The sequence below is a fragment of the Arvicanthis niloticus genome, chromosome 6 (genome assembly GCF_011762505.2).
Source record: "Arvicanthis niloticus isolate mArvNil1 chromosome 6, mArvNil1.pat.X, whole genome shotgun sequence".
NCBI classification, from domain to species: domain Eukaryota; kingdom Metazoa; phylum Chordata; class Mammalia; order Rodentia; family Muridae; genus Arvicanthis; species Arvicanthis niloticus.
The window spans coordinates 106,453,397-106,733,170 of record NC_047663.1 but is presented as its reverse complement, the minus strand read 5'-3'; the positions used below and the strand labels follow the sequence as shown (position 1 = coordinate 106,733,170).

Below are 279,774 nucleotides of genomic sequence, written 5' to 3'. Positions count from 1 at the left end.
GGTGGGGTGGGGTGGGGTGGGGTGGGGTGGGGTGGGGTGGGGTGGGGTGGGGTGGGTGAGTTGGCTTTAACATGAGTCTCTGAAGAGGGTCCTGGAAGCAGCCTCTGGGGTCTTATCTTGAACCTTGACTGTGAAATTGGTCACTCAGCTCATGTCAAGTGACATTACTAAAGATAACTGCCTTCCCAACACCCATGGCTCATACTTTTACAGCCTGTGAGGGTCTCCCTAGGGCCACTTTTGGTCACCTGATAGGATCCCAATCCCTGGCCCCCTTTTTATATGTTTCACACTACCTGCTCTGTGGAGTTTGGGGTAGATTCCTTAACTCACCCGGGTTTGTTTGTTTGTTTGGTTGGTTGGTTGGTTTTGTCTCATCAGGAGCTAGTGGGTCTGTGCCATGTGTATGTCCCCAGAAGGTGTCCTGGAGCTCTGTCCAACACAACATAATCACTCTCTTCCTCATCATCCTCTTCCTCCTCCTCCCTCTCTTCTTCTTTTTTCCTCCTCTTCCTGTTTTTTTGTTTGTTTTGTTTTTTTGAGACATGGTTTCTCTGTGTGGCCTCAGCTGTCCTGGAACTCACTCTGTAGACCAGACTGGGCTTGAGCTCAGAAGTCCAGCTGGCTCTGCCTCCCAAGTGCTGGGATTAAAGTTGTACACCACCACCCAGCTCAATCACTCTCTTACAGAACTGTTTGAAGTAGGATACTGGTTTAGGGTCATCCAGAGCTATCTCCTATGGGAGCCTCAATGCTACACACTGTCCCCATCCAAATGCCCAAAGAACAAGGTCACAGGTGTGAGAGGTGAGCACTGAACCCTGCTTTCACATCCTACCCCAACTCCAGCTTGAAGCAGAATCAATGGATCCATGCCAACATTTGGTGGGGCATGGGCCTTTTCAGGACACATTACCCTCTGGCTCCAAAATCCTCACCTCTGCCGCCACTGAGCCTTCATTCACTCGGGCTGGTAGATTCTTAGCCATGCTCCTTGGCTGTTAAAGAACCGGAAGGGGCTCATGGATACATACCCAGAAGGCCCCGAGGCCCATGGGGGTCAGGGAGTATTGATATGAGACAGGTTTTGTCTTAGCAGGAACTTTGAAATTGGTCACTCAGCTCATGTCAAATGTCAGAGTCATTCTGGATTTCCAAGAAAGAGAAGCCTGTGAAGTGCCACCAGGATTCATCCTCAGCCCTGCCCCTGCCATGACCCTGTGACCTGGAAGGTCAAAATCTGGTTATGCTCAGAAAATGTGTATCAGCTTCTTGTTTTTGTGCACAGCCCCTTCTGTCTCTTGTCCTTACCCTTTTAAGGAGGAAGCTGGTACATCAGCAGGCTACTGGCTTTGCCCATTTTTGATCCATCAGGAAGTTGCTGCTGGCCCAGGGAGGCCTGCAGAGGGTGGGCTTAGGGAACATGATAGACTTACTTAAGTCCTTAAGTCCCATACTCCTGCATTGCTCACAGGAGGGCCAGCTCCTCCCTGCCAATCTAAGAGGGACCTTAATGTGGCTTTGGACAGAGTCAGCCCTAAGGTGAAAGTTCTCTGTTTCTGCCAACACAACTCTGCCCTTGAAAGGTCATGGGCCGATTACCAAGGGACCTTCACAAGAGAGGAAAGTGAGGGGTAGGCGGGTATGAGTAGCTTTAATTCCAGCACTTGGGAGGCAGAGGCAGGTGGATCTCTGTGAGTCTGAGGCCAGCCTGATCTACAGAGTGAGTTCCGGGATGGCTAAGGCTACACAGAGAAACCAACAACAACAAAAAGAAAAAAAAGAAAGAAAAAGAAAAACAAAGGAAGGAAAGAAGAAGAGAAAAGAAAGGAGCAGGGAGCACTGAGACCAGCAGCAGAGGGACGAGGACCCTTCCCTTTCATCAGGGCACAGGAGCTTCAGAACTAGGGCAGAGCCTTGCAGCCGTAGAAGGGGCAGGCCTGCTTTGTGCACCCTGCCCTAAGGCTTTAGCTCCTCACCTCAGGTCACCTGGATCCCCACAGGGTTCCATAGAAGGGTCACGGATTCAAGGATCCAGTGTTGGGAGCAGGGAGGTCTCTGCCCCTACAGAGGTATAAAGCTGCCACATTTGACCTTGGACCATTATCGTCTCTGCTGGGGTCCTAGAATTAGGAGGGAACCAAAGAGGCCAGGCTCAGAAGGATGTGAAGCAGGCCCTTGATGAATGGGAGGGGCTCAGTGACTGGGTGACTTGGGGGCTGAGAGAATTCAGAGCCAGCGGAGACCCCCTTCCCATCCTTGGACTCAAGCATCCCTGGCCATGAAGTTGTGCCAGTCTTCCCAGTTCCTTAGTTGACTTATGGACAGGAGGAAGACCGGATTCAAGCAAAGCAGGCTGCCTCCTCAGAGACCGCGGCAGCTGTCTGGGCAGGGTAGGGACAGAGCAGGGTAAGGAGTCAGGATTTCTGTGGGGAGTGGCCCCAGTGTATATGTGGTTCTATCCCGGGGCTGTCTCAGGAGGGCTGCTGAGTAGGTGAAAGTGCTCGCTGACATGCCTGATGGCCTACATTCAATCCCCAGATCTACACAGCGGAAGTGGAGAACTGATGCCAGCAAGTTGTCCTCCGACTCACAAGCATACTCTGTGCCATTTGTTTTCTCTCTCTCAAGAAATGTAATTTAAAAACTGCTGGAGAGATGGCTCAGCGGTTAAGAGCCCTACTCATCTAGGAGTCTTGAGTTCAATTCCCAGCAACTACATGGTGGATCGCAACCGTCTGTAATGGGATCCAATGCCCTCTTCTGTCTGGTGTTCTCTTCTGTCATGCAGGTATATGTGCAAATAGAGTTCTCATATACATAAATAAATAACTCAAAAATGTGTGTCACCGCAAGAGAATTATGTATAATAATGTGTTTCATTATGATAATGCCATATTTACCCTTTTCTCTGTCCTTCTCCCACTGTTACCCTCCCTCTTTCCAACTGGTCCCCTTTACTCCTAAGCCTTTTTTATGTGTGTGACCGGATGAGCTTCATTTGTGTTGCTTACAGAGGCGTGGTGAAGAGGCTGGAGAGACAGCTCAGCAGTTAAGAGCACTGGCTGCTCCTCCACAGCACCTAATTCTCACCCCACACTCTTCCAGTTCCCAAAGGATCCAGCGCCTTTTTCTGCCTTCTGCAGGCACTGCAACACAGTGTTCATGCAGAAAACACTCACACTTGCAAAATTAAAACAACGGAAACCTGGGTGAAGGGCCGTTTGCAGGAGCATAGGTAACTTACAAGTGGTAAGACCACTGAAGATAATGTCTCTCTTTTCCCCAACATCCAATAACTGCATGTAGATTCTAAGGGAAAGGTGGGGCCTTGTGAACTCTCTCTTTTTTGTGTGACAGAATGTTAACAGGCCTTACACTCATGTGAGTGTGCATGTATGTATGCACACATACACACACGCACAGGTGGGGTGTACCTTTCGGGGATTTAGGGCCTTCCCTCACCCCCACTCTTTTGCAGGTAATCGCGGTGCTATGAGTTAGTAGAGAGTACAACACCAGCGTCACACCAACAGACGGCATCCCACAATGCCCCATCCCACGCTGAGCTCTGAGTTCTTTCTGCCTTTGTGATGTTCCCTGAGCCTTGATGTGGGTATCCTATCATTTTTTCTCAGCACTTTGACCATCCGGTCTCCTCTTGATGGGGCAGGACCTGTCTCTCTTAACAGAAGCCTTGGATAGCCCCCGACACACACACAGGCCAGTCCTGCTAGCTAGGCTCTCTGTGGAGGAGGAGGCAGCTATGGCCTCACCCTTGCCTTGTTAGCCTTATCCTGGGATGCAAATAGAGAATAGGTCTCTCCCAAAGAAGCAGCTGTGATCCCCAACCTACAAGGTCAGCCACAGGGACTCCACTGACAGCTTAACTTTAGCCACCCGGTGACTAACAATATGCAGCTCTCTGAGGGTAGGGTTCCTGGTCCCTGATTCTAAGTCAGCTCTCACCAAGCCAGGGCTTCCTTTGTTAATTCCAGGAAACTCCAGGACCTGATTCATGGTCTGATGTGGGGCCTAGGAGGTGTTGGGGGTCCAGACATTCCATATAGGCCTTTCTATGTAATTGGATCAGGGACTGGGACTCCCAGTCTGGGATTGGAGACTTCCTTTGGCACCTGCCTCTATGGGGTCACCTATTCATCCCCTTACAATCAGCCCAGCATGGACAGACCACACACACACACACACTTCTCTAATCTTCCACCAAGGAAGAAAAGAATAAGGCATGTGTCCTGCTCCTTGAGGATGGTGGGACAGGGATGAGATCCAGTACATTATCAGTTGAGCCTTGGGCACCTATCAGAGGAATACAGTGCTCAGAGACCATTTCTTGGGATTAGAAGATCGGAGTCAGGCAGCTTGGCCTAACATAACTGTGGGAAACCGACAGAAGGCGGCTATCATCCATGTAGCCATCTTGAGCCATATACCCTGACAAGAGACTTGATTACAACAGCCTACAACAGCTGAGTACACTCTGATAACATCTTGTTTTAGAAACCCAGGATTTTCCCTTGGGTATGAGACTTAAAGGTGTGATTTAGAAATAAGACCTAAGGGCGTGACTTAAGGGTGTGACTTAGAGGCGTGGCTGAGACATATAAAAGTCGAAAGAGGCAGACAGAAGAAATTATTATTAAGTATTAGGCACAGGGAGTAGGCACTTGAGACTCGAGACAGGCAACTAGGAATTAGACACTTGGATTAGACACTTGTACTTGGAAAAGTATTAGACACTTGTACTCGAGATAGACACTTGGAAGAGAACTTGGAACTGGGAAAGAGACTAGCAACTGGGACTAGGATTAGGTGCTAGAAACTAGGGACTTGGAGAGAAGAAGAGAGACTGAAGAATAAATGGGATTGAATCACACTCTGTCTGGTCTCCATTCTTCTCGTCCGTCCTCACTCTCTCTCTCTTGCTAAACCCTGACCCGAAGACCGGAGCTGCTTGGGGCAGTGCAGGCTCTAACAGTTTAGCCCCCAAGGCTTTTGGCAGTGCGGGTTTCAAACATTGACAGAGCGGTCCGTGACATTCTGTGTTGCTACCCACACCCGACCCTCGGAATAAGTCAACGGCAACCGTGTTCTTCTTCAAGAGGTTTATTCAGCTATCCCTGTACAGCGAGCTTCTTTTCTTTCTTTCTCTCTCTCTCTCCCTCTCTCTCTCTGTCTTCTCCCCGTGCATATCCCCTTAAAACCTTTTCCTTGTTCCAATCAGCGATTGACACGATGTCACTACTAATTGGCCACTCCCAATGACGAGAGGAAGGCGATCGGGTAACCACACCTCTCAGCGCATACAACTCCATATATGGAGTTGTCTTTTCTCTCAAGCAATGCCTATGCCAAGCACCACCTTGTAATGGCGAGAGCGGAGTCGCTTCCCACAATTCTGGCCTCCAAACCTGGGCTAGTGCGGTTCTCAACAATAACCTTCCCAGTGTCCCCATAGAGGAGGAAGCTAGGTGCTAGGCAGAAGGAACTCCCAGGGAGCAACAAGGATGTGGCCCTGAAGAACTGTTGCTGCACAAACTCTCATGCCATTGTTCCAACAGTGTCTACCCATGGTGAGGGCTAACCTGCGGGTCAGTCCATACCGTAGAACACTTAGGAAGTCTGCCATCTACCCCCACAGGGAGAGAACCCCCAATACTGGAAAGTCCTATGGGACTCTACTGAAATAAGGTCCCCAGAGTCCTCCAATTCATAGAGACAGATGGCAGAAGTTGGTATTCAGGGTCTGAGTTGACTGAGAAGCCAGTGTTAGTGGGGACTTCTATTCTGCTTGAGAAGGTGAGAGTCTCTGAATGGACGGTAGCAGTGGTTACACACCAAACTTAACAATGGTTAGAACAGGGGCTGTGGAGATGGCTCAGTTAGTAAAGCACTTACGGTTTAAGTCTGAGGACCAGAATTTGGGTCTCCAGAACCCATGTCAAGCTGGACATGGTAACATCCATCTATATTCCCAGTGCTTATGGCATGTTGGAAAGTTACAGAATTCCTGGAGGCTTATAGACCAGATAGCTTGGTGTGATGGGTAACAAACAAGAAATCCTGTCTCAAACAAAGTGGAAGGCAAGGGCTAACACTGAGTTTATCCTCTGACTTACACACACACACACACACACACACACACACACACACACATGCACATACATTCCATAACACATGGGTCTCCACACTCACACATATACAATCATTATATATATATATATGTATGTATATATATATATATGTGTGTGTGTGTGTGTGTGTGTAAAATATGTTTAAAATGTTAAATTTTACCCCTAATTTTTTTTTTACTAAAATATGTATATGTTGTGCATTGCTTAATGACAGAATAGAGTCTGAGAAATGTCTCATTAGAAACAAAATGTGTCATAATAGGAACACAAACCAAGCGTCTTTTGCATTAGGACCTCACTACTCAGAGTCACACATGTGGCCTATCATTGATAAGATGTTCTCCACCCATGGCTGCACACTTGTATTTCAAGAGTGGAAGAGATAGAGAGGAACCCCTCATTACTGCTATAGGGGCACTAGGCGGGTCAGAGCATACTGAACACATAGTTGTTGGTTATCTCAGCATCCCAGGTGGTGGGGTCACCCCAGTTTCTAGCTCTTAAGCTTGCTCTCAGAGTAAACAATGCTCCTAGGCTGCACAGGGAGGCACTTTCCTGCCCGCTGAGGTCACTTAGAACAGGAGAAACAAGAGACAGTTGCCTATCCCAGTGTCCTGAGAACAACGTCAAAGACACTACTGAACAACAGAAGAGCTGGTTCCACATGCGAATGGGTGGTGTCTCCAGATGCAAGACAGACTGCTTCAAATGCCAGACAGGGCAAATCCACAAGGCTGGGCTAGGCACAGAGTAGCTGTGAATACCTCAGGTCCTTTCCTTTCCAGAACCCTGTATGTCTTAGAAGCAACTGGGGGGAGAGAGAGAGAGAGAGAGAGAGAGAGAGAGAGAGAGAGAGAACTCCTCTTCTTCTCCAAGACAATGAGCCCCATATGCTGGAGTCCCTGGTCATTTTCCTCCACCTGCTCTGCTTGGCCAATGTCCTTAGAACCCTTCCCCTGCCTCCATTGGGCCTTTCTCCTGCCCCTCTTTCAGCTAATCCTTGCTTACCAAGTAACCTCCCTTTGCGGGAGATCACTCAGTGCAGTAGAGGCATGCTAACTGAACACTAGACGCCTGTGTGGTGCCAGCTCTTTGTGAGCTTGTGTGTCTCTGTGTGCCTCAATCTCCTTAGGTTTACCAGTTGTGTGGACAAGGCAGCTTTCTCTACCTATGCTGTTAAAATGCAGTTTTGGCTCTGCAAGTCAGTGTGGGCCAGGCAGAGGCTCAGCGCTCAGGGGATGGCCTACAGCTAGAAAAGGCCCGGTCAGGACCAAGCTGCATAACAATGTATGGATCATTCTTCTGGCACAGAGAGGATGGCCCTTGCTTTCTGGTAGATTTGGTTTTGTCCTGCATATGGAGAGTAGGTGTGCTGAGGGTAGAGATGACCATGTACGGGTTAGGTATGCCGAGAGTACAGATGACTGTGTATGGGGTAGGTGTGCCGAGAGTACAGATGACTGTGTATGGGGTAGGTGTGCCGAGAGTACAGGTGACCGTGTATGGGGTAGGTATGCCAAGGGTACAGGTGACCGTGTATGGGGTAGGTGTGCTGAGAGTACAGGTGACCGTGTATGGGGTCACAGCCACCTTTTCATTCACCTTTGTGAATCTACGTTGCCATGTATAGTCTACCACTGTGTACTGAGACCAGGAATGGACCAGATGTGAAGCAACAGCCCACATCTGTTTATCTCTTTTGCTAGACTTGCAAGAGCCCTTGGAGGAAGCATCTCACTGCCCATGGAGTCCTCTTTTGCCTCCTGTCCTGCTTTCTCACCAATGTTAGGGGATGTGGTACTCTCAATTGATCTACATTGACAGGGGAAAAAAAATCTAAGCCACTGGCCAGTGAGATGTCTCAGTGGGTAAAGCCACTTGCCATTAAGGCTGGCTCACTGCCTGAGTGGGATACAGACTCACATGGTAGAAGGAGAGAACTAACTCCCACAAGTTGTCCTGTGACTTCTCTATGTGAGCCATGGCACCCTGCCCCTCGCCCATCCCCTCCAACATCACAGCTAAGCATATAGGTTCCTCGTTCAGAAACATCACAAAACATCCCCTGCATTGCAGAACACTTACAAGTTAGGTCATTTTTCTTTTTCGTTTTCTATGATATTTGAGGGGGAGCCCAGGGCTTCATACATGCCAGACACGGTCTATCCTTAATTTGTTTTTTGAAAGCTCTCCATTCACAGGCCACCCAGCAGGTCCACGGGCCACCTGCCACTGTACATTTGTTAAGCATCCTGAGTGTCCTCTCATTTTTAATTGGGTATTCATTTCTGTCCTCACACATCCACAGAGCCCTTTGTGGATAGTCTGTGGGCTTGTCCTGTGGGTCTCTGTGTCTTCGTGACTTTTGCTTGTCAATGGGGTGGGCACTGGCCAGTGTTGTCTTCTCTATCTATGGAACATGGACTGCACTTTCCTCCAGGTTTCTGATGTGATGATACCTTGCCCGGGATTGGGTCTGGAGGGGATGCTGGGCCCTGGGATCTCCCCTGAGCAGCTCAGGCCACGGAGTAGTTTGCTGCTGAGTCTGAGAAGGACCCAGGAAACATTATTGCACTTCCCTGCTCAGCTGTGTGCTTTAAAAGCACTTCTTTCTTTTCTTTTCTTTTAATTAATTAATTAATTAATTAATTTATCAAGACAGGGTCTCACTATGGAACCCTGGCTGGCCTAGAACCCACTATGTAGACTTCAAACACAGGCTGGCATCAAAATCACAGTGATCCATCCTCGAACGTGCTGGGGTTAAAGGTGTGTGCCACCATATATATTGACTCCTGAAACCATTTCTAATAGACCCAGAGCTGCCTGTAAAAAAGTGCAGGGAAAAGGGGCAGACCAGCTTGTCCTGGGGGCTGTCCCAAACCTGCCTTAAAGCAACAGAGGTTAAGTTCCCAGTAAAAGAGGATAAATCATCTGCTCTAAGGACAGGTGGGTTACAGCCACAATGCTAGCCCACCTCTAGACTGGATTCTTGTGACTAGTATCTTGAAGCTGTGACTACAGCCAGGCTCAACAAGAATGACCTGGGAGAAGCTGGCTTCTAGCTGGGGTCTCATCTGACATGTGAGCTGCATTCCAGAGATAGCCTGCCACAAAGTGCACTGGCACATGAAGGCAGGAGGCCCAGTGTCCTGGCCATTTTTAGATCAACTTGACACAAGCTAGAGTCATCTGAAAGGAAGGAACCTCAACTTAAAACAAAAACAAACAAACCTCCTCCATAAGATCTGGCTGTAGGGCATTTTCTTAGTGATTGATGGGGGAGATTCCATCGTGGGTGGTGCCATCTCTAGGCTGGTCGTCCTAGGTCCTGTAAGAAAGCAGGCTCAGTATGCCATGGGGTGCAGCAAGCCAGTAAGCAGCACCCTGCCATAGTCCGTGCACCAGCTCCTGTCTCCAGGTTTCTGCTCCAACTGAGTTCCTATCCTAAATTTCTCGTTTTTTCTTTTGGTTTTTCGAGACAGGGTTTCTCTGTGTAGCCCTGGCTGTCCTGTAACTCACTCTGTAGACCAGGCTGGCCTCGAACTCAGAAATCCTCCTGCCTCTGCCTCCCTAGTGCTGTGATTAAAGGAGTGCGCCACCACCGCCCGGCTCCCTGAATTTCTTTGATGATGAACAGTAATTTGGAAGTGCAAGCCAAATAAACCCTTCCCTCCCCAAGGCACTTTGGTCATGGTGTTTCACCACAGCAGTGACAACCCTAACTAGGATACTCAGGTACAACACCTCCTCTTCATCAGACCAGTGGCTGCTCTGCCCTGGTAAAGCCATGATTCTGGAGCTAGCGAGAAGATGGGTATGGGCCCAGGGGCCTTTGACAACCCCTTTATTTCCTCCGAATGTCACGTGCAGTAGTTTGAATATGCTTGGCCCCCGGAGTGGCCCTATTGGAGAGGTGGCTTTGTTGGAGTAGGTGTGGCCTTGTTGAAGAAAGTGTGTCATTGTGAGTGTGGGCTTTAAGATTCTCATCTTAGCAGCCTTCGGATGAAGGTGTAGAACTCTCAGCTCTGCCTGACTAGATGCTGCCATGTTCCTGCCTTGATGATAACGGACTGAACCTCTGAAACTGTAAGCCAGCCCCATTAAATGTTGCCCTTATAAGAGTTGCCTTGGTCATGGTGTCTGTTCACAGCAGTAAAACCCTAACTAAGACACCAAGCTTTGTGCACCCAGGAGAGCAGGATCGGTGTTCCCTGGAGCCTCAGGCTGTGGGAACCTTAAAGGTCAAACTTCATGAATCCTGAGACCCCCCACCCCCCGAAGGTTCAGGAAGAAGGGGCTGAAGTCAATCTCTCAGTTCATGAGGGCAGCTCCCAAGAAGACCTTGGATGGTCCTAGGTGGTCCCGTAACCCCTCCTCTCACAACTCACAATGAAATCTCTTCTGTTGTCACAATTCCTATCATATAAATGCTGCGACGGAAGCCTAGAAAAGGTGGCAGCTCTGATGCAGCTAGAAAGCAACAGGAGCAAGAAGGAGGCCCTTGCTCTGCTCTCAGCAAAGCCTGAGGAGCCCTGCTTGGTATTGGCGGGTGTCCAGCCTCTCTGCCTATGAGTGTCACAGGACAGGGATCCAGCCAAGGGGTGCAGGAAGGGTTGGCAGGGTGGCCTTGAGGCCTTGGGATGGCTACCCTCTCATTTCTACCTAGAGAAAATAATGAATTGTGGTGAACATTGGCTCTGATAGCCTGGGTGCAAGGAATTGGATGCAGGGCACATGGATAATACTACAGGAAGTACACTGGAAAAATTGGGGTGTCTAAAGGGCCTTGAACTTGACCCTGACTAAAGAGGCCCTGTGTCCAGTGGAGGGAACATATGTGGTCTGCTCAGGGCCCAGGACTGGGGGGTCATTAGCCTCTGAATCAGTGGCTTAAGCCTCCAACATTCTATTGGAGACTTAATGTATCCAGAAAATACAATGTATCCAGAAGACAAAATGTATCCAGGCAGGGACAGCCTCGGATCTGTCTAGCCTGGATTCTATGAGAGTTCCAGATCTACAGAGAAGACAGACTCAGATCTGCATTGAGCCACTACAAAGAGAGGCTTGCACTGTGGGTGTGGAAGGCTCATCCTTGAGGCCCTTCAGGGTGGGATGGGAAGAAGCCTGCTTGGCAGCCTGGCTGGAATGTAAGTGAATCCCGAGCTGCCTATAGATGACATAGAAGCCTCTCTTCACGTGGCAGATAGGCTGGCAAGCCACCCTTCCCGACTGGGAAACATAAATTATTCGGCCTAAAAGCTCAGGCCATTTAGGTTTTATTCCATTGGCAGAGCCCCACCATGCCCTCTGCTTCTTGTTGTTGGATTATACATCTGTACTGAGCGCCAACTGCTCAAAATACCATTCCTGGAACGGAGGCGGACAGCAGGACTCTCTGGAATGAAAATCAATTTGATTAGAGAGCAGTCAATTACCGTGGAGACCGCGGCTGTGATCCGGGCAGAGAACCAGCTCAGGAAAAAAAAAAAAAATGTGTAAAACTTTCAGAGGAGTGGCCTGCCTGGGGGAGGGGTGCTAGATCCAAGGCTCACAGTCTGTCCTCAGCTCTGGCCCCAGCCAAGAGGAATGAAGGGACCCCAGCCACTCTTTCCACCTGGACTTGGCTTTGCTTTATTTCTTAATTCTGGCTTTTCCAGTCAGCTGAGGTAACACTGATGCCCACTGTCAGGGTGCAGGAGACTTACGTGGTAGGGTTTGCAAAGCGCCCACCAGTGCCTGGTGAATAGTCAGTACCTGGTAGATGTGTCCACAGGAAGACTGGAACACCTGGGACCCACAGGACCCCGCAGCTCACCTGAACCTAAAGAATTGGAGAAGTGGCTCAGCATTTAAGAGCCCTGCTGATCTTGCAGAGGCCCTAGGCTTAGTTCTCAGCACCCACATGGTGGCTCCCAACTCTCTGTAACTTCAGTTCCAGAGGTATCTGATACCCTCTTCTGACCTCCATGGGGATCAGGTAGTACAAAGCTCTCATACATGTACAACAAATGAACAAATAAAAATGAAATATTATAAAGAGAATTTCAGGATGATTTTGTACCGAGAATTGAGGGAAAGCTGGGTCTAGCCTCCAGTGCCTGTATGTGACAGAAAGAAAAAGATCCTTAGTTTATGACTCTGGACACCGAGACCCTCGATTTCTCTCTCTATAAACAGTAATAACACGTCTTGCAGAGTGGTCAAGGAAGGAGGGGTGCCTTATGGCATCCCCATAGCACCCTCTTCTGCTTCCCTTTTATTGAGAGCTAAAATATACTTAGTCTGGACCCTCTGTCCCACAAGGTAACAAATACCAAGCTACCCTGCCTTCCCTCTCAGAAGCCTTGGTCAGAGCTTCAGGTCTCTCTGGCCTCCAGTCTTCCCCCTTATACTTTATCCTCAATACTCTGAGGTGGGCCTGGTACACCGTGGTGTCCCTATCTCATTCATCACTCTGTAGGGACCACAACAAGGTGATAGCTACTTCAGGACAAAGCAGAGAAATAACAGGACTGCCCCTGTTGCTGCTTCAGCCAGGTGTCTTCATGCTCTGCAGACTCTCACGCAGGACCCAGAGCTGCCAGTGATGGGGCCCTAGCTCCATCGCCTGGGTGGGAGATCTTGGGAGTTGTATGAATTCTCCGAGATTTTGAAAAGTCACAGTGGCCACCTGACTGGGGTATGATGGATACTGGAAGTCCCATGGGCACTTAGTATGTATTGGGTACTGCAATGCACAGTACATTAGTAGTGGGTAATATCAAGTGTACAGGAGGCTAGGTTCCCTGGGTGTGGTGGCATACACCTTGAATCCCAGCACTGGGGAGGCAGGGGCAGGCAGATCTCTGAGAGTTTATGGCAGCCCGCCAAGAGCTCCAATCCAAGCTAGCCAGGCAGGCGTGAGTGGGTTGAGGTCCATGTTGAGACACTGTACTTCAGAAGCTCTGGTGGCCCAAAAGTGTCTTAACCACACCCTGGTACTGTGGGCATAGCCTTATATCTTCAGGGTCCCTAAGATACTCAGGCATCATATCCAGCATTGGTCCCACCAACCAGCTTGGTTGTGATGGTTTGTCTATGCTTGGCCCAGAGAGTGGCACTATTAGAAGGTGTGGCCCTGTTGGAGTAGGTGTGTCACTGTGGGTGTGGGCTTTAAGACCCTCATCCTAGCTGACTGGAAGCCAGTCTTCCACTAGCTGCCTTCAGATGAAGAAGTAGAACTCTCAGCTCTGCCTGCATCATGCCTGCCTAGAGGCTGCCTTGCTCCCACCTTGATGATAATGGACTGAACCTCTGAACCTGTAAGCCAGCCCCAATTAAATGTTGTCCTTTATAAGACTTGCATTAGTCATGGTGCCTGCTCACAGCAGTAAAACCCTAACTAAGACACTAGTGACTTCCATGGTCAAGCCCTTCGCTGTTTGTCCACAGAATCAGTCTTCCTGGAGCTGTACCAGGTGCTGACCCAAGTGCAGAAGTGACAGAGCCACCTTGAGTGATGCGCCTACTGCATTTGTATTTACAGCAAAGCCACCAAGCAGATAGCTGTGCAAGGATACTTTAAACTCAGGACTCCACATAAGCATTAAATTTAGATTTAGTGTGGCAGCCATTATATGGAAGTTAAAGACTCATTGGTTACTTGTGAATATTGGTGTGTCTGACAGTTCCAAACTGATGCTGGCTGTGTCAAGCACCCAGCAGCACTCTGCTGAGGTGCTCCACATACCTAGTGGGTAGAGAGCCTCCTCCCAACCCCCAAGGCCAGCTTGCTCTCCCTTCACTCTCTCAAGCTCTCTTCTCCTTTCCCCTCTTCCCTCTTCTTCCTTCTCTCTCTGTCCTGCACTCAGGGGCAGAGGCCAGTCACAGAAGCTTCTGCTGTCCTGGTACACATCATGGGGTCCTCCTGAAGCTGCTCTTTCCTCCCTCAGGTAGGGCTCATAGTGGGACCTAAATATCTCACACTAGGGAGAAAGACCTACTGACAGGAAGTACCTTGCCTAGGAGAAGCCTGGGGACTCCCTGGCCACTAGGCCTTGGAGACAGTCAGAAATCTTCCCTGAGCTGGGTGCAGAGGTGCTTCTGGGTGTCTACTTCTCCTGTGCTCTCCTGCAGTCTTCCTCTCCACAGACCTGCCCACCCCGTGGGGGAAGGGGTGATTCCTGGAGCTGCTCCCACTGCCCCACTGGCCAGCCCACCTCAGCCTCTCCTCCATTTCCCCTCACACCAGACCAGGAGGCCGCTAAGTGCTTGGACGATCTTATGCCCGCAATAAATCTAATCATTCTGTCCCTCCAGGAAAAGGAGGAGCCTCTGTCTCTAGCTGGACAATCATCAGCTCTACCCACAGGGCAGCTGTGTTCCCACCACACTTTCTGTTACGGGCATTTGTGCTATTAATAATCAATCTGGTGGACATTTATCACCTCATTCTGGGGAACCCAGTGGCCTCCAAAGGTTGGTAGGTGGCTGGGCACTGTAGATCTGTGGTACTGGGTGGCTCTGAGAGTTAGTGGTCTCCCTGTGCATGGCCAACAAAGTAACCACATACATCTCTGGCCTGGATGGGAGTCCCACCAGCCAAGGTGAAGCCTCTCTTGAATGCAGCATCCTGGATCACTGGGATCAGATGGGCAGGATGGGATGGGATGGATCGCCACTTAGAGAGGTTGTGCAGACCAAGGCTCACATGTGCAAGGCATGACCCTCACATCCTTCATCATGTTTTTCCTTCACTTAAATAAAGGGTTGTACTCAATGGTAGAACACTTGCCTAGCATGCACGAGGGCTTGGGTTTGATTCCCGCAGAAGAAAAATCATAACAGCGACGTTAGTGACTATCATTTCAGTAACGTACCCTGATTGTGCTTCCAAAACCCTAGAGTCCAAAGATTCTGCCTATTGTCTGAAAGTAGTTTAGTTTATGGGCATTCTGAGGGCATCCAGGTTAGAGGACCCAATCTTTGACACTGAGATCCTGAAGGCAGCCCCTACGGGAGTAGGGACAGGGTCACAAGTAGGAGTTGTCCAGGAAGGTGGTTCGCCAAACAGTCCAAGGCTTGCACTGAAGCCCACAACACCTCCATCTGCTCCTCTCTCTACTGTCACCTGCCTTGGGTCCTCTGTTCCTCTCCCTACTTCATTTCCTGCAGAGCTCCTAAAATGGGCTCCCTGAGCCTTAGGGTTCATGGGGTGTCAGAACCACTTGATTCAATGGGTAATACCCAGAAGAGTACATGCATGTCAGCTCAGACACACTGGAACCAAAGCACTCAGGTCCCTCCCTTGAGAGGGACAGAGTGATGGGTTCCCTCTGGTCAGTGTTCCTCAAAGAGAGCACAAACATAGTGTGATGGTCAGGAAAGCAATTCCCTAAATATCGAAGGGAGGGAAGGGCCGCCTTAGCGCCGTCAGCCTTCCTGGTCCATAGCCTTGAGATGGGAAGCTGGGTTTCTGGGTGCTAGTCTTAGACCCAAGGACCCAGAGACTAAGCCAGGTCCAGATAGGACCAGTAGGTACTAAAGGGGTCTCTAAAAGGCTCCAGTCACCCTAGAACAGCCCTCTACATCTCCTGTTCCCTGCTCCCCTAGTTTCTGTGGGCACGATGCACTCCTGTGTTTACCCAGGGCAATTTCAGCTGCGAAGCTGTCGGCGGCAGTCTGCAAACAGCCCCCAATGCTGCCTGCCAAGCACCGCCAGCCGCCAGCTTGCTTCACAGGCGGTTTCCACAAGCTGCCCAGCCTGGCACCAGGCTGTTAGCTGGCCTCCCCCAGGAGCTGGCAGCATTCCAAAGTGTCATCCCTTAGTGTCCTCATTGGCTTCTCTCCAAGCACCTTTGCTGCAGCCCCTGGGTACCCCTAGACCCAGAGGAAATGGGGGGTTCCAGGGTTCAGTGACACCTCAGGAGTGATTAAGGAACTCTGGAGAGATGGTAACCCTGAAATCCCCCAGGAGTCTAGTAAGAGATATACAGTACCACTGAGTCTTTGGTATGGGTCACCTGTGTAGTACCTCCTATCCAGGCAGGAACTGGCATCCTCTAAATTGACTCTGCTGAAGACCCAGGTCTCCTTATGAGATGGATGGCCAATCAGTTACAAGTTCATTCAGTAGCATTGAGACATCTCCTTTTTAACCCTGAAGACCCTGGACAGTACTCAGTCTGGCTAGAAGAGTAGCCATAGACCTGAACTCTCCTCAGTCTGAACTTCCTGGCCTAGGCATGCATGAGGGTGGTAGACCCTCTTCACTGGGAGATGCTGGTGAGCCCCTGTTTGCTCCAGTCATCAGTGTGGATGTGAGGAGGCGCTAGGCTCACACCCCAGTCCACTCTGTTGCATACCTGCCTCTTGAGATCTCAGAACTCAGGCCCCACTGGCTTCCTTTCAGTCTAGACCTACATAGCCAGGCCTCTTCCTGTGGGATAAAGATGTTAGAGCCTCCAACAACTTTCCAGTCCTGGCACTCTCAGAGACCCCCAATTTCTGTACACTGTGCCCCCCACTTTATCCCTGAGCCCAGACAGGCCTATTTTGCCTGGTTCACTGAGGCCAATGTCAGGGCTCCCTGAAGCTAGGAAATGCCAAGCCTGGCCTTTGAACAGGGCTGCATCTTTTCAGATTAATAATCGTGCTGTGTCATGGCCTCATAATTAAGTGCCTGTCCATCCCCATTATCATCAGAATGATTTGTTGTTCTCTGGGTAATAAAAGTCCACCTGCTGAGGCAGGGGCCTGCATGCAGCTCTGCTAGAATTCCTGAGGGAGACTGGCACCTTCGCCTTCAGGGGGCTGCCAGAGGGAAGGGATGGAGTGGCCACCTCTGGGACCAAAGACTCCTCTGTCTTAGCTTTCCAAATGTGATGTGGCTTAGAGTTAGCCCTGGGACTCCCTTACTGCACTCAGGAGCTACCTGAAGCTAGGGGCTGGCCTGGCTTTAGCCATATGGTCTAGTAGACCTCACTGGGCAACCTCAGGGATCAGAGATGCTGCAAAACAAGTGTGGATGACCCCAGAGTACTGTGTCCTCACTTGCACACACATACACATGAACACACACAAACATGCACACACACACACACACACACACGGGCACACACCTGTCTCTCTCTAGGACTGGGTCTTTGGCTTCCTCTCTCTTCAATGTCTCCATCACCATGAAGTGGGACAGAACCCTGTCCCCCACTTCTGAGAAGTGGGGCTGTACTGAGATGTGGTGGAGTTGCAATCTACAGCCAGTCTCTGGGATTTGCACCCCCAAACCCCACTCTCACTCCTCCCCAACTGCATCCAGTGGGCCCTAAAGTACTCTGGGCCTGCAAATCCTCCCAACTATCTGGACCATGCTCTGTCATTTCAAGCAGGTGTCATTGCCTTCTTGGATGCTGGTTTGTGTGAAAGGTCCCTGGGAGCAGCCCCAGTGGCTCAGGTCTTGCAGGACCAGGAACCTCATCTGGCTTGAGGCCCTGTGCTCTGGAAAATGGCAAGAGAAGAGCGTCTGCCTCTGGCTAACATGCCGAGTTGAGGCTGCTGGCCTCAGAAGTCACTTGGTGGCCACCTTTTCCCATTCCCACTGACTCTACTCTAGCTGACAGGTGCCAGCAGTGGAAAGAGAGGTTCACTGTCTGTATCCCATGCACTCCTATGGTTAAGGAAAATACCTGCCCACATGCGACTTAGAGGTACCTGTGTTTGTGGGCCAGTGTTAGTACTTAGCTGGACACTAGAAACACCCATGTCTCTGGGCAAGCCAGGCACCCTGTTACCATGTGTAGTACCTGAAATTTTACTTGGGGCTTTTTTTTTTTTTTTTTCAAGTTAGACCTAAATAAAACATACATAGTAAGACCTCACCACGCCTCAACCCTGAGGGAAGAGAAAAGGTGAAATCATGAATTAACAAAGGATATTTGGTCAAACATAACCTCCCTATAAGAATCGATGTTAAAATTACAGTTATTAGCCATATTTCCTTTCAGGAGCAGTTAGAGTCACTTCAGAAGGTGAGGCAATTAATTTTTAAGTTTATGTTACACATTATAACACAGCAGGCCATTAACAAGATGGCAACATTAACCTTAATGTACTTGGCAAAGACAGCTGTAGCCATAAGCTGGACAGGCTCCTGAGCTGCGTGGACACAGGGCATCCTGCAGGCCAGGGCTGAGGGTCTTCACCCCATATCCCCAACCAGGTGAAAGGCCATTATCCAAGGTCACGAGGCTGGTGGCTGCTGTTCACCCAGGGTGGGAAAGCAAAAGTGTCCTGCATGGCCTTGCTGTCGCCACTGGCTGCTCCATACCCACAGTGTCCACAGCAGCCTCCACACTAGTACAGAGCCTCCTCGGGAGTCTAGACAACTGGGAGAAGGGCTCCAGGAGATGTGTTCTGCTCATCTTTGAAAGAAGCATCCAGGTGGGGACAGTGGCTCAGGGTCAGAGCACTTGCCTAGTGTGTGCACAGGGGAAGCCCTGGGGTCATCTCCTCAACAAGAAGGGGAGGCAAGAGGTGAAGAAGGCAGGGGTGAGGAGACTCTTTGGTCAGGATGCAAGACGTAGAAATACAACCGTCCTGAACAGGGAATTGACTTAAGAAGCTGAGGCCACACAGGCCATTCAGATTACTTGGGATCCACACCATCCCCCAAGGAACCCAGGGGTGAGGCTTCTGGGGACTTGGTTAGGAAAGGGGACAAGCCTGCTCCTACTCCATCTTGATTTCATAGGCTTTTAGCAAGTCCTCTCTATGAAGATTGCAGCTGGGAGTGGCTGGCAAGGAGGTGCAGACTGTGGTTGTCCTTGGAGTAACTGGCCAAGGCTGGGCAGGAGCAGGCAGGGGAAAGGTTTGCCCTGGGGTACAAGCCAGAGAGCCAGACCAAGGCCTCTTTTACTTGGTATGAGGCCTGTTTCTCCAGGTCCCAGTGCAGACACCAGCCAGTCCTTAAGGCTCTGGAAGAACGTGGAGTGTGGAGATGGACCATAACAGTGTTCCACAGCTGAGAAAAGGTGACAACTCTGTCATCTTTAGACCGGAGATGTAAAGAGTAGAGGGTCTAGGAAGGCTGCGTCAGACTAGTGACAGGGCCCTTTCTGTTGTGAGCTAGGAAGTGGGCTGATTGCCACCTCCAGGAAGCTTTTCTAGCCAAGCTACCCCAGCAAAGCATCCCCTCTCAATCTGTGTGGCTCTGGGGACGAAAGCATTATGGCTGGAAGTATTCGGGCAGAGCACAGCAAGGATGGGCTCACCCTGAGGTTTCTCTAGGCACAAGAGGTGCTCCCTCCTTCTAAACAAAACAGCAGAGGTCACAGCAAGGTCACCTGCAAGGCATTCCCCAGCAGTCCCCATGTGCCAGAGCTGGCTTCCAGCTCAGCATAGTCCCTTGTCCTACTGCCTGACTGACCCAGGCAGACACCTATATCATTATACCTCATGGCTAGGCAGGAATAGGTGGCTTCACAGAAAAGATGAAGGCACAGGGCTGGAAAAAGGAGATTCACTCATTCATTCACTCACTCAGTTACATGGTCACTGTTTCCTCAATGACAGTATTTCTCAAGGCCTGAGCCAGGTCCGGCTAGCAGCATGGGGCATCTAGCATCCAGAGTCTTGTGTTACCTGGGTCAAAGCTCAGTGCTGAGAACTCCTCCCTCAAATTCAGGTGTCCTATTCTCTTTGAGGCACTAAAGGAAGCCCTTCCTCCTCATCAAGCTCCCTGTGGTGTCACGGACCCCTGCATTCTCAGCCTCCTGTCTGTGCCTCTGTTGCCCAGCCATGGCTTCTCAGCCTCTGTGTGGCTGTATCCTGAAAACATATAGTCACGGGCCTCTATGCTCCATGTGGTCATACCTCAGCTAATTACATCCCCAGCAACCCAACTGAAATAAAGCACTTTCTGAGGACCTGGGTGGGGATCAGGACTTGAACCTATTTTGGAGTCTGCCTCTCTCTGGCTCTTACCTAGCACTGTCAGCTGGAGACAGGCAGCCCAAGGCATAGGCAGGCTCAGCACATTTCCTCAGCCTTGACTTCTGGTATGCTAAAGCCAGTCCAACTATTCTCATTAGAAACTCTGGAAAACAAAACAAACAAAAAACCAACTCAGCAAAATGGAAGCTTGCCCACTGTGTGAGAGCCTGAAGGGATCTAGCCACTGAGGAGCTGCCGAGGACCCCCAAACTCTGGAGTGCTGTGTTGGTTAGTTACCCCTAGACACCAGGTAGATATTTGAGTCTTAAGACCCCTTTGCTTCTTATGCCGCTGCCCTAGCTCGTTCCCCAAGAGAAGAACCTTCCTCCCACCCTGTAGGTCCAGTTGTGACCTCAGTTAGCACTGGGGATCTTGCCCCAGATCTCTATCAACAAGACTCAGATGTATCGAAGACGAGCCTGCTGGGTCTCACACCTATAACTTTAAATTTAAAAAGCCGTGTGCTGTTCTGGGCTCCAGCTGCAGCCTGGCGTGGCAGCCCCATAAAGATCATGTTATAGTATAAGCCATTACGCGCCAGTTTACTGTACACACATTTCTAAATGGTTCGGCAAATAGCAGCCTACTCACAGGCAGGGAAGGAGAACAGCTTCATTTGGGGTAACAAATGATCCTTGATTTGATTTTAAATGCAATGACAGCCAAATTTATTTCTTATTTAATCACTTCCCTGTGCCGTAGAGAGCAAGGCGATATTAAGTCCACAGTGAGCAGGCTGTGCAAGCCACAGAAAGAGGCGAGCCATACATTATGTTTACAGGGCAGAGCGAGGCTGCTGCGCAAAGCACACCACTAGAATGGGTATTTTTGTCATTTACACAGTAGCTTATAACATTATTTCTTCCTGCTTCCAATTTTTCAGTAATAAAAATATAGGCAACGCAATTCTCTTTGCATTACAGATAAACCATCTTGATTCTTTATTAAATATTTTTATTAATCTGAAGTGCTACAAAGTGTCGGGGCAAATAAATCAGGCTGGCGGCAGTCATTTCCCTCTGCCGGTAGGAGTTCCATAAAGTGGCTCTGGTGAAGCACAGTGCCCGGAAAGGCCCAGCTCCATCACTAGCCCCTGTCTGCCCTGCTCTGCAGACATGTACACTTGGCAGAAGTGACAGTAATGGGATGTTTGTTCTTCAAGATTCAACTGGGTTGGAAACCAATCTACAATCTTTGGTTCCTGGTCTATTTAATTAGGAATTACTCTTGGTCTCACTCTTTGTGACAGCTCGGGACATGCCCCCCCTCCAGGAGGGCTAGGTAAGGAGGGCTTTCCTTAGAACCCCTAGAGAGAGACAGCCACCGGACAGGGTGTGTCTGGGGCTTATGCTCAGGGTCACACTGTAGCAGTGGCTGGGCTTGACAGGGAAGGGTCTCTACAGCTGAATGTGGGCAGGGATGGCGCAGTCCTGGCTGACTGGCTCCCCACCCCACTCCTTCCTGTTTGTTTTCTCTTCCCATGGTAGAGCTATGCTGTGAGAGGAATGGGGTGGGACTCTTAGAGCACACAGTTTCTTCCTGGAACATTCTCGTTCCAGCCCCTGCTATAGACCCATTTCAGAGCAGGTCATAACTATAAGAATGGGCTCTCTTTCACCAGTATCTCTCCCCTTCTTTCCCCTAGCTGTCTTGCTCCCTAGGGGAAGCTGGTTGGTACCACTCAGCTCTGACACAGCTGCACCCCAGAGAGGTATCTGGGGTTATGTCCTCTCAAATGTTGGGGGTCATTGCTGCCTAGGGGGTTCTGACACCTTTGCTCTTGGGTCAAGTATCTGACAAATGGGAGGGAGGTTGTCCTCAATACCCAGACACGTGGCTGGAGTTCAGAAGAACTCCGAGGGTCTCCTGGATTCAGTGGGGCATGATGTGGAGCCAACTGACTGTCAAAGGCTAGAATGAGGCGTGTATTGGCGCTAAAGCTTGTGACCTCTGAAATCCCATTCGTCATGAGGTCCCATGGCCTTGACATCTGTCCTGTTCTAGATAGCCTCTTGAATGACGAATTCCATACACTTTGGGCTGTATTCCTCTCCATCCTTGAACAGAAGGCAAGGGCGCTGACTCCATAGTGGACAGCTGTCAAGAGTTGTGTTAGCTGTGACTCTGCCATCCTAGACCTGATAATCCAGACAAGCCCTGCCCCATGGCTAAAACACAGATTCCAGTTCAAGAGTAAAAGTGTCCACACTTATAGTCTAGCCTCATTTCTTCAGTCTGGGCATATTTCCCCCAGGTCATGGTGGAGGCTTGGCCTCTGTGGAAGGCCCCATTGAGTACAGTGTACATAAGGGGACCACAAGAGACAGACCAGGGAAGGCTGGGGTGGGGTAGGGTAGAAGAATGGGAAAGGATGGTGCAGCAGGAGAGTCAGATGGAAGACACTGGAAGAGGAGCCGGGGGGACCATCAGGGTGACTTTAAGGCCTGAGCACTTAAAGTAAAGGGAATCCAGGGGATACTCCCAGAGGACCCATGCATCTGTGCTCAATGCTCAGAGTTCAGTGCTGAGTGTCTCTATGACAACCTGTGGGGGTGGGAGATGCTCATGTCCCAATTTTCTACTACCTAGGCCAGGAGTCATTGGTGGCCTGGCTCTATCACATGGGACTCCTGATCTCCTTCAAGCCTCTAGGTCCCTATATAACCTCCTTTCAAGCCGAGGGTGTTTCTGGGGATTGGACTGTAAGCTATGTGTATCTGGGGGATGAGTAGTGCCAGAGACTCAACACCCAAGTTGAGGAGGGGCGGGGATGCTGTCTGGCTGAGCACCAGGAGAACAGGGAGTCCCTGCCACCTCCTCACAGGAAACATGGATACAGTACTTGTGTCCCAGCCTGCCCAAGGAGCTGCTGATAGTGGCTTGGCCACTAGGCTTAGGCCATCCTATCAGACACACGGAGGGCCAACCAGGCAGGGCCAGCCTACCAAAACTTCTGGGTTTTGCTGGAAGGATAAAGCGGCTGGGGTTGGGGAAGGAACAAATATCTGGAACAACTCAGGCAGACAGTTCCTCCCTTCATCTGCCTCAGTTTCCAATGAGAGTGTGGCTATACCAGACATTTCTGCTGCCCAGGCTAGAGATCGCCTCACTCTGGCATCCCGTGGATGCCCGCTGTGGTCACTGTGGGAACCAAGACTCTGGGTGCAGGGCTGCATGGGCAGTGCCAACTCACAGTTGCCCGTGAGTTCTTGAGGACACCCAGGGTGCAGGAGTCACTTAAAGATGGAAACCCTCCCTCCCAATGCCTTCTGTCATGTGTGCCTCAGCATAAAGACTGTAGGGATGTTAAGAATGGCAACATCTTGTCTCCAGCAGGGCTTTCGGCCCAGGACAGGTAGTCTGGATACCAGGTAAGTGCTGAATCCCTGAGCTCTCCTGTGGGAAGGCCCACCCTCTGACCTAGCAGAAACATTTCTAGATGAAAAGCTGTCTAAGTGTCCCAGGGGAAGAGACCGTGTGCCCGTGTGGCCTCTTGGCTAGAGCAGTTCAGGGCAGGTCCCTGCCATCCTCCATGGCTCAGGTCCTCTGCGACTGTTAATGAGAAGTCCGAGGTTGCATCTCACTCGGAAGCTCAACTCAAACCCAGAGTCTTGGACAGTGGCTATCATGTGCTCTCATTCCAGAATCTGAGTGCTGGCTCTCCTGTGCCACTTGTGACTTCCTCAAGCTTCTTGGTGGATGAAAGGAAGGGACCTTATCTAGGGGCAAAGATGGGGGCTTTGGCAGATTCTCACCTAGGCATCTAGCCACCCCGACCCTTCCTGTCACCTATAGATAGGGTCATCAACAAGACCCCTACCTATGCCCGTTGTGCCCAGACTCCCTATTTGCAGGACTTTGCCCACCTGATGCCCTGACACGTATGTGTGAATATGCTCATGCCATGTCATGGTGCACATGTGGACTTCAGTGAACAACTTGTGGGAGTTGTTTATCTTCTTCCACTATAAGGGTCGTGGGTATTGAACTCGGGTCATCAGATTTGGTGGTAGGGCCTCTTTACCTGCTGTCTCCTCCTGGACTCTTGTGTGATTTGCTGCACAACACATCACTTAATCAGGTTGGGTAATTTGCTAAGATGATTTGTGGAATTGAGGACAATACTTCACTAGTCACCAGTTCACTGTTTTCTATGATCCAGCTCTGTGAGATCCTGGGTGATGCACAGGACTGAGTAACCCGGGGGAGGGCCCAATTCCAGCATCATCTCACTTAACCTGAGTAACCTGGGGGAGGGCCCAATTCCAGCATCATCCCACTTAACCTGAGTAACCTGGGGGAGGGCCCAATTCCAGCATCATCCCACTTAAGCTTCAAGAATATCAACCCAGTTGGGAAGTGTCACAGAAGTAACACTCAGAGGCACAGTTTCTGAGTTTAGCCTCCAGCCCTGACGTCAGTGGTGACAGTACTAACTATCCTGTGTTCTTCCTAGAACACTCATTCTGAAGATATGGGAGCTCCCCTGAACCTTAGCCACCTCCTTAAGCCTCCCAAGGTCAGTTTAACCTCTGTGGCATTTCTAGTATTTGAGGAACTTGTGTCTGGAACCAGGGACGAAGGCATATAGGACAGGTATCTTATTATAGTTTTGGGAAATTCCTGGGGATTGTCAACCTTAGAGTTGAAGGAAGGAGTTCTGATGCCTACTACAACACTGATGAACCCTAAGGATGTGTGTGTGTGTGTGTACAAGTGTGTGTGTACAAGTGTGTGTGTGCACGCGCGTGCACATGTGTACATGCACTATAGTTGAATTAAAACTTACAAAACCATGTATTTGGAAATTCTTGAGGGGGAAAACAGCTATGTCTATGTCAAAGGGCACAGGAGCCCACCAGAAAGGCCAACAGTGGAAGCAGGCAGAGCCAGGGTAACAGAAGCCCTGGGTTATAACTGTTTCACACCTCGGGTCTATGTTAAATGGAATGAGTGAGGAGGCAGGCAGATGATTAGAGACAAATCTCTCACACAGAAGAAAATTCCAAGTCACCTAGGCACTTGATTGCCCACTCTTCCCAGAGAGGAGCTTTGTGACTTGTCTGCCTAGGGGCAGAAATGGGATGGTGGCTTATAGCCTAGAACTCCTAGATCACCTAGCATGGGCTCTGACAGGTAATCGAGCCTGACAGTCTGCACTGGCAGGTGGGTGAGGGTGGCCTCTACAGGCCAACGCCATGGTCGTGGAAGGTAGAACACAACCAAAGGGAAACAAAACCCCTGCCCAGATGGACTCTGAGCCATCAAGGCCTCCAAAAGGGAGAATGTTTGAGATGCTGTCATAGCCAGGTGGAACTTAGCAGATACTGGATGGGACGTGTGGTGTTCTGAGACAGGATGGGACATCAAGTAAAGGCAGTGAGCCTAGATGGCAGCTCCAGTTACTGAAAACGGGTAGATTCGTGGGAGAGTGGTACCAGGCACTTCTGGGGTATAATTTGAATTTGGATAAGCCACACAGTTCATAGGCTGGGGCATGTGACCCAGGTCCTAGCTGGGTTTCTCCAGCTTCAGACCCCAGGCTACTTTGTAAAATGACTCAAGGCATTTTAGGCCCTGGCCCTGGCCATCTCTGGGGCGCAGAGCTGCTCCAGAAGTCCCCATCTTATGCCGCAGCTGTGCTATGCAAACTCACCATGGAGGGGGAGTCTAATAGAGGGCTGAGGGGCACTGTACCTCTCTCTGGGACGGAGGGAGGGGGGAGGGAGGGAGGGAGGCCAGAATAACCACGTTTAACCCATCATAATGTGGAGTTTTGTTATGAAAAACACCAGAAAGCCATTAATGTAAATCATGAAATATTCATCAAGGAAGTCACTTAAATGTCTTGTGTTCCCAGAAGTGGCGCTGGGTTCTTCCTGCATCCGGGTGCGGAATACCAGCTACTGACATCTTCCTGCACATTAGTGCTGAACTAGAAGCCATAGCTCATACCACAGGCAGTGGCCCCTGTGCCCTGGCTCACCTAGCGGGGGTGGGAAGATGTTGTGGATGCCATTTTCCTTATGTGTCACTAAGAGTGACAACTGCCTCACCAGAAATCCCCTGGATTAGTCCACCAACACTCAGCCCTGCCTGAGAGCGACAGAACGGCAGCTGCTGGGCAGGAGAGGTGAATCATCAGTTAACAGCCATTGCTGCTCTTTCAGAAGACCCCAGGTTCAATTACCAGCACCCACATAGCTGCTTGCAAACACCCTTAACTACAGTTCCAGGATACGCTCATCTGGCCTCCATGGGGACCAAGCATACATATAGTGGACACACACACACATGCATGCGTGCACACACGCACACATGTACACACACACACACACACACACACACACACACACTTGTGCACAGGCAAAATACTCATAGATAAAAAAACAAAAAGTAAGCAAGTCTTTAAAATGAGGGGGTGCGACTGGGCGGTGGTGGTGCACACCTTTAATTCCAAAATTCAGGAGGCAGAGGCAGAAGCAGAAGCAGGTGAATCTCTGTAAGTTCGAGGCCAGCCTGGTCTACAGAGCCAGTTCTAAGATATATAGAGTACCTTGTCTCAAAAACCAAAACCAAAACCAAACTAAACCAACCAACCAACCAACCAAACAAACAAACAAACAAACAAAGGGCATGAAGGTGTGAGGGAGTGGGGCTGGGTCTGGAAGGAGTGGGGGAACTTGCCTGGGAAATGGAGGTCTAGTGTTCTCTGGGTTCTGCCTGTTGTCAGAGGCAAAAGCAGGGCAAATGTTTGGAATCCCAGGATTCCTCCAGACTTTGTCACACAAATTGGTATTCACAAGGTTACCTTGATGAAGGAGACAGAGGATGAACTTCCTGGGGCTATGCAGAGCAAAGCCTAGTAGAGGGAAGGAATATACTGGTGGCTCACAGATAGTCCCCAGCGGGGCTCCAGAAGCCTGGGTCTTGTCTTCTGCTGTACCAGTGTCCTGAAGAAGGTTGTTCCTCATCTTTGGGTTTCTTTGCTTTCTCCGTATTCTTAGGAGTTTCCTGGGAGTTGGATGTTCAGAACCTGGTCAGGGCAGGAAGGTCCAGGTTAGGCTGATGCTGGAAGTAGGGAAACTCTAGCTTCTGTTCTTCACTTGTGTACAACACCTGGCCCAGGACTTTCCATCTGGGGTGGTGGGACCCCCTAGGAGAGCTTGTCACTCTGTCAAAGAGAAACCAAGGGTGTGCTACTGTAGGTTAGTGCCCACTACTAATCTTTAGTACCCAGGAGTCAGGATGCTAAAGACGACTGCCTGCATGTGCGATAACCTAGCCCCAGTAAGGATCCTCTCCCCACAGCGCTGCTGTGTCAAACCCCCACACATCACACATAGCCCATTCCAGCGAAGAGCAAGTCTCTGCAGGCCCCAGGCTCTCAGATCCTAGGAACACGGTTCCAGGATAGTTAAAGACACTGGTTACAGCAAAACTTTGATCCCAATCCAATAATTTCCATCGGAATAGCCCTCTTCTGTGCACAGTCAGAACTGCCTACTGTTTGTCCTTGAGATCGACCAGATACTTGACACCTCAAGCCTGTCGGGCCATACTCTGATTGCCAGCAGAGGGGCACTGTGGTTCCACAGGGTACCCAATGCCCCCTTCTCTTTTCCTTTCTTCCATGTCTTTGTTTTTGAAACAGGGTCATGCTATGTTGCCTCGGTTGGCCTCGAATTTACTATATGGACCAGGCTGGCAAAATGCAGTAATCCTTGTGTCTCTAACTTCCTGGAAATCACAGCAATCTTTCTGTTTCTGACTCCCAAGGGTTGGGATTACAGGTCTGTCAGCATGCCCAGGAAGGAACCTTGATTTTTACATAACCTCTGTGCTATTGTCCCGACACATTCCACAGGGAGCTGTTCGTGTGCAGGGTTGGTCTATGCTGTGGCCCTCCCTCCTATATTCTTTCTTTTTTCAGTGTTGAGGACAAAACTCAGCATCTTGAGCTTGCTAGGCAAGGGTTTTTTGTTTGTTTGTTTGTTTGTTTGTTTTATGCATTGGTATTTTGCCTGCATGTATGTTTGTGTGAAGGTGTCAGATCTTGGAGTTACAGACAGCTGTGAGCCTCCATGTGGCTGCTGGGTCCCCTGGAAGAGTAGTCAGTGCTCTTAACAGCTGAGCCTTTTCTCCGGACCACTAGGCAAGCTTTTCACCTCTGTGCGGAAACCCCAGCTCCTCATCTACCCTTTCTAAACAGCCAAGGGCAAATATCGTGACCACCCACTGACACACAGGCCTCCTGGGGAGGGGCTGGGCCCAGGAAGACCTGAAGGGGACGGGTTACACAGGGTCCCAGAGGTCTATGAAGGTGGAATCTGGGGAGGGGAAGGGGCCTAACTCTGAGCTTGTGGGCTCTATTATAGGTACTGCCCCAAGTGAGTCACGAGGCAAGGTGAGGGACAGCGGTCTGTTGCAGAAGGTGAGCATCTGGTAGCAGATAGAACCTTTGAAGGTTGGGAAAAGAGGGTTTCTCCAGACAGCCTGGGATGAAGCAGCTGCCCATGAAGAGTGCCAGGAGGGATGGCGTCTTTTCGAAAGGCATTTTGGAATGTGTCCCTTCCCACAAGAACAAGCAGGGAAGGGCATCATGAAATCTGATTTTTTTTCACTTACTGTGAATTTAGTGAATTGCTATGGTTTATTGGGCACTTGGGCCAGCCTATAATTGCCTTAAACAGTAGAAATAGCCCCAGGAAGCTGCTCCAGAGAGGCTGCCTCTGCTCTACCACCATTTCTACTAGCACAAAATGGAAAGCTGACAACAGGCCAGATCCCTGGTCTTCGACTTTTCATTTCAGAGACACAGAGGAGATGCAGAAAATCCAGCTAGGTGTCCAGCCCTGGTTCATACTTCCAGACATAAAAGCCTGTGGAGGTTAAGGTTACATAGGTCTAGCCTACACCACAGCTAGGACCTGAATACTGTGCTGGTCTGGGTCAAGCTTCCCATCCTGCCATTCCAGTCACAGAGGCAAACACAGAGTGGCTGCCAAGGTCCAGGAGCCTAAGGGCAGACAGTATCCCCTGTGCTAGGGCGGAGGGGGGCAGGGCTGGGGAGGAGGGAGCGGGGCAAGTAGCCTGCTTTTGGTTCTATAACTGATACTCCCCTAAGTTAATAGAATAGCAAGATGACTTGGTGTACCCTTGGTCCCTGGAGGAAGAAACAGAGCCTGCTGCACAGTTGAGGACCCAGCTCCCAGATGACTGGAATGGTGACTGCTATCTCATTATTTTGGGAGCTGGGAAATTACTATTCATGACAGTAAACTTAAAAATGAAATAATAAGTCTGTCCTTATAAAAAGCAAATTGCGATGTCGGAATATTCATGAGCTGTGACTTCATGGGAAATGGCAGCCGCAGGGGGATTAACATTTGGTTAAGTCAGCAGCAACAGAACTTAGGGAAATGTGCCTGTCAGTCTGAGGATATGGTGATTAATACTTCCTGTTTGCGGCCCCTTAACGGGTGCATTTTAATGTAATAATTAATTAACCTTGGGGATCATTCACATTTCACAACTCCTGATGCTCTGGCTTGGGGGAGGGAGGCTCTTTCTGCCTGGTTCCTGTCCACCTTGGGCACTGAATCCTTGGGACTGACCTCCCAAGGAGCTGAGAGGTCAAAATTGAGCCCAAATGTCATTGGGGGGTTGTGTGTGCAGGATGGGATGGCACAGGCAGGATGGGACAGCAGCACAACCCTGTGCTAGTAAACGCCCATGACCTCTCCACTCATGCTATAAGTTGAAGGTCCCTGACCTCATGCCCACTTGGACCCCGAGAATGTGGCTTTGTGGGAGAGGGTCTTTGTAGGTTTGTTGGTTTAGGGTCTCAGATAAGCTTGATCTAGAGTTTGAGTGGCACTAAATTCAACAACGGGTTTCCTCATAAGAAGAGAGAACATGAAGACTCAGTGGGAACAGGCCAGCTATTTGAGCCAAGGTTAAGGATGTCCAGATGAGAGCCCCTGGAAGCTGGGAGGGGCCTGGGATGGCCAATGCTACTGGGGACTTGATGTAGACTACTGACCCCAGCACAGATGAGAAAGCATTCCTGTTGTTTCGAGCCACAGACTCCCTTTGAGGAGCTGTAGTTATCCCAGGATACTCTAACCATGGTCGGCCATGGTGGTTGGTGTTGACGCAACTCAGGGAGCCCTTGGAGGGAAGAATAGGGACACTTCAGAAGCTGGGTCAGAGGACCTGGTACGGGCTTTGTCTCTTCTTTCTCCTATTGTAAAGTGTTGGAACAGGGATATAATTCTCAAACTGGATCACTTCAGCGCACCACAGGGGAGCATGGAACCATGCCCTTATATTTCCTTCACTTGTTGCCTAGAAAACAGTTTTCATGGCCCATTCCCAGCATCCTCCTCCAGTGGTGCTGCTCCTCAGTGCTCTGCATAGCCCATCCCGAAGGCTGGCACTGTTTCCAGACAGCTCCAACTCTTAGCCCTGCAGAGTAACAGCTGATTAGAAATAGCCATGCCAAACCTTGGGGTCCCAGGTTGCATGCACACCTGCACACCTGCTCACCTGCTCACCTGCTCACCTGCTCACCTGCACACCTGCTCACCTGCTCACCTGCTCACCTGCACACCTGCACACCTGCTCACCTGCACACCTGCTCACCTGCACACCTGCTCACCTGCACACCTGCTCACCTGCTCACCTGCTCACCTGCTCACCTGCTCACCTGCTCACCTGCTCACCTGCTCACCTGCTCACCTGCTCACCTGCTCACCTGCTCACCTGCACACCTGCTCACCTGCACACCTGCTCATGCATTTATTTGTGCCACATACATACCAGTGATGACTGGTATGCCTACAGACACAAATACACACCGGCATACTCCTATATAAATGCATTCATATACATATATACACAAACATATGTACATCCATATCATGCTCGCACAGTATGCACACTCATTCTGTACAACCAGCCAACTCACAGATACCTGCTCTGAGCTGGACAGTGGCTTATTCGCGCCTCCTAGTGGCCGACCCCAGGTACTGCAGTATTTCCCTTTTTGTAAAATTTGCAGCATGGGGACTCTCTCCTGTTCATGGCTAGTAGGAACATTTGAATCAGAGTCGACGCCCTTTTGCAGGGAGACTCTTCTCGGCTTGTCTAGCATAGCTAATGCCAACATAACATGTTCACTGATACCACACGGGGCGTGTTCCCCCAGGTTGCTTGCCAGGTCAAAGGGTGGGGAGGCCATGGGAAGGAGGGCCATGTTCCTGTTAGCCTCCTCCCGTGGAAACCCGTACCTGGTTGTGGCAGCCATCTTGTTGGCACAGATCTTCTGCCAGGGCTAGCTCTTTTCTGACCACAGGCGTCTCTGGTTCCTAGATGGGCCCTGGACCTGCCACACTCAGACCAGCTGGCATGAGGAGCTGACTGATACTGGAACACCCGTCTGGAATGTTCTGTCCTTGAAAACCATACAGGTAGGAAGATGTCCCTGAGGGTGTAAGTAGTGTTGCAAGCTACAGGTTGCTTGGATCTTACTCATCAAGCTTTGTGGGCTAGGATCTGGAGTACAGGGTCCAGTGTGAAGGTAGTATTGGGTTTGCCTGGGGTGGGGGGACGCCCTGTGAAGTATGACCTTGGGACTTTAGCCTGGTCCTCTTGGCCAATGGAAGTTCTGAGAGAGCCCTCAGGAACATCTCTGTACATTTCTTTTCTCTCTGGCGTGGTTAAAGCTGATTTCAGAGTCTTTAATTAAGAGTCTTCAGAGCCTTGTCTTGCCCATCATAGGAACACAGGCTCTGCCAGCCAGGCGCTTCACTCAACCCTCCCCTGTTGCATCCACAGCATAAATAGCATGTACTCTATAAACATGTGCCTTCTTATGGGCAGCATGTTCTCTGAAGCAGAGACTGAGACTGGGCAAGGTACAGAATGGCACCGGATGGGAGAAGCTGAGTATCCATGCAAGCTCTATGCCTTAGCCAAGCTGAGCAGAGGGAGAATTCATCGGTTCTCCCTTGAATACTACACTAGCACCCACAGAGCTATGACTGCCAGGCTTCTGTAGGAAGGCTGACCTGGGAGGCTGGACAGCCCATCCTTCCTCAGAGTGTGTGGTATCTCTGTGTCCACGTAGAAGTCTGGAGATTTTGGAGGAGGGGACCTGTTGTCTCCAGTTCAAAAGGGACCTCATGCATACATTGCCAAGATCACTGTCTCCACAATTCCTTCTGCTCACTTCCCTATTCTTGGGGATTCTGGAAAGCCAGATCCAACATATGGAAAGGACTTGTCCCATGTCCTTCTGGCCACTTCTTTTGGCATATACAGTGGTAGGATGCTGAATTTGGTCTATGTGGAAATACTTGCAAACATTCTTATTATGCAAACCAGTAGCCCTGGGGTGGCAGCCATTATAGGCTTCCAGGAGAAAGAGGACGTAAGGCCTCTGAAGAATGGGCTGAGTTGCCTAGGCTTTGGACAAAGATCAAGGGATTTGTGGGGGAGAGGCCTGCCGGACTTGAAGACCAGCTGGAGGAGCCTCAGATGCACTCCTCACAACCCTTATTGCTTTGTTCTGTACCGTCTGCCAAGACTCAGATCTGTGGCAAGATCTCATAGATCTTGTCAAAGATAACTATGAACTTCAACTGCTGCTCCTCCTACTTCCACACCACCATTCTTGGATCACTGATAATTGGGTTTTTGTTTTTTAATTTAAAAAGGTTTATTTTGTGAGTATTTTGCTTACATATATGTATTAACATTACTGGCATGCCTTTGAAAATCAGAAGAGGGTGTCTGATCTTCAAGATAATTCTGAGCCACCATGTGGGTTCTGAGAACCAAACCAGGATCCTCAGCAAGAGTAGAAAGTGATGGTAACCACAGAGCCATCTCTCTAGCCCGTGTGTGTGTGTGTGTGTGTGTGTGTGTGTGCGCGCGCGCGTGCGCGCGCACGCGTGAACATTTATATGTGTTTTATTCAGGCTTGTATTCCAGTGTGGTCCTGAACTCATTACGTAGTCAAGGATGACCTGTCTGAACCTCTGGTTCTGCCTAAGTGCTAGGATTATAAACCCGTGCCAGGCTTATGCTGCGCCGAGAATCAAACCCAGGGCTTTGTGCATAACAGACAAGCACTTACAACTGTGACCCATTTCTAGTACCCTGATCCAGACGTTTTATATTTTCCCTTGACAACTCTAAGATGTTGTGTACTTGACTCTGGCGCCCTTTTCAAATTCCAACAGACCAGCAAATCAGGTAACAAAGCTGGGCGGTGCTGAAGTAATGAGGTATATGGAGAACTACAACTCCCAGTATGCACCTCACACATTATTTTCTTTCTTTCTTTCTTTCTTTTTTTTTTTTTTTTTTTTTTCCTTTTTTTCTTTTTGGTAAGGGGGCCGTGAGCCTTCCTGGGAACTACAACTCCCGACGTGCCTCGGCGCACTTTACCTATTTCCGGCGCGGCGGGGGCAACAGCGGAACGCCTACCAAAAAACCACACTTCCCGGCATACCCACGAGCGTCCATAACGCACTTCCGGCGCGGCTGCGACAGCGCGCTCCCGGCGGCTACGGCGACGCGGGCAGTGCCAGCGAAGGTACAACTCCTGCCCCTTCAGTGACGGGCGGCCGAGCTGACAGGAGCCGGGGCGGGGCGGCGGCGGCCAGCGAAGGAGCGCGCGGCGGCCCGGCCCCGCCCCTGGTCCTCCCGCCAGCCCCAGTGACCTTCACGGGTTCGGGCGGCGGGTGCAGGCCTGGGCGGCGGCGCGATGTTTGTGCAGGAGGAGAAGATCTTCGCGGGCAAGGTGCTTCGGCTGCACATCTGCGCCGCCGACGGCGCCGAGTGGCTGGAGGAGGCGACCGAGGACACATCGGTGGAGAAGCTCAAGGAGAGTTGCCTCAAACATGTAAGGCCGAGCTCCTTACGACCCAGTTCCACCTCTGCCTCCGTTCTGGAAACCAGAAACCTAGACTTCTGTCCCAGACTCCGCCCTAGCCCCCAGACTCCCATCTGCACCGACACTCCTATCCCTATCTAGACGCCAGATTTTCGCTTCTGCCTGGACCCTACCCCAGGTCCCGCCGTCTTCGCTTCTCCTGGCAGGGACAGCGCCTCCCGCTTCTTTTCTCTACACCTCTAATCACAAACCTAGCTGCTCAGAGAAGAGCATCTGGCCCAGCTGATGGGCGAGCTTTATTTAATTTCTGCAATGTGCTAGGGAGGTGAAGGCGAGAATGAACGGAGACTGGGAGAGGCAGAGGCAAGGGCTCATGGTTTTCTAGTCTTGGGGCTTGCCTGCTGTTGGATGAGGTTTCAGTTTTCTCCAGAAGCTGGAAGTAACTAGATCCCATTATAAGAGAGCCGGCTCCTTGCCTGAAGAGCCAGCTGCTTGGAGCCCCTAGCCGGGACTTGGCACTTAGTTGTAGTCACTTAAAATAGTGCCGCTGTGGGACAAGTCCCTAGGCTTCTACTTTCTACTGGGGCAACAGTTGATTGAGTGGGAAGGTCCAGGACAACTGTCTCCTTGCCAGCAAGTGGCATTTGTTAAGTTTACTTACATTCAGTGAGCTTTGTACATAGTTAGCCCTTTAGTTTTAGGTAGTTTAAGTCTTGGGATTCGTTCTTGATGCCATCGTGGCTCTAACTGCTCTCAGTTAAAGGTGAAACAGATGCCTGTTAAAACACTGGTGGCCTATGGAAGCACCATACTAGACATGATTAGTGCCAGACTGCTTTTTAGAGGGGACTCTTCGGAACGTTAGGGATCTACAGAAGTAGGTTGGGTTAGAGTTCAGCATTATCTCCTCTAAAAGCAGTCTTCAAGTTACGATAGCAGCTGCTTGCAAAGGGTGGTTTATCATCTGTGTGCCTTTGTGTAGTCGGTGGTAATGTCAGGCAGGCTCCAAGAGATGTGTTTCAAGCCCCTCTTCTGCAGTGCATTAGATGTTGACTAACCATGGGTCTTGATGTCTGTGGTTCACCTCAGTGAGGCTCACGTGCTCAAGGGCAAAATGTATTTAGACAGCCCAAGGAGTCCCCAGCCTTTGAGCCTGTGCTGACCCTGTGGGTTTTCTCAATAGCAAGACCCAGAGGCTTAGCACAGGCTTAAAGGTTGGCGCTTCCTTGGGCATCCAGCCTGTTCCCTAGCATCCAAGCTGGTCTAGTGCTATGCTGTGTCATCCCCTAGGTCAGGTTCCTCAGGGCTGAGCTTGGAATGACCTCAAAGCCAGTGTAAGGATTGAAGGAATGAAAGGTGGTGTCAGCCTCAAGCCACGGCAACGTGGGATGCCACCTTCACTGCTGTGATGTCTTCCTAACTCACTCATGGTATGGATATACATAATAAGCATGGCAATATTTTATGAAGGGAATGGGGAGGTGATTCACGGATGCTTAATAATAAATTTTAGGAGCCGTGAGGTTAGGCAGCAGGTTTTGATATGATGCTAATTATTTGTGTTATTTAATATTCCAGTCGATATTGGAGTTGTGTCATTTTGGCCGTTTTTGTCATTATTCTTGTTTAAATTGAGATTTATTCTACTCTACATCCTCCAGGTATGAAGGCTGAAGTAGCAGGAGAGCTTACAGCATACAAACTATTGTAAATGACAGGACTAGAGAGCAGAGGCATCAGACCCACCTTCAGGTCCCATCAGCTCTAGGAGTCACCATGCATTTATTAGAAAAGAGGATTTTCTTGTTGTACCTGACTGTCTCCTTGGAAATGTGTCGTGCACAAGATATTGCTGTCTATTGACTTCTATTCTCTTTACTCTCCTGTATACACTGGTTACTGGAGTTGTTATTACTATTACTTTTTCTTCTTTTCTCTCTTCCTGAGGGGTATGATACAGTTTTTAAAACATTTTCTCCCACAACACTCCTGGGAGTTTACAGCTATATCAAGGAGAAGCTTGTTATTAAAATTCTTAAGGAATTGTTTTTTGCCTTCCCCTTTTTGTTTTATTCAAAGTGATTTCACCATGGTATTCCCCAGCTTCCACTGTCTAGGAAAGGGACGTAGTAAGCCCTCTTTTCTCAAGGGGGTGAGTGGTGATGTGTATGGTGTGGTGAGGTGTGGTGTGGTGTGGTGTGGTGTGGTAGAGCTGTGGTGTGGTGAGCTGTAGTGTGGTGTGGTGTAGCTGTGGTGTATGGTGAGGTGTGGTGTGGTGGAGGTGTGGTGTGGTGTCTTGGAGGTGTGGTGTGGTGTCTTGGAGGTGTGGTGTGGTGTGGTAGACCTGTAGTGTAGTGTGGTGAGGTGTGGTGAGGTGTAGTGTGGTGTGGTGAAGTGTGGTGTGGTGAAGTGTGGTTTGGTGTGGTGAGGTGTGGTGTGGTGAGCTGTAGTGTGGTGTGGTGAGCTGTAGTGTGGTGTGGTGAGGTGTGGTGTGGTGTGGTGAGCTGTAGTGTGGTGTGGTGAGGCGTGGTGAAGCTGTAGTGTGGGGAAGCTCTTCTATGGTGTAAAGCATCTGGATGAAGCACAAGACTTCTCCGAAGCCTAAACTGTCCCAGGTCCTGTGAAGATTCAGGTCCTGTCATCTTTCCATGACTTACAGTACCTACCAGACATGAGCAGAAGCTAATGACAGACACTTCTGGGATATGTGCACAAGAACATAGGGTTGTGGTGGTATGTAGTGTGATGACCTGTGTCATGTCTTGTTCCTGATGTGCTGCTGACATGCTTCAGAATACAGTTACTATTTTTTAATTGTGTTTCATACTGTATTCTGAACTTGACAAATCTGCTAGGATTAGCCAGGGATTTTAGAATTTCAAGTATCCCACTTAGTATTTTTGGAAGCAGAATGGGTGTTCTACTGTTTTGGTTGTTGTGACTGTGTACCACATCAAAGCAAATGAAGGGATATTTATTTTGGTTCATTGTTTGAGGGGATACAGTTCTCTATGGTGGTGGTGGTGATGGGGTATTGTGGCAGGTGGCTCTGTTAATGGGGACCTGAGGCTGCTTGCTCACATATCTTTGGATCAGGAAGCAGAAAGGGCAGTGCTGGCACTCAGTTGGCTGACTTCTTTGTATTTAGTCTGGAATTCCGGCCCATGGGATAGAGCTCCCATGTTCAGACTTGCTTTTCTTCTATCTCATTTAATTCTTTGTGGAAAAGCCCTTATAGACACCCAGCAGTGCACCTTAGCGATGCCGTGGGTATTTCTTAATTCAGACAAATTGACATTATTAAAGAGCCATTTTTCAGGTTCAAGGAAAGTTGAGGTTTGGGGCTGAAGAAATGGATCAGAAGTTAAGAGCACTGGCTGCTCTTCCAGAGGTCCTGAGTTCAATTCCCAGCAACCACATGGTGGCTCACAGCCATCTGTAATGGGATCAGATGCCCTCCTTTGGTGTGTCTGAAGACAGCAAGAGTGTAATCACATACATAAAATAAATAAATAAATCTTTAAAAAAAAGAGTTGAGGTTCTCTGCTTCGTCACAATGGTGAGTAAGTTGGTTGCTGTAAGTTAGATTTATCTTATAGCCCTTGCTCTTAACCTCTGTCTCTGTGTGATGGGCCACTTTTCAAAAGTGGTTTCATTCTGAGGCTGATGGGAGACTCTGGTTCTCTAAAACTTCAGGGTCTGGAGGGAAATACATGCTTCTGTTTTGTCTTCTCTTCTGGTTAGCAGCCATATACACAGAGGCCCTTTGTTGAGTGTGTGCATCATGGTACCCAAGATGCCTTCCAGAACTTCCAGGAAGGCCTGAGGAACCTGTGCCTGAATGTGTGAGGGGCCCATTCTCCCTTCCAGGCCTGTGCCGGTTCCTTTCGGGTTTTAGAAAGCACAGGTGAGCCCTCTCATTGGTTTTCTGGACTTCTTCCATTCTTAGTCTCACACCAGGAACCCATAGCAGCAAGAAATAGTTATAGTCCTTGACTTTGTTCTGAGTTTGGAGAATGTGTGGTACCTGGGCCTGGGGAAGTTGTGTGATGCTGGGCAATGGTGGACTTGTGGAAACTTGTACAAACTCCGGTGAGTATACCTGGTGAAGAACACACAAGCACAGTGAGCCCCAATTGTGCCATGTGGTATCGGCAGGGTGTTCTTGGTCTTTTTCTCCTTGACAATCAGATATATGATCGGTGTGACCCAAAGACAGACAGGACTCTGTCATTGGAGACGGTGTGTTTGCATTCTGTATGAGTGAGTGCTGGAGCCTGGCTGAGATTAGAAGCTACTGTGGTAGAAGACTGAAGGGATTGCACAAGCCTCCACTGAGTATGTGAAGTCACTTGTCATGAGGTAGGTGCCTGCGGGATCACCTGCTGGGTCCTTTCAGAGGTGCTGTCTTCCTTGGTAGCACTGATAGTTTCCTTTCTACCTCCTCTGCCTGATGCTGTCACTAGGTTCTTGGGCCCTGGAGACATAAACACGAGTGTGTGCCCCCGATCTCCTGTAGGCTACATCTGGAGTATGGGTATTGGGCCCAAGGCTAGGCTGAGGCCAGTTGTTCACTGTGATCTGCTGAGGACTTTGTGGTATTCAGCGGGCAGGTGTTGCCTCCTAGCTCCTGGAAAGCAGTCTTCTCTCTATGCAGTTCTTCTGCCTTTTGTGTGACTGCTGAAGAAGGAAAAGCAAATGCAGAACGCAACTAGATCTTCAGATCCTAAGAAGACCACAGGCGTATATTCATCTAAAAGTAGTTTTCCAGATCTTTCCAAACAAAAGTGATTTGGGTTGCAAGTGCTCATCAGTAGGATTCTGCGTTCCCAAGCTCTTAGCCGTCCCAGGAGTCTGCTGTGAGCTGGTTATAAGCCTGGAAGCGTAGACGGTTCAATGCTTGCTGGCATTTTACTCAGTTTTTTTTTTTTTTTAATCATGTATGGGTATTCTTTACTGTCATTTATGCTTTAATGTCTTGACTAGTATGAAAATGCAGTAATCCCGTGGGTTGGAGCTGGCTCAGTTGGTAAAGTGTCTCCTGTACAGTCATGAGGACTTGGGTTTGGACCCCAGTGCCTGTGTGAATGCCGGGCAGCAGCACGTCTGTCATCCCAGCATTAGTGGGGTGAGGATGAGGGCAAAGACGAGAGCATCTTGAGCTTGTTGGCCAGGCAGCAGAGTTGAGTTGATAAGCCAAGTTCTCAAATGAGAAATAATGTCTCAAAAAATAAAGTGAGTAGTTGAGGAAGACCCCCCCCCAACATTAGCCTCTGGCTGCCATGCTTGTGGAAACACATATACATACCCACATGAAAACATATATACACTACACATACACACATGACAAAGAGGAAGCCTTAGTAATTCCATGTGTGGCTTGAGATGCCAGGCTGTATGTTAGCCCTGTCCTAATTTACTTCCGATTTAGAGATTTGTGGCTTAATTCTTCCCCCAGGGTGCTCATGGGAGCTTAGAAGACCCCAAGAATGTGACCCACCATAAGTTAATACATGCTGCTTCAGAGAGGGTGCTGAGTGACAGCAAAACGATCTTGGAAGAAAACATCCAGGACCGAGGTAAGGAGGCTGTAGGCAGAGTCCGCAGAGCGTGGGGCCTGCATCCCCAGGCCACCCACAAGGCTCTTTCCTGAATTTAGACATGAGCAGGAGAAGCAGATTAACTCTGGTACATGATGTTTTGGTGTACTTGTGAAGAAGAGCAGAAGCGAGACAACTGACAAACATCTGAGAAGCCAGACTTGAGTGTTGTGTTTAGTCCTGTTTTAAAGCAAACCCAGTTTCTGGAGCTTCTGTGGCTTTACTCTTGTGCTGGAAGCACTCATCACAGTGGCAGGCTGGCTGAGGGTCCAAGTGACATACTTCTGTTCTGCACATCCACTTTTCATTTATGCTTGGCTGTGGGACAAAACTTGTTTTCTGTATGTCATTCAAATAAGGACTTATGATGACCTATGACCAAACTCAAAATGGAGGGGGAGGCGACCCCACCCCCTTCCCCCGCCATGGTGAACTGTGGACTGGCTACAGGTTGCTCATGCTTTAGATCACTATCTATTGCCTCACAGATTTTTAGAACTGAGCCCTTTAAAGTAAAGACATTATGCAAGATGTCCACTAGTGCCCTGTGTGGCTATCAGGGATGTGCCGTGCCCACCTCTGAAGCCCCAGCTCATCTATGGTGACCCAGGGGCCACTTCAAAGCTGAGGAGGCGACACTGGCTTGGCTTAGGAGGGACCCAGGGATCCTGCTTTCTAACCTTAAAGCATTAAGTAACATTTTTGTGTCTCGTGTGTATATGTGGTTTGTGTGTGTGCACGTGTACACACACACAAAGATATGTATACATGCATAAATACACATGTGGAAGTCTAGGCTTCACATCTATTCATTGAGGCAGAGTCTCTTGTTGAACCCAGAGCTTGTCTATACAGCCATTCTGGCTAGCCAGCTTAATTTGGGGATTTTTAGTCTCTGCCTCTAAGTGGTACAACCATGGGCAGACTGCCGTGCCCACCTGTCATTCTTATGGTTCTGAGGATCCGAACCTCAGTCCTCCCTTGTGTGTAGCAAGCCCTTAAGCCACTGAGCCGTCTCCCTGACCCCCATCTGGTACCTTTTATATCATTTATAGCTATGGAACAGTAACTGACTTCATAAATATAACTTATTTTTTTCTAGATGTCTTGTTATTGATAAAAAAGCGTGCTCCTTCTCCACTCCCTAAGATGGCTGATGTCTCAGCAGAAGAAAAGGTAAGTTTCAACGTTAAGAGCTAGGGCTCTTCATTGCTAGGTATCTTTCATGTGTCAGACTTCAAAAAAGTCCTTGAGTTATGTTCTGGGATTGTACAGTCTCTCCGTAACATGTGTGGTATAAGGGGCCCTTCATCACGACCATGCCTGTTCTGCTCTGAGTGTGTTTGTGATTGCCGAACGGTGGCAGAAGAGAGTGAGAACATTGTCCTCAGCAAGTGCTTCCTCGGTGCTGCTGCCAGTGTGGATCCTGTACATAAAGGGTTGGCCTGCGGAGAGGCTACAAGCAGTGGTGCACCTGGTTTGGCCTGTGTGTGTCCTTGCAATTTTGCAGTTATGCTGAGTTCTGTCTTGAAGTCTGTTAGAGTGTCATCTGGGGCTTATACCTTCTCTTTATCTAGGGGCCTTAGGAAAACTACCCCCTTGTCTCTTGTACAGTGGCTGCCCCAGCCCATCCATCAGCAAGGTTCTCTAATGCAGTGCAAGACGCATCCTGTCAGCCTGTCTACGCTAACACCAGACCACATGCCTGTGCCTGGTGGAGGGAAATGGTTTATAAAGGGTGTTTATTTTGTTATTGTGTATTTCTATGAGTCTATGTGTCTGTGCCCAGAGAGGTCAGAAGAGGCTTTCTGATCCCCTGCAGTTGGAGCTATAGATGGAGAAGAGCCTCCTGAAGTGGGTACTAGGAGCTGAATATAAGGCCTTTGGAAGAGTAGCCAGCAGTCTTCAGTGCTGAGCCATCTCTCCAGTCCCAGGATGTGCTCTTTTAAAGGGCAGTCACCTTTGTTTAACAACTTTTCCTGTCTCAGGGCTCTGGAGTTTCTTATACATGCTTCAAAATGTCAAGGAGAGAGTGTTGGTCTTAGAGAAGGGTCAGGCCAGCTCTTGGGTTGACCTGTGGCCTGATAGAAGATGAGTTACTTTGGGGTCTCCGTTGAGGCCAAGGATATAGAAGAGTGCCAGGCCTTCACACCCTCCTTATCTTTGGCCACCTGGCCATGGCGATGGGTGGGTGTGGGTGTGGGTGTGGGTACAGTCAGCAGCACATGGGCAGGCTGCTCCATCCATCTTCACCAGGCAGATCCTGGGCCTCACCCTGCTTTTCTAGCTGATAGCAGAGCTCAGATTACAGTTCTAACTGGATGTTTAGACTTGAAGTCCTTGTAAGTATTGAGAACATAGTTCTGGGAGCTGATGAGATGGCTCAGTGGTTAAGAGCACTGGCTGCTCTTTCAAAGGTCCTGAGTTCAATTCCCAGCAACCACATGGTGGCTCATGATCATCTATAAGGGGATTTGATGCCCTCTTCTGGCAGGCGAGTATACATTAAGAACACTCATTAATAAGTAAATAAATAAATAATAAATAAAAAAAGAACATAGTTCTGACCACAAACTATGTAGCCTGCTTCTTGCTTAGGTACTTAAGGTACCTAGCTAGTAGCTTGTTAGAGTTGCCTTGACACAGTACCTAAATGCAAAGTTAAAAATCATGGCATTATTTACAATTCTAAGTAAAAATGAAGTAAAAATGCAGTCATAAAGAGTCAAAGAGTACTACAAATCTAATAAAATTTGATTCACGTTTCCTAAAGGAAGTCCCTCAACTATCAGTATTTATTCGTGCCACTGACACCCACCCTAGCTCACCTCTTAATTCCTTCAGCTGCTGTCCTCAGTAACTCTCCTTCTGCTCTCTAGGTTCTGCATTCATTGCTCTTTTTGGAATTACCACGTTAGATGTGACAAAGATGCAGCTCCCCTCCTAGCCTCTTGCTTTGAGTGACAGTGAGTGCTGGGTGAAGCTCGTCCTGTTTACTTACTGTTGTCATTGAAGTGCTCCCTTCTGCGAGGAGGATAGCATATTAGGATTGCTTTCTGTCTTGGGCCTGGGGATGTAGCTTAGTGGTTGAGCATTTGTCTTGTGTGTCTAAGGCCTCAGGTGCTTCTGGTCCATGTGTGTTGTTTGAGCTGCTACTGTGCAGCCAGCTCTCTGATTCTCTCTGTGTTGGATGTTGGGTTCCTGTTGCCTCCTTTGGTTGCCACAGACCTGCTTTCTGAACATAATACTAAGGCTTGTGAGGGCAGAAGGCTCAGCTGAGGTTGCGGGAAGAATGTGCTTCTGGGTACATTCAGACAGTTGACAGGATTCTGTCATCTCCACCAGAGAAGCAGAGGTTTTCATTGGTTGAACCCCCTTGTTGGAAAGAGTGATACCCTTTGTAAGGACTCAAAGTAGCTAGACCCGAAAACCATTTGCTTTTTCTGCATTTAGCTGTGCCATGTGATAAAACTCAAGCAAAGGACTGATCACCCTCCTTACATCTTAGGGTCTTGCAGACTTGGGGATTGTCAGCAGGAAGCATAGGACTGTGTGAATTCTGCTTCTGCAGAATTGAGTGAGAATTGTCTTCCTTCAGTGTGTCAGACTTGGCATCGCTGTGAGCTGCAGGAGCATCCATCCTAGAGGAAGAAGGGCCTATTGTTATGTAGACTTTTCAGAAGTTTCAGTCTGGGATCAGCTGGCATCATGGCTTAGGCTATAACCATGCAGAAACATGGTGGAAGAGCCAGCAAACAAAAGCTGTTCCCTGCATGCTAGTCAGAAACAAACAAGAGTGACCGGAAGGGACAGCACATACTCTTAAAACACATCTTCAGCTGGGTACTGATACACGCCTTTAATCCCAGCACTCAAGAGGCAGAAGCAGGTAGATTTCTGAGTTTGAGGCCAGCCTAGACTATGGAGCAAGTCTCAGACAGCCAGGGCTCCACAGAGAAACCTGTCTGGAAAAAACAAAATGGATCCACACTTTGTCTCACCAGGCCTTGCTCTCCATAATTCTGCCAACTAATAGCTCCTCAGATGTTTTGGGTTTTCCATGCTGTGTAGCTCTTGCTAGCTGTGCTTCTGTGTAGACTAGGCTGGCTTTGAACTCTTGGAAGTCTTTTTCCCCTCGCTTCCCAAGTGCTGGTATTACTGATGTGTGCCACCACAACTGCTTTCTCTGATTGTTCATGTTAATTTCTTTCTTGGTTTCTTTCTCGGCAGCTGTTGTTGGCTGACCTAGTAGGCCATCCTGTGGATTTTCCTTAACTGTATCTTTAATCATCCTACAGCCCTTTTACCTGGCTGCTTTTGCTCTTGCTGGTGGCACCCTAGTTTGCTTGTACTGGGTGGGTGTGGCTTGGGGTTGTTGGTGCTGAGTTGCCCGCTTCTCTTACCTGCTCCTCTCTTCCTCCTTCTCACTACTTTTCTTTTTCCTCTTCTTGGTCTTGGAAGTGTTCCTGTGCCCCTGGCCTCTGAGAGCCTGGAGGCTTGTGCCAGCTGCTGAGCTTACTGTGGCAGAGACCTTCTTGTACCTTTCCTGTCTCATCTGTTCTGGTTGGCTTGCTGAGTCTGAGCAGCTGGGTTGAACAAGAAGGAAAGCTGTAGCTGGGTGTGAGAAGGTCCCTTTCCCTTTCTTCCTCCTTCCCTGAGTGCAGCCTCCCACTCTAGGGTCTCAGGCCAGCCAGACTGCTGTTGGTCAAGGCTGTGAAGCAGAGGTACTGTTCTGCCGCTTGGATCTCAGGACTGCTTTCTCTAGCCCCAGTAGCCTGCTGCCCTTTGGTTGGTTGATATAGCCTTGCTCTTGATAGGTTCTGCCCTGTGGGCTCTTGGCATTAGCCATGGCCCCAGCCGTCCTTTGTGTCTCTCTTCTAACCATTCATTAGCTCGTTCACCTGTACACTGTTTTCTTCCTGTACCTTCTGGACTCGCTGAGTGTTGTGGCCACTGCTGGTTTTGTTTTCTTTCCTGTCCTCCTTATCTGTAAGCTTCTGCCACCTTCGTCTTTAACTTCCATTCATGGACGTTTGGGAGGTCTCCGAGGTTCACTGCAGCTGTGTGCTTCCTCCAGAGGCTTTTCCCCAGCCGCAGTGAAGCACCACAGGACCACCACTCTGCAGCACCATCCTCTCTGTCTTCATGTGCATGTGGTTTGTGAGGTCATGTCTGGAGTATCTTGTTAGGCTTCTGCTTCCAGTTCTGTGCGCAGAACTTTCCAGAATCCTCTAGCTCAAGAAGATCACACCTAAGGCTTAGAAGGTTACAGTTCTTTTCTCTGGGCTGTTCCATGTTCATTGTCATACTCTTCATGGTCCTTGGTGCTTTTCTGATTTGAGTCATTTTCTCTGCAGAAGAAACAAGAGCAAAAGGCTCCAGACAAAGATGCTATTCTTCGAGCAACGGCCAACCTGCCTGCCTGCAGCACAGACCGGACTGCTGTCCAAACCACCATGAGAGACGTGAGCCTTGTGTGGGGCTTGGGAAAGAAGCTCTTTAAAAGTGCTTGGGGATGGTGTGGTGACTGGCATATGCTTGTGGTTCTACCATTCAGGGGCCTGAGACAGGAGGATGGCTTGAGCTTAGGTTTGAGGCTAGCTTGGATATTACAGTTAGGACCACCCCTTACCCACTTAAAAAAAAGAATCTGAAACAGAATATTCAGGAACCCTTTACTACTTTTGAGCTGTTCCAAAATTTACAATTTTTTCAAACTACAAAGTTGACAAAGCACATACAGACAACTGTGTGGAATACAATGCCTTTGCTCTCAGTACAGCAGAGCTTTCAGGGACAGTCTGAGGAGGAAACTAAGTTGAAGTCAAAGCTGCAGCCTGAGCACATGGTCAGCAGTGATAAGACGTGCTTGTGTGCGCAGGAGTTGGGGAAGGTGGCCACCATTTTGTGGTCCTGATCCGTCTGGGAGCCAGAGTTCTCTGAAGAGGTCCTTTTGATAAGAGCTTTGTTATTCTTCAGTGACTGACTGGCGATGTGTCCTTGCCTGGCTTCTGTGGGTCCAGCCTTGGATCCAGCCTCTCAGGAGGCTTGAGGCTGTGGTGTTCCATCTCCAGGCAAGGGGCTGCTGTACCAGTTTAGTGTTTTGATGTTCTTTGTTAGTTTTCGAGACAATAGTCTCACTGTGTAGACTAGGTTGGTCTTGAATTCACAGAGACCTGCCTCCTTCTGCCTTCCAGCTCTTGAGATTACAGGTAAAGGCCAAGATGCCCTTGTAGATTTGGAAGACTATGTCTGGGATAGGGTTGCAGATTTAAGCAAGTTTGTTGGACATTCTGAGAAATAATCTTTTTTTTTTTTTTTTTTTTTGAGACAGGGTTTTACTGTGTAGTTTAAGTTGGCTTCAGACCCCCAGCAATCTTCTTTTCTCAGTCTCGCAGGATCAGGGATTGCAGGTGTATCACTGTACCGGACATGATCTCTTTCTTCATTCCACTGCAGTTTCAGACAGAACTCCGGAAGATCCTTGTGTCTCTCATTGAGGTGGCACAGAAGCTGTTAGCACTGAATCCTGATGCGGTTGAATTGTTTAAGAAGGCAAATGGTACGGGTGGCTCCGAGCCTGTGACGTTTGGTCACGGGGGGCGGGGGGGAAGGGGGTTTGGCGTCAGTAATTGCTAGGTGACTTGAGCCTCTGCAGATGAGGCTGTGGGGCTTCAAAGGGCTCAGGAATCTCCTCATGGCAGGCTTGTCTTTCTCCTCAGCTATGCTGGATGAAGATGAGGATGAGCGAGTGGATGAGACTGCCTTGCGGCAGCTCACAGAAATGGGCTTTCCTGAGAGCAGAGCCTCAAAGGCCCTTCGGCTGAACCAGTATGCTTTTTTTCTTCTTGGCCTGGCCTTCCCTGATTCCCCTTCCAATCTCCGGAGTCATACTTTTTTTTTTTTTAAAGATTTATTTAAAATTTGTGTTTATCTGTGTATATGTACATGTGTCTGTGGGTGCCCATAGAAGAGCCAGAAGAGGAAGTTGGATCATCTGGAGCTAGCATTACAGACCATTGTGAACTGCCTGACATGGATGCTAGGAATCAGACTCAGGAGCTCTTCTTCATCTCTGAGCCAGCTCTCTGATCCAACTGAGTCATTTCTAATTTGTGTGTGTGTGAGTGTGTGTGTGTGTGTGTGTGTGTGTGTGTGTTTGTGTGTTGAGGGTCGCTATTACCTATGCTGGTCTTGAACTCCTGGACTTATGCAGTCCTTCTGCCTTAGGCTCCTAAGTAGCTGGGACTGAAGGTGCAGACCATAATACCTGCCTGTTAGGAGGGTTAAAAATCAGTCTGTAAATGTGCCCTGCACTCTCAAGTTAGGAGAGCTCTGAGCCAGATCTGCTTCTGGCCGGACAGGGATTCTTAACAGTCTTTTTTTCACTTCTGGTTTTAATACTTATTCAGATCCCATATGAAGTCTGTAGACCAGAACTGGTCAACAGCAGTGTTCTTTGTGCTGTGCACATAGGACCTGGACTCCTTTGTCTCTTGTGTTTTGGGTGTGTGTCTATGTTTGTTTTATTGGGTCTTGGGGGTTTGAGGTGAGAACTTTGTGGAGGTTTTCATCCCAAGAGACCATCTGCCACCATTGCTGCTTCTGGTCTTGCTATCTCTGTTGACACATGTTGGAGTACATAGGATAGGAAAGTCCCAGTAACCATCCTGGAGGAGTTAAGAAGAGTCTCTTGTCCCCTTCTAGCATGTCAGTGCCTCAGGCCATGGAGTGGTTAATTGAACACTCAGAAGATCCAGCTATTGACACACCTCTTCCAGGCCACGCCTCTCAAGCAGGGGCAAGTGCTGCAGCTAGAACCTCCACCTCCTCTGAAGCTGCTGTGGGGACTAGTGTTGAAGATGAGGAGACCCGGGATGAGCTCACAGAAATCTTCAAGAAGATACGCAGGAAAAAGGAATTCCGAGCCGATGCTCGGGTATGTGATGGGGGGCCTCAGTATGGAGGTTGGGTTTGTGGTTGTGTTGTGCAGGGAAACCAGGAGGCCTGGAGTCTATGAGAGTTCTCATTCAGGCCTGAGACTTGGTTCCTCATATATAAAATTCATGCTTGGGTCTGGGTGGCTTCTTCCTGCTCAGTGACATCTCCATACAAGCTCTGTCCTCTACAAGTGCTGCTGCACCTGTTGCTGTGGCCTTTGGGTGGACAGTGTTCAGAGAGCTAGAGGGACATGTTGTGGGCTTGCGAGGGAGGGGCGTGCATCATGCTGGCTACTGGATAAGGACCCAGGATATAGGATACCTGTGTGCCTTCCGTCAGCTACTGCAGGTACACAGTTATGGTCACACCTTACCATCACCACACTGATACTGTCTCTCCTGTGTTCTTTATGCACCTCCCTGTTCTTTGCTGGAGTTTTAATTCTTCCTTTGGTCTTTCACTTTCGGGTTACAGATCAGCCCACTCAGGCTGCATGCTACCTGCTCCCTAGATTTTGGCATGTTGAACAAATGTTTTTCTTAGGGTATCATCTGTGGCTTGGATTTTTTATAAGAATCCCATTGGCCAGGTTGGGAGGTTTCTGCAAATAAATGGAGCTTAAGTTCTGCAGAGCTGAGGAAAACTGCCACCTAGGGCCTGTCTGTGTTCCATCAGTGGTCCTGGTGGAGTCGTGCAGTAGCAAATGCCCTTCCAAGGCTCCGACTTCTCTCCTTGGCTGCAGAGATGAAACATTTCCTTGCTTTGCCTTGGTTTTAAGGGAGGGTGCTCTTTCCTGCCTCTTGTGTGCCAGATGTTATCTTCTGCCTGTAACTGTCACTGAAGGGAACTTGCACTGTGAGTGGTACTGCCCCTGGTGGCAGTGTCCTCTGCTAGGGTGCTGACCAGCTTGTTCTTCCCTTTTAGGCTGTCATTTCGCTGATGGAGATGGGCTTTGACGAGAAGGAAGTGATTGATGCCCTCAGAGTGAACAACAACCAGCAGAACGCTGCTGTGAGTTCCGCTTTGAGCCTCTCACGTCCCCTGTACCTCATGTGGCATGCATTGGAAATGTCCCTTGTGTCAGGACTTCCACACATAATTGGTGATGGCACTTTGTATGTGAAATGTTAGGGCAGATGGTTCAAATAGAAACTGAGAATACCCTGGACCCACAGTGTTTTTGTGTGCATATTCTATTAGCGGCAGGCTATAAGCTGTTAAAAATTGAATCCCATAGGATGGGTATGGGTATATACCTCTAATTCCAGCACTTGAGAGGAGAGGCAGGCAGATCCCTGAGTTTGAAGTTAGCCTGCTGTATAGAGCGAGTTCCAGGACAGCCAAGGCTACACAGAGAAACCTTGTCTCACAAAAACTTAAATAAACAGATGAAAAAGGACTGAATATCACTCCATTAGCACAGCTGATAGGCACTCTGTCCTGCGAGGCCTCTGTGCTGGGTCCACACACACTTGTGTGTGGAGTCAGGGCTCAGACAGCTGAGACACAATTCTGGATTTAGACTCTCCAGGCTCATTGCTGTGGAGAGATAACTGTCATACTGGGATTCCCTTGAAGAAAGCAGGATGTTTGGGATTGTATTGTGACCAGGGCCCTGGCTGTGGTCAAATTGAACTGCAGTGCCAGGTCTTCTAAGAAATCTAGACTGATACTTCCTTCTGTCTCTATCCTAGCTGAATGTGGACCAGGTTTGTATATGTTAGGGCCCCTTCCAGGTATTGCAGCCATGGGGGCTTGTGGAGAGCCACAGAAAGGGACAGGTGAGCTTCACATACTTTGAGAAGGAACTAACAGCTCGTCTGGTGTTCTTGGGTTTTTAGTGTGAATGGCTGCTGGGAGACCGGAAGCCATCCCCTGAGGAATTGGACCAGGGCATCGATCCCAATAGCCCTCTCTTTCAGGCCATCCTGGACAACCCAGTGGTGCAGCTGGGTTTGACAAACCCTAAGACATTGCTAGGTATGTGTGTTTACTTAGGCTAGCTTGGGTGAGGAACACATGGCGGGTGGATTCCCTGCCACAAGACAGGTGCTAGTGAAATGCTTTGGGCACTACTACTGTGCCATGCAGGTTGGCTTATGCAAGGTATTGTAGCTATGCTTCTGAAAGCCTGGAAGTCAGGCTCTGCCTTGATGGGATGAGCTTCTGCAGAGGGGGACTTAGAAGAGCAGAGCAGTGGCCTGTATGGGAATAGGAGATGACGAGACAGCAGGGTTTGGATTTTGTTTATTATTTAGAAGGAATTTCTTTGATAATTACTTTTTACTTGTGATAGATATTAAAAATCCACATAATGGGGCTAGCAAGATTAGTGGGTGTTTTCTGGCAAGTCTGAGTTTGGCTCCTAGAAACCACATGGTGAAAGGCGAAAGCTGACTTCTGCTTGCACACTGTGGCATATCCATGCCTCCCAATAAGTCCTAAAAATAATGCTAAGTCTGCCACTTTAAAAACACGGCGACAGCGTAGTGGCGCACGCCTTTAATCCCAGCACTTGGGAGGCAGAGGCAGGCAGATTTCTGAGTTCGAGGCCAGCCTGGTCTACAGAGTGAGTTCCAGGACAGCCAGGGCTACACAGAGAAACCCTGTCTCTAAAACAACTAAAAACTAAACCAAAACAAAAAAGTAATGGAAGTAAATAGTTAGGAACATGCCATTTATTTGAAAACTGTCGTAGTGGCCACTCCTATATCTCAGCACTTGGAAGGCAGAGGCAGGAGACTTGAGAGGTCTGGGTCAGCCTGGAGGCCTTCTCCCTGCACAGCAGTTACCATCCGTGTCCACAGTATGCAGACACTCGGGTCTCTCACAGCGGAACCTGGAGACTGGTGCGGCTTACACCTGCAGTCTCAGTGAGTGACAGGAGTTCCAGGTCAGCTTGACTAAGAGTGAGACCTTGTCTCAGAGAGACAGCAGAAAAAGTGTGGTATTGCTTATGCTCTATAGATTCCTTTTGGCTTCTAATGTGACATCAATGCCAGGAGCATGGCTGTGATTGTGAACTGTTAAGGGGTGACAACAGGATGAAAAGTCCATGTGTGTTTGAAGTTCTTTTGTTTGTTTTTAGACCAGCTGTGTAGCCTTCTGAATCAAGATGGGCCTCTCCTCAGTGTTTTTCCTGTGAGTGCAGAGGTCTGATGATCCAGTCACTACTCCCCCTGAATCGCACACGCCCTTCCCGTACCTCATCATCCCCTGCGTACTGGGCTGCCATGACCCCGAGGGCTTGTCCTTCCTTGGCTTTCCTGTAGGGTTTGGCCACTCTTATACATATGTTCTCTCTGTCACTTGTCCCTGCCTTATAATGTGGCATCACTTTTTAGGCCATTTCTGTAACTTACTGCCGTATTTCCTATGAGGTGTTGTAAACTATCCCATGGGGCAGGAGTGACTGTGCCCTGCTGTCCAGTGGTATATGGGTCATTTCCTTGCATGCAGAGATTCTTTCCTGTCCCTCAATGCAAATGGGCTTCTGTGCACTGGGCTTTTAGGGCTCAGGTGAGCACAAAGAGAAGGAATTGTTGCGTGGGCCTAACGTGTCCTTGTGCTCTCTGGTCTAGACAGAGCTCAGCCTTGGGTACAGCTCAGGGGCTCCACCTGTTTCCATGTCTCTCATCCTTCTGCATTTTTCTTCATTTACTGAGGAAGTTCTTCACACAGTCTGAACACTGGCTCTTTCTAGTTTACTCTGTGTGTTGTCCCATTTCTGGTTTCCTATCAAGTAGCTTTTGGGAACAGAAGTCCTCTGTTTCCTTGAACTTGTTTTTTGGGTTTTTGTTTTGTTTTGTTTTTGGAGGGGTTTTTTGTTTTTGTTTTTGTTTTTTTATGATCAGAAAGACATTTCTCTTAGGTTGTTGGAAAGTTTTGAAGGTTTTTTAAGTCTATCATTTAGCTGAAAGTATGCATGTATGTATGCAGATGTGTGGTTGTAGCATGTACGGTATAAGGAACACAGTTGTCCCTTATGTATTTAAGGCTGTGTTTGGTATTTTCATTGTCTCTGGTCTTTCACACTGAGAACATCCTCCCCTAACCCTTGTCAGGCTGTTTGTAGATCTTTGTTGTTGTTTTGTTTTTGTTTTTTCGAGACAGGGTTTCTCTCTATAGCCTGGCTGTCCTGGACCTCACTCTGTAGACCAGTGTGTCTTGGAACTCGGAGAGATCCGTCTGCCTCTACTTCTAAGTGCTAGAATTAAAGCTCTACTCCACCACCACCTGGCTAATAGTTTTTAAGAAATGTCTAATACTTCCATTGCTGTTCATCACCAGAAGAAGTCAGGACTGGACGTCAAGCAGGTCAGGAAGCAGGAGCTGATGCAGAGGCCATGGAGGGATGTTACTTACTGGCTTGCTTCCCTTGGCTTGCTCAGCTTGCTTTCTTATAGAACCCAGGACTACCAGCCCAGGGAGGGCACCACCCACAATGCCCCCCCCCCACTAATTGAGAAAATGCCTTACAGCTGGATCTCATGGAGGCATTTCCTCAAGGGAGGCTCCTTTCTGTGATAAGTTCAGCTTGTGTCAAGTTGACACAAAACCAGCCAGTATAAGAAGTAAATAGGTGTTGCCATGCTAGGGTTTCAGCTCCCGGCGTGCTAAGTACACTCTGACTGAGCTTTCTTTTCATGTGTCAGTATGAACTTTGCTGTCTGTTGGTTAGTGTGTTTTAAGGTGCATTTGGTCAGATAAGAGAAGCTCTTCCTTCATTGTAGGTACTGGGTGTTTTACCTTCTTTATCAGGTGTATATTTAGCTGCTGTCAGTCCTTTCTCTTTTCTGAAATAAACCACCAGTGAGCACACTTAGTCAGCACCTGGTGGGGTCTAGGCCAGGAGGCACGATGGAGGTGTGTAGGCTGCTCCTCAGAGCAGCGGCCTGCTCACAGGACAGGGCGTCCGCACTCAGCATGACCGGGTTCGCAGTAGGCATCTGTTTCCCTGCCGCATCTGCCCTGCAGGGCTGATGCCATCCCTACAGAACTCGTGTGAAGGTTCACACCAGCCATACCTCCTGCGGGGATATATACCTCTCTCAAGCTCTACTTAGATATTTTTGATGTTTACTAATAAAATAAAAACCACGGACCTGGGCCGGGAGATGGCTCAGTGAGTAAAGATACTTTGCCACCAAATCTGAGCTGTTAGGCTAATTGTGGACTCTTCTTTCCACCACCCTTCTTCCCCCTTTTCCCACTCTTTCAACCCCTGACACGAGTTGCGGGAGAAAAAAAGAATAGAAGGGAGAAGGGGCGACAGCATCATTAGATACTTCCTGCTGACGGGGTGGGGGGTTGTGTTCCTTGGGGCAAGTTTGATCTTCATCCTCAGGATATCTGATTTCTTCTTCTTATTTCGTCTTTGTGCATGACTACATAAACCACGACCAACAGCAACCAACCAAGCAACAACAACCCACCTCTTGGGGCCCAGCATTTCTATACCCTCTGAAAAAGTCTCCAGAATTCCAAATATCTCACAATTACAGAAACTATCTGCTGCTGGCAAAATCACAGTCTGCTGCTGTGGGCAATCTGAAGCAGCCCCATATCCCACACCTGGGATTAAAACAAAAACATATTTTCATAATATTTTTGTGTTTTTTTTTTTTTTTTTTTTTTTTTTTTTTTTTTTTTTTTTTTAAAGAAACCAAACCTAATGGTTGCTGTATTCCCTGGTACAGACGCTCCTGATGTGCCTTAACTTTCTAGGGTCAGTGCGTGTAGTATATACGTATATGTGAACATGTGTCTGTGCCTCAGATGCCTCACTGTGTAGTATACATGTATATGTATTCATGTGTGTGCAGATGAACATGTATGTGTCTGTGCCGTGGACATGGACACCTCAGGTGTCATTCCTCAGCTGCCTACATTTCTTACATTATTTATTTATGTGGGGAGGGCATACATCGGGATGCAGATGTCAAAGGACAGTTTGCAAGAGGTTTTTTTTTACTTCTACCTTGTGCTTCCCCGGGATTGAACTCAGGTCATCAGACTTGGTGGCAACCTCCTTTACTTGTTAAACCGTTTTGCCAACTCCCATTTTACTTATTTTTTGAGACAAGGTCCTTTGTTAACTTGGAAATTGCTGAGTAGGCTAGGCTGGCTAGCCAGTAAGCCTCTAGCCCAGGGTCCTTCTGTCTCCACCTCCCAGTACTGGGATTATAAGCATGTGCTATCATGCCCTGCTTTTTATATGAATACTGGAGATTAAGTCAGGTCCTCAATCTTGTATGGCAAGTGCTTTTCTCTATTGAGCCATCTTCCCAGCCCTAATTTTTTTTTTTTTTTTTTTTTTTTTTTTTTTTTTTTTTTTTTTTTTTTTTTTTTTTTTGGTTTTTCGAGACAGGGTTTCTCTGTGTAGCCCTGGCTGTCCTGGAACTCACTCTGTAGACCAGGCTAGCCTCGAACTCAGAAATCCACCTCCCTCTGCCTCCCAAGTGCTGGGATTAAAGGTGTGCGCCACCACCGCCCGGATTCCCAGCCCTAATTGTGTGAAACTCTAGAAAATCAAAGTTTACCAGGTGGTGGCGGCAGTGGCATGCACCTTTAGTCCAGCACTGTAGGAGGCAGAGGCAGGTGGATCTCTGAGTTTGTGGCCAGCCTGGTCTACAGATCAAGTTCTAGAACAGTCAGGGCTACTCAAAGAAACCTTGTCTTGAAAAACCAGGAAGAAAGAAAAGGTTTTCATTTTAAAAAATACTTTGTTAATGTGGGAGCATGTGTGCACATGTGTGTGTGTGTGTGTGTGTGTGTATGCACTTGTTTTAGTGCTGCACCTTGGGGTCTGTGCATGTTGAGCAAATGATTACTGTTGGGTTGTCCTCCAGCCTCCCATGACATGTTCACTGTGTTAGGGTAGAACATGTAGGTGTTTCTGGGATGATGGAATTAAATCTGCTGGTGGCACATGCAGTTAATTCCAGTTCTTGGGAGGCAGAGGCAGGGGAATCTCTTGAGTTTCCCTCAAGAAGGATAGGCTGGTCTACAGAATGAGTTCCAGAACAGCCAGAGCTACACAGAGATTCTGTCTCTAAAAAAAAAAAAAAAAAAAATCTGCTGGAGTATATTTGTACCAAGGATTTTTCCCATGGACATTTGCTGTGGTGTGTGGAAAGGGGTGTTTGCAAACCTAACTTGAGTCTACTGGCAGCTCTCCAGAGTTGGAGTGCCATGAGTCCACGCTGTGTCTTCCCCACTAGTGGACTATGAGCTGGAGCACACAGACAGTCCATTGTCTTGTCAAAGGTGTGAACATGCATAGCTGACCACCCTGCCCTGTTAATGGCTCTGAGTTGGGGTGCTGTGATCACACAGGCAGTCTACTTCCCTGCCGATGGCCCCTGACGTCTGTTTGAGCAGTAGCTCAGGCACTATGGTTGGCTCCTAAGGGTGAGTGTCAGGGTCAGCAGTGAGCTCTTGTGTCCCTGCTCCCTTTCACTATAGGCCATTGAAAAGGCTCAGTGTGCTTGTCGGTGTGTGGGTGCCGCACTCAGCTCTGTTGTCTTCCCACAGCATTTGAAGACATGCTGGAGAACCCACTTAACAGCACCCAGTGGATGAACGACCCAGAGACGGGCCCGGTCATGCTGCAGATCTCTAGAATCTTCCAGACACTGAACCGCACGTAGGTGGTGCCTGCTGTGCTCCTTGGCTGTGCAGTCTCAGCAGTCTGTGAGGCAGCGGGCACAGGGCCCAGCCGGGATCTTGCCTGGACCACAGCTTTGGTGACTCTCCTTTCCTGACCTAACTGCTTATCAACTTCTGCCATGGTTTGAAAGTTGCAGTCCTAGCTTCTGACAGGTGTTTACAGAAAGTGGCTATTGCACTGGGAAGGTGAATGATTGCTGCCCCATCTCCTCCAGATACTCTGCTGGGCTCCTGAAGTGCTACTTGAATTGACCCTTAGGTGTTTGCTTGTGGAGCCCAATGTATTTTAAAGAAGGCATGTTTTGATCCAAAGTGTTATGTCAAGTGTGCTAATTTAACCAGACTGACTCACAGATGGCTTCTTTAATAAACCCTTTTCCTATTTTTACTTGTGTTACTTCATGGCAGCAAGGACATCACATGTACCCCCTAGGCTGTGCACATGCTGCTTCTGGCCAGAGCAGGTGCCATTGCCACTTCTTTCTAGACAGTATTTCTCCTTGTAGCCCTGGATGTCCTAGAACTCACTCTGTAGACCAGGGTATCCTTGAACTTGGGAATCTGCCTCTCGAATGCTAGGAGTACCACCACCACCCGGCTTTCATGGCTACTTCTTTACTTGGAAATCTGAATCTTCTGGACCCAGTTCAAATTGTGTTTGGGGCTGTGACATTTTGAGTAGCAGGCCTTCCCCCAGGCACAGCGGGTGGAACAGGAAAGTGTCCTTATGCCATCATGAGTGTGTGTGTGTGTGTGTGTGTGTGTGTGTGTGTGTCTCACAGGTGCATGTCCTCACACCTACCCAATCAGGAATTGGTTCTTTCCTTCCACCATGGTCCCAGATCGAGCTCAGCTCATCAGGCTTGTACAACAAGGACTTAAAAAACAAACACCCTCCTGACTCATCTTGCTGGCTCATGATCTAGTCCCCTTCCTGAGACCCCTGCTCAGGGTTACTGTAAAAAGCATTTAGCTCTCAAGTGGGTTTAAGCATGTCTGTGAAGCAGCTGCATAGGTGAAACGTAAACATAGCCACAGCTTTGGCTCTCACCCTGTTGGAGCTGAGCCAGAAGACTCTAAGAACATGGTTCTTGGTGTGGGCAAGTAGCTCAGCAGTGGAGTGTTTGCCGTACAGGCATGAGGACCTGAGTTCAGGTCCCAGCTCTCTATAAAAAGCCAGGCATGGTGGTGCACAGATGTAATTCCAGTATTTGGAGACAGTAAGTAGAGTTTCCATCCCAGGGGTCAACAGGATAAGCTGGAAAGTGACAGAAGACACCAGACACTGACTCTGGCATGTGTGCAGGCACACACACAACAAAGACTGTGCTGCTGCCAGGCCCATGACGGAATCCGTCTCTCTGCCTAGTGTGTTGAAGAGTCATGGTTCAGAAGCTCGAAGGGAAGGTAGAGAGATGACTCGTCACTTAGGAGCACGTACTGTTCAACTTTAATTCCCAGGTTCCACATTGGATGGCTCACAACCACTTGTCTGACTCCAACCCCAGCTCTAGGAAGATTGATTCCCTCTTCTAGCCTCTGCACCCACATCTGAATAAAAATAAAGATCTTTATAGAACTTCAAGGAACCATCTTTATATGCTATGGAGGCCATGGGGAGTGTCCTGTACTCAGGGATAGGTCCTGATGCTGGTCCTTTGTCCAGGATCTGTGTGTGTGTGTGTGTATGTGTGTGTATGTGTGTTCTGCAACACAAGTATCCTCTGAGACAAGCTGTTCTCATGTGACTGAGGAGCTAACACTGGCTCTGGAAAGGGCTCTTTGTTTGGAGAGAATAGATTTCCTGCCCTTGGCTGTTCTTACAGATGGGTTTCCTCTGCCAGCGTGTGCCTTCTGTGGCCTACCTTTATCCTGAGGCTGAAGATGTACTTTCTTTCATTGTAACCACTGGGAAGCATAGGACAATGTTTCAGCTGGGTTGTAGCTCTTAGACATTAAAAAGTGTAGTTCTTAGACACAGTTGTACATGGTGTGTTTGAGAGAGTGTGAGCCACCATGATATATGAAGATTGGAGAACCCTTTGTAGAGTCCAGTTTCTCCTTCCACCTTCATTATGGACCCCAGGCATCTAACTCACATGCCATTTAACTTGCTGAACCAACCTCCCAGCTCTGGCTCACCGTGTTAATGCACTGTGGAGTTCAGGGAAGAACCATAGTGGTGGTAACCATGCCCTGGGGGCTCAGAGAGAAACTACCTTAGTGCCAAATTTCCACATTTCATTGTGAGCACAGTATCACTGTGCCGCTTGCTATTTGTGTGGTACACACACAGCCTCTGTGCAGCCTCTTGGGTGAACACTGTCTGGTCGTCACTGTTTAGGCCTGACGATGCATGGCTGGCAAAGCATGGAGTTTGTCATTTTACATGGGACTCAGAGACAAGAAAAGCATCTGTGCCTTGTATGTCCCCAATGGCCAAGTGACTTCTCAGCCAGTTGGGATAGGTTGTGTGCCTCTGAGTTGTATCTGTTGGTGATGAGGTATGGACATAGGTCCAGTGACACTGAGGCCTGACACAACAGTTGTCCTGGCCATTCATTCTATAGAACACAGGGCAGTTGTGTCATTTCGACTTCTGTATATCCATGTCCCTTAGGGGACGTGAAGAGGTCTCTGCAGATCCACAGGTGATACTTGCTGGGGCCAGAAGGGCTCTGGTGGGGGAGCTGGATATAGGGAGGTCTTGGAGTCTATGGCCCAAAACCTTCTTGAGGGCAAGTCCTGTGCTGAGATCCCACATTCAGGCCTGGCACGCCTTGTGGGTGGTGAGAAAACCAATGGCATGTTTCTAACTGGCCTTAAGACTCCCAGGTATATTTGGGTTTGAACTCTGCACATTTAGACTTAGAAACTATAGTCTGAGATGCATGTCAAGGGGCAGTTAAAGAAGTGGACATGGCACTCAAGAGCTGGCCATATAAAGAGGTTTCTCAGGGTAGCTGTGGATTGTAGGCCGGGAATAAGGAGGGTGGGAGGGTGTACGTAATACAGAGTACTCTGAGGCAGGAGCATAAACCACATCCTCATTTGTCAGCTGGCCTGTTGGGTCTCCATCCTTGCTAGACCCTTGCCACCTTTACGTGGGATGTCTTGTTCTCCATACATACCCTCTGACTCCAACATGGTGATATTGATACTGCTTCTTTGGGGTCTTGTCCCCTGCTTGGTTGTATAAAGTCTATAGTAACTACATGTTCCTGTCAGCAGGATGCCATGGAAACCCAGCTGCGAGGTGCCCACCAGCTGCAGAGCTGCACAGGTAAATGAGGACAGGAAGGGGGAGGTGGAGACCACAGCAAATAGAGGTGAAAATCTTGAGTGGAGAGTTGGCAGAAGGGACTGGGGAGGGAGATGGACAGGAAGGTCGTGGAAATAGGGTTCTGTGCCAATGAAATGGCCCTAAAGAACAATAGCAGATGTAGGTCACTGACGAGAGGAGCCTCAAAGATAGGCGAGGGTACTCTTTTTCACTACCAAAAGGTGTGGGCTGTCAAGCACAGGACTGCCCTGGCACATGTTGCACCTCCACCTCTGGCTGCTGCATGTTTTCCAATCACAGGCCCATCAGCAGCTGTTGATTAAAACATCAAATATAGACTGGTACATGATCCATCAATCCCAAGATACCCAAAGAAGTGAAAGCAAGCTCTCCAGCAGGTCCTGCACCTATGCTTGCAGCAGAAGCAGCCACATAGCCCAGAGGTGGGACAACCCAGTGTCTGTGTACACCCTGGATCAGTAGCATGTGGTCACGGAGCCAGTGCTCAGCCTTAATATCCTACAACGAGGATTGACCTGGAGTAATCTTGCTGAGTGACAGAAATCAGACAGAAAGCTAAGTAGTGTGTTTCATGGGGACCGTTTCAGTTTGGGAAACACAAGTTATGAAGAAAATTGATGACAGCTGTGGTGTGAATGTGTTTAATGCACTAAGCTGCACATTTACGATGGAGTGGACTCCCAGCCCTCCTTGGACTTGGTGGAAGAATGTAAGGATACATGTCTTAATGACGCTTAGCAAGGAGAAGCAGAGGCCTAGCTTCGGGTGCTTCAGGAGTCTTTCTTGCACAGGTGGGTACCCTGGAAGAATTTCCTAGTTGCTTGTCCCTCTTTCTAGCTTCCTTGTGTCCAAGTTGTGGGACCCAGACTCTGCTGCAGTCTTTCAGTGTTTCCTGGGTATAAGGCTGGTGTCCGTTCAGATCAGCCTGTCAGCTTCCAAGTCCAGGATGGTTGGCAGAGAGGCCAAGATGGGTGATGTGTTATCCATTGAGAGATACTTGGATGTGATATACTGTGATGGTTTGAATAGGAGTGGCCCCTCAGACTTGTGGGTGAATGCTATGCCCATAGGGAGTGTCACTATTAAGAGGTGTGGCCTTATTAGAAGACGTGTGTCACTGTGGAGGTGGGCTTTCAGGTCTTTTATAACCTTATGCTCAAGTTTGCCCAGTGCTAGTCTCCTGCTGCCTGTAGATCAAGATCTAGAACTCTCAGCTCCTCCAGCACCATGGCTGCCGGCATGCTGCTGTGCTTCTTGCCACTCTGATAATGGTCTGAATCTCTGAAACGGAAAGCCTCTCCCAAATAAATGTTTTCCTTTATAAGAGTTGCCATGGTCATGGTGTTTCTTCACACCAGTAAAACCCAACAGAAGACAAATACCCACCCCCTTGAGAGATGCCCACAGAAAGATGTGTGTCTAGCAGCCATGCTGAGGTCTAAGTAAAAGTAGCTCAGGAAGAGATGTGACTCCGGCTCAGAAGCCTAGGCGAGACAGGCACAGAGCCACCCTCTCACCTGTCCTTTCCATCCTCCGCTCCGTAGGTGAGACAGGCACAGAGCCACCCTGTCACCTGTCCTTTCCATCCTCTGCTCCGTAGGTGAGACAGGCACAGAGCCACCCTGTCACCTGTCCTTTCCATCCTCTGCTCCGTAGGTGAGACAGGCACAGAGCCACCCTCTCACCTACCCTCCCATCCTCCGCTCCGTAGGTGAGACAGGCACAGAGCCACCCTCTCACCTACCCTCCCATCCTCCGCTCCGTAGGTGAGACAGGCACAGAGCCACCCTCTCACCTACCCTCCCATCCTCCGCTCCGTAGGTGAGACAGGCACAGAGCCACCTCTCACCTGTCCTTTCCATCCTCTGCTCCGTAGGTGAGACAGGCACAGAGCCACCCTCTCACCTACCCTCCCATCCTCCGCTCCGTAGGTGAGACAGGCACAGAGCCACCCTCTCACCTACCCTCCCATCCTCCGCTCCATAGGTGAGACAGGCACAGAGCCACCTCTCACCTTTCCTTTCCATCCTCCGCTCCGTAGGTGAGACAGGCACAGAGCCACCTCTCACCTGTCCTTTCCATCCTCTGCTCCGTAGGTGAGACAGGCATAGAGCCACCCTCTCACCTGTCCTTTCCATCCTCCGATCCGTAGGTGAGACAGGCACAGAGCCACCCTCTCACCTACCCTCCCATCCTCTGCTCCGTAGGTGAGACAGGCACAGAGCCACCCTCTCACCTACCCTCCCATCCTCTGCTCCGTAGGTGAGACAGGCACAGAGCCACCCTCTCACCTACCCTCCCATCCTCTGCTCCGTAGGTGAGACAGGCACAGAGCCACCCTCTCACCTACCCTCCCATCCTCTGCTCCGTAGGTGAGACAGGCACAGAGCCACCCTCTCACCTACCCTCCCATCCTCCGCTCCGCAGGAGCTGTCTCTCACAGATGCCTGCCAAGGCGAAGACTCCCACATACACTATTGCTCTTGGGCTACAGACTGGCCCTGCTTGCTTCTAGGCTTCTGGTGCCATCCTGAAGGGAGGGTTGGTTTGGATTCCAAAGGTCCCTACCAGCTGATAGGCCCTGATTCCTGCTGCTGACTTGGGTTACTGACTTGCTGGGGCCCTTCACATCTTTACCCCTAGTAGCTAGTCTCTGGTTAGATTCTGTGGCACAGGCCAGGAAGCCATGGTGCTTGTGGTGATGGTGTATGGCTTGTATAGACCATCCAGCTCCTTGAATGACAGCAGCCAAGTTCTGCCAGGTATCCTTATACATTTTTGTTTTGGGGGCACAGCTTTGTTCTGGTATGTCCTTGTGCCCTAGCCCTGCAAGTTCAAAGTATATGCCACTGTGTCCTTTGGGGTAGGTTTTCCAGTTAAGAAGTGTGATGCCATGTGGTAGGTTTCCTCACCCCCCACCATTGACCACATGGAGACACATAACACCTACTTTTTTCTGGGGGAGCAGCTGTACTCCATGGACTTCCCTGGAGACTCCTGATCACAGCAGCTGTCTCCCTGGATGTTCAGAACCTCTTTCCAGGCATAGTCTTGACATTTGGTTTTATTTAGCTTGTGGACAATCTTTTTGTAACTAAGGGGCTGTCTGTGAGGGTTTTTAAAATCCCTGCCTTGAGGCTATGCCTCAGTTTCTTCTTTTAGGTGGGCAAGACTTTGGAAGCTGTTGTTGGGTACCTAGTCTCTGCTGGGCTTACTCCCATCACCCTTCACAGCTGTTTTAATGTGAATCCCAAAGAAATACGGACATATCTCCAATGTGTAGAGACAGAATTGCCTCTGGGCCACACAAAGTCAGGCCTTGGGCATCTCCGAAATTCAGAAGGTCCCAGGATGATGAAAGTGTGAACAGTGTTTATGTCCCAGAAACAGTTGGACTTGAGATATATAAAGACCACTCAGAGGGCTGTGGCCAGAGGCACTGTGGTCTTGGGAGACCCCCGACCTCGACTTGGGTAGCATAGAGTTTTTTTTACTTGCGGCCATCCAGACGATTGTTCTATTCACTGCAAAGCTGGAATCCTGAGCTGGTATGGGTGAAAACACAGCCTGCATCCTGTGTGGTCCACAGATCCTGACTAATAAATAAGGAGACAGAATCCAGGCCACTCGGTCCATTGTGCAGTTGCTGATAGCATGCTGCCTACTGGGTGGAGTGGAGAGTTGGAGACGGATATGTGTTCCAGGAGGGCAGGAATGCCAAGTGCTCTGCAGGAGGTCCAGAGCTGGGATAGGGCTGTCCTGTCTCAGGAGTGCAGGAGCTATAACCCAGATGCACCACAGCCTGGGAAGGCTTGCTCGTCTCCAGAGGCCTAATGGCTACACAAGGAGCTTTAGTCAGCAAGTGTGCAGCACACGTCTAAGCAGAGTTCAAGTGGGCATCCACTGGGAGCTTGTGGGCTGCATCCCAAAGGACTTAGGAACAGATGGTTACATTAAGGAAGATCAGGCTGGGCACAAGCTGAGATTCAAGCTTAGAACTCCCGGGCAGCTCAGAAATCCTAGCTGCCGTCACAGTTCATGACCACTCAGTGCTCGGTTCTTCCTGACTAACACTCCTACTGTTTAGTCTTTGAGAGGCATAACTTGAATTTAATTAGTTCACTTCAGTTTAAATAGCATTTTCTCCTTGGGGGAGCAGCTAGGTAGTCACGTGCTTATGCTCACTGGGCTCTACTGGTGGTGCCCAGTGCTGGGTGAGAGGCCAGAATAGAGACACTCTAGTTCCTGTCATACACTTTCCATTGTAAAGTCCCTTTAGCGCCTCAATTAAAGCCTTCTGCAATCACCCAGGAGAGACTACACATCAGGTGAAACTCTGGTGGGGGAGGGGTGCTGATTTTGGGGGTCTTTCCTTTTGATTCATCGCTCTTCCTTTATTTGGATAGCAGTCTCATCATTATGTGGTCAAGAACATCCAGATATGAACCCAAGTAAATCTACATGTTAAATATTACCTTCAACCTTAATACCAATGATGCCATGTTTGCCTGTTATCTCTTGGATATAAACACAGCTACACTTGAGTGGCCACCAAACCATCCAGCATAGCTTCCTTGGCTGTAAACTGCTGAGGCTGTCAGCTTTAGCACTTTGGATTATTTTTCTTTTCAAGCTTTGCATAGCTATGAGGAGCTCATCAGGGGCAGGGGAAAACAAGGTCACCCTTGACGTATTGCCAAAGTGTGGCCATGGCTTTGAGTTTACCAGTGCTGGGACCTCCTTTAAGAGGTTACTGATAAACTGAGCCATGGTCTAAGGTGGAGGGTCTGTCACCCTGAACCACCAGTTGAATGTCACCTCTGGAGCTTGTTTCAGTTGTATGTAAATTTGTAATCTCAGCTTTCGAGCTTATAGGAGATCGTGTGTTCCAAGCTAACATGGAATACATGGTGAGACCCAGTTTCAAAAAGCAAAAAAACACCAAAAACCAAAAACCAAAACTTAAAAATGTTTGTGTTGGCCGGGCAGTGGTGGCACATGCCTTTAATCCTAGCACTTGGGAGGCAGAGGCAGGTGGATTTCTGAGTTCGAGGCCAGCCTAGTCTACAGAGTGAGTTCCAGGACAGCCAGGGCTACACAGAGAAACGCTGTCTGGAAAAACCAAAAAAAAAAAAAAATATATATATATATATGTTTGTGTTGAAGAAATAATTTCCCTAACTTCTAAGGATATTTAAAATCTAGTTTGGCTTTTCCTGTTTATGGAAGTACATACAAATGTGACCTGTGTTTAAAGTGAACAGCTGATGGGTTTTCTGTGTGTGTGCACTGGGCCCTTTCCTTCTGAGAAATGGCATCCCACTGTTTTTACCTTAGTTGTCCCCTCATGCTGGGTTGAGAATACCAGGGCTATACACAGGACAGATCCCATCTCTTCCCCGACAGTGAATGAAGTGAAAATTGTATCACCCTAAGAACTAATTCTGAGGGGTCATCCTCATTTGGGGGTTCAGGGTAGAGGATACTAAATTGTAAATCTTTGATTCCAAACATGCTACAATCAAAATAGCTTAAATTCATCTCTAAAGCTGTACAAGTTACTATGGGCAGGACTTACTTAGCACAGAAGTAAATGGCCTGGCCTAAGCACCTGTCCAGCCAGACATGGCCCCAGCACCATCTCTCCCCTAAGCTGCTGTATGTTTTCTTTTTCTTTTTCTGGAAAACTCTATATTTCTATTAACATAATGACATCTTCTCCACCTCTGGAAATACAAGGAGACTCTGGTCAAGAAGATGCTGACAGGAGGGGCTTGGACGCTATCAGTTGCTTTCTCCGGTGATGGAAATCAGCTCTGCTTGCCTCAGTGTTGATCTAAAGGGGAATGGAGGCATCAAGGTGATATAGTTGCTGGGGCCTCTCCTGTCTCCAGTGGCAGCCCTTAGCTCTGTCCAGCTTGGGGAAGTCAACTTCAGCCAAGAAGAGCTCAGGGGCATCCAACCAAAGGTTTCGGGTGAGGCTCTCTGGGCCTTGCATAGTTCACAGTGAGTCATTCTCACCCAGGGTCTTCAGTTCCTGGGCTGAGGTTGTTAGGAGCCGCAGTGAGCGTGACAACATTCGCCATTACAAGATGGTGTGGGCATCCTGTGCTCCCACAAGTAAACAACTAACTGCACAGGTGCAAAAGGCAAAAGTGCGCCAAAGTCACTGCCCATCCCCAGGGCATAATATGGGGTGATGAGTGAACAGCTAATCAGAAGTGAACATGCCACTCTAGGGTACTTATAGCAGTGCCTTTCCCGGGCCTGGGGTCTTCCGCTTCAGCTGATACAAGAATAAAGCCTCCCTGTAGTAACTACCCGAACACTGCCTCACATGTCTCTTTCGAGGGCAAAGGGGACTCAGAGAGGGGCGCAGAACATGAGGTGACTGCCAGGAATGGATGTTCTGCCGAAAGATGGAGCCCAGGAAAGACCAGTACCTAAAAATACACGATTCTGGATTTAGCTGCAAACTTGACTTGTCCTGGAGGTCCTCCCTGATGGTAATTACTCACAGGCTATCGTTCACAAGTCATTGCTGGTCTTCATCCTCAGGTAGAAATTGTTGTTGGCAGAGCTGGCTTTTTGCATCCAACTATGTGTCTATCCCAGGCTCGTAGGGATTTGGGAACCAGTGTGGTCCTCCTCCAGCATCTGAAGCAGATTGTCCTCAGTCATGTCCACCAGAGGAGGGATGGGGGTGGGTGGGGACAGTGGCAGATGTTGATGAAAACCTTTCCTTCTGATTAGTTGTCTTTATGCAGAAACCAGGCTGGGCTGGATCTGTGTAGATTCTGGCCTGGCTGTCTGGGCTTGCTGGAGCTCTTTGGAAGCCCAGAGCAGCAGCTCTTAAACCTCACCATCTCATCACACATCAACTATGTCTCCTAGCTCCAGTGCCAGACGCTTTGAATCTGCCACAGCACTGGGAAAATGTTCTAGGCATCCAAAAACGTGGAGAACTTTTCCTGGGTTAAACAAAGGCACCTTGCTGCAGGGTCTCAGTCAGTTCTTAACACAAAGCACTCTACCCAGAACCCTAAGATCTGTCCTGAAAATGCTTTTATTGTGGTGAAGGCTCTGGCCTCAAATCTTGGGTTTCTTGGCTGATTCTGTTTGGCTGATGTCTAAAATTGTACTTGTTTTCTTTGTTTTGTTTTGTTTGAGATAGGGTTTCTCTGTGTAGTCCTGGCTGTCCTGGAACTCACACTGTAGACCAGGCTGGCCTTGAACTCAGAGATCTGCCTGCCTCTGCCTCCCAAGTGCTGGGATTAAAGGCCTGTGCCACCACTGCCCGGCTGTATTTGTTTCCTAAAAAGAACTGTGAACAAGGGCCAGAGAGATGGCTCAGTGGGTACAGTTGCTTGCCCACCAAGCCCAATGACCTGAGTTCAATCCCCAAAACCCATGGGTGGAAGGGTGAAAATGACTCCTGTAAATTGTCCTCTGATCTCTGCATGTACACTGTGTTACACACAAACTTAAAAAAAAATGTTTGAGATATACTGTGTGTGATTCAATGTTTTATTGTTGTTGTTTTCTTTTCTTTCTTTTTTTTTTTTTTAAAGCAATTTGCATGTCTGTCTGGCTTAGGGCATTTCCATTCCATGCCCATTAGGCTGCAGTCCTTTGTCTGCTCCAGATCTGCTTTGGAGTCAAAAGTACATTTTCCTCTCTGGCTTCTGTTACCGCCAGTGATGGGGCAGGACTAGCTTTCCTGCCCTGCTCAGGCTAGGCCACCCAGTGCTGTGACTGGCAGGAGGCATGGTCAGCTCTTCCAGTCTCACACATTCAAGAGACAGCTCACCCACACCCACGCCTCCAGAGCCAGCTCTGCTGTGCTGCCCAGTCAAGCTGTGGGGCCCACTCTCCCAAGTGCTGCAGCCTATGAGGCTATGAGGGCTGGACTAGCTCTTCCGCTCTCAGCCTTCAGGCTGGCTCACCTATGCCTTCAACATTAAGACCAGCTCCACGCTGTGTTGCCTAGGCCAGGTGCAGGGCCTGCTCTCCCAGGTGGTAGAGCCAGTGAGGGGGCAGGGCCAGCTTTCCTGCTCTCATGCCCTTGGGGACAGCTCTCTCAACTGCCACAGGTGGGGAGAGGTAGGGGATGAAGGTGGAGGGCATCGCCCACACCCACACCAACTCATAGCAAACTTGTGCTATTCACCCTTTGGATAATCTGGTAAAAGCCGACCCCTTCTAAGGGAATGCCATGCTACAGCACACAGGCTGACCTTAAACACTCAGTCCTCCAACCTCAGTCTATCCAGTAGCGCTGGGATTATAGGTGGATGTTACCACCCTTAGCAAATTAAAAGTCAGTTCACTGTTTTAAATTTCTTTTCTTCTTTTGTCATTATAGAGATAGAATTTAGGGCCTTACTCACTCTAGGCAAGTGTGCTACAGTGAGCCCCCTGCTTTGTTTTGCTAAAGATTTATTTTTTGTGTAAGCATACGCTGTGGAGGAAACTGAGGCAGTTGGATCTCCTGGAACTGGAGTTAGAGGCAGTTTTGAGCTGTTATGTGGGTTCTGGAACTGACTCTGGGTGCTGTTAACCACTGACCCATATCTCTAGCCTATGCCAGCCCTGTTCCGCACATCTCCCGTGTCCCCTCCGCCCGTGGAAGAGAAACACGAGAGGCAGAATTCGGGTATCACCACAGCGAGGCTTTACTTGTATCAGCAAACGTGAAAGACCGCGGAAGGGCCCCAAGCCTGGGAAAGGCACTGCTATATATACCTTAGAGTGGCGTGTTCACTTCTGATTGGCTGTTCACTCATCACCCCATATTACGTCCCGGGATGGGCAGTGACTTTTGGCGCACGTTTGCCTTTTTGCACCTGCGCAGTTAATTGTTTACTAGTGGGAGGACAGGATGTCCGAGCCATCTTGAAATGGCGAATCACTGCGGCTCCCAACACAGCCCCATTTTAAAAAAAAAAAAAAAAAAAAAAAAAAACCAAAACTGTCAAAATAAGGCCTGGTGTAGTGGTATACACCTTTAATCTCAGTACGTGGGAGGCAGGAGCAGGCGGATCTGTTAGTTTGAGGCCAGCCTGGTGTTCATGTCCTATTCCAGGATAGCCATGGGTACATAAAAAGAGAGATCCTGCCTCAAAACAAAACAAAAAAGTCAAAATAGCACATAAAAATGCTACCGCCTCATCTTTGGTCAATGTATGTATACATGCACAAGGCCAGAGGCCAGTGGTGGCTGTCTGTCTTAATCATTCTTCACCTTAGTTTTAAAAAATATTTAATATGTGTATCTGTGTCTTACTTATATGTATGTGTATTTCATGTGTTGCTGGTGCCTGTGGAAGCCAGAAGTCAGCAATAAATCCCCTGGAACTGGAGTCAAAGACAGTTGTGTGCTGCCATGTGGGTGTTGGGCACTGAATCCAGGTCACTTGAGCCATTGCTCTTGTCTTAGTTAGGTTACTGCTGCTGTGATCAAACACCATGACCAAAGCAACCTGGGGAAGAATGGATTTATTTGGCTCACACTTTCAAACCACTGTTCATCGCTGAAGGAAGTCAGGACAGGAGCTCAGACAGAGGCAGGAGCCGATGTAGAGGCCATGGATCACCAGTCCAGAGATGGCCTCCCCGACAATGGATTGCCCCTCCCCCCATCCATCACTAATTGAGAAAATGCCTTACAGAAGAAAATGGGGGCATTTTCTCAATTGAGGCTCCCTTCAGATGAATCTAGCTTGTATCAAGTTGACATAAGACTAAAGCAGTATAGCTCCAAACCACTGAGTTACATCTCTAGCCCTCCCACCTTATCTTTTGAGAGAAGGTCTCTCATTGAACCCATCTTGACAATTTAACTCAGCCTCACTGTATCCTCCTCACAGGAAGTAAATGGCTGTATAATTTCCAACAGTGATGCTCACGTTCGACCCAGTAAACACTTGTGCACAGGGGATAGTCCTCAGGACAGGTGATGGGGGCATTTCTGAGTTCTGTGTCCATGCTGCCATTCTGGTGTCTGCCTCACCTCTCCCCACCTCCCCCCAACCCCACCCCCAGCACCGGGTTTTGCTAGGTAGCAGAGGCTAGCCTTAAACTTGCCACCCTCCTGCCTCAGCCTCCTAAGTGCTGAGCTCACAGGTTTACAAACACCACATCCAGCTTCTACCTGGTTTTGCACATAGAAGTGTCATGAAGGGACAGAGCTTTGGTTGGAGACCTCAGGGAGTCTGCTCTGGGTCTGGAGCAGCCTCCTTCCCAATTTACCTCTGAGCTCTGCTCACACTTCACAGGAGTGAGCCCAGGAAGGGCCGCCCAGCCTCTTAGTGACTGGTTGCTGCTCGAGCTGTGAGTATATAGTATATGTGAGAACTCTCTAGGCTCCAGCTCTTGGGATGGGGACAGACAGCTGTCTCAGGTCACAGGTAAACTGTCACAAAGGCCTCCCTGCTCAGGGCCTCAGGAGCCCCTCCAGGGGGCCTCTTTCCGGCTTCCTGTGGTGCTGTCTTGACAGTCTTTTCCAGAACTTCCTGTTGACCAGGGTGGGATGGTCAGGGGTCTTTCCACTACTCACACTGGGCCAGGATGCTTTTGGTTTCCCTGCTGTCTGTGTGGACACCTGAGTATGAATTTTGATGCAAGGGCCAGGAAGAGAGGAGAAAACAGTGAGTTTAGCAGGCCATGCACATCAAGCTTACCTACTGTGACTGTTCCCTTTGGGGACATGGACCCTACTCATCATCTCCACAGGTCGGGAGGAGTCCTCAGAACCATGCATCTCCTAGCTGCATCATCATCTCCTGGGTGTCTGTGATGAACCCATGCTCAACAGTGCTGATTTATGGCATACCTGTTCATACCTGTTGTATGTCTGCATGGGGGTGTAGGACCGGTTTGAACCAGAATTTGTGAGAAGACAGGTTAGGGGAGCTGGCCCTGGCTTGCCAGGCTTACTGTTGCCTTCTTCTGGGAGACACTGGAGGGTGCAGGGCAGGGTGGCTTCCTCCTGCTTTGGTTGCAAGCCCATCAGAGTTAAGCTGTTACCCACTGTTTGATTTGTACTTTTATTGGCTCCTGACTGAGGATTCAAGGATGGACAGAAGAAGCTGTTCCTCATGCCTCCTTAGAACGTTGATACTTTCTCCAATAAGCTGCCTGTTTTCTCCCCTGTAGAGTTTGTTCTAGGTGCTAGGACAGAGCTTCAGGAGGGGCTCTCCTTCCCATGTTAAGACAGAAGCACTGTGCAGAAGCCTGATCAAATGGCTTTGAGGGAAGATCCTGAAATGAAAACAATCCCAGGTACCTAAGCCAAGGGCTAACCTCACCAGCCTCTCAGAAGTCAGCTCTAACCAGCCCAGGGTGGCTACTGTTCCTCTAGGCTCAAGTCTATTCTTCTTCTGTGCAGTCTGCTGTTGGAGCTCAAGGGACCTCAGGCTGTTCCTTAAGCCTAGGGCACCTTGTGTTACTGGATCCTCCACCTGTTTGCTAGCCATGTGACCCAGTGTCACCAACGACTCCAGCACATCCTTTGATGGCTCTATCCTGGGCCACCTCAATAGCTCTGCCCAAGCCTTTGCTTATGTTTTAGTTCCTGTCTACTTGTAGGATATCTCCCAAGGGAGCAGGGGATACAGTCCATACAATTGTCCCAGGCCTTTTCTGCATGTAACCCATAGTGCCCTTGCTCTGCTACCAGTACAGAACTAGCTAGCACCCACCCTCGTCAACCTTCCTGCCCCTACACCTCCTGCTTTCTTTCCTGATGCTGAAGAGGGAGGAAGGCCCTCTCTGCTAGGCTTCTGCCCAATTGTATGATGCCAGCACTCTGCTGTCCTATCCAGCACCAGATCTTCTTATTGTTCCAGTATATCAGTGGGCATCCCAATGATGGAATCTTCCCAGTCTTAAAACAGACTTGGCACAGCTGGACATGGTGGCAGATGCCTTTAATCCCAGCACTGGGGAGGCAGAGGCAGGTGGATTTTTGAGTTTGACATCCAGATCTTGGCTATCTGTACTGAAACTGCACCTATTGTGAGAATTCTTTTCCTGGGGAGACAACACCGATCCCCTCTTCATCAGGGTAAGGCCCCAGAGACAAACAAAGTTCACTGTCAGAACCAATGAATTTATTTGGCTTTACTTACAGAACATGGGTGAAGTGCTCCTTATAAAAAGTGTGGGACTCCAAAGCAGCTGCATCAGAATCTTTTTTAAGGTACATCTAGCTGTCATGGAATCTGCTATGTAGTAGGTTAGTCCCTAACTCAGAATGCTTGGATTAAAGGCATGAGACACTATACCTGACTTTTCACCAGAGAGTCTTTACCCATCATGGTTGGCTTCCTCATGGGTACAGAGATGGAAGTCTCCACCTTCAGTAATCTTTTCAGTCACCTTCTGAGACCACTAGGCCACCTGCAATCAGAGCATTATTACAAATGGCTGGGAATGCTGCAGAGAGCAGCTGGAATCTCAGGCAAGGGTCCAATGACCGTTCTCACTCCCTTCTTCCAGAGTTGATCTGATAAACCTGGCAGCAAATTCCGCTCAAAGAACAGCAGTACAGTACTGTTCCATGATTGGGTTTCTGCTCTCCCTTATGGTATTGTATCCATGCCTCCCTTGGCCTTGTCTCTCTGTTATAGCAACTGTATCCCATGCCCTCAAGGGCCTCTGTTTGCCTTTATAGTAACAATATCCCATGTCTTCCCTATTCTTCTGTTCACTTTACCTCAAATTTTCTAAAAGGGGTTAAGTTGATTGTCAACTTTGGGGGATTTAGAATCATATATGAGAAAAACTCCTGGACATGTCTATGAGGGCATTTCCAGAGAGGTTTAACTGAGGTGAGACAATCCACCCTGAATGTGGGTGGCACCATCCTATAGGGTGGTGATCCAGACTGAATAAAAATGAAGTCACCAGTTGAGCATTCCTTTCGGCCACGTCACGTTCCTGCTGCCATCCCTCCCCTGTCATGATGAATTCTGACTGTGAGCCAAAATAAGCCCTTCCTCCCCTAAGCTGCCATTTGTATTTGGTCATAGCAAACAAAACAACAAAAGGAAGAAAGATAACAAATAGAGGATGCAAGTACTCATTGTGAGATGCCTGTCCCTTCAGTCCTTTGTTCCACAAAAGTGTCTGTCAGGGATAGTAAGTCATCATCAAAACCAAAAGTCACTCTCCCGATTCCTGAACCAACTTCTTTCTCCTCCCTTGCCTTTGAATCTTGGTTAGGCCCAAACCCCTGCACTTGGATAAAATGGACAACTTTCTAGAAAGACACAAAACATGGAACTTGACTGAAGAAACAGGTGATCTGAGCCGCTGTACAGCAAGGAACAAAGTCTGTCTGAAAGGCTACCCACTGACTCAACGTGTCTGGTCCCTTATAGCTGGACTCTGGCGACTTTGTGGGTCCTTTTTTCTTCCACCCTTTCAACCCCCTAACACTACGTAGGAGGGAAAGAAGGTTAGAGGGGACAGAAATCCCAAATGAAGTCAGGTAGGAAAGGGGGCAGTGCTATAGCTAGATGACTTCCTGCTGACTAGGGTGTAGAGTTTCTCAGCACAATGTTGATCTTCACTGTCAGGATATCTAATTTCTTCTTTCTTCTTTTGCACATGACTACTTAACAAGCTATAACCAGTGGCATCCAACCAACAGCCCACAACACAAACTCTCGGGGCCCAAGCATTTATACAGCCTCTGAAAAGTCCCTGGAATTCCAAAAACACAATCACAGAAACTATCTGCCGCTGGCAAAATCACACCCCTGCTAAAGCATGAGGCAAATCACAGTCAGCTGCTATGGACAATCTGAAGCAACCCTATATCCCATACTTGGGATTAAAACAAAAACACATTCCCATATCATCTCTCTGTCTGTCTGTCTCTCTCTGTGTCTGTTAAAGAGACCAACATACTTACTACAGTCCCTGGAATCCACTGAGGAAGAGGAAAGCAGACTCCAAAAAGCTATTTTATGACTGCCTCAAGTGCACATGGCACATACACTCATATCACTCTCTGCACCACGAGCCAGCTACTGAGGCGAGATCAAGGTAGGGGTTTTAGATACTTAGAAAGTTTGGACCAACTCTTCCCAAACCTGTGAGAAGGGCCAAGCATGCTGGTACACATGTACACTCTTAACACTGTGGGAGGCTGAGCAGGAAGAATACAGGAATTGGAGGTTAGCGGGATCCACAGAATGAGTTCCAGACCAGCATGGCAGTAAGGCCTTGGCTCAAATAATCAAGCCAAACTAAAGCCAGAACACAGAAGGAACACTCCCAACTTATTTTACTTGGCCACTAGCAATGTGCTACTAAAGCCAGTCGCGGACAACGCAGGCAAACTTCGGACTACAATCTGCCATGAACACTCAAGACACAGCAAACAAAGCTAGGTAGGTATGTATAAAAGAATTATGCTCCGTGCCAAGTGGAGTTTCTTCCAGACTACAGGGGACTGAGTTATACAATGTTATATACCACAGACAGAATAAAAGCCTCTACATGACCATCAGGTACAAAACAAAGCCCTTGACAAAACCTCCCAGTTTCACAAGGAAAAGAGACGACACAGATGTAGAATAGATGGGTTTCCTGAGCTTGACAAGGGACACCTATTAAAACGGACAGCATCACAGTCAGTGCAAACTGGATGCTTCCTCCAGGTCACAAGGCAAGGAGTCTGCTTTCCCCTGCTATTCCACAGGGCACTAGAGCTCTAGACAAGGCTGGAAGGAGGTAAGAATGTTCTCTACCCACATGTCTGAGACCACTGAACTAGCAATGGGTTCCTCAGAGCTGCAGAATACAAGGCCAGCACATCAGACCACCATCCCTGGCCCCTTTTCCTCTCTCTCCTATTTTTCTCAGGTTTGTCCTGCTACCTGCCTGGTATCACCTACCCCACACCCCAGTCGGGCCAAGTTCTGCTGTCCCACCACCTTTGGCCCCAAGTTCTGAGCCTTGCTGTTTTTAAACACTGGGGTTTGGATCAGCCTATGATAGCAGCCCATTCTACTGCTTCTAGGACAGACACCAGGCTTGCTTCTTACCCTTTTCTGTCCAAATGTCCTCTTCTGTCTCTCCGTGGATACCCAGTCCTAGCCAGTTTTTATTTCATTTTATTTAAAACAGGGTCTCACTATGTGGTTTTGGCTGACCTGGAACTCGATTAGAAATAGGCTCTGAAGTCACTGAGATGCACTTGCTTCTGCCTCCCAAGTGCTGGGATTCAAGATACTTGCCACATGAAGCCTCTATCCATTTTTTTGTTTGTTTTGTTTTTTGAGACAGAGTCTCATCTCCAGTAGCTGAAGCCGGCCTTGAATTTCATCAAGATCCTCCTGCCGCCATCTCCCCAGTGGAGGGATTACAAACATCGGATACTATACCCAGGCTCATCCGTGGCTTGATCTGATTACATGCACTCTTTCCTCGGCACCTGAGGGATGGGTACCGGTACAGCATTCATTCTACCTACTGCCTTCTTTATGGGTAGGACAGCTCTGACAATGACAGAAGTTAAGCACCTTGAAGCTTGCAGATGATGGTCAGTAAGGCCACCCACGCCCGGGGCGGAGGTTTCCCGCGGCTTCTCGGGCTGGTGCGCGATCCGCTCTCCAGCGATCTTTCTCCTTCCGCAACCAGGTTTCACAAATATACTATTGCTCCTTTCAAGCATTAAAATGCAGGTCACACGAGACAATGGTCCTAGGCAGGCATCCATTTCCCTTAGGCGCCAAACCTGGGTGAGAGATCTGCTAGTGCCCACCGGAAAGGAGGAGGGGCTCGCGGTTGCTCCAGACTCCCGAGAGCTGCGGGGATTGTTTCTTTGGGCAAATCTCAGGTGCGGTTGCCGAGCCGCGCACACTCTGCCAGTCTCGGCGGAGACGTCTCTCGGCATCTCTGTTCACAGACGCAGCGCCCGTGCAGACTAAGGGCGCTCAGTTCTCAGGGAGTTGGCTTTGGCAGAGGTAGAGACCAATCAGTCCTTGGACGCAGGAATGAGGCTCAATCAATCAATAGGCAGTGCCGGAGACTAGTCTCTCAAGTTGCTGGGAAACAGGCTAGCCATCCGAAGAGAATACTGCGCCTGCGCGGGATCCAGACAAGGGCGTGTCAGGGGCGTGTCCATTGTAGCGGGGGGGAGGGGAAGGAGCTTGATGGACAAGCGAGTCTACAGCCTTGAGGACGAAGTAGAGGCGGTGCAGAGGGTGTGTCCACAGCTACTAAGAATCCGGACAGGGCTGTTAGAGGGGCGTGTCCACTGCGACAGCAGAGGACCAAGACTGGGGGCGGGGCTGGGGGTGTGTCTAGAGCGTCCGAAGAAGGGGACAGGTACGGAGCTTGTAGGAGGAGGGCGGGGCGAGCAGGGGGCGTTACGGGGCGGTGTCTACTGCGCTTGCGGAGAAAGGTGGGGCTGCGGGAGGCGGTAAGTGCGCCTGCGTGACGCGGCGGCGGCGCGTTAGCTCCCACCCGTTGGCCGCCGCCTCAGCTGCCGCTTCTCCGGGGCCGCGCACGCGCCGCCGCCGCCCCCAGCCCGTGCTCGCACCGCGCCTGCCCCGCGCCTGCCCCGCGCCTGCCCCGCGCCTGCCTTGGCCGGCGCTTGCCCGCCGCCGCTTGCCCGCTGCCGCCTGCCCGGCCCGCTCGGCGCCTTCTCGGCCTCGGCTCGGCGCCCGCAGCATGCAGCAGCAGCCTGGGTGGCGGCGGCGGCCGTGAAGTAAGGGCCGTGCGCCCGGGCGGGCGGCGCGGGAGGGCGGCGGCGTCTTTGTTGCGGCCGGGCCGCCGCGGCCTTTGTCTGCAGATGGTGGACGCGGGCGGTCGCTCTGCTGCCGAAGGCTGGAGGAGGATGGAAGCGCCCCCGGAGGGCGCCGACCTGGTGCCGCTGGACCGCTACGACGCGGCGCGGGCCAAGATCGCCGCCAACCTGCAGTGGATCTGTGCGAAGGCCTACGGCCTAGGTGGGCGGGCGCGGCGGGGTCCAGGGTCGGGGGATGGCATTACGGGGCGACGGACGGGGAACGAATCCGGTTCCAGGATGGTACTAGAGGGGAGCCGACGGGGGACGCAGTGGTTTCGGATGCGACCGGGAGGTGTCGGACGGGTGCGGGAGCCGGGGGATGGGACCAGAACCGGGGTCGGACTGGGACGGGGGATGGGACCAGAAGGGGAACGCGACGGCCGCAGAATGGGACCAGAGGGAGACAGCCGGGGAGAGGACTAGACCAGCTATGAGACCAGAGTGGTCAGAAAAGGGGACTGACATGCCAGGCGATAAGACCAGAGAGGTTAGGACGCTGAACGGACTGGGCAGGTTGGGACCAGAGGGGATCTGACGCGTCTGGGGGTGTGGGATGGGACGCTCGGGAGGGGGTTATAAGGTCTAGGGCCAAGGAATTGAGACAGAGCCAAGGTTTAGAATGAGGCCGGTGACAGGGCCAAGGCGCGCCTTCGCGTGGTGTCAGTTCAAGTCTTGCTGTTCTGGCGGAGACCCAGGTGAGCGAGCGCTGAGGTAGCCCAGAGTCGGTCCAGGCACGGGACTGCGCTCGCGTGTCATCCGTGCTCTGAGTCTCGGGTGGGTGGAGGGTGCCTATCATGTGCAGTGTTATTCTCTGGCGACTGGACTGGTCCTCTGACTCCAAGAAGGACTCTTACTTACCTCAATACTGCCTAGCTATTCCTTACTGATTCAGGGTGACTAGAAGGCTGGGCAGTTTGAAACTTGGACTCTCAAACTAGAGTCCCAGCCAATCTGGTTTATATATTATGAAATTTAGTGCTTAACAGAACACGAGCTATTGAATACTGCAAAGATAAATTATGTGTAACACAGATTGTGAGGAAACCATTATCTCCTTTGGTTAATTCCTATTGTGGAGAACAAGGTAACCTTGTAATGAAACCCCATTTATGAAGCCTAATATGCTTAGTAGGATTAAGACGTTCTGGTTTGGTGCTCTGGGAACTTTGCTGCTGGTAGTGAGTTGACCAGGAAGCTCCAGTATGCTTTAGACATAAGACTATGATAAATGAAGCATAAATTGCCCTTGTGCAGGCAAAAACGTTACCTGAAGACTGGGTTACTGGGATATAACCCTTTTAGGAAAGGGTTAGGTGATCACTTTGGAAAGCTTGCTAAGCAGGTGTTCTCTGTGGCCTCCAACTAGTCATAAGGACAAACTGTTTTGTTAGTCTTGGGATTAAATAAACTGCTTTATTTTTAATTTGATGCTGTGATGTAAAACTAGCTGTGAGGGAGAAATTCTTTTACAGTTTTCAGTTTTATAATTCTTGGTCACTGTTTTTGTTGAGTTTCAGATTTTGCATGGTGGTGAGGAAACACTCCTGTGTACCTGGCTTTATCTGACTTAAAAAAGTGTGATTGAAGAAACCGGGTGGTGGTAGCCTGTGCTTTTAATCCCAACAATCTGGAGGCAACACAGAGAAACCCTGTCTTGAACACCCCCACCCCGAGACCCAAATGCAATTGAGAAAAGGGGTCTGCTACTTAACTAGAGCAGTTAGTGAGTGCCTGGCCTTCCATCTTACCCGCTCGTTTGCTAGCTCCACACAGCCCACTCTGCCCCACCCCTTATGTTTGCCATTGCTTTGCTTGGCATTATTCTAAGCTATAGCATTCGGGTTTTGTGTGTGTGTGTGTGGTTTTGTTTTGTTTGTTTGTTTGTTTGTTTGTTTTTTGTTTTTTAGGAGACAGTATCTGCCATGCAATTTCCCATGTAGACCAATCTGGCTTTGAACTCAGATCCATATGCCTCTTGTCTCCTGAGTGCTGGAATTAAAGTCATGTGTTCATTTTTTGTATTTCACTTTTTTTAAAAAAATTTTTATGTACATTGGTGTTTTGACTGCATGTATTTCTGTGTGACAGATGTCAGGTTTCCTGGATAAGGAGCTACACAGCTGTGAGCTGCCACTTGGGTGCTGGGAATTGAACTTGAGTCCTCTGGAAGAGCAGCCAGTGCTCTTAACCACTGGGCCAGCTCTCCAACCCTCTAGTTGTTCTTAGGTTCAACCTAACTCCCAGCGTTCTTTTCTCCACTGTGTAGTGTTTCACCAAGGCTAGCCCACCACATGTCATGGTGCATTCTTAGGCATAGCTCCTCATCCTGTCTGTAAGTTTTCACTCCTGTGTATGTGTATTGTTTTAACCTGTGTGGTTTTTTAAGGTTGGCATGTGGAAGTGGTTTACTTAGATTCTGTTTCCTTACAGGGTGAGTGTGTTTAGCTTTGTTTGGCCTTGGCATTCAGCTTGGTCATGGTTTCTAGAGATGCGTTTCCTTTCTCATGGTTGGCTCCTGCTGTATTTAGTTTTGTTCCAGTACCACCTTGCTTATGAGGTCTTGTTGCCTCATCAAATAATGGGGCAGATGGGCTTTCGGGTTTTAGAATCACTAAGATTGGTCACTTGAAGACTGGAGGAGCAGGAGTGAGGCCCAACATGGGCTTGAGCCTAGATGACCCCATGACTTGAGACAGGGCCTCTGCTAGCAGCATGCACATCGTGTTGGTGTTAGGAGGTCTAGTGTCCTTCCATTCATTGTTGTAAATGAGGTTTCCCTTCTATACTCAGCTTCAGAATTTGTGGGTCCCAATTCATGTGAGCAAGCTATGGAAGCTGGAGAGGTGCTTATGTTTATGTTCTTCATAGCCTGGTATGAGTTTACTTCTACTAGCCTGGAATTGTGTCTTCCAGGACTGTGGGTGGGGAGGGAGTTTTACCCCCTCCACCCCAGTAAGATTTTGATCCTGTTCCTGGTCATGCTGCTTTCTGGATGCTTCACTGAGAGCTTGGTTTGGATGGGTGGTCATAGGAAAAAGAGTCTTGCATGTTTTATGTGTTGTGCACTTTTTGGTTAAGTCATGAAGTGAAGCCAGCTTTTCTTCTGTGTAGGAGTTGAGAGTGTGGTAGAACTGTGGGGCCAGCTACTGGAGACTCCACTGTCATGTGCCCCTGGGATTCTGTGTCCCTGTGCCAGGTTGCTGTCTGTAGTGAATGGCAAGCTGTGGAGCTCACCCTAGCAGGCTTTGGGGCTTATGGTTATAAAGAAACATTATTCTGCCCTCAGGCTACAACTAAGATATGGGGGCTGTCCTGTGCTTCTATTTTTAGGTTCCGTCTCTTTTTCTAGCAACTCTTGCATGACATTGACAGTCTTTTAATTATTTTTTAGGAGTAACTTATTAGGCATGCTGAAAATTGTTCACTTAAATGTGTCTGCAAAGAGGAGCGAAGTCTGCTTAACTGCAAGAGTGTGTGGTAGCATTTGTGTGAGACCTGCATTAAATTGATAAAGAACTTCAAAGGGCTGCTTTGAAGGAGCATTTATTTTCCAGGGTAGTGTGCTAGCCCAGGGCTGCCGCAGTCCTTGGCTTTGGTTTTGGGTCGATTTGCATTCTGTTTGTGCTTTGAGCAAGCTCAGAGGTATCTAGGCTTTGGTTTCAGGGGACAGTGGGGAAATACCAGTTTTTATCTTTCAAGGACAGTGTATACTCTGGACGGATGAGAAGGCTGTAAACTGTTTGCAAGGAGATTGCTTTGTGGCTCAGCAGAAACTGAGTTGTCCTTTTGCCCCAGAGCTGAGCTGCAGCTGAGCTGTCCTGAATCCTAGGCCCAGTCAAGAAGCTCATTCTTCTCCCCTTACCAGCAGCAGACGGGGCTGGTGGTGGCCTGCTCTTCATCCTCTCTTCTACCTCTCCTGTTCTCCCATGCTCACCAGAGTGAGCACATTATAGAGTAAGAAGTCAGGATGTGTGACCTATGCAGCCCAGTTCCTAGGAAATTGTACTAGAACAGAGTGCTCACAACAGAGTGCTCTTGAGCTAGTTTGCCTAGCCAGTGTTAGGAGCAGAGCCCTCTCCTAATTCGAGGAGTCACCATATTTATTGGCAGAGTCACGGTATTACTTAGTTTACTGGCATTTGGTCGAAAGTTGTTCACTACTTTTATTCACCCCTTTCCATAGCTCTGGAGCTGACTAGAACTGCTCTTTGCTCCTTTTCCTGGACTGGGCCAGGTTTCCCTAGGAACAGTGTACTGCCTGGGCCCAGTTCAGAAGTGTGTTATCAAGTTGTTCTAGGCTATAATTTGTTCAGACCACTGGTTCATGAGTTTAGGTTGTGGTTCTATCCATCCATCCGTCCATCCGTCCATCTATCTAGTTTTGGGTGGTTTTTTTTTTTTTTTTTTTTTTTTTTTTTTGACAGGGTTTCCTGTCCTGGAACTCACTGTAGACCAGGCTGGCCTTGAACTTGTGAAGATCCACCTGCCTCTTCGTCCTGGGTGCTGGGATTAGAGGCACTCACTACCATGCCCAGCTGGTTTTATTTATTTTAAGTGTCTGGGTACGTTGCATGTATTTGTGCACTATATGTGTACCCGGTGCCCATGGAGGCTCAAAGAGGCAGTCAGGTGCCCTGGAACTGTGGAGTTATGCATGTATGGTTGTTAGCTTTTAGTAGGCGGTAGGAATTGAACCTCAGTCCTCTGGAAGAACAGCCAGCGCTCTTAAGTGCTGAGCAATATTTGGAGCCCTGGACTGTTGTTTTTAAATAGCCTTTTGCTATTCTTGGCAAGTGAGTTGGTTGTTTTGGGTGGGAAGGTCCAGCAGCCTCAAGTGTTTCTGAACTTTAGAAGCCTGATGCTGTAGGGGCTGCTGACTGTGCAGAGGAGTGCCATGACTCCTCTACGGGTTGTTTGAAGAACCTCCTGTCTTTGGGGTCTCCATAAGGTTGGGGTTCCTCTTACATGTCCACCTGCAGAATGCTCAGGTGCTTGTCGGTAGGTTGTGTAGGACAAGTGATGGTTTTAGAGTTGTGCTTTTATATGGTCTCCTTCCTGGCCTGACGCCAGGAGTTACACTAATCAGAGAATGGAAATCTGTCTTTAATCTGTTAGCTGATTCTTTGTTTGGCCCTTGGGAGGCCAGTGCTGTTGTGGTTTAGATTGTTAACTTTGGATATACATTTAAAAGGCTTTTCATGTGCTGTCTCTCTTACTTATTTTTAAGGGGAATGATTGAGACAGAGTTCCTGTAGCCAAGGTTGACCTGGAACAAACTTACTGTTGTCATGTTTCTTGTGTTGGTTTTTGTTAAGGATACAGTCCTGTCAACTTTAGGTGTGCTAGTGCCCCTTCACCTCAGGATTGCACTGTTCAACAACGTGGATTGCTGTCCGTTTTCATATTGTCTGAGGATGACCAGGATGGAGGCAAGATTACTTTTATCCACTTGCTTTTGTGTGCATAATTATTATTTTTTGCAGTATAGGAAATATAAAGAGAGAAGGCACATAGTGCCGTCTACTTTGTTGATCAAAATCCTCATGAAATATGGATATCCATGGAGGCAATAGGAATAATGAAAGGTTGAAGATGGCTACATAGGACTGGGGAGATAGGTTAGACGGTGTTAGTCACAGGGCTAGGGAGACAGCACGTATTGGTAAAGTATTTGGTACACAAGCTTGAGGACTAGAGTTGGAGTCTCAGAACCCATATTTAAAAAGTCAGCTATGGAGCTTGGCAAGATGGCTCAGCAGATGAAAAATGCTTGCTGCCAACTTTGACAACCTGCCTTTGTAGATGCCTAGGACCTACATAATGGAAAGAGAGAACTACCAATTGTCTTCTGACCTCTACACATGTACTGCATGCATGCATGGGTATGTGCGCACACACACACACACACATGAATAAATATTGTTGTTATTATCGAGACAGGGTTTCTCTGTAATTTTGGTTGTCCTGGAACTCCTGCTATAGATGAGGCTGGCCTCAAACTCAGAGATCTGTCTACCTGTGCCCCCACTCCCTCCCAGCAGTGCTGATTAAAGGCATGTGCCACACTGCCTGGCATAAAGCCATTTTTAAATATGAAAGTCAGGCATGTATGCTTGTAATTCTGTGCTGGAGAGGTAGAAAAGGCTCTCTGCCCAGCCAGCCTGGTCTATTCTTAGGCTCCAGGTCAGTGAGAGATGTGTGTCTGAGAACAAAAGTGAATGGCTCTGAAGGGTGGTCAAGGCCTGGATAGCCCCTGAGAGCAGCAGGTGGGAACCTGGCTGCACCATTGTGTAGCAGCCAAGTGTTCTTGTGCACTGAGTAGATTAACTGTGCTGAGGCAGAGGTGTAAGAACTGATGTAGCAGGTGATTAGTTTAGAAAGTCTTGGAGCCAGGTTGTTTACAGTGCTCATGGTGCCTTTGGGGATTCCTTTGATGTTTGTGCATGGGATTGCTTTTGAATAGGAGAGTTTGCTGAGAGCCTGGGAATGTGCTCTGAGCTGCTGTTCCCTAGTTGCTACAGATTCAACTAGTAAAAACTAGAGGTGTATTAGTCCAGGTGAACATTTGTCTTACGGCCTGTGGAAATGGAATGGAGCTTTGCAGGCCACACAAAGGAAAACCCTGGATGGTGCCTGCAGTGTACACCCAGGTGGTGTCTAGGTGGAGTTGACAGAGGAGCAGATGCCACTAGAGGACCGGTCAGGTGGGAAGCAGAGAATGTCCCATAAAGCAGTAGGCAGTCAGGTTAAGGACAGGAAGGAGGATGGAGGCAGGTGTGGGTTCAGCCTGCTCAAGCACAAGCCCAGGCACATGGAAGTTAGAAGCTGAGATTAGTTTGGACAAAAGGCTGAGTTTCAGATTTTGGGATGTCTTAAATGACAAATTGGTAAACCCTAGCAGAGTTTTTACCTGTACTGTACGAACAGTTTCTAAGGAGGAAAGATCTGGGCTTTTTAACAGGGCACAGTCGGTAGTGCTCACTGTTTGAACCTTTGTTGGTATACAATTTAGATACACAGTAAAAGACATGTAAGAATATACTTAGATAAAGTTGTGGTGGCACGCCTCCTCCAGATTCCTGTAAGTCTCATCCTGACCTTCCTATACCTGCTTCCTCTCTTGAGTTTGCTATCTTTTAAGCACATCAAGGTCCTGCACCTAGCTTTCTTCATTCTATGTATTATCTTTCAGATTCATCCATCATACAGGTCTTTGCTTAGTAATAGTATCTTATTGTATGGGTACCCATTTGTCTGTTGAGGAATGCTGTTGGGATGGTTTCTAGTTTTGGAGTATTAGGAAAAAATTGCTATGTGCATTCATTTATGTGGGCAGATTTTTTTTTAATTATCTTAAATAGGTGCAGGATTAGGGAGTCCTGAGGTAATGCATGTTTAATTCAGAAGGGAGTATGAAGTTTTCCACAGTTGCTGAGTCATTATTTCCCATGAGCACTGTATGAGAATTCTAGTTGCTCTGTCTTCATGTCAGCACTTGATGGTGTTGGGCTTTGTACTCTTAGCCAGTCAAGTGAGTGGACTGCATTGCACTGTGGCTTAGTATGCATTTTTTTGATAACTAAATCTAATTTAGCCTTTTAAAATATACTTTATGTCCATTTTAATTTCTTCCCATGTAATAATAGCTTTTAGGATCTTGGACAATATAAGAAAAAATAAATTGTTTATTTCAAGGTTTATTAACATGTAGTTTTAAGATACTCTTTTGCAAAGGTCCTAGATGTCTTTACTCAGTTTCCCATTTAACTTCTTGTAAATCTATTAGAAAATTACAACCAGGTGTAGGACCTTCCCACCCCTCAGAACTTCCTGTTCTTTTTTGATGGCTGTGCCTGCTGCCTTGTGTATGCATTGGCCACTGTTGCCCTTCATTTTCTAGATTTTTACTAGGTTAGGCTGCTTCTACAACACTTAGTGTGGCAGCTCATGTGTGTTGATTTTTATATATATATATTTTTTGTTGTTTTGTTTTTATTTTTTGTTTTGAGGCAAAGGCTTATGTCTCAAAACAGATTCAGCTCAAGCTTACTTTGCAGCTAGGGCCATCTTGAGCTCCCAGATCTACCTGCTTCTGAGTGCTGAGATTATAGGTGTGTGGATCGTACTGGACTTACATCTTTGTCTTCATCTATTTCTATGTTTGAAAAGTTTCCTTTTATGCTTGCTTTTATTCCACTTTGAGTGCAATAAAAATACTAACCTAGGTAAATCATAATGATGGAGGTTTATTGGGACGTGAAAGTCCAAGGTGAATGCAAACGTAGATCCTACATGTGGTAAGGTTCGGGTCCAGGTTCATACCTGGCTCTCATAAAACTAGCTATGGTGGTGCATGCCTATAATTCTAGTACTTGGGAAGTGGAGGTAAGAGGATCAATATTCTTGTTATATAGCAAGTTGAAGGATAACCAGAACCACATAAGATCCTGTCTCTATCCCCTCCCACACTTAAGCATTCTAACAATACAATCTGAATGGTCCTCACATGCTGAGGGGTGGTGATGGGAAGTTGTTTTCTGTGTTAAGCTATTATTATGTTTCTGTAGGAGCAGAAAACATTGTGTACAGTAAAAACACACTTCTGTGGGTGACACTGAATCTGAGGTCACTGTTTGAGGCTGTATGTGCTAGCTTGTGTAGTGTGATGGTGTGTACAGTATGTCTTCTGTGTGTTCAGAACCAAGGCTGCAGTGCAGTTTCTTGATGCAGCATGGGTAAACACTGCCACAGACATTTTGGATCCAATTGGTTCTGGTTGTTGTGTGTTTGGAAACGTTTTACAGTTGTAGTTACTTTTCTGGCTCCCAAATTCAGTTAAGCTGGGGCCTAGAATATAGTTTATTTTGGTGAATGTGTGGGCATGTTCGAGAGGTCATGTAAGACAGCTTCTTGCTCCGTTGCCTTCTACTTCTCTGTTCCTTTTGATTGAGTAGAAAACCTTTTCTTAAGGCTTAGCTGACCAGATGCAGGAGAGGAGGTGCAGATCCTTGTGCAGTTCCCATCTGGACCCCCACAGATCACATTATGGCAATATCTTCCATTTCAAAGTCCCCAGCCTGTGTCACCAGGATGCAGCCAGAACTAGGTTGTGTTACCCACAGACAGAGGAGCAAATAGTGCCAGTGGAAATGCTGTTCATAACTAGAGCATGAACCAGGTAGAGAAACAGCAGAGTAGTTATTTTTTGGGAAAAGAACCAAGGCATGAGGTAATAAATTGAGACTTTAGTTTTCTTTCTGTTTTTTGTTTGTTTGTTTGTTTTGTCTTTTTTGTTTGTTTTGTTTTGTTTTGTTTTTTGAGACAGGGTTTCTCTGTGTAGCCCTGGCTGTCCTGGAACTCACTCTGTAGACCAGGCTGGCCCCAAACTCAGAAATCCACCTGCCTCTGCTTCCCAAGTGCTGGGATTAAAGGCATGCGCCACCACCACCACTGCCCGGCCTAGTTTTCTTTCTGGTTCTTTCTCTAATCTCTTAACAGTGATCCTTTTCAGAGGTACTTCCTCTTCTTCTTTTGTTCATACTAACTGATTTATCTGAGAATTAAACACCCGGGATTCTCTCCCTGCTGTTACTCTGTGTCCTCATGTTTCCATATTCCTACAGCAGCTTCTTTCTACCTGCTTCCGTCCTGGGGCTCAGACTTCAGCAATGGCTCCTGTGGTAGTGGGTTAGGCGTTGTGTGCTGAGTCTCTGGCTAGGTCTAATAACCTTGTGGATGGCTGATGAACTAGTGCCAGAGTTTCAGTGATAGTAGATTTGTGTGTGTTCTTAGCTCTGCCAGATGTTTCATGCAGTCTGAGTCCAGTTGATACTAACCCCCAGGCTCTCTTTGTCTTTAGTCCTACTTTCAGCCTTCATGTGCTTACTGTATTTTCACTACCATGCTCTACTGCATTCTCAGAGTTTTGGTTGTTGTTTTTTGTTTTTTAAGACAGGGTTTCTTTGGCTGTCTTGGAACACTCTCAGTAGATCAGGCTATCTGCTTGCCTCTGCCTCTGAGTTCTGGGATTAAGGGTGGGTGCTACCACCCATTGAAAATATTTAATGGAAAATTCTGGAAATAATTCTTAAATTGCATGGCATTTTGAGTAGCACAGTGGTTCCCAACCTTCCTAATGCTATGACCCTTCATGTTGTGGTAACCCCTAACCATAAAATGATTTTTTGTTGCTGCTTCATAACTGTAATTTTGCTGTTATGAGTCATAATGTTAATATTTGATATGCAGGATATCAACTTCTTTTTCTTTTTTTTTTTTTTAAGACAGGGTTTCTCTGTGTAGCCTTGGCTGTCCTGGAACTCACTCTGTAGACCAGGGTGGCCTCGAACTCAGAAATCCGCCTGCCTCTGCCTCCCAAATGCTGGGATTAAAGGCGTGCACCACCACTGCCCAGCTGGATATCAACTTGTGACATTTGGCCCCAAAGGGGTCATGACCCACAAGTTGAGAACTACTGGAGTGGTGTGATTAGTCATGAACACTGTCCTTCCTGGGATCTTAACAGTTGCTGTATTATAAGTTGAACTTTATTAGTTATGTTTATATAGGGAACAGGAGTAGGGTTTGGTACTATTCTACCTTTAGATATCCATGGTTGTCTGGAAATCAGTCCTGGCAGATAAGGATAGAGAGTACTGTAATCCTTTCTGGTAATGTAACAGCCACTTAAAGAACTGAGAGTTTTTCAGAAAATCCCATGCCAGGCGAGGACCTGCTAGAGAAAGGTATTCTGGACAGGGTTAATCTCAAAGCTCAAATAAATTACCCAGTAGCTGATCCTGCAGTACCCAGCTCCTGGCATTTCCTTCCTCTTCTCTGTAAACTGTAATGTGGCTATAGAGAAGGTTGAGAGAAACATTTTTCTTTCCTTGATTGGCCTAAAACTTAAATTTCCATTGACCAGTTCCTATCTCTCAGTCTTTTGGTGGAGAAGCCAGCAGTGAACTCAGATTCTGGCAACATCATCTTTACTTCGTACTGAATACTGCCTGCATATTATATTGTTTGTCTTTTTTGGTTTTCCTGCTTTACCTGCTTTTTCTAAGTTATATCCCTAGTCAGGGTCAGTCTCCCTCCCTCCCTCCCTCTGTTCTTCTCTCCCCTTTTCCTCCCCACCCTCCTCTTCCTTCTCTATCTCTCTCTGTCTTTGTCTCTGTCTCTTTCTCTTTTTTGAGACATAATTTCTCTGTGTAGCCCTGGCTGTCTTGGAACTAGCACTGTAGAGCAGGATGGCCTCAAACTCATAGAGATCTACCTGCCTCTTTTTTCTGAGTGCTGGGATTCAAGGTGTGTGCTACCAGGCCTGGTTCTGGTGTGGTAGTTTTGTTTGTACCATGTATCAGCTGAAAACTCCAAAGGACAGTCTTCTATATTTATCATGTGACTCATTTCTTCCTACTGCTTTTTCTTGATGCTTCATTTTTTTCCTACTGTTTTCTTTCTCTATGGGAATGTATTTTAGTCATTTGCATAGTTATTTCTTGTTCTACTTTTAAAATTATTATTATTATTATCATCATCATTTATATGTATGGGTGTTTCTTGCTTGCATGTATGTCTGTGCACCAGTCCCCTGCTTTGTATACAGGGAGGTCAGAAGAAGGTGTCAGATCCCTTGGAACTGGAGTTAGAGACAGTTGTGAGCCACCACATGGCTGCTGGGACTCAGGTACCCTGCAAGAGCATTCTTAACTGCTGAGCTGTCTCTCCAGCCAGTAGTTTTGTTTTTTAATTATATTTATTTATTTGTTTATGAGGGGTGTGTGTGTGTGTGTATGGTATTTGTGTGTTAGTGTTTGCCATTGCATATGTGTGGAGGTCAGAGACAACTTACAGGAGTCAGTTGTCTTTTATTATGTGGGAATGGAACTTAGGTCACCAGGCTTGACAAAGTACTTTTCTGTATTGACACCACAGCTTCAGGTCAGAGTCCCACTATCATTGGGATTCCTTCCAGCAAGTGTGCCTTTCTTCTGCTTCAGAATTTTTGTTTGTTTTTGTCTTTAAAAGTTTGAGTATATGTCTTGGCTCAGATTCTTTTGGGTTTTCTTTTCTTTCTTTCTTTTTTTTTTTTAGATTTATTTTTTATTTATTTGAGCACACCGTAGCTGTCTTCAGACACACACCAGAAGAGGGCATCAGATCTCATTACAGATGGTTGTGAGCCACCATGTGGTTGCTGGGAATTGAACTCAGGACCTCTGGAAGAGCAGTCAGTGCTCTTAACCCCTGAGCCAGCTCTCCAGCCCCTTTTGGGTTTTCTTGATTTATGGTTTGCTCAGTGTTTTAAAGTCAGTAGGTTGATGTCTTTGACTGTATTTTGTAAGGTTTTAGCCATTATTTTGCTCAGTCCTTCCCTGAGACTCTGGTGCACAGCCCCTCTCCCACAGCTCCCTGTCTCTGTTCCTCCCAAGCTTCAGTCTCCATCTTCTGCCTGTGGTTCAGATTAGATGGATTTGTTGATTTCACTTTAAAGTCAGTGATTCCATTCAGTCCCCTGTCATTGCCACTCTGCTGCTCAGCCTGCCCAGTGAGTTTCTAAGAATCTGTTGCTCTAGTTTTCATTTCTATATTTAGTGCTTTAAAAAACTTTCTTTGCTGAACTTTTTTAGTTTGCTTCAGAGTATCTGACTCTTGCAGCTATTTTGTGCTGGCTACGTTCAAATGTCAGAGATGCTTCAACACTTGATGCATCTTGGTATGTGTCATTCATTCATCGAACTTGAGTGGCAATTTCAGGAGATTCCTAGGAGGCAGGACTCTTGGACTCTTAATTTAGCAGCCAGTAAGTATCCTGTTGGGTTGCTTGCAGACTTGAGTTTCAGTGTTAACAATGGTTCTAGCAGGTCGTGTACCCAGCCTTGACCATGTGCTTCAGTCTACTTTGGGGGGGGGGGCGGGGAGGGGAGGGGTGTTCCCTGCTGCTGTTGATTAAGGGCAAGAGGAACTTCTCAGGCTGAGTAGGTGGGATTCTGCTTATAAGACTGCTGGTTATGGTTGGCTATCTCTGCCTCCCAGGAAGAGATTACACACAGTTTTAACAACTTACAGGACCAAGCTGTGATTGGCCAGTGATGGGCAGGCTCACTCTTTGACCAGAACTGCTTAATTAATCATGCCCTTTCTTTAAACTTAAATCTCATGTAAGCACCCTGAGGATGGACTTAGGGGTTACTGGATCCATTTATTTTTCTTCCCAAGATGACCACATGAATAAATTGCTTTTTTCTGATTCTCCCTGTCACTTGTCTCATTACTTGATGTATTGAGGATGGCAGCCAAACCTAGCTTGCTGGGGATGCCAGGGCTCAGAATTATACCCACAAACCTCTGGTAACAACGGGATTCCCTTTGCTAGAATCCTAATCTGTGTAGGGAGAGAGTTTCATAACCAGCAGGGAGGGAGAGTATCTTCTCTGCTAGGTGTTCTCAGTGAGACCTTTATTTGTTGTGTTCCTTGATTCATGATGGTTTTGGCTTTAAGGAAAGTATGTTAGGCCAGAAGAGGAAGAATACCTTTGCCCCACAGTATTCCCATATCCCCTGCTGCCTTATTGTTAGTGGGGCCTCCTGTTGATTGCACCTGGCCTGCCCTTGGTGGGGATGTGACTCTCTCTACTACTGTCCTGCAGTGAGGTCCAGGCCAGCACCAGCACCAGCACCCTTCCTCTTCACTTTTTAAGTGCCCGTGCTTATCCTTGATGTGTTTCAGGGGTGTAGCTGCCTTCTGCATAGAAAGGCAAGCAGGGATAGTCTGCTGCCTTGGCTTGACCATATTAAAACGTGTTTTGCCTTTGGATCCTGTTGGTGTCATTAGTGGTTTTTGGATGTGGATTTTCCTTTTTTAGTCTTGCTGGCATTTTTAGTGGTTTCATAAATTTTATAAGTATTGGAAAATTCTCTGCAGTGTCTGGTTAAACATCTTTCTACCATGTTCCCTCTCCTTTCTGGGCCTGCAGTTCCTTTCTGTGGTCTGACAGCCTTTGCCACCTGCTCTCCCTGCCTTCTCCACACTGTCTCACTGTTGGTTATAGATATTTATTTTCTACACATCTTTATCTCTTAAGTGTTTGTTTGTTTTTGTCTTGTTTTGCTTCTTCTGGACAGGGTTTCTCTGTGTAGTCTTGGCTGTCCTGGAAATTGCTCTGTAGACCTGCCTGGCTTTGAACTCGGGGATTTACCTGCCTTGGCCTCCCGAGTGATGGGACTAAAGCTGTGTGCCACCATGCCTATCAACTATGTTTGTTTTGTTTTTGTTTTTGTTTTTGAGACAGGGTTTCTCTGTGTAGCCCTGGCTGTCCTGGAACTCACTCTGTAGACCAGGCTGGCCTCAAACTCAGAAATCCGCCTGCCTCTGCCTCCCAAGTGCTGGGATTAAAGGCGTGCGCCACCACTGCCCGGTGCCTGTCAACTATGTTAATCTGCTTTCAACAGTTCATTTTAAAGACAGATTTAGTGATTGTATTTGTATATATGTAAATATATTTATTTACATATAAATATTTCTTATCAGAAATATATTTAAATATATGTAAATATATGTCTGATAAGAGTCATTGTCATGTTTTTTCTTGTTTGCCTAATATGCTAGGTTTCCTGGTTCATGTAGGTACTCAGTAATTGTTGAATGAGTGATTTGCAGACTACTGTCTTTGTCTTTTGTAGAGAAATATGTCACCTGAAACAGATTCAGAGTGCACTTACAATGCCTTTGTATTGTTTTGTAATATTTTATCATCATCATCATTATCATTTTAAAATTATGTATGTCATTTCTGTAGCCTTTGTTGCTTTTTTTTTTTTTTTAAAAGAACAACTACTGACTGCTAGTTACTAGACAAATAGATGTGTGCAAATATAGCTTCTGACATGGACTGAGTTGAGTATTATCTTGGAACAGCCCCTGTTATGGTAGACTGGGAGGAGTGGGGCTCCCTTACTGAGCTGAGGACAGTTTCTCCCCTGAAGGGCCACAAGAAGAGGTTCTGTTGCTGAGTGGGCTGAAGCACCCTAAGACTGGATTGGAGTGGCTTGTTGTCTACCTACATAATTGTTCTAGTTTTCTGTCAGGAATCTGAAGTGTTCAGAATGAGTATTTGTACAGGATCCAATCCAATGTGCCAGTGACATGAACCATTTTAGGTTGATTTTTTTTTTTGCAAGTGGACCAGGGAAACATTTCCTCTTGGATATTTGGCCTGGCTGCTTTTTCCTGTCTTGTTAGCTTCCAAGTTCAGGCTGCTTATGTCTTTATACTGTGTCTCTGAACTCCTGCATCCTTCCTGGCCTTCCCTGTATCTGTCAAACGCCAGCTCTTGGATGTGCTTCTGTGGTGTACCATCCTCTCCTTCCCTGTAACAGAGTGAGACTCTGTGGGGTACTTCCTGAGCTGTGCTATTTTCCTCTTAGAGAGGAACCTTACTGGTATCCAGGTGAGAGGGAAGAGGGGCTGGGACAGCCAGTGTGGCTTGAGGTCTTCCAGGCATCACATAGAACTGTCATTTATGTGATTTGGAGGAGGTGGCTGGGGCTATTATACATAATGGGTAGGCACACATCCGTGTTTTTTCAAGTCTCAAGGTAGGTAAAGTCTCCTAGGAGTGAAGTAAGATGTGTTCTTGGAATTTTGAACATGAAAGAAGTTATGGGGTGCAAGTTAGGTAGATAGATGGTAGCTCTACTAGACACTTAAGGAAGGCGCAGGCCTGAGGTGACTCCTGTCTCCTTTTCCTGGCAGCAAAACAAATTTGGAACTTGGCCTCCCTCGCTCAGATCCTTGCTTGATTTTACCAGTTCAGAACCAGATCCTGCAGTTTCGGCTAGTGTGTTCTGTGCCTCTCAGCTCTATTCCATGGGACTTCTCACGCTTACGTGTGGTGTGGCTCCTCTCCTCTTTTTGTCTTATATGTCATTATGGCTCAGAAACAAACAGAAGGGAGCAGGAGAGAGGATGCTGGGGCAGGAGGAAGCAGCCCCTGAAAAGCTGACCTTTTCTCAGTGTGGTTCTATACCTGGCACAGGCTAGAGGAGTGTGGATGGTGTCCTAGTTAGGGGTACTATTGTTCTGATGGAGCACTACGACCAGAAATAAGGTGGGGAGGAAGGAAAGGGTTTACTTGGCCTCAATTTCCATATCACTGATCATTATTGAAGGATGTCAGTATAGAAACTCAAACAGGGCAGGAACCTGGAAGCAGGAAGTGATACAAAGTGGCTATGAAGGGGTGCTGCTTACTGGCTTGCTCAGCCTGGTGATGTATCTGCTGTAGGCAATGAGTGTACCCAAGACCAGATTGTAGTTGGGTCCTGTCTTTTGTGACATTGGACATGCTACATCCTTTTTCTGTGCTTCAGTTTTCTTGTCTGTAATATGGACACATTAGTCATTACTCCTGATTCACTAGAGTTGTGATTAAACAGTATGCTTCCTGAACCATAGATACCGAAAGCTGCTTGCCATTGTTCTGTTGTGATTATAGTGGCAACAGATTTGGCTTACTTCCTAAACAAAAGCTGTTGGGTATCTGCTTGTTACCTGACCTTGACTTTGGTTGGAAAGAAGACCCGAAGAGCTCCCTCCCCATAATGAATGCCATTGTATCATAACTCCTTCTTTGGGGTTACCAGACACTGCATCATCCCAGTCCTGTGACATCTTGGTTCCTTTGAGCCCTCCAGCATCCCAAGAGTTTTGTGCTTGCATCCCACCATCGTTCAGATAATGCTGACATTTGTAAAAATGCCCAGTATTGCCTCTGACGTGCTAATGAGGCTGTTAGTTGGCCCTAGATCTTTGTGTGTTGAAGGTGGGCTGTACCTTGGCTGGGATTTTGCTGGAAGTGCTTTTGTGTGTTCTCATTTGGCTGGTGATGCTTAAGACTGGGCTGCACATGCCCACTCACCCAGTGCTCTCTCCTGCCGTAGACAACATTCCTGAGGATCTCCGAGACCCGTTTTACATCGACCAGTATGAGCAGGAACACATTAAGCCACCCGTTATCAAGCTTCTCCTGTCCAGTGAGCTGTATTGCCGGGTCTGCAGCCTCATCCTAAAAGGGGACCAGGTGGCTACCTTGCAAGGACACCAGTCTGTCATCCAGGCCCTGTCCCGGAAGGGCATCTATGTGATGGAGAGTGATGATACCCCTGTGACAGATGCTGACCTCAGCCAGGCACCTATTAAGATGGTGAGTGTCTGACAGGCATTCCTTCTGTTCCCTTAGCTGAGCAGGCAAGACTCAGTGCCCTGCTGTTAGGTGACAGATGGTGAGATTTACCTATGTGTATTGGTGGACCATAATGACAGGCCTGCATTTTAAAGAATGTCATCATTCTGGAAAGAGCAGCTTGCTTTTGGGTTTTCTTCTCACTGTGAAGATATGTGCGGCAGAGCCCAGCACTGCAGAGGCTTCATGTTGGGTAGCTGCACTCAGCCAGATTCTGTCGCGCGGTCCTCAGAGGCTGCGCCTCTGCAGATTAGCCCAGCACCTACCCCATGATGTCCTTGCATGGCTCTTGTTAGCTTCTTCCCAGGCATTTTGCATGCTATGGCTATTTTCACTCAGTTTAAGGGTGATGTGTGGGTGAAGAGAAAGCTCTGAAGAGACTCAAGAAAGAGTGTGATAAAAGGAGAGCCCTGGTGCTATCCCAGAGCCTTTGGAGGCAGAAGAGGTGGGCAGCCTCTTCCCACAGCTTTTTTTCCAGGGCTACAGAGGAAACTTATAGTCTGCTGGCAAGAGATGAGGACGATGGACCATTACTGCATGCTGGAACAGGCCAAGGGTGGGCAGGCCCCAGCCAGTGATGTCCTTTGTGGGGAGGCAAGGCTGAAAGTTTTCTTGCATTGGGACCTGCAAGATGTTTAGGATGCTGATTGCTGCCTCTGTCCCCAGAGTGGCCACATGGCGATGGTGGATGCCCTGATGATGGCCTACACTGTGGAGATGATCAGCATTGAGAAGGTAGTGGCCAGTGTCAAGCGCTTTTCTACATTCAGCGCCTCCAAAGAACTTCCTTATGACCTCGAGGATGCCATGGTATTCTGGATTAATAAGGTGAGTGCCTGTCTAGCTCTCTGCTTGATGGAGAGCTGCCTTCTTCTTGTTCTCCATATTGGGACTTTGCCACTAGAGTCTGTCATTTGGGACTGCATGATACTTTATCTAGCTAGCTGTCCCAATAGATTAGCAGACAGTCCTTACTCCTGATCTCTGAGCGTTGAGCAAGATGGGTTTGTGTATGAGAAGGTGCATGTGTGTGTGGTCACAGCTCATGGGTTTCATTTTTAACTTAGGTACTTATGTATAGTGTTTGTTTATGATCTTTGCTGATAGTTATTGGGGAGAAATCGCTTCTTGTGTATTTCTATGTCTGTTTATCAGTGTGTCCCTGTGTGTACACATGTATTCATGTGAGAGTACAGCTATGAACATGCCTTGGCAAGCCTGTGGAAGAAAATCTCAGGTGTTCGTCCTTTGTTTGAGAGAAGGTCCCCCCAACCCATTTTGCTGGAGGAGCACTGGAATTGCTACTGCATTTGGGTTTACATGCTGTGCTGGCTAGTTTTAGGGCAGCTTAGCATAAGCTAGAATCATTTTGTAAGAGGCTCACTTGAAAAATACCCTCACTAGATTGGCTGATAGACAAGTCCCTAGTGCATTTTATCTATTGATGACTATTCAGAGAGGGCCCAGCTCATTGTGGATGGTGCCACCCTGGGCTGGTGGTCCTAGGGTTACAAGAAGGCAGGCAGAGCAAGCCAGGGAGAGCTGACTAGTAGTTAGCATTCCTCCATGGCCACTGTTTTAGTTCTTGCATCCAGGTTCTTTCCCTGCTGGAGTTCCTGCTCTGAAGTTTCTAGTGATGTATACCTGGAAGTATAAGTGGATAAATCCTTCCTCCCCAAGTTGCTTTTGTTCATGGTGTTTTATCACAGCAGAAATTGTAACTAGAACACGTGGTTTTAAACTTTGGTTCTTTATGCTTGCTTAGCAACTACTTCATCTACCCACTGAGATCCCTCTCCCCCTTTTTTTGAGAAAGGTAGTCCAGGTTGGCCTTGAACTGTCTATGTAGTTGAGCATGACCTTGAACTCTTGATTCTCCTGCCTCCTAAGTCCTGGGGCTGATATACAGACATATACCATCATGTCAGGCTACATCCATGTAGTATATCAAGGGAATACACTGTATTTTTGTCTTCTGACTTGTTGCTCTTAGACGTTGTATGCAGATTTGGGATTGTGAAAAATGATGTGCACATAGCCCTCCATCCCTGTCACATAGTCTTGGGTCACAGACATGTTAGCACTTGACTGTTAGATTTTTAAATTACTGTGCCTTGGTATCCTTACAGTCCTTTTCTTTATTTGTTTTCCCTGGTGTGGCTTCTCTGGTGGTTGCTACATTGTAGGCTTTTCTCTGGTCATAGTCATCAGATGCAGTTTGTGCTTCTGGCTAAATGTTCTCCTTACTCTGCATCCAGGGTGAATTGCCCAGCATCCAGCAAGACGGAGCTCTTTTGCAGCCTTCACTAGATTTCATGTGTTTTTAGAGGTTCTCTACATAACTTCACAGGGCCCTCAACAAGCTTCAGCATTGAAGTCTGGGTAGGGTATTGAGTTTGTCTTTCTTTGTGGCATCCCTCTGGGATCTTTTTCTCTAGCTTAGATAGTGGAAGCCTTTTCTGCTGTCCTGGACTCCTTTTCTCCTCCTGACTTGGGGTGTAGTTGATAAAGCCTTTCTGCAGAGGACCATCCCTGCTATGATTGAGTGTCCTGGGTGGAAAGTCAGCCTAGTACCCGCTGGACTACAGCTGAGCAGGTAGTATCATCTGTGCGGGGGCTGAGGGGAGTCATCTTTGATGGACACTTAGGTCCTCCTTACCTCCTAGGTGCTCTGAGTTGTACCATGGCCTGTTTTTCTGGGCCTCTTTTAACTTTTTTAGTGAGTGTGTTATAAACATATATGTGTTGGTATGCATATATATGTGTTTATGTGTACCAGCATGAGTAAAAGAGGTCAAAAGTCTTGCTGCCCAAGTTTTTTTAAAATAGGGGTTCACACTGAACATAGGGCTCCCTAATAGACTAGAATGCCTGGCCAGCATGTCTTAGGTCATCCTGTGTCCGTGTCAAGTACTCAGAGTTTAGTTTAGTTTTGTTTTGTGTGGGTGCTGAGGATCTGAACTCGGGTTTTCATGCTTATACAGCACGTTCTTTACCTACTGAGTCATCCTCACAGCTATACTGATAACCTGTGGTTTAAAACTCTCTACCGAGCTGAGCGATGGTGGCATACACCTCCTAGCACTCAGGAGGCAGAAGCAGGTGGATCTCTTGAGTTTGAGGCCAGCCTGGCTTACAGAGGATGTTCCAGGACAGCCAGGGCTACACAAGGAAACCCTGTCTCGGGGGGTGGGAAAAAAAAAAAAAAAAAAAGCAAACAAAACAAAACAAAAAAAATCTTCACTCTACTGAAACATAACTTAGACGCCACATGTGGTGATTCCTTGGCTTTAACCAGCGATGATACCCTTTTGACAGCCACAACGGTCACGACAGCTCTTCTCTCATGCTCAGTGCTGTTTGGGTTCCTTTGCAGTTAGTACCTTCCCCAGGCCCAGGCTCACACTTACCTGCTTTCTTAGTGGGATTAGTTTGGCTTCATCTAGGTTTTGCTTAAAATGTTCTTGCACTTGGCTTCTTTTCACTGAACTAAATGTATCTATAAGTAGTTTAGTTTTATTTATGCCTTATAGAATTTCTTTATATGATTGTGTCATGATTTGTCTGTCATTCACCTGTTGATTGACACCTAGGTGTTTCCCAGCATTTGTCTATTTTGAATAAAGCTGCTGGGGCATTCGGATGTGTCTGGATGCTGCTGCTCTTTCTTTAAGTGAGTACTTGGCAGAATTACTGTGTCAGATGAGAGTATATTCTAACATACTTGCTTACGTCTTTTTTTTCTTTCCTCCTCCTCTTCCTCATCTTCTTCCTCTTCCTTCTTCCTCCTCCTCCTCTTCGACTTCTTCCTGTTCTTCCTGTTCTTCCTCCTCTTCTTTTGACAGGGTCTCACTCTGCAGACCAGACTATCCTTAAACTCACCAACTACCTCTGATACCAAGTGCTGTGACTAAAGTCTTTTTCCACATCCAGCATTTACTTACGTTTCTAGAAAAAAACTGCCAGAATATTTTCAAAGGGAACACCTTTAAATTCAGGGACAGAGTAGGAATCTTTTGGTTCTATCTGTTATCTACAGTCTTTAATTTGGGGCCTTTTGTGTAGTAGATTCTCATGTGTTTTCCCTGATGTTTTTTGTTTTGCAAGTCCTTGTTTGAATCTTTCGCACAACTTTTATTTATTTATTTTGTGTGTGTTTGAGATAGAGTCTTCCTTTGTAGCTGAAACTGGCCTGGGACTCTGTGAAGCCTAGCCTGGCCGTAAACTTTTGGTCTTTCTTCTTTAAACAGTCTCTGGAATGTTGTGATTACAAGTGAGTAATATCATTCTTAGTTTAAACCTGTTTTAAGTTGTGTTTTATCTTAATATAGTTGCAAGAATATGTACGTATCTTGTTAGGAATGTATGTTGTGACTTTCCTCTCTTAGTTTTGACGTTTTTACCATTTCTTAATAATTGCACAGGTTTGGGGGATTTTAAAGCCTAGTTTACATTTTTTTTTTTTTTTTGCTAAGAGATTTCTGCCCGTCCCCAAGACTTCAAGGGTTTGCCCCCTTTCTTTCTCCTAGTGGTTTGGTGGCCTTTGCTCGTCCCCTGAGCTCGCTGATGCACCTGGAGTTTATACACTGTGTATGAGGCAGGGAAGATATATGAAGTGTCCTGGTTTTTTCACAGAGACCAGTTGGAGACTCCCCAAAGCAGAGATTTTTTTTCCCCTCTGCACGTTACTGTGGCAGTGGCTCTATTGGGACCTAGTCGAGTTGCACATGTGAGTGTGTCTCTAGACTCTCCCTCTCCACTGACCTGTGTGACTAGTATTTTGGTAACTTGAGGTGACTGTAAGCTCATACAAACAGTGCTCTGTGATACTGACTTGATTGAGGTGACTGTAAGCGTCTGCATGTTCACATGAATTTTAGAATCAACTTGTGTTGGCTGTGTTGTTACTCTGTGAGGAGTGCAGTTCATTGCCACACTTTTTTGTTCATTAATTATCCCCAGGGAAGTTTAATTTCAGTGTTTTGAGTTGTGCTGTAAGTCGTGTTTCTTAGTTTTTATTTCCAGTTGCTTTTTGCTAATCAATAGAAATACAGTTAAATTAAGAAGTGTGTTTCCTTTCTCTTGTGGAATGTGGAGTAGAAGTGGCAGAAGGTAGCTTGTTTGCCCCTGACCCTCAGGACCCACACAACTGTCTGCAGTTGTTTTCTTCTAATGCATTTCTTTCTCTTGTTTTGATATTAGGGTGATTCAGACTCAAAAGAAATATAAGGTGTTTTTCTTTTTCTGTTCTGTGCAGTAATTTGAATATGATTGGTTTCATTTAATTGTGAAACCTTTGGTCTTGCTGGTGAAGCTGTCTGGGCCTGGAGATGTAGTGTGTGTGTGTGTGTGTGTGTGTGTGTGTGTGTGTGTGTGTGTAGTCGTGAAAACTTCTATACATACTTTAAGTTATTTAGATTTTTTAATCTAATTTTGTGTGAGTTTTGATAATTTGTAGGTTTTACAGAGTTCATTTTATTATTAGCATAAAGTTTATTGATGCTTATCCTTCAGGTAAATAAATGTAAATAAATATCTGCAGTCTCTAGTGACCCTGTCTTTGTTTCTTGATACTGATCATGACTTTCTTCCTTGTTTTTCTCTAGTTTACCAACTTTACTATCTTCAGAACATTACATATCTGTGCTGTTTAATGTTTATTTTTTCCGTTTACCTTCATTGTTTTTTACTATTTATTCTTCTTTTTTGGGGGGGGGGTTCATTTCATCTCCTTTCTTCCTTCCTTCCTTCCTTCCTTCCTTCCTTCCTTCCTTCCTTCCTTCCTTCCTTCCTTCCTGTCTATCTGTCTGTCTGCCTGCCTGCCTGCCTGCCTGCCTGCCTGCCTGCCTGACTGCCTGTGTATCTATTGACAGGTTTTAACTCTTTAGACCAAGCTGGCCTTGAGTTCCTGACATCTTTCCTGTCTTAGCCTCAGTGTTTACCTCTTAAATGTTAGTGGCACCTAGCAGCTGAGTGTGTTTGTGTAGTGTGGTGCGATCTTCCAGCATCATGTACTGGTCAGATCCAGCACCTCAAGCAGTCATTCTCTCCATGGTGAGAGCAGACAGCCTTGTTTCTAGGAGTGACACACAGTGACAGAGATGCTTGTCTAGTTCTGTTCTCAGCCCTGAACTAAAAACAAAAACAAAGTAAAGTGTTCTAGCTAGTGGAAGCATCATACACATGCTCTTCGCTTGTTACTGTAGAGAGCTAGTTCATTCAAACTTGCTTTGCTTCTCATGTATGAGGTACGAGGTGGTGCTCTCCTTCTGAGCAGAGCTTTGCTCTGTCTCGTGTTCTTGAGTATGCTGCATTTCTTTTAAAATAGAATCAATCTTGGTGATTTCTTGTTTTATCAGTGAGTTATCTGAAAAGACTTTGCTTTTAATTTTTAGTATTTGGAGAGAATTCATTCCAGATACATTTTTGTGTTTTGGGTTTTATTTTCTTTTTTCAAGTCAGGATTTCTCTGTCTAGCCTTGGCTGTCCTGGAATTCACTGTGTAGACCAGGCTAGCCTGGAATTCGGAGATCTGTCTGCCTCTGCCTCCTGAGTGTTGGGATTAAAGGTATGCACCACCATACACAGCCTTTTTACTGGGCTGTCTTCCTGTTTAAGTGAAGTTTTGAGCACACTGTAAGTGTGCTATTCTCGTGCACTCATTGGATAGCTTCTGCCTTGTCTTTAGAGTGTTAGGCCAGTTAGGTTGCTCTAATTGTCCTTGAATTCTGTCAGCTGGCTTGATGGCTGCTTATCTCATCCTTTTTTGTTTGTTTGTTTTTGTTTTTCGAGACAGGGTTTCTCTGTGTCCTGGCTGTCATAGAACTCACTCTATAAACCAGGCTGGCCTCGAACTCAGAAATCCGCCTGCCTCTGCCTCCCAAGTGCTGGGATTAAAGTCGTGCGCCACCACTGCCCGACTCATCCATTCTTTTTTAAACCCCTCCCTCTTTCCCTCCCTCTCTCCCTTTGAGTACTTGTAGTAGTTCTTCATTATTTTATAGGGTTGCTGTAGATTCTGCCCTGGGTTGTTGTGTTGCCAGGGCCTACTGAGACCAGAGTGATGTATTCATGGTAGGAGACCTGCTTTTATCCTAGGACATTGACCATGTCTCATTCTTTGTGGCAACCCCGCCCAGTTATGTTCTTTCTACTTTCAACAGTCGTTTGTTTGTTTGTTTGTTTGTTTGTTTGTACTAGCTGTGGTGGCTGTGGAGGCTGGTGCTGACCAATGCTTTCTGGTCCTTGTGTGCTCCCTGCTTGTGAAGGACCAGCAGTTCACAGTGGCCGTGCAGTGCCTACACTGCAAAAAGATAAGAAAATAAGAGATCCTTGATATTTTAAGGACATACAATCTTTTTTTAAAGGACATTCGTGTGTGTGTGTGTGTGTGTGTGTGTGTGTGTGTGTGTGTACACACGTGCGAGCATACCATGTGTATTATAAGTGTAAGTACATCCCCAGACCAGGAGAAGATGTCTATCTGTTATCTTCCTCTCTTTTTTCCTTATTCCCAAAGCTCACTGAACGTGGAATTCACTTTTTTTTTTTTCTAGACTGGCTGGCCAGCTAATGTTTTTTAATTTACTTTTACTCCTGGGTGCTAGTATTAAAGGTGTGCACCACCACCGCCCAGCTAGTTTTAAAATGGTTTTGTTTTCCTTTTTTAAAAAAGGGTCTCATATATCTAAGACTGATTTTGAACTGAGTGTGTAGCTGAGAGGACCTTGATATTCTGAGAGGACCTTCAGATATTCTGTCTATACCTCCCAAGTGCTGAAATTACAAGATGAGCCACTTCACCCAGTTTTCATAGTGGCTTTACTTTCCTTAAAAAATCTGGCTGTTAGGTTGGTGGGCGACATGGCTTATCAGAGAAGGGCACTTGCTACCAAGCCTGAGGACGTGAGTTTGATCCCTACCTGCCTGGTGGAAGAGGAGAACTAATTCCTGCAAGTTGTCCTCTTGACTTTCATGTATGTACTGTGGCATCGTGAGCACAAGCGCACGTACTCATGTTTGGGGTGGGGTTGTCTGTCTGTCTGTGAGCTGCCAAATTAGTGTTTGAAATCAAACTCAGGTTCTCTGCAAAAACATGCTTTTAACTACTGAGCTGTCCCTCTAGCTCCTTTATTGTAATTTTAAAGAGATTTTCTATCTTCTTGATGTTGTGTAGGTAAAGAGTTCACATATTGTATTTTTCTTTGATGATAACCACTCAGATCTGCAGATTTTCACCTGACTATTATTGCTCTAACCACTCCTACGTATTAATGTGTATTTTTTACAAAGCCTGCTGTTATTTTATAAATGCAAATTAAGAAATTATATTGTGTATGTGAGAGTGATGTATGTGTGTGTGCATGATGTGTGTGTGTGGGTACATGTGTGGCACAATAGGTGTGTTGCAATTAGTGGACACTTTGTGGAGCTTGTTGTCTCCCTCCATCTGTATGTGGGTTCTAGGGATTGAACTCCAGTGACTAGGCTTGAGTGACAAGTACCTTCTTTGTCTGCTAAACTGTCTCATTGGCCAATAGAAATACAAATTTGATACTATCTTCATTTCAAGAGAGATTACTTAAATCTATGCTTTTTAAGGGATTTATACTTGGGTTTTATAACTGAGTTTTATATTGTGTTGACTTTGTGTAGTCAGATGAGGTGTGACCCAAAATTAGGTAGATTGTTATGGGGTGGCAGCAAACAACTGTGTGAAGTATACGTCGGGTCTAGCCCTGACTCCACAGTGGTGAGGAAAGTCCTGCACTCGCATTTGAAGGCACAGTGGTTTCCTTGCAGGGGCAGGCTGACCCTGAGACTCAGGGCAAATCTTGAGTCACATAGAATCCAGGTGTTCTGCATCTTTGTAATTGGCCTGATGGCACCTCTGTCTTAAGAGTGATCAATAGGTGCTGTGGGATCTCCTGATGAAGAAATGGAGATACAGGGATGACATGGGACAACAGAGGCCTTCTTAATGCATTTTCTTCTGCCTTAGGTAAATCTTAAAATGAGAGAGATAACAGAGAAAGAAGTTAAATTAAAACAGCAGCCACTGGAAAGTCCTGCTCATCAAAAGGTAAAGGGTAATTTTAATTTCTTTGCAAGATACTAAGTTAATGTTAGTAGTTTTAAAGAATTATCTTTGTTTCTACTTGCTCATTCTATATTTTTATCACCTAAGCAAGCCAGCCTCTTAGATTCTCCTGGTGGCTGATTCTCCATGCTTCAGTTAGGTGTTGCCATGGGCAACCTGTCTTCTATGCCCAATCCCAAAAGGTCTGATGGTGTGTTGAACCAGAGGTATTCTGGGAGGACTTTGGGGGTTCAGTAAGGAAACAATGTAGCCTGTGCTGGGAGTGAACTTCAGAAGGTCAGAAATTGAGCAGAAAATGCCCACTAGCAGCTGTGCCCATGCAGATTCTTGAGATGGCTTGTGAGGTGCCATGAGGCTGGGGGTCTAAAGCCTAGCCCCTGGAGACAGTGGGACGTGTGTACCTTGGCATGGATGCAGATAGGTACATTTATTCCACATTCTGGCTTTGGCTTCCTCCCTGGCCATTTGTCTTTTGCCAGGGCCATGTGTCACAGTCAGTGGAATGTACCCAGGAGTGCCTGACTGTTGACACAGTTTTGCTGCTGAGAGCAATATATATTCTCCCCTTGTGGTTTTCTCTCTACACTGGTCAGCTCGAGTCAGCCTTGTCAGTAGAGAATCAGGCTGGAGCTGAGTGCCTCCCTAATCTTTGGATGAGGACAGGCCCACATGGGCATAGACAAAGGGAACAGACCTTTAGCTTGGTCCCCTGACTTTCTCAAGTTTGGAACTATTCTTTGCAATTGTGACGCATAGAGTTGTAAAGGAGACAGGTTATCTTCCAGTTAAATTCCCTGGTATTGTGATTAGCTGAGGTCATGCACACTGGAAAGCCTTTGCTACCAGAGGCTGTCTCTGCCTATTCTGTGTGAGCATGTGTGTCACAGCCACACTTGGACCTGCAGTGCTGACATTCCTTTCCACCTTCCTTCCTGCTTCCTGAGCAGTCTCCCTCCAAGTGGTATTGGAAGTTAGTACCCGTAAGTGACCCAGGCCGCCATCTGCCATCTGCAAAACCATCTTGTTGCCATCATGCGCTTCCATTAAATTGCTCGCACCCAAGATTGGGTTTTGTTTGTTTGTTTAAGTGTCCACTGGGGGCTGTTGTAGCTTGTCTAGCATGAGCCCTGCTGGCCACGCTGATGGGTTTTCTTATGTGGTACTCTGGGATGCCATGTCCATTCCCTTAGGCTCTTAGTGACCTCTGAGTGACCAGTACAGTGCAGCTGACAGACAGGACACTGTCTTTCTTAGCAGATGCCAAGAGGACTGGGGGTGACCTAGTGACTGGAATCAATCCATGGCCTTTTCTTTCTGCTGTTACTTTGCCTGAGGGGTGTTGTCTCTCACCACCTTCCCTAGAAACTGTATTCTAGGCTGTCAGGTTGGAAAGGTGTTCTCCTTCTGAGGGTACAGGTGGACTGCTAAGAGGGCGGCTGCTAGTGTATTTTGATGTGGTCTCCTTGTTTCTACCCCGCAGGTCTATATGGAGGTCAGCTCAGATTCTACAGTCTGAGTTAGGTCAGTTCAAATGCAGGGCTTCTGAAATTTCATATGAATTTTCACACAAAGTTAAAAAAACAGAATTTGATTTAGTAATTTCAGCAGTACCTAACTGGTGGCCCATTTGGGAAATGGACCAGTTTGTTGCTGCCCTTATAGGAAATGCCTTGTGCCAAGTGGTGCCTTTTTGTGCGAACTTTTGGATCTCTTTGCAGATGGTTTTGTATGTGCCCTTTGCTTGTTTGGGTCCTGTAGCTTCATTATTTGGCCCAGATTTTCCTTTGGGTCCCCACCTGGGACCCCATGGCTGTGAACTGCAAAAGGCTCATGTAAACCTTGAGTGCACTTCTTGCTAAGTGTTTGTAAGAAAGAGGAGGAAGGCATGCTTAATGAATGTTTGAGTACTGAATTTGACCAAGGCAGGGGCACACACTCAGGTATCCTGTAGAGAGCTTTGGTTTCAGATAAGATTGATGAAAAAAGAGAACTATACTCCAAAACAAATCCCCTTTAACTTTCTTCTGTTAGAGAGGTTATGGGTATCCTGCAGTGGTGTTCATTCAGTAAATAGACCAACAAGAAAATGTGTGGTCAAGATCTATAGATTATGGGCTTTACCTAAACATTTCACACCTAGAAGTTTGAAGGTGTGGGTGAGCACAGCAGCCATGTGAGCCTTCTGGAAGGGCTCTTGTAGTTCCATGTCAGCCTAATTTTTACCCATGCCATCCATCTTTACTCAAGAAACCATTTGCTTTACTGCATGCCTGCTCACTCCCTGTCTACTGTCTCTGAAAGCCTGGCCTGGAGCATGCTGTGATGCACTGCATGCTGGAACCTGTGGACTTTGCACGTGTGGTACAGTATGAGGCGGGTTCCCTACGATAGTATGTGTTGTGGGCTCTGAGAAACAAGTTAACGTGTGTTGGACTATTCAGCATCATTACTGATTATGCCAAATATTTATGGAAGTATTAGCTGAAAGTCTAGATTCCAAGATGATTCATTGAGTTGGACTCCCTTGCAGCACTCTCAGAAACCAACAGTTCTTGTTCTAGGCAGGTGCTGGCTCCCTTGTTTTTAGTTTCTAGTGCATGTGCTCCTTCTGGAGAAAATGTGGGCTGGTGGGTTCCCTGCCCTGGGCACTGATTCAGGTGAGAGCGGTACACTGCAGCTCTTAAGGAGTTGTGTCTACACTGAACAGCCCCTTCTCTGCTAAGCTTTCACTGACCATGGATAGAAAGACATGGATGGACTGTAGTGTATAGAATATTGACAGGTAGCTTCCTCGGGTGTGCACATAAGGGAGCCTTGGCCTGGCATTTGCTTGATGATCTTGTGAGTTTAGTCCTGATGTTTCATTTGTAGTTCTTGGTGGCTGGTGTGATGGTGTGAGAAATTTTGTTTAATCTGGTTTCTGAAATTTCTCAAACTATCAATTAATGCTATTTTGTACTTCTTAATGACCAATGTTAATGTTGATAATACTTAGAACACTGTCTGTAGCTTGGGTCTTTCAAGCATCTGAATGCCCACTGTTTAACTTGTTTCTCATTAGTTTGTAATGCATTGGCTTATGATAGTATAGATATGTGTTTTGTCTCCTTCCCACGTATGCCAACTGCCAGAGTCGGTTTAGAGTTAGACTGGCCCTGGTGGTATTAGCAGTGAATCTCTGCCATGCAGTGTAACCATGGAACCCAGTCCCTGGATCTGCCTTGTTTGTTTTGGACAGAGGACATCCACACAGTCTGAACTTTTCCAGGCAATAACAGTCGGTCTTCATGTGGCTCTAGGCTTCATGTAAACCTTGCTCTAGCAGTGTGCCTGTAACACAGGGTGAAGCGATCTCACACGCAGAGACTATTTTCCTTTTATCAACTGCAGGTCCGCTATCGGCGAGAGCACCTCTCTGCTAGGCAGTCACCCTACTTCCCGTTGTTGGAGGACTTGATGAGAGACGGCAGTGATGGCGCTGCTCTCTTAGCAGTGGTTCACTATTACTGCCCAGAGCAGATGAAACTGGATGGTGAGTGCAGAACACTTTCCCTGAACAGACCTGAAAGGGAACAGTGTGCAGTTAACATGCAAGAGAAGTAGCATGGAGTCCCTGTGTCAGTGGGGATACTACCACATACCTAGAAATTCCAAAAGACCAAATACGTATTTGTAATCTGTACCTTATGTGATAAAGGAATTTCCCATTGAATATTTGGGTAATATGTCATCGTGTTTTGTGACTTTACCTGTGAGTGGGGTTTAAAATCCTTCCTTATTGAAACATCTAGAACCTAAGCCAGACAGGGTGGCACGCACATATAATCCTGGTATTTGGTAGGCTGAGTTAGGACCAAGACAAGCCTGGGCTGCCTAAATGAGACCCCTTGTTAGAAGCCCAAAACAAAACAATTCTGTAGAACTTTCTGAAGACATGAGAATGAATGCTCGATTCAGTCTGTGTCCTGCCATGGCCTGATGGAGCACTGTTCTGATGCCACAGTACGTCGTCTTTCTAGGTGCTTGTGACCTGCAGCAAAGGAGGAGGAAAGTGGATGGCTATGAAGGGCATGGCACAGACCTGCCAGGGTATTATGAAGTTTTGAGTTGTCCATGGCTCTATTTCCTAAGTGCTTTTTGTCTGGAGTGGGCAGGTAGAGGGTCAGGGACCTGACCCGGTCCTATACTGGAATTTTATCTCAGACTTTAGCACTGGACATCTTAGGCTGGTATTAATGCCTACTCCAGGCATGGAAGTGTAGATAATACATTTTCTTTTTTACAGACACAAGTGGCTTGAAAGACAGGGAGATGCCCCCAGGTTCCAGGAGGATAAAACCTGCAGGTGGACAAATGGCTCCCTCACATTCAGCTGGCCTTGGTCCTATGACTAGGACATGGGGAGGAGTATCAGAAAAGCCTTATCTTATACCAGGAGGCTTCTCAAGTACCCGTGCCTCCGAGGACTAAGAGGAAGTGAGTGAGAGGGAGGCTAGCTCCACAAAACAAAACAAAAGACAGCTCGGGAAATAATTCAGTGTAGATAGTTGCTTAGCGTTACTGAGTCTTCGCTTCTGTCTCCAGCATCACACAAAAAAAGAAATATTATATGTCTGGGGATACAGCTCAGTAATAGAAGGCTTGCCTAGCATACAAGCAGCACTAGGTTTCTGCCCCAAACTGAAAAGTAAAACTGGTCTAGTGCTAGTGACACTCTGGCCCTGAAGGAGCTCCAGAGCTCTGGAGATATTCATCTCCAGAAACCACAGTTTCCAAGGAAACATGCCTCCATGGAACCCTCAGATTTCGCACCTGGTGGAAGAGAATGCAGAACGCTTACAATCCTGAAGGCTGTAAAATGCAAATAGAAGAAATAGACCTGCGAGGAGGAGAGTAGCCAGGCACGGCATCCCAGAGTTGTGGGCCTTTCCTTCCACTGTAGCTCAGGCTGACCTGGAGCTATAGGTGTTCGACACTGACTGCTCTTGACTACTCTGCTGCTGTGGCCTCGGGAGTACTGAGCTCAGAGATGGGCACCGCTGTCCGTTGTGCTTTGCCAGCTCTGCACTCTGCTGCCAGTGTACTTCCTCAGTCCTCCTCAGCTCCAGATACAGCCTGCTTTGTTTGCATGTTTGTTTTTGAGACAGGTTCTCTCTCCATAGCCCTTGCTGTCCCTGGAACTCAATATGTAGACCAGGCTGGCCTGAAACTCACAGAGATCCTCTTGCTTCTTCCTCTCAAATGCTGGGATTAAAGGCATATGCCACTATGTCTGGTCTGTAGCTTGCTTTTAAATCTGTCCTTTGAGGATCTGAAGGCAGACAGTAATATTGGGGCTAACATCCTTATTGAAAAAAATGTGAAGAAGTTGACAAGCCACGTTGCCAGAAACAGGAATTTAGTTAGCCATAGAAAACTTGAATACAAACTTGGCAGGCTGCATTTAGTGCACCAGATATTGTAGTACACTGAATAAAAATAAATGGTCAGGGCTAACAAGATGGGCCAGGGTGTGAAGGTGCTTGCTGCCAAGCTTGATGACCTGAGTTCAGTTTCAGAACCTATAGGTAGAAGGACAGAACTGATTCCTGCAAGTTGTTTCTTGGTCTCCATGTACACAGACATTTGCAAAAAATGACATTAGTGCTGTGGCACACACTTTTAGTGTCATGCACCCTCCTCCCCCACCACACACACACTCAGGAGATGGAGATAGGTGGAACTCTGAGTTCAAGGACATATGGTTTACAAAGCAAGGTCCAGGCCAGTCAGGGCTACATAGTAAAGAACAAACAACAGCAACAAAAAACTTGGTCAAAGCCATGAAAGAGACTACACCAGATCCCAAAGTATATGTTCCCGCCAGTTTAGGACATTAAAAGTCAGTCACAAAGTCACAGGTTTTTCCACACTTCCCAATAAGAGAAGTCAGCTGGTGGGTAAGGTCTGTAAGAGTTGGTCCTTTTTACTCGTTTTCACTGATATGTTACAACCATTTAAAGTAATATGTAGGACAAACCAGTGTGGACTAGGTGTTGAGCCAGTGAACAATGGCAGAACTGTATAGGACACACCCTGAAGCGTGCTGTAAGGGGGGTGAACACCTTACATATATATGTGTGTTGGAAAGCAGGGAGCTTGGGAATTCATGAATTAGACCTATTGCAGTGGCTTAAAAAAAGGACACAATCCCAGAGAAAAGTAAAGGGAGGAAAAATGAAGTTTTGTGACTGTGTCTATAGAGCAAGTGACTGAATTGTAAGACCCAGGCTCTGACAAGCTGTCTAGCCAAGAAGTAAAATAGAAGTACAGAGGCCAAATGGTTCACCAACTAGAATCCTAGAGCTGTCACAGAAAGACAGAAGGATGTTGGTCAGCAGTCATGCCTAGGTGTGTCTTTGTAAGTCAGTCTCAAGAACTGTGAGAGTTCTGTGGGAATCCCTTTGCTTCCAGTAACAGCCTCCATGTCCAGGGACTAGGCATATGAACAACCTTGGGAGAGACTGAGCCTCTATAAGTCATGGCCTCAGACTCCAGCATAGGGCAGGTAGGAGTGAGGTGACCAGAATCAAGGCTTTTGTGTGAGCTTTTTTGTCCTATACTACTAGGCCTCAATTCTTTGCTTGGTTCCATAAGGTTGATATGCTTCATATGCAAAGCAGAGACAGAGTCTTCTCTGTAGAAACTGGTCTTAGGACAAGTTCCACAGTGGCTGATGTTTGGCATCAGCTGGCTTCTTGCCTTGGTCACCTACAGCAAAACCCACTTCCTAATACCTACCTCTAACAGTGAAGGGGTGCCCAGATCCCCCTGGCATTTGAGGAAATCCCCTGGCTGTAACAAATACTCAGGCCACAGAATACACAACAGCAAGAGGCTGGGGATCTAGTTGCCAAGAATGGTGACTGGAAAGAGGCATCTAAAAAAATTGTCATACAGTATGTCCACGTTAGGTTCCACAGAGCTCTGAGGTAGTGGGCATTGGTAACTGAAGTGTAAGAGTGTACTAAAGAGTTAGATGGCTGAGTAGAAATAAAAAAGAATCTTCCAGAAAATATAAAAAAAAAGAGCAAAGGAAGTAAAGGAAAAAACTAAAAAAATGAAATCAATATAGGAGGAATGGACAGAGAAAATAGATGATGTACCCAAAGAAAGTGTAGATGCCCCTTCAGTGAGCATAGCCAAATCTCAGAATCCACTCACTGGATGTGTCCAATTGAAGGACTGTGGTGGAAGAGAAACCCTGTCTTGGGGGAAAATAAAGCAGAAAACAAAATGGTATAAATTCAGGTCTAGTAGACACCAAATATGTTCATATGTTATATAACACGGATAGTTCTGCGTTGGAGAAAAAGGAATGGGGGAGCTAGAGACTCGTAAGTACAAGGCAGATGACTCGGCATCAGGAAGTACATCCTCATGGACTGACTTCTTGTAGGAACTTGGTGCTGGGGCATTTTACCAAACTTTGAAGGAATTGACAGTTTGTATGTTTTATAAACTGTGCCAAAAGCTAGTAGGGAAGATGGAATGCATCTAGTCTTTGAATAAGAGGATTATTCCTGACACATTGGAAGGAGACCCCCAGATGATAGTTAAGGCTGGCTTGCCTTGTTAGCACAGATTGAAATCTTGTGTAAAATGTTGGAAGAATCTAACCTTTGCATCTGCTTTTACACAGCTGCCTCAGTAGGTGTCATTCTTGACCTGCCAGTTATGTAGTTTTACCTGGTGGTAGGTGTAGTCCCCAGGCTGTCACAGATGTAGACCAAAATAAGACCAGGAGTAGTATTTTGTGTCCTGTAGGGTGACTAACTAGACAGGGGGCCTCATGGACTGACTTCTTGTGGGAACTTTGTGCCGGGGCATTTTACCAAACTTTCAAGGAGGAGGAGTCTTGGTGGTGCTAGCCCAGTGTGCAGTACATGAGTCTCATGTGGACTGCAGCTTGGGGAGAGCCAGTTAATCTAGTCAGCAAAACAGGATGTGAAAAGAAAATGTGAATATATAAAGTTTAAAACTGCAAAAAAAAAAAAAAAAAAGTCATAAACATTATTGTAGTTCTTGGAAGAGGCTTCACATTCTTAGATGTGGAGAGTCAGTATCACTAAAATAATAATTTTATAAATATATTGCCAGGCCAGTAAATACTTTTGTTTTTACCAAGATTGATAAGGCAACATAAGGGCAAAATTGTAACATTGTACTTTGGCAGATATGTAGCAGATAGCCAAAGAATTTGCTTCTCAGTCTAGCCTTCTCAGGGTGATCTTTTCTCACTTTGTCTTCAGAGTAGCTTAGGGACCAGAGGCTTGGCAGCGCTGCTGTATGCAGGGCTCAAGGGAAGGTCCGGGAAGGTCTTTTCACGCCACACTCACGGTTTCCTTAAAGCCACAGTGTCCACCCAGTCTCTGCCATGCTTGAGTTATATATATAGGCTGTGGAGTTGCTCCGTTGTCCCTTGGTTGGTGGTTGGTTGGTTTGGTGTTTCCTTATGATTTGTCTGCCTGAGACGACACTGTGTATCCCAGCATCTGTGTCCACTGTGCTCTTGGTCAAGGTGGTGTGTGGTGGCCTCTTAAGACCACTTGAGAGACGTGATTCATACTTTATGATAACTCCTGGGGAGAGAGAGCTTTAGACTCGGGATCTTCAGTTGTCATCTGTTTCCTCATCTGATTTTCGATACTGGGTGTTCTGCCTCATTCCTGTTTGTTGTTTCCTAGCTGACATTGTGCAGGGGTAGCTTTGTCCTCTAACTGCCAATGTGTGTTTGTTGATGGACAGATTGAACTCACAATCTTATCACCTGGTAGCCTATGTCTGATTCTGTTCCTCTTATCAGAATTGTACTTGGTGCTTAGTTTTCACAGATTTTATCTGTATTTGTTTGTTTGTTTATTATATGAATGTGGGGCCTTTGTTTTATAAGTGTTACATTTTTATAAGTGTTACATTTTGTTTAACTGTATACTGGCTGAAACTGTGGCATTGGCCCAGGGCAGTCATTTGGTGCAGGGGTACAGGAGCCATGGAAAAATAAACGTTCAGTCAGAGCTGTGTGTTGAGGGGCCACGTATCCTAGAGGGCAGGGAAGGACTGGGCAGTCAGGAGTGGTGGCAAACAGTGTCCCATGATCAGATGCCGCTACCTCACTCGACATGGACACACCCTGCTCCTGGACTAATGACCTAGACTGGAAATAGCATTTGAGATCTTTGAAAAAGAATCCCCCCACCCTGTTTTGGTACTTGAGCATGCTGAACAAATACCCCTCTGCCTCTCTCCTTTTTTTCTTTTTGTTTTCTTTTTGATTTTTTGAGACAAGGATTCTCTGTGTAACAAGCTCTAGCTGTCCTGGAACTCACTCTGGAGAACAGGCTGGCCTTGAACTCAAAGATCTACCAGCCTCTGCCTCCTGAGTGCTGGGATTAAAGGTGTGCACCACCCTTCTGGTTCCTCTTTTTTAAAGGTGGAACATTCAGAGGCAAAGCCTTGGTGCATTTGTCTCATGTTCTTACATCTGCTGTTTACTGGCTCCTACTAAGGAGCATCTGGACAAACACCAAGGCCCCTTTTCAGGGGTCTGTTTACTGCCCGTACCACATTTCCCAGTGGAAGGTCTGCCCTCCTGAATTTTTTTTACCTGGGTGGTTGGGAAGATCCTCACTCACTCTTCATAGAGGAGGCTTGTACTAGATGCAGTTCCTTGACTTGAAGGATTAGAGACCTTGCTTGACAGTTGTGATTTCATGCATATTCTAGCTCCTGCCCTTTGCATATATGAAATTAACTTTAGGCAGAGGTCTCTGCTTGCGGAAGAAAATACAAACATTTCCTTACGTTTATTTTAATATTACTATGTATGCATGCATATTGTATATGTATATGTGAGAATTGGCACACATGTGGATATGGGTATCATTTTGGAGATGGTTTTCTCTTTTTTTTTTTTTTTTTTTTTTTTGAGACAGGGTTTCTCTGTATACCCTTGACTATCCTGGAACTTGCTCAGTAGACTAGGCTGGCCTGAACTCAGATCTGCCTGCCTTTTCTCCTTGGGATTAAAAGTGTGCACCACCATCACCTAGCTGGTTTTCCTACTTTATGTGAGTCCTGGGGCTTGAACTTAGGTTGTTGGGCTTGCAGGGCAAAAGCCTTTACCCACTGAGCCATCTTGTGACCCAGAACACAGATATTTCTAAAAGGTGATTCCACTTCATTTGGCTCATCTTTGCCTGCTCCTGTGCCTTGCACACGTAAGGCAAGCGGGCTGTTCCCTTTAGGACTCGAGCCTTGAAGTCTCATATAGTCTATGTTGTAAATGCAGAGTCTGGACACTTTCCGTATTTTCTTTCTTCCTTTAGTATCACCTGTGAAACTTACTGTCTTTTAAAATTTTGTAACCTTGCTTCCTTTATTACCAACTCTTGCACATAGAGTTTCAGTTCAGAATGGTGTATCTACACGCACCCTTGTGAGCACAATATGCACATCATAACAGTTTGCCTGTCTGTATCTACTAGATATTTGCCTGAAGGAGGTACCATCGATGGCTGACAGCCTGTATAACATCCGGCTTCTGAGGGAGTTTTCCAATGAGCATCTGAACAAGTGTTTCTATCTCACCCTGGAGGATATGCTGTACGCTCCCCTAGTGCTGAAGGTAAGCCTGCCATCAGACATGCACTTAAAGCTAGCTGCCGTTGAGCAGGTACTTACTGTGCCTGGGTTGTTGTGTGTTTTGTTTTAGCCGAATGTTATGGTTTTTATCGCCGAGCTCTTCTGGTGGTTTGAGAATGTCAAACCAGATTTTGTTCAGCCCCGAGATATTCAAGAGCTGAAGGATGGTGAGTAACACGAATGGTCATAGCCATTTTCTTGAGAGCTCAAAGGATTTAGGCAGCCCCTATGTCTGTGAAGATCAGGGTGGCCTGTGTGTCAGTGCTGTGCGGACATGAAGTTCAGGCTTGCCTGTTCTGTCTGTCAGTGTTGTTTTTAAATTTCATATTTGTAAGTTAGCCTAGACCTGTTAACCTGTTAACCAATGTTGAGAAGTTTGGTTTCAAGTAAAAGTTGAATTGTTTTCATGGTTCTAAAAGCTATAGGTTCAGTGTTTCTTGCTGACATTATAACTATAATTAATAGATATTTGTATAAAATTGCTATTTCTGTAGCTAAAACAGTGTCACAGCAGAAGAGCAGCCGACCTCCTGTCCCGATCTCCAATGCAACCAAACGCAGCTTCCTGGGTAGCCCTGCTGCTATGAGCCCTGCTGACCTGCCACCACCCACCCAGCCTCTCACCGAAGGCAGTCATCGGTACCACCTCCACTCGGAAGAACCTGAGTGTCTGTAAGTCTGTTGTGGTCAGTTTACCATCCTCCTTCCTTTTACATGAGAGCCCGAGAAACCTCTTAAGTAAGTAATGCAGAGAGCACCGAGTACTTTCCTAGTCCAAGACAGTGCCAGTTCTGGGGCACTTAGTCTTCTCTTCAGCATTCTTAAATAAGAGTATTTATGTAATACAATTAATTAATACAGTTTAAACACATCAAATGGTAGAACAGAAAAGGAATGTCTCTGTTGTCTCTTCACAGCGAGTTACAGTTTCACAGATGATCTAATAAGAAAGAAGCTGAAGGAGCAGTCAGAATTGACTCTGAAGTGTAGTCTGATAGCCAGTAGGAGTGAAGGCTGGTATCTGTAAGCTGGCTGCTTCATCGGCTTCAGTGAACAGTGGATGATGACACAGTAAATGGGAGCTCTTGGAGAGGGGGTTTTGAGAACCGAGTTTTATCATCGTCAGCTGGCTGGATCTGGTTGATTGGGTACAACCATGCCAGTGGCCTGAGGGTGAGATGAAAGAGCTCTCCTGGGAGGGAGTGTGAACCTCCAGTGTGGGAGGAGCCCTTATGTGTGTGCCACCTGAGAGAATATTTTAAAACAGAAACAAAGTTTTAGAATGTGGAGATTGAGTTGAGATTTAAGGTTAAAACAATACTCAGAAGTGATTTTTGAATAGTGCATACAGCTGAATGTCTAGTTAGATACACGTTGGAAAGGACCTCAGCTTTCTCATGTTGACTTGAAAGATGCTAGAGGATTGGGCCAGGAAGAGAATGTTCAGGGCCCAAAAAGCAAGTCAGATGGCACTGGGAGTGTTTAAGGGCTGAGAGTCGCTGACAGGATTCGATCTTTGGAGCAGAATGGAAAGCTGTATGTGGCTCAGAGCCCATGGGTACAGAGGGTGGCTGAGAAGTGACAGCATCACAAGGAAAGAGCTATACAGCCACGTGTGCCTTATGTGCTACCTAGGTAGGCGTTCTTGCTGGCAGTCCTTACATCCAGTCCTTGTGCTGGGTCTTTGTGGTTAGATCAGGTATATGGCGTGCCATGCGTTTGTGTTTGTGCACTCGTGTTCTCTGTCCGTCTGTCTGTCTCACTCATGGAACTTGGTTGAAGCAGCATTGGCATCACATATGCACTGACTGGCTCAGTGACCCTTTCTACTTATAGTAGCTGTGAAGCTTTTCTTATTCATCAAACTCTTGCCCTGGATAGCTCACACTGTTGCATACTCTGACTCTGTTTGAGTTCTCTGGTCCTTGGTGCTGTGGGTGGCTGTGGGTTCTAGATTTCCTCTTCCCTGTCTTCTGCTGGGCTTCTCAGGATTCCCTTTTAACCCCTTCTGTTCAGCTTCCCCCCTTTGTCTCCCTTTCTTCCTTGTGTCTCCTCTGCCTCTGAAGGACTAACCCCTATCTTGGGATTAACCTTAGTAGCTATTGCCCAGGGTGTTGAATGCCCCTGTGATCCCTGCCCAGACTTTTATTACTGTCCGATGGTCAAATTCTTCCCTAATGTAAAATAGCAAAAGAGCTGCCCTGCATGTGAGTGTGCTCTTCCTGATGAGAAGCTAGTGCCGGCCCCATAGTTGGTGTCAGGCTAATGCAGCTGCACTGAGCAGTGCTCACCTGATTGGTGCCTGCGCTGCGCTGCGCTGCGCCCACTGGTCTCATGTAAAGTGATGATCCTTATGGCCACAGCCTGGACGCCTCTTACTCAAGCTGTAATCAAAGAAGTAGAAAAGGTGTGAATAGTTGTAGATTTTGTAGCTGTGTCCATACTGTCCTCTACAATATGTGAGTGCTCTCTCCCAGCTCTGTGGAGTGCCCTGCTTGTCCATGCTCAGGTGTTCTCTCCAGCTCTGTGGGGTGCCTGCTTGTCCACGCTCAGGTTACTCTCAACATTTTCAGTCAGTTTGATAGAGTGGTACCATCTTTGTGGTCTTTTCAATTTTTTTATTTTTGTGTTTTTGAGACAGGGTCTTACTATTTAGCCTCAGATGGCCTAGAACTTGCAATGTAGACCAGGCTGGCCTTGAACTCAGAGATCATCTGCTGGGACTAAAGGCGTGCACTACTGCCACCTAGCTTGTGAGTGTGACATATATAGATCATGACATTCATACATATATATCGTGCATTGTTCCTACCCAGCTCAACCACCTTGCTGGTCCCCTTTGTGGTAGTCACTTGGGATTTGTGTCATACACTACAGCCAGAAGGTGTATAATTTGTGTTTGCAGCTTTGGGATTTGTGAGTGTAAGTGTGTTTATACACATGTATGCACCTGTGTGTGGGGGCCAGAGGTTGATGTTGAATGTCTTCCTTGATTACACTCCAGTTACTTTTGAGATAAGGTCTCTCATTGAACCCAGAGCTCACTGATTTGGCTAGACTAGCTGGTCAACAATATGTATTGCTCTACTTGGCTTTTTAATCTGGGTGCTAGCAACTCAGGTCCACCTTATATTTGCATAGCAAACACTTTACCAACTGAGCTATCTCCTCAGTTCCAGTTTGGGGATTTTTATCTCCAATTCAAAACTTCATTGGTTTTCTTTTGGTTTAGTTTTATGGAAAGACTTTACCCAGAGAAACCTGCTAACTGCTCCCAGCTTAGTACAAGTTTTTAATAGTCTCTTTCAGTTACATACCTTTGCTTTATTACTTCTACACTGATGGACTGATTGGTTTTGTGTGTGTGTGTGTGTGTGTGTGTGTGTGTGTGTGTGTGTGTTTGTATTTATGGTTACGTATGTACCACAGTGCCTAAGTGGAAGTCAGAAGACAACTTTCAAGAGTAAGCTCTCTCCTTCTGCTGTGTGGGACCTAGACATAGAACTCAGGCTATCAGGTTTGGCAGCCAGTGTTCTTCTCTGCTGAGCTGTCTCGATATCCTTTGCTTTTGAACTTGAAGTTTGTTAAACTCATTATTTTCTTTGAATTATTTTTATTTAGTGGGAAAGGAGCTTCCACATTTAGTCCAGCCCATCCTTTGTTGCCACTGAGACAGAAACAGCAAAAAGTGTCGCAGGCTGAGGAAATCCCTGGTGAGAACATGATTCTTTTCTTTCTTTCTTTCTTTCTTTCTTTCTTTCTTTCTTTCTTTCTTTCTTTCTTTTTTTTTTCAACTTTTTTTTCCATGGTTAGTAAAATAATATTCCTCAAAATTAAATGACCTTGTTCTAATGTACCCATTTTAGTTAAGAATAGCAGAATAAATTTAATTTGTATTGATATAGCTCAGAATTTATAATCTTGTGGTATAAATGTCATTTCAACTCTGGTAAGTTGTGTGCTGCATGCACAGAGTGGCAGATGCCCCAAACATCTGTATGATTCCTGTGCTGTAGCACTGCACTTCACTTATCGGAGCTACTGGACGCTATACTGTTGTGGGCATCCACTTCCCTGAGTTAAGATTATTATTACCACCCAGAGAAATGGCTGTTACACTGAAAGAACTGCAAATGGTACAGGGTTTGTTACTAAACACTGAATGTGCTTATTTCTTCCAAACTACAGATCAGCGACACAGATCGAATTCCTTAACTAGGGTTGATGGTCAGCCACGTGGCGCAGCAGTAGCATGGCCAGATAAAAAAAACAGGTGAGTAACGGAACTGTTTGTATTCAGGTGCTCGTTAGACTAAGCAGCAGTTCTTCAGATGTGTTTCAGGGAGAGAGCTGGCAGCTAGTGACACCACAGAAATGCCAGCATGTACTTGCACAGTGAATGTATGCTCTATGGTGTCGCAGCAATAGAGGGACACGTGAGGATCTAGCAGGTGTCCGAGAGGTCTGTAAAAGCAACAGTGCCACCTGTGCTATGGGTACGTTTGCTTTTCATGTTTCTTGTGGTGATTTTACTCAAGGGTTTAGAAAGATATCTGAGCTTTCATTTGTAGTGTGCTAAGTATAGACAGATAGCCAAGGCCATCGGGGCCTCGGTTGCTTTAAAGGATGCATGAAGGAGGGAGGGCTGGGCAAAGCGGTTTTGAGTCATTCACCAGAAGTTGCCTCTGCTGCTCTTTTGTCCTAGAACATTTATATAAAGCATCTTCATGTAAGACTGGTGCTCTTCATACCCTGAGCTCCTCCCCTTCAGGCTGCTGAACAGTGAGTTGGTTTTTCCTCTTATTTCAGGCCTGTGTCACAGCCAACACCGTTTGCTCTCCATCATGCTGCAAGTTGTGATGTGGACCCCAGTTCTGGTGACAGTGTCAGCTTAGCCCGCTCTATCAGCAAAGATAGCTTGGCATCTAACATTATCCACCTGACCCCACAGAACCAGCCCCATTCTTCAGCTGGAAAGACCAACGGGAAAAGCCTCCTGAGCAATGTCAACATTGAGGATGAGGAGGAGGAGCTTGTAGCCATCATCAGGACAGATGTGTCTCCTCGTTCCCCAGAGATTCCCAGAATCTCACCTCAGGCCCCAGGCCTGGTGGCAAGTATCAGGTCTCCCCAGAGACAGGCAGACACGATGGAGAGTAAGCCTGACAGTTTTTACTTAGAGCCTCTGATGCCAGCAGTACTCCGGCCAGCCAAAGAGAAGCAGATTACCACTAAGGAAGATGAGCGTGGAGAAGGGAGATCAAGGACCATCATGGCCAAGAGGCCTAGTGAGGGCTCCCAGCCTATGGTACGGAAGAAAGTGACTGGTAGCCATGGCAGTCGTGACCTGAACAGAACTTTTACCCCAATTCCTTGTTCAGAATTTGCTGCAAGCATTGATCCTGCAGAGGTAGGACCACAGTCGGCAGAAGCTACAGGGGAAGGACAGCCTCTGGCCCTGGGTAGATTTGATCCATTACCTCAGGGGCAGGCTGCTGATGGTTTCTTTCTCCATGTAGGCAGGGCTGAGGAAGATGAGGGGAGGTGGTATGTTGGTTCACAGAGTCCCAGCTCCCATGACTCAGAACCCTGGACCATCCTGAGGCAGGACTCAGACTCTGATGTGGCCGATGTAGAGGATACCGAGCAGGATTTTACTTGTGAGGACCATCCTGTGGTTATCCCCAGATATGCTGGTGAGGAAGAGTCAGCCAAACTACAAGAGGATATGAAAGTGAAGGAACACGAAGACAAAGATGATGCCAGTGGCCGCTCAAGCCCTTGTCTGAGCACGACTTCTCAGCTCAGCAGCATGTCCATGGCAAGTGGAAGTGTGAAGATGACCAGTTTTGCTGAAAGGAAGCTCCAGCGGCTCAACAGCTGTGAGACCAAGTCCAGCAGCAGCAGCTCCCAGAAGACCACCCCAGATGCATCTGAAAGCTGCCCAGCCCCTCTGACAACATGGCGCCAGAAGAGAGAGCAGAGCCCAAGCAGGCACAGTAAGGACCCTGCCAGCCTGCTGGCTTCTGAGCTGGTGCAGCTGCACATGCAGCTGGAGGAAAAGCGTAGAGCTATTGAAGCCCAGAAGAAAAAGATGGAGGCGCTGTCTGCACGGCAGCGTCTGAAGCTGGGCAAGGCAGCCTTTCTGCATGTGGTAAAGAAAGGGAAGACCGATGGTGCCCCACAGCCACTGAGACCCGAACACTTCACGAAGGAATTCCCACAGCACAATGGGGAGGACTTGGATGATGGCACTTGTAAAACTGAAGGGTTCCTTGTCAAAGAAGAGCAGAGAGATCTCAGTGACTCTCAGGATGTGGCATTTGTCCAGCTACATAAACCCAGGGACCCAGCTACTCTGCATGATGGAGAGAAGCACAGAGTAATTTCCACTGCTCTCCTGGAGGACAGTGTCGGTGAGGTAGATGTGAATGAGTGTGACTTGTCCATTGAGAAGCTTAATGAGACCATCAGTACACTGCAGCAGGCTATACTGAAGATCTCCCAGCAGCAGGAGCAGCTTCTCATGAAGTCCCCCACAGTACCAACACCAGGCACTAAAAATAACTGCCAGGACCAAAAAGTAAAGGCCCCAGTCCACTTTGTTGAGCCACTCTCTCCAACTGGTGTGCCTGGCCACCGCAAACCCCCACGGCTTGGCCAGGGCCGGAATTCCCGGTCAGGAAGGCCAGCTGAACTGAAGGTTCCAAAAGACAGGCAGCAGGGCTGTTCTCGGAGCAAGACTCCAACACCCAGTGTGGAGACACTCCCACATTCGAGGTCCTTACCCCCAAGTACCCATCCACGGTCACCCTCCGACCCAGGGGAACTCCCTGAGAAGTGTCTCTTTGACAGTTACAGACTCCATGATGAGAGTAACCACCGGACACTTGTTCTGTCCTCCTGCAAAGATGCAAACATTGTCTCAGAACAGATGAACTTTAAAGAGTGTCTGGATACAAGTGTAAAAGAGACAGGGCTGAGTGCCTCTGCCATCACAGGCAAAGAACACACCCTGATGGAGGAGCCGCTGAGGAGCAAGGCCAGCCTCATTGAGGTGGACCTCTCTGAACTGAAGGCCCCTGATGAGGATGGAGAGGTGATTGGCCATGAGAGCTCGGTAGAGCTTGGTGGAGATAGTGACCAGAAGCCTGGGGTTGGCTTCTTCTTCAAGGTAAGTTGGAAGTTTGTTGAAGTGTAGTCACATTGCCTTATTTGTGAGGATATCTCATGAACTTCTGTTCTAAGTAGGTTCCATAAAAAGCCAGAGAAGAAACATGTTTGATTTTGTGGGGCTATACATTCTGAGGATGTACCCAACCAGATGTAGTCACAGGCAGAACATCCTAGAACCTGATAATTTTCATGAGTCTTGAAATACTTTGTTTTTGGATGACTTTTTGGTCATTGAAAAATGTAAAAAGTGCTTAGAACTCAAACGCTGTACAAAGATATCCAAACCAGATGTGGCCTGTATGCTTCAATTTACCAACCCCTGATATGGAAACCCAGCAGCAGAGAAGCTTTGAAATGTCTCTGTTTCTCTGCCCTGCACTTCTTTCTCAGACATGATAAGAAGTATGGCCTCCAGGGTTTCTCCTCTTCTTGATCATGTCTGTTTTCTCCTGACCACATGGTACAGTCTCAGCCTTATAAGATGCATGTTTTATTGACATGTGTGTGTGTGCACGTGCGTGCACGTGTGCGTGCGCGCGTGTGTGTAAGCCTGAGGCTGACATTGGGTGCTTTACCTTCCTTATTGCTCTCCACCTTCTGTATTAGACAAGAGCGGATGGGTTCAGGGTGATGTGGCCATAGAGCACCTTCAATACGAGACAAGGTGTCCTTTAGAACCCGGAGTTTAACATTTCAGTCAGCCCAGCAAGCAAGTTTGGTCCACAGACTCCCTGTCTCTACTTTTCATGTACTGGGATCACACAAGTCTGTCTTTCCTACCTGGCTTTTTGTGAGTTCTGGGGATCTGAACTCTGATCCTTATGCTTACCCAGCAGATATTTTCTCTGCTGAGCTACCTCCTCATTCCCAGTCATACTTTGTATGGAATGATTGCAGTCACACTGATGTTAGCTGAGATAGGGAGAAATGTGTGGCTTTGTAGGGAAACTGAATTTGGTGCAGGGCACGTGAAGGTCATCTAACAGGCTATTTTGATGGCATGGACTTTTTTTTTTTCCATTTGTGTCACAGTGTATATATATGCAATAAGCTTATTAATTAAAAAGACTCAGAGCTGGGCATGGTGGTGCATGCCTTTGGAAAGCAGAGGCAGACATATCTGAATCTGAGGCCAGCTTGGTCTGCATAGAGAGTTCTAGGATATCCAGGGCTACATAGACTCTGTCTTACTCCCTCTCCTAATGAAGTCAGATTTTCTAAGTGTATGTTAAAAGTCCTTACTGGATCAGAGTAAGCCTAGGTTGGATAGTTTAAGGAGTTCCTTGTACTGCCACTGACTATAAAGTAATGGGCTTTGTAGGATGAACAGAAAGCAGAAGATGAGCTTGCTAAGAAGCGAGCAGCTTTCCTTCTGAAACAGCAGCGCAAGGCTGAAGAGGCTCGTGCACGCAAGCAGCAGCTGGAGGCGGAAGTGGAGCTCAAGCGAGATGAAGCCCGGTAACATCTTCCTCAGCAGCCTCCATTTGTCTGTGTCCAGTTGGGCAGCCTAGATTTAGATGGTAGACAGGGCCAGGCTGGTTCATCACAGGGGCCAGCATCTCACAGCTCTTCACTCCCTCCTTGTTCCTGCTGTTGGACATTGGCATTCATGGCGATAGCCATGACAGTACAGATCTGTGCGGCTCTCATGCCAGGTGCTTCTGTTACTTTCACACCAGCCCTACTCCCTCACTCCCTGTGTGTTCACTCCCATTTTAATGATGAGGCTGCCAGCATGCAGCATAGGAAATACATTGTTTGTGGTCCGGAGAGTTTTCTAGGTGATTCAGTCCCAGCCTTAAACTCCCACGGTTCCAACAATCTACAGAGAGAACCACAGATCTTAGGATTGCAGGAGGTGGATCTGGTACATTTGTCCTTAGGAAGAGAACCTCTGACCCAGTCTTGTGACTCCATTTTGCTCTTAGGCGTAAGGCTGAAGAGGATCGACTTCGTAAGGAGGAGGAGAAGGCGAGGCGAGAGCTCATTAAACAGGAATACTTGCGGAGGAAGCAGCAACAGGCCTTGGAGGAGCAAGGACTTGGCAAACCTAAATCAAAGCCTAAAAAGCCTCGGCCAAAGTCAGTTCACCGGGAAGAGTCTTGTAGTGACTCTGGCACCAAGTGCTCTTCCACCCGTAAGCACCCTCACCCTGTGCTGTGCTGGCTGCTTAGTGCTGAGCTTCTTCATCCTGAGTGCTTCATGGGATGGGAAGCTTCCCTTTAAACAGGCTTAAGGATTGAGACCTGAGATGGCCAGGGACTTGCAGGGTTTGGGCAGAGAATTGGGATTTACAGAGGGAGGCTCTGTAGTAGGACAGCAGGGATAGGCCTGGTAAACTTGTTCACAGTTTGTCAACTTCTTGTTCCTACAGCAGATAACTTGAGCCAAACTCACTCCGGCTCCAGCCTATCGTTGGCATCTGCAGCAACAACGGAACCTGAGAGTGTTCATTCGGGGGGCACACCTTCTCACCGGTAAGGAGGCCAAGAAACTATGAGGTATCTTAGTGCGCTTGTACAGAGAAGGAGAAGCTTCCAGATCAAAGCTGAAGGAGAGACATTTTATAGCCAGTTCCACAATGTTTAGGAGGAAACCCAGCTTACCCCTACCAGGGCTCACTGGCTTTTCCCTCCTTCATTCTTTCCCCTTGGCCTCCCTGTTAAATGTGTGCACTTCTTGTTGCATAGGAGTGAGTGGGTGACACTTAGCCCCATTACCCGCATAGTTCAGTGTGTATCATTCCATAGTGCTGTCAAATCGTCGTCTGGCACAGCCTTGGACTATGGGTCAGACAGGAACCAATGCATCATTTAAAGTGGTATTTTTCATTTTCTACCAGCTGTTAAAAGCCCCTCTTTGTGTTACAAAGTAATTTTACAGGTGCTGTGGGTACCTGTCTGGGCATCAATGAATTTTTACTGTAGCTTTAGCTGGGAGCTACATGGTATTGACTTCTTATAGTTGGGGCTTCATTTGAATAGTGTCATGTACAAGCATCATGAGTGCTGTCTGTGGAGAGGAGCCTTCATTCCTCCTTGATGTCTAGTGAGCTTTTGTCTCCTGGACTTTGGAGGACTCCTAGGGAGCCCTGGATGGTGCTTTTTTTAGTTTTGTTTGGGAGTTAGTTGTCTAGCTAGATTCTACTCCATCCCTGTCAGCCTGCCTAGAGAGCATCCGACTACCTTCTACGAAGTTTTCTAGGCTTCAGCTTTGGTATTTATGTTCATGATTCGGCATCCCTGCATGTGCAGCCCAGTCCTGCCAGGGATCAGAGAGCGTCTGAGGCACAGCTGTTTACCTTAGCCCCACTTCAGCCCCTCCTGCCCTAGGACTGATCCTCTGCTAGGTGACTGTTAGTCTTCTGTGGTCATCGATACCTGAGCCAGCATCAGTCAGTCCGTGCACTCATGGTGACACTCTTTGGCAGTGGCCAATAAAGGCTTATCAAGTCCTCCACCTTCACAGGAAGGCCCTGCTGTAGTGGGCATGCTTCTTGCCCTGCTGGTATGGGTGGTCATGGAGAAGTAAGGAGAAGGGCACCTTGAGCACCTTGTCTGTTTCTGCCTGCAGAGTTGAATCACTGGAAGCCTTACCTATCCTGAGCCGCAACCCCAGTCGGAGCACAGACCGAGACTGGGAGACTGCATCGGCAGCCTCCTCTTTGGCCTCTGTGGCCGAGTACACAGGTAATAGCCACACAATGGCTTTAGGGTATATTGCCCACAGAGGCACTTGCCTCTTTAAAATAAACTTTATTTTAATAACACTCTTTAAAATAAATCTTTATTTTGGCCTAAAAGTGTTTTTTTTTTTTTTTTTTTTTTTTTTTTTTAAATTAAATATTTACTCAGTGTCAGAGCTGTATCTAACTGCTGGCTGTCCACAGCACGGACACAGTAGTGACCCTGATCAGACCTCACATTTGTCCCGTAGGCAATATAATGCCAACTCCCTGCTGTTTTGAGAGCAGAGATAAAGCGGGATCATACATCCTGGGCACTTTCCAGTTTCTGGGTTTGTAATTTGTATAGTAAAGAGACTTAAGTCAGAAAGTAGCAACAATTACTTTAATCTGTCTTTTTTTTTTTTTTTTTGAGTAGGTTTGAAGAGGTCTTTATGTTTTCACAAATGCATACTTGTCCACGATCTAAGCTTTTTGTATTTTGCTTCTGAGAGAAGTGTTGCTATTTTGTGTGTGCTTGTGGCCTATGCTAATAATTTTGCAATTTTTGATCTGGTTTTCTTAGGTCCTAAACTCTTTAAGGAGCCCAGTAGCAAGTCAAACAAACCAATTATTCACAATGCCATCTCCCACTGCTGTCTGGCTGGGAAAGTGAACGAACCTCACAAGAATTCAATATTGGAGGCAAGTGTTAAATGTTATAGTGGTTATACATAGAATAAAAACAAATTCTGTTAGCCTTTGCTGTTTGTGCAGAGGTATGTTCTCTTCCTGTTATTTTAAGCTGTCCTGTTACTGAATAGATGTGGAGTCTTTTTCTCCTAATTACTAAGTAGAAGGGTGTGTGTCCTGAGGCAGGAACACAGAGTTCTTGTAAGGTTGTGGGGGACCGCTGTAGAAAAACAGGATTTTGACAGAAAGGTGGATTATTAAATCAATGAATGGTTTCATTTGGGACAACAGTAGACATGGGTCTCTTTAGCCGAGGAAGAGGATACTTCTGTTCATGGTAGGTATGGTGTGTTGGCCACGGGAGGGGGCCAGGACCTGGTCCAGTGGGCCACGTTCCTGTGGGGAGACTGGATACGGATGTCATTTGATTCTGTTTTTGGTTTGGGTGCTGGCAGTTAAACCCAGAGCCTCAGACATTCATAGTCGATGAGTACCCTGCCACCTAGCACGCACTCTGTCCCCAGTGTAGATTAGATATTTTTAAATGACAGTGTCCTTGATACAGAAAGGAAGCAGGTGACCCTGCTGTCCTGCTAGTGAGTGTCCATGGCTGGAACAGGACTTAGAAGGGTGGGTCTTGGAGACACTTTGGGCACCTGAGTCACCAAGAACTTAAAAGTTGGGTCAGGTAAAAAACTACTCATCTTTCCTGTGTCGGTTTTCACTTCCTTGAAGCTGTCTGTCTGCTGGGTGTGGTAGCTCATGCCTTTACTCTCAGTATTTAAGAGACCGAGGCAGGAGGATTCCTGTGAGTTTGAGGCTAGCTTGGACTGTAGTATGAGACTGTCTCAGAGAGAGAGAGACAGAGACAAACAGAGAGATAGAGAATGAGCGAGAGCAAGAGTGAGACAGAGAGTGAGCAAAAGAGAGACAGAGAAAGAGAACAAGGAAAGATGTTAGTAGCCTTTCTAAGTTCAAGAACCAGAAGGTAGTTAGAAAGTGAGGGTCAAAGTTAGGGTTTGACATGTTCTTCACAGTTGGGAACTTTTCAGTATGAGTGCCAGGAGGGAGGACCACATCTGCACAGTGAATGCTTAGAGTGTGGGTATTGGTGAGCAGTGTGCAGTGGTCCAGGGAGGACGACAACCAGAATACTGTGCTGTGTCTTCAGCAGTAGAGTCTTACCGTCTAGGGAGTAGACAGCCAAGGACAGTGGTAGTACTCTATGTTTGGGGGCCTTTGGCCTCCTTGACTTGTAAGGAAGTATTCCATGCCTGACACTGAGGTTTTTTTGTTTAATGACACATGGTTTTTGGGAGGAACATTGTCCACTCATGCAGGGCATCTCCACTCCTTTAAAACTCCTTTTAAAATTTTTTATATTTTAGTAAAGTTAGAAATTAGTGGGTTTCCATAAGACATCTATTATTATTATTAATTATTGTTCTTGCTATTATTGTTGTTGTTGTTGTTATCATTACTGTAAAAGACTAGAGAGATGGGTCAGTAGTTTAGAGCTCTTTCTGCTCTTGCAGAGATCCCAAGTTCATATGGTGACTTGTAGCCACCTGTATCTCTGATTCCAGGGAATCCAATACTCTCTTTGGCTTCCTTGGATACCAGACACACATGTGATGTACACACACACACACACACACACACACACACACACACAAACACACACACACACACATGCAAACAGAGCATTTACTAGTTACACAAATGTAAAAAATGTTTTAAAAATGAATACAATACGCTTATATCTGGCTCTTCTCTTCTACTCTGCTGGTCTACATGTTATCTTGGTGCCATACCATGGCCAGTAATGGCTTTGGAGTGTGTTTTGAAGTCAGATATAGGGTACTTTTTCTTCTTTTTTTTGCTCAGGATTGCTTTTGCTGTGTAGCATCTTTGGTACATCTTTTTTGGTTTTTCGAGACAGGGTTTCTCTGTGTAGCCCTGGCTGTCCTGGAACTCACTCTATAGACCAGGCTGGCCTCAAACTCAGAAATCCGCCTGCCTCTGTCTTCCAAGTGCTGGGATTAAAGGCGTGTGCCACCACTGCCCAGCCCATATAAGTTTTAAGATTATTTTTTCTTATTTTTGTGAAATTTGACACTGGAGTTTTGATGGGGATTATATTGAATCTTGAGTCTGTGGCTTGCTCTTGGTAGGATGACCACTTTCACAATATGAATCCCACCAGTCCATGAACATGAGAGGCCTTCCATCTTCTAGTATTTTCCTCAGATTTTTTTCTTCAGTGTCTTAAAGTTTTAATTATAGAGGTCTTTCAACATCCATGGTTAATGGTGTGTGTGTGTGGGGGGGGGGTGTTTCCTTGGGGAGGGGATTCAAAACAGGTTTTCTCTATGTAGCCTTGGCTGTCCTGGAACTCATTCTGTAGATGAGGCTGACCTCACACTCAAAGAGATCTGCCTGCCTTTGCCTCCAAAGTGCTGGCTATTTTTTTTTTTTTTTTGTTTTTTATAAAGACTATTTTGAATGTAATTATTTCCCTTCAAGTTTGTTTGCCACTTGTAAATAGGAAGGGCACTTATTTTGTATGTTAATTTTGTTTTCTGTCACTGTGATGGAAGGGTTTAATCTGATCTAAGAGTTTTCTAGTGAAGTCTTTAGGGTTTGTGTATAGGACCCTATCATCTACATATAAGAGATCTTATTCCTTTCCTATTTATATCTCTTTTATTTTCTTGTCTTACTGCTTGAGCTAAGACTTCATTATTGTAATAATCAGGGCAGAGACAATGGGTACTCTGTCTTGTTCCCCATTTTAGAGGAACTGCTTTTCTGGGTTTCGACCGTATAAGATAACGTTGAGTGTAGATGATACACAGCCTGTATCATGTTGAGTTATGTTCTTTCTATTCTGGGTTTCTTTGGGATTCTTTATTATAATTTTTTAGATTTATTTATTGTAAGTGTATGTATGTATACTACATATATGTGTACCACATACATATATGTAAATTAAAACATTTATTGATAATTTTCTAAACAGAGACCAGGTACCAAAGTTAAATCAGGATCAGATAAACCATCTAAACAGTCCCATAACCCCTAAAGAAATAGAACAGTCATTAAAAGTCTCCCAACCAAAAAAAGTCCAGGACCAACCTGATGGGCTTAGTGCAGAATTCTGTCAAACTTTCAAAGAAGACTTAATATCAATTCTCTTCAAACTGTTCCACAAAATAGCAGCAGAAGGAGCACTGCCTAATTCATTCTATGGAGCCACAGTTACGCTGCATATTCTCCCTTGGAGATGGAACAGTTTCTGTCTAATCAGGAACCTGCCACAATTTCCTTTCATAGAGGACTTCATTCAAGATTTTTTTCCATTTCTATCATGTTTAATGTTCCAAATAGATTTTTTTTGTTTTTATTTATTTATTTATTTTTATTTTTTTATTAGATATTTTATTTACACTTCAGATGCCATCCCCTTTCCCCATTCCCCCCCCCTTAGAAAACCCCTATCCCATGCCCCCTTTTCCTTTTTGCATTTATACATTTTTTTTTAAATAATGTTAATCATAAGCGTTGTAAGTTTGGAATTGTTCAATCAGAGGTGTAACCCACTGACCAACCTAGATATAACAACTGTCTTTGACTGGTGGAGATACATGAATATCTGCCTCCCTGTCTCCCCCCTCTTTCTTTCTTTCATCACCTACCTTCTCCTATCCTTCTTCTCCTCCTCTTCTTACTCCTTTTCTTCCTCTCAGTACTCCTCCTACCTTAGCTCCTCCTACACATCACCCTTCCTGTTAAAATGAAACTTTTCTCTCAAAATACAATTAGAGCATAATTATGCCAATTTGTACCAGTGAGGTACAAGATAGTCCTAATACCCAGTCCATCATTTTGTTGACTAACCAGCACCTCTGTCATCTATCCTAACTAAAACATTTAGTTCTGAACCTGGCTTTAGGATGAATGTCAGCTGACGACCATCCACTCAAATCTTTTCTCTCAAGGTAAATAGCTATAAGTTTTCAACCCCGTCAGAAATCCAGAATGACTGAGTTAACTATAATTGTGGGAAGCACAAAGCATAGCTTCTAAAACTTAGCCAATTTATAGAGACCTCTGAACACCTGAAAAGCCCCTATACTACTGAACGTTGGAGCATCAAATCTTCAGCCTTCTGGCCCAGAATCATCTGACAGACCTTGGTGATGCAGGATTATTAAGGACTGATTACTCTATCTAGGCAGATATAATCAGTCGACTGTTCTGCATGTGTGTCCTTTTCTGGACAGTAATTTGTCTGTAGATGGAGAGAGGCAATTCTTGCCTAGTGGCTGTTACCACACAACTGGAGTAACTCCAAGGATGCTCAATTTCTTCTTAGAATCCACGACAGGAAGCTGTCAGGAGCAGACAGGTCTCTAATTACTATGAACATTAATATATAAATATTTGTAGCATCAGTTCTATGGACTTCTGATGTTTTGAAAACCAACTATCCATGTAAGGTAACCTGGACTGTTTTCCGTTAACTCCTCTCAGCTATTTCTAAGTAAAATATGGAAAACACCCTAACAATAAACTCAAAAATATGAATTTGCTATAGTCCCTTAACTCATAGGTTAACCATCCCAAATCAGTTAAAAAAGTTAAAAAAGGGCTGGGTCTAGGCATTGTATTCCTAAATGTGTTATACAGGCACAATGCCCATGAGTGTATCAATATTCATCTCATTTTTATATTAATAAGAGGCTCGTACCAATGAAAACCTTAAATTTGAGATCAAAGTAAATTTTGTACCATTTAAGAAATTATAACTTCATCTTGATTATAATTATACAGATTTCTACCAGTAGGTTATGGTTATGCAGTAAGTCCTAGCTAATCCCCCCTGTTCCAACAAAACCACTACTTGTCCCTAGAAAGACAGACCATTATTAATCACATTAGTCCCCAAGCTCAGGGAATAGGGTCGCTGACTCTTCTTTAACTTCTTCAAGCTGATTAAGGGCGTTGAGATTTTAGAAGAGGGGTGGGGGAAAGAGTAAGTTGATAAGCCTCTGATGCTGTGTCTTCACTGAATCCAGATGGAATTCCAGGACATCAGAGGTTTGGGCAGGCCTGCTCAGTATGCTTGATGAGTAGATACACCAAGGCTGTGTATTCTGCAATATACAATTCTCAGAACAAGTTTTAGCATCAAGAAAAAAAAATTTCCCACCCCCAGGGGGCTGACATTTTTTTTTAAAGATGATGGTTCTGAAGACTTTCCCCCCCCCCCGCTTGTTAAAATTGGTTGTAGTATTTACGTTTCAGATTTTATCCCCTTAGCCTACTTCCTCCCACCACCCAGAAACCTATCCCATCCTCCTCCTCATGCTTCTGTGAGGCAGTGACCACACCTACCCCCCTCACTATCCCCTCCCCACCCTCACGTCCACCCCCCCCCACTGTGTGTTCATTCATTCATTTTTCATTCATTTTTTTTTTTATGGGACAGGGCCATCCTCCCCTACATATACCTCTGGAGTCTTGGGTCCCTCCCTATGTGTTCCCAGGCTGGTGGTTTAGACCCTGGGGGGCTCTGGTTGTTTGGTATTGTTGCTTTCCACCTGGGGTCAATAACAGATTAGGTGGCTGTACATGGGGTGAATACCCAGGTGGAAAGGTCTCCTGATGGCCTCTCCTTCAGTTTCTGTTCCATGTTTTGTTTCCCTATTTGCTCCCTTGAGCATTTTTATTTCTCGTTCTAAGTAGAACTGAGGCATCCCCTCTTGGTCGTCCTTCTTCATGAGCTTCATGTGGTCTGTGGGTTGAGTCTTCGCTAATCTAAGCTTTTGGGCTAACATCCGTGGAGATATGTTTGTGTAACTATCTTCTTTTGGGGTTTTTGGAAGATTACTTTCTTGCTTTTTCTAGGTTGTAGTTTCCCTCCTTGTGTTGGAGTTTTCCACCAATTATTCTTTGAAGTGCTGGATTTGTGTTGAGATACTGTGTAAATTTGGATTTGTCATGGAATATTTTGGTTTCTCCATCAATAATGATTGACAGTTTTGCTGGGTATAGTAGTCTGGGCTGGCATTTGTATTCTCTTAGGGTCTGTATGATATCGGCCCAGGATCTTCTGGCTTTTATGGTCTCTGGTGAGAAGTCTGGTGTAATTCTTACAGGTCTGCCTTTATATGTTACTTTGCCTTTTTCCCTTACTGCTTTTAGTATTTTTTTCTTTGTTTTGTACATTTGATGTTTTGACTATTATATGGCGGGAAGTATTTCTTTTCTGGTCTAAACTATTTGGAGTTCTGTAAGCTTCTTGTATATTTATGGACATCTCTTTCTTTAGGTTAAGGAAGTTTTCCTCTATAATTTTGTTGAGGATATTTACTGGTCCTTTTAGTTGGGAGTCTTCCCCCTCATCTATATCTATTATCCTTAGGTTTGGCCTTCTCATTGTGTTTTGGATTTCTTGTATACTTTGGGTTAGTAGCTTTTTGTATTTTGCATTTTCTTTGACAGTTGTGTCAATGTTTTCCATGGTATCTTCTGCACATGAGATTCTCTCTTCCATCTCTTGTATTCTGTTGGTGATACTTGTGTCTATGACTCTTGATCTTTTTTTTAGGTTTTCTATCTCCAGGGTATTGTCCCTTTGTGATTTCTTTATTGTTTCTACTTCCATTTTTAGATCCTGCATGGTTCTGTTTAATTCCTTTTCCCGTTTGGTTGCATTTTCTTGCAATTCCTTAAGGGATTTTTGTGTTTCCTCTTTAAGGGTTTCTATCTGTCTACCAGTGCTCTCCTTAAGTTCTTTGAGAGTGTTATTTATGTCTTTCTTAAAGCCCTCTATCATCATCATGAGAAGTGATTTTAATTCTGATTCCTGCTTTTCTGGTGTGATGGGGTGTTCAGGGCTTGCTCTGATGGGGGAGCTGGGTTCTGATGATGCCATGTAACTTTGGTTTCTGTTGCTTACATTCTTGCTCTTGCCTTTTGCCATCTGGTTAACTTTAGTGCTGCCTGTACTTGCTGTCTCTGACTGAAGCCTGTCTTTCTAGTTATCTAGCTTGTGTCTGATCTCCTAGGGGTCCAGATGTCTCTGTGATCTTTTCCAGCTGCACTGATTACAGTGGTACCTCTAGGATGCCTCAGGATATGGTGCCTCCAAGGTAGTAGTCCAGCTAGGTGTCTGCTGTTCTGGGTGCAGTGTCTCCTCTAGAATATCTCAGGATATGTTGTCTGAAGCTCTGAGTTCATTTGTTCCTCTGTGGATCTGGATTGAGTGGACCTTCCAGTATGTCCTAGGTGGAATCCGGGGTCCACACAACAGCAGACCTGCCAGAGGTCTGATCTAGGCCTCAGATCTGAGAACTAGTTTCTAAGACACTGTCCAAGTTAGAGCGCCTGGGATCCCTGCCTCCTCTGGGTTCTTGGAGGTTGGGGGCAGAGCTGCCACCCAAGATCTGCTCAGTGCTCTGGCCCAGACCGGAAGGGCCAAATAGATTTTAAAACCTGGTTGAGTGCATATTACTTTTAGCTTTAGAAGATATCATGTATATTCAAGAGGCATTTAACTATTATAAGTTATTTTCATGACCTAAAAAAAGAATATGAATCAGAAATTGTAGCCTCATTTCATTTTTTAAGTATCATTTGATTTATAATTGTTCATTTTCCAAGGATTCTCAGACTTTTTTCTTTTCTTTGTTGTGGGAGATATTTGAATCTCCAACTCAAATAGGACCAGTCAATGAAAACACAACTCAGTAATTATGAATATAATCTGTAAGCCTAGATTGGGCAGATAACCCTACACTACTTACTCTGTTCCCCAGCTATGAGACCCTTATAACTTGAGGGTTTTCCAGACTCTGCAATTGTCCTTCTACCTCCTGCTTCCCAGTCATCCTCCTCCATTGTCTTCCTCCTCCATTGTCTCCGTCCAGTCATCCTCCCTCTCTCTCTTCTCTCCCCAGTCTTTATTACTCCATCTCCCCTTCCTCTGTCCAATCACTGGCTCCAGCCTTTATTTTACAAATTAAGATGGGCAGAAGGTTCACTAGAAATCACCTGTGTAATGACTCACACCTCCTCTGCAGCCTTCACAGGAAAGGGGAATTAGTATCAAAACAGAAGGCTGGGGCTACCCACAACACTTTTTTTTTTTTTTTCTTTTTTTGAGACAAGCATTCACTCTGGACTGTCCTGGAACTCACTGTGCATCCTAGGCTAGCCTTGAATTCACACGGTGATCTTCCTGCCTCAGACTCCCAAGTGCTGGATTACAGACGTGAGCTGCCATGCTTGGCTACCTCTCACATTGTTGCAATGAATAAACTTTATATACAAATATATAAAAAACATTTATTGATTTTGTATATTGAGCCATTCATTCATTTCTAGAATAAAGCCAGCTTAATCGTAGTGAATGATCTTTCTGATGCGTTTTTGAATTTAGTTTGCAAGTAATTTGTTGAGAACTTTTTGTATCTGATATCAGGGAACATGTCTGATTTTTTTTTTTTTTTTTTTTTTTTTTTTTTAGTGTGGTCTATTATTAGTCTGTCTTCTGATTTGGGAATTGAGACAGTTAATACATTATTGAATTATTAAAGTATTATTATTGAAAATTGTATGTTGATTTCTACTATTTTGTTGACCTAGTAGTATTTGGACCACCTCTTTTCCTCTTGAATCAGTTGTTCATTTATTGACATTTCAGTTGAGTGATGTGCTGTCCTTTGTACAGTGTGATACCCAGCAGTTGGTAGTTGATCTAATAATTGACATCATACCCGGAGAATAATGTAGAGTTTACACCAGGTTCTCTGGGCTGCTAAGCTTCACAGTTAACACTGCTGTGTCCCCTGAGGGCTGGGTTAGGGGGGTTCTTTCTCGGTGCTTCCAGTAATAGTAGCCTTTGTCCTGTATATTCATATTTAATTATAACATAATGAAGGAGGTTCTTTTCTGATCTGTCTTTGTTGTCCTTAATGCTTCCTGTGTGTATATTTAAGTCTCTTTTTCTTAGTTCTGGGAAACTTTCTGTTGTAATCTTTAGAAATGTCTTGTATGTCTTTGGAATGAGACTCTTTTCTGCCTATAACCCAGAGGTTTTGTTACTTTGAGTTCTTCAGGAGTTGCATTTCACTCTCAATTGATGCCTTTACTCTAGGGTTGGTTAGTTTTTGTGGAATTATGTTGTCTTGGTTTTTTGTTTTGTTTTATTTATTTTTAAAATGTTTATTTGTATTTTATGTGTTACGGATATTTTGCCTGCTTGTATGTCTGTGCACCATGTCCATACAGTGCCCGAGTTGGCCAGAAGAGGGTGTGTTGGATCCTCTAGAACTTAAGTTACAGATGGTTGTGAGCCACCATGTAGCTGCCAAGAGTTGAGCTCCCACCCTCTGGGAGAGCAGGAAGTGCTTTTAACTGCTGAACCTGCTCTCCAGCCCCAGGTGTGTGTGCGTGTGCGTGTGCGTGTGCGTGTGCGTGTGCGTGTGTTTATGTATCCAGGCTAATGAATCTGGTGCTTTTATTGCTTGCTTTTTTTTTTTTTTTAAGTCAAGTGTATTCTTTCATATGTAGTGTTCAGTTGGGATGTGGTACTGTTGAACGTGCAGTTCAGAAAATAGTTTCTACATTTAGTAGCTCAGGGCACCTGGTGTAAACTATTATTCCCTGAATATGATGTTAATTGTGCTAAGTTATTATCACTGCATATGTATTAGATAATTAACAAAAGTGGCCCCTTTCACTTCAATACGTGCTCGAGGATAAACAACCAAGGATAGTATGGGGTGTACTCAGATCTTAGTTAAGAAGGTCGGTGGTGAGAGACAGATAGGGTGGATAAGATAAAAGTATTAGATAGACTTTGAAAAGAAAAAAATCAGTGTGGGAATATTATTAGGCTTCACAGATTTGGAGATCGTTAGAGCTGTGGAAGGTGACAGTTAAAGAAAGTGGGCCGGGGTAAAGGTGCTTGCTACTACACCTGACAACCTGAGTTCGATCCCCAGGACCCACAGAGTGGAGAGAATTGGCTCCTGCAAGTTGTCCTCTGACTGCAGCATGTATGTCCCCCAGCATAAGTAACTAAAAATGTAATTATTACAATGAGCAGGAGGGAGAGAGAGAGAGAGAAGAAACAAAAAAAAAACCAAAAGAACAAAAGCCATAGGAGTAGCGTCTGTGCAGCGTGGCTGTAGAGATTGCTTCACAGTGACCCAGGCAAGGAAACACAAGCAACAGTGCTAAACCCTGAGTGAGCAGTGTACACACAGGCAAGGCCACCATGAGCTTAGACAGGACAGTGGGACTCAGACTGGAAGATAAGAAGTAACGAGGAATGCTCACATGTGAACCACTGGCCCAGCTGCATTGAGCAGGTGAGGGAAATTCTCAGGTCTCTCTGACAGGCCCCGTGGGAGCTGTGGGCCTCTGTCCTCTTGGTGTGTGGGGGGTTCTGCCATGTGAGAAACAGGGCGTTTAAGTTCTTTCCTTGAAGTTCCCTCAGTCCCTTTCACTTAACTGTAGCCTCTTCTGGTCCCGAGGGCCCAATGTATGTCCACTTTTGTTTTTCTAGTGCCTATCTACTTACTATATACTAAATGTATATGTCTCCTCCCACTGGTCAGGTCTCAGCTTGTAGACACAGAGTGGCCTATTTAATTAGACTTTTCTCACCATGAAGATGTTCATACAGAGAGGCATCATGACCCTGAGAATACCTTTTTTTCACACATGCAAAGAAACTCTTGGTTTCAGTTCTATTACAGCCTATGCCAAGGAGGAAGATGCAGGCAGGGCGGTGTACCTCCATGTGCAGGTGGTGCCATGGCATGCCTCCCCTAAGGTCGTGGGGCACACAACTGGTGCCATGGTTTCTGCATAACCTTTTCGAGAATTTTTGTCCAGTGTTAGTCATGTGGTACCTAGTGAATAAAACTAGTTCCGAACTCTAGAGGGAAGGCAGAGTGAATGTGATGATCAGCAAGCTAAATACCAGAAGCTTCCTGTCAGCACTCATCTGCACACCCGGGAAAGTAAAGTACCAGCTAGCTTCCTTACAGAGCTGCGCACCAGGGGATACTTGATCTTGAATGTTCAGGGACCCTGATGTGCAACATCTGCCTTTCCTGCAGGTGACACTCTTCCTCCTGACCAGGGCTCATTCAGTTCATGTCTAGACACTGTTCCTGTAGTTTAGGTCAGTATTGTATATACAGACTTCGATTTTTCCTTTTCTACTTAGTCTTTTAAAAATGTGTAAGTTGATGGTGCCCTGAAGAGACAGTTAAGAGCACTGGCTGCTCTTTCAGAGGCTGAGGTTTGTTGCGGGAAATATTTAAAAACGGCAGCACCCGTTCAGGCTTGTAGTTACCGAGCCGCCATGTTCCCAACTAGGCTAGGCCTTAGGTCACGAGCAGTGGTGCATATTTTTGCCACTGCTTGGCTCAGGCTGCTGGCTCAGGCCACTTGCTCAGGCCACCTGCTCAGGCAGCCAAACACACCGGCCCTGCCACCCACGAGATGCCAACGTGGGAGATGGCTCTGCCAATCTTCCACACTGTCTCCACAGTGAGAGAGCCCAGACCATCCTGCTATCCACGCAGTACCCGGTAGAAATGAGACTCTACTGTTAAAGATTATCCAATAGCTTTATATATTTGATAATGGTCAAATATCAAGATGCCCACACAATTGGAAGTATAGTTAACCAATTAACTAACCTAGATATAAGTTGTTACCCAGGACTGCTCTCGGTACATGCGTGGTCATCCATGGCTCCTACATCTTTGCCTCCTCAGCTCCTCTTCTTCCTTCTTCTCTTCCTCTTCTCCTTACTTCTCCCACCTTAGCTCCTCCCAACTTGTGGGGAAAATATGCTGCTACAGAGACTTGACTCCTAGACCCACATGGCAGCTCACAACCATCCGTAACTCTAATATTAGGGGCTCCAATGCCCTCTTCTGGCTTTTGTGGACACCAGCACACATGTGGTACTTAGACATATATGTAGGCAAAACATTCTGGGCCAGTGAGATGGCTCAGTGGGTAAATGAGTATTTGCCATTCAGGCTGACAACATGAGTTTGATCCCCAGAACACATGAATAGGTGAGAGGAGAGAACCAGTTTCAAATAGTTATCCTCTGACCTACACACATGGACCCTTTCCATCATACACATGTACATACTACTACTGCAGAGAATAAAACAAACAGTAATAAGCCCATTACACCGGCAAAATCATAAATATTTATGAAAATTGTCTCTTCTAAAGCAAAGGTGAGTAAGTCATTTTTTATAAATTTTTTAAATTTTGGGCTTTATGGGCGAGAATTGGAACCTTCTTTCGCTCTGGCACACCCTGCTTGTTGCATGGCCTCAGAGTCTCCCTTGCACTCATTGGAGATGGCAGGCTGAGATTATAACACGGGAGTCAGATGGCTGGAAAGGTCAGGAGTCTTCACCATACTTTGGAACTGCTGATACAGAAAGTTTATCTGGAGGAGTGCACACACGTTTACCGAGTGGAACTTTGTTCTCACACACTGTACAGGAAGGCCCGGGAGCAGTGTCAGCAGTTGTTGGCTGCAGGTTCTTGGTAACAGCTTTATTAGAAGCGGCTGTGGTGCCGCAGGCCTTTAATCCCAGCACTCAGGAGGCAGAGGGAGGCAGGTCTCTGAGTTTAAGGCCAGCCTGGTCTACAGAGTGAGTTCTAAGACTGAGAACTTGGGGGGGTGTGTGGGGAGGGTGTGGGGAGGAGAAGAAATCTAGGCTCTGAGACCACAAAATCCACTCTTTGAAAGCCATCTCTCAGTGGGTTTCGGTGTATTTAGTAGAATAGTGTGATCACTGGTCTACATACTGTCTGTCTTTGTGGATCTCCTTATTCTGGACTTGGCATACAGAAAGAAAACCCAGACATGTAAGTGACCACGGCAGCCATGACTCTGAGAGACTGTGGTCACAGGATCTCTGTTTATTATTTTCATCCGTTTGGTACAAAGTGTGATGAGCCACAGACAGTTTTGTACAGAGTTTCCCAGAGAACAGAAAAGGGGACAGGCTATGCTAGACCTGTTTTATCTGTCCTTAAAAGAGCATGCTGTTTGGACTTTTACTACCTTGGAATAATACTCACCCATTGGGCAACAATGGGAATCCGGGTGTAAGAGTGGAATTCAGTGTTTGCCATCTCTTCCTACTCCCCAGGAGCTGGAGAAGTGTGACGCCAACCACTACATCATTCTGTTCCGAGATGCGGGCTGCCAGTTCAGGGCACTTTACTGCTACCAACCTGACACTGAAGAAATCTACAAACTCACTGGCACGGGGCCAAAGAGCATCACCAAGAAGATGATTGACAAACTGTATAAATACAGCTCAGACCGAAAGCAGTTTAACCTGATCCCAGCCAAGACCATGTCGGTCAGTGTGGATGCACTCACGATCCATAACCACTTGTGGCAGCCCAAGCGGCCCACAGTGCCAAAGAAGACCCAGACCCGTAAGTGACCACAGCAGTCAGGACTCTTGAGAGGATGTGCTGGCAGGATCCCGATTTATTATTTTCATCCATTTGGTACGGAGTATGATGAGCCACGGACAGTTTTCTACAGAGGTTGCTAGAGGACAGAGAAGATCCTCTCACCACTGATGCACACATGGATGCTGGGCATGGCTGCTGTGGTCTGCTGACCAGAGATCCTCAGAATAAGGGACACCATGGGGTGATCCTGGGCTATGGGCCTCACTTGAAGTTCTTCAGGATAAATTGAATGACCCGCTCTCTGGCTCCTTCACCCTGTGCACAGTGCCTGACGCCCCACGTTGGCCAGCTGTGGTCATGTGTGCTCATAGGACTCAGGCGTGTTTGGGTCGGGGTGTTTGAGTGTCTTCATAAAAGGAGTTCGTATGGGAAATCTTTTTCATTTTAGAAATTGTATGATATTTATTGACTGTGTCTACTGCCAACCTTTATATCCAGTTCTAAGATTTCTGAAAAAACAAAAAAGCAAAAAAACAAAAAAAAAAAACAAAAAACAAAAAACAAAAAAACCTGTTCCTTGCTGCTCAGAAAAAGTTTACTGAAAATGTCAATTCACTAAAAGCACTGAAATCGGCAAAGTTTGTGTTCTGCTAAAATGACGTTTACATATTTGGAGTATTTCTGCCACACAATCAGGAGGGTTGTGGGGTACTGCCAGCTGATGCTGGCCTCATGGAAGCCGGCAGCTAAGCTGGCTTTAGCCACCACTGATTAGGTCTAGGCAACGTGCTGGTATGTTCACTTTAATAAAGGCAGATTTTGGTATAGTAGCGTACGTTACACCCTTGGCTGCCGGTTCCTTCGTGGTGTTGTGATGGCCTGGCTTGCCCACCATATAGTTCTTGCTTCTGGAGGAACAGCATGCTCGGTGCGGTGTGCAGTCTCAGGTGAGGTTGGTAATTCTGCTTTTTGCCTCTTTTAAAACGTGGTGGTTACTTGCAATTATTTCAGAATGGGGTAGCTGCTTCAGGTCTCTTCCCCGCTGGTCCCTGTGGCAGCTGACTGCTTCAGAACAGGTGTTCCTGGGAGCAGAGGTGCCCCAGCAACGAGCCAGCTGTGCGAAGACCCTGGAGCCACTTGTAGTTTTGCACATTTCCTTTTGAGAGTGTTACTTGAATCTGTCTCAACTGCAGGAGAGAATTGAAGAACACAGAGGGAACTCAGACGTCTCAGTGTTAGCACTGGCCATGTCAGGCAGACGGGACGGGAGCATGGGACAGAAGGCTGGAGGGGTGAGGTGAGGTCTGGTCTTCTCTTCCTTTGTGACTGTATCCAGTCAGGGGTGGCAGGCGCTGTGCCGTACGAGCAGTAAAGTCTGTGACCGCCTGTCACCGGCTGCCCTGTGTGTTTTCATTTCTCACTGTGCACTTGATGTTACCATATTTATTTTAAGAGAGCACTACAATGTAATAAAGTAACGAGCTGGCTTTCTGTTAACCGTGTGTGGTTGTCACGACTCCTTCTGCTGACAGTGTCGCGCAGCTCATGGCTTCAGGGCACTGCACATGACTTTCATGTTACCTAGGAATTTATTTTTCATGAAGAATTGGAAGACCCAGTGTAGAGCAGAAAGTTACACTTTTGCTCCACTTCTGATGTAGTGAATTAGCATGTGGCCTGTCCTGAAGGGTGTCTCGAGCGCAGGCTGTGGAGGCCACGTGACTTGATGGCTTAGAATCACCTATGCCTTCTGTGTGCCTTGGCACAGCGGTAGTTTTTATTAGGGAGTTTACGGTACAGGACTTAGCAGTGGTGATCTGGATTCTCCAGGGATACTTTGTCTTGACCAGCTGTACTGGGAAGACTACTCATCTTAGCCTTTCAGGCAGACAAGTAATTCAGTACATGACAGTTCATGTGGGTCATTCCTTAGTAATGACAGACCCCAAGGAGCCCAGGTTGGTTGGCATTAAAAATATTTTTCAGAAATAAATGTGCAGACGTGGAGATATAGTAGGGGGCTGTGCAGGTGTATGTGTGTGTAGACATGGGATGTGCATATAAGTATATGCACATGAATGTGTGTAGGTGGCCTGTGTACATGTGTGTGTATGCATGCCAAAGATACCATTTCTAGTGTGACCTTTTGACCTGGTATTCTAGGTGTGTTCCTGCAATACAATCTCCAGTCAAACTTTCCAGGCCCAGGCTACTTCAGGCAATATTGAAAAGTGACATAGTACAAAATATACTTCTGGATTGTTTGAAACTATGGTTGTTATTTTGAAGAAGAAAGTGTTAAAGTAAATTTTTCTTGTTGAAAGTTAATCACCTTGGGTAAACCTTTATAGGTTGGTACTGGTTTACCTAGTGAAATGGCTTTGATCTTGGTGACCTGAACCTATTGGTGATTTCATTTTATGGTTACCTGTGTCCAGTGTCACATATGTAAAGCCAGTACTATCTCCTTCATTGTGGTTTTGACCAAGTCACAAGCCCCACTGAGAGGCAGCCATGCCCAGCATCCTCCTGTTTCTCACTGATTCCTTGGCAATAAACTTGTACCTTGCAGGCTCAGGGTCTCCCTGGTGTCTGAGGTACACTCTGGTGCTTCTGCTATCTGGTGTCACTGGTGTTCTGAGCTCTGTGCTGCCGTGATAAATGAAAACCATAATAAAAACCATGACCAAATGCAACTTGGGGAAGAAAGGGTTTATTTGGCTTACAATCCACCATTGAGGAAAGCCAAGACAGGTACTGAAGCAGAGACTGGGGGAATGCAGCTCAATGGCTTGCTTTCCCCTGGCTTGCTCTGCTGCCATTTTCACACAGGCTGGACCCTCCTAAACTCCTAGGAGGCAGGTCCTCAGTGGGGATTTCTCCTCCTAGGTTTTTCTAGGTTTGTGTTGAGAAAAGTTGTACCAGCCCTCAAATTTGTGAGTGGTGTCTGCAGGATCTCCTGGTGCCACCAGGACATCATGGAAGGCCTGTGCTAAAGGTATGGCTATGGTGTCAGAGCTGCGATGCAAACTTCCCTGACAAAACACTTAGTGCATGGATAGATAACAGGTTCCTCTCCTAGCCCCTCCCCTTCATTCCTCCTACTGTTTGCCGGGGTTGTGACCTGGGAAAGCATAATCAGTGTCCTTACCCATCCAGGGTCTCTCTGAGTGTTGTCTACTTTCCTTAATTCCCCAGGTAGTAAGGAGAAGCTATAACAACACCGGCATGATAAGGAAGAATATGTAGCCCAGGCTGCACCCCATGAATGGTTCAAGTCAGGGTGTGGTAATTCTTTATAGTTAGGATGGGTGCTACAAACCTAGCAGCAGTATGGTAGCACCTTTCCTGTGAGAAGGGAGACCCACGTCACACTTGGTCTGAAAGCTGGTGCCTGAGCAAAGATCCTGGTTGGTGTTCCTCTGTGCACCACAAGCTTCAGAGAGTAGGGTGCCTGTCTCCATTCCAAAATAAGATCCATGGTATCTCAGCTTTGTCTCCTGGCTGGAAATGACCCTGTCATACAGAGAAAGAAAGTGTCTCATGCCTTAGGCAGGAGAATAGTCCCTTGTGCTTGGGAGGGAGGGGTGTTCTTTGATGTTTGATTTTGTGGACTGGTGGAAACCTTTGGAAGCCACTGTTATTAGTTCTAGACACAAAGCCGGGTGGCCTGAGAGAGTGGCCCCATGCTTGCTGTTTTATGGGGATTTAGGACCAGCCAAGCTCCAGGGGCTAGAGCTGAAAACACGGGCTTCTGCGTGTTTATTTTAGTTGAATGGATACAGCTGTTGTTTCAAAACAACAACTTGGTTTTTGGTCTCTGTACTAGGTCTGTGGTTCAAGGTAGACCTTTCTAAATGGGAGTGGGACAGCCAGTCAACGCAGGTAAATTCTCACAAGTTGTGTGCTGGGCTCACCTTTATTACCAGGTTTCCCCTTGTGTGTCTTATTCCTAGGTTCTGTTCAGTAGTAGAGGCTTTATCTGCTCAACACCAGTCCACTTACCTGCCATAGCTGCCCTTTTGAGCTTGTGACCGCTGTGGTGTTGGGAATGTGTTCGGTGCTGCTATTGCATAGTGACAGTTAAACTGTTTTTGTTTGTTTCACAAGCCACCTGTTTCCTGTTTCTTAGAACTTGGGTTATAGATGCTTGTGAGCTGCTGGGTGGGTGCTGGGAACCAAACATGGGTCCTCTGGGAGAGCAGCAGTTCTTAACTACAAGGCCATCCTTAGGCAACCCTCTCCCACTCCACACACTCCCCCCTTCCCCCACTTTTTTCCTACAGGGCCTAATGTAGCCCCAGCTGGTGTTGGTATGTATACCAGGCTGGCCTCTGCTCCTTGAATTCTGGAATCAGGCAGGTGCCACCACACCCCGCTTGGTTTGTGTCCTCACTGTGCCTTAGTAGATAAGAGTGCATCTTCTCACATGGCTTAGGAAAAGTAAAGTTTTTTGGTGAAATTTTAACAGATACGTCAGTGCCTCCAAAGTAGGGACCCCTGAGGATGGGCTAGACCAGCCTCTGCAGGTCAGCAGTGCAGCCTGCAGCACTGGCTAATGCCAATGCTATCTTGTTGGTTCCAGAGCCCTGGTGAGAGTGGGCAGAGCAGGAGCCAGAAGTGCTGCTTTGGGGAGAGGGGCAGGGAGGTTTGTCCCAGCCTGGTTGCCCTTTATGGCTTCCTTGAGGTCTCAAGATGGAGAGTTGGTGTAGGTACCACCCAAAGGTAGTGCTATCCCAGCAGTCTAACCTGGTGGGATGATGGAGGCTCTAAGAAGTTTACTTTCAAAGTCCAGGTTTGGGCCTTGCTGCTCTGAGCTCTTAACCAGTGGGCCTGTGCTTCAGTTTCTTTGGGGAAGGGAGTACCCACCCTCCTGCCCTATCCAGTCCTTGAGTATACCAGAGTCTGTGAGGGAGGAGCTCCTCCAGCCGTGCAAAAGACAAGGCCATGCCCAGTTAGTGAACACGGACTTAAGCTGAGGCTGGGAGTGAACAGTATAAGAGTCCCACTGCCTGCTGTCTCCTGGACCACAGCCGGCTGTTTAGACATCTCTGTTGATGTGCATAAGATGTTCAGAGCTGGATGCTCCCACTTGGAGGAAGAGCAGGCCCTGGGCCAGGAAAGTACTAGGATGTGCCTGGCTGCAAAGGGTCTGAACAAAGGATAAGGGCAGAGCTTTCTGTGTACACAGACTTGCCCACCTCTGACAGGCTCCCATTAGGGTTACCCAGAGTGGCCCATGCAGAGCTCCTTAGGCATGGACATTGACTTCCCCCTAGGGCTCTGGACTCTGGGCCAGGGTTGAGGCTGTTTATCTAGATAGGCAGATGTCACCCCTAGCTCAAGGCTAAAGTATTGTTGGGCTCCCTTTGTGAGTTGCAGTTGCATTGGGACACTATACAGCAGGGCCTGGGCCAGACATGTGCCTCCTTATGCTCATATGAGCTCACAGGAACTGCAGTAAGGAGACACAAACCCTGTATGGTTCTAAGCTAGGCCCTCTGCACATACCTTATGGTTGTATAGCTTCATGTTCTTCTGGGACTAAGAACAATGGGAGTAGAGGGTATCTGAACTCCTTTGCCTATGCTCGGGACCCTTTTCCTCCTGCTGGGTTGCCACATCCACCCATGATGCAAGAGCTTATATCAAGTTATTGTATCTTGTTAGGCTATGTTCAATAGATATCCCTGGGAGGCCTGATTTTGTTTATTTAATTTTATTTTCTGAAGGGAAACAGGAGGAGTTGATCTGGGGGAGAGGAGAAGTGGTGGTGGGGGACTAGGGGAGTGGGGGATAGAAAACTGCTGTAGGGATATAATGTATGAGAATAAAAACCAATTAATATACCCAAAACTTTTATTGATACCAAAGGCATGTATCTGCATTGTGTGCAGCAAGCATTGGACACACAGAACCCGATTCTCAAGGAACCTGCCTCTTAGAAGGGAAGACAAAATAATTGCAATTAGTAAGGTAGCATCTAAAACTGTTAGCTTCTCCACAGCAACACTGTTCTCGTCACTCAGATGCAGTTCCTCTTTGTGTGCTATACTGTCTTCCTAATGAGACTTACCCAATGGGGAAACTCACTCAACTTAAAAAGGTCCTTTTGAGGGCATTGTGGTGTGACACTGTGGGGCCTAAAATGAGGGGTCAGAAGGGCGGGGTGAGAGCATGGTGGGGCTGAGCACAGCCTGGGGGTTCTGGCAAATGCAGGCCAGTCACATCCTCTCAGGAATCTGTCCTGAAACCCCCTAAGAGATGCCCTGCAGCTTGGGGTACATGCGGTGGTAGAGTGAGAGGGACTTGGGGGATGGGTCATGTCTCAGTCTTCTTTCTGTCCATTGCAGGTCTGTCTTGTCACTGCCCGGTGAAGCTACCCTCAGTTGGTGTGGCAGATGTGTAGCTGGGTTGGTGTTAGTTCTGTGTTTGTTAGTAAATGCTAGCCCTCACTGTGGTCTCTGTCTCTGCCCTTCTGTTTTTCTGCACTGAGCACTTAAGCTTGCTGTTCCTCTCTGTCTGTCACTGCCCATCTGTAGATGTGTGTTACCGAGACAGCCTGGAACCTGCCGCAAACACATACCATTACCCAGGCTCCCAGCCCCCACAACAGAATGGCTCCCCGGCCCAGCTGCCCCTCAGGCTGCAGCACCCAAGACAGCATTTTGAGCTATGATTCCAAATAGTTAGGATCAGAAAAACCAAAGGCTTCCTGCTGATTTTGTATGCCTTGAACATCTTGTTGCTGTTTAAACTCTGGCTCTTCCTGGGCTGGGACAGACCCTGACCATTGGGGACCAGTGTCTCATGAGAGCCCTGAAGGCCAGCGGGAGACAGGAATACTGCAAAAGAAGGTCTTCCAGGCCTGGAGATGACGGCAATGGAAGCTATGGAGAATTCCAGGTGTGCATGTGGCCTTTATTGATCTGGTGACTGTTATCTCAGCGCACAAATCCTTGTGGCCCAAGTGCCAGTCCCAGAGTCGGGCATCTCTAAAAGCTAGCAAAGACTGGGCTGGAATTATCTGCCTATACCTGTGGGAGGAGCAACCCCCCCCCCACACACACACACTGAGACTGAAAATGTGTTTACATGCTGCAGATAGACAAGAGAGTAAACATCCTGATCCACATGTGGGGCAAGTGACTTTCCCCAAAGTGCCTCAGAAGTGGCAGCTCTTCCAGCATGGACTTGAAGGCTGTTTAGTCCCATCTAGATGAACACCAGCTTTCTTGTTTATCTTGGCTCAGCAGCCAGCCAGGCAGGTGGCTGAGTAGGGAGATAGATGTGAGTATAGACTCAGCCCCCTCCTGCTGCAGAGTGATGGCCACTGACAGACCCTAGCCTAGGTAAGTCCTGGCCACCCAAGCTCCATGTAAACCACCTGCTTTCTACCCAAGCCCCAAAACGTCTTCCCTGCGTCCTTACAGCCAACTCTGTCCCAGTACACCTCACCAGGACTCATGCACGCTCTGTGAGCAAGGTTCCAACAGGTATGGTGTGGTGGTAGGAAGGCTGGATTTGCAGGCAGGTTATGGGAAGGGGGGACTTAGGTGCTATTCTCAGGCAAGCTACAGCAAGCAGCTGCCTTGACCCTTATCTCCTGCTCACCTGACTTTCCGTCTGCTCTGGCTGAGGAAGAGTGGGCCCTTTGGTCCAACCCTTCACCCCAACAGGACACTCAAGAAGCACCCAAAAGTGGGAAGTTCACACAGTCACATCAGGGGCATCTTCCTCCCAAGTGTGGGGTAAAGTTCCAGGGATTTGGGGCCTTAGGTGAGTTGTGCCTACCTCTGGGACATGCTGGGCCATATGGGGAAGCTGATGGACAGCTTGCCAAGGGATCCTCTGGGGATTACATCCACACATACCCTGGGGCAGCTGCCTAGGCTACCGCAGCCACAGAGGATTTTCTTACTGTTTTAGGAAGGCCATGCTGGCCATGCATTGGGAGCTAGTCTGTGAAGTCTGGGGTGAGGAATACATGAGGCAATTCTAACCCTAAAACAGGTGAGCCTCAGCTGTTTCCACACCCACTGTCCCAGAGCCATCACGGGCTGCCTTGTTCCATGCAAGCCTGCAGGATGTATCCATTTTAATAGAAGGTTCCAGTTCTGATCATACAAACCATAAACAAGAATGAAGTCAGCTGCCTGGAGCAATCCCTGGAGACCTGAGGCATGGTCAGGGCCCAGCGCTAATTGTGCTTCTCAGATCAGGAATTTAGAGACAAGACTTTGAGTGTGAAATGGTCCATGGAGACACATCATCTGCAAGGTCTGTGTCCCCCAAAGGCCATGGCTGGGGAAGCTCAAGTGTGACAGCTACAACCATCTGACTTGCATAGCCACAGCCTCAGGACTTCTTGAGAATCCACTGTAGTACCCCCTCCCCCAGCAGGGGGCTGTAGAGCTCAGGCTCAGGGTAGGGTCTCCTGACTAGGTTTCTACTAAGCCCCTCTGTTTTTCTTCTCTTAAAGAACACGGCACCTTTATTGGTTGGCCCCTGGTTCTGGGGAGAGGCAACCATAGGTCCTGGTGTAGTCCCAGAGCCATGTAGAAACTGATCAGAACAGCATGTTGAATGGCTAGAGAACACAGCTGGCTTCTATGCAGGTCTCCCCAGTCCCCTCCGGAACTCTCCAGTTCCAGGTTGTTCCTTTTCCCATGCACCTCAGCATCCCTTCAGAAATTGCTGAGTGAAGCCATGCAAGATGGTGGGATCCAGGGTAGTGTCCAGTTCTGGTTCTGTCTGCTTGCCTCACACTCTAGCCAGACCCCCAGTCACGAGTTGTGGTGCAGCTATGTAAAGAGATGCAAATCATTCAGATTTGTAAAAATAAGTTAAAAGAATGCCTCATGCCGGTTTCCAGGGTGGTCCAGTGGTCTCACTACTGGCCCCACTGAGAGGATTTCCTTTCTGGGGGCAAGTCTTAGAGCCACTGTATAAAGTCATAATGCAGCCTGCTTGGGCCAGGCCAGCCTGTGACAATGTCCCCTCTATTCTCCTGTCTGCCCTAGCATGGGGCTCAGAGCTGGGTCTCATCCCGGGTCTCAGGATTACAGGATGAGAGTTTGTTGCTGCAGCTGCTTTTCCGACTCTGGGAGCTGCTGGCCACATGGGCCAGGGGGTCGGAACGGATGAGGTACCTGCAGAAGACACCAAGGAAGGCCCTGGAATGGCAAGCCAGATAGGCAGCCACTCCAGCCCTGTGCCAGGTGTGAGCCCTGCCCTCCTCCCCCATGCCTGATGCTGGGATGGCCAGTGCATTGTACTCACACAATATCGTTGGGTTCCAGTCTTGTGTCTGGCGGGGGGTTGATGAGTACATAGGAAAGGGTATTCTGGTGATGATCATTCATCTCGTCTGTAAAGGACATAGCCTAGGCGTCACCACAGCCCCACCCAGTACAGCTCTGCGTGGCCACAGGGGAGCTGGTCACAGACTGATTCTGACACCTGTCCACAGCTCCTGCCACAGGGCTCAGGCATACGAAGAGTAAAGCACTACTCCCACTCACCTGTGCAGCTTGATCTTGAGCCAACCTCAGAAGATATCTCACCAGTGTGTGGGCCAGAGCAGAGTTACCAAGCACACCTGCTTCTTCCAGATCTGTATGGGCAGGTGCATGTGCCCACATGCACTCTTCCCTGTACAACACCTGAGTCCACTTGTGCATAACCATGCATGCCTTCACCTGCATATATAACTGTGTATACTTAAACACACCTGTGTACACCTATATATCTACTCTTGCAAGAACCTGTGCATACCCTATATACATGCACCTACACATATACATGTGTGTACCCATAAACACTACTGAATGGTCACCTGCACATATGGGACACACCCACATGCCTATAATACCCACATGCACAGCCATCTCTCTCTCACAAACACACACACATACACACACACTCTATCTACCTCACACCTACATAACTATATAAGCTGCTCAGGCCTTCTTATCACGTTCCCTGAAGTGCCCTGCAGGAGCCCCCATCCCTGGGGACTGGAAAGGCCACCTCTTTTCCCTATATTTTGGACTCATTGATCAGAAAACAGGGTCATTCCCTCCTGCTTGTGGCTCTGCTGCTGCTCCTAGCCCCCAGGGTAACCACGGACTATGACCCATGGGAATGTGGACAGTCCGGAGAAGCAGCCTGGTATCTCATTCGTGCCTGTGCTTGGCAGGCACGGCAGTATGGCTACATATAGTCCTGGTAATGGCCGTCAACTTGATGACCTTAGCTTACCTACCTCATATTTAAAAGTAGCTCTAGACTCAGTAGGCATTCAATAGGCATACAAAATGAAGGTGACCTGAGACAGAGCATATTCGACCTGGTCCCTCCCATTTCTCTCTGTCCTTTGGTCATGCTGGACATAGCCCTAAGAAAGAGACTGACCCCTCTGTGAAACAAGAATCTGCCAGCAGCCAACTGAGCCACAGAAGGGCATGCCTCAGCTCTCGGAACCATAGCTCCAGCAGCCTCAGCTCTCGGAACCATAGCTCCAGGATGAAGGAATATGGCACAAAATACTTCTGAGAAATGGTGAAGGGGCACAGGCTGGGCCTCAGGACTAGTGGATGGCTATACCTCAGCCAGGCTGTACCTGGGGTAGTTGAAATGGAGCCAACATCTCTGTGTACTTCTGCAGGGTAGAAAGGCCTGGGGGCCTGCCCTCCATATATGAGGGCTGTTCTGTCCCATGAACATCAGTTTTTGCTTTTCCCCCCAATCCTACAGTCGAGATCCCCATGGTATGATGCATGCTGGGTTTCAAGTGGGAGGTGTGTGAATCTGGGACCAAATCCCTCATACAGTGGCGTGGGTAATGCAGGGACAGCAGGGTTTGTGCAGAGGCAAGGGTATTCAGGTATGTATACAACATTCCAGCCACAGCCACTGATTTGTCTGTCAGGGCCACCATACAGTCATCTTGGAGGTGGGGCTAAAAGCCCTGACTGAGAGAAGCTACTGGATCCTCCCTCCTCAGGGCTGGGCCCAGGGCTATGATTTTCCACCAACCAGCGTCAGATCTTGGAATGTCTGAGACTAGCAAAGCCCAGGGTGGGACTAGGCCTGGCTCAGTGTTGAGTTGAGGGGGCCAGGCCAAATTCCAGCTGTAGTGCAGGGAAGGGGCTGTGGTCAGTCTTGTGGTACTGACTCCAACTGCTTGGCCAGGAAGGCCAGCTAACTGCCCTGAAGTGGCCTCAGCAGCTCCTATGTTTGGTAAAGGTGGACAGCAGGTGCAGGGGTAGGGGTGGGGACAAGACCTGGCTCGAATGCACTTCTAGAATGGAAACTCCCAACAGGTCAGGCCTCTTCAACGGCTGTGTCCCCTCACCTCCTCCCACTTCCTCCAGCCCAGTACTCACTAGATCCAGGCCCTGGGCCTCTATATCCATTTCCCCATGTAGCTAGAGCGTACTAACCTGAGACTCAGCTTACTTATCCCAGAACCAGAGTAACTCCAGGGCCTGTGCCCCTGGGCCCAACCCCTCCTTGGGTGTTGCCCTTTTCTGAACACGGTGTGACATTCTGGCCTGACATCTTGATGCCACTTCATGACGCCCATAGGGTACTGTGAGCTCCTGTTGCCGAGTTCCAGCACATTTTCCCCCCATGAGCACACAGGTGATGCTCAGTGTACACCCAAGAGCATTTCGTGACCCTGCAGGAGCTGCCCAGGTCCTCGCCTGCCCACCTTTGCCTAGGAGCCACACAGGAAGCAGATAGAGCTGGGTGCAGGGTATGCTTGGTTCATGGAAGTCACCAGCCCTAGATCAGAACCCCATGTGCCCGGCAGAGGGCCCAGCTTCCATGAATGCTGTTATGGGTGGCAGAATGAGAAAAACCACAAGCACAGGAGATGCCAACACTTTGCTTCTGTGGCTGCCCACAGCCATCCTTGCAAATACGGACCCAGCTTAACTGTTACCTACTTGAGCTCAGATACCCCTAAAGCTCCTTGACAACCTATATTGAAGGGAGGCACCGAAGGCAGTGGCTTAATCTCTGCTCTGAGCCTCAGGGAGGGATACTCCTTGGAGGAGGTACTCAGTACCATTAAGCACCCAGATGAGAAGTAGATCTCTGTCTCAAGCAGAGACTTCTCTTGAAGCCCCAAGTCTACCTGGCTTGAGTAATACAACTCTGTCTATGCCTTGGCACAGAATGCCAACCCTAAGTTCCATCCTCATGCCTGCCCACTGAGACACACAGGGACTTTGGACATCTCGTAGGACTAGGCAAAGAGACAAGCTGTTGTTGGATGGCCTACTGCCTAGTCAGGACAAAGCTACATGGCAAGGCACATCCTAACAAAACTGGGTGAAGTATTTTGAGTTAAGGCCTGGGACCAGGGTAGGCTCCATCATCTGGGGTCCTACAGCCCTCAGCTAGAACAAACCAAGGAGGAAGGCAGAAGGCTTGAGAACCCTCTGTGGACACACAAAGCCCTCTCATCTCTTCTGGTCACTGCCTGGCCCAGTCAAGGTGGCAAAGGGTTGGCACATCCCCTGTGTGGTGGCCAGTATCCACTGGAGCAGAATTACCTTGCAAATATCCCAGGTTTACCCGATTCATCACATCACTGGCTGTTAAATTTGCTACGTCCTCTATGGAACACATAGGAGAGGCACAGACAGAAACAGAGAGAGAGACAGGTCAGCAAGCAGTGGCGGGGTGGGCACGCTGGCACAGCAGAATGGGTTCAGGGCAGTGGCCAGCTGCACGCAGACACCATCCACGCTGGTAGAGTGGTGGCCAGCACTAGTCACCTCAGAAGCAAGTCAGTTGCCAAAGGGAATCTGGGCTTTATCTGGCAAGCTCTGGCAGGGCCAGGGTGGCAGAGGCTAAGTGTACACAGGGCAGGTGGTCATACGGGCTCGACTTTGCATCTGCTAGTACTTGCAAAGGCTCATGAATGCTGGAATCCCCTTAGCCTTGGTGCTTAGTTTCCTGGAAATCACCAGGTTATCCAGGCAGAAGTACTGGGGTGGTCACTAGATCTAGGGCATTGTAGGGACACTCTCCACACTGTACACATGACTGGGGAGGGCTCTGGTGGCCTCAAAACCCTGGTCTCAGTCTTCCCAGGCCTTTCTCCAAGTCTGCCCCTGCCTTGTGAACATGCCCAGAATGCCCAATATGCACTGCTCTCCCTATGCATGTCTCAGCCCCAGTGATCCCCGTGCAGCTCCTTCTACTTAGAGGTGTCTCTAGGGTGACGATGGACGTCAGCAAGCAGGGTGGGCCTTGGCAACAGCTGAGTACTGAGATGCTGAAGGAGTGGGGAGAGGCACAGGCCAGAATAGAGATCCCGGGCCCCTCTGACCTCATCAAGAGGTGACATCTCTAGAGAAGACCTACTCAGAGTCACACAGGTGTTACCCCAAAATGGCACAGGGAGAAGGGAGTTACAAAAATCTGTCCACACAGATGTTCCCCTAGGACTGACTGGAGCAACAGAGCTGTGGCGACTGCCACGGGAAGGACATGGGATGGATGAAGGAATGTGCAGGCTATTCTTGTCCCTGGTGACTACGGCAGGGGTGACCAGGGCAGGGCTGGGCTGTGGCCCTGCCAACCCCCTGCCTTTCACGTCTCTCATGGAATGGGAAGACTGGACTTGGATCCCGGTTGAAGTTGAAGTTGAAGTTGAGCTTTGGGGGAGCTGTCTACTCTTTCTCTAAGTCCCTTACTTTATAGTGGGGAAACTGAGACTCCAGAGTGGTAGAGTCAGTTTGTGGGTCACCCTGAACCTCCATACGTCATGGGTGTGGACACCCCTCTGCCCTTTGCTGAGCAGGCCCAGGGAGGCCATGGTGCAGCTGGAGCCAAACCAGCTGTAGGGGTCAGGCAGATATGAGATGCCCATCAGCTGATCTGCTATGGTCCTACCGGCCCTGCCTTGTTGCCAGCCCTTACCATAGCCGGTGGTGGGCAGCCCCAGGTGCTTCATTCGGTTCTTGACCAGCTCCGAGAGCTCCTGGCGCTCTGAGCGCCGGTACAGGCTGAGCCGCTGCTGGGTGATCCAGTCTGTGGCCACGGGTGCCTTCCCCGCCTGCTTGTTGCTCTTGCGACTCAGCTTGCGGGCCCACTGCAGACTCTTGCGGCACAGTAGTGGGTGCTCTACTGGGTCAGCACTGCCCCCGTGACGGCCGTGGATGCTGCCACTGCCAGATGCAGCCTGTGTGCCCCAGGGCCCCTTGGCCTCCCGAGTGTCCTCGCAGTCCTCCATGTTCACCGAGATCTGAGACTGGGCAGGCAGGAGGGCTATGGCTGGGCCCCCCCTGTGGCATGAGGTGCCAGGAGAGGAGATGGACCCTGGACCCATAGTGTGAACTCCAGCCTTCTCCAGGCCAGAAGAACTGTGGGGTTCCTATGTTCCCATCTGTACACCAGTCTCCTGGCCTCCTGGTCCTGCTCAAAGTCTGGTCCAGGACGGAGCCAGCCTGTCCCCATTTCCCTGGGGACATTGCCTCTCTGGGCTGTCATGTCTAGGGTTGGCCCAGCATGTCCTGACCTTATGCTAGGAACCTTGTCTGTACCATATTTTACTCATGGCCATCCTTGGGAGTCAGCAAACGGAGAGGGGGTGTGGTAGGCTGTGCCTGATTAAGTGGGCATGTGAGATGCTGGAGAAAATGTAGGGGCCCCATTAGACAGTACCTTGTGGAGACTGGGAAGGATAATGAGGGTGTGGGGGTCAGGTCAGATCATATAGGCACCTGCCACTTTGGAGGCTATAGTGTGACCTGCTAATGTACACAGCTGGGCTGGGGTGAGGGGTACAGATGATGGGCTGAAATCCTGGGTGATCTGCCCCCACCTTAGTTCCACACTGTATGAGAGGATGGTAACCGCTAAACGCCACCAACCCTGAACTGCCCAGTGGCCAACAAGCTTCCCAGGGGCCTGATCAAGGTACAGAAGAATTCCACGAAGCAAAGGTAAAGCAGAAATGCCACATGGGGTCCAGGGGTGCTCACCTGGGCTCTGAGGTCATGGGGCTGTAAAGGAAATCAAGGGCTGTGTGGGAGCCTACCCCAGTACACCTTAGCCCCTCCGAGTCCACACAGACCATTCAGGGGGCAGGGTGTGCTTCCCACATCAGGTAGGCTAGCTGTACCAGACTTCGCCCAACGCCCTGCCCAGTCCCCCTGGAGCTCTGGAGTGCTTCCCAAGGTCACCATTCTTCCCAGAGTGGCAGCTGCCCTCAATGGAGGCACATGTTTTAGGCACTGAAACTGCCTGGAAGGAGCCCATGGCAAACATTAGCCACACCCAGCTCCTCAGCGCTGGACCATAAGGATGGAAACTACATGGCACTGGGAAGGTACCTCAGAGGAGAAGACGTGGCACTCGGTCCTGTAGATGCCAATAGGGATCTCAGCACTGGAGGAGCAGAGTTTCTGGAAGAGGCGGCCGTAAGTACGGATCCACAGGTCATCCTCAGTTACCTTCATCTGCAATGAGTGGGAAGCCCTGAGCTAAGAGGGGTTACAACAGTACCCACAGCCCCAGTGCTGCAGGGAGCCACGGAGGGTGCCAGGCCTGTTGTATGGTACCACACACCTGGCCCCCGCACTTACAGCACAGAGGTAGCCGGAGCCTGGTGTAGTGTCAAGGCCCAACAGCAGCCTGGTGATGGTGATCATGTAGTCCTTCACGAAGGACTGTGGGGCGGCAGGGCCACGTGAGGGAGATGCTCCAGCCTCCACACACCCAGAAGCCACCTGCCTGCCATCCCATTACATGAGGTCCCAAAAGGACCAGGACCCAAACCCCCCAGAGTGGTACCAGTGTATCCCTAGGGCACTGAGACCTGCTGCTTCAGCAGGATCAAGTCTCAGGGGCCCCGGGGAAGCCTGTTCAGAGCAGTGGGACCAGATTTCAGTGATAGATCCATTGTGGAATCTAGTCCAGGGATTATGGGACCCTGCCCACCTTTCTCCACATTCCAGCTGACCTGGTAGAGCAGCGTGTCCAACATGCTGATGCTAAACACTCGGCCAGCAGCAAACGGCAGGCGGAACATGAAGGCCAGGTTGGAGCCATTCTCCCGTTCTTGCTGCAAGAAAGGGGTCCTCAGATGACACATAAGATTGTGGGTGGCCATCAGAGTAAAGATGTGTATATAGGATGGTGTATGTGTGGTATATGTATGCATATGTGTGTACATGTATGTGTGGTATGTCCATGATGCATTTTGTGTGCATCAGTGGTTTATGAGCATGTGCGCATGGTATATATACATATGCATGTGTTGTATGTGCATGGTATGTAGTCTACATGGATGTGCATCTGTGCATACACCAGCAGACTTCTGGCCAGCAAGCTTGAATATCCAGCTGTATTCCCCACACACTCTCAGGGCCACAGCCTAGGGAGAGTTTGGGGTTCTGAGAAGAGAGTGTGACCCAGGACCTGCAAAATACATCCTGTATTTGGAACCCAGGGCCTCACACACACTGCCCCAGACAACTCCTGGGTCTTCCTTAGTCAGCCATGCTGGTCCCCTGTAGCACACTGGCCCAGGCTGAACTCGGGAGTCACACAGAACAACAAGCATTGGCAGCTATGACTTTCTCATCCACACCTGGCCTATGCTGTCCTCATCCTAATATATGCTCCCACTGTCCTTACCCCAGTACCTAGCCAGCCCTTGTGTGGATAGCAGGGAGGACCAAGCCACCTTACACAAAGCAACACAGACAGTGACCTGTCTCCGTACCCCTGAAGTTCCTCATATTCCTACTGGGTTTCTGGGTCCTTAGTATGTCTATAACACCTTGCTGAGTCCCTGTGTCCCTGAGTTCCACATCTGGCCCAGTGAATGCCCTCCGTGGGACCTGACACCTCCTACAGAACTCCAGTGTCAGAAGTGCAAGAGTTAGGTACAGCTCTGGCACTGCTGTTCCGCCTGCTGTGTGATCAACACAGGTCTCTCTACTCTCTGATCCCTACTGTAAGAGAACAGAGGCGTTGTCTGGTACCCGGTGGCCTGTAGGTATCTGCTAACGGTTCCTGGCTGATCCCAGAGAGGATTACCACTGACTTGCAGGTGCTCGGGAGTTAGCACCACAGGGAGCACCGTCAGCTGAACCTGCCTCCTCAGCTCCTGCAGGACAGTAGCCAGTAGCCGATGTTCCCACAGCCCTGCCCCCTCCTCTTTGTCCTGTCTCTGGGCTCCTCAATGAAGGATGGCCGTCCAGGAGGAGCCCGCTTACCTTTTCAAGTTTGGAAAGAGCCAGAGAGTAGCTGTCCTTGGCACGGAACTGCATGAAGCGCATGTTGGAAGGGTGTGTGAGCTCCGTGGTAATGCTGAGACTGGGGAAAAGCCTGAGGGAAGAATGATTGTTGGGGTTGTCATCCACTCAGGGCTGAGAGCCTGAGTGGGTCCCAGGGCTGTGGTCAGGAATGTGTGGTATCCCAGATGGATCCCAGGGCTGTGTGGGGTCCGTGGTGGATCTTATGGCTGTGGTCAGGGCTGTGGGGTCTGTGGTGGATCCAGTGGTCATGACTGGGTGGCCTCTTGTGGGTCCCATCATTACAGCTATGGGGTTGGTCTCTGATAGATTTTGGGGTCAAGCCTGTGGGGTCTGTGGTGGGTCCTATAGTCATAGTCTCTTGTGGGCCCTGTGGTGAGGTCTGTAAACTCTGATGGGCCCTACAGTCATAGCTGTGGGGTCTCTTGTAGGGGCCACAATTTGGTGTGTTCTGTGGTCCTCACCATGAGGCCTTGCTCCCATGGGTCGGGTGCTCACCGGAACATGGTCTGCACATTGACAATGGTCTTGGCATCCGCCATGTAGTCCTCTTCGGCACTCATGGTACTCTCCTTGTCCACCACTACCAGGTTGTCAGCATAGATGATGCCGCACTGCAGCAGGCTGTCCAGGCTGCACAGGGCAAGCAACATGGCCGTAGGATCGGCCTCAATGCCCTCAGCACCCCTTCCTCTGGATGGGCACCAGTTGCTCGTTTGAGGCAGTTGGGGAGGGGCAGAGCCCTGGCCATGCTGTCCTCAGCTTACTTGTCCACGGACCCCTCCATGTAGTAGACCATGGGGAAGCAGCAGATGGCCTCCAGGAAGTGGTGGTCAGGCCTGTGGGGACAGCAGGGCCTGGAGGTGCCATCTGTCCTGTGGCTTATCCTCCCCACACTGTGTTGGGGCCCCCAAAATATGGGACTGAATGGAGGTTACGGTCAAAGGATCTGCCACTATTCAGCTCAGGAAACCTAGGCCTTGGGCTTGATGAGGCTAGATAGCCAAGGCTGGACCATAGGCTCTGGCTGCCAGGCTTCTGGGGTCCTTGGATGAAAGGGGCTGTAGTTTTGGGGATCCCTGTGGTCCTGCCATCTGGGACTCTCAGTTGTGGAGACATAAGGTAAAGAGGTTACAGGAGAAACTAGAGGGGGATGCTGCCGAAGGAAGGCATGGTCACAGAAGACAACAGGGGACAGCCACACACACACAGGGACACACACAGGGACACACACACACAGGGACACACACGCACAGGCACACACACACACAGGCACACACACACAGTCACACACACACACACACACACACACACACACACACACACACACACACGTGAGGCAGCATGAGGCCTGCACCCGGCCTCACTTGTTGTCAAGCAGCAACACAATGGGGTTGAGCTCCCGGCGGGACCGGTAGTAGGCACGCAGAGGCACAATGAAGTTGTAGAGCCCGTTGCCTGCCGTCTCAGCAGAGACAATAATCAGCTTGTTCTTGAACCCGTAGGCCTTGGCATCCTCATAGCTGTTGTGTTTGCAGCCCTAGGATGTGGAGGAACCCAGGCTGGACACCCTGGCTGTTGGAGAAGCCAGTGGGCCAACAACAACAGGGCCATGCAGTGTGTAGCACGTGGGAGCCCTGGGGAGATACGGGGCCACCAGCCACCAGGGCTCAACCTGCTGGCAGCCACTAAAGTCAATGCCCCACAAAGCTTGGTGGAAGCCAGCCAATGCACCACTTAGCTACAGAAATAGAGGGCCAAGTCATTGTGCACAGGTGTGTGTGCAAGTGTGTGTTCACACACATTCATTTCCTAGCTCTGCCCACCAGAGCCCCGATGCAAGGCTACAGGCAGCAGATGAGTCCTAAAGCCCCAACCCCAAATGGAGTCAGACCTCAGTTGGAGGTGCCTGATCCCAGTCTACAGCTTGGCGTGTGCAGGGAAGAAGTGCAAGAGGCTGGCAGGCATCAGAGGCTTCAGATACCAAACAACAAGAAACAGAGTGTGTGCCTCCACCGTGTGAATGCAACACATTTTCCTCTTGGTAACATGCTGAGCACTACTGGAGGGGCCTAGAACTAAGACGGTGACTCAGAGTCGGGCAGGTCAGAAGCTATCCCGCCCTATGTCTGCAGTCACTGAACCATAGAGGAAGGTGGACGGTGGAGAAGGACAGACATGTGCCGCCTTAAGGAATGACATGCACCCCGAGCAGAATCTGGCTCTGCCTCCTCTACAGTGGGCTTCTATGAGGAGGAGAGATGGTCTGCACCGTCTGGAAACACACAGGTGTTTGGGTGAGGGACACAACAGTCCTAATTGGCTTTCATCCTGTTCAGAAAAGGCTGCTATGAGTCAGAGCAGGCAGGCAGAGAGCAGGCAGGCAAGGGTAAGACAGCGAGGGGGCTGCTCCTGTACCATTTTGCAGTACAACGAAAGTACAGTGTCGCCAAAGTGAGATGTCAGACGGCCACAGCTGAGTGGTCTTACCTTGTCTAGCCGCAGGCAGCAAAAGGGGGCTTTCACCGGCAGGAGGTGGCATAAAGTCGGGGAGCTGCCAATGTAGGGTGAGTTGGGGGGGTAGCCCTTCACATACCTGGATGAAGACAGAGAACACCACAGCATGGCGTGACACCGTGGGGGCCCGGCCGCTTCAAAGCTGCACGTCACACAGACTATCACAGACTTACCCCATACTAGCAAAGACGGCGTACTGTCCCCCAACTCCTGACATCTGCCTGGGACAGCCAGGGACCTGTCCCTGCTTCCCAGGCCAGGGCTGGGACTGGTACATTGGCCCTTACCAAGGCCCTAGAGTGGCTCAGGCGGTGGGGGGGTGTGGGGTGTGTGCAGAGGAGACATTTGTTGCTGCTTCCTCTATAGGATCCAAGCTGGGCTGGGAGTGTCGCTGCCCACCAGGAAGTCTCCTAACAGTCAGCCCTCCAACTACTTAGATGGGACAGGAGGGGAGCCTTGCATTCCTTGAGAAAAATTCTACACAAAATATACTCAGTGCAGATATTTACACACATACATAACAGACACATGTGTGCACACATGCATGCATGAACACACACAACATGGTTGCACACATGTATGTGCACACAAACAGGCATACGCAAACAATACCCACCTCTACACATTTACACATCTATATACATATATTCTCTCACTTCTTCCCTCCCTCATTCCCTCCCTTCCTCTCCTCTCCTCTCCTCTCCTCTCCTCTCCTCTCCTCTCCTCTCCTCTCCTCTCCTCTCCTCTCCTCTCCTCTCCTCTCCTCTCCTCTCCTCTCCTCTCTCTCTCTGATGCCTATGGCACCCCAGGTGACAGACAGATACTCAGGCCTGTGCTTCCAGTGGGCTAGCCTCTCAGCAGCTTTTCTCGTCCTCCCTACCCTACAGTACCCAGTACACACCATGCCATGCTTGAACACTGAGCCCGGGCCACAGCTCTCCAGCTGTTTCCTCATGCCCTAAGGGACACAGCCACAGGGACCCACATATGTTCTTGCAGGATATGGGACCCCTACAAATGAACCCTTGACCTCAGGGCAGCTCCCAATAGGAGGATGCCCTGTCTGAGGTCAAGGTAGCTAAACTGTTGAGGACTTACTGAAGTCCCTCTCCATCTCAAACAGGAACATTTGGCCTCGGACCCCCCAAGCCAGGATGGCTAACTTGGGGGTAGTCTTGTAGTCTCTGGTTCTGGATAAAGTCTTGCCAAATCATCTGCTGGTGACCTCTACAGACCCTGCCCCAAGAACATCCACCTGAAGTGAGGTGGGTCACACCCGCAGTGCCAAGAGGAGCCCAAGCAGCTGACGAGTGAGCCCAGAGATGTCTGCAGTCGGTGCCTGGCTCTGCACCAGCCGAGGGCAGACAGCTCAGCCGCTGAGCAGGCACCCACTCTGCTTATGCACCCCACTGTGTGGTCTGTGAGCCCCATTATCTATAACTCCAGCCTAGCAACCCCTGTCAGAATGCTCTCAAGTGCTCCCCAGGATGGGGTGACGTAGAGGGCCTTTGCTCTGCTTCCCTGTGCGTTTGGCCCCTACTCCAAAAACCCCATTTGTGAAGCAGGGATTGCCATAGATGGCGTATACCCACACCGGGACCTCTCCCTCCCATGGAGAAAGTTCCACTCAGCACTCACTCAACCACAGAGAGCCCCTCGTCGTCTGAGGGCGTCACCTCATCCTCTGACTGGTCACTTAGCAGGTCGCAGGGCAACAGGGCTGAGCTGTCTGCCAACTCCAGAACTGGTGCGATGCTGGGGCGCCGACTACCGGAGCCGTTCTCGGTGGGCAGAGTCAGCGTGCCGCCGCCCCCACCACTGCCACCCTGGGAGGGCCGGCAATCTGTGTTCTGCAGGTCCATGGCCACTGTCCCTGGACAGAGGGGTTGAACCTGACCAGTAGCTCTTCCCACCCCACTCTCTAGGCCAGCTGTTCGGTCCTAGGAATGTCAGCACATTCTGAGTCTCAGTTTCCTCTTCAGGACAAGGAGCCTCCCTGAGTGGTGGTTATGTTGAGTAGACCCCACAGGGCCCCATCCAAACTGATTGTTGTGACTGATGCTGACCTGATGGCGGGGGTCCTTGGGACTCATGGGAAACTGGTTGATCTGCTTTAAGGGTGAAGCTAGGGACGGTGGCCACACGGTAACCCAGGAGCAGCAAGGCCACTTTGACCTGCTGGCCTCTGTTGTTCCCACTTCAGCCCAGGGCTGCCAGGTTGGGGTTGGTGGTTGGCTCTGTGGGCCAGGCCTGAGGGGTGGGGTGGATGGGCTTCCTGAGTTACTTTTGTCTCCTTAGAAGGCATGGGGTGAGCAGATAGCAGGGGATGGCCAGAGGCTGGCATGGGGAGCAGCGTCAGCCCCAAGCTCTTCCTCAGACCTGGCCGCCAGAGAAAGCAGCTACTGCAGGAGCAGCAACTTCAGTCTGACAGCTGCTGCCACATACCATTGAGAATGTGTACCAGAGTCAAAGCATATGGTCCCTAGAGACCACTTAGGCTGGACACACAATAGGTGCTTATTGATATCAACTTGCCTTGTAGGTCATAGCTTGAACCTAGCACCACAGATCGCCTGTGGGACCTGAGACTCTTTCCTGTTTCCCACTGCCCCCTGGAGGACTGGCAGAAGATGACACATGCCACGGGTTCCTTCTGAGTGTTGGCCCAATCCTGTTCAGGAAGTCACTTGAACCAGTTTTGGGAAGATAGCAGTTCCAGGGACGAACCATGACTAACTCAATGGATCCCGGGGCCTTCATCTAGTTAGGGGATGCCTGGCTGAGACCCCAGGGGCCTCTGCTTAGTACTTCATTTACCACAGTACCCTGACAGGCTCTCAGTTATCCAGGTAACTGATGCTCACCAAAACTCTAATAGGTGGGGTACCACAATTGGACAGATGTAAAACCCAAGGCCCGGAGAGGCTCACACTGCCCAAGAAGAGCTGGGTCTCAGGGGTCCTGCTCAGTGGCAGGTGGGGTGTGGTGCGCCCTTGGAAGCCACCCATCTTCCACCTGCATGCTGCACCAGCTCACCCATAGAGGCTATGATGCTATGCACCGGGAGCCGGGAGGGCCCTTCGTAAAGTGCCTGCCCTGCAAGACCCCGCCTCTTCTGCTTCTCCTCCTGCTTGAAGATGAAAGCTGAGTTCTCCTCCTTGGTAATATTGATATAGAAGCAGGTGTCCGAGGCGGCCAGGATGTGCCGTGGCCCTGGGTTCAGCAGGATGCTCTTGTTCTCCTCACGCTTCAGCCCAATGAGGCACACCCCATACCTGAGCAGACATGGAACTTCAGCACCACTCCTGGCACCCCGGGGCTCAGGCTGTCCTCCTGAGCTACTCAGCCTCCTCCCAGGGACCACACCTGGACTTCTTGGACAAGCCCTCCCCTCAGGTGTTGGGGGATCCCAGGTCAGCCTTAAAAGCTTCAGAGAAGAGTGACTTTGCGGCAGGTTCTTACATGAACCCTCGTCCTGGGATGTCCTGGCCATCCTCACCAGGTATGCAGAGCCAGGTTAGCCTGCCCTTAGCTGAGACGCTGTGACCTCCTGCCCAGGGCCCCCACTCATGTTGACCTGGCCCTGGGTGAGGAGGATGAGTAGCCCAATGGTGGCAGGAACAGCGGGGTCCAACCCTACAGGCGACCCTGAGCCCCACGTACTTCTTGTGTGCGTGGAAGGCTGCGTAGGTGAAGCTCTTGCCCTCGTACTCCCGGAAGAATTTACTTTCACCCATGCGAATGTGGTACACCTCGTTGCCCGAGCAGCGTCCATACATGCGCTGCCACTGCTCTGGAGACTCCTGTCCTTCCCTACCAGAGGAGCAGGGTGAGGGGCCTGTCGCCCGCAGCCAGGCCTGCCCTCTCACCCAATTGGTAAATACACCCTGCATCTCCTTAGACCCCTTCCTGTGCCAGACCTCTGCCCATTACATGCCCTCCACCTCCAGGGAGCCCGCCCTGCCTTGTGGGGTTGATCGGGATGACCAGGGCGTGGTAGTCGGTCTGGCACAGGGCACTCACTGGCCACGGGACGTGTGCACCAGCAGGGTGATGAGGGTGGAGGTGGCCGGGCAGATGCAGTTCAGGGCCAGCATGGCATACTTGCACTCTTCCTCGCACACCACGTGGTCTGTGGGAACTGCAGGGTCAAGGCCCGCACCCCTGCTGTCTGTGGTCCCTCCCCACAGCACCCATGTCTTTCTGAACATGTGAAGCCAGTCCTGCTAGTATCCCCTGGAAACCCAGTCTGAATAGCCAACCCTGCTCAGCATCAGCTTGATCCCTCAGTGAGCACCTGCATTTCTGGGATCACTCCAGCTCTACCCAGACGGGCTGTCCCCCAGATGCCCATCATGACCCCTGTCTCTAAAGGCTCTGGTCAATGTTCCCTCACCACCTCTGGCTCCTGATCTCAGTCCTTGGCCCCAGGTGGAGACCAGATCATCTGTCAAGGCTGCTCCCCAGTAGTTCCCCATTTTCTGATGCAGAGAGCTAGAGGGAATGTTGTCCCAAGGACAAGCCCTCGGTGAGCATATGAGAGGGGTACTCTGCTCCCACCCCTGCAGCCTGCATACCCATGATGCCACAGGGCCCCAAACACACCAGCAAATTTGACGTGAAACTTGTTCTCAGGCTTGAGGATCTGGACATAGAGGGGGCAGTTGGGGGCAAAGTCCTTCACAGCCCAGGCTCGAAGGATAGTCTGGTGATCCTGGGGGAGGTGTGGTTGGTGTTAGAGGCCTACTGCTAAGGGCAGGCAGGCAGCAGAGGTTGGGGGAGTCTGCCTGAACTCACCGCAGCTGTGCGGTCCACCTCATTCCTGCTGCTGAGGATAAAGCAGGCCTCTCCGTTGTCCATCCTGCAGAGCAGCAGCTGCTGAGTGTGGCTAAGGACCCAGAGGCCTCCCCAGGAGGGCAGGAGAGGCCGGGCATGTAAGGGGTGAGGAAGGATGGCCAGGCAGGGGCCTTGTCAAGACAGCCAGGCCTGGCCCAGCACATCGTAGCATCAAATCCTGCAGTGCAGCCCAGGCCTTCCAACCTCCCCAGATTCTTCCGACATATTCTGAGCAGGTCAGGATGCTAGGACATCCACTTCAGAGTCCAAGCTAAGATGCTGAACAATGCTCATGGACCAAGCCTGTCCTGGAGACACCAACTGGCCAGTGGAAACCACTCAGGGTTTCCAAGCTGTGGCATACTGGTACCTGAGAGGGGTCTTTGAGCCACACACTGTCACACCCATCCACACTCTGGTCTCTGCCTGTAGCTCTCAGAGGCTTAGAGTCACAAAGAATGGGTCTACTTGTGTCATTGGTGGGAATTACCTAGGCCCTAGGGCAGCTAGCCTTACATAGGGCACTGCCCAGCATATGGAGCCATGTCCTGGGCTTTCATTAACTCTGCTCTGTAACATAGAATCTGTCCTTTCCTCTGCCTGCCTGACGACTCAGCAGCTTGGACTTGGGTGGTCATTTCTGGCTCCTTCCAGGTTCCCAGGAGACCAGTTGCAGAAACAGCTAGGCCTGCCAAGGACCAGTCGGAGAAACCCTTAGCTCACAAGCAGGACAGTGAAGCCTCACACCACCTCCCACTCCACAAAAGCTGTGTGTGCCTCCCTGCCTGCCTGGTACTTCCTCTCTCCAGCCAGTCAACCCAGAGCTGACACAGCAGATACAGTCTCATATGAATTGTGCAGGATCCCAAAAGAGGCTGCATCCATGGGAACCCCAGCTTAGGGTGCTGGGGATGAAGGACCTGGGTCATTGTCCTGCTTGCCCTTGGCCCCGCATCACCTGTACCACACAACAAAGGGTACAGGAACCTTCTGGAATGAAAACGTGGCACAGAGGCTTTGGGGGAAGAGTCCCAGATGGTGCGGTAGCACATTCTAGTTACATGTTAACAGCACACTCCTGTCACCTCAAGTCACTCTGTCAACTTGTCTTTAAATCAAGAGCCACCCTCAGCCTCGTGTCTTTGTCTCTGACTCCTGGCAGCGTTTTTTTTCCCCATCCCTGGTCTATTTTAAGCTCCCTAAAATCTGACAGAAAATCCCCAGACTCAGAGCGGGAGAGGGAAAATTGCCCATAGGCAAGATTCACAGCGGCAGAGACCACAGCTTGGCCATGAGTGTTTGTCAGTCTGTCCAGCAGTGACTAGCATGTAAGGATAGTCGCTAGGGTCCCACTCACCCGCTCTGGTCCTGCTTTCATATAGGACACCTGCCTGCCTCAGGCAGTTAAGACTGTTATGACCCTACCTCCCTCTACCTGGGGACTCCTGGTGGCCTTAGGCCTAGGTCTGGCTGTGCTGTCCTGACCAGCACTCACTTGGCTCTCATGAGGTCCTGGTCCTTGAGGGCAGAGCCCTGGAGGTAGATGACCCGCTGGGACCACAGGGGAATCTGCAGTACCCTGCGTACCTGGACATCCATTTCAGAGGGACACAGGATGACCACGTAGTAGTCCTGCTGGCAAGGCTGAATGTCAGTGCCTCTGAGCAGGCTCCTGCACCCCCCAACCCCCACCGGTTCTGTTTCCTGGGTGGTGTCACTCCAGGGCCTCATTGGACCACCACAGACCCCCCATCCAACACACATGGGACATAACCAGGATCTAGAGCACTCAGGAGCTTAGCCCAAACGTGGTATTCCTGCGCTGGAGCGGGAGTTGGGGGTTGAGGTGAGGTGAGGCTCCCTAGGGGTGCCCACAGCCTTACCTGGAGCCGGGGGTGGGCATAGAACTCATTCAGAAAATCCATGAGGAGATCGATCTTGAGGGAACTCACACACAGGACCACATGCTTCTCTGTCCGTGCTCGGTGGCGGCTATAGTTGCCCCCTGACTTCTGCCGCTCCATCCAGAGGTAGACAAGCTCTTCAAACTGTGGAGAGGGAGTAAAGATCACAGGCACCTGATGGGGAGCGGAGGGCAGGGCAGGCTGTAGTGCAGCAGCGTCACGGAGCTGCCAGGTGCTGCAAGAGCAGGCCTGCTTGGCTGGCAGGATGCAGCAGGGTGAGCAGAGACCAGAGCAGGGCCAGGATCAGAAACTGCTGTGTGGCACAGGTCATGAGAAGTCCAGCTTGTGGCCTCAGAAGCTACATGACCAGTAGCAGATGCCAGAGCCTATGCTCTGGACTCTGGACAGACATGAGAGTCCTGGCTCCTCCTATTGGCTTTCCCGACAGTATTAGGAAATCCTTAGCATGGAAGTTACACATTGGGTGTCTCTCTATCAACTGTGACCAGATCAGTTATCAGGTTTCTGATGTGGAAGCTGTGTTCAGGCCTTGCCAGTGGGGTTCCCTTGTGTTGAGTGGGGAGAGTTGTGGTGAGCACTGCCAGGTTCGCACAGTACTGGTTCTGCCCAAGGCCTCACACTGCATGTGGCTCTGAGGTCAGATGTCCACTGTCTGTTCTACCCTTGAGTATCTCTAGTCCACTTCTAGGACCGTGGCAGTGACCCTGATGGCTGTGTCCGCTCTGTAACTATTGTAACCTTCATCTCACTCCCATGGGTCCTCATGAGGAGACTTGTATCCAAGGGGTGTTGGGGAACACAGGAGCCCCCCGCAGGTGGACCAGGGTAGATCCTTGGTCTTGCTTCCAGCCTCTCTCAGGCCTCAGTCTCCTCGCATGAAAAGTGCAGGGGTATTTGCAGCTGTGGTGGTAAGAGAGCTAAAGGACTGACATGGATTCCTAAAGCAGGCTCACTGCTCAGAATCTCCAGATGGGAGCTGATCTGGAAGTACGTGTGTGTGTGTGTGTGTGTGTGTGTGTGTGTGTGTGTGTGTTTGTAATTTGTGGACCTGAGGTCATCTTGGATTATGGTGATTCCCAAATCCAATATCCATGGGCTACCTGTAGGTGGAACAAGGGCCACAAGGTCATATGGAGCTGGGCACAAGGTGGAACATGTGGTCTGGAGGCGGCCGTGATACTAACTACCAAACACAACTACTACCAGATAATGGGCACCTCCAGTTCCCCCGAAGTCCTAGGCCAGCCACAGCCTCACTCTGACCTGGCCTCCAGAGTATCCGTTGCCTACGTAATTGGGCACCGAGTCTTAAACACTCAACCCCTGTGGAGGAGAGCGAGCCTCAGTGTCAGGCCCACTTCAGAGCCTCCGAGAAGGCAAATAAGAGTTTTATTCCCACTTCACATCAAAGTAACTCTGGAGCTACTGGGACAGGGCTCATCCTCATCTGGGGAAGAGACCGGGGACCCCAAAGAGAGTCCTGATAGAAAATGAAGGCTGAGACTCGTGGGTGGATTGTCCCTGGCGATACCTGCCTCAGCTCCTGCTGTCAGAGAATCCCAATGAGCTGATGCGGCTATGAGGTGAGGGGCCAGAATGAGTCTCCGATGGCTTTGCAGTGGGGGCAGGGCAGCACAGTGAGGACAGGACCTATAGTGTGTAGAGGGACTGGGGAGGGGATCAAAAAAGATGACTTCCTGCAACGAAGGAATGTGACTTCATCTGGAAAAATCGTATGGGGCCTTTGCAGGGATCAGGATCTGGCCTTTATGTCAGGAAATAATCAGATGCTTGACCAGGGTGACCACCAGGAGGTGATCAATAAATCTTGGCTGTCACTGAACAATGGTATATACCACCAAAGCCCACACAGGATAAGCTGACGCAGATACCAAGTGCAGCTAGAAGAAGGGCAGAAGGAAGAGACGGTGAGCAACAGAGGAAAGGCCATGTGCAGGGTCTTCACTGAAGTAAAGGAATTTTGGAATTTCTTCTGTAAGCCAAGAGACGCTGAGGCCCGGAAACGGGCCAACCTGATGCTTTCAGAGCTCTCTGTGAACCATGCCACAGACACCAGATTTTGGACCTGTGGCCTCCATAACTGTGGAGTCTGTTTCTAAGTCCAGGTGTATGGCCATCTTCTAGCAGTCTTGGGAGATACCTGCACACCCTAGCTGTAGTGACTCTGACCAAAAGAGACTCATCTTGGATGTGACGACAGATAAAGGAAAGTACAGGCCCCGCTCGGACACATGCTTAACTATGAGAACCCAACAAACCTCAGCCGACTCCAGCATAACACTGTAAAAAGCCATATGTTGTGTTTCTCTCAGGAATTCAAAGATGGGTAATATTAGACAATTGCATTAATTTTTAAATGTGTAAAAAAAAACCTGTGTTATAAATCCTGTATTATCACTCCATTGGACTGATAAAAGTATTTAATTAAAAAAGAATTCTGGTTCTGGCAAACTGGAGTGAGAATGTCTTTAATCAGAGGCCAGACATCTGCCCAAATTCAACGGGTTGTCACAGGAAGGTCAGAGTGACAGCTCAGGGACAGCACATGGTATCTGACACAGCTTGCTAGATGCACACATTGGCACTGACAGAGCTCAGAAGAAATGCAGTGTCAACACAGGACAAAAAGACAATGTGGCCTGAGGAAACATAGCGAGAGCTTTGCGTCCTGATCAAACAACAAAACCTTTAATCCAAGCACACAGAGGCAGGAGGATCTCTGAGTTTGAGGCTAGCCTGGTTTATAAGCAAGCTCCAGAACTTTGCAAAGCCCCAGGAATGTCAGGGACTTGCTAGGAAATGCTAAAGTCTAACAAGCCACAACCTGTTCCTTGGCACACGTGTCAATAAAATCCTCATACGGGGAGTTGATCTTGAACCCCTGAAGGCTGAGGTTACAGGTGGACACTACCAGAGGCCTGGTCTGTCAATTATGCAGAATAGCAAGGAGCCAAGAAGCTTCTGAACAGGAGAGAGGGTTGGAGATACCTTCCAGAGTATTGTATATAGCGCCTCAGGAGTGGAAATACTGTTGGAGGGATGAAGGGGTGTGCACGGGGCTTAGGCAGAGCCATTCCATTTTACCATACATGTGCTATTCTGGGCGGGCTTGGCCCTCTGTGTGAGAAGCTAACCCTAAACTTTTGCAAGAAAACAGACTTGTGATTGAGGGAGGTTATGGTCCTTTTAGGTAAGACGAAACTGTCAAGGGGAAGTTCGGTGCATTAGACCTCATTAAAACCTCAACTGGAGAAGGGCAGGGCCCTTCAGTAAGGTGAGGGACAAGGTCCCAGACCAGCAGCTGTGAGCAGAACGCTCCAACACCAGCTTCTGGACACAGAGAAGGCAGCAGGTGGGATAAATGGAGGGACAGTGGTGGGAAAGGGGTGGGATTAGCACGCCTTGGGCTTTCAGTGCAGCATACGCTGGACGGGGCAGTGGAGAGGCAGGCAGTTCTTTCAGGAAGAAGTAGGGAGCTGCCTTCTGGGCTTGGGCTCAGTGCCCCATCCAAATGGGAGAGTAGCCCAAGGGCAGAGCTCAGGGGCAGCCCTGAAGCTGTGGTTGGGAAAGAGGGTGAATTTCACCCTCACAGTGTGTCTCTGCATAGGTAAGGGGTCACGTGTACCTAAGGTCACGTGTACCTAAGACCCTCAGGAAGGAAAAGCCTGTGCTCCAGGGTTGCTCCTGTGCAGAACACCACCTCACTGTTTACCAGAGTCAAGGAAGAACCTGTGCAGTGACCCACAGACCAGGCATCTCTGGCTTCAGTGCTCCCCAGGAATGGCCTTCCAACATGTGTTCACAACCCCCATGGACCCTCCTGCCCTTTGTCACTCCCCAGGCAGTGCCTCCTGATGTCCCTGTGCTGAGCATGCGCGCACCTGCAGTGGGAGCACCACGAGGGTGACACAGATCAGGATGACCACCAGGAGCTGGGATGGCCAGATCTTGGGCGTCACATCACCGAAGCCCACGGTTGAGAAAGTCACAATGCAGAAGTAGAAGGAGGTCAGCAGGTTCAAGTTGCCGCCTGCCCGCTCCAGGTGCTGGATCCCACAGGTCCTAGAAACAGGAAGAGCAGGGCTGCAGCAGTGGGGGAGGGGCTGCAGCAGTGGGGACAGGGGCTGGGGCCATGGATGGGAGGAAGTGAATGGAAAGAGACAGGGCTGCACTGTGGAGTGGGGCTGCCTGAGTTGGCTGCTGTGGACAGGGAAACAGGACCTTTCTACCTTCCCTCATCTCAGAGAGGTAAGGTTCTACTACTGCAGGGGACCCTGTCATCTAGGACCCGAGTGATGCATCCGTGATCATCAGGATACAGGTGACTGGCATGGATGCCCAGCACCCACAGGCAGACCTTGGGCCTCTGGCACCGAGTTTAAGTCTGAGCCTGGGAAAGCTGCCCATCCTGATCAGCAGTAAGGCGATGGGGCTGCAATGGTGAGGGGGTAGCCTTAGGTAGCAAAGGCGTGTGGCTGCATCAGTGATGGGTGGGACTGCTACAAGCAGCAGCAGTTCCTACCCCCAAGGCTTGCCAAGCTGTCCTCTCGGCCAGGCAGCCATCCGTAGCCAGTCATTCTTGCCTGAAGGATAGCAGGAGGTGACCAGGCCTCTTGAAGATGTGGAGCAGGACCACTCCACAGGCAGAAGCAGGAAGCTGGCAGGTTTGCCCATGTGGCCAGAAGCTTCCCACTTTAGGTGACCCTCCAAAAGACCCTGGCTGCTTCTAGACTCCAGTCTCCTTTTTTCCTTTTTCTTTCTTTCTTTCTTTTTCTTTTTTTCTTTTCTTTTTTTTTTTTTTTTTTTTTTTTGAGACAGGGTTTCTCTGTGTAGCCCTGGCTATCCTGGAACTCACTCTGTAGACCAGGCTGTCCTCGAACTCAGAAATCCGCCTGCCTCTGCCTCCCAAGTGCTGGGATTAAAGGCGTGCGCCACCACTGCCCGGCCCTAGACTCCATTCTCAACTGCACATAAAACCAAAGGCTCCCAATCCCCACACAGCCCAGAGGCCAGATCCCTTCAGAGTTGCGAACACAGACAGCTGAGCAGGACACTTTCAAGTTCAGATGTTGGGCCATTGTGTCCCTGAGCTCTGGACACAAATGTGTGGACCTAAGTTCTACAGTCAGCTTTGTGTCCCATCTGTTACCACTCCTTGGCCTGTCTTCTAGGCTTGAAGTCTGCTTGAGGAGTGTGCTAGCCATGGCCACTGATGGGACTGTGAGATGTCTAGGCACTCACCCTGTGAAGACCAGGCACAGCAGGGTGCAGAACAGGATGAGCACCTGGTTGAACATGGCTGACTGTGTACGCAGGATGGCACGGTGGAAGTCATTCTGCAGAGAATGCAGCCATCAGAACCCACAGATACCCTGATGCTTAATAAGCAGAGGTCTGCGCACACTTCCATCCTAGGAGAGGGTTACAGGCAACCTTGCCCTGTGCTGGTCACCCTGACCTCAGCTTGGTCTCAGAATAAGCCATGCAAGATATGCCAGAGGGCAGATAAGCCTTTTCTTCAAAACTGATGTCACTGTGCAACGGGGACAGGGCTGAGTCAGGGTGACTGGCCAGGAGGGGGCAGGCCACCAGGGAGATAGCTGTCATCTGGCTTTCATTTACAGGATGGGTAACCTTGGACAACCAACAGAGCCTAGCTACAGGGGTAGTTGGAACCTGCATTCTCCTGGTGCTGGTTCTGTGGCCCAGCTCTGGTCCTGCTTGCTCACACCCGTACACCCTGTCCCAGCTTCTTAGCCCTGGAAAAGCTGTCTCCACAGAAAGAGGAAGCTCAAGGCTGGACTGGAATGCACTCTCTGGGCCACTGCCTGGTGCAGCTAGCAGGTGGGAAAAGTGTTCTCCTGGAGATGGCAAGGGCCGGACCGCACTTACGATCATGTTCTCCAGCGCATGCTTGGCCAGCCAGCAGTTGAGAAACACAGGGATGAACAGGTTCCGAAGAGGTGGCCAGAAGACCTGTGGTGTGTGGGGGAGAGGTCAGGCGGGGTTTGGGGAGCAGAACTTGGGGCTGGGGCTCACCCACCGTGATGATGAAGGGCAGTGTGTTGATCATCTCCAAGACAAAAGACACATGGAAGATCTGCTCCCAGATGTTGCCCTGGGGAACAGAGGGACTTCAGAGTCGGGGGTGGGTGGGTGGGGGGAGGTGCAGGACCATAGGGCAGTCAGGGTCAGGAAAGGGGGCTGGGAGTTTGGGAGTGGACAGTCTTTGAATTAGGGATTCATGGGGATTGGGACTCAGGGCAGGGTGGGCACAGGGAGGGACTCACTTTGTAGCTGAGGTAAATGAGGAGCATGGTCTCTAAGAAGCTTATTGTGGCCACAATGACCTGAGTGAAGAAAAGCAAAGAGACTTGGAGCAGATCTGGGAACAGGGCCGGACCTATGAGGGACTCAGAAAACAAAGTCCTAAGAAAGCTGGGTATACATGTGTGCTCACATGCATGTGTCTGTATGTGTACATGCATGCATGTGTGTGAGTGTGTGTCTCTGTGTGTGTACTCACATGTATTTGTGCATGTGTGCATGTGTCCGTGTGTGCGCACGCGCGTACAGGGCTGCCTGTATCCTTGATGCTGAAGTAAGATGGTCTTGATTAGAAAGACTTGAAGGCTTAACTGCAGTAACTGCTCTAGGCCCTGGCTAGGGTAGAGGGCAGTCCAGACTCTGTCCCTGCCATTTTGAGGCACCCTGTGGACCATCAGGACAGATGAGGCAGGAGGGGTGGGGAACCTCAGGAGGTGGAGCCAGTGGTGAGGGGGTGGAGCTTAGTTGGCAGTACTCCTTGGGCCCTGTGTAGGGATGGAGCCTCACTACAGGCTTCTGTGAGTCCTACAGGATCCTACAGGCTGGGGACCCATAGGACTGAGACAGAGCTGGGGAAGACCTCTCAGAAGCTCACCTGAGTTACTGACCCCCACTTCTAGTTTAAAGGAAGATAGTTAGGATGGGATTAGGTAAAGACAGACAGCAGGAAGGACAGGTTCTAACCTAGAAAGCGATGAAGGGGAGTAGTATGCTCTCAGAAGTCTCTGGGAAAATCAGAGTAAGAGTTGTTAGGCCTTACTGAGCCTAAGTCTGTTTACTTAGTGGGCCTGAGTCCCCTGCTCACTGAACATGGGACCTTGGCTCTCTTAACCTGAGCCCTCTCCTTACTGAGCCCATAGGAGCAGTCTTACTGCGCAAGGAGAGCTGGGTTGGGACTCACCTGGATCACCCACAGTGCCATTTTCCTCTCCACCCACAGGATGGGAGCCCTAGGAAAAGATGTGAGGTGAGCCCCGGACAGGGTTACAACTGCCAGGGCATTTCCTCTTCAGGCTTCAGAAGAATGTCACCAAGGTAGTGAGAGCCCAGTGGCCAGATGTGGAGGGTGAGTGGAGGACCTGACTGTTCACTTCTAAGTCTGCCCCTCAGACAGAGAGCAGGAGAGCAGCCGCAGCGGCTGGCTTCAGCCAGTGTGCTAGGGTGCTGCTGAGCATGTCCCAGAGAACTGGATGGACCTCAGACTGAGACTGGGCATTGGCTCCACTAGAGCTGGACGGTTGAGCTCTCACCCTGGCCCAGTGTGGCCTGACAAATGGGAGCCGGGAGCAAACTCACCAGTGGAACTCAGAGGACGAGCCATTGAAAGTGTAGTTATACTTCGTGCAGCCCCAGCTGTGAAGAGACAAAAGCACTGGCCCAGCCACAGACTTCCAGGGCTAATACCATGTGCTCAGGGTGAAAGGAAAGGACCCCATTTTCTCACGCAGGGCCCACCATATGCCTCAATTGGAACTGGTGCTCTAACATGTAAGGAGCCTCCCTGGCATGCAGTGACCATGTAGGGAGGCCCTCTAACCAAGAAGGATAGAGAACACATCCCCGACTGGAGATCTGGGCCCTGCAGTGTGGTACTGCTCTGGGGGGGGGGGGGGGTTGAGGACAACAAGCTCCAGGGAGGGCCACCCCGCACAACCACAGAAGTCCTAGTGTGAACTCTTACGCCCTCTGGAGGTCAGAGCTCCCTGGACAAGCCTGGATAGTTCCTGAGAGCCCCAAAGAATGTTCCTAGCTTAAGGAGAAGCATCAGTAATGGCCATCCCCAAACCACTTGAAGATAAGCATATCCAAGCATCTTGGAACCAACTGATGAGAAGAAGCAGGGCATTGCCAATATGCTAGTTCTGTTCCAGTCCAGAACCAGCACCAGGCTCAGTTACCACTGGGACCTTGCTGCTCACAGAACCCAGAAGGGGGCAGCTCCTAGCCTCTCCTCTTGCATGGACCTACTTTTTACCCAAGCCTTATTGGGGCTGTTAGACTCCTCAGCACCCAAAGAAGTCTTTGAGCTATGCACCGACCCTCTCTCTCACCGTCTTCTCCATCTATCTACTTACCTTTCATCATCAATCACTCACCTATCCATCCTTCACCTCATCTATGGTCCATGCATCCATCTACCCATCATCATCTGATCTGTAATTCATGTATCCATCTATTGATGCATCCTCTTGTCCGACACCTACTCTGCATCCCGCCTCCTAGCTATCCAACTACCCACGCATCTATCCACCCAACCATCTACTCATCCAGCTGTATACTGTCCATCATTCATTTATCCATCCACCACCTAAATATTCATCAACTACCCACCCCTACTATCCCTGCTAGTGACAGACATGATGGACTTGGGTTCTCTAGGGAGGTGGACACAGAAGTCCTGAGCTTTTGGACTTGGAAAAGGTGAAACAGACCCAGAAAAGTGTTTTGAGTCAGCTATAACCTCTGTTTGTCCTCAAACAACTATAGAGACTCTTCCATCCTCTGACCTGGACAGTAATAAAAGGTTTGTTCTCAATAGCCTGTGACGGTTTCTGTTCTGAAAGTGGACAACAAATGAAGAAAGGAATTCAGTAAAACTTTGCACACAGGCTCCAGCATCCAGCCTCCTGCCTGGAGATTTATGGGACCCCAGCAGCTCAGGCACTCAAACCCCAAGCTCTGACTAAGGAGTCCTTTGGCATCTGAGCTCACTTGTCAGATCTGCTGGTATGCAAATCAGAGGCCAAAGGAGCTCAAAAAAACAGGACTCAGTGGAAGTAACCAGCAAAGGGAAGGGTCAAGCACAGCATCCCCAGAGGGATGAGGGAAACCAAGAGGTGAGGGATGCAGAACTCAGATTTGGGGAGGGGTGTCACCTCAGCACAGAATAGAGAAAATAGAAGGAACAGGGTAGGAAGCAGGAGAGACAAGCATACAGGTGGTCCAGGACCCAGCTTCCAAGCCCCACAGGACACAATTCAGGACAATCCTGGCAGCGAGGGCAGTCTGGATCAGCCCAGGGATGAGCCAGAAGCATGCTAAGGCATCCCCAGGCATCCCCAGGCACAGGGAGGCCGGCGGCTTTCAGGGAAGACAATGGCACCGGACAGGATATGGGCTGGGAAACAGCATAGCATCTCACAGCAGGCAGGGCAGTGGGAGGACCAGAGAGAAAACTTCAGAGGAAGAACTGTCAGCCTCATCAGCTGGGCTCCTATACGGACACTTGCTAGCAGACACCTCTTCCTCCAGGTGGTTGAAACACACGGTGGCTGCAAGCACAGCTCTACCCTGGTACCCTATCTTCACACCAACCCAGTTACCATCCTGGGCTAGACTGAGTGGCCCTAGGCATGACTTGGGGACAAGGTCATACTGGGAGAAGGGAAGACCCACAAGGCTCTTGTGACAGGGCTTCTTGGGAGTCTGGTGAGGTGCTGCTCACAAGTCTCCCATACAGATTCCTGTAATGCCAGTGGAACTCAATGGGAAGGCTCAGCCTCAGGACCCCAGCCCCAGCCCTACAGGTCACCCACCATCCGATGCCCTGGTCTGGGTTGTCGAGCAGGACACGGACGATATACAGCAGGCAGGTGAGGAGCTTGAGGGAGAAGTTGAACAGCCGGATCCTCAGGCCTGTTAGGAGAGGCACATCAGGGCAGGAGCATCAAGGAGCATGCCCGCCCCCTCTGCTGGGGGCTCTCAACAGCTCCCTCCTGAAGTGGTTCCCCCATAGACACCTCCACTTGTATTCTAGATGCAGAGGACAGATGTATCTATACTAACCTCCCCCTGCCAGACCCATCTGACCACTGTAGAAAAGGCACTGAGGCTTTCAGTGCAGAGGCTTGGGGATGCAGGGCATTAGGGTACAGGGGATTTTCTAAGACCACTTCACTCATGGGATTCGATTTAGGGGACGTGGAGCCATAGCCTTACCTCCAAGCCCCTTCTTGCATCCCAGGTAGGTCCAGAGTGGTCAAGCTTAAAGTTGGGAAGGAGGAGGGGAAGCATGGAGTTGGGGATCCCTAGGGGGTCTGGAGTGACAGAGGGGAGGTGACTCAGCTGGCTTCTGTGGACAACCTAGCCCAGTTCAGCTCAGGGTCCAGCATGGGGGCCATGTCTCAACATGCTGGGCTTCCCTGGGATGCCCAGGTGACCTTTTCCCTCTGCCCACATAGTTGGGACCTCTTCCTGAACTGCCAGTCCCTGCCCATCCCCTCCACCCAGAGCATGCCAGGCCCCTGACTCACTGGATCTTTGGTTTTTGATGAAGAACAGTTTGAGCCGTTCTTTGAAGGTGTTCTCATTGACATAGAACTCCACCTGAACCCTGAGGGAGGAGAGGAAGCCTGGGCTTAGGGTCAGGGCGTTCAGGCCCAAGGCAGGAGCTGGACCCTCAAGCCAGGAGCCGAGCCCCAAGCCCAACTGAGTTCTTTCAAACCACATGAGCAGAGAGGAACTTGGGAGGGACAATGTCCCTACTTTGGACCATCAAGGTCTGTTTCTGATGCAGCCAAATGGTCCTCCCAAAGCCTCCCCTGAGTACACCTGCAGCCACTGGTGTACTATCTGCTCAACATCCAGAGCCCTCCAGGCCCTAAGGAGATCCCGGCTACAGCAGCCACAGTGCTCTGGGCATTGGGTGCTCAAATCTTAATAAATGTAAAAGCTCCTAAACAGGAACTCACAGTCATTACGTCTGGTGACCTCTGGGGTTTGTGTTCTGAGGCCTGTAATCATATCTGGAGGATGGTCAGGAGGGTCAGGAGGAAGAAATCATCTGTAAACTGTCCCTCTTCCCATCCTGTGGGCCTGGTCATCAGCCTTCTATACTCCATCCTCCACTGCCCATGGCACCACACGCAGGCCAGCCTCTGAGGTGTGGCCACACCCACGCTCTCTGAGGTCCTAAGATCACCCAGTGTAAATAGAGAGTGAGTTCTTCACTGTTCACTGATGCCCCAGTGCCACACCCAGGAAGAGTCGTGTGTTCACTGAGAATAACTGTGGCTAAGGGAAGATAAGCCTCTGTTCTCAATCCCCCAGCCTCAGATGTGGCCCTGCCCTACCCAACCCATTCTGAAGCTGGAGACGAAACATCAGTGCTGATATAGGAAGAATGGGAGGAGTTCGAGTTTGGAGCCTGGACTCCTGTAGCAGGTGTGGCCAGCTTGCAGCATTTTTCCCTGTGAACTGGGGCAATCATGTATCCTTGAGTGGACCAAGGCTCACTGTGACGGACACAGGGCTCCTATCAGAACATCCTCCCCAACAGGCTGCAATGTCCCCAGGATGTAATGAGATGGAACACAGCACCAGGGACCATAGGGCAGTGTAGGGTCACAACTCAGAGGGTAGAGGGACAGGGTGCCCTGCAGGCTTGTTTTGCTGCCTGGAAGGACCCTCCAAGAAGAGGTTGCTGCCTCTCTGTAGGCACAGGAGACAAACATCAGCTGACTTGTTTCTGCTATTTCCCACTCACTGTTACCGTCTCCTGGGGAAGGGGGCACCAAACCCAGGGGGAGCATGTAGATCCTAACACTGCTTTCCTCTCATCAGGTACTGGCTCTGTCAAGACAGTTGGAGGGTTTAATGTCAGTGCCTGGCTAGCACTGACTATTCCAACAGCCCCCAAAGTGTTTTAACTAGTCGCTATCAGAGACCTGAGTTTGACCCCAGGTCCCAACATGGTGGAGAGAGCTGCACCAATCTTCACATGCATGGTATGGTACATGCCTGTCCCAACAAGCACATGCCAAAAAAAAAGTATATATATAAAAAAAGTATATATATAAAGTATAATAAAATATTGTTAAAACACCAGTCAGCATACCCTAAAGCCTGGTGTGCTCAGCAGCCTTGCTCTGATGTCCTGTCCCTGGCTGGGGAGGGGCCCAGGTCACAGCGGCTCTGCTGGTCACAGAATTCCCTAAGTGTTCAAGGGCCTGGTCATCTTGCTTGGGACAAGGTACCATTGGTGCAGGACCATGACTTGATCTACCCTGGACCTCACAGCAAGCCAAGCTTCCCGTAGGCAAGTAGGGGCCAGCCCAGTGCTAATGGCTTGTGTACCTCAGCGTATCCCACTATACTTCTGAACCTCACTTTACCAAGCACCTCACTGTCCCTCAATACACCCTTCTATCCCAGCATATATCCCTGCATGCCCCACAAACTACACTGTACACCAGCAAGCTTCATGCCCCACATTGTCCAGCACACCCACCATGCCACAACACATCTCTGCACCCCACTTTATCCAGAATACACCACCGTGTCCCCACAGTGCCCTGGTGTACCAGGCTATATCTAGTGCAAAACTATACCCTATATGGCAGCACAATTTATTTTTTTAATTCGGTGCTAGGAGCTGGAGGCCAGATAGGACACTGTACTTGAGTGACTCTGGAGAGTCAGCTGTGCAACTTTCTCTTTGAAGGTGCCTGAGGCAAGGTAGACAGGCTGGATGGGGATGGGGGCAGAGAAGTCACTGTCACGGGGCCTGAGGGGTCACCTGTGTCCTAAAAGCATGTAAGGAGCTCATGAACCCCTCTCCTGTCCACCCACCTCCTCTATAATAAAGGCCTCAATAAAGCTCTTCTCACCTGCTCAGCCCCACAGGGCCCTCAGCAGGTGGCCAAGATTTTTGCTAGGCAAAGGTGGCAGCCTGTCTCCATCTCCCTTAGGGCCTAGACCACAGCCTTTCTGCCCACTGTGGTTCCTCTCCCCCATCTTTGGCTTACTCCCATGCCGTCCCTAAACAGGGATGGTCACAGGAGTCTTCTACAATCTGCCAGATCAAGGCACCAAATTCTACCTGCCATGGGTGTGCCCCCAGTGGCTGGGGTGGCTATTCACTGTGGACTCACACACTTCCCTTGGGCAGACTTATCCATGGCTGACCCACCAATGTTTCCTCTCCAACCACAGGGAACCCCATCTGGGGAAGGACAGAACCCTGGCCCTCCCTCTGTTCCTGTACTCTGCTGCCCCATCTCACTAGACATTCTCATGGGACATTCTTGTTGGTTGTCCCCTGCTGCTTTCCACATGTCTGACCACGGCCCCTAGGTCTCTTGAGTGCCCAGCTCTCCACCATGCCCATGGTCACTTCCACCTTCACTTTCCGGGGTCCTGGGCCCTTGAGGCCTCCCGTCTTTCTTGTCATCTTCCCAGCAGCATCTTGAGATCAGAAAACTCAGCAGCCTGTAAAGACCAAGAAGCCGCCAGGCCCTGTGCTGCTCACTGAACGGCTTGTGACACTCAACACTGCCCCTGTTGGCATCCTCGCCCAGCTCCAGAAAGCTGACCTGGCTAATGGCATCCTCCCCGGACCAGGCTGACCCTGACTAATGCCACCCATGAGCAGAACACCACCACCTCCCAGCAGGGCTGCCTATTAGGCTGACAACACCCATTTGTATGGATGGCCCCAGGTGTTTTGTGGGTAGTGCCCACCCACGGCTGAAGGTGTCTTCCAGGAGGAGCCACAGGCCTGCCTGCCTCCCTTGAAGTCAGAGCTGTATAATGCCCGAGAAATCAATGAATTCTTTTTTACTTTTAAATTTTAATGACCTGTGGCCACCCACTTCCTCTAGCACCACACAAAGCAGGGATTAAAACCATCCATTTTACTCCAACCTATGTTTAAGACACCAGGTTTGATCTGCCATAGATGAAGACACAGGGCACAGCCCTGTGAGAGCAGAGGGAGTTTATGGATGGCCTGTACTTCTTACAGCCTCTGCTCACAGACACCTTTGGACCTATATGATCTAGGCCTTTTGATGGCTTTCTGGTTACATTGACTTTGACCCCATGGTGTGCTGCTGGTCCCAGGCCCCATGCCCATCCTTTCTCTGAGCTCATTCCCAAGGGACACAGTGGGACACATGAAGCTCCTGGGAGTCACAGAGTGTAAGGATGGAGAGCCCGTGGCCACTGGGAAACTGGAGAGATGCAGGCTCTGCCTCTTGCCTGACTTTAGCTTCCTCACTGGGAACAATGATGCTCCCTATCCCCAGTATCACAGAGTACCTGACAGAGGCAAGTATTTTATTAATGGTGAAGGTAAGATGTATCCCACTGTGTCCCTTGGGATTGAGCTCAGAGAGAGGATGGGTATGGGGTCCAGGACCAGCAGCACCCCATGGGGTCAAAGTCAACGCAACCAGAAAGCCATCTCAGGCCTAGATCATTCAGTACATCACACTGAAAACTCACAGACTGGCTGCACACACACCAGCCATGCCCACAGACCTTGGGTAGGCATAGGCCCAACCACCAGTCTGAGCCAGAGTAAAATACATGACCCACCTTGGTGCGGGGCTAGAGAGCACAGTTATGGTACTGGCTGCTTTGGTAAGTGGGTAAGAAGGGCCCAATAACAGGCTCCCAGGGGCAACTCAAACCTGCTCCTCCCTGCATCTTCAGAGGGCTGGCCGAGTGGAAAGAGACCTGATGCTCCTACAACCCCAAGCCTTCATAATCCTCAGGGGAGTCCAGTGGAAATCTATCTGTAGCACATTCCTGTGGCTCTGGATCATCCTTGGGGACTATGGCTCCCTAGAAAGGCCCCTTAGAATGCTTCAGGCTTCAGCCCTATACAGCCTGGGGGCAGGCAGCAGAGTTGGGCTAGCCAGGTATGGGTCTTCAAGGTCCACCTGGGAAACTGAGAGAAGAGATCCAGTGTGGCCTGGGAAAAGGGTACTGGCTTCTCAAACTAACACTAACTTTCCTGGCAAGGCAGCTTTCTTTGGACCCAGGGACTCTCTGAGGAGCCTATGATACAGGCAGCCACAGACAGGTTCTTGCTTCCTACTGTTACCAGGTCTGAGGCCCAGCTCCTCAGGTGCACTGAGGCCCTCAGGTGCACTGAGGCCCAGTGCTCCTCAGAGCACTGCACGCGGTGGTTACCTCTGTCCACGCCTGTTTTTTACTGCACCACAGGGCCCTGAACAAGGAGATGGAGGTGTAGACTGTGGCCCCAGCTACCTAGCCCACAGCTACAGGGTCATAATAGGCTGAACCACAGTGGCAGGGAAGCACCCCAAACTGCCAGTAGCTGGAAACACTGAGCAAATGCTGGTTACCAATCCCCTTCATCAATGGAAATGCCGGACGAGACCCTACTTGGAGACCACTCTGACAGTGGTGGATCTGGGTCCCAGGAGCAAGCCACAACAGGCTTCCTTGAGGGGCTCTGGCTGCCCCAGTCTCAAAGTCTTTGTCACATGGCCTAACTCTTAGCTGAAGATGGAGAGGTACCCAGTAGAGCAGCACTGGGCCCTTGGAGACATCAACGCACATAGGAAGCAGAAAAGAGCTAGGCTGTGTGCTCTGGGATACATGAACACTGTGGCCATGCAGGCATGGTGGCATACCTGCATCCTGTCATCAGGCTGAAGGTCTGGACGCCACTGGCTTCAGGCACTATGGTGGTTTGAATGTGGGGGAGAATTCGAGGGTGGGGAGGTGGGAGTGGGGGGGTAGGTGGGTGCATATCCTCATAGAAGCATGAGGAGGGGGGTTGAGATAGGAGGTTCCTGGGTGGTGGGGGAAGGGGGATAAGGGGGTAAAATCTGAAATGTAAATATAATATCCAATAAAAATAAATTAAAAAAAAAAAAGAATGGCTGTACCTGGCCAGTTCCAGGTAACCCGACCTTGAGTTTCCCTAGACTACTCTGCCATGAAGAAGGGACTTAAATCAACACCAGGAACCTGCGTAGACTCACATACTTGAATGCCTTGTCCCAGTCACCAACAGTTTGGGAAGGTGGGAGGTATGGCCTTGTTGAAATTGTTGAAGGAGGTGTGTTACAGGGGGCAGGCTTTGGGGTTTCAAAAGCCCATGTCATTCCCAGTTAGCTCTCTCTGCTTCATGCTTGAACATAAGATACAAGCTCTCATCTACTGCCTCAGCACCATGCCTGCCTGCCTGTTCCCCACCACGATAGCCATGGACTCGCCCAGTCAACTCTTTCTCCTTTAAGTTGCCCTGGTGGTGGTGTTTTATTACAGCAATAGAAAAGTAACTAAAACCAGACACCCACCCCTGGAGAGCCCATTTCCCGTCCACAGATTCTTTCCAAGAGGACCATTAATCTCTTTGCCTTCAGCCCCAGACCCCAGAAAAAGAAACACATGCTGGTCCTTGAAAGTTCTGACCAACACTGTCATGTTCCTGGCTGGCTGGTGGCCCAAGGTAATGAACAAGAGTAGCTTTCCTCATGGGCCTGGTTCTCAGGGCATGAGGACCCATCTGTCCCTGAGACAGTCCCTCCCCTGTGAAGAAGCACTTACTGAGAAAGGGAAGAGTCCAGGCTGAAATCTTCCACATGAAGCCTGGAGACAGAGTGGACACATCAACATAGAAGGTGGATGAGGTCCCAAGACCATATTGGGGCTCCAGGCAGAATCTCAGAGTAATGGGGTATACCTGAAGTCCCCATACCTGTGATCTGTGGAGCCCCAGGCATGATAGGTATTGTCAGGGCAGGCAGCCTAGCATGCAAGGCAGGTGGAAGCCAGGCCTACCCCTCTGTGTTGGAGAAAGCAGCAGAGACTGCAGGTGCTGGCACATGCAGGCCCTGGATTCTGGCCAGAGGGAGTGGCAGCCACAGGGAGGACAGGATCCTGCTTTTAGTCAAGAGATAAGGATCTGCCTCTCTCTCATCCAGTGTTAAGCCTACCTCAGGCATCTTTGTGACTCTGTGTCCAGCAGTGACCCTTACAGTAACACTGTAACTGAGGAAGCTGAAGCCAGCTGAGCAGTTCCTATCCAGGGTCACATTTGGGCACAGTAAACCTTGGATGGCCTCTCCCTTGGTTTCCTACTTGGAGCTGATGCTTCTTGGGTGACAGAGGAATGGACCTGGCCAGCTCCAGACAACCTGATCTTGAGTTTTCCTAGACTACCCGGCCATGAAGAAGGGGCATCAGGAATTCTGCAGTACCAGCCTGTGTTGAGTGTTGACTGTGTGCAGTCTGGGTCAGCCCTCCAACCAAGGACTTCAGTGGAGCCCCTCTCCATTTTCAAAGCAACTATCTTCCAAGAGAGGAAACAAGAATTCATCAAAGGTCACTACAGACCTCAGGTGGCACCCTGTACAACCTCCATTGGGACCTCTGTGAGCCAGGATCCTGCTTCATATTCTAGTAGGCAGCCCCTCCTGGTCCCTGGGTGTGTCCACCTGTCAGAGTAGGGAGTGAGGCACCAGGGAGTCTGGGAAGGGTGAGGGGTGCTGGCTGTATGGAGGCTGTTCAGAGGAGCCACTTGGTGGTCAGGGGAGGACCCAAGGTCCTGGAATATTGTGGGGACCATGAGGTTCTAGACATGGAGGACAAGAAAGTCCCAGCAAGGAAGATCCAGGGGAATCATCTCCTAAGCCCAAGAATACTTGGGTGAGTGCAGCTGGGGAGGGGGAGAGACTCTGCTCCCTGCAACTGGACTGATAGCTGGAGCCTTCCCGGGAGAACATCAAGACAGTGTACGAGCCTGAGAAGCTGCCCTGGCCTTTGTGAGGGGCATGGGGGACTCACTGGCATATGATGGTCAGGGGCAGATCCTGGGAACGGGAGTGTGGACAGGGAGTCTGGCTGGCTGTTGGTAGACTTGGCCGGAGTGTGAAGCCATGACCCACTAAGATGGAGAATGGTAAGGACGTAGATGTCAGGAGGTGTTAAGATGGGGTCTTGGCGTGCAGGTCCAGGCAGATACATGTTGGCCGTGAGAAGGCTGAAGACACAGACAGTCCTGGGTGTTGGTCACAAAGCCAGGAGGTAGGGACCTTAATCCTCAGGACTAGCCAGGTCAGAAGCAGGCTGGGGTGCCACTGGGGAGGGGGATTCCTGGCACCCCCGCCCCAGCCTCTACTCCTGAGCTCTGTCCCCAGTACATTGAGAGTGTCACTATGCCAGGCTCAAAGGGGTGGCTCCAGTGGAGACCCTGTGAGGACACAGCAATGCTAACGGCTATTCTCTGGAGCCTTGTTAGAGATGGAAAGAGGGCCTAGACCGAGTGAAGCCTTTGCATCCATCAGGCCCTGCCCCAAGTCCGCATCGGCGCCCTCGGCTCTCCCCACCTCTACACCTCTACGTTAAGACCCCAGGGATGTCAAAGGACAGATGATTCCCGATCCTGAGATTCCCATGACAATGTCTGTGGGAACCTCAAGCCCCTCCCTCTTCCTGGGATATGGAGACTCCGCTAGCCCAGGCTGCCAAAATTCTGTTCCCAGGGTCTTTTTGTAGCATTCTACCCATAACATAGTCACCATAGCATCCCAGGACACCTACTCTCTTGATCCTGTTACTGACTATGAAATACACTAGCATCATTCGGAGCCGCTAGAGATTCCCAATATATGCCAGTAGGGACAACCTCTCCAATCCCAGCCCCATGGGCACAGCTCAGGTGTGGCCTCTGACCTGCTCTGCAGAGGCTTGGCCTCACGCCCTGACCTTCCAGCTCCTTCTTCTTGGGCATACAACTTCCTTACATCCCTGATTGGCTCAGCCAGTCCCTGAGGAAGCAGATGGGGTTGAGGGGGAGTCCACAGAGAGTACAGGTGGGAAGGACTCCTCGGGGGCCCAAGTCAAGTGGATCCAGGAGCTAGAAGGAGCCCTTGCACCTGACACATTGAGAGGTTTGCTAATGGCCCAGCCCTTTCTAGGTTCCCAAACTTTGAAATAGATTCCCTTCTCCCCAGCTTACATTTCTCAACCATTCTAAGCCTCAGTGGGGGATGGAGAACGAGAGTTCAGGTTGGGTGGGGTGAGAGGGCCCAAGCCTGTTGTACTTGTAAGAAAGCACAGTGTTTCAGGAACTATGTGGACAGAGTCACACCACCACTGTGGACATGCGTGGGGCTGTGAAGATACTTTTCCACCTTGCTGCCTTCCTAGTGGTGGAGAGGCTGCAGGCTCTGACTTTTCTGGGCAGCAGTCCAGACATAGAATAGGGCAAAGACAAGTCACAGGCCATGATTTTGCCTGGAAACTTGAACAGTCTGCCTCATCCTCCTCAGCCGGGATCTGCCTTGGCTCCCAACTGCTCACCACAGCAGGTGTTAAGATGCCAGCTGCAGGCCCAGGTGCTGCCTGGGCCCAGCTGGGTAGGCAGCTCCCTTCTCTCTGCTCTACAGAAGGAGGTTGGCAAGGACCCTGCATATAGGGGAGAGAGGCTATCCTTGTTAAAGGGCCAGCAGCACAGCTCGTGGGCTACAGGATCAAGGGCAGCCACATGCAGAGATGCAAGTGGGAGAGGGCTTCCTGGAAGAGGTGGCTACAGCTGTGTGTGTACTCTGGGCTCAGATGAAGCCTGGGCAAAATTGCCATGCCTGCAGCCCATCTCTCATGGGGCCAGATTGGCTGGGGAGGGAGCTTCTGGGATTACTGGCCCACCGTGTCCATTAAGAAGAGGGAGAGGAAGCCGGGCAGTGGTGGCACACGCCTTTAATCCCAGCACTTGGGAGGCAGAGGCAGGCAGATTTCTGAGTTCGAGGCCAGCCTGGTCTTCAGAGTGAGTTCCAGGACAGCCAGGGCTACACAGAGAAAACCCTGTCTCGAAAAACCAAAAACCAAAAGAACAAAAAACAAAAGAGGGAGAGGGAGAGGGAGAGGGAGAGGGAGAGGGAGAGGGAGAGGGAGAGGGAGAGGGAGAGGGAGAGGGAGAGGGAGAGGGAGAGGGAGAGGGAGAGGGAGAGGGAGAGGGAGAGGGAGAGGGAGGAGGGAGAGGGAGGAGGGAGGAGGGAGGAGGGAGGAGAAAGAGAAGGAGAAGGAGAAGAAGAAGAAGCAGCCAAGAAGGATCCATCCCCAGACCTCTGAGCAGTACTAACTATCCTCCTGCCTGAGCTGCCCATCAGCTGTGGGAGGCTCCTCAAGAGCCATTTCTGGCAAATGGGAACAGGGTAGCAGCAGCCTTGCTGTGTGAGAACCAAGAAAATGGTGCAAATGGGGTAGGCAAGGGAAGAAGGGGGCGCTGTGATCGACTTAGGCCAGCCATCTGTTGTGCCAAGCTACTGCCAAACCATCAGGCTTGACCCAGCACCGGACTCCCACTCAGGGGTTTCACCATCCCTCTGTCCAGAAAGCCCTGCCAATTCTTGTTCATCCTTAAAAGCCAGTGCTCAGGAAGTTGACTGGCCTGCTCCATTCAGTCCTGTTGCAGCCGCTAGCAGAACAGGCTTCGCGCTCACGATGTGCCCACACCAGGCCAGGTCTGATTCATTTCCCCCGCTGCAGCCAGCAGGATTCTTGGCACAAGCAGGTTATGGCTAGGGATTCACTGCTGCAGAGACCTCAGTGCCCTCATCCATGAAATGGGGTACCACATCCTGCCTGGAGCTTGCAGGAGGATGAAAAGGGTGGGCTTCCTTTTGCAAAGGTCTCCTGCATCCTAGTTGCCCACTATGCAGGTACTTAGCAATTCCTGTACCTTTACTGTATCCCAGCCAGTTTGCTATCGAGCCTGCCTGGGCCTCAGCTGCTCACTTCATAAGTCCTTATCTCTCCTTAGTGACTCTCCTGAACCCACTCGAGTGGGGCTTCCTGGAGCACTGTGGTCCAGGGCCACCTGGCTCAGAGCCCAGGTCATATTTGCAAGGCCCTAGGTTCAACCTCTAAGCAAGGGGCCCCGGATCTAAGTCTTCCCAAGCCAGGCTTCAGGGAAGGGGTGGTGGGACACCAGGACGCCCTCTCCCGGTTACAGGCAACGCCAGGCGGGGGAGCAGAGCCCGTGCTAAACAAAATGCGAATGATGCGAAGCCCCTCCCGCGCAGCCGCGGGGTCCTGGTCCCCGCAAGTGTCCCTACCTCTGGCCCACGTCGCTGCCCACGGAGCCCCCGCCGCGGGCCGGCAGTAGCGGGCTGAGCCCGTGCGGCTCTTCAGGGGCTGCAGCGCCGGCTGGTGTGTCCCCCGGACCCGCCTTGCCCTCGGACGGCGAGCGCGGCAGCTTGGCCCGCGCCATCCTGCGGGAGCGCTTGGCGCGGGTGGCGGTGGCGGGGGCGGCGCCGGGCGCAACCACCGTACACTTCACCCCCAACGCGCAGCACAGTGGAATGGTCCAGAGTGGGGAGGGTGTCAGCTTGGCTCCCCGTGCATCAAGGTCGGCCCCAGCCTCTTGTCCCAACCTGGATGCCTCAGAGATGATGCAGTTCCAGTGTACAGCTGTCTTACCGGACTCCTACCAGAAGTAATAGTAATTGTGATAATGATCATTGCGCTGAAGAGAGGGGATACAGGAAGGGTAGCATAGGTGACAGCTCACGTGGCCCCTGGTAGCTCACCTCCAGAGAAAGTTTGATGGAGAGAGGAGATAGCTATCTCCGCTGGGCATGTACCCACATCACAGGGTACTCTTGTGTGTCCTGGGAACCATGATGTATTGCTTAGGATGGCAGGAAGCCCAGAGCTCCACCCATCCCCTAAGCCCCACCTCAGGGCCTCACCGAGTGAGGTGGGCCCACTCTTCTAGTCAGATGGGAGATGGTAAGTGTGTGCCCATCCTCCCTGCTGCCGATGCTTAAAGTCCTCACCCTCCAATGCTATCCCAAGGCTGTCAGGGTTCAGCCCTCAAAGGGCCATCACTGATGGCTGAATTGCACTGGGCACCCATCTTAGGTGTGGTAACTCCAAATACAGGGTATTTATTAGTTTGTGCCAGGTACCTGGGGACTTGCACAGTGTCAGCTCACAACCTGAGCAGGAGCTGAGGAGACAGCACAGGATTGTTAAAGTCCTTGAGATGCAAGGATGGAACCTGGGTTCAAGTCCCAACATATACATTAAAAAAAAAAAAAAAAAGTCAGACATGGTGATAGCACACACTTAAAATCTGAGTGCTGGGGGAGCAGATACAGGGGAATTCCTGGAGGTTGCTGACCAGCTGGCTTCACCAAATTGGTGTGCTCCAGGTCCCAGGAAGAGACCTTGTCTTGAAATACAAAAGCAAGTAGGCAAAACCAAGGAAGACAGCTGAGGCTGTTTCCAGCCTCTACAGACATGCGCATGCATACATACACCCATGCAGGACACAGAGGGACATGAACAGACTCAGACACCAGTTTACCCCTCTCCAACACACACACACACACACACACTAAACCAAACAAAAGCCATAACAACCTGAGCAGTGTACAGTGGGGAAACCGAGGAGCTGAGGGATGAAGTGGTTTTCCCCACTACACTGAAGCAATAAGGAGCAGAGCATCTGAAGGGCTGATTCGGAGATATCTCTGCAGACCTATGATATGGTTTTCCTAGCCCAGATCAATCATTTCACAGCTAAGACTGCAGGTGACGCACCCAGGTAACAGGTGGGTAAGAGCAGCCAGGTGTCGCTGCTGGAATTCTGGCTGATCAGACATGCAGCTGGGTACAGGAAGCTCTCAAACACACTAGTCCTGAACAGCTGCTGCAGCCCCAGGGTCTCCTGACCACCCAGACCAGGACTGCAGGCTCACCCCACCTGCCCAATCTTTCCCGCCTGTGACCTACCAGTTGTCAGGGCCCTTCTGGGAGATCTGTGAGGGGAAGGTGGGCTTCTACACTCCCAAGTGATCCTAACTCTAGCTTAGGGAGTGTGCCGGCCCCCACAACTTAACATTATAGGCCTCAGAAAGTAGGGGTTCACTATTCTCCTTTTCTTGAATCCGTTCAACACTGGCTGGACCATCCATCCTTGGCCTTGCGGGGCCTCCATGTACCCTGGCAAAACAGGACAGCAACTCAGAGCTGTCCTCATGGGATTCAGTCCTTTGGGAGGGGACGGCTGCAGCATCTGCCTCTGGTAGAGAGCCGCCATCAGGGCCAATGATGCTCCATCAGGGTGTCCATACCCTGAGCTACCACTGTGCTGGAGAAATGACGGTGAAGGGACACCCCCTACAAAGGTGGGCTCACCTTAAGCCATGCTAAAGAGTGGTAGAATAATTAGTTCCTTAACGAGATCCTGTACTTTTTCTTCCCAGAATCCTGCCCCCAACTAGAACAGAAACTTGGGACAGCAGCCTTGTAGGGCCACAAATTGGCCTGCTATTCTGGATTATCCAGAGAAGTGTAATTTGTCTCCATTTCTTTCTCTTTTCCAAGCATGCTTTCCTTATTGCTTTAGGCTTCCTTACTTTCACTACAGTCGCTGTCCTCAACACACGGTTGCTTGTCAGCCATGTGGCAACAAGCGTCCCCTCCATGGCAGCTTAAATGGCATGATGTTTTTCCTTCTCTCATTCATTTTCTTCCTCAGGACAACAGCTGGGTGTTTTACAGCTGGCCTGCTCCACGGTTTTTTCTTTTAAACTTGAAAAAAATTGTCTTTGTGTTAATAAAAACAACAACAACAAACCTGCCTTGATGGCTTTTCCAATTATCTGCCTCCGCTCCAAGTCCTCATAAAACCAGCCCTCAGTCTCTGAGCTAATATCTACATGAGCATCCCCTGACTACACTTCAACACAGCTCATGTGACCACAGAGGAACAATGCATTTGCACCCATCAAGTGCCCCTGCAGATAGAAGCCCCTTTGCCCTTCTCGGGACCATGAAACTTCCTAAGGGCATGTTGTGGGATGATTCACAACAGTGTGTGGGAGTTAGACTAACAGACAACAGGGCATAACACAGGATGGTGTGTATACAGACTGCAGCTCACAGAAAGTGCTAGAAGGACGTCCAGGAACGTATGGTCACCCAGGAGCAAGCATGGAAGGCTGAATTAGTGTCAGGGATGGAGGGATATTCAGAGAGAACACATTTGCATCCATGAGCAACGCGGCTGCTCAGATGCACATCTGCAGAGCACAGGGGGACGGAGACCTGGCTGCTTGCTTTGTCGTGTGTGTCACTTGTGTACTGGATGTTCTGTGCTTATTTTCACAGAGTACAGTGAGTCTCCGTATGTCCATCTGAATTCCCTGAGTAGAATCTGATAATAGATGAGTCTGAGTCGAACATTTCACCTGGCATGACTTTAAGCTGATGCATGTGAAGAACCTCTTAGTGGTAGTGAGGAATGTGGGGCAGGTGGGACTCTGCTTCACTTGTTGCTAAATCACATAGATCAGAGCAGGTATAATTTAAGCACAATCATCACCTCTGCTTCCAAAGTCCAGTGCTGTAGTCCTTGGCACCCGGGCACAGAGGAGAGTTTCCAGATGTCAGAGACCCTGTTATGGAGTGAGGCAAAGAAGGGACGATAGGTGCCGGGTACCAGGCTTGGATAGTCTGTAGCCCCAAGGCTCCATGGGATGAACGCCATAGAAACCAAGGTGTAAATGACCCTCCTTTCAGGAGCACCAGGCTGCAGATGACACTGCAAGTGGCCTTACATAGAGGAATGTGAGGCTCTGAGCCAACTGGATGGAGCCCTTATGGGTGAAACCTGCAGGAGCAGGAGACAAAACAACCACAACTCGAGGGCAGCCTCCCAGACCCTGAAGAGATAAACCAATGTAGAAGAGAACAGAATCCAGTTCTTGAGACCCCAGCCAGGACAGGACACACCAGCATCACACACATCTACACAACAGTGTCAGAAGCAGGATACTAAGAACAAGGAGATGACAGTCCCAGGGCTAAAAAAAAAAAAAAAAATAAAAAATAAAAAAAAGGAACAGACCATATTAGCTACTATACCCAGCTAATATGTCACCCAAGTCTACAGGTGAAATCCCAAGAGCACAGCAGTGTACAAGAACCTGGCGTGCATGCAGGTGCCCTGCCTGAGAGAAAAATAACTTGAAGGTTTGGCCTCTTCACCCTGGCCACCATTTTAGGCTAAACTGGGAAAATCATAAACATTGAGAATTCTTTCCACAGTTTGCTGATGGTAAGTGGGTGGCAGCAAGAAGCTGCCCTGACTTGCATTGCTAGGGAGATATCAGAGCTGAACCTCTCAATAAGACCGTTCCCCTCAGTCTGTCCCTGTAGAAAGGGCATGTAACCCTACAGCATGCCCAACTGGATGGCCTGCACACCAGGAGTGTGCAGGGTGCTGTGATTCAAAATAAAGGTGCTCTGAGCTGGGACTACGGACCTAACATCATCCTCACTGGAGAGACGGTCCCTGGAGAAGGACATCTTCAGGTAGGGGTGTTCTTAGGGTATTGCCAGAGAGCGAGGAAGTCATAGACAAGAATATTTCATAAGATCTAAAATGAAGGGAGGTCCAGAGCTGGGCCACACATGGCCCTTCACACCTCTGGGGTTCTGGAGAGTCAGTGTGGTAATACAAGGAATGGTGTGGCCACATAACAGCCAGGAGGTGAGAGAGCCCAGTGTCTGTGCACCACAAGGACAGGCTGAGTCAGTCCAGGAGAGAACACCACTTAGCCTCCACAGAGAGGAAGTCTGTCACATGCTGCCACAGAGGTGGATGTTGTGCTGAAAAGAAGCCATTCAGAAAAGGACAGGGCCTGTGGGACTCAGTTTCTATGAAGTCCTAGATCCATAGAGTCCTTGGATCCATAAAAACATGCAGTACAAGGCGGAAGCAGGGGCTGGGGCTGAGGACTTAGCGTTAAGGGGATAGACAATCTTGGGGGGTGCACAGCAGTGTGACTATACTTACTGCACCAGGCGAGAGGGAAAGAACTCTAAAGACAAAGAGCCTAGCTATCAGCAAAACCTAACCCCAGGCCAGAAGGAAACTGGCCTCCAGGGCTGGAAGCGCCTCTCAGCATAATGAGGGCAGGGCGCAATAAAAGCAGCTCTGAGCGTCCAGAGCTTATCTCCACGGACGGAAGCAGAGAGATTTTTACAACTCAGCCTCCCTGGGAGCCCAGGCACTATCCAATATCATAGAGTGAATCAATTCGAATCCAAAGAGATGGCTGGAAATGGAATTACTGACCAGGCAATGGCTCTGATCACTTGGCAGAGGTAGATACTGACCAGGCATCAGAGAGTGGAAAACGCTGTTCCAACAGATCTTTGGATCCCATGGGTAGAATCCCCAACTGGTCTCAAGTGTTTAAAATACATATAGAATTTAGAAACACACTATACAGAAAGGGAAGAACTGTGCGCTAAATTCCAGGAAAATAAGCTAGAGAACATATTACATCGGGCCACTCATCCTCCTCAGTCTACTGAGCTTGAAGGACAAAGGACATTTGTGGACACAAGATGGGGACAGGTACCTATCAAGGGCTGAAGGAGGTGGCTTTGGGATTTCTTCAGGGAAAGAAGTATGAGGGAATGATAGTCACAGGCAAAGCTAGTGCAAGAAAAAGAGAGACAGAGAACTATTACACCCTGTTAAAAATATCACCCAAATCCCAGATACAAAGATGTCTCAGGTGTAGAGTAGCACGCAGACACATGACACAGGCACAAACACCTCTTTTTTTGGAGGGTGGATAACCTCAAAGGTTATTTGCAGACAATTCTAAGAAATTCCAAATTGAAGTGCTCCAGAATGGAAGGGGGCAAACAGATGCCTATGGTCAGCAGGAGCTCACACAAATGGAATTACAGCAAGTGTTAGATAATTATTCAAAATCTGGCTTCAGAACAGATTGCGATGATCTTAAAGCTTGTCGAGTAAACAGAATAATATAATTAGCAAACACTGGGGGTGTGCAGGGTGCTGTGATTCAAAATAAAGATTCTCTGAGCTGGGACTACGGACCTAACATCATCCTCACTGGAGAGACGGTCCCCGGAGAAGGACACCTTTAGGCATGGATGTTCTTAGGGCATTGTCAGAGAGTGAGGAAGTCACAGAAGAGTGGGGAAACCTGAGCAACAGTGGAAACAATCACTGATATAGGCTACACAGAAGTCATCTGGCTTCTAGAACTAGAAGCTTATTGGCTGACAACAACATGTATGAATCACACGGCTCTGGGTTCGGGGGTCCCACGGCCTCCACATTTGTTGGCATGGCTGGTTCCTGCTGGAGTTGTAGGAGAGACCTCTTCCAAGCTTCTAGTGATCCTTCTGATTCCCTTCATTTCCATTCATCTCTGAGTCTGCTCTGGTCCTCTTGTCTCTCCATTAGAAGACCCTAGATGGTCCCAGGCCACCTAGAGACTCCTAAGTACTATGTCATCACAAGGCTCTTAATCCCATTTGGTCACAGGTCTCTAGGATCAGCATAGTGATACTAACACAGGGACATCACCATGACAAGTGAACACAGCTCCAGAATAAGCTCAGAGAGAGGAATACAGGAGATGTCTCTTCCATTGCGTGGGATTACCATTAAACTTCATCTCTTTGAGAGACAGTGATCAAAGAGTGGAGGGTGTCTTTGGAAGGAATTATATTTTGGGGAGCACAACTAGCCCTCTCTGCTGATGATCAAATGCCACTTTCAGATTGAAGCTGAAATGGGTAAATGCAGAAATATGAACTCATATAGCCCAGATCCTTGGTGAATGTCAGGATGGAAGTGACAGATGTTTGCAAGGGGCTCACAGTCCTTAGGTGCATGGAGGAAGAGGAGCTAAGCTAGTTCTTAAAGTGATCCTGTGGTGATAAAGGGGGAAATGTATCTGCCAGTAGGCCCAGCTGGACAGTTCTAATGAGGATACCCAAGTCCAGAGGCAACATGCAAATCTTGGTGGTGCCAACATCAGGCAAGTTTGGTACAGTAGGTCTCAGACCCAGAGTCCAGCTTACGAACATGAGCTGGAGAAGCCGAGTCCCCACGAAGAAGCCACCAGATACTCGAAGCCAGAAGGGCCAGAGGCTGCCAGTTAACTGCTGTGCACACAGCTAGGATTGGCACACGTTATTATCTTGGTCCTGTAGGTCAGATCAGGCATGGTCAATTCTAGGTCTCATGAGCAGCAGACTGGGTGCTCATAGGGGAATTTGGGGGAAAATGTGCTTCTGTGATAGTCAGGGATCCCAGAGGGGAGAACGATAGAACATACAGTACATATGCACACGAGAGGGTTTGCTGGGGAACTGGCTCACAGGATGAACCGTGGAGACGATGTCCTGCAACAGGCCAAGTGCAGGGGAGACCTGGAGTGATACAGAGAGACCCAGTGCATGTCATCTCTACGTTAAACTTCTCTGGCTTATGTTTTGACATTTTCTTTCTCCCTTCCACCCCCGAAGTAAAATACCCAAAGTCTGCATATCAGGCCAGTGCTGTCTCAATGACTGCAGCCCAGACCTTTGCCTCTCTCTTATAGGGACACTTGTGATGCCTTTCAGGATAACTTTTCTTTCTCTAGCCCCTTAAGCCCAAGAAGCTGATGCCCACATGAGTGCTTACATCTCTCTCTGCCTCTGCCTCTGCCTCTGCCTCTCTTTCTCTCTCTCTCTCTCTCTCTCTCTCTCTCTCTCTCTCTCTCTCTCTCTGTGTGTGTGTGTGTGTGTGTTATATGTTGTAGATAAATGTGAATGCACACGGAGGCCAGAGGACACCATTTGGTGTCATACTCAGGAAACTCCATTGTCCTGCCTTTATGACAGGGTCTCTCACTGGCTGGCTTGGAGTTAGTTCACCAATTAGGCAGACTGGTTGGCCGGCAAACCTCCATTTCTGCCTCCCCAGTATGAATGACAAGGACCAGCCACCACACCTGGCTTGTGAGCAGTCAACGTGCTCTAGATGCCACCAGGAACCTGGGGGATACTTCTGACCTTCAAGACTGTGGAAGTAGCTGTGCTGGGAGCTGCTTCTGGGGATTATTCAATGCCTGCCTATGACTGCCCACAGCTGACAAAGACAAAGGGCAAACACAAGATGCCCTCCTGTTTGCATCCAAATGGAGAAGCTCAGACTGGCATGTGAAGAGGCTACAGTGTGTGGGAAATCAGGGAAATCCCCAGGAACTACAGTGTCCCTCTCTCAACTAATCCTGACCTCTATGTGACTCCACAGAGGACCCCTCTCCACGCCCACCGCAGCTCTCTGGGTTCTGTTTTATAGCAATCCAGGAGGAATCTGATTTTAAGTCGTGCAAGTGAGTCACTAGGATGTGGGCATAGAACATGGGCTTGAGGGCCAAGTGTCTAGCTGTATTGGCTCAGAGGATGAGATGAGGAGTTTAGCCCCCGGTGATGCCAGATTCATCTTCTCAGGGTGTCTCTGGACATGACAGGTGAACATGAAGGGACTAGACTAGCCAGCTGATTGTGTACAACTAAGGTGGTATCTTGTGTGAATGGGGACATGAGCCCCAGGGTGCTCCCCAGGTGATGACCATGCTGTCTTAGCTCACAAATGTACCCTGGACTGACACCTTTCATTGCCCCTGTGTTCTACTCCCTTTATCCTAGCCCACCTCCCATCTGTTGGTCCTGCTTGTTTATACCCTCCAAGCTCTGGGGTGGTGGCCCAAGTCCCAGAGTCCATGCCAGGCATCGATATCAGAAGGAGGAAGTATAGCCAACTAGCCAACCCTGGGACTACTCTATATCAAGGTGTCACCTGGCTTCTCTGCCCCAGTGCTCACCTCCCAGCCTCTGCTCCTCGTTGTGGAGCCCAGGGTATAGTAGGGAATAGATCAGCTGACTTCCTGTATAGCTAAGCGTAGAGGCATGAGCAACTGCTTATCCCCATGTACAACTCAGTGTAGAGACACTTGGAAACCAGCCCTGGTCCTGCACAATGATCAGAAAAGTCTCAACTTACATCTTGTTCCGGACACCTGAGCACCTGAACATTTCAGAACCTTTCAGACCTCATCCCCATTCTTCCTGCTGAAACCAGGCCTTGAGTCAATCATATAGAAAGCACAAGAAGGTATCCACGGGGCACGGAAGGATGGTGAGCACACTGATATCCAGGTGAGCTCCCGGAGTCCAGCGAGCTGGCCCTTCTGACCTCGATGACCCTCAGCTGAGCACCCCAGCCCAGGGAAGGGTACAGATTAAGTCAGGCAGCAGCTCAAGGCCTGCCCCATTCATGAGTCAAACCTATGCAGAGCCAGGAAAGCACTCAGATGGTGTTTTAAATGAAGTTCCCATGGGAGACGGTGCCACCTGATGTTTCCCCGGGCTCAGAAGCCTTGGGCAGGAACAAAGGACAGAAACTCAGTGCCAGGCAGTGGGCAGGAGCGCTCAGCCTGCTCTAGGGCCTAGCAGGTCTATCACCATCTCCTACTCTGTCGTCTGCCATCTCCTGTCCCATCAGTTCACTTGAAGTCTGTTCTTAGCAGGCACGAGGCTCCAGTCAGCTAGGCGGCTCGAGCCTAGAGTGTGCTGGGGATGCTCCAGTTCTTTCTGGTGTTCCTAGCCATCATTTCCCATCCTTTCCTTGGTTGCCTCAGTCCTCATAGCCGGTAGCTCCATGCTTGGCCAGGCATGACCTCCATATCCCACCCACTATCACCTTGGCTCAAGCCAGGCCACACCCTCCATCCTAAAAGCTCCCTACTCATTTCAGATACTGGATGCTTGCTCCTCTCATGTGGGTTAACTTGATCTCCTAGTCAAGGTCCAAGGAACCCCTAAAGGAGAATTAGTGGTGCCCTTAGTACTTCCTACCCTAGAGTTGCCCTTGAGGGCTTTATGCACAAACTCTGGTGCCAGTGCCCTCTGAGCATGTGCTGCTGGTTCAAGGTGCAAATAGGACACTACTTGTCCTGGTAGAGATGTACAGAGAGTGGGGTGGGGTGGGATGCAAGCAGGGCTGCCCGGTAGAGGCAGAGCCCTAGGGTTCTGGTTCAGAATGGTAACACGCAGCAGAAGAGGCAGCCTAGGACGAGGGCAGGGGTAAGGACGGTGTGGGAAGCTCTGGGAGTGGTAAGGATGTGGAGCCAGGCTCTGGTCCCAAGGGCAAGCTCGTTCAAGAGTGAGGAGGAGGGCACTAAGTGGGCACTTGTCAGGCAGTGCTGATGGTCCTAGTGGAGTTCTCCACTCCCGGCTCAGCCCCACCCCATCAGCAGCACTGCCCATCCCAGCTCTATGGTCATTAACAATCTCAGTGAGTAGTTCTGAGTGCAGGGCTGTCCCTCGAGGCACCTTTCCTCAACCTCTGCTTTGGAGACCTGGGTGGAGGGCCTGCATCTTATGAGAAGGGTCTAGTTCAATTCCCAAAGAGCAACTTGATGCACTTCAGTTCCTGACAGGAAGGAGGTACCATAGGCCCTATACTCCCATGACCCAGTCCTCAATGGGGGGCACCCCTCCCTCTGTTTCCCCATTTTTTATGATTCTGTCAGAAAATACTCAATGCTTTTGCCTCAGAGAAGTGAGCTGAGAACCATTATCTGAGAGCTAGGGACAGCACAGATGGGGCCTGTTCTGGTCTGCCATCTGCAGCAGCACCTTGGACCCCTGAAGACTTCCCCGCAGGCTTGAACTGAGCAGACCAATCCAGGGACAAACCTGCTTTCACCTGCCTGGAACCCAGCCAGTGGTGACCTACAAGGTTCCACCTCCCCATGGCTGGCTATTCTGAACAGCCTGGTATTGCTCTGTTCATCCTGCGGACAAAGGGCCAGTGGTAGTACTGAATTTTTAGTTTCTCTTACAGACCAGGACAAGACTCTGAGATTCAGACTCTCCATCAACACCACAGCCTGAGGCCTCTCATGATATCCTCTCAGGGGTCTTCATACATTTAGAGGGAGAATCTGAGTCTATATCCTCCAGACCAGGAAACTTGGAGGGGTAGTTCTGGGTGGAGATACCCAACCTCCTTAAGATGCCCAGGGCTCCTGTAGCTGGGACAGTAAGGTGTCATAAGGGGAAAGGGGTCTAGAACCTTGGATACAACAGGATCCACTGAGCTCCCTCTGACTGTTCCCCCATCCCCTGAAGGTCTCAGAACTCAGCTCAGCACAGATGGTGAGAGTTTATCCAGGGTAACATGGGCCCCCCAATGTGGGTGAGATCTCAACTCTGGCCCTCATAGGCTGTGTGCAGTGCTCGGTGTCCTCAAGAGTGCCCAGACTGGCAATGCAGCTTCATTTGCACATGTGGGTGGCTGAGCGCCTCCCTGTCAAGGCCTCTGAGGCTGTGGTGACTCACCAGCAGTGGCTTTATTCCTCTGAAGAACAGGAAACCCACACGGCCCTTCCTGCCTGCTTACAGCCTTTCAAGAGTTGGGGTGTATATCCCCCCACTTTTTCCCTGCAGAGCTAGTTGTGGGGCAAGGCCAGGGAGCAAGGAGGGGCATGCTAGACCTCTAACCTGTCCTGTGCTGGGACATACTTACCCCAGCTACTCCCTGCTGAGTCCACTACCTTGGACTGTGGGGGCTCTGTGCAACACCCTCCTGGAGCCCATCATCTGCAGCCTGGAACCCCAGCTTGCTACTCCAGAGAACTTCTGGGAATAGGCAGGGCAGATAGAGCCTCCCTTCCTTCTGTCCGTGACTAAGCCCTCCTAGACACATGGCACAGCTGCCTGGGTCAACATCATAGTTGTGGAGAAGGGCCCAAGTGCCATCCTTCACTTTGAGGACCAATAATGGTGCAGAAGGAAAGGGAGACAGTTATGGAGGAAGGGGAGGGAAGGGACAAAGCTTCCAGTGAGAGTGACAGCAGGGCCACTGGGCAGGTTCCGGGCAGCAGAAGTGACCTCCCCTCTCCTCTCCACCCTCAGCCTGAAGTCTGTGCTGGGTCCATGTACATACAGGTCTCAGACGCTCTGGGGTAGATCTCAGCCCACAGTTTTCTGTATCACCTGCCTGTGATGAGAACCTAGGGGCTTGGAGGGGCCAGAGTCTGGAGGCCATGGGAGACCAGACTCGTTCATTTTCTGCAGCTCCCAGGAGACAATTTTAGAGACAATGGGGTGACTTGCAAGGGGAGAGAGACCTTTCAGGATGGTTTTGTTCTGGTTTCAGAGAGTCAAGGGTTGTATCAGCTCTGATTATGTTTACTTTTACTGTTTTAAAATTTATGTTTCATATGTATCACAATTAAAAGCATTGCATAAAGTGCCACTGCTCTGAAAGCAGTCTCTTACCCTCAGGGCAGAAGACAGTTGTTACCAGGCAGACTGTGGCTGCCACCCTATGGCTGACAACAGGAACCTTCACTATCCATGCCTGGAAGGGAGGGAGGCAGTCTTTCAGTTACACCAGCCACAGTCACTGGCATCTGTCCAGTCAGGCTCCAGGCACTTTGGGGAGACAGATGCTGTTTCTTACCAAGCACTGGAAGAACCTTCCGAAGCTGCTAATTCCCGGAATTCACCACATCCCAATGGAGCGGGCACCCAGGAAGGAGGGGGCACTGACTTAAGATAAGATGTCAGGCACAGGAAATTGGATTCACAGAAGCCCAAGCTCTGCCATGTGACGGTCCCAGGAGTGCAAGAGTCCCCAACTACAGATGGCAGAGCTAAGACAACCATCTTTCCCTCTGTCTGAGCAGACATTGCTAACTAGACCACAACCAGGGCATCTTCCTCAGACATGCTTGTGTGTTACTGTAACACTTGGTTCAAAAGACAAGAAAGCATGAAATCTAAAAGCACCTCTAAACCAGGGGCAGTGACACACAACTGCAATCCAAGCACTCAAGGAGCTGAGGCAGGAGGATGATGAATCAAAGTAAGCCTGGGGTACATAGCAAAAGACAAGTGAACAGACATGTCTGCACAGGATCCAAACTTCCTGGTTCTAATCAGTGAAGACTTGGAATACACGCATGAGCGTGTGTGTGTGTGTGTGTGTGTGTGTGTGCATGTGCGTGCACGTGCATACATGCACTGGCGTACATGCACACATGTCTTTGCCCTGCTCTGTGTGATGGATGGTTCTGAACACCCAGGGACGTCTGGTAGGATATTGGTCCCAGTGGCAAAGCAATGATCAAGATCACTCTGCTTGCAGTCCAGCTCTGTACACATAGCCCGCACACACTGACCCACTCACAAAAATGATTCTTTCCCAGTAGTCATTTCAGCAGTTGGTTGTTTCAAGAGCACAGTGTGTGTCCTGACCATTTGCAGGCTCGTGTACTTTCTGTTCTAACTCAAAGAACTACACTGGGGGGAAACTGCATCCCAGTCCAGGGTTGGGGGTGACATAGCCCTGAGAAGGTGATGCACAGAAGTAGAAGTTTCTGATCATAAGCCAGCTTTTCCTAGTTTGCCAGTGTCCTTCACCATCTTCCCTTACTGATACGAAAGCACCTCCCCTGAGGCTGGCAGCGAGAACACTAGTGTTTACCAAGACAGTTATTTGGGGGAAAGGCAGAAAAAGGCATTTCTTCTCAGCTTCCTGCCAAGCCCCTTCACTTAGGAGCTGTTTCCATAGGAATCATTCTGCTGACCCCTGCTTAAAGCACAGAGGAGAATTTGAGGTGAAGGAATGTCATACCGATTTCACTCTGAAAATGTGACCACACTGAAATGAGCCTGAAGGACACTGATCCCTGGTGACTACCTGTCTGGCTGCCGGGCTCCGCGGCCATAGTGAGTGTGGTTCTGACTGGTCCTCAAATCAGTGGAGCGCTGGGGTTGGGGATGAGAGCGTGCGTGCACGGGGAGACAGAACTAGCCCCCTAATTCACCCCCTAACCCCTGCGCAGCAGAGCCTCAGTGCCTGCTAGCATCCGGGTCCACGTCCTGCTCCAGGTCTCCGCAGAAAGAGGCGCCCAATCCCAGCCCACCCAAAACTTTGTCGCCAGGGAAGCCGAGAAAGTTGAAGAACGCTGTTACAGCGGCTGGGACGGTGCGGGGGTAGGGGGTGGGGGGTGAGGGATGTGTGGGGGGGTGATGAAGGATGCGCGCCCGGGGCTCAGCACCGCGGACAGCTCCGTCACTTACCTATCGTCGTTTGGGAATGGCTGGTCTCCTAAAAGCAGGTCACGGAATCGGTACCGTGGCGGCAAAGGCAGCACCTCCGTGTCCAGGTCGTTCATTGTGAGTCGGGCAGCGTCCAGGAGCAAGTCCCCGCGGCCGACTTTCCCTGCGCAGGGTCGTCTGCAGGCACACGGCAGCGCCCCCTCACCGCCCGCGCCCTCGCCGGACGCGCGCAGACCCCGGGGAGCCTTCTCCGGGCCTCGGGGACCCCCCGCGGGGGCGGGACTAGCACCTGCAGGGGGAGGGGCTGAGGGCGGAGCCCGGAGGGGGCGGGGCGCCTTCCGCGTCCTCAGGGCCCCGTTTAAGGTTCTTTTCCCAGGATGCGTGTGGCTTGCGGGGGTAGGGGTGGGGGGGTTGATGGAAGTGGTCATAGCTAACTCCAGAACATCGTTTACTGGAAGGTCCCTGGTCTTCCTTGAGTTGGCATGGGCGCCCTTCTCTTTCCTGGACCTGAGCCAGGCAAGCCTCCCCGCCCCCACAGTCGGCACCAAGGCCAGTTGCTCAGCTTTTCTTCTGGTTCTGAAGCCAGCTTCTCCACCCCCAAAGCCTCCTCTCAGGCTGTCACTGCTGAGTGGCAAGAGGCAGTTTAAGAAGAGGCCCTCTAGGGCCAACAAATCAGAACAGATGAGATTCACGACTCTGGACTCCAAGGACTCCTACCCCAATCACAAGAGACACTGATGGGACATGTAGAGCGCGGGTCAGAGCAGCCTTTGCGCACCAGGAGGGTCTCGTCCCCAGTGGCCAGCAGTCCGTTCACCCTTTGCCTTTTCCTGTCTCCCTCTCCCTCTATATCCATGTTCATATACCCTCTATATCATGCCCTCAACAGACAAAGCATCTGGAGACTGGCTGGCAGAGAGCCCCAGGCTCCAGTTCCCAGCCTCCTGAGGCAGCAAGCTAGGGACATTTATCTTGCCAGCCTCCAAACCCCAGCTATCTGTAGAAACTTCTGCCTACAGCATAGCAGCAGTAAGCAGCTTACATACATCAAGTGAGAACAGGCCCAGACTCAACTGCACCCATGAACTGATAGGACTGTGGGCATTGGCACAGTAGGGGACTGTGGTCCACTGGGCTCCTGACCTAACCAGGGTCCTGTGCTCCTTGTACCCTGGCACGGCAGAGCTCTCGACTTTCAGCCACAACCTGCTGTCAATCTTCCCTTCCGGCAACCCACAGTAGAACGCAGTAGGTAGGAAGCCCAATTCCCAACTACCTGACTTAGCAGTGCCCCAACTTGGCTTGGCCAGGAGCAAAGTGCCCAAAAAGGCATCCAGTCACACTTCTGTATGCAGCACCAGTCCACGGGGCCTGCTTAAGCTTCTCCAAATAAGGCCTGAGGGGAAGGGATTTGCCCTATGTTTGTTCAAAGTAAGCCATGAGGGCAGGAGATGAAGGGAACATCTACCTCAGGCAGGATTTGGACTCTCTCATTCTCAAGTTGGGAAGAGTGGGTGTACTCCCTGGGCCTCCCACCCCCAGACCACCAGCAGGCCGACAAGTGTGGGCACTTCCTCCCTCTGGAGGCTGGCGGATGCTCAGTGCTGTCTCAGGCCATGGCTGCCAGTGGCAACACTCATGTGTGTCTCAGGTCACAGATTCACCCTTCAGGATCTGGCAGCACTTGAAAAATAACATTTTCTTAATAGCATCAGTGGAGTTGATTGTTATTTCTTAGTCACAAGCTGGCTGGGCCTGGGGAGGTGCTGGCAGGTGGGGAACCACGTGGCCAGGGGTCAGGGCTTTATTTCTTTTGGCAAGCCCCCCTGGAACCACCAGGTGTCTAGGAGCTGCGTGCTCCGATGCCCTGACCTTTTGGGCACTTTTGAATTTTTTCCTCAAGATCTGGGGGTAGCGTTGGGGGAGGGTCAGTGCAAAACCTCTGCTTACTTCATGAGGCCCCAGGAACTGCATCTGGAGCCCAGAGACCTGGCCCTGCCCCCACCCAACTGTGCTTTGGAAATAGAGACAATGTAGGCTGTCCTTGCAACCTTAGAGCGAGCAGGCACTGTGAGTGGGCATCCCACAGCCCTTCTGGCACCCTCCCCTTCATGTTCCTCAGTGGTGCCTACCCACTTCATACCCTATGAACTTGAATTGACTATTGATCGGACCAGGGCCCCCAGAGTTTCTTGGAAGAGTGCCCATGGTAGGGGTGCTGTGGTTGAAATATGTCAGTGTTTCTGTTCACTGCATGGCCCAGGGTTTGGGGAGTCAGCCATGTTGGGAAGAACTTTGGGGCAAGCAAGGCAGGGCACCTAGAGGATTCTGTAAAGATGGGACAACTGGAGCAAGAACATGGCTCTCGCCCAGCTTCCAGGATTCAGGGGTCCACTTCTTGTTCTGTTTCTTGTTCTTTCCTTAGGTGACCGAGGGAGAGCCAGGAGGCAGCTAGGACCCAGAGTTGATCTCTGTCACCTGTTTCCTTTGAGATGGCTATGCCAGTGACCTGCCTGTCTCTATAAGAATTCAGTGCTTTGTGGCTCAAATCAGTTGCTCACATGGCAGGCCCGCAGCCTACCCTTAAGGCAAGACATAGAGTGTGTCCTAGGTTTCCACTGCTGTGAGCAGACACTGTGACCAAGGCAACTCTTATAAAGGATAACATTTAATTGAGGCTGGCTTATAGTTCAAAGGTTCAGTCCATTATCATCAAGGCGAGAGTATGGCAGCATCCAGGCAGTCATGGTGCAAGAGGAGCTGAGATTTCTACATCTTCTTCCAAAGGCAAACAGAAGACTAGCTTCCAGGCCGCTAGGATAAAGCTACTCCTACTCAAAACCCACTCCCACAGTGATACACTTCCTCTAACGAGGCCACACTCCTCATAGTGTCACTCCCTAGGCCAAGCGTATTCAAACTACCACAGAGTTCAACTTATGAGACTCATAGCCCACGCCCCCAACTTCCACCCCAAGTCAAGGCAGAGCCTGCAAGGGATAGTATTGCTCTCTCAGGAAAATCTGACAGCTCTGGCTGAAACTGCTTGCTCCTCTCAGGGACTCTCTGGGATTCAGTGATGGTCAAGGGTTCTAAATGCATAGGTAGGTAACCTAAGCAAGTCCCTTCATCCAAGTCTTTGTTTTCTCTTCTGAAAATGAGAGCACCATGTTGTTTGTCCTCACAGGGCAACCGTACAGTAGTAGACTAGTAACAAGTCGGTAAGCACAAGCCGCTCTGTGCTGCTCTATCCTGGTTTGCTCTGTCCTGGTTTGGGACAGAGCTCAAGTTGGGCCTCAGGGCCAACCTAACCAGATCATCTGGAAGACCATTTGGAGAGCTTAGTCTTGAGTCATCGTCTAGGTGATCAATCTAGAGAGAACAGTTCAAAGAGGACACAGCCCAGCATGAAGGACAGGAAGGGCACTCACTAAGTACAGGAAAACATGGCCAAGCGTTTGCTAGGTGTTAGGAGTCAGACCAGGGACAAACAGCTGAGGTGCATATTTTACATACCAAAGCGGACCTGGCCTCCAGGTTCTCCCAGCATCCCTCAGTCCCTGCCTGTCACAGGGCATGGATGGCACATCCTGCCCTCTGTCCTGAATTTTCCAGCCAGTGTGCTAGGCCTCCCCACCCCAGAGGCTATCCTCTATAATGCAGACATTTTGGTCTCGCTTCTCCCTCTGCACACTTTCTTTCTCCCCTTTGCTCTGTCTCCCCCGCCACCCCCATGGCAACTTCACTGACCTTCTCTTGTGTGCCCAAGAGCTGCTTCCCAACAAACCTGCCTTTATATATTCTAATCTGCCTTGAATTGGCTCATTTCACTGGCAGAGAATAACTTATCATCTGGTGCTGAGACTGGGGGCGGGGGCAGAGGCACCGCTCCTTTCCCCACCCTTCTCTCTGCCTGACTCAATTTTTGGACTCCATGGGTAGCCTTGGAGCACCAGGCTCTCCTTCTGGGTCTCCCCTGTCAAGAGCTGGCTGGCCAGGGCAAGTCCATCTGTTCTAGAACAAAGACCAGGTCTTTGTTCCAGAGAGTCTTGGGGTCAAAGACTTTTGAATCTATAGTCATAGCCATAATTTTCAGAAGACAAAACCCAAGTTCTAACAGGTGTAAACAATTTAATGTTTTTAAAATTAATACCAAGTAGGTTATTATTATGCTACAAGGTTTGGGTGTCAGGGCCACCAAGCAAGGTTTGTTGTTGTTGTTTTTCCCCCAACCCATAGCAGAGACAAGATTATTGTCTTTTGAAAATTATGGTTATGAGCATCTCAACTGTTTGTCCCAAGTCTGAAAAATTCTGAGGCTTGCCCACCACCGTTAGACCCCAGGCTATTGGGTGGGATATGCTCCATGGCCTCTCAGGTCTCCTGCAAAGGCTGGGAGAATGGGTACCACTAGATCAAACCAAACAATTGTATCCAAATTGGTCTGCACTCCCTATGTCCAATTTTTTGGGAATCATGATCTCGCTCCCCCTCCCCCTCATCACTGCAACACTGCTTAGGCAGCTGAGCACCTCCGCACAACTCAGCTCTAGGTGCTGCCTAGCCCCACCCCCACCCCACCTCCTTCCCATCCATGTGAGGCCTAGGCATCAGAACCATGAGGAAGCAGCCTGCTCACTTTGCTCACTTCAAATCCCCCCCCCCCATGGCCACACGACTAGACGGCTAGATGGCTAGATGCCAGCCAGCAGCAGGAAAGATACAAACAACACGTGGCTGGCCACCATCTCATTTATGGGATAAAAAAGGTGGAACCATGACTTTATCACCACCCTGACTAAGGACAGCCACCTCTGTGCTGAGGGGCTGCCCCAGAAGCTCTTCCCTACATAATGCAGACATTTTGGTCTCTTCTCTCTGCATGAGTGCTTTCCTCTTTGTCTTCTCTTCCCATCTGTTCTGTCTCCCCCACCCCCATGGCAACTTCACTGACCCTCCCCCACCTCTGAGGTTGGTGAACTTGCTCAAGAGCTGCTTCCTGATACACCTGCCTTTATAGTCTTTAATCTGTCTTGAACTGACTCATTTCATTGGCAGAGAATAACTTACCACAGGCATCTTTAGGAGCCACACCTCCACACAGGATGATAAGAACACCCCATGTAGGTAGGGCTGTTGCTGGACCTTATGCAAGGTGAGTGTTAGGCTGCAGGTTTTGGGACAAAGACCAGGATGGCTGGACTGGACCTCCCTGTCTTTCTCTTTTGGCCAGGCGCTCGTGTGTTCACAACCCCTCGAAGAAAACACCAGATAAAAACCTAGCTCTGGATTTGGACCCCATTTCACAGTGAGGACGGAGGATGCTCCAGGGCAGACACCAGGAGTCCTCATGCTACAACCATCCCGAAAACAAAGTGCCCGGCAAAAGCAACTTAAGGGTGCAAGGGTTTACTACGGCTCACAGATGAAGGGTACAGACCACCAGAATGGAGAAGACATGGTTGCAGGAGGTGCGGCAGCTGGTCACATGGCATCCAGTCAGGAAGTTGAGAGAGATAATGTCAGTGCTAAGTTCACTTTCTCCTTTTTATTCAGTCTTGGCCAGATCATGGAGTCCTGCTGCCCACCCTCAGGGTAGGTCTTCCCTCCTCAATTAACTTAACCTAGAGACTCTCTCAAAGACATGCCTAGAGAGTTGTCTCCTAGATAATTCTAGATCCTGGTAATGATCAATATTGTCCATCACAAGTCTACTCCTTGTCTACCTGACATCCAGACATATCACTTCTAAGCTATACAACCTCTTCCTCTGGTGCCTGTAGGTTTACAACTGACTAATGGTGTAAAATGAATTTATTCCAGCTCTAAGAGTCCCCATGGTGTCTAACAGTTCCAAAACTCTTTAAAAGTTTAAGTCTCATCTGAGACTGGAAGCAATCTATTAACTGTGAACTCCTGTAACACGAGAGAGAAAGAGAGAGGGAGGGAGGGAGGGCGGGAGCGAAGGAGGAAGAAAGAGATGCTTGGAATACACAATGGTATACTATAAACATTCTCACTCCAAAAGAGAGGGATGGGAGCATACCAGGGAATGATCAGACCACAATGATCTAAAAGGCAGTCAGGGACACCAAACCCTGTGGCTCCATGTTGGGCACCTGAGGCTCATGATGAAATCAATTGCAGTCCAAAGGTAGCCACCCACCTCCATCTCTGCTGCCTGTAGCACACACAGTCTCTCTTGAGGGCCATCTCTGTTCTATGCTTTCAGTTTCCCTCAGCTCATATCCTATGGTCTGGCATCTCCAACACCCTGGCGTCTCCACAGCAGCTCAGGTTTCACACAGTGGTCTCTCAAGGCTTCCTTGCAAGTGAGTTCTACTTTACCACACACTACCTGACCTCAGCAGCCTCCTGGAACCTTGGGTGCAAGCCTCTATGACCTTCGACCTCACATCTTTCCTCAGTACAAACCAGTACCACATGGATGAGAAAGCCAAGTTTTCCTATCCAAGTACTAAACAGGCCAAGCCTTGCTTCATTTCCAAGATGAGATGAAAAACATTCAGGGTGTGGCCATAGAGCATAAAGCCGAGTTCTGTAGTCAATATAAGATATAGGTTAGCCTCCTTGAACCACAGCTGTGGTGGCCTCTGTGTGTTCATTCAGGTGGTTGTTTTTGAGCCCCTGTTCAGTGACAGTCTCAGCTTAGGCTCTCTCATTATATTTACAAGATGGAGCCTCAGGATTTGTTTCATCTGGCCGCTGTTCCCTTGCCCTTGGCAGGGTCAGTGGTTGAGTCCAGATTCTTGGCTCCAGAGTCTGCTCCTAAAGCTGCATGCCTGCCATTGGATAGGACAGAATCAAATCAGACCTCCTTCATAGCCTTGAGCCAAGGAAAAGATTGGAAGACGATGCAGAGAAATCCTAGTATAGGGGAAGCCTTCATTTAATACACAGAACCCCAGACACAGAGGGACTGACTCCAAATCTCTTCTGCAGGGATGACACTGTCCACAACAGAAAAGACAAATGACTGAGACACAAGAACACCTCGCTGACTGCAAAGCCACAGAGAATGAGAAGCAACCCAGCAGAAAGTGAAAGGCAGCCTGGGCAAGTGGCTGTCCAAAGATGAGAAAATAATTCAATATGGAAATAAAATGAAGAGACATTCTGCCTCCTTGGTGATGAGAAAATCACAGGGCAGCAAGGCAGAGCTTGCAAACAGCATGGTGGGCAACATGGGTGTGTGGACGTGCTGGCGTCGGCGGCGTCACCATCAGGACTATCAGGGAGGCCTCCTCACCCATGCCAGAGGAGGCCTGGGTAAGGTTGGTTTTTCTTTGTTTGTTTGTCTCATTACAGCTTTATTTCTAAGGTGTAATGCTGCAGAGATCTGACAGAGTAATTCAGGAGCTACTAGCTCTGCCTCAGGCCACCTTGAACTCAGCTCCCCAGGAGCCCAGAGAGTCTGCAAGGACACATTGCTGCAAGCACACAAGTCTCTTAATGGGATTCCATCACAAAACAAAGCACTAGGCACAGGAGAGACGGCTTAAAAGGCGAGGGTCCTGGCCGCTAGGCTTGACAACTCCCTCCTTGACCATACATAAGTAAATACATAAGTAAATGTAATTTTTGCTGAGTGTGGCAGTGCAAATCTTTTTTTATCTTAGCACTTCGAAAGCAGAGACAAGTGAATCTCTGAGAGTTTGAGACCAGCCTGGTCTACATAGCAAGTTCCAGACCAACTCTGGTGAGACTGTCTAGACAACAAAAACAAAAGTTAGACATATCTGCCTTCTTTTAAAAAAAGATTTGTTTATATGAATACACTGTATTTGTCTTCAGACACACCAGAAGAGAGCATTGGATCCCATTACAGATGGTTGTGAGCCACCATGCAGTTACTAGGAATTGAACTCAGGACCTTTGGAAGAGCAGTTAGTGCTTTTAACTGCTGAGCCATCTCTGCAGCCCCAACATATCTGCTTTTTGAAGAACCCTAAAAGAGAAGAGAATTTCTTTGTCTTCTCAGTTTGAATGCAATGCAGAGACTATCCTCATGTGTGGCAATCATAGTTTCATTTCTGAGAGCCACAGTGGGCTCCTAGGTAGAGCCTGATCCCACTGTTAAACCTCCTGGCTTTGCCAGCCAGAGCAGTTCCTGGTGCCTTTCTGGTCTCAGGCAGGCCTCGCACGGAAGTAAGGACTGCTCCAGAGGACTAGCACATGAAGGTGCACCCAGGGCAGGGACTTGGGGAGCAGGAGGGCTGTTCTTCTTGCAAGATTTCTTTTAAGAATCTAAAGTGTTTAGTGTCTGAATGAGACCATTGTCCATGGGCAGGGTGTTTCCTCTGCCGGGACCTTGAAGATCAGTGATTGACAGGCTGAGTGGATATGCAGAGACACAGGCATGCATGCATGTGCACAGAGGTGTGGATGAAATGTGCATGCATTGTGTATAGAATATGCACAGGTATATGTACACACATGGGTACATGCACATGTGTGTGCATGCCTGCATTTGTGTACAAAGTGTATAATAATGTGTGTTTTTCCATGTGTACACATAGACAAATGTATGCTTCTGTGTCATGCACCTGCACAGGTATGTATATGTGAATATGTACATTTCCACATGTGTATTGCATGTGGACAGATTTATACTTGTGTGGGCACATGATTATGCATCTGTAAAGCCAGACACGCATGCTTGTGTGTGTGTGGATATGCATCTGCATGTGAGTGCACATGAGCATATGCATGTTTATGTGTGTTTATGCATGCATGCCTGCACACTCCTGAGTATCCCTACCAAGCATCTGAGAGAGTCCTGAAAGCAACACTACAGTGTCACTGTGGTGAGGACTTGGTGCGGCAGCCACTCTCTGCTAACCATGGCAGAAAGCCTAGCTGCTTCCTGTGCACAGTTAAAATGCCAGAGCTGTTGGAGCTGCCAGGCTACAGGGTAGGTAGCTGTCCCTAGGGAAAGGAGCTTGGTGTCTACATCAGGCATGGCTGCTCCCTGACATCTCCTGAAGCATACATGCCATTCCAAAGTGAAAGCTCAGAGTTCTCAGATGAGCAGCCCTGGGGCTGGAGAGTCACCGGAAGTGACACTCGGAGACATCTTTCTGTATCACCCAACTGGAAGGAAGAGAGGTGCCCTGGCAGTTGCAGCAAGACACAGGCCTTATGTGGGCCTAGGAACCAACATCAACCCCGGTACTGCATCAACGCTGTGGGAAAAGCAGAGTTCTGAGGATGCTCATGACATTTATAAGTTATTTGGAGGGGTGTGAACATGCCATGGCACTCATGCAGAGGTCTGAGGGCATCTTTGTGGAGTCTTTCTCTCTGCCATGTGGTTTCTAGGGATTGAACTCAGGAAGCTGGGAGTCTTGGTAAGTTTTACGTTAACTTGACATACACTAGTCATTTGGGATGAAGGATCTCAGTTAAGAAAATGCCCCCACTACAAAGGCAAGCCTGTGAGCAAGCCTGGGTCATGGTGGAAGGTATCACTAGTAAATGATATAAGAAAGCTGGTTGAGCAAGCTACAAGGAGCAAGACAACAACAGTGTTCCTCCATGGCCTCTGCTTCAGTTTTTGCATCCAGGTTCTTGGCCTTCTTGGGTTCATGCCCTGACTCTCTGCAGTGACAGACTGTTACTTAGAAGTATGAAATGGAATAGACCCTTCCCTCCTCAAGCTGTTGTTAGTCGCTGTGTTCTATTACAGCATAGAAACCCTAAGATACTGGGCTTGGTGGCAAATGCCACCTCATCAGCTCCGAAGGAAGGTTCAAAGGCAAGGGAGGCCAGAGAGCAAAGTCCAACACTGGGTCTGCTCAACCACACACAGGCTCTGCCTTGTCCTCACTGGTTCTGGCTGTGCCTGGGAAGCTAGCTGCCCTTGGGAACGTGGTCTTACCTGTGTGGACACCAAGAAGAACAAAAGGAGCAGTTGCAAAAGACAGCAAACTCGTATGATCTAACTTCGTCAACTAAAAATCTAAACTAGGTTTTATTTAGTCAGGGTTTTATTGCTGTGACCATAAACACCATAACCAGAAAGCAAGTAGGGGAGAAAGGGGTTTATTTGGCTTACACTTCTAGATCATAGTTCATCGCTAGAGGAAGTCAGGACAGGAATTTAAGCAGGGCAGGAACCTGGAGGCAGGAGCTGACGCAGAGGCTACGTAGGGGTCCTTCTTGCTGGCTTGCTTCCCTTGTCTTGCTGAGTCTGCCTTTTTATAGAACCCAAGACCACTGGCCCAGGGATGACACCACTCACACATTTTTAGGTATGCTGTGTAAGGACCTAGGCTACATCTACAGTTGGCAGTGGAATCCCGGGGACCATTCTGTCCCCTACTCCCACCCCTGCCCTCTTGCTGAATGGTATCCTGAGCACCCTACAGCTTTGCCTGTAGAGCTGTCTGAGTGTCCCTCTTGCCAGCCAGGGCTGCATATGGGCCCTCAAATCTTTCCCATGGGGCCTGGGCCATTTTCTGCTTCCCTGGAGGCACCGCTTCTTAACAATAGACCCAGAGGGCTAACCAGTCATGTATTCTGGCTGGAGGCCAAGATCAAGTTCTGTTCCTTCGTTTTCAGGGCCCAGAGGGTCCCAAGATGGCTGGGATCCAGGCTGTTCAGAACACAAATTCCAGGAAAGGTCCCTGCTCTGGTGGGAAGTGCACTAGAGTGGTAGAGAGGAATTCTCTGCCCAGGCAATGGTGGCGCAGGCCTTTAATCCCAAAGGATCTTTGAGTCTGAGGCCAGTCTGGTTTATAGAGTGAATTCCAGGACATCCAGGGGCACGCAGAAAAACCCTGTCCTAAAAAAACAAACAACCAAACCAGACAGCAATGTCATGGTTCCCCCCTCTGCCATACTGACTGTCACCTTGGGGCTGAAGAATCCTGAATCACATTCAGGGTCAAGGACAATGTCTAGTGACCTGGGAGGGCCAGAAATTCCTCTCTGGACCCCTACTTCTCAGCTACGAAGTCTGGGTGTTAGCAGCATTAGTTCAGGGCTGGTAGATACAAGCTGGCTGACACTGTGAGGCTCACACTCCCTTGAGAAAAGTACTTCACATTTCCCAGCACCTATAAAATAGAGATGGATACACCCAAGGCAGGGCTGATACACTTAAGACTCTCAGCTCCTATGCCCAGCCCCTGCTGAGGCCACTGTGAACCGCCAGCTTGGTACCACACAGGGCTCACCTCTCTTTTCTCTCCCCTAAAACAGGCCCTACACTCCTGGCAGCAGCTGCTCCTGCAGGTTTGAGAGCAAATCTGTGCAGGGACAGAGGTCAGGCTCAGGTGGGGGTGGGACAGAGGACTTGTGGACAGTGCCAGGCAGAAGATGCCACTAGTCCTGGAGCTGAAGCCCAGACTGCAAGGACACAGTGACCCTGCTTGGACTGCAACCAGGCAGTGAATTGTGACACCAAATCACAGAGATATATGGCAGAGGGTCCCAGAACAGCAAGGTCACAGAAACCAGAGAGCCCTCCCGGGGTGACTCTGCCTGACAGGCAGCTCTTGATTGGCTCTAGGGGAGACAGGGGAGGACCAGATGCTGTTTACTTCCCAAGGACACTGTCTGATGTTTTCAGACCATTTGCTCCCAGCCCCACAAGCTCCAGGTGAAAACCTGTGCCTGCCCCAGAATGGGGTCCACACAGAGCAGCTCCATCTCTCATTTTACACAGGGGAAACTGAGTCCCCCATCAACAGTGGCATCTCCTGACTACCTTTTGGTGTGCTTGGGCTCAGAGAAGCAGAGACTGGCTAGAAAAGGGCTGGGAAAGGGAGCATAGAGACCAGGACCAGGATCAACACCACCAGTGTTCACTCACTGCTTACCTTGGGCCCCTCCACCAGTTTGCATGCCACACGGGCACTGGTACAGGTCACTGGAAGCCCTTCCTCACAGGAATCAACAGTCAGCAGCTGCAAAGAAATGGCTAGCAGAAAACTAACTAGTCTTGTAACACCTCACTCACCCTCTTCCCAGTAGCTCTGTCTGGGAGGGGTTGCCCTTCTGTGCGGTGCACTTCTTTCTGGTCCTCAGAGCTGCTACTCTTATGTGGGAGATACTTTGCTTCTCTTATGTGGAGATACTTTGTGGGTCCCTCCCCATGCCTGCACCTGAGCACTCTTTGCAGAGGATGTGAAGAAGGGGCACACTCTACACCTCATCTTACTCTCATCCCCAAATATCTGGAAAGTCTTTATAAAGTTCTGAAATTAGGAAAGGCTGTGCTCCAGCCACCATTGCATCCAGCGCACCCCTGTGGTCCCAGAAGTCTGGTCCAAATAAATGCTCCTTCCCAAGAAAGGATGCAGAGGGTCCCGAGGAGGAGAGGACTATTATAGGGGATCAGAGGGTGTGTCCTGGAGGGTTCATCCACAGGGGACCTGTGGAATTCCCACAGGAGGGTACTGTGTGTGTCTGCAAAAGGCACGAAGACTTAGTGAGGCAGAAGTCAGAAACCGCAATTACCTCTCTTTTCACTTTGCCCTGAAACACTTAAGTCTTTTTTTTTCCCCCAAGATTGGGAGTGGGGGTAGGGGGAGGCAGCAGCAGCAACAACCCCAGCAACCACCCCCTTTTCCTTGTTCAGGTGCTTGTCCTCACACGCCCCCTGCTGGTTACACCGTGCACTCTCACCTCGTGGGGCTTACATGGGACACTGGGAATAGAGAGGGCCTCCACATTTAAAGTGGGCAAGCATCAATGGAATGGCACTGCTACTGTGTCCTGCCAGCTTTCCCCTTCTTCCTCTCCTTCCAACAGTGCTCATCTGGGTAGAGGCCTACACCTAGAGCCCCAGAACCCTAGGGCACCCCTGCCAGAACCTGCTAGGCTGAAGTACTGTCTAGACCCCAGGTGTCAAAGTGACCTCTGCCAGTCCTGTGTCACATGAGCAACTCTCAACATGTAGTGGAATGGGTACAGTACCACCCTCAGGTGCTACACCCTAGTGATGCAGGACAAAACTCTGGCAGACAAGTTATTCACAAGACACCCTAAAACCTTGAATATGAACCTTCTGGGCTCCAGGAGCTTCGTGTTTTGAAGAACCCTCTCCAAACCCACACTGTGGCAATGAGAGGAGGGGCAGAAGAGACAAACACAGGATACCTAGAAGATGGGTGGATGCTAAGCTGACTCCTGTAGGATCACTGGTCCCACTCCCACCAAGTATCCCCAAAAGTCCTGTCTTAGTGTTCGATAGAACACCCTTCACAGTGATAACTGTGAAGAGACATCATGGCCAAGGCAACTCTTATAAGAGAAACCTTTAATCAGGCTGGCTTACAGTTTCAGAGGTTCAGTCCATTATCATCATGGTGGGAACATTGTGCAGGAAGGTAGACATGGTTCTGGAGAAGTAGCTGAGAGTTCTACATCAGAATCAGCAGACAGCAGGAGAGAGACACTGGGTTTAGCTTGGGCTTCTGAAATCTCAAAGCCCACCCCCAGTGACACACTTTCTAACTCCAACGAGGCCACACCTCCATTCCCTCTCAAGTAGGTGCCACTCCAGGACTAAGCATTCAAATCTATGAGCCTGCAGGGGGTCATTTGTATTCAAACCATCAAACCCGTGTCTGTCTACAGGAGTGCAGGCTGAACACAGATGCTTTGAGGCAGAGGTGCAGCTGGTTCTGCAGAGGTCTGGGTTACTCCATAGTCCCCAGAAGAGATACAGACTATGACTCACCCAGCTGGGTCCTACCTCCCTTGGCTATGCCTCACCTCCATCTGCCCAATAGCCAACTGACTCCTCTGGCAGGTTTAATACCAGGGGATCCAGACCATCACTCAGGGAGACCCTACCTGGGTCTACATTACCAACTGACTTGGGTCCAGCAGAGAGGTGACCTTGTTGGGTATGATGGTTTGAATATTCTTGGCTCAGGGAATGGCACTATTAAGAGGTGTGGCCTTGGAGTAGGTGTGTCATTGTGAGCATGGGCTTTAACACCCTCATCCTAGCTGCCTGGGAACCAGTATTCTGCTAGCAGCCTCCAGATGAAGATGTAGAACTCTCAGCTCCTCCTGCACCATGCCTGCCTGGACGCCGCTATGCTCCCACCTTGATGATAATGGACTGAACCTCTGAGCCTGTAAGCCAGCCCCAATTAAATGTTGTCTTTATAAGAGTTGCCTTGGTCATGGTGTCTGTTCACAGCAGGAAAACCCTAAGACACTGGGCTATCAGAGGTAGCAAGCTGGGAGGCATTTTAGAGGGCTTTAGGGAAATGAATATCTGGTGACATTCTGCCCCAGAAGACCCAAGTCCCAGAGTGCAGCCTGCCTTGCCTTCACTCTCCAGCCTGAGTAAGAGAGGAGACAGGCATTGTGATCAGGTCCCACTCGGTCAGTTCCCTGCATGAAGCTGCCATGTTCCTCCACGCTTCTTCCCCCGAGGAAAGCCCAAGCCCCACAGTGCTTTCCTAAGTGTCCCTAGGCACTTCTGGTTCCACCTCGAGCCCTTGATAACCCAGAAACCACATGTCTCTGCCTGAAGTGGGAGCCCCAAGCACTGTAGCTGCCTCATCTGGCTGGGAAATGGTGGGTTGCCTTAGCCCTAAGCCTCCAGTACAAAGAATAACCTGCCCTGGCTCTTTTTCCACACCTCATTCCAGAGTCTGTACCTTCCCTTAGTTTAAGATTTTGCCTCCCTATGAAGGCAGCCTGAGCCTGCAAGCCCTCTCAGCAGTACCCCTGGCTCTCCCCCTGCCTGGGTCAGCCAATGCTTTTGTTCTGGTGCCTGTGCAGAGCAAGGATGAAGACAGGAGCAAGACGGTTCCACTTACAACATCAAGTATTACCTTTTTCCAGCTCATCCCAGGCCTGTCACCCATGACTCCACCCAACTGGAAGCAGAGGTGAGAGGCCACACTATGTGTCCTTTCCTCTGTGGCACTACCTGCCATTCTCTGCAGGTCCCCAGGAGAAGTCTCTGCTGGAATGCCTGCATCCCTAACACCCATCTCTCACCACTACATGTCCCTTCAAGCCCTCCCTGTTTTCCCCTTCTTCCCTCCTGTCATTCAAGGAATATTTGCTAAGGGACTCTTGCTGGCTAGGTCTGAGCTTTTGAGGACAGGCTCCAGATGGCGGTCTCCAAACCACTGTACGGGCCCAGACCAGGAATGGAGGTGGCTAGCACTTCTGGCTGTGTGAGCAGGACCTAGGACTCATGTGGCTCAAATGACTGCAGCTTCGTTGTTTGCTGGTGAGTGGAGCCAGGCACTTAGGTAGGAGTTGGCAGGCCAGCTGAGTGCTCACCAGGGAAGGCCAGGTGCTGCCTGGCTCTGGTGATCCGGTAGGATGGGCGATTACTGTGTACTTGGGAGAAACACCTGCTAGAAGGAAGAATCTGAGGGAGCGTACCTGAACAGCCTATAGTCCTCTGGAGACTGGCCAGGGTCCCATAGGCGTCACATTATGGAACAGCCTTCTCCCAACTAGGTTGTGAGTTTCTTGAGGGCAGGGCTAGACTCCAAATAGCCCTGGAATCTGCTCCCAAGAGCTGTAGGCAGAGTCGCCGTGGATGGGAAGGGACAAATGCTTGCCAAGAAGAGCAAGCAGAGGCCTGGGCACCCCTGTGGCCACACCCCTAAAAATCCGCTAGAGACCTGTTGAGTGGAACCAAGTCGCTACTTTCTGGCAAAGAGGCCAGAATCAGAGCCGCAAGCTATCACGTGGGATGTGATCAGGTCACGTGGTCTGAAGGCCTGCACGTGAAGCAGTGAGTCGAACACGAGGAGGGGCGGGGCAAGCCCAGCACGAGGTGGGCAGGCGTGGCGCGGGGTGGGTGGCGAGACACTTGCATAGGAGCGGGCAGCCAGGTGCTGGTTGGATGCAGAGCTCTTGGGGGTAGGCAGAGTGTGGGCGAGAGACCTAGGGGCTATCTGTGGCTTCCGGCTTGTTGCTTCCCTCCAACTTCTTGCCAATGGCGTCCGGTGGCCACGAACGGGCCACTGAGGATTTTGGAGTCTCCGGCATTACAGGATGCAGGTAAAATTTGGGTTGACGGGCTCTGAGAGGGTCAGGTTCCAAGGCCTTTGCTCAGGGGTTACTTACATCTTCACCTTACCTGGCACAGCCGGGCAGAGCTCCCCGTCTTGGTGTGGAGAGGGTGGGGGAGGGGTGATGAGCTGGTCAGGTGGTATTCCTGGATGACCCAGGTGAGTCTTCACTTCTTCCAGACATCCACCCCAAATGTCCTAGTTCTCCATGTAGAGTACTGGTGTCTTGTGGGGTTCACAGGTGATCTTGGCTCTTTTCTCTCTCTGTAGCAAGACTCCTCAGCCTGAGACTCAAAACAGCTTGCAGACCCCCTCACAAAGCTCAGACCTCTGCACAGCTCCCGTAGCTGCTGCAAATTGGGGCCCCTGTCTTCGGAGAAACGTGGTCAGCGAGAGAGAACGCAGGTGCGGGCAAGTCTCGGGATGGGCAGTATGCCAGTGGGGTGAAGGAGTTTAGGTCTGTGGTTTAATTAGGTTATACCCATCTGGACCAACCAGGATTAAAACCAGATCCCCAAGTAAGCGCTCAGCTTTGTGGAGAAGGCCGGCTGTTACTACAGTTTGACTTGGATTCACCCTTTCACATACCAGGAGTTGCTGCAGGGCTATGCCACCAGTCCAGAGTTATGGTGTGTCTCCTGGGTTCCAATGGGACAGGCTGCTGCAGGGTTGAACCTGCTGCCCTGCAGGCCTTGGAGGCTGCTCAGTGGTAGGCTCCAGAGGTTCTTTTGCTATCTGGTGAGGGTAGGCTTTTCTTTTCTTTCTTTATTTTCTTTTTTCTTTTTCTTTTTCTTTTCTTTTTTTGCTTGTCTGTCTGGAAGCAGGAGGCGGATCTCCTTGAGCTGTGAGCGCTTGCGGGCTCTGCTTCCTCAGTTTGATGGCCGGCGGGAGGACATGGCTTCTATCCTGGAGATGTCTGTGTACTTCCTCCAGCTTGCCCATGGCGTGGATCCTAGCTGGGAACAGCTTTCTGTGAGTTGTAAGCAGGCTGGCCTTGCCAGGCCTCTGCAGCATGTCTCCTATGGGATATCCTCTCTTAGGGGCATCATGACCCTTGTCTTCTCAGGTCTCAGCCTTCAGCCCAAGGAGGCCGAAAGGTCTGCACCCTCATAATGCATTCAAACCATACCAGTTGGTATTCTTAGGGGGAAAGTGTTGCCTGTATGTGCCTGTGTGGGGGAGTTTCAGGGTCTCCATCTGTCCAGTGCTGGACAAGAACACTCACATGCAGACCTCTACCCTTTGAGCCCCAGACTACTGCCCCGTTCTCAGTCCCATGTACACTTATGGTGCCTGGGTGGATACAGCCTGAGCCAAGAGCAGGGGGTCGTGTTTGAGGAGTGAAGCTTCAGTCTGCACGTGTCCTTTCCCTGTGCAGTCCTGAGTTTCTGGCGGGTTTGTGTGTACTTAAACTTCAGGTTCCTCAGCGTCCCCGGGAGATGTGGCACATGTGGCAGGGTGATGTTCTGCAGGTAACCCTGGCCAATCAGATTGCAGACAGCAAGCCAGACTCTGGGATAGCAAAAGCATCCGCTGTGGCTCGGTTAGTCTCCCTGGGGCCATCCGTGGGCTGTGGGCTCTGGGCTCTGTCTGAAGAGCAATGTTAGCTGTGAAATAGTATGGATCACATCTGTGGCATCACTGTTCCTGGTCAAATGTCTTTAGATGGTCCCTTGAGAGCCTGCTGTGACAGTACATTCATTACAAAGGGTGATCTTGTCAGCAGACTCAGGGCACTGGGAAGAAGGGGGATTACCTGGGTCTTCTGCTCTCTAGGGCTCTGAACTCCTTGATGTCTTATACTTTTTCAGGGTCCAGGACCCCCCATGCTGTGGGGTGCTGGATACAGACCAGAGCCAAGCTACTGAGAGAGTGTCAGAGCTGCTGGAGAGACCTTCCTCCTGCCCTGGTAAGTGCCAGAGCACATTGTCATCCAGTCAGCTAGGTGACTATGACCTTGAAATGACTGTGGCTGTGGCTGAGAGGGCTAGACTCTCCCATGCCCAGAGTCTAGACCAGCTGGCTGTCTTGCCTCTGCCTCTGCTGAAATCGGGGTAGCTATGAGGCCTGTGGCTTTTCCAGCTGTACCTCCAGTGCCAAGCCCTGGTCAGGAGGTAACAGTGAGTCCCCAGGTGGGCTGCTTCTCATGCCAGTTTGCCTTTCTTGGATATTTGGTCTACCACCATTTATATCCGCCATGTCTACAAGACTCAGCTGGCTGGCAGGGGTTCTAACCAGCCATAAGGATTGTGGGGATAGGCAGCTGGTCTGAGGGAGGAAGGAGCTCAAAGTCATAGGTGCAGTGCTGAGGGGGACTCCTAAATGGAGCCCATGTGAGTGACTCAAGGCCTAGGGACTGCCTTTTCCAGGAACCTGCCCCAACCCAGAGTTGGACACCTGGTTTGGACATTCCCTGCTTGGTCACCTGTTGTCAAGTACTTCCGGCTTTGACATGTACACACTGTAGGACAGTACCTGGCTGAAACTGTGTGGGCTAACCTATCTTCTCCCTGTTAGAGTCTTCCAGCATGGGTCCTGGGCTCCCACCCTGGCTCCCTCACTCATGGCAGCCAGTCACTCCTGAGGCGAGCGACATTGTTTCTGGTGGGTCACACCAGGTGGGGTCCTTGGCCAGGGACACTGAATCTCCGGGCATGCTGGCTGAGGAGGCCAACTTGGTCTTGGCATCTGTGCCTGATGCCAGGTGGGTGCTTCTGAGTATGTGTGTCACTGGCCTGCCTTCGGCCTAGCGCTAGTCTGTACTTTTCTCCACTTCTGGAAGCTTCTGTTCCTGACTTTTGCATCACACTGAGAGGAGGCCCAGGCAGCTGGCCCAAGCCAGACTCACCATGTGGCTTTCTGATATGTTTCTAAAACATTTTTGTCTCCTAATTGTCTTGTTTGGGCTGATGGTGAAATAATTTTTGTGTTTGGGGAGCACACACCAGCTGGGGTATGGGAGGCAAAGGGAGGGTGAGGCTGTGGCTGGAGAAGCCAGCACAGATCTCTGTTCAGCAGAGCCCTGTGGCTATGGCCTGTGCCCTTTGGCTGCGATTTCTACACTTGGTCCTGTTGGAGTGAGCCTCCTTGGAATCTGAAGGGCCTTTGCAGGATTGGGTTGGGTTTCTGGTGTGTTTCTAGTGTCTGGGTGCACGTGTGGCCACTAGGGGATCTTCTCATCTCCAGGTACACCACAGGGGCAGGGTCTGAAGTGGTGGATGGAGCATCCTTTCTGCTGACCACCAATCCTGATTGGTGGTTGGGTGAGTGGGGCTGTGAGCCCAGGCTGCCTTTCCCCACACGGGCCCTGGCTCTGGGGTCTGTGTCCACCCAGACAGGACCAGGAGACTGTACCCAACCCCAGCTTGCTCTCTGACCCAAGGCCCTCAAATCATCTCCTCTCGTCTGGTGATGATCAGGATGATGGGCAGGGACAGAGGTAAAGTCTGACCATGTGCAATGACATGAGCACATGACGTGTAGAAATGGCTGTGTGAGTCCCAGGTGTTTTCAGTAATGTTCCTAGTTAGCACCAGGACAAGCCATGTGTTGTGCATCTCCTCAGCCTTTAGGATCCAGTGTTGAGTGAACACTGCTGTGGTTCTGGCATGGAAAGCATCTCCTAAGGCATGAGAGTAGGGGCACCAGAGTTGGCTTCATCCTACCTCACTGGGAGGAGAGAAATGGGGTTCACATTCCCTCACAGGGGGGCAATGGGCACTTAGAATGGACGTGGTGGTAGCAACATGGAGGTCCCTACCTTGCCGTGACCAGTCTGCTAGTGTCTGGGGTACATGCCTGCCTTATTGATGTTTCCTTTCCTTCCAGGGTCAGTGGAAGGCAGAGGAGGCCCAGCCCTTGCCAGGAGCAGCCCAGTGGGTGAGGCCGAGCCAAGCTTCACCGGAGATACTGAGCCTTGCTCCCAGGAGCTCCAGGCTGGCCCCGTAGAGCTGTGGGGCTTGGATTTTGGCAGCCCTGGCCTGGCCCTGAAGGATGAAGCAGACAGCATCTTCCCTGACTTTTTCCCCTGATAGCTTAGTCCTACCATAATTTAGTTTGCTGGGGGAGCTGTCCCTTGCTGGGGTGTTGTATTTTGGGTTTGGTTTGCAGCTGCAGACTAATTTGAGGGAGGCAGGCAGGGCTGTGAGTGGATTGTATTAAAGAGGAAAGTGGTTTTTCTGGCAGAAGCAAAATTTCCCTGGCTTTTGAGTAATTAATTCAATTCATTGGGCACATTGTCCCAACTCCATTCAGAGCACAGGCAGCTGCCTGGATCTTTGCGGAGAGGTTCTCAGTTTGGTAGGATCCCTGAATAACCTACTTCTGTGCCTTGTTCCTAGTGCCTTTCTCCCCCTCCTTCCTGGGATCAGATGTTTGAGTTGGGTGGGGCCTTTCTTGGGACCCCAGTGTCCTCTCCCTCAGTGCAGCATGTCCTGAGGGAAGATGTGGTCCCCTGTTATTGCCAGTCAACCCTGTACTTGCCGTACATGGGTTCTTGGGGACCCTCTGGGTCTGGCCCACACCCCTCCACACTGGGTTGTCATGGGTAGACTGAAAACTGGTATTTGTCTTTCTCCTGTTCTTCCAGGCAGGCTTGTCTTGCTGTCAACATCTAGAGACACTCCAGGTCCCTGGGACTCCTTCCCCCCTATGAGTCCCTGTTCTGGGAGCCAGAGCAGCCCAGCCAGATTCTTCTAAGAACCTTGAATGTGAGATCAGAGCTGCCACCAGGCTGCCCCCACACCCAGTGGAATATGTTCCATTAATTCCCATGAGTCACAGTAGACAGAAGCTCAGGAACAGGTAGCGTGGGATGAAGCACTTGGGGATTGTGAGCGTTGAGATCATCACGTAACCCCGGGAGTTGAGAGAGGCATATGGTGGACTAAGAGGGCCTGAGTGTTGGACACTATGGTCCAGGTGGGTGCTGAGCAGAGCTGTCCACCACCACCCCCATCCTCACCACCACCACCTCTCGTGGTTTACAGAGCTGAAGACCCTGTTCAGAGGAAGGAGTAGCCTTCAGATTCCTGGCTGCCAGTGTGCCAAACCCACACCATATTTCTTGAGCACAGAATTGTAGCCTCACATTGGTTGTCTGATGTTTGAGCTTATCCATCAACTTCGACTGTCTGGCTTCACGTGTCTCTCTGAAGACTAGTGTCTGTATGTGTGGTTTTTCGTGTTGGTGTGCTTGTGTGCATACTGTGGATACTAAGGCAGGCAGGCATGAGTGTGCACCCATATAGATGTGTGTGCATTTGTGTCTGTATGCATGCATGCAAGTTAGCCATGTGTGCACATAGGATACAGGAGAGTAAGTATTGAAGGTCTTTGGAGGTACAACATCAATAATTACCCTGCTGTGTGACTGCTCCCCTGTCCTGGGACATATCCCACAATTTACAAGCATGTGACCTTAGTCCTGGCCTGCTGCTCTTTCTGATTTTTGTCAACCTAGAGGCAGGTCATGAAAGAATTAGGAGCTGTCTTGGTCTTGCCCTTCCCAGCAGATAGGCTGAATGTGTTCAGCCATCTCTGCAGCTTCTCCTCCCCTGGACCTCTTAAATCCTAGGTGTCTCTGCGGTCAGGTGTGGCCTTACCTGTGACACTTAAAAGGGAGACTCAGAACCTAGTTTGCCTTGTTCACAGTCATGGCTCAGATCCTATGGGGATAGAAGAAATTCCCACAGGAATGCCAGGAGGCAGGCGGTCTCTTCTTTCTGTGCCAGCACTAAGAATGAACCTGAGGCCCAGCCTGGCTTGTGAGCAGAAGCAGTAACAAGTCACAGACCCTGATCAGGTTATGGGAGACCACATGGCTTAGGACAGCAGAGGCACAGCCCCCAGGGTCCTGGAACTGATGTCAGCTTTCTCTTGGTAGTACTTCAATGCAGGAAAGTTGGGAACTTCAGGCCCCACCCCACCTTACGCTTCCTATGCTTTTTTATCGGGTAGGAAAGGGCTGCCCAGCTCGGGTATTTGGCTATGGTGTCTATTCCTGTTAGGCTCTGTGAGTGCGGCCGTGGTTCCTTGTGTGGCCACACTTTGACTTCCCTCCCCCCCCCCCCCCCAAATTAGCCTGGCTGGCTGAGATCCCTGTCTAGCTGGGTTTAGGAGGCTGTGAGCAGCTACCTCAGATATTCTTGCTGATGGTTGTGGACCCCAGCCTGTGTGGTTTGTTCCAACACTGCTCCGTGATCCATTTCCCCTGCAGAACCCTAGAATCGCTCTCTCAGCTCTTCCAGGCCACACTCCCTGAGAATCAGCCCCTCCCTCTGCACGATAACCACTCTGCAGGGATAGGTGCTTGGAGAAAAGGGCCCACGTGTCTGCAAGCTGGGTTTTGGGGTGTTAACGGCCACATTTCATCCCTACTGCTATTATCTCCCAATGCTCTGCAACTACTGTACCCCAAAGCTTGGGGACGTGCAGTCTGGTGGCATGAAGGCAGTGCTGCCTTCTCTGTGGGGTTTCCTCAGTGGGTTGGGCAGGGGGCCGCCCTGGCATCATACTTTGCAGGGGATCCGAGAGTCATCTAAAGGCACTGTTCATGATCACCTTTCAGACCCGAGCGAGGCGCTCTCCTCGTCCAGACTGCTGGATTCCTTTGGAACCCCCACTGGTCTTAAGCAGCACTGCCTATGTGTGTGGCTTTAGCCCATTTTGAGAACTTGTCAGTGCCCAAAGACTATGACAGAGGCTTGGGGAGGGTACTTCTCTGTCCATGGCCTCAACACTGGGTTGAAGAAAGCCTAGGGGGTGTGGTGAGCTGAGCCATGTGACAGCACTCGAGTATCAGGAGCCCTTCTGTGGGGCCTTTGCAGTCTTGGGCTTCACGGATGGTTGTGGACGGGGATTTAGGGCAGTTAGCCTCGTCCACTCCAAGCCTCTCCAGCCACTCCACACGGTCCTGTGAAACTGTACACCCCTGCTTTCATGTTCTCTTTGTGCATACATGCTAAGTTCATATCAGGAGCTCAGAAAGGAGGGATGGGGGAGAACAGGTTTGCCTATGTTCCTGACACAATTGGGAGATCCCCACAGGAACAAACATCTGAGTTTTGGAAGCTCTGAGTGTGTCTTTTGGCAGAGGAGTGAGGCTGTAGAGGCGTGTGTGGGTGTGTGTAGGACATGTAGCGTGTGCATGTCTCACGGGCACACATGGATGTATGCATGCATGTGTGCATGTGTGCATTCTGGCCTATGCTTCCATGTCACGTCTTCTCTTGGCTGTCGTATTGAGATGCAGGCATCTGAAACCACAGATGGAGAAATGAAATTGCCACATCCTGGTTCCTGAGCCCCAGTTGTCCCTGCTTTCAGGCCACCCCCTGGGGTCATCCTCAGTGTCCTTGCCTAGTGCTCCCCGTGCTCTGCAGGTCCTCCCACAGCTTTCAGCTAGCCTGACGTGACCCTGGGGTTGCTTAAAGAATGGTCTAGAGGCTTGTGGCACTCAGCACTTTTCAGGTGACATTCCTGACTGAAGGATGTCCTCCAGAGGTGAGCAGTCAGAGTCTCAGGGAATGACACTCCTGGCTGCAGTGTGGCTTCCAGGGTGGTAGCTCTCTGGATTTTTTCTGGTTTTTACAGATGTGGCAGTCAGGTGTTGTGGCCAGCCATCAGGAAGTCTGTGAGTGTGCCTCATTTGAAGGTTTGACCTTCATGAGCCAGGCCCTCTAAGTGTAGACAGTGACATTGTTGCCCTCAGCTGGCCTGGCCTTCATCATTCAGGCCATGGAGCATGAATGACTGTAGTGTGGGAGGGAGGAGGGAGGAGGGAGGATGTTATCCTGACAGAGGCCATGGGCCCCAAGTGCTCCACAGTCATGTCATTAGCTACTCCCTGCCAATGGCTGCACCTCAGAAGGTCCCTTCCCCAACCTTGACGAGCACCATGGCACCTACCTAAAGGAGTTTTTACACCTCCAGCTTAAAAGCACAAAATCTTACAGCTGTTAGAGTCGCGCAGTCTGTCTAGCTCAGAAGTAGCCAGCACCTGGAGCAGAAATGGCATTGCCAACCCTGTCCCAAGAGCCCCAATGTGCATAGACTTTGGGTTTGCTTCACTTCACCTACCCGCATGCTTTGTGGAAATCACAGGGCAGGAGACAGAAAGAATCAGCAGCCAGGAACTTTAAGGATGGCAAACTTGGTCTGTAACAGGGAGTGTGGGTGGCCAATGAGGGGTATCTGCCCGAGGCTGGTGATCATCTAGGGCTACCCACACCTGAGGCAGGAAGCCAACTGGGGTTCAGTCCACATCCTCACTAGCTCATACTTGAGATAGGTGATTGTTCCAGTTGCCCTGCAGTCATCTCTCGAAGCCCTGGTCCCCAAACTCCAGCCTGGGCTCTTCCTGACGTGACCTTAGTTCAAGCCACCCTGCAGCACTTGATCAGAAGCAGGACTGTCTGTCTTCTAGACTGACAGGCCTTCAGGTGGCTCGTGTCTTATTCTGAATAGCACCAGGGGTGTTCCTCTCTTCTCCCCATCTCTCCCTCCCTACCCTTTGTGTGTGTGTGTGTGTGTGTGTGTGTGTGTGTGTAAGAGAGAGAGAGACAGAGAGACAGAGAGAGACAGACTACACATGTGGGGGTCAGAAGAACTCTGAGGAGTTGGTTTGGAACTCAAGTTGTCAGGCTTGGTTGGCCAAAGCTGCTTCACCCACTGAGCCATCGTGTGACCACAATTGTTGTATGTTTACTGTGAAGTCCTCTCAGAATCAGCTTCAGCAAACTTGAAGACTAGAATTATCTGAGGGAGTCTCAGGGAATGGCCTCCATAAGATTGCCTCTTAACTCTGTCATCAGGATTCTTTGAAGCCTCAAGCTTTCCATTGTGTAGTGCAATTTGTCTTTCCTGTTGCCTGCACTTCTGCCTGGGGGAGAACCGCTCAGCACTGCGAGCTCTCTCCATTGTCGAAGGATTTAAAAGCATTAGCTTCCAAGTCCAGGCTTGATTCATTTTGACTTTGGGGGTGTGGACAAAATGTCTTCCCTTCATTCCTATGCAGTGGGTTCTGAGTTCCCCTGATATTTGTAGTTACCCATTAACTGATCTCAGCGCCTTTGCTGGTTTATTTTGGGCTCCCCACTCTGCCGCAAAGGCCCAGGCATGTCTCACCAACGCCGTTTGATCACTGTAGCTTTGTAATATGCTTTCTTTGCTTAAAAAAATTTTTTGTTTGCTTTATTGTTGTTTTTAGACAGGGTTCTATATGTCAGGCTGGTCTGGAACTCACAGAGGTGTGCCTGCCTCTGCCTCCTGAGTGCTGGGATTAAAGGTGTAAACCACAGAATCCAGCCTGTAATATGCTTAGATGTCAGGGTGGTTTTCTTTTTTTAATTAAAAAAAAAAAAAAACTTATGACCAGAGCCCCTTGAGGTTCCATAGGAATGTTGGAATGAGATTTTATATTCCCCACACCCTTCAATGGGATTCTGACAAGGTCTGCAATAAAGCTTCAGGTCACTCTGATGTGCAGCTGTCAACAGCATCGAGTCCCCAGCGGCAGAGGGGCTTCCGTTTAGTTAGGCCTTATATTCTGTCCACAACATTCTATGGCTTCAGTGCCTAAGGCTTTGCCTTCTTGGTTAAGTTTGTTCCTGGTCATTTCTGCTCTTGTATCTACCGTTGTATTCTGATCTCTACTTGTGGTACTCTCTGCTGATGCACAGTGAGTTCTGAGTGTTCGTTGTATGTTTACTGAAGCCCTCTCATAGTCAGCTTCAGCAAGCTCAATGAAGACTAGAATTATCTGAGGGAGTCTGAGGGATGGCCTCCATCAGATTGGCCCATAAGATGTCCGTGGTTCAGTTTATTAATTGCTAATTGCTGCAGGAGGACCCGGCCTGCACATTTTGGGATTCTAGCACATACTAGAGACAAGCTGAGACTTCCAGCCTTGTGAACTGAGTGACTGCTGGATACTTGGACTAGCTGGACTAGCCTGTAAGACATTCTAATTAATTTCATATATATGTTCCTCTAGAGAACCCAGACTAAGACAGATTTTGGTACGAGGAGTGGTTGTAGAGCAATAGGAGTTTAGGAGTTTAGGGATGGGTTTTTAAGTATCTTGGATAGGCTTTCCAATTTGCTGTCACCTACAGTTGCCAAAGCCTCTCCAGTGACTGTGGCCTCTCCTGGAAGCTTGGAAAATACTGAAAGCCCATGGTGTGAACGATGTACAAACTTAAGGAGACAAATGTATCTCCTGACGCACCAATTGTGACCAGTTGTGAAGGGCAATGGATTTGGTGACTGCATATAAAACTTTTGACAGTTTGTGGAAACATAAGAAAAATGATATTGTTGGCTGGTTGCTCCTAACACCTCTCGATAAACTGGCAAAGGAAAAAGGATGAGCTGCGTGATGACACTGACAAACTTGTAGCATCTCAGAATATATGAAGGATAACAGTGAACTCATTGGTAAAACTAACCAGGTCCAGATGCATACCAACAGTCTGAAGGTTTCCAAGTGTGCCCTGGAAGAGAATCTTCTCTCCAGCAACCACGGAGCTTAAGTTACAGAAGATCAAACCTAAGTACTCATTATAAAGTTCACTGAATTACAGTGAAAATTCAAGCCCCCACCTTGGATGGTGTTGGTGGTTAAAGTTAGGGCATTGATTGGTAAAGCATCAGATCTGGTTTCTTTGGGTGGGGATGTGTGGGAGGACCCTATTGAAGTTGAGATCTTTGAACCCTCAGATTCTCAAGGGTTTACCTCACCTAAGGAAGTAGTCTCTCTACCTCCAGAAGAAGGTGTACTCACACCCCCACCCTCTGAAATGTTGCCCGTTTCACCTTTGACTGAGATAATCCATCCTTTGTTGTCTGCAAAACCAGCATTGACTCTCTGAAGGAAATGCCCGGCATGACCATACTGATGTCCCTGGGGCCTACCAGTAGCTGCCTCTCGACCTATGACCAGACTTAAGGCAAAGCTGGAGGAGGGGAGACAGCGTGGTCCATGAGTTGTGCTACACCACTAACGAGCTTAGTGAGTTTGTTCATTCATTCATGCAGAAGTTCGGGGAATATGTGTGGGGATGGATTTTAAGGGCGATTGTTGTGGGGTGTTCACTAGAGAATACTACCTGGGTTTAATCCAACAAAAAGTCTTTATTAGCCAACTAACAACTACCCTGGGTGTTTGGGACCGCAGTGTTACACTGAGCCTTTCTCAGGTTGAGTTTTTTTTTTTAGCATAAAAACCTTGTCCTGGGTTGATTACTTAAGTTGACAAGGACAGTTAGCCAGAAGCAAAACTACCGAAGCCAGTACATCTAAAAACTTCACCAGGACTATGGACGTTGATGAATTAGGTCTTTGTTTTCTTTTGGGCAGGTGGTGCTGTCATGTTCTGAGTTTTACGGCCAGAATGGTTCTCCAATCATGGAGTCAGTTGTGCTAAGGCCTGGGTCCCTGTTATAGCAATGTTGTGGGTTACCCACCAGAGAAGACCACTCAGAAACCGTCTGTGAGACTAGTGTAGGTCTTTATTACAGCCAGCTGGTGGCTTGGGACTCAAATATAGAAGTGAGCCTTCCTCAGGGTCATATTTAAGCAAGAAAACCATATCCTGGCTGGAAAGGCCTCAAGGTTCCCTTCCTACAGCTACAAGCTAAGAAAACAGTTACAAAGAGCCAGACTGTGAGATCAGCAAGAATAGGGAGATCAGGCTGACTGTTAGAAAGGGCCAAGGCCTTGGGTTGTTTTTTTCCCTGTTTTTCTTGGGCTTCCTTACAGTTACTGGCTCCTTATTCAGCAAGGCAAAGTTCATCTAAGGTGCCAAAATGGAGTCACCAGAGACAACTTTCAGCCTTTGTTAATGTAGAAGAAACATAAACAGGATCAGACAGAGTTTATTGACATGGATGGTTGGCTGAAGTATTTGTCAAAAGATGGCCCACTGAAAAGGAATTGGAGATGCCTGATACCCCTTGGCTTAGTGTCGATGAAGGGATTGTAGGCTCAGGGAAATTGCAGTGCTAGAGTGGGTGCACTGTGTAAACTGATGCCCACCACAATGGGAAGGCCCAGAAGACAAGCCCTTCACTAATCCTGTAAGATGCAAAATGTCGAGAGGAGCACCAGCACATCTGAAGAGCTTTGTCATCCTTTTTCTTGTGCCAGACTATAGGGCTGGCTGGAGATGCTGCTGCTCAGTTGAATGAATTAAATGCTGAGGTTTAATTGGGCCAAGGCAGCAGTGAATTGTGAAAAGCAAGCTGATTGTAAATGTCACAATGGGCAGCACAGAGACCTTGAGTGATGGCCAACCTGTAATGGTCAGGACAGGCAAAGTGAACTCTGTGGTGGCATCACTCATCTGGATCTTTGGTACTGTAATCAGTCATGGTGTTTCCAGGCATGAAATAGATGAGAAGCCTATGGAAGTTTTGTTTGATCTGTATAAGTGAAAAAATTATGAAACAAGTAGAAGAAAGGCCACACTGAACCATGGCAAACGTTAGAACCTTGGCCTGTGAATACATTTTCAGATGAGCCGGTTTGCACACCTAGAATCCCTCGAATGACTGGGTACCCAGGTTCCCCAGGGGACAGACCTCGGTAAATTACCTAGGAATTTTACTGTTAGCCTTTTCCCAGAGGGTACTGTGCCCTTTGATCAGGGCGACTGTATACTGTGGGAAGAGGGAACAGTCAGACTCTCCAGAGTCTACTGGATACTGGTTGTGACTTGGCATTGATTCTGGGAGATCCCAAGAAACACTGTGGCCTCCAGTTAGGTAGGGGCTTATGAAGGCCAGGTGATTAATGGAGTTTTGGCTGAACTCTGACTCACAGTAGGTCTAGTGGGTCCCTAAATTTATCCTGTGGTTATTTTCCCAGTCCCAGAATGTATAACTGGGATAAATAGACTTAGAAGTTGGCAGAATCCTCTCATTGGTTCCCTGACCTGTGGAGTGAGGGTTGTTATGGTTGGAAAGGCTAGATGGAAATCTTTAGAGTTGCCTCAATTGGGGAAAATACTGAATCAAAAACAGTATCACATCCCTGGAAGAACTGCAGAAACTAGTGCCACCATCAAGGACCTGAAAGATGCAGGAGTGGTGGTTCCACCACACCCACCTTTAACTCTCCTATCTGGGCAGTGCAGAAGACAGATGAATCATGGAGAATGATAGTTGACTATTGAAAACTCAGTCAGGTAGTGACTGTGATTACAGCCGATTTACTGGATATGGCATCTGTACTTGAGCAAATTATCACATCTCCTGGTGTGGTTCTGAGGTTTGTTGTGGGTCCTGGGATCTGCCTCTCTTTGCCCACTGGTAGTGTCTGGACTCCGCCTATACACCAGTAGGACAGAGTTTGGGACAGGGAGTCTGCAGCCCACGTTTCCCTTTTGTGGCATGAGGATGCAGCTACACACCAAACCGGAGGGGAAGGCAGGTCTGGGATGAATGCTATAGTTCCAAGGCCACCTCTTGGGATGTCTGGAGAGAGGAAGTCAGTAATGGGGTCTGAGGTCTGTATCTCTTTAGGGCACAAGAGCATCACTGCATACCACTTGAAGGGGAGAGCAGAGCTGAGACAGCAGGGAGTGCTGAGTGCCAAGTGCCTGCTGGAAGGCTTTCTTCAAAAGGCTTAGTGTCTCTTATGGGGTTCTTATAGGTGAAGGCCTTCCCCATGGCAATTCATCTTTAATGAAACTGGTCTCTGAGACGACATAGCTCGTTCATATTTCTTTACTGGGGGGTGGTTGTGAACACATACAATTTATTCAGGTGAACCTGGGATTATATAATTTGGGGAAAGGGCATGGGAATATCCAGGAAGGGAAGCTGAAGGCTGAGGCTATTGAGATGCCTCATTAACCTGGAGAGCAGTTCCAGGGGCTGCATTCTGTGACTGACTCCCCATGGTCTCCTCAGTTTGGGGTCGTTGTTACATGTTCCAGAGCAGGCAGAGAGCACAGGGAGGGGGCAAGTCCACTCCTGCTGTCTAAGATCTCTGAGATTCCCAGGGTTTGATCACACCCCCCCCCAGCAGTTCTTATGCCCATCCGACAGCACAGCCCATGTGCCCTATACCCTGGTACGTGGTACACAGCTGTTGATCTAGCAAGTGCCCTTTGCTCAGTGCCTGTCCATAGGACCCAGCAGAAGCAACTCACCTTGAGTTGGCAAGGCCAACAGTACACCTGTACAGTTTTATCTCAAGGATTAATTAACTCTCCAGTCCTGTGTCGTAACTTAGAAGGAATCTTGACCATCTGTCTTTGGTGCACTATCTTGATGACATCATGTTTGGACCAAGTGAGCAGGAGGCACTGACCACTTTGGACTCGTTGGGGACACATATGCTCCTCAGAGGATGGAAATAGACACAGCTAAGATTCAAGGGCCTTCTACCTCAGCGACACTTGTAGGCGTCCGGTGGCGTAGCGCAGCAATCTATCCTTGTCCTGTTTCCTCATCTCCAGGTGGGGGTGGGATGGGAGCAAGAGCCAGTAAGGCAGGACCAGTCCTAGACTGTGCAGAAGACAGCATGGGGACCTGGGGACACTTGGCCACGAGCTCATCTCCTTCATGCAGCCCTCTAGGAGTGGATAGAGGTCTCTGATCAGCTAGCCACTTCCTGCCGCTCCTCAGGACAGCCGTTATTCTGATTCCCAAATGTAATGATCGGTACTGTCAATTGGACAGGACGTCTAATCTTCTTGGAAACAACCCTCAAGAATGCCTGTGAGGGAGTTTCTAGATTGAGCTCATTGAGGCAGAAGACTCACCGTACATGTCTGTGGCAGCATTCCATGGGCTGGCTCCCAGACGGAATAAACCAGTGAGTGAGGAAGATGAGCACCGCCCACCTCTCTCTGCCTCCTGAGTGACAGCTGCCTCAGGCCCCTACTGTTGCTCCCCACCACCACCACCACAAGGAACCTTGCCCATGTGACCCAAAATAAACCCTCTCTTCCTTAGGCTGACTTTGCTGTGAGACAGGCTAGGCTGACTCCATGACAGGCTTCAAATTGGCAGTTCAGTTGACTAGGCCTAAATCTTTGTTTCCAAGAACTGGGCAAGTCCAGGCCTCAGAAGCTACCCCCTTCACCTGGCCCGAGACAAGGACATTGGGTCAGCAGCAGTTTCCAGGCTTCCCCAGCAACAGTTTCCAGCCCACCCCATCAGCAATAGTTCTGGAATGTCCCTAGAGATAGAGGCAATGATTAAGATAGAGATTATCTCCCCCTCCCCGGAATTTCCCTACTGTGCTTTAAATCACGCCTGTGAACTCACTGGTGTGTCTCCATCTTGGTAATGGGAGACCCCAGCATGCTGGACTTCTGCAGAATAACATGGTCTTTGCTTTTGCTTACTATTTGAATCTGGCACATCATTCATTGGTGGATCATGGGTCCTTGCAGCTGCAGGTACAAGAAAACTACACATGGGGGGCTTCCTGCACAGCTGTCCATGCTGAGGCTCAGCAGGCTGCACCAAATGATCCAAAGTCAGGGCTGTCTGGGAGTGCCAGGCACCTTCCGCCTGGCCAGTCCTTAGACGGTGACTCAGACCCACCTGGCCCTGCTGTTCCACAGCCAGAGTGCTCCAGGGAGAGACTGCCTCCTAAGAAATATCTTGAAGTAGGCCACTAGGCTCCTGTATGTGTGCAGGGTGAGTGGACATGTGTCTGTGTGAGTGTATGTGTGCGGGCACATGAGCATGTATGTATATGTGTATGTGAGTGATCCTGTGTATAAGCATGCATTGCACACAAGTGCATATGAGTAAACACATGTATGTTTGAGCACATAAACATGTGCATGTTCATGTATGTCTGTGTATGTGAGTATGTGTTTGGTGCTGAGTCTTCTGTCCCTTGTGTAGGGCTGTATATGCACTGCCTCTGTCCTTCAGAGACAGATCATTGTGCTGCCCCGCGGGAGCCACACTCACTTCCTGACTCCAGTCCTCTAATCTGGCCCCTTTTCTACAATTTTGCCATCACACCTTTATATGCTGACCCAAGGCCCAAGCCCCTGGCTTGCTGGAATGTATCACCTGCTGCAAACTGTGGCCATGAATGAAACCAATGTGAAAATCTTTGCAGACGGCTTGTGTGGATACAGTGTTCACGTCTCTCTGATGCAGTCTAGGAGGGTTACTCCCAGCCCACAAAACACTGTAACTTCTATCCTGTGTGTTCACCAACACATGGGACAGACCCTTATCCCAGCTGGGTTGCTATCACTAGTAGTCCCCCAGGGAATCTAGTCCCGATGTGATCAGACAGGGGCTCAGCCCCTCATTTGAAGACTACCAAGTCTTACAGACCCTGTTTGCATAGAACCTCATTGGCCCATGTGCAGGACTTTTTAAGAGCTGGGGCTAGTCTTTTGGACACTCTGAGGGTGATCTTTTACTACCATGGAGTCCTGTTCCCAAGAAAGGATTTCGAAGTGCCAAATGCTATGTCCCTAAACACATGCCTGTCTTTATTCTGGAACCAAAGGAAGAACTTTATTTGGCAAAAGTCTTCATACATGAGGTGGCTTAAATCTAATGGCAGAGGAGGAAACGCAGACACAGAAGGCCATGGAAGACAGACGCCGAGAGTATGGAGATATGACCATCATCAGAAAGAGGATGCCCAGTGCTGGCTCCTCAGTGCCTGGATCTCAGGTCACTGGCGTGCAAAGCTGCAGAACAGTAAGCCCCAAGTTCCATACATACTGCACACAGCATCCAGGGTAGTTTCACAGGGCCAAGTTTCCCATTCTTCTCAGATACACTATGAAAGGCCCCAGACCAATTCTGATTCTGGGAATACATCACAGTCTTCTTCAAAGAGCTGGGTGTTCCTTTGCTTCAGCAGGATAACCCAGTGATGAGCAGAGAGAGTATAAGCTAAGCTCTGTGGTATACAGCTCATGGTTACTCTGAGATGGATCTCCCCCAGCTTCTGACGCTGGCCCCAGGCTACCCTGTCCCATTCCCAACACCCCGGAGCTGCTTGTCTTATACCCAAACCAAAATTCACATACCAGAAGGTCTGGCTGGCTCCTTTAAAGTCTATAAAAAGCAAAAATCTGGGGAGACAAGGGGATGTCAGATGACTTGCTGAGCTTCCCCCCGACCCCCAACCCCACTCCTCAAGGCACACCAGGCTATAAGCTGCCTTCTCTGGAACTTTTTGAGTCAGAGAAGGGAACCCTACCTTTCTTTGTCATGTCGATGATATTTTGTGAGTCCAGCCCATACAGTTTACAGATGTTTTCAAATTCTTTCTGGTAAGTCTTGCCAAGCTGTGTGATGCGCCCTGGGGACAAATTTGGGACTTTTTGTTGGGGGAGCATTCCCAAGGCATCATTCCATAATGTGTCTAGGGGCCATGGGAGATGCCCTCCCAGTGGGTGGGATTCCCAAGCAGATAGGGCCGTGTTACCATAGAGTGCCAGCACTTGGGTCTCGGTCCCATTCTTGATGTTCCGCATGTAGAAGATGATATACATTCTGTAGTCAGTCTCCAAGAGCAGCACCTTGTTTTCCCCCTCATCTGCACAGAGATATAGCTTAGCACACCCTCCGCCCTGGCACTGGGATACCCCCTTACTTCTGCCATTTGACTTATGTAGCTTCTGTTAAAGCAAGCATTGGAAGGAGTGAGAGTTTGGATGCCCAGTGCTAGCTCAGGAGACTGTGGTATGGAAGAGTAGATAGCAGGGTATTATAGCCCTGTCTGTGCCTTTGTGTGCCGCCTCCACAAGCCTCGGCACAGTACTCTGGCTGTGTGGTAGTTCCAAGCTAGCAATGTCCAGAGAGAGGGCCAGGCTCAGGGCTCCTGAGTTGTGCCTAGGCTGGTGGTGGGCATAGCCTCAGCAGAAAAGACTCATGGCTATCAGGTCAGAAAGAACAGGGTCCCACTCACAGGCAACGGAGAATTCCCCATTATTCTCAGTCTTCTCACAGACCATGGTCACAGCTACACACTCTCCTTGCACCCTGGAGGACGGTGAGGGGAGAGGCTCAGAGCAAGCACCAGCCCCTCCCTCCTACCTTTGCTTCTGTAACTACTCCAGAAGGAGCCTTTCAGATTCACTCACTGGGAGGAGCTCAGAACCCAGCAACAGGCCAGGCACCCCCCTGACCCCATTATGCTGATCTGCAGGGAGAGCTGGTGATGTCCACACACTGGCCCAAGCGTGCAGATGTGTGAGTGGATGGCATTCCTGTGGGGCACGGGAACATCCTCTTCCCTGGTCTCAGCTTCGGGGCAATACGCACATGAAGTGGAAGTCAAACTGCAGGCTGCCATTCCTTAAGAGCTTGATATTCCGGATGAAAAGTCTCAGGTCTCCGTTGTCTTCAATGCGCGTCATGTTATCTGAGGCCATGGACTCAAGGTGCCAGGTCCCAGAGATCTAGAAGAAAAGGCTGAGTGGGGGGAGTCCTGTACCACCCCTGGGCTGCTTGGCCCGCATGGCCTCACTCCTGGGTGAGCCCCTAAATACTAGCTCTAAGCTGGGACCTCCTTCTGCTCTCTCAGCCTTCCCTCTGCACCATTTCTCCAAGGCTGGGAATGTGAGAGACTCTCATGGTCCAGACATTCTTTTTCCAGGTCAGCCCCCCCCCCCCAGTAAAGTGGAACAGGTTCTCTTCACGAAGCCTGGCCTAGCCCTAGAAGGCTCTGCCCACCCTGGCCAGGTTGTAGTTTCTCCGCACGGCAATCTGCAGGTTGAACTGTGCAGTGGCCAGGCTCAGCGCCAGGCCCAACACTAGTAGTAATACCATTCTCTCTGGTGGACACGTTGGTTGGCATTTCCCTTATGCCCCTTTCTGCTCTGTGGTTGTCAACCTGCCCACGCACATCCTGTGCCCTGTTGGAAGGCAGCCAAAGGCCCCTATTTAACTGGTCACATTCTATAGCTGGCCACAGAACCCACATGAATTGATATGAAGCTGGGTCAGAAAGTGACAGGGGGAGTTGGGACCAACAGGGTTTGGCTATCAGGTCCCTGGATCCAGGCCAGCCCACTGAGATGTGTGAGAGACTCTGAGTCTTTGTTCTGTGTGTCTAAGCTCAGGAGTTAAAACTCAGAGCGCCAGTGTTTGAGTCCTGACATCTGGCCTCAGTGTTTCTGTTTGAGGCCTTTGGCTCCACACAAGCCATCTGCCTGCCTTGCAGTTCAATCTGGCAGCAGAGCCAGCCACCTTGCCTGGAGGATCTCACTGAAATTAGAGTGTGGCTACAGAACTCCAGGAAAAACCCTGAGTGAGGCGGTACTCGTGGTGTCAGTCCCTGAGGTGAGAGGGGTCCTGAGACAACAATGTTCTGGAGTTTGAGGGTACAGTGGTTCAGGAACACAGATACAGGGTCAGATGTGTTTCCTTCCTGGCTGGAGACCAGCCGTGGAGGTGGTGGTGAAATGGTCCTGGAACCATCCACATGGCTCCACTAGGTGCACCACAGCACTCCGGCTCCTACTGCCTCCGGGCGACAGTGCGTCGGTGGCACTGAAAGAAAGACTATTCCTCTGAATGAATAAGGCTAAGCTTGGCAGCCAGGGCCGGAAGAGCTCAGCACCCCGGCAATCCAGAGGGCAGACACCCACAGGCTGCCACTTCCCTACGTGGGTAGTTCTGCCATCTGTCTGCCCAGACTGATACAGTTCTGAGAAAGAGGATGGGACCCCGATGGTCCTCAGGAACCAGGCAGGTATCAAGCATTGTTAAAACCACACACAGTTGATATCAACGACAGGTTGTTGAACATCTAAGTAGTCTTTCTGTGGCTCGTTTTCCTATAAAGATGTTAGGACAGGGCATATAATTCCAGTGCTGTTGAACTCTCCACTGCTTCCCCAGCTGCTTTGAGCAAAAGAACTGTTGGGCCAACCACATATATTACTCCACACAGGCTGTTGAGCCCTTTATGGTTTTAACCCCTAAGCTTTAGTTTGACCTAGGACTATTTGTGCTGGACTTTTTCCTGCCACAAGCCTTAGGGTACTCCCAGTGAGCCCACATGCCCGGTGGCCTAGCAGATGGACCACTGTGGGTCTTAGAAAAGAAGCAATGCTGTGATTTGTACAAACACAAACCTTCATTTGCATAATAGCTCTGCTATGACTGGAACGAAGCACCCCAATTACCGGATTGATGTCTGTCTGACACACAACCTCCTTTGCAGACTACCCTGGTATTGCAGCATCTGGCCAAGTAAAATCTTTCTCTTGAATGTGACTTTTGTTGTTGTTTGTAAGCTTGTTTGAGACAAGGTTTCATGTAGCCAAAGATGACCTTGGTCATCTTGCCTCCGTTCCCCAAACTTCTGGCATTTTGGGCATATGCCACCATGTTGTTTGACTGGTCTTGTCTATAGTCAGTGAGGGTATAGCTCAGTTGCACAACAAGAGAAGCAGGACAGGCAATGGGACATCAGTGGCACCAGACGCAGGAGGGCTGACACACCAAACTGCAGAAGTGGCAGAGCAGGCAGCCGTCTCACAGTCTGTGACTGTTGCTGAGCAGTGTGCAGGCCAAGCTACAAAACCATCAGAGCCTCTGCCTGCACAGACACCTGCAAAACAGCCACACACATTGTGGCTAGTGGGTAGTGGCCAGCAGCAGCAGCAGCAGCACCAGTATCAGCTTCCTTCCCCCATGGCCACAGCTATGACAGTAGCCATAGTAACAGGAGCCCCCTCCCCCCCCCCCACTCTTTGAGGGCTCGGGATAGTCAGAAACAAAAGAAGAGATGGAAGCCAAAGGAGGATGGAGGGCTGAAGCTGAAGATCAGAAAGCTGTAAGGGGTCAGAGAAGAGTTACCTAAGTCTATGAGCACCAGGAACATTCATAAGAGCTGCCAAGACTCCAAAACAGAGTGCCTGAGACATCCCTGGGCTGGGAGATGGTATGCTGCCCATTGTCAGGAGCTCAGAATCCTTACTTTGTAAACTACACAAAGCTATAGTGCTGGAAGGATTTTAGGGTCTGGCTACCTAAAGCTACCCAAGAGCTGAGACACTAGAGGGCGCCACCAGCTGGTTCTTGCTTTCTCTCACTGCTGTGGAAAAGCCAGAGAAACATAAAATTGCCAAGGTCAGCCCTTGAGTTACACAGTAGAGCAAAAGGACCCCAACTAGACTATTTACAGCAGGTCCAGAAGTCCCAAAAAGATGCTTGCCATGGCCCATCTTGAGGGAAGGAAGGTGAGTAGGACTGGGCTATGGTTTGTTCCCTGTGTGCACAGCCATAGATGCTCCAGGAGTATACAGAAGCCCATAGCCCCCTCTGCAAGTCTCTGTGGCCCTCTCCCATGCAAGCCCAGGTTTTCTGTCAGAAGATGGAGTAGGTCAACCGCATCCAAAGGGACTTTCAGAAAGAAAAAGAATCATGCTTCAGGGAAATAATATGTGAGCATCTCTCTCTTCCTAGAAGAAAATGTCCACACTTTCCTTCGAGGTCTTGTGAGAAGTCTCTCAGTGTGGAGAGTCCAGCTATTGGTGGGTGTGGGAAGATTTCTTTGTGGTGAGAGAGCATGGTGTAACAAACATTCATGTGGGCGAACATTCCCTTCATATGGTCACAGAAGTTCCTCCACAGCCTCTGTCACATGGATCTGCTACATCCCTTCTCATCTGACACCAAGGAACACAGGCATCCTGTGTCTGCTTTAGGCTGAGAGCAGATAGGGACAGGTCCAGCTCAAGGGTCAAAGGTGCATGCAGTGATAAGTATAAGCGACTGAAGGAGATCAGGGAATAGGAACTGCAAAGGAAGAAGTCGGTGAACTTCTGTTTGCACATAACATGACAGTATATATAAGGGACTCCAAAAATTCTACCAGAGAACTTTTGCTACAGCTGATAAATATCTTTGGCGAAGTGGCCGGAAACAAGATTAACTTAAAAAAAAATCAGTACTCTGCCTATAAACCAATGAGAAAAGGACTGAAAAACATATCAGGGAAACAACACCCTTTGCAATAGCTGCAAACAATATAAAACATCTTGGTGTCACTCTTACCAAGCAAGTGAAAGCCTTACAAGACAAAAACTTCAAGTCCATGAAGAAAGAAATTGTAGAAGATCTCAGAAGATGGAAAGGTCTCTCATGCTCATGGATTGGTAGGATTAACATAGTAAAATGGCCATATTACCAAAAGCAATCTACGCATTCAATGCAATCCCCATCAAAATTCCAACACAATTCTTTGTGGACCTTGAAAGAACAATTCTCAACTTCATATAGAAAAACAAAAACCTGGGATAGTCAAACCAATCCTGAACAATAAAGGTATCACCATCCCTGACTTCAAGTTATGCTACAGAGCAGTCGTAATAAAAACTGCTCGGTTTTGGTACAGAAACAGACATGTTGATCAATGGGATAGAATCAAAGGCCCAGAAATAAACCCACAGACCAATGGACACTTGATTTTTTTTTAAAGAAGCCAAAAGCATACAATGGAAAAGGGAGAGGACCCAACAAATGGTGCTGGTCTAACTGGATATTGGCATGTAGAAGAATGCAGATAAATCCATATTGATCACCTTGTAAAAAACTCAAGTCCAAGTGGATCAAAGACCTCAGTGTAAAACTAAGTACACTAAATCTGAAAAGAAAGTGAAGAATAGCCTTGAACATATTGGAGCAGGGAACAGCTTCCTGAACAGAACACCAATAGCACAGGCATTAAGATAAAAATCAATAAATTGTTGAATTTATGAAACTCATGAAACTGCAAAGCTTCTGTAAGGCAAAGATCACTGTCAACAGGACAAAAGGACACCAACAACAGGACAAAAAAAGGCAGCCTACAGAATGGAAAAAGAGCTTCACCAACTCCACTTCTGACAGAGGGCTGATATCCAAAATATACAAAGAACTCAGGAAACTAGACAACAAAAAAACCCCAATTTTTAAAATGGGGTATAAATCTGAACAGAATTCTCAACAGAGGAATCTGAAACACTTAAAGAAACGTTTGACACCCATAGCCATTAGAAAAATGAAAATCAAAACTACTTTGAGATTCTGTCTTACACCCATCAGAATGGGTAAAATCAATAACACAAGAGACGGCTCATGCTGGGAGCAAGGGAAATCAAAATGGAGTTTCCTCAAAAAATTGGGAATCAATCTACATCAAGATCCAGCTATACCACTCTTGGGCACATACCCAAAGGAAGCTCCATCTTATCACAAGTTGACCAGGCCAGCTCAGTCAGTCAACAGGGTTCAAGGGAGGGAGTGAGGTTTGAAAAGAAAGATGCAACTAGAAAACATTATAACATGTCTCCAGCCAGTTCTGAAGCTGAAGTGGATTTATTTTTCTCCCATCTTCTTTTATACTATTCTAAGTACATGCAAAAAATAAGATCAGTTCTAGGTCAAGAAACAAACAATGCAATAAACAAAAATAGTCACGGAACAAACAAGGCAATAAACAAAGTCCCATGATATTCAAGGAGTTATCAGGATATCAAGATCTTGAGCCTACTTCCTTGTCCTCGCCCAAAGTCAAATTCTTACCTGAGCCTATTTCCATGTCCTAACCCAAAGTCAAATTCTTACCTGAGCCTGGCTCAATGTCAAATTCCTGCCAAGCTCCTGGAAGCACCACCAAGAGCTCGCTACAGACACTTGCTCAACTATGTTCGTAGTGGCTCTATTCATAATAGTCAATAACTGAAAATAACCAAGATGTCCCTCAACTGAAGAATGGATAAAGAACATCTGGACCATATATACAATGAAATATTACTCAGTTGTTAAAAATTAACGTCATAAAATTTAACAGGCAAGTGAAAAAATCATCCTGAGCAGAGCAACTCAGACCCAGAAAGACAAACATGGTATGTACTCAATTAAAGGACAATCATGCTACAATCCACAGATCCAGAGAGGCTACTGAGGAGAGATCTGGGAGGAGGGAACATGGATCTCCCTGTGAAGGGGAAATAGAATAGATTGTGCAGGTGGACTGGGGGCTAGTGGGGATGGGAACAGGGGGACCAGCCAGGAAAGGAAAGTACAGAGGGAGAGTGTGAAGAGAGATGACTGTAATTGAAGGCATTGGGGAGATGTGGAAACCAAGTACAGTGGAAACTTCCTGGAACCTATGAGGGTGACTCTAGTAATGAAGACTATGGAGCCTAAACTGTCCATGTTCTGTAACCAGGTTAGGCTTTCAGTGGTGGGATTGGGACACCAACCCAGCCATAAAACCTTAGACCCATACCTGTCCTGCAAGATGTGCTGGGGCAATGGTGGCTCAGAGCTTGTGGGGGTGGCCAGCTAGTGACTGGTCTAACTTGAGGCCTATGTCATGAGAGGAAGCCTATGCCCCACAGTACCTGGGTGGTCAGGAACCAGAAGTTGGATGGCCCAGAGACCTATGGTAGGAACAAACACAACTCTAAAAAAAAAGAGTCAATGAAATGCTTCCTATGCCACTCTGTCACACTCATAGATTGGTGCCTAGCCCACTCATTGGTGAGGCTGCTTCCTCCAGCAGCTGATGGGAGCAGATGCAGAGACCCACAACCAAACATTAGGCAGAGCTTAGGGGACCCTGTGGAAGAGAGGCAGGAAGAAGTGTAGGATCCAGAGGAATCCAAGACATGGGGAGAACAAAGACCACAGAATCAACTAAGCAGGGCTCGCAGGGACTCAAAGGCACTGAAGTAGTGTTGAGGAACTTACATGGGTCTTCACTAGGTTCTCTGCATTGATGTGATTGTTAGCTTGGGGAATCTGTGGGACCCAAAACGGTGGGAATGGGGGAGTGTCTGACTCTTTGGCCTGTTCTTGGGGCCCTTTTCCTCTTACTAGGTTGCTTCATCCAACCCAGATATGAGGGTTTGTGTCTATTCATATTGTATCTTATTATGCTGTGTTTGGTCGACATCCTGGGAGGCCTGCTCTTTACTGAAGGGAAATTGAGGGAGGAGTCATGAATCTGGTGGAGAAAGAAAGTGGAGGGAGGAGAGGCTGCAGTTGGAATGTGTTGTATGAGATGATGATGGTGATGGTGATGGTGATGGTGGTGGTGGTGGTGGTGGTGGTGGTGGTGGTGGTGGTGGTGGTGGTGGTGATGATGATAGTGGTGGTGGTGGTGGTGGTGGTGGTGTGTGTGTGTGTGTGTGTGTGTGTGTGTGTGTGTGCTCATTCTGGACTTAGCACAGTTCTTATCAAGAGTCTCCTTACATCCCACAGGAACACCACTCTCAGTTAAACAGAGTTGGTTTATTGAATACACACTCCAAGACTGATGACCATGGCAACAGCTCAGGCTGGAGAGCTGAAAGCTATGCCTTGGACATTTCTCAGGGCCAGCTTATAAAGGCTAAAACTACAAAACCACAATGAATTCATATACAGGTACTGGAAGTGTTGCCCAGTGGTCGGCCCTGGCTCAGGTTATTTTAGACATAAAACTCATATTGACTTTTAATTTGATGGGTCCTAAGTGAAGCTTGTGGTTCTGGAATTTCTTAAGATTAACAAACCTCAGAACATACAGAACATATCAGGGTATGTGGTCAGCATGACCTGCTCTGACTCAAGTTATTTTCCTGTGTCAGTGACGGGCAGACAGATTACAGCAACATGAAATAGCTGGGGGCATGGAACAAAACGGCTACAGCTATGCTGGGGAGGGGTGCCTATGCTGGGGAGGGGTGCCTATGCTGGGGAGGGGTGCCTCAACAATTCTTGCTATTCAAATGGTTAAAATGGGAGAGTCTCTTGCATTCAGGAGTTTGAGCTTAGCTTTGGCAGATAAAATGAAAGTCCCTGGGCATCTGGGGTGGGAGTAGAAGTGGCTCAGTTGTTAGAGTACTTGCCTGGATCCTATTCTAGTATGCCACACGAAGAGAGTATTGTGCAGTATGCCTAAATCCCAGCACTCGGAAGGTGGGCACAGGAGATTCAGAAGTTCACGGCCATTCTCTGCCACATAGCAAGTGTGACGACAGCCTGGGCAACACAGAGAGATAACTCAAAACAGGACTGAGCCATGGAGCTGCACCCTAATGACCAACCTAATGTTATCAACTTCCTCAGGCCACTAAGAGCACCACAGTTGGGATGGTTTCACCCTTAGGATATAACTGCCTGCTTGCCTTCTTCCCTGCCTGCCTTGGGGATTAACTTCCAGTGTGAGTTTGGCAAATGCGTTCCTTCCTCAGTAGATAATGGACAGTAAAGTCACCGTGGATGGGAACCATCAGACAGGATGGTATCAGTGCTGCTGCTGTCGGAAGCAGCTGGATGTGGAGTAGTGGAGCTCAAGTATCACTGTGGCTGGGAATCTGGGTAAGCATCCTGTGTGAGAGGGTGCGGGCCTCAGCCATCCCTGCTAGTAGAGCGTCCACATGGAGTGGAGGGAGAGTGAGGGATGCCAAGACTACACGAGGCAGTGAGGGTCAGACACAAACTGGCATTGAAGTGCCAGTCTCTTGAGGATGGAGTATTGGGTGGGGATACTAGCATTCACCTTTTCCCGACTTCAGACACAATAGTGAAGAACAGAATCCAAGCAGTGCATGGTGACACACCTCTTTAGTCCCAGCACATCAGAAGCAGAGGGAGGCAGATCTCTCTGAGTTCAGATTGAGTTCCAGAACAGCCAAGGTTACGGAGAGAAATCCTGACTTAAAAAACAGGTGTAGGGAGCTGGAGAGAGAGAATGGACTTCACCTCTAGGTGGAGACACACCCTGGTCTCCTCCTTTAAGGTTTGATTTTGTGGGCAGTCAGGGACCTGGCTCAGGTAACCACCCCTAGGAATGTGAGTTCACCTTAGAATATTATACTTTTCCTTCCCAGAATTCTTTCCTGCTAGGGTCTGCCTATCCTTCTGAGCCCAGACTTGGGAGGATGTGAGTATTCTTTTTTCTTTTCTTTCTTTTCTTGTGGATGCTGGCTGGAGTCTAAGGATGTATTTAAACCTCTATCTTAGTTAGGGTTTTCCTGTTGTGAACAGACACCATGACCAAGGCAACTCTTATAAGGACAACATTTAATTGGGGCTGGCTTACAGGTTCAGAGGTTCAGTCCATTATCATCAAGGTGGGAACATGGCAGCATCCAGGCAGGCATGGTGCAGGAGGAGCTGAGAGTTTTAAATCTTCATCTGAAGGCTGCTAGCAGAATACTGGCTCCCAGGCAGCTAGGATGAGGGTCTTAAAACCCACACCCACAGTGACACAGCTACTCCAACAGGGCCACATCTTCTAATCCTGCCACTCCCTGCCTGGGCTGAGCAATGCAAACCATCACAAGCTCCTAACTCACACTTTGGGTTTCTTTGTTGTTCAAGGATAGAATAAGCAAACTGCACACAGGGTTATATTATCTCATATCACCATGTGGTGAGAGTGGGCTCATGGGAGGCTTACAATGAAAACCTGTGCTGCTATCAGTGGGCAGAGAATACATAAACAAAACTCTGAGAATGTGTAAGAAGGGATTCAGTCCCTGGGGTACCGACTACTACAGGATGGGGGAATGGCACCTCTCTATTTTTTGGGGGGGGTTCGAGACAGGATTTCTCTGTGTAGCCCTGGCTGTCCTGGAACTCCCTCTGTAGACCAGGCTGGCCTCTAACTCAGAAATCCGCCTGCCTCTGCCTCCCAAGTGCTGGGATTAAAGGCGTGCGCCACCACTGCCCAGCGGCACCTCTCTATGATACAAGACATGCAGCACACACTTCATTCAAAAACTTCTGTACAAAGAAGAACCCTTAGAAGAAATGTGACAACAAAAGAAGCAAGAACAACAGAATATTCTAAAAAGTGGGACCAAGCCATGTCATCTGGCCATGAAGAGAGCTAACCAGGGAGATGCTATTGTGATGCTGGTGACATCACCATTAACAGTGGGTACTGCCATGCACTTCACTTGGCAGAGTCCTAGACCTATCCTCCCTGGGAGACACTTGTCCTCCAGGGACATTTTTGTCTGTCTCCCAATACCACCCTGATCCAAGGTAAGGAGCCTGTGGGGGATAGCTGTTGGGAATTCAGACACTTATGTCTGCGAGCCAGGCTTGCCGGTTCACAGCTGTAACTCCAGCGTTGGGAGGCTGAGGCAAGATGATTGTTTTGAGTTAAAGGTCAATCTGGGCATCAGAATGAGACTCTGTTTAAGTTAACAAAACTAAATATTGTGTGTAGAGAATCACTTCCTGACCTTGGCCTCTGAATCTGTTTTCAGTGCCCCAAGATATCACTGGGAACCAGCCAGAGACAGAGCAGCTGGCTGGCTAGCCCACAGCTGATCCATTCATGTATTCCCAGGAATCGTGAGTTTAAAAGATTTTCAAATTGCAGAGGCATCTCTTGAGTAGGGAAACGTTTCATGAAGAATTGCCCAGTGGGGGCAGAATCTGCGCTGCTTGTAATGCCTCATTTCCTAGTAATCATATGCCGAAGGGCAAAAGAAGCAGGAGAATTCATCTTGCACACTTGTTTCCCGGGTTTCTACGTCTGGTCCATGGCACCCAGACCGAGTCACATCAGAGACTAGGCAATGTGAGCTTACAAAAGAGACCCTGTGTTGTCAGGCTGTGCCTGGCTTCCAAAGCTGGTGTGTTCTGTGCATTTAGAGCCCAATTCAACTCAGGGACAGCCCCACCCTCCCTCCAACCCCTTCCTCCAGAGCTTATGGAATGAGTCTTAGCCGCAAGTCATCAGAACCAAGCTTCAAGCTGAAATGCTGTCATATGGCATGTTGCACACGGACTCAAACATGTGGAACCTTGTGTACCTGCTCAGGGAAGCTCAGATTCAGCTCTGGAGCTCCCTTCCTGCCTTCAGTGTGGCCACTGATGCCCTTGCAGTCCCAGTAGGTCTGTCTCACTATGCGGGCCAGGGAAGAAACAACAAGGCCAACTTTGAGCGCAGAGTTTCTCAGCTCATGATCTCACCCTGTGACCACGACCGCAGTCGGGATCCATGGCCGTTAGTTCTTGGGAGCAAGATGGACCAGCAGGCTGCAGAGAAGGCTCAGTGGGTAACGTGGTGGCTTTGAAAGCATGGGACTTTGAGTTTGATTCCTGGCACCCATGCACAAGCTGGGTGTGGCACATGGCTGGAGTCCCAGCACTAAAGGGGGCTGAGATGGGTGGATTCCAGCTGGCTTACATCAAATGAGGAGCTCCAGGCTCAGAGAGACCCTGTCTCAAAAACTAAGGTGGAGAGCAATTAAAGACACCCAACACCAACCTCTCTGTACAACACCAACACCACACACACACACACACACACACACACACACACACACACACAGACACACACACACACAGAGAGAGAGAGAGAGAGAGAGAGAGAGAGAGAGAGAGAGAGAGAGAGACTTGCTTTCCCAAGGGAACACAAGAAGGTCAGTGAGTTCCACATCTTTGAGGATTTCTCCAAAGGCACTTCAAGCAGAATAGAGATAACCTTAATCCTTCCCTCTGAAATATTGTAGGCAAAGCCGTATAGCATGTAATTATTATTTTTTTTTTTAAAAAATCCATGCTAATGTCGGCTATGCTCAGGCAATGGCGTCTCCCCTCCCCCGTTGGGAGCTGCAAGTCGAGGTCTTCCCAGCTTCCCTTGGTTAGCTTGCCTCCGAGCTGCTCCACACTCCTGAACCATCTATTCCCTACAGCTAGCCCCTACCGCTGGCTCTAAACTCCTAACCCTGTAAGATGAAAACTCTAGAGGCTTGTAATTTATCAGCCAGATTTATAACAGTAAATCTTCAACTCCCCAAATGCCCACACAAAGAACACAAAATTCAGCTGATATTGATATAAGTTGCACACCCAGATTGGACAAATATCCCTATATTATTCTATGCCCTTCTATGATATCCATAGCTGCCTGTGGCTATTTCAGACCTTGTGGATCTGTTTCATCTTCTTCTTCTTCCATCTTCTCTCCATCTCCTCTCCATCTGTCTCTCTGTCTCATCTCTAAAACTCTCAGCCACGCCTTCTTTTTCCACTGCCCAATCTAAGGCTCTAGCCTTATCTTTCACCTGCCCTCACCTGCTTATGGACAGCAATCCACAAAGCTGGTGAGTTGGTGTATGAGTGTGTGCAGATGTTAACCCTCTGTTAGGATGTGGGGTTCATGGGTTTAACCCTCACTTAGGACCTTCTTTTCCTTCTAACCCACAGGGGAAAAAAATGAAAATTAAAAGGATTTTATTGCTGACTTTCTGCCTTTTCTTGCTGCTGCTGACTAAGATCCACTTCAGGTAAATACTGATGAACATGACCTTTGGGAAGGCCAAGGCAGCTTAAATATTGAATCTCATCCAAAGATGCAACTGACACACAGGTGAACCAGAAGTTACCTCCTTGTTGAAGGACACCATATGCACATTGCAATGCTTTCGTTAACAGACACTTGTTGAGTATCTTGTCCCAAGTTCCATTCTAGATGCTAAAAAATAGCAGCCTTGCCCACAGGGGTATTTCAGGCACAACGGAATTTCATGATATATGACACTACCATGAAAATGGAGCCAGGCAGAGGACAGTGCTTGGTCATTACTGTTGTTGTCCTGGGTATAGAACCTGGGCCTCCATCATGTGCTCCGCCATCAGGCCACAGCTGAACTATAATTACATCAAGTGTAAACCACCTAAAAGTTCCAGATTTGTGGGCTGGAGAGATGGCTCAGAGGTTAAGAGCAATGGCTGCTTTCCCAGAGGTCCCGAGTTTAATTCCCAGCGACCACATGGTGGCTCACAACCAGCTGTAATGGGATGTGATGCCCTCTTCTGTTGGCAGGCATACATGCAAGCAGAATACTGTATACATAATAAATAAATCTTAAAAGGAATAGTTCCAGATTTGTGTCTTATGTAAACACGACTAAAATTGACCTGCTAGAGTAATATCGGTTAACCTGCCAACATTTTTTCCTAGAAACTTCTAGCTTCTTCTATGCCTCTTCCTGCATCTGTTTATAAGTAGTACAGTGTTTCTAAGTGCAACTGGAAAAGCAGGAATCTCACAGCCACGAATGCTGTCAAATGTCTTCAGTCCCAGAGCTCGAGGGGCAAAGGTTGGCCTGGACTACATAGAAAGTTCCAGGCTTGTCAGGGATGCACACTGAGACTCACTCTCCCTCTCTCCCTCCTCCCTCCCCCTACCCTGCCTCTAGTTTTTAGAGACAGGGTTTCTGTGTGTAGCTCTGGCTGTCTTGGAACTAGCTTTGTAAATCAGGCCGGCCTTGAAGTCCCAAGTGCTCGGATTAAAGTCATGTGCCACCACTACCTAGGGAAGAAAGAAAAGGAAGGAAGGAAGGAAGGAAGGAAGGAAGGAAGGAAGGAAGGAAGGAAAACCTGCCAACATTTTTTCCTAGAAACTTCTAGCTAGGAAGGAAGGAAGGAAGGAAGGAAGGAAGGAAGGAAGGAAGGAAGGAAGGAAAACCTGCCAACATTTTTTCCTAGAAACTTCTAGCTAGGAAGGAAGGAAGGAAGGAAGGAAGGAAGGAAGGAAAAGGAAGGAAGGAAGGAAGGAAGGAAGGAAGGAAGGAAGGAAGGAAGGAAGGAAGGAAAAGGAAGGAAGGAAGGAAGGAAGGAAGGAAAAGGAAGGAAGGAAAAGGAAGGAAGGAAGGAGACAGAGAGTACTATCATGAGAGAATGTCTTAAATTGGATCCTCTCCCCAGCTCCAAGTGTTTGGCTTCTGTACATTCTTTATGATAAAATAGACATTTGATCCCTTTGCCCATTTTATTTTTGACTGGATTGCTATGTTTTAGGTGTAAACACACACACACACACACACACACACACACACGCACACACACTGAAAGAGTTGACGTGTTTAGGGAACAGAAGCAGAGGCTCCATGGCTACACCTCTGAGAAATGTAGTTTTCACAGGAGTGAACCCATAAAGAACTGAGATTTAGATGCTTAACGTATGCAGTGCCTGTCCTCCATTTTTATTTCATGTGCTTCATCTGGTGCCAGAAGAGGAGAGAAGAAGGCCTCGGGTCCCTGCAGCAGGCATCACAGACCATGTGGGTGCTGGAATTGAGCCCAGGTCCTCAGAAAGAGGAACATGCTCTGTTACCTGCCTAGCCATCTCTCCAGGCTCCATGCACTGTTTTCCTTAAACTCTCCTTCTATGGGCATCCTGTATTTTCTCTGACAGACACTCTCGGAAAAGGTGCTGCCTTAAGGTGTCACGGTGAGAACACTTTATGAATTGGAGGGCAAAATTGTCCGGACAGAGGTTCTTACAATGACAGAGGCTGGAGACAAAACATTAAACAGGTCTCTAGAGGTGGCCAAGTCTACCTTTGTGTAGGTCGATAGGTATGTAGTATGCGTGTGAATACGTGTGTATGCGCACATGTACACAGGTGTATGTCATGTGTGTGTGTGCACATGTACACATGTGTGTGAGTGTGTATGGTTCACAGTTCTTGAAGAGACAGAGCATGAAGTGGCAGTATTTACTGCTGCTATCTAGGAAAAGCCCCTTCCTCCCAGAAGCTGTCTCTTAGAAGCAGGGGCAAAGCCTTCCAAAGGGGACTTGGGGGTCAAAGATGGAGAGGCTTATCCACTTGGGGGGAGGATTTAGCCCAGCCCTGTTGTGCCCAGCCCCTGGAGTCTCCAGCCAGAAAGCCCACCCACAGGGTCAGTTGGTGTTGGGTGTGGTTTTTGTTGTGTGTGTGTGATAGCCTGGAAATGGCTGTGGAAAGTTTTGGGTTGGCTCCCCTATGAAGAAGCTGACAGCTCCAGTCCATCTCTGGCTTATTGGGCCTACCCTAGACCAGGGCATGACATTCACTGTGGAATGTCTCAGGGGAATAGGGTTCTTTAGGTCAGGCCAGACACAATTTTTGCCTTAGATCTAGAAACACACAATCAACACACTGAAACACATTGGCTTGCTGGGCAGTGGTGGCGCACGCCTTTAATCCCAGCACTTGGAGGCAGAGGCAGGCGGATTTCTGAGTTTGAGGCCAGCCTGGTCTACAGAGTGAGTTCCAGGACAGTCAGGGCTATACAGAGATACAGAGAAACCGTGTAACCGTGTTTCGAAAAACCAAAAAAAAAAAAAAAAAAAAAGAAAGACAGACAGACAGACAATGGCTTGTATTTATTTTTTTATGTAAATGAGTACACTGTAGCTGTTGTCTTCAGACACACCAGAAGAGGGCATTAAAGAAAGTTGTGAGCCACCATGTGATTTCTGGGAATTGAACCTCTGGAAGAACAGTCAGTGCTCTTAACCTCTAAGCCCTCTCTCCAGCCCACAACGGCTTAAAAATATCTTTTAAAATAATTTTTGGCTAAGCATGAGGTGTGTGTGTGTGTGTGTGTGTGTGTGTCTGTCTGTCTGTCTGTCTATCTGTCTGTATGTCTCTGTCTCTCTCTGTGTGTGTGTGTGTGTGTGTGTGTGTGTGTGTGTGTGTGTGTGTGTATGACTATATATGGATATGGGCATGTAACTATAGGTGATACCTTGGAATCACAGACAATTGTGAGCCACTTGACGTGGATTCTGGGAAGTGAATCCTGGTCCTCTAAAAGATCAAGATAGCTAAGGGATTAAGAACACTGACTGGTCTTCCAGAGGTTCTGATGCTCTAACCACTAAGCCATCTCCCCAGCACCCCCAGCTTGATGGGTTTTTAGCAAGTTCCCCACTCGTCATGGGTTATCTGATGAGGGTCTCTTCATGGGCTTTTGGCTGTCTGTCCTGGGAGACAGTCTATTTGGTGATGGGATATCTGTGCCAAGGCCACATCAGATCACACCAGTAAAGGATGAGCTCCAGAAGTCAGTTCTGTTACAGAACACCCCTGGTGGTACAGGAAGCTGCCAAGCTGGTGGTGGTTTAAATAGTTAATATGAGTGACAGCCCTGACTGGTAGGAAAGTGGCAGCCTGATCCTTTATCACTTTCTAACATGGCAGGCTGAGACTTTGCTCAGTCGTAGCCACCTGACTGCTCTGAGCTTATTTAGTTTGGGTGGGCTAAGCTAGGCCATCGTTATTGAGTTAGACTGCTTTTTAGACAGTATCTCACAGCGAGCTCATCTGGCTGTCACCCTGCAGTAAGCACGAAGCAGCTGCACTTAAAACAATCAAGGTAGCTGGTTATAGTGGCACACACACTTAATCCCAGCACTCTGGAGGCAGAGGCAGATGGATCTCTGTGAGTTCGAGGCCAGCTTAGTCTACATGTTAAGTTCTAGCCCAGCCAGGGTTACATAGAAAGACCCTGTCTCATAGCAAAAGGAGTGGGAATCAAATGCTCCTCCAACGTCTTTACCCTATGTAAATAACCCTTTTGAGTTTACCCCTTTTCTCCTCCCACCAAGGTACCTCCTCCTTCATTCTGCTGTTGTCTGTGACCTCTCCCCCAACCCCCTTATCTGTTCCCTAGACCAGCTTGTCCCCTTCCAGGCCAGGAGACACTGCCTCTCCCAGCTGCATCCTCTGCTCCAATCTGTCTCCCCTGGAGGCTGGGGCTAGGTGGCGAGGGTGGAGAGCCACAGAGCTGAGAATGCCTTGGGTGGGCTCTGTGGGCACGGGGTCCACAGTAACCTGCTGCTCTTTTGTACCAGGAACCATCAGGAAGATGTTCTGCTCTCAGACTGTTTTAACCCCAGGTAAGAGCAATGACTAGAGTCACTTTGAGGTGATGTGTTTTGCACGGTCAGACTATAGTTCTGCTAGGGCATCTGGAGTTAGGAGTTTTTCTCACCACTCTTACACAAGTCCAAAGAGCTGAGACAGGCTGTCCTGGTGTCATGGAGAAAGTGGATGCCTCCATCTGGATTTATGGTTAACCTTCCTGCCTCTTCAGGGGAAGACATACAAGGCAGGTTCTTGCTCCTGCCTCTGTGGAGCAAGGCTGAGAGGACGATGTTTCGAAGAGCAGGAGTGTGTTCAGTGGCCTTGGTGTGTGGAGATGAAGAGTCAGTCGGTCTCAGATCTCCCTCTTCTGCCCAGGGTTTACTCATCCTTGTCGCTGACGGTGAGGCTGCTGAAGTCTCAACATGCATGATCAAGCCATACCACCTAGACTGCGTGTCCACAATGCCGACACTTGTGCCTTAAACTAAGCAAACAGGAGCTGACTGGGTGAAATAGTCAGGACCAAGTTTCTTTGGAAGCAAGAGAAAAAAGCAACTACTGATGCACTGGATGTGGACTTCACCGATTGGCTAGGCTGGCTGGCCAGTGAGCTTGAGGGATCCACCTGCTGCTGCCTCCCAGGTGTTCGGATTTACAGAAGAGCGACTCTACACCTGTTGCTGTTCTTTTGTCTTACATTTATTTATTTGTGTGTGTGTTTGAGCTACGGCCTACACGTAGATGTCAGAGGTCAACTGCAGCCACCATTCTCTCCTTTCACCATGGAACTCCTGGGGCTCAAACTCAGATCATCAGTTTTGCCTCAAGCACCTTTACTCACTGAGCCCTCCTGCTGGTCCCACTTCTATTTTCCTTTTCTTTTTTTAGTGTGTTGGGAATAAAATGTGGGTGGTGCTTGGTGGTTGGCAAGCATTTTATCAACAGCCTTCTTCCCAGCTTTTGCTTTAAACAGAAGCCAAGCTGGCCTTGAACTCTCAGTCCTCTGGTTGCTCCTACCCCAGCCCCTAGCACTGGGATTACATGTGTCATGCACTCTGTTCCACGGTAGCTTGTCAACCAACCCTTTGGCTGCTGGTTCTCAGTTGTCAGTGTCATTATCGAGGTGAAGGACCCTGAACAGAGTTTGCACACAGATTGTGTTTCTCCACAGGGCACATTTCTAACACAGAGTCCTTAGATCAGACACCACTGCATTTAGATTTGGGAGTAAACTTCCTTTAACATCTGCACAGCTTTATTTTCTTACAGGGCATAAAGTATTATTGACTCTTTTATTCTGGGTGAAACGGCTTGATGAACACTCGCAGTTCAATCTGTGTCTTCATGGTTGTGATGGGAACACTTTTTAGCTACTGCTCATTTCTTGGGTGTTCCTCTTATACCTGAGTGTGTGAAGTGTCCCTCAGAGGCACAGTTAGGCTAGTCCTCACCCACAGTTATGGCAGCTCTCATGATCGGCCCATACAACTCCACTCAGATCATTGGTTAGTGTGCACATGTATTCATGAGTGTGCTGGTGTACATGTGTGCTCCCCAGGGACTGTTCTCGGGTCTCACGATGCACCTAGAGCCTGTTGACTTGCTTAGACCACCAGGCTTTCAAGCTCCAGGGATCCTCCTGTCTCTGCCTTCCTTGCTCTGGGATTACAAGCGTGAGCCACCGGGGTAGAATTTTTGTGTGGGTCCTGGAGACTGTACTCTGGTCCTCATGTCTATACGATTAGTACTTTACCAGGGGATCCAGCTCCCCAGTCCATAATTTGCTTTTTTAAAGCAGTGAAACAAAAACTGTAATTTCCTATCATTGTGTCTGGCTTTCCCTTGCCCTGCCTTCATTGCTGACAGAATCACCATCTTGATTCCCAAAAGGCCAATCACGTGCCCTGGTTGACTAGACTTTTTATTTCTCTTTTTTATGTAAATTTAATCTCATGTGGGCACATATTCTGAAAAAGCCCACTTTAGTAGTTTGTAACTTTAGAAATAAGATACATCATGTTTGTAATATTCTGGAATTCTTGCCCAAAGCCATGTTAAGATTCCCCAAATATTCTTACCATTGTAATACATTTGGATCCCTGTGTGACCACCCGGGGTCTAAACAAGCAGTCTATCCACTTGCCATCCCTCCCATGGGCCTGGGTGGTGCCTGCCAGTGGCACTGCTGTGGCTGTGCTCCTCCACCTGCCTCCTGGGTAGAGCGGTGGGTAAAATTGGAACCAAGGAGAAAGGGCTGGCGTTGGGCCACTCTGGCTGCCATAAGTTGGGGGCTTAGGCAGATGGAATTCACTTTCCACTGCAAGCTTAGTCTACAGCCAGACAGCATCACAATCCAGATGAAAGGAAGCCTGTTCCTGGCTTGCGATGGCTTGCAGATGACTTGTGCACTGTTCTGCTGTGGCTAAGACGGAATGGGAGAAAGTCTACTCTCTTGTCCCTTTTCACAAGGACACCAACCCCATCCTCATGACTCGGTGACTCATAAGGCCTCACCTCCAATACCACCACATGCAAGAATTAGGGCTTCGGCATACAACTTTGAGGGACACCATCTATATACATCAGTTTCCTAAGGCAGCATTCTACACAAATTCCCAAAGATCTTCACCCTCTTTGGCAATTGGCAATAGAAGGGGCATGGAAACTATCTGTTGGTTGGTATCAGCAGGGATGACTGTACATCTGTGTACAGCTCTCTCTTCCACATAAAATCAATGCTAAAAAAGGAAGAACAGATCCTCTTTCCCAGACCAGTGAGAGGACAGTGATGTTTGGAGTATTTAATTAATGCCCTGGTCTTCATGCCAACCTCTTGTTCCACAATTCCCTTAGACAACAGTCTCCACATGGCAGGGAGGGCAGGAAGAACGAAACCCTTCAAATTCCCACACTCAGAGAACCCACTCTCTCACCTGTCTGCCAGCTCCCAGCTGCAAGGTTCAGCAATGACCTAACCAGTAGCATTTGTTGAAAACAAGGACAGGCATTAGTTTAACCACTAAAAAGGCAAGGCAGTGAGGCTAGTGATAGATCAAACAAAGGATTCAAGAGGAAAAGCTGTTCTGGAACTATCCATGGGGGTTTAGGAAAGCTTGGAGGATATTCGACACTCAGGGTTGGAAACCTCACATGTGGAAGGACTGTGTGTTCAGAAAAGACCTTGAGAAGGCTCTGAGGCCCCTGCCGCTGCCTACCTCTGGCTGATGTAGGCTCAGTGCAAGCCAGATGTGAGAGCTGAGCAGAGTTTCCTGCACACAGCCTGGCGTGGGACAATGGCATACCTCAGCTTATGCACAGGGCCTCCCAGCAGAAGGGGCAAGTTTACAGATCCCAAGGGTTTCTGGAAAATTGTCCCATCAATTGCTAACTGTTAAGCTGACTGGCAAACAAACAACAAAAGAAAAATACCCAGATGGGAAGCAAAGTCTGATCTCTTGAGTAGCCACATTCAATTTTCAAAAATTATTTTTAAAAAGCCCCAAATTTAATTTAACAAAAAATGAAAACACACAAATAAACAATCTGTTTGGTCCTTATGTGGGGGAGAGGGAAGAATCAGTAGAAACCATCCCTGGAGAAGCTCGACATTGGACTGACAACTTTGAATCAGTTCTCTATACACAAAAGCTAAAGCATAGTGTGAGAACAGTCTGCCAAACAGCTGAAAGCACTAAGCACACAGACACAATGAAACAAACCCAATCTGGAAAGCGAGAGCTGAAAGTGTGTGAAAGAGGCAACACACAGAGGAAGTCTGCAGCTGGAGCCAGCAGACTAGGGATCTCAGTGCACAGGGTCACCACAAGTGCACAGGGTCACCACAAGAGGTCACCACCTTGGTGGGATTGCAAAACAAAATCTTAGTAAACGCAGAAAATGTTGATAAAATTCAACACCTTTTTATAGTATAGACACACAATGCTCTAGGAGGGGAGGAATTTTCTTAGTCTAGCACACACAGAAGGAAATACAGATCATTTGGGCTTTATCTGAACTAAAAATGCTGTAGACTATATGAAGACATGAAGCCAGGAGAAACCCTGTCTCAAAAACCGAAACCAAACAAAACAAAAAACTGAGAGACAATCTGCACAACAGGGAAAATATTTTCAACTTACTTACTTGATACAAACCTGGTATTCTGGTTATAAACAACTCTTACTAATAATCAACAAAAAGCAGGAAAAACAGGCAACGACCTAAGCAGACATTTCTTCAGGGAAGATATATTAATGCCCAAGAAAGACACAGAATGCATCGGGGAATGCAAATCAAAACCACACTGAGTCACCAGTTCACCTTTAACGTCACGGGAAGAGTGCCAGACGAATAGAATGGAAAAACCGGACAATAGAAGTGTTAGGATGTAGAGGCCTTTGAACTTACAGATCCAACTGTGGCACTGTGAAGTCACTGTGAGCTACAGAACTACAACAGGACAGAGAAGTTCTACCTCTAGACCCAGCCCCAAGACAACTAAAACGTGTTCACAGAAAATTTTCATGGGAGCATCATCCCTAGTGTGTCTAGGGGATAAATTAACTTATTGCCCCTCTGCTGATGAGTGAGCAAGCAAAATGGCATCTAGGAACAGGATGGGATAGCCTTCAGAAATACCTTCAGAGTGTGCGTGCACGTGTGTGTGTGTGTGTGTGTGTGTGTGTGTGTGTTTGTGCGCGCATGTGCATGTGTGTGTGTGCGCATGCATGTGTGCGTGTGTGCGTGTGTGTGTGTGTGTGTATGTGTGTGTGCACCCGCGTGTGCGAGTGTGCGTGTGCCTGTGCGTGTGCGTGTGTGTGTGTATTACAGGTGCTTGCAGAGGTCAGCAGAGGGTGTGGGATCCCCTGGAGCTGTAGTCACAGGAGCTTGTGAGTGGCCTGATATGGAGCTGGGAACTGAACTTGGATCCTAGCAAGCACATTTTGTGTTTCTTTTCTTTCTTTTTAAAAAAGATTTATTTATTTACTTATTTATTTATTTATTATACACCATTGCTTTCTTCAGACACACTAAAAGACGGCATCAGATCCCATTACAGATGGTTGTGAGCCACCATGTGGTTGCTGGGAATTGAACTCAGGACCTCTGGAAGAGCAGTCAGTGCTCTTAACCACTGAGCCATCTCTCCAGCCCCCATTTTGTGTTTCTTTCTCTTTTTTAAAATTTATTTTTATTGGGTATTATATTTACATTTCAGATTTTATCCCCTTAACCCACTTCCCCCCACCACCCAGGAACCTCCTATCCCATCCCCCCTCCTCTTGCTTCTATGAGGATGTGCCCCCACCTACCCCCCCACTCCCACCTCCCCACCCTTGAATTCCCCCCACTCGGTGTTCGTCCTTCATGGGACCAAGAATCTCCTCTCCCACCTATGCCCAACAAGACCATCCTCCCCTTCATGTACAGCTGGAATCATAGGTCCCTCTATGTGCTCCCAGGCTGGTGGTTTAGACCCTGGGGAGCGCTGGTTGGATGGTATTATTGCTCTCCTCATGGGGTCACAAACCCTTTATGCTCCTTCAGTCTTCTCTCTAACTTCTCCATTGAGAAACCCTTGATCAGATCAGTGGTTAGCTGTGAGCATCGGCCTCTGAATGTTGTGTTTCTAATTCCAGTTTCTACATACTCGTTGTTAACATATGAATGTAGATAGAGGCTTAATGTTTTGGAATTATCTGGTAAATTCTACTTTCTCTAATCCACTTATCAATTTTATGTGATTTTTCTTCTCAGGCGTTTTCAGGTATGTGATTAAGTATAACTGATTGTATTGTGGTCAGTATTATTTTTCTCATTTGAGATTTGATGTCTTGATTTCCTTTCCTTACTGATGGCGACAGCTTCTGTCACTGGAAAAGCAGGATGAGGTACATATATCCTTGTCATGTTCTTGATCTCGGAAGGAAGAAGCCTTTCATTATTAAACATGCTAGCTGTAGGACTATCATGGACTGTTTTTGAGACAGGGTCTCACTATGTAGTCTTGGCTAGCCAGGAAACATGCTATGTAGACCAGGCTACCCTCAAACTCAAAGAGATCCATCTTGTCTCTACCTCCTGAGAGTAAAGGTGGGCCTCACCACACCCACAGGGCATGTAGAATTTTTAAAAAGGCAAGATGAGGTAATTCTCCTCATTCCCCATCCCCATCCTTTTCTGGAAGTTTCTTTCTAAATCATGAATGGATATCAGGTTCTATAATGTCCTGTGTTGAGTGATTTGGGCATGTAATTTTTCTTTACTTTCGGTTATAGTGGCTTACATTGATTTTTCTATGGCTTACCTTCTTGGCATGTCCTACTCCCTCTATCTCCTCAGCATCAAATGCAAGTCTAATCTGTCTCACTCTCACTGAATAACACAGATGGTACAGAAGGGAGGCCATAATCCTGCTCACAGTGCTGGCTTCGGGAAAACCAAGATATGCCAGGCTTCTGACCCAAGGCTGGGTTTTTTTAATTGATTAAGCTGTAATCAGAGTTCAAGATAAGTAGTTGCTTGTTCAGGAGGAACACACAGCCTGAGGCTGGATTGCCTGTGGGTGCTGTGCTTTGCCAGCTCAGCCACTCACTAGTTGTGGGTCCACATGAAGAACAAGAAGAAAGCTAGCAGTGATCTGGGGAGGGGCATTGCCAGGGTCATGTGAGCACATCTGACTGGTCAGTGGCATCTCAGGTTAGCATCTGTTGCTGAGTGCCCATCGCTGCTACCATGCAGCGACACCCAACAGGTAGCTGTTCTTCAGCTTGTGTCCATTTTGATGATTGACCCAATCTATCATTTTATTTCTGCTTTTCTGTGTTCATAGGGGACGCATGGATGTCATCACGACCACAGACTGGCTGGCCCCAGTCATATGGGAAGGTACCTTTGACAGAAAGGCCCTGGAGAAATATTACAAGAAGCAGAACATCACCGTGGGCTTGGTTGTGTTTGCTGTCGGCAGGTGGACACTGCAAAGCCCTCCCCTTTGTTTTGGGAAATGTGGTTCAGCATCCTTTAATGTTTTGCCCCCAAAGAGTGTCATAACCTCTTTTGTGACAACCACTTCTGAGCATACCAAATAGAAATTTGCCATGATAAGTTCCTGTACCAAGGCTGGGTCCATAAGGCCACTGAGGGTTTTTAACTAATGTCCCACTCAGCTCTGACTCAGTAGTTCTAAAGGGTCGTGGCCATTGTCAGGCCTATGGACTTACTAATCAGTTTGATAGATCTTCAGACCCAACATCTCTTTCCTGACTTCTTGGGTTTATTAATATCAAGAACACTTCTCTTAACAGCACATTCAAGGGCACCCATTCCATTTAGAAATGTGTTTCTTGTTTTGTGTGTTCCCAGTCTTACTGACCAGTACCTGGACCCATTCTTGCAATCGGCCAGCAAATTCTTCATGCCTGGCTATCGAGTAATCATCTACATTATGGTGGATAAGTACCTGAAGCTACCAGAGATGGAACACAACCCTCTGCAATCCTTCCAAGTACACGTAATAGACAAGATGTGGAAGAGCTTTGACCTTGTGCGCATGATAGTCTTGTCCGAGCACATCCGGGGTCGGGTCAGATATGAAGTGGATTTCCTCTTCAGCATGAGCATCAACATGGTCTTCCAGAATGAGTTTGGAGTGGAAACTCTGAGCACATCTGTGGCTCAGCTCCATGCTTGGTGGTATTTCCGAAAGACAATGCATCTCCCTTATGAGAGGAGACCTACATCAGCAGCCTACATTCCCTTTGGACTGGGGGACTTTTATTACGCTGGCACCATTATAGGTGGAGTGCCCTTTCAGGTCTTGGACTTCGCTCAGCAATACTTGAAAGGTGTTATCTTGGATACAGAAAATGGAGTTAACAGTACCTACGAAAAGTACCTCAACAAATATTTTTTCCTCAACAAACCCACCAAGCTTCTATCCCCAGAATACAGCTGGGATCCCACCTTCAACATCCCTCGGCAAGTGCAGTATGTTAAGATTGCTCATTATCCCACAGACGACTTATGATGTACCAGTGTTTATGGGCTACAGAGCAAACCACAGTAGTGCCTCAGAGACACAGACTGTCTTGTTAAAAACCCACATTTCAGAGGCCCGATAATGTATATTTTCAAAATCAATTGTTCTTTCTTGAAATTTTAAGTTGTCCAATTTGGCTGAATAAAACGTGATACTTCATGTCCGTACACACAATGCAGTTATCTCTGTGTTGTAGAAAGTGTGATATTAGTGAGACATAGAACATATTTCATTTAAATGGAGAAAGACTTTGGTTTACAAATAAAAGTCTATTCACAGAATGAAAACTGCCTCTCTGAGGCACACCCATCGTGATCGTGCTAATCAGTGAGCTGCACCCCATGAATTCTAAAGTCATTTGTTGTTCCTTTGCATGGTCCTTGACAGCTGAGTTTAGGTTTTCCACTGGTACCGTGTGAGGCGTGGGTAGATCTTACTTCCTTCTCTGCCATGGAAGCATGCTTACAACCAGACACTGAATTGGTTAGTGTGCAGAGTAACTTGAGGGTTATTAAATCTTTATCATATTGTGAGAAATGAATCATTATGGTCCATTTTCAGTTTGTCAGCACTCAGAGTTACAGATACAAGGAAGCTCCAGGCCCCTCTCCTTTCTAGCTAATGTCTGCTGCTTGTTTCAGAGAACTGGGAAGTTGCAAGCATGACTGCGTCCACAATCAGAAAGGGGGCAGACTCAAGCCCTAGGATGTGAGATCATTAGATGTGACTTTTTGTCCTGATCCAATAGGATGGGAAATTTAGGAAGGAGTAGGGTATACCAGAAGAATGCAGAGATTGTAACTAGAGATTAGGGGAAAGGATAGTTACGTGTGACTAGAGACTTTAAAAACCATTTTCTCAGACTGGTGAGATAGCTCACTGACTAAGATTATCTGCTGCTCTTGCAGAGGAAGTGAGTTCAATTCTCAGCACCCATATTGAGGTCTCATCACCACCTATACTGTAAGTCCAGCTCCAGGACATCCGGAAATCTCTTCTGGTCTTCGATGCTGCAGCACACGCATGAACACACACACACACACACACACACACACACACACACACACACACTTCAAAAACAAAACCCAGAAACAAAACAAAACCACTACTTCATGCCAAATCCGCATGCCAGCTGTGATGGTTTGGATACGAACAACCCACATGGCTCACAGGTTTGAGTGTTTAGTAGGTAGTGGAACTTGGTGAAAGGATTAAAGGTTAGGAGGTGTGGCCTTGGAGGAAGGGTGTCACTCAGGGTGGGATTATGGTTTCAAAAGCCCTCACCAGGTCCAGCTTCTCTCTCTCTGCCTCTCTCCTTGCTGATCAGAATGTAGGTTTCAGCTACCCATCCAGTGCCACACCTATCCAATTCCCGCCATGATGAGAATGGACTGAGCCTCTGAAACTGCAAGCCAGGCCGAATTAAATGCTTGCTTTTCTAAGCATTGCCTTGGTCATGGCGTCTCTTCACAGCAATAGAACAGTGAACCAGGACACCGGCTACACCAATTGGCCCTTTTGTTGCTGCTAGAGTCCCCCTTTACAGAACAGCATATTAAAATACCGTGTGGTTTTTAATGCTCTGCTTTATTTATTACAGCATCAGGGCTGTGCTTCCTGAAACATTGATGGCTACACAGGAATGTCACATCGCTATGTATCAAATCACTCTTTTTTTCTTGCTACCAAAGATGGATGGAAGCTAGGTCTTGAGTGTGCTGGGCGATCATCCTGCCCCAGGCCACTCCTCAGCCCTTAAGAAACATTTCTGTATGCAAGAATGGAGCTTTTTCCGAACATGTAGATTGGCTCGCCTTTCAAGCTCATAGCTCACAAGCCTCCTGAATGTTCCTTCAGACACAGGCCAGGCTGGGAGCTTTGGGTGTCTGTGTTGTTTGATGGGATTGATTACCACAGAGAGAAAGTGGGTGAGGAAAAGCAAAGCTGACAGGGCTCTGGGCTCCGGGCTCCGGGCTCCGGGCTCCGGGTTCCGGGTTCCGGGTTCCAGGTTCCGGGTTCCAGGTTCCAGGCTCTGGTTTTGGCGTTCCAGGTTCTGGACTCCAGGCCCCTAGGAGGGACAGAGGGGCTTCCTGAGCTGCCGACCATGGTGAGAAAATGGAAGGAGACTGAAGCAGCAGAAGGTGGAGGGCCATGTGGAAGCCTCAAGCAGTGGCCTCATCTAGGCCCTATCTGGGGGACACTGGTCTGTGGGGAAGAGAAAGAATGGGATTAAATCTTCACTTGATTTCAAATTCATCAGCCAAGAAACGGATCACACTCTGAAGATGTTTAGTCCCCAAGACTGTCCTGCCTCTTGCCTTTTGGCCCCCATGATGGCCACATAGCCTGTGGTCTAGTGCTGGCTCATCCCCTCATTTCCCAGCATGGTCCCTCTTCCAGGGAGCCTTGAATGTCTCTTAGGACAGCCTTCCTGACCACTGCATATGGAAGAAGGACCTTACAGCCTGTGTTCCTGAGATATAGCTCAGTCACAGCCTAACTCATCTGCTGCTGCTGTCCCATCAGGTGTGACCTGAACTTGGGTAAGTCCGTCTTGTTCCATGTGTTGCCAAATTCTCAGAACAGACATGGTTGTGTGCATGTTGATCAATTAAATGACACATGGTTATGAATGGTGGAACAAAAGGGGTCTGTGCTGGGGTCAACCTCACCCAGACCCTCTTCCTAGCTGTGTCCCTCTCCATTACTCAGGACTTTGTCTAATCACATCCTCTGCACGGAGTCAGCATGTGCCTCATCACTGGGTCTCAAGGTACCGTAGGAAGCCTGGCCAGGGAGCGCCTAACACAGTCTGGCCAGAAAACCAACATGGTGAAGTCTGTTCTTGTGTTGTTATTGCATCATGGACTTGATGAGAAAGGGAGAAGCTCCTTAAACAGACGCGAAGCAGCTAGAGAGCCACTCTTACCAGCCGTGTTGAAGACAAGGGACTTTTGAAGGTAGAATTTCTCTACAAATCCCAGGTATTTGCCGAGCCACATGGGATCCTCAAGCATTCTTCTCGCTGAAATAAGAGGGCTGGCCGTGAGGGTGAAGCTCTCTAAGCTCTCAGCTCTTCTTGTGAGTAAACAAAAAGGAAGCAGATCCCGGCAGCATAAGCCCGGGCAGCATACAGAGCCCCTGTCAGTTGCCTGACACTGGTCTCCTTCTGAGGTACAGGGCATATGTTGGGATCAGTTGGATGGCAGTGCCACCTGCCCAGTTACCTCTCTCTGCCAGTGACTACAACAGTCCCTTTGTTATCTCCTCTCAAAGCATGTCTGGGGCAGCCAATGTGGCCCAATTGGTTGAGAATATATTATGTCTGTATGGATGTGGCACCTGTCAAAAATAAATCTGATGGCTTATGGCTAAGGCAGGAAATGGGAGGTGGAACGTCTTGGAGTCAGAAAGAATTCTGGGATAGAACCAGGTGAGGGAAGATTCGCCCAGGGAAGATATGTCAAGATGGATGCATGGTACCTAAGCATAGGTAACCAGCCATATGGCAGAATGTAGGTTAAAATGAATGGGATATTTTAAGTTATGATCTAGACAGAGAAGAGCCTATCTACATGGCCAAGGTATTTGTAAATATATTTTGAGTCTGAGTCTTATTTCTGGGAGCATGGAAGGAAGAACCAGAACTAACTTCTACGGAGAACATGCCTAGTATGATTTCTATTCCCAACACAGAAGAAAGGAAAAGGGGACAGGGACAGTTCTGGTTCTAGCACAGGTAATGTCTAACAAACAAGTGAGCCCGTGTCCTTGCCAAGAAGACCCCAGAGAGCACAACTTCACCCCTGCACTCACATCTGCACTACCCACCCTTCACCCTTCTCAGAGCTCAAGGCTCTTGGGTATCCTGTGTCACCCAGGACTTTGGCTGTGGCCAACCCCACATATCTCCAGTCTTCAAGATGCAACAGCTGCTTGGCACCTCCTCCTAAGCCTCTCAGGCCTTCCTCCCCTGATGCTGTCCTTCTGGGGAATCTGAAAGGACCCAGTTTCTACTAATCCCCATCCCAGCACAGCACCAGACTGTAACACCAGACATGTGGTGCCTGCAAGGTGAACAAGGGACTGAATGACCGTGTGTTGTGTGTTGTGCCATACACTGGAATATGCCTGCTTACAGCTTAGAGCTGCCCACAGCCTCAGAACAGCCATCATGAAGCTCCCCTTCCAGACAGAAAGTCTCTGGTCAGACAAGGGAGTTACCAAGGACTACTTGCAGGATCTAGACACAGAAGCCAGTGCTGGGGAGAGCCATCACCTACCCAGAAGTGCCCACAGGTTGACGACTTCATTGTTCTGAAAGCGTACATAAAGAATGAGGTTGTCGTAGTCAGTGCTGACGAAATGGACGTGCAATCTCCCGCCGTCAACTGTGGAGAACCAGGTGTGACACATAATATACCTCTGCCTTTTGTCCCCAGGACTCCACCTTCCCACAGAGAACATAATATTACTCAAAGGATGTGTGGCCTGTCCAAAGTCGGCAGCTCCTCCAGCTGTTTGCCTCTGTGAAGGATACCTGGCTCCCCAAATAGACCTCCCTCTTCCACAGGGGACCCAGGTTTCCCATGAAGTACTCACAGATTCCTTGGTACTGGCCTTGGAGCCCAGTTGGATGCATGGTAATATTAAGCCCTGTGCACAACCCCTCTCCTCTAGAAAGAATATGAACATATATATATTCATATATATGTATATGAATATATATTATATATATATATTCCTCTGCCAGAGAGTGTAGCTGGCTTAGGACACAGAGAAACATTGGCAGTGATCCTGTCTGAGCCCTCAATACCTCCCCAGGGTTCTCAGCTTCCAGAGTTTGGGAGCAGCCTTTATTACGGCTAGAGAGATGGAGAGAGAGGGTGGTAGCCACAGGTACTGCTCCCTGGAAGTAGTGGAATGGGGTCTTTGTTACAGTTGGATAAAACCAGACCTCCCAGAAGATGCTGAGCCCAGACTGTTCTCTGAGAGTTAGGTGTTGGGATCAGGACTCTGACTTGCTTGTCTCTGGCTGTTCCTTCTCTGTACAGACACCATCTGTGTTTCCTGGGGCCCAGCCTAGTCTTATAGCTAAGGGTGACCTTAAATTCCAGATCAACCGCTTCTACTTCACAAATGTTGGGATTAAAGATACGTGCCACTGAGCTCAGGTACCTTCACTAAAATAGCAAGGATTGCACATAAAAGAAGCAGCTAGAGGTCCCCTCCACGGCCAGCGGCAGGACCACGTGGTCAGCACCTAAGGGCATGGCAGTCAGGCTGGGGAGTGGACTGTGTGCCTTTTCTGCCAGCTCTTTTTCTTAAGTCTTGGGTCCTGCATTTTGCAAGCCCGGGGGCCACAAGGCCACTGTCCCTCTGGCCACCAGAACTAACTAACCCCTTAGGGCTCTGGGCATGTGATAAGAGCTACCACATAGACTCACTTCTCAAACAGCACAAAGTCCACGTCCCCACTGTCTCTGGTCCAGATGGAGTGGAGAGAAAGTCTCAGGGGGTCAGTGGGCAGGACCAGGTCCCTCAGGCTAGAGGCCAGCTGGATGGTAAACAAACGTCCTTCCACCTGCAGGGGTGTGTGGACATGGGGACCAGAGAGACAGCTGGTTCTGAGCTTCCAGTCTCAATGTACAGACAATATATTGCTAGGCCTGGTCAGTAGATGAGCACAGGTCCCCAGAATGTATACTGGCCAACCCCACCCCCTTATATAAGTGAATTTCTAGGGGTCCCAGTTCAGAGGATGAGCTGTGGCATCCTACTTGGAAACAATCATCTCCACTCTTTTCTAGCTTTCCTTCCATCTCTGTCCCCTCTCTCAGTGCCCTCCCCCTGCAATCCCCCTACTTCTCCTCTGAACTCTGCTCCCCAGAGTTATTATGGTTTGGAATTGCTCCCATGAACCCTCCCAGCCTGATGCAGTTCTCACATCTGATTCTGGGCACCAAGACCCAGGGATGGACAGGCAGAGGCTGACAGATGACCAGACATACTTTGTGTTTGCTGCACGTCATTTCAGTGGAGACCTATCACTCTAGCTGTGGTTCTGCTTCCATAGCCAAGACTCTACAACCTCTGAGACTGCTCTAGGACTGTAGGATTCAATTCCCCCAGGAAAGAACCCCAGAGTTAATGCTCCCTGTGTCTGCCAGAGCTCCTGAATGTAGGCTGCCTAAGCCTCTACCCCTGCTGGAGCAAACCCTCAGTGTGACCCCACACCCAGTCATCCCAGCACAGAGACGGCCTGGCTGTGACACTCACCTTATGTGCATCAAAGTCAGGCTGTACTGGCACCTCTTCCAGATTCTTCTGGGCCAGATCTATATTGAAGGCCCAAAACAGCAGCCACACCCTCACCAGTGTCATGACACCTGGGGTCAAGAGCAGCAGGCCAAAGCAGCTCCCCATCTCTGAGAACACCCTAAGTAGTCCACTTCTCCTAAGCAGTTTCTGGCCAGCCTAGGTGACCTCCAAACCCTGCATATTCCAGGCTTCCCTAGGACTGACACAGAGCCCAGTGCCACTCAAGTTAGTGAGGCAAAAACACGGTGAGCCTGTTGGGGCAGCTTAACTACATTTCGAGTCTGTCCTACAAGCGCAGGGTGAGGCTGATGGCTAGGCTACCAAAGACCATAGGCATGTCTCTTACCCCCTCAGGGTGTAGCCCCTTATCCCCAGGTCTGCCATCCTCCTGGTGTGTCCCAGTCACTGGCCACAAGAGCAGGAGTGAAAGGACCCTTCTATATCCTTGTTCGCCTCACACCCAGATAGCTCCCTCCTTCCCTGGTGTGTGAAGGGAAGCATGGGCACATACAGATAGTCTCTCTGGACAGCCCTTGAGGAATGTGAGTGCCCAGCCAGTGGAGGATGTTACTGTACCTGTTTACTATGGCTGTCTCTCACCAACCCTCACTCCCAGCCTCATGGTCACTCTGTCCCATGTATCCAGGACAACATGAGCTGGCCACTTTTCTAGTGTCCTTTGCTTTAGAGTCAGACCCCAGGTTTGCTCACTTCTTGATGCTACTTACCTTACGTGCATCAAAGTCTGGCTACACTGGCACCTCTTTCAGATTCTTCTGGGCCAGGTCTATACTGAAGGCCAACAACAACCCCTCACCAGTGTCATGGAAGCTGGGGCCAAGAGCAGCAGGCCCCAGCAGCTCCCCATCCAGCTTATGCCAGACACACCTTCCTCTGCACTGTCTGCTTCTCTGGCCCTTTTCCCAGGCTCTGACCTCTTATGTTTTGCAGAGACTTGGCTCAAGGACACTCTACAGAGCTGCACACAGGGGTGGGTTCCATCTTTGGCTTTGGTGTAGCTTGTCATGGGTAACAAGAGGTCCAGCTTCCCAGTGGTTGACTTAGTTGACATTAGCCAGGTGCTTGTCTGCTCCTTAATTTCATAGTTGACTTCTGAAGCAGGAAATGGTCACTTGTCAGGAAAGGTCAGAAGTCCATCCAGGAAGAGCCTGGCCTAATCTGAATATGGTTTTGTGTATACACAGCTTCCCTGGTGATGGCTTACCCTCCACTAGTGGCCAAAATAACTCAGGCTTTGAGAGACCTTGTGATGTGTTCCTTGTGTCCTAGAGAACAGAACATCCCTGCCCATGGTTGACCTGGCCTTGGCTGATTCCATAAGAGCTGGTCCAGGTTCTCAGAGGGAAGGGTGGTCAAGGACCACAGTGAGGTAGCAGTGACACCTCTCCCAGCCCCCTTGGGCCATTCAAGTTTGCCTGCTCAGATATACACCGATGGGGCCTCTCCAGATCTGTCCTGGAATGCTCAACCTCAGGAATCCCAAATTCCCTGTGGTCCCTCAGAGCCCAGCTGCTACCCTGGATATTAGATTTTTGACCTGGGGACACCTTCCCTTCCCCACCCTGTCAGAAGATAGGTGAGTACCTCCCCTCCCTTGGGGAGGTCCCTCTGAGCAGAGGAGCTCTGTACAGCTAAGAAAGCACTGGAGGTCTTGAGCAGATACTGAATTTATTTATTACATGGAGAAGGGTGGATCAGCATTGGAAGTCAGAAGCTTCAAGAGATGTAGGTCACGGAAACGCTGATTAGTGTGTGTCACACCGACCTGGAGAAAGCAGATGCTGTGACCGATATCCAACCAGTCGAAGGAAGAACTTGCACAATCTAGTGGAGCTCATGGCTCCAGATCAGTGCCCCAGAGTTTTTCCTGTTTCTTCCTCCTAGGACCTCACTTCCTTCCTACCATCACCTTGCTGTTCTTATCTCCTAGGCCTTCCACACCCAGGAGAGCAACAAGGTCAACCAAGTTTACCACCAGTGTCATAATTCTGCAGATTCACCAACCCCTGAGCCCTTGTCCCCACCTCAGAGTGATTCTTAGGGCAAGGGATTTAAGGGACCTGTGGAATCTCTGCACCCTTTGTGCTGCTATGGTGGACATGGTTTAATAGGGCTCTCCCTGCTTTCTTGAGGATGAGGAGAGGCAGTCTGGGAAGCCAGGAGACAGAACTAAGGGGAGAGCCTGGACCCAAGAGGCCCCTGGGAAGGGGAGTGCTGCTTTGGTCTCAGAGCCATGCAAGGGTTTGTGCAGAAAAGGGGTTCCATGCAAAGCACCATGAGTGAGCATGGCTGACAGAGGGGTGGCCAGGAATACAGATTATGCACACGCAAGATTTGTGCAGAGGTATACAGCATGCACACACACACACACACACACACACACACACACACACACACACACACAAGATGCATGCAAGGGTATGTGTGTCCATGAATCCTAATGCCTTGGAGAGAGCCTGAGTCTTCCTGGCCACCCCCTAATGTTATCATTTAGACTGGGCCCTGGGTGCAACACTCTTTAAAATCCCTGGCTATTATACTGGGCAGTTATACTTTGCAGATGGCCCCAGGAAGAGTATGTTCCCATGAAGAAGAAGCTGTAGGAAGGGAAGCTTACGAGACAAGGAAAGGTCCACAATGTTCTCTGGTACGATGCTTCTTCTGCGGGTGTGAGTGTAATAGAGTTCCCATTCAGTCTCATCCGTGGACAGACTCCTGCCTACAGCCAGCAGGATTGAATGCACAGTGGAACAAGGACATCAGTAGGGAAGGTTCTTGGGGTAGGGAGAGGGGCTCCAGCCCTCAGTCTCCCCACCCTCCCCACCCACTTCTCCAGATGGAGAGCCCAACATTTCCTGCAGTCTTCAGGCTGGGGCTGGGGGTGGGGGTGGGAATGGCACCTACCATGAAGCTCAGACACAATGATGGTGCCTCCTTCACTCTGGTTTTCCAAGTCCATGATGGTGAAATCCTCAGTAACATCCACAAAAGTAAGATAGTTTTTGCCTTGGTCTGTGACAAGCAACCAAATGGTCACCGAGTCTGCTGGGCTCATGTGTGTCCTGGTACCTGGTACCATCCCAGCTGGCACAGCCTGACTCCGCCCCAGCCCATGTGTGTCCTGGTACCTGGTACCATCCCAGCTGGCACAGCCTGACTCCGCCCCAGCCCATGTGTGTCCTGGTACCTTGTACCATCCCAGCTGGCACAGCCTGACTCCGCCCCAGCACATGTGTGTCCTGGTACCCTGCATCGAGCCAGCTGGCACAGCCTGACTCCGCCCCGACATGTTCAGTTCACAGTAGCCAGCAGATCCAGGAGTGCAAAGCCCACCAGCCAGCTGCTCTGTTTCCTGCCTCTGCTTCTCTATCAGTCTTTCTCTTCCTCTGCTTCCCCAACCCTCTCTCCTCTAGTCTCTTGAGCTGGATCTTTTTCTGGGCCAGAGAGAAGGGAGGACATGTTCAGCAAAGACGAAGGGTTCAAGGCTCTCCAACCCTGTCTTCTGTTATCTGGACCCCTGCTCCTCACCTGCCAACACAGCCTGAGCAACATCTGTTCCTAAGGGAAACCCTTACACAGTACTCCAAAGCCTGGCTGGGTGAGGCTCCTGGGTCCCTTCTCCCTGCCAGCCCGCTGCCTGACACTTGACAATGGGTCAGCTCTGTGCTGGGTTTCAGGAGGATTGTGGGAAACCTGGGAACCCGAGGATCACAGTTTGAAACCACATGTTTTGCATTTCAAATTTCTGAAGATATAGCTAGGAGCTCTGTGGGGTTACCATCCCTGTCCTTTCTGCTCAGTCACATCTGTACTGCAGCTGTCACAACCGCCTGAGCCACCATGCTTCCCAGGGAGGGAACAGCAGTTTCCCTCACTCACACTCGAAGGTATAGTGTCCAGGTGTGCCAGTCTCCTCTGCAATGTAGAATTTCTTCACACATTTTCCATCTTCTCTAAGAGAAAAATAGCCTTTCTGAGCCATGCCTGTGAGTCACCTGGCTCTCCCAGACGGAGCTCCAGGGGCTTCCCAGTTTCTAGGGAGCAGCCCACAGGATTGGTATCATCAAGGTCTTCTCAGAGTCTGAGCCCTGAATAGGTAGGGATCTAGAGGTGGTAAGGAGAATGTGGCTCCACAGAACCTCCTCAGAGGTCTTGGTAGGCCAAAATACCTGTGGAAGTAGGTGACATTCAAGTTGCCATTGTCCAGGAGGACAATGCCAGTCATGAAGCACAGATAGGCACCTCCTTCCTCAATGAGAGACCGGTCAGTGGAAGCCAGCTTAAGAGTGTGCCAAGAGCCTGTCACCTGCAGATAGAGTAAAGTTTTATCCTGGTCACAGAGCCTGGAGAGCTATCTCCCTGTGATCACAGTGGATTACAGCAGGAGGAGCCAGGCATGTCCTGCAGAGGAATAGAGTATAAGCCTCAACTCATCTCTTACTGTATGCTGAGAAAGAACCTTATGGACTACTGACTCTGCTCCACGGCCACCCCAACCAGACAGGCCAGCACAGGATACCCACTGGCCATGGAGAACACTGTTAGACTGTGGTAGCTCTCTGTTCTCCAGATCTCTAAAGAGCAATGGCGTCCTCTATCATATGAGAGCCTCAGGGTCTCTGTGCAGTACAACACAGAGTAGAGGGCCTGCTTACTCTGTCTATCCTACTGGGTCCCTAGGTTTAGCCTTCTCCTGGGCCTAGCCAGCTGTGGTGGGTCTTTAAAGTGGCTCACACTCTAGGGGACCTGATGGAGTGAGTGTCTCTGAGTCCCTGTGCCACTCCTTTGGTCCCCATAGCTGTGAGTTATGACTCTGCAAAGTGATAGAGACCTGGAAAAATAACTGGAGACATGGGGTAACTCCCTGCCTTATCCAGAGACCCCAGAGCCTTACCTGCTCAGGGTGGAAGTCCTGCGACACAGAAACATGGAGTTTCTCGCCTTGTAGGGGCCAGGCCAGGCCCAGCCCCACACTCAGCAGCAGAACAAGCTTCATTCTTCTTCTTTGTCTTCTTGGGATGAGCACTCAGAATGTGGGTACACAGAGGCTCCAACCGGCTGTATATATACTGGTCCGAGGCAGGAAGTCCCTCCACCCCTACCCCACCCACAGGAGCCAACACATTTGGGAGAGCATGGAATTCAGGGGAGGATGCTGTCAGCCCTGTGTAAAGTCAGGGTGAAGACCAGGACTGGGACACTATTTAGCTTGGCTTCTGGACTGAGGTGCCTTAGTGGGTAAACCTGGGACACTTTAGATGTAGCATCTCATTGGCCTGGAGAGATAGCCAAGGGCCAAGCCCTGAAGTCTCAACAAGTGAAGGCTAGGCAGGGTGTACATGTTCTTCTGGGGAGAGACCATGGCTCCACAAGACTCTTGAGGCTAACACCTTAAAGCTGAGCTACCATGTATGGGGCCTGGGGCCTGGGGCCTGGGGCCTGGGGCCTGGGGCCTGCACTTTTGCCCATGGGGTTTGACCTCTAACCTGAATAGCTTATTATTGCCTTATGACTATATATGGATGTTGGCTCCTAGGAAGCTGGGTGTGTAGTCACTCTGTGGGGTGGTGTTGGAACAGCTGAGTCTGTACTTAGAGGAGGGTCAGTCTTCATGGCATCCTTAGTGCCAACTTTAAGCAATAGCCTAACTCTCTCTGCAAGAGGCTACAGGCTCATACAAGGTGTTATGGGGTACATATGTCAGGGATCCAGGCACAATCAGGGCTGAGCTATGGGGAGGACACCCCTCAGGGTACCCTCTGCCCTTCTCACGTGTCCGTGGAAGTCTCATATGCCAGAGACTTTCCTACCCTCTCAGCCCCAGTTCCAGTGTTGGACTGGAAGCCAGGCTGTTAAGTTAGCAAAACTAAAAGGATTATGGCTCTAAAGGTCAGAGAATTGATCACACTTGCAGAAGGGGGTTGGCAAGGAGATCTGAGTACCTAGTCTCCAGATTGCAGGCCTTAGTCCTCCTTAGATGACAGAAAGTCAAGGTAGGCCAGAGCCACTCCAGGGGTCTCAGCAGAAGGCCCACTGTGCTCCATGATGATACCTGGAACTCCGGCTAGGTTGTTGCTGAGTGGGGCTTTCTCTCACTCAGCTGCTGCTGCTCAGATGGGGTGGTGTATATGTATGCATGTGCATATGCACAAGCTTACGGTTGTATACATCATGAGCGAGTGTACATGTGTATATATGTGCAGTATGTTTCTGAGTCTGTGTGCCGTTGTACTTCACCTGTAAGTGTGCTTGCATGTAAGGGTAAGCATGCATGTCTGTGTGTACACACATGTACACACGTCAACACTTTTCTGCCTGGTGAGCATTACCTCTGTCATGAAATTCATGATTTTTGTTTTGTTTTGTTTTTTTTGAGACAGGGTTTCTCTGTGTATCCCTGGCTGTCCTGGAACTCACTCTGTAGACCAGGCTGGCCTCGAACTCAGAAATCCGCCTGCCTCTGCCTCCCAAGTGCTGGGATTAAAGGCGTGCGCCACCACCGCCCGGCGAAATTCATGATTCTTGCAATGTTGTAGAAATTTTCACAATCACCCTGGGACACCATGGACTTGTTCTCAGATAAGCCCTGTAGTGTCCACCAAAGTAGTCTGGAGGCCTGGCAGAGCTGAGCATAGTCTGGGGTCCTAGGAAGAGAGTAGAAATCTTTAGGTTGGGCTCACTGAAACAGAAGCCAGCAAAAGAGACATGGGGTAAGATGAAGTTGCAGTATCATGAAGGACCTATGTGAGGACAGATGTCACTCTTCAAACCCTAGAATCCAATGAGGAGCTTCCAGGCAGGAGTGCTGTGACAGGGGCCATGTTCATCTAATTGTTGAATGCAGGACACCCAAGATCCTGCACAAATAAATTCCACAACGGACAGTATCCCTCACAAACATGGTGTCGGCACCATCTGGCCCAGACATGCTCTTAGCATTTTCTCTAAGTTCCACACCACAGTTACCTAGCAACAGCCAGGTGTGCCTGACTCACTATGAAAGGGGCTGCTCGCCCCTTCCACTCTCTCTTGCTCTTGCCTTCTTGCTTGCACTCTGTCCTCTCATCCCTTCCTCCTCTCTCCCCATTCCCTCCTTTTCCCCTCTCTCCATGTGCTCATGGCCAGATTCTTTTCTCTTCTCTTCTCTTCTCTTCTCTTCTCTTCTCTTCTCTTCTCTTCTCTTCTCTTCTCTTCTCTTCTCTTCTCTCTCTGTCTCTCTTTTCTCTCTCTTTCCCTTTCTCTATCTCTACTACCCTCTTAACTTCCCTCCCTATGCCTTGAATAAACTCTATTCTATACTGTACTGTCCTGTGGCTGGCCCCTCAGGGGGAAGGGATGCCTCAGCATGGGCTCACCAAGGCACCCCCATACCTGACTACACCTCCACCAAACATATCCTCTATCTTTTTATAAACACAACACATGGGTCTGGCACCTGTGGGATCGCAGTTGGTGAGGGCCATGGAGCTCATCTGGGGGTGCCCACACAGCCTCACTTGACAGGATCTGGGCTATATTCACTTCCTGCTTCAGGGTGACAGGAGACAAGGTGAAGGGTCAGAAGAACAGTGTCCTCAGGAATGGGCTAGCATAGGCAAGGATCTGGGTCTAGTAAGTACTGCCAAGTTGGTCTCCAAGGTAAGAAATGTCACTGCATAAGATCACAAAGGCAGGCTAGGTTCTTGTGTCTATTTGTCCAAGACAGTGAGATGCTCTAGGCCTCCTCACACTGCACCCTGAGACACTTTCTCCTGTGGCTACAAGGGGATGTCCAGGCACATTTGCCAGCCATAGGTCATTATGTGCCTCCCTCTCATGTGCCTGAGCCTGAAGTCACATTCAAATCCCTCCATAGAGAACACTGAAAATCACAGGGCATCACCAGAAGCCCCTACCACTGACTGCCTTCCAGGGACAGAATGACCCCACCCACAGCCAGAAGTGGGCCCTGATGCTCGGATGGAATTCCCATTCTCTTTCTTTATAATTTTAAAAATGATTTTATTTCTTTTTATTTTATGTGCATTGGTGTGCCCACATTTTATTTTATGTGCATTGGTGTGTCTGTGTGGGGTTGTCAGAAGCCCTGGAAATGGGGTTACAGACAGATGAGCTGTCATGTGGGTGTTGGGAATTCCACAATGGGCAGTATCCTGGTTCTCTGGCAGGGCAGTCAGTGTTCTTGACTGCTAAGCTACTTCTTCAGGCCTGGCTTCCCATTCTTGTAGCGCAAAAACTTCTTATGTCTGAGGGTCTTGGATTCCACACTTGTTTTAAGGCAGCCATGGTGGACAGGCAGCTGCAGAGCTCAGAGGACAGCTACTTCTCCTTGATCTCTTAACTCTGAGCTGGACCCATGGTGTCATTCACTGCACTTATCTTAGTGGGTGGCTTAGTGCTTCCAGAAATCTCAGGTTGATTGATGGAAAAAAAACCCTAGGGGGCATCTCTCTTAGTTCCTGGGGCTCATAGAGATCACCTGCTGAGGCACACAGAAAAATGCAGGATAGGCTAAGGACAGCTGTGAAGCATCTGAGCCCATTTTTCGCCTAAGAAGAGAACTCAGCCTCTATCTATGAATCTGGCCATCTGGAGACATGAGAGACCAATTTAGAGGCTGCAATACTAGCATCTAGCTGCTGCCTAGGCCATAATTCCTTGCAAGAGCCTGTCCCCTTTCAAGACATCCTATAAAGACATGACCTATGAGTGTGTTGCTAGCAAACTTTCTGGTTCCAGGACCTCTCAACAGAGTATTGGTGGCCACACATCCTGTCCCCCTTCAGCCTAAGAATCAGCGAGGTTGGCTGCAGGCTTCAGAGTCCTTGCTGCTGTCTGTCTATTTGTCCATGGCATTAAGTAAATCTTGTGACCTCATGGAACAATTTCTGCCTCAGTGCTGACTATCATATCCAAGATCCCTCCAGGGACAATCCTCTGTTGCAGTTGACCCTTCTTTGCAATTATAAAATCAAAATGCAATACTTGGTTGGAAGCAAAGTGTCCCCTTTGTGAGGCACTGGGTCAGCCCTGGCAACTCCATTTTCTCATGGATATTGGTTGGCTTCCTATGAATCACCCATGTATCTTCCTTTTATGGACTGCCAACTGAACTGGAAGATCACTCTATTTCTGAGACAAAATTGGAAAAATTTATCTATTTCCAGAAGCTTGCAGTTCTCATTTGTATTTCCTAATTGACTCTGATCACACATGGTGAGGTTCCTATTCAGATCTGTGCTCATTAGACAGACTTTGTTTTGGGATAACTTTATGATATAAGGAGTGGTTGACCAGATGTCTTAATGGGTAAAGGTGTTTGTTTTGTGATCCTGGTGACCTGAGTTCAATATCTATAACCCACATAAAGGTGACGGAGAGAATCAGCTCCACAGTTGTCCTCTGACCTCCACATATGTACCAAGGCATGTACACCTTACATACACATATACTCAATAATAAATTAACTAATATTAAACGTAATCAGGGAAGATTTGTGAAGAGCAGAGACATTTTCCTTTCTTCCAGGGCTCACACCCTACATGAGCACAGCACAGAGTCCATCACCCGCTACTGGCTGAAAGTCCATTCAGTAAGGGACACTGGGACAAAGAGTATTCCTTGAAGTCACAAGATGTATTTAATACCATGGTCAGCATACAGACAGCCAACTGCATGATGGGGGCTTTGAGCAGAGGAGATCGGGGCCAACTTGGCAGAAGTGGGGTCTCTCCATAAACCTCTGGAACAGATGTTACACAGGATGTATAGCCATCGGTATACCATCTTTTGATGTAAATGTCCATCCCAGATAAGATGCACCTGAAAGTTTGTTAGGCTCGGGACTGGCTGGCTGTCTCAACAGGGAGCCTGCACTATCTATCTGTAGAAAAGGAAGGACCACTGCAGATATCATGGTCTGAACAGCGGGTTGAGTCTCACGTTTCATTTCTATACCACACAGCATTGCTTCTGACCTTACTTCACAGCTGAAAAATGTCACCAGGAACTACAGAGAGTGCTGCTTGCTGGCTAGCTGACTGGAAGGCTAGATTACACTCAACTAGCTTTCTTATATTCTCCAGAACCATTTGCTTAGAAAATAGTGCCACCCACAATGGGCTGGGCTCTCTCACCTACATCAATTAATAACCAGAGGACCTCCTCCTAGACATGCCCACTGGACAATGTCTAGTCAACTCCTCAACTAAGGATTTTCTCTTTGATGACTGACAAGTTGACGGTTAAATCCTACCAGGAGGGGATCACATCAAGATTTGTCTCACCGTCTGGCCCTCATCAGAGACCTGCCCAGAAGAGTGACACACGACCAGAGGTGGTTCTTATAAAGGGAGGGAGGGAAGCAGGGAAGGGGGGAGAGAGAGAGGGAGAGAGAGAGAGAGAGAGAGAGAGAGAGAGAGAGAGAGAGAGAGAGAGAGAGAGAATCAAAGAGACCAGGCTTAATGCCAGGTCTTGTCTTCACACACAGTACTGATACAATGGATTCTGGAAGGAGCCAGAAGCCTTTATGTATAAAGGTAGACTTCTCCTCTGGTGTTTTTTATTTATTTTTTTTAATCCAATGAATGAGCTACCTATTCAAAAGTATCTTTAAATTTTTAAAGAAAACAGAAAGTTGGAAGGAAACTGGTGATGTTCTTGTGTCTACATGAAGACCAACCAGAGAAAATCTAACAGAACTGAGTGAAATGTGACCAAAGAAAGGCAGAGCAAGCGACAACAGAAGGGAAGATCCTCATTAGCCACCGGGGAGTGGGAAGGAGGTCCATGTGGTGCTCCTTCCCCAGTGTCCAAGAGGAGTCTGGGGTTCACTTTGTCCTCAAGTAACATCAGGGTTTTAAATGCTCCCTCATGTTTTATATATTTATTTAGGGTATTAAAGAGGAGAACAGTCCTCCCACACACATAGGAGAACCTCCGTGCGCCTTCTATGGAAACCTGTGTGCTATGAAGTTGTTCAGGGAGTGACATTTGAATTGGTCTATCCTGGCAGGGGGTTGGGGGGGCTTGGCTTGTGGGCAGAAGGAGAAAGCTAGAATCTCAGCACAATGCTCTGCCAGAAAGTGCTGGAAACAGGATGAGGTCAGCCATCTTGCAAAAGGCCATTTTAAAGCCCAGGTGGCTGAAGGCGAGCCAGTTGGACAGGGTGGTGGGGGATACCCAAGTTCATATCTAGTGTCCCGGATTCTAGTACCTGTTAGCTGATTCCATGTCTGCCTCACTTGAGAACCTTAGGCTACCGTTCCTTAGGTTACAGGGCTGGGCTTGTAAGGTATAATGTAGTAAGGCCCTCCATGCTTGCCCAGTGCCTGACTGCACCTCAGCTTCAGGTGCAAAGTAGAGACTCCTCTCTTTGCCTCTGTTATCACCACCATCTGTTGGTTGGGTCTGCTAGATGAACATGAAGCTTTGAGACATAGAATCTGCCTCAAGGAGCTGTGCCTCCCTCTGAAAAGAGGCCCAGGGGAATACCTGAGCTCTGCCCAGTCAGGGAACTGGAGGGGGGAGGGTGTGAGGTTAGGAGCAAGAGCACCCACAAAGTGAGTATTTGAAAGTACTGGTTTCCTTTGTAGCTTATCACAAAGCTGGAGGGAAGGTAAGTATTCATGCTGCATTTTCCTGAGAAAAGAAGTGGTTCTAGGCCAATGAGCCTAGAAAAGCCTTTGGAGGAAAAGACGACTGCAATTATTACTCCAGAGAGGAGAAAGGAAGAAAGAAACCCAGAGAACAAAGAGGGGGGCAGAGAAGGAAGGGTAAAAGAAGGTGCAAAAAATGGCCGATACCCTTGGCCCTCATGCCTCACTGGACAATGACAGGATGACTGGAGCCATTACAAGGTCCCCTTTAATTACTGGAGGTCAGGCCTCTATCCCCGCCTTGGCAAGATTAGAATCACCACAGCCCTTCTATAATTGGAGAAGGGAGGAGATGTTAGGGGCAGCCCTGCTTATACACTGAAGGCCTAAAATCAGCCATAAGCCTAAAATCAGCAATGGGCCTGACATACATGCCTGCTAACACAAAGTCTTGGGTCTTTGGAAAAACACTGAAACAGATGTCTATAAACTATTGTTTATTTTTAAACAGGCAGCTTTTGTGGAAATCTACCAGCTTGAGTAGTTATAGACCTTGTAAATAGGCAGCCTTGGAGGATAGTACCAACTTAGATAAGGACAAGTGGATCATAGGCAGAGTCATAGTGACCTAACCCCTGAACCTTCACCCAGCTGATACCCTGTTCTGAAAGATATCTGTACTCCCCCTGAACACCTATGCTCCTGTATCATCCCCTTCCCCACATCCTGCATTTTCATGTTTATAATCCCTGTGTTAAAAAGTAAAAATTATGATTTGATAATAATAAAAAAAGAAAGAAAAAAGAAAAAAAGAAATGAAAAGAAAAAAAATAACACACAGTGTCCCCCTGGCTCTGCTGACTTAGCTTCTGACAATCCATTTTCTTGTTCTCAGAAATACTTTGAATTATAAAATGTTATTGTGGTTTTTGTTAGTATGCTGGATAAAATAATTTTTATTGATTTCATTTTAAATTTCAAAGTTTTTAGTGAGTTAAAATGTCCTTCAACATAATTATAGGTCATATTTATTTTCATATTGTAAAATGCAAGTTAATCTGTTGAACATTTTTTTAAAAATTGATTCCTTTTTGAGAATTTCATATATGAGCACTGTATTTACATAATTTTTTCTTTCTCTCCCTCCTCCCACTCTTCCCAACCCCCAATACTTTTTAAATATATCTTATTTAATTATTGTTCATATATGTATGTATATATGTATACATGTATAAGTATGTATGTATATACAAATACTGATAAATAAAGTTTTGAGAAAAAAATGGCTGATACCCAAGCAAGATGACCATGGACTGGAAGACAGAGTGGGAGCTGTGGTGGATTATGAGAAGAGATTATGACTAAGATGTGAGAAGGAGTCCGTGGGGAAAACAGAAGGATTCAGAAGGATGTGGTTGTAAACCCAAAGACAGATGCAGCACGACTCCCCTAGCCTTGTCACTCTCTCCCTAACCAGCAGAGGCGAACACTGGGGAGAGATGTCCATGAAATCGTGTTGTTGTTGTTGTTGTTGCTGTTGTTGTTTTGTTTTGTTTTTACAACAGTGAATGTGGTCCTATCACACTAAGGAGCGGATTAATGAAAGAAAAATCCAAGAAGGTTCTGAGACCTGATCAGCATTGGGAAGGGGGAGAAAACACACAGGGAGCAGGGAGAAGCTCACAGTGACAGCCTGACTCATAGTCAGTGTATAACTGTGTGCTTGTCTTATCACCTGGACACCTGTCCATCCATCTAGTCATTCACTCAATACCTAACTATTCACCCACTTATGTCCCTTACATCCACTCCCCTTCCACCCACTCATTCACCACTGGCTTCCACCCACTGATCACTCTCCCATTTACCACCTCTGTCATCCATCCATCCATCCATCCATCCATCCATCCATCCATCCATCGAATGACCGAGCAACACAGGATGGAGATTATATGACTATGTGGTCACTCTGGTATTTTCTCTAATGACATCTGGTGTTTCACTCATTACTCTTTATAACTCTAAACAGTGAAGTTCCTTCCAATCAATTGCTTTGACCTCTGAGAGTTTTAGAAAGATGATGTAACTGAATGTGGGCTTGGGGACCCTAATCAATGCTGATAGAAATCTATCTTACTAAGCAGCCCACCCACTGGGTGGTGCCATACTGTCCCTTGGGGAGTAACTGCCTGGGCACCACGTGGACTTCCTTCTCTACAAGGCAGAAGTCTGTCAAAGATGAGAGCACCCTGGCTGACCTCCACACATGGCTCTGATCACCAGGGTCTGACCTCAGCACAGCCCACTGTCAGAGTCTCACCTCTTCTGAGGTGGCCTGTTCTTGCTCATGTCCCACTGACCTTCCTTAGAATGGGTTGCAGCTCTGCAGCCAGCAGGAGCCCACACATGCTCTTTATGGCTGCTCTGCTCCCCGGCCTTCTGAGTCATTTAAATCACAAAGAAGGCCTTGGGGCAGCATCCCACCCTCCGGCACCCAGAAACCCTAGCCATCGGCACGGGAGATCTGAACTCAGGTTTCATTGGACCTCATGATTAGACAGAGATAATCTGGAGAACTCTTGTCAGAGGGAAAACACTATCAGTGTAGGAAGTGCTGCTTCAGGGTCAGGAACCAAGAGCTGCTGTGCTCCTACCCATGCCATGCCCAGGCCCTGTTGTCACGAGAACCAGGCCATCCTCCTAGAAGATGCCAACTCCAGCATGGCACTCAGGCCCTTTTGAGATCCTTTCCTTGGTGCGGGGCAGCACACCATATCTATCCACATATGTGGTCATGTGAGTATTTATGTATGCTTGTTTACATGTGTGGCTACACTTATGCATCAGTATGCTCACATGAGTGTGTGTACACAGCCCGTCTGTATGTCAGTTTTCTGGAAATTACCATAAAGCTGGTGTTTTCAAAACAACAAATTGATTGTCCAACACTGCAGTGGGGACTCCCTGCTAATGGAAGACACTGAATACATCCTCCTCGGGGAAGCCACAAAACTGTGTGAACCCCAGCAATCTGTATTAGAGGCCTGCTGTGCTGTCCAGCAGCCTGGGATACTGGTAATCCCCAGGAGTGACAGCATACCTGGGACTGGCAAGGTTTAGGCAGGAGGGAAGGACCAAAGTGTGGGTGCTTCGGTCCTTCTTAGAAGGAGTAACAAAATACTCATGGGAGCAAATATGGAGACAAAGCGTGGGACAGAAACTGAAGGAGGGGCCGTCCAGAGACTGCGCCACCTGGGTATCTATTCCATGTGCAGTCACCAAAGGTAGACGCTGATGTGGATGTCAGGAAGTGCATGCTGACAGGAGCCTGATATAGCTGTCTCCTTAGAGGTCTGTCAGAGTCTGACATATTCAGAGGCAGATGCTCACAGCTAACCACTGATCTGATCAAGGGGTTCCCAATGGAGGAGTTAGAGAAAAGACTGAAGGAGCTGAAAGGGTCTGTGGCCCCATGGGAAGAGAGACAATACCAACTAACCAGAGCTCCCAGGGCCTAAACCGTCAGTCTAGGAACTTGCATGGAGGGCCCCATGGCTCCAGCTGTATATGCAGTGGAGGATGGCATTGTCAGGCATTGTTGGGAGAGAACGTCCTTGGTCCTGTAAAAGCTGGATGCTCCAGTGTGGGGGGAATTTGAGGGTGGGGAGATGGGAGTGGGTGGGTGAGTGGAGGCACATCCTTATAGAAGCAGTAGGAGGGGGTATGGGATAGGGGGTTCCTGGGTGGGTGGGTGAGTGAGTGGAAATAGGGAAAGGGGATAACATCTGAAATGTAAATAAAATATCCAATAAAAAACATTTAAAAAAAGAAAAATGGCTGGATTCACATACCCCTCCCCATGGGGGAGAGAGAGAGAGAGAGAAAGAGAGAAAGAGAGAGAGAGAGAGAGAGAGAGAGAGAGAGAGAGAGAGAGAGAAGACTTGGGCCCTAGCTGACTCTTCAGGCCACTCAGAACAAAGTCTCAGAACGACCTGAGAAATAGCACTGAATGGTCTCAGAATGTTTTATCAAGGATGCTCCTGGGACTGAGTCCTTCTCCTCAGCCCTTTCGTTTCTCAAGCTTGCAGAGATAGAGATCTCAACAGTGTCCTCTACCCATGGAAACAAATTCTCAGTGTCCTACTGTCTGCTGTGCTGGGCCTGGGAACCTAACCCCAG

General features: G+C 48.9%; 8 protein-coding genes and 1 long non-coding RNA gene across 29 annotated transcripts; 4 read left to right on the top strand and 5 right to left on the bottom strand.

The window, feature by feature from the left end:
* The first annotated feature begins 33,689 nt into the window (after positions 1-33,689).
* Ubac1 (UBA domain containing 1) lies at positions 33,690-55,629 on the top strand. 4 transcript variants are annotated; one of them, XM_076937600.1, is made up of 11 exons: positions 33,701-34,038; positions 39,488-39,608; positions 40,732-40,805; positions 44,987-45,094; positions 46,089-46,191; positions 46,352-46,460; positions 47,337-47,568; positions 48,495-48,581; positions 49,412-49,550; positions 50,659-50,711; positions 55,107-55,629. In XM_076937600.1, the coding sequence occupies exons 1-11, from the start codon at positions 33,901-33,903 to the stop codon at positions 55,152-55,154; spliced, it is 1,212 nt and encodes a 403-aa protein (XP_076793715.1). In that variant the 5' UTR covers positions 33,701-33,900; the 3' UTR covers positions 55,155-55,629. The 4 variants fall into 4 exon arrangements, with proteins under 4 accessions (XP_034363441.1, XP_076793715.1, XP_034363442.1 ...); XM_034507550.2 differs by lacking the exon at positions 50,659-50,711 and having other exon boundaries at positions 33,690-34,038; XM_076937601.1 differs by lacking the exons at positions 33,701-34,038; positions 50,659-50,711 and adding an exon at positions 35,320-35,459.
* Positions 55,630-70,636: 15,007 nt separating this feature from the next.
* LOC143442909 (uncharacterized) lies at positions 70,637-74,635 on the bottom strand. Its single transcript, XR_013111534.1, has 2 exons — positions 73,605-74,635; positions 70,637-70,947 (listed from the first exon to the last, which is right to left on the bottom strand). It is a non-coding gene; the product is annotated as an uncharacterized LOC143442909 (long non-coding RNA).
* Positions 74,636-75,115: 480 nt separating this feature from the next.
* Camsap1 (calmodulin regulated spectrin associated protein 1) lies at positions 75,116-138,905 on the top strand. Of its 7 annotated transcripts, none has more exons than XM_034505361.2 (18): positions 75,116-75,512; positions 92,297-92,559; positions 93,265-93,426; positions 101,600-101,680; positions 104,000-104,059; positions 105,089-105,230; positions 112,225-112,364; positions 112,452-112,548; positions 112,876-113,053; positions 116,003-116,094; positions 116,570-116,654; positions 117,191-119,555; positions 120,879-121,015; positions 121,486-121,694; positions 121,935-122,034; positions 123,131-123,246; positions 123,808-123,926; positions 137,132-138,905. In XM_034505361.2, the coding sequence occupies exons 1-18, from the start codon at positions 75,356-75,358 to the stop codon at positions 137,432-137,434; spliced, it is 4,806 nt and encodes a 1,601-aa protein (XP_034361252.1). In that variant the 5' UTR covers positions 75,116-75,355; the 3' UTR covers positions 137,435-138,905. The 7 variants fall into 7 exon arrangements, with proteins under 7 accessions (XP_034361252.1, XP_034361255.1, XP_034361257.1 ...); XM_034505364.2 differs by lacking the exon at positions 104,000-104,059 and adding an exon at positions 102,646-102,678; XM_034505367.3 differs by having other exon boundaries at positions 75,118-75,512; positions 121,932-122,034.
* A 6,586-nt stretch (positions 138,906-145,491) lies between these two features.
* Positions 145,492-199,250, bottom strand: Kcnt1 (potassium sodium-activated channel subfamily T member 1). Of its 10 annotated transcripts, none has more exons than XM_076937599.1 (32): positions 199,018-199,248; positions 180,631-180,672; positions 174,576-174,655; positions 173,859-173,958; positions 171,619-171,675; positions 171,224-171,272; positions 170,286-170,345; positions 170,039-170,113; positions 169,888-169,971; positions 169,237-169,331; positions 167,877-168,057; positions 163,933-164,097; positions 163,545-163,681; positions 162,011-162,074; positions 161,819-161,927; positions 161,237-161,345; positions 160,877-161,026; positions 160,250-160,488; positions 158,852-159,086; positions 157,187-157,292; positions 156,064-156,236; positions 155,464-155,535; positions 155,195-155,329; positions 154,658-154,769; positions 153,397-153,498; positions 153,020-153,103; positions 152,768-152,893; positions 152,417-152,437; positions 151,353-151,683; positions 149,978-150,040; positions 146,691-146,778; positions 145,492-146,560 (listed from the first exon to the last, which is right to left on the bottom strand). In XM_076937599.1, exons 1-32 carry the CDS (start codon positions 199,110-199,112, stop codon positions 146,440-146,442), a joined length of 3,660 nt encoding a protein of 1,219 aa, XP_076793714.1. In that variant the 5' UTR covers positions 199,113-199,248; the 3' UTR covers positions 145,492-146,439. The 10 variants fall into 10 exon arrangements, with proteins under 10 accessions (XP_076793714.1, XP_076793710.1, XP_076793711.1 ...); XM_076937595.1 differs by lacking the exon at positions 199,018-199,248 and adding an exon at positions 185,142-185,327; XM_076937596.1 differs by lacking the exon at positions 199,018-199,248 and adding an exon at positions 185,142-185,327 and having other exon boundaries at positions 158,852-159,080.
* Positions 199,251-205,900: 6,650 nt separating this feature from the next.
* On the top strand, positions 205,901-219,209 carry Sohlh1 (spermatogenesis and oogenesis specific basic helix-loop-helix 1). Its single transcript, XM_076937590.1, has 11 exons — positions 205,901-206,291; positions 212,983-213,113; positions 213,769-214,228; positions 214,628-215,013; positions 215,295-215,429; positions 215,849-215,996; positions 216,443-216,567; positions 216,836-216,933; positions 217,542-217,728; positions 218,211-218,287; positions 218,853-219,209. The coding sequence occupies exons 4-11, from the start codon at positions 214,949-214,951 to the stop codon at positions 219,053-219,055; spliced, it is 1,038 nt and encodes a 345-aa protein (XP_076793705.1). The 5' UTR covers positions 205,901-206,291; positions 212,983-213,113; positions 213,769-214,228; positions 214,628-214,948; the 3' UTR covers positions 219,056-219,209.
* A 9,532-nt stretch (positions 219,210-228,741) lies between these two features.
* Positions 228,742-238,715, bottom strand: Lcn9 (lipocalin 9). 2 transcript variants are annotated; one of them, XM_076937589.1, is made up of 6 exons: positions 238,586-238,715; positions 233,291-233,427; positions 232,935-233,008; positions 232,452-232,562; positions 232,224-232,325; positions 228,742-232,095 (listed from the first exon to the last, which is right to left on the bottom strand). In XM_076937589.1, the coding sequence occupies exons 1-6, from the start codon at positions 238,685-238,687 to the stop codon at positions 232,079-232,081; spliced, it is 543 nt and encodes a 180-aa protein (XP_076793704.1). In that variant the 5' UTR covers positions 238,688-238,715; the 3' UTR covers positions 228,742-232,078. The 2 variants fall into 2 exon arrangements, with proteins under 2 accessions (XP_076793704.1, XP_034360998.1); XM_034505107.2 differs by lacking the exon at positions 238,586-238,715 and adding an exon at positions 233,702-238,563.
* Positions 238,716-241,250: 2,535 nt separating this feature from the next.
* Positions 241,251-257,822, top strand: Glt6d1 (glycosyltransferase 6 domain containing 1). Its single transcript, XM_076935280.1, has 4 exons — positions 241,251-241,330; positions 249,603-249,647; positions 256,448-256,585; positions 256,981-257,822. The coding sequence occupies exons 1-4, from the start codon at positions 241,251-241,253 to the stop codon at positions 257,642-257,644; spliced, it is 927 nt and encodes a 308-aa protein (XP_076791395.1). The 3' UTR covers positions 257,645-257,822.
* A 1,402-nt stretch (positions 257,823-259,224) lies between these two features.
* On the bottom strand, positions 259,225-264,904 carry LOC117711110 (lipocalin 1-like). The gene is made up of 6 exons (XM_034506539.2): positions 263,936-264,904; positions 263,104-263,240; positions 262,259-262,332; positions 261,940-262,047; positions 260,586-260,681; positions 259,225-259,861 (listed from the first exon to the last, which is right to left on the bottom strand). Exons 1-6 carry the CDS (start codon positions 264,080-264,082, stop codon positions 259,836-259,838), a joined length of 588 nt encoding a protein of 195 aa, XP_034362430.1. The 5' UTR covers positions 264,083-264,904; the 3' UTR covers positions 259,225-259,835.
* Positions 264,905-265,647: 743 nt separating this feature from the next.
* On the bottom strand, positions 265,648-269,050 carry LOC117709960 (epididymal-specific lipocalin-9-like). 2 transcript variants are annotated; one of them, XM_076937587.1, is made up of 6 exons: positions 268,893-269,050; positions 268,168-268,304; positions 267,878-267,951; positions 266,899-267,010; positions 266,616-266,713; positions 265,648-265,763 (listed from the first exon to the last, which is right to left on the bottom strand). In XM_076937587.1, exons 1-6 carry the CDS (start codon positions 268,992-268,994, stop codon positions 265,744-265,746), a joined length of 543 nt encoding a protein of 180 aa, XP_076793702.1. In that variant the 5' UTR covers positions 268,995-269,050; the 3' UTR covers positions 265,648-265,743. The 2 variants fall into 2 exon arrangements, with proteins under 2 accessions (XP_076793702.1, XP_034360300.1); XM_034504409.2 differs by having other exon boundaries at positions 266,616-266,717; positions 266,903-267,010.
* Positions 269,051-279,774: the final 10,724 nt, after the last annotated feature.

Coding starts and splice junctions, on each gene's coding strand:
- Kcnt1 (XM_076937595.1), bottom strand. CDS start 185,296: ATGGCGCGGGCCAAGCTGCCGCGCTCGCCGTCCGAGGGCAAGGCGGGT. Junction 153,104..153,396: donor TGGACACGCTGCTCTACCAG/GTCAGCTGGAAT, acceptor GCCGCCCCACAG/TCCTTCGTGAAGGACTACAT. Junction 152,894..153,019: donor GCTCCGGCTACCTCTGTGCT/GTAAGTGCGGGG, acceptor CACTCATTGCAG/ATGAAGGTAACTGAGGATGA.
- LOC117709960 (XM_076937587.1), bottom strand. CDS start 268,994: ATGAAGCTTGTTCTGCTGCTGAGTGTGGGGCTGGGCCTGGCCTGGCCC. Junction 268,305..268,892: donor AGGACTTCCACCCTGAGCAG/GTAAGGCTCTGG, acceptor CTCTATCTGCAG/GTGACAGGCTCTTGGCACAC. Junction 266,714..266,898: donor GTGTCTGAGCTTCATGGTAG/GTGCCATTCCCA, acceptor GGCTGTAGGCAG/GAGTCTGTCCACGGATGAGA.
- Ubac1 (XM_034507550.2), top strand. CDS start 33,901: ATGTTTGTGCAGGAGGAGAAGATCTTCGCGGGCAAGGTGCTTCGGCTG. Junction 34,039..39,487: donor AGGAGAGTTGCCTCAAACAT/GTAAGGCCGAGC, acceptor TTCTTCCCCCAG/GGTGCTCATGGGAGCTTAGA. Junction 39,609..40,731: donor AGAAAACATCCAGGACCGAG/GTAAGGAGGCTG, acceptor ATTTTTTTCTAG/ATGTCTTGTTATTGATAAAA.
- LOC117711110 (XM_034506539.2), bottom strand. CDS start 264,082: ATGGGGAGCTGCTTTGGCCTGCTGCTCTTGACCCCAGGTGTCATGACA. Junction 263,241..263,935: donor CTGACTTTGATGCACATAAG/GTGAGTGTCACA, acceptor ACACCCCTGCAG/GTGGAAGGACGTTTGTTTAC. Junction 262,333..263,103: donor GACTTTGTGCTGTTTGAGAA/GTGAGTCTATGT, acceptor TATTCTTTCTAG/AGGAGAGGGGTTGTGCACAG.
- Sohlh1 (XM_076937590.1), top strand. CDS start 214,949: ATGGCGTCCGGTGGCCACGAACGGGCCACTGAGGATTTTGGAGTCTCC. Junction 215,014..215,294: donor TCCGGCATTACAGGATGCAG/GTAAAATTTGGG, acceptor CTCTCTCTGTAG/CAAGACTCCTCAGCCTGAGA. Junction 218,288..218,852: donor CAATCCTGATTGGTGGTTGG/GTGAGTGGGGCT, acceptor CTTTCCTTCCAG/GGTCAGTGGAAGGCAGAGGA.
- Lcn9 (XM_076937589.1), bottom strand. CDS start 238,687: ATGAATAGAGCCACTACGAACATAGTTGAGCAAGTGTCTGTAGCGAGC. Junction 233,009..233,290: donor CAGTTTGACTTCCACTTCAT/GTGCGTATTGCC, acceptor ACCGTCCTCCAG/GGTGCAAGGAGAGTGTGTAG. Junction 232,326..232,451: donor CCAAGTGCTGGCACTCTATG/GTAACACGGCCC, acceptor ATTTGTCCCCAG/GGCGCATCACACAGCTTGGC.
- Glt6d1 (XM_076935280.1), top strand. CDS start 241,251: ATGGTATCAGTGCTGCTGCTGTCGGAAGCAGCTGGATGTGGAGTAGTG. Junction 249,648..256,447: donor TCAGACTGTTTTAACCCCAG/GTAAGAGCAATG, acceptor CTGTGTTCATAG/GGGACGCATGGATGTCATCA. Junction 256,586..256,980: donor GTTGTGTTTGCTGTCGGCAG/GTGGACACTGCA, acceptor GTGTGTTCCCAG/TCTTACTGACCAGTACCTGG.
- Camsap1 (XM_034505367.3), top strand. CDS start 75,356: ATGGTGGACGCGGGCGGTCGCTCTGCTGCCGAAGGCTGGAGGAGGATG. Junction 105,231..112,224: donor AGAGCAGATGAAACTGGATG/GTGAGTGCAGAA, acceptor TGTATCTACTAG/ATATTTGCCTGAAGGAGGTA. Junction 121,016..121,485: donor CTCAAGCGAGATGAAGCCCG/GTAACATCTTCC, acceptor TTTTGCTCTTAG/GCGTAAGGCTGAAGAGGATC.